Source organism: Phocoena sinus, chromosome 14 (assembly GCF_008692025.1).
Source record: "Phocoena sinus isolate mPhoSin1 chromosome 14, mPhoSin1.pri, whole genome shotgun sequence".
In the NCBI taxonomy this organism is placed as follows: Eukaryota; Metazoa; Chordata; class Mammalia; order Artiodactyla; family Phocoenidae; genus Phocoena; species Phocoena sinus.
In genome coordinates this window covers 82,289,032-82,515,415 of record NC_045776.1, presented here as the reverse complement: position 1 = coordinate 82,515,415, position 226,384 = coordinate 82,289,032, and the positions used below count along the sequence as shown (strand labels likewise).

The 226,384-nt window shown below is 42.6% G+C and overlaps 5 protein-coding genes and 2 non-coding genes across 23 annotated transcripts in view; 6 read left to right on the top strand and 1 right to left on the bottom strand.

Moving 5' to 3' along the window:
• Window positions 1-878: 878 nt before the first annotated feature.
• Window positions 879-24,604, top strand: ZCCHC8 (zinc finger CCHC-type containing 8). Of its 3 annotated transcripts, none has more exons than XM_032602561.1 (14): window positions 879-1,212; window positions 2,390-2,432; window positions 4,984-5,058; window positions 6,632-6,737; window positions 7,947-8,021; window positions 10,306-10,409; window positions 10,529-10,594; window positions 11,164-11,224; window positions 11,701-11,843; window positions 12,133-12,275; window positions 15,197-15,318; window positions 16,648-16,734; window positions 17,003-17,120; window positions 22,390-24,604. In XM_032602561.1, the coding sequence occupies exons 1-14, from the start codon at window positions 1,014-1,016 to the stop codon at window positions 23,166-23,168; spliced, it is 2,121 nt and encodes a 706-aa protein (XP_032458452.1). In that variant the 5' UTR covers window positions 879-1,013; the 3' UTR covers window positions 23,169-24,604. The 3 variants fall into 3 exon arrangements, with proteins under 3 accessions (XP_032458452.1, XP_032458453.1, XP_032458454.1); XM_032602562.1 differs by having other exon boundaries at window positions 1,133-1,212; window positions 5,030-5,058; XM_032602563.1 differs by lacking the exons at window positions 879-1,212; window positions 2,390-2,432; window positions 4,984-5,058; window positions 10,306-10,409; window positions 10,529-10,594 and having other exon boundaries at window positions 6,675-6,737.
• Window positions 5,522-5,656, top strand: LOC116739418. The gene has a single exon (XR_004345589.1). It is a non-coding gene; the product is annotated as a small nucleolar RNA SNORA9 (small nucleolar RNA).
• A 26,381-nt stretch (window positions 24,605-50,985) lies between the features above and the next one.
• CLIP1 (CAP-Gly domain containing linker protein 1) lies at window positions 50,986-173,416 on the top strand. 10 transcript variants are annotated; one of them, XM_032654080.1, is made up of 28 exons: window positions 50,986-51,363; window positions 53,736-53,882; window positions 86,356-86,550; window positions 90,552-91,123; window positions 103,605-103,729; window positions 105,812-106,034; window positions 109,792-109,989; window positions 110,612-110,715; window positions 113,582-113,642; window positions 115,059-115,091; window positions 118,140-118,244; window positions 122,038-122,982; window positions 124,526-124,642; window positions 127,016-127,073; window positions 127,589-127,672; window positions 128,574-128,730; window positions 130,360-130,525; window positions 130,624-130,839; window positions 136,931-137,047; window positions 139,136-139,242; window positions 143,894-144,014; window positions 161,837-161,889; window positions 167,786-167,903; window positions 167,981-168,131; window positions 168,668-168,717; window positions 169,704-169,709; window positions 170,809-170,933; window positions 171,717-173,400. In XM_032654080.1, exons 3-28 carry the CDS (start codon window positions 86,466-86,468, stop codon window positions 171,940-171,942), a joined length of 4,323 nt encoding a protein of 1,440 aa, XP_032509971.1. In that variant the 5' UTR covers window positions 50,986-51,363; window positions 53,736-53,882; window positions 86,356-86,465; the 3' UTR covers window positions 171,943-173,400. The 10 variants fall into 10 exon arrangements, with proteins under 10 accessions (XP_032509971.1, XP_032509970.1, XP_032509974.1 ...); XM_032654079.1 differs by lacking the exon at window positions 53,736-53,882 and having other exon boundaries at window positions 171,717-173,416; XM_032654082.1 differs by lacking the exon at window positions 169,704-169,709 and having other exon boundaries at window positions 50,987-51,363; window positions 171,717-173,407.
• On the top strand, window positions 102,549-102,620 carry TRNAE-UUC. Its single transcript has one exon. It is a non-coding gene; the product is annotated as a tRNA-Glu (tRNA).
• Window positions 173,417-175,296: 1,880 nt separating the features above from the next.
• On the top strand, window positions 175,297-204,363 carry VPS33A (VPS33A core subunit of CORVET and HOPS complexes). 4 transcript variants are annotated; one of them, XR_004345384.1, is made up of 13 exons: window positions 175,297-175,481; window positions 177,982-178,047; window positions 178,648-178,775; window positions 179,657-179,843; window positions 186,564-186,694; window positions 187,578-187,786; window positions 191,718-191,911; window positions 193,335-193,461; window positions 194,343-194,410; window positions 195,728-195,865; window positions 198,291-198,474; window positions 200,510-200,678; window positions 201,077-201,214. XR_004345384.1 is itself a non-coding variant. In XM_032602711.1 (13 exons), the coding sequence occupies exons 1-13, from the start codon at window positions 175,380-175,382 to the stop codon at window positions 201,256-201,258; spliced, it is 1,791 nt and encodes a 596-aa protein (XP_032458602.1). In that variant the 5' UTR covers window positions 175,297-175,379; the 3' UTR covers window positions 201,259-204,363. The 4 variants fall into 4 exon arrangements, 3 of the variants coding, with proteins under 3 accessions (XP_032458602.1, XP_032458601.1, XP_032458603.1); XM_032602711.1 differs by having other exon boundaries at window positions 186,564-186,680; window positions 187,612-187,786; window positions 198,291-198,428; window positions 201,077-204,363; XM_032602710.1 differs by having other exon boundaries at window positions 198,291-198,428; window positions 201,077-204,363.
• Window positions 204,364-206,636: 2,273 nt separating this feature from the next.
• On the top strand, window positions 206,637-222,964 carry DIABLO (diablo IAP-binding mitochondrial protein). The gene is made up of 6 exons (XM_032603102.1): window positions 206,637-206,731; window positions 207,581-207,707; window positions 210,974-211,105; window positions 212,887-212,997; window positions 213,186-213,282; window positions 222,071-222,964. The coding sequence occupies exons 1-6, from the start codon at window positions 206,682-206,684 to the stop codon at window positions 222,265-222,267; spliced, it is 714 nt and encodes a 237-aa protein (XP_032458993.1). The 5' UTR covers window positions 206,637-206,681; the 3' UTR covers window positions 222,268-222,964.
• A 148-nt stretch (window positions 222,965-223,112) lies between these two features.
• B3GNT4 (UDP-GlcNAc:betaGal beta-1,3-N-acetylglucosaminyltransferase 4) overlaps window positions 223,113-226,384 on the bottom strand; it is a 4,370-nt gene continuing 1,098 nt past the window's right edge. For 2 of the 3 annotated variants that reach the window (XM_032603099.1, XM_032603100.1), the window contains exon 2: window positions 223,113-224,336. In XM_032603099.1, the coding sequence (XP_032458990.1) occupies window positions 223,255-224,328 (1,074 nt within the window). In that variant the 5' untranslated portion in view covers window positions 224,329-224,336 and the 3' untranslated portion in view covers window positions 223,113-223,254. Of the gene's footprint in view, window positions 224,337-226,016; window positions 226,277-226,384 lie in introns of those variants that run through there. The other variant, XM_032603101.1, reaches the window with a different exon arrangement.

The following is a 226,384-nucleotide window of genomic DNA, read 5'->3' as shown; positions in this document are numbered from 1 at the left end:
ATGGTGAGTACTTGCCTAATGTTCCAGCCTCATTTTGGTCCACTCTGCCTTTTCGTTCTACACGCCATTTCTTCAGACTAGGACTCTTAATTCCACCCCCCATACCACCAACTTTGCCCTCCTAACACTTCATAATTCAGTTCAAACCTCAGTTCTTCCATCCACTGACTCCCACAGAAATGTCAATTTTTTTACATATCCATTCCTGTTTTTATTTCACATATCTATTTATTAATATGATGAATACCCATCAACATCCACTTTGACCCAAGAGCGGGAACATGTATGTTTATTTTTTGTTTCTTTCTTTTGCTAGCCTGTACCCTCTATGAAAGCAGGAACTTCTCTAGTTTGCTCACTCTTACACCCTCAGCTCCTAGAACAGTGCCTGGCACATAGAACTCGGTAAATAAATGTTATTGAATGAATGAGTGATTGAAGGAGAGAAATCACCAAAAGCTGCAACAGACAAATCTAAAATAATCTAAGGTCAAGCTAGTTCTTCATGACAAAGTGAAACAAGCCCAGTAAACTAAAGTAGCTTCTCCAAGATCACAACGGTAGTCTGTGGCAAAACTGGAGTTCCTTATTCACCAGGATCTGTGATAAGCCGTACATCGTGCTCTGATTTTTTGCAGCCTTAAATGCGTAAGAGACAACTCATATTGTTGTAACACGATCTGATGTAGTTTGGCTTTCTTCACATTAAAAAGGATCAATCCCAGTATGCAATGCAAACAATGAGTTAACAGTCGATTAGAAACCCATATCCAGCATGCCTTGCTCCCGAGCAACCACAGAAGTGGGTATAAGAGACACCATTGCATTCTGGGAGTTGTAGTCTCACAGGACTGGCCCGCCTATTATGCAGCTTCAGCGGCCTACGTTTGGAGGAAACCGTACTGGGTGGCTTAGGGCGGCCGGAGCCCTAGAGAGCGGTGCCGCCCAACAACCTTTGCCTTCGACCGGGGGGGCCAGCTCCGCCTCTTCTCGTATCTTTCCCATAGCCCAAAATGGCGGCGGAGGTGGATTTTGGCGACCTAGAGCTGTTCGAGGCGTTTGACCACCTAGAGGAGTCGACTCCGAAGCCAGTTCACACCCTCTTCAAGGACGACGACGGCGACGAGGAGGACGAGAATGGGGTCGGCGACGCAGAGCTGCGGGAGCGGCTTCGGCAGTACGAGGAAACCATCGAGCAGCTCCGCGCCGAGAATATCCTTCCCGCTCGCTGGGCCCTGTCACTGGGGAGTGTGGTGTGTGCCGTCCCCGGGAGGGTGCGGGCGGAAATTCCACGAGGCTGAGAATCGCGGGTTCGGGTTGCATAAGCCGTCCCCGAGGCCTCGGCGCAGACATCTCCCCTTCTGGGATCCGTATCCTGGACCTTATTCACTCCTCCCGCTCCCCAATCTGGGGCAGGTTTTTAGCGTTATTCCGAACTCCTTCAACTGTTCAGTTGTAGACTCTTCACTTCTCTTCCCCTATTTGGAGTCATCCGATCTCCTTTTCTGGAGCCAAGCTAAAGTTGTTGCAGTCAAGCTGTAGTTATATGTTAGGAGATACCGGATGCTTAGACCTAGGCGCAGATGTGTCTTTAGGGCGGGGCAAAAGTTAGTGGTGCTAGGATGTGCAGTTGGGGGCGTTAAGGAGTCGAGGCATGCAGAGAGAAATGGTTAATTGCTCGATGAACTTCGGGGATTCATTTTAAAGTTCTTCCACTTTGAAGTCGCTTCCGTGGTTAAGGGCCATTGCAAACCCCTAGGGAAAACGCGCAAATAAGTTTCCGTTCGCCTTTAGTTACATGTTTACAACCTTTCTAGAAGAAGTGTTACTATGTTTATTTCCATTCTTAGAGAATTTTTGGTATTTTTTTGTTTGTAATATACATGCAAGTAATTTTGGCTCAGGTAGTTTTTCTAGTGTAAAAACCCCTGAAAGTGGTTGGTAAATCATCTTTTAAGGTTTTCGAAGTCATTTTTTCATAATGCCGTTTTCCTCGACATTTTTTTATGAAAAATTTCAAAATACAGAAAATTTGAAAGGATTTTACAGTGAACATTCATAGATTCCATCCTAGATTCTTCAGGTCTTACCAGTCTGTTACGCTGCATAACGTTTTTGGTTTGGTCTGTTAGTCTCTTTGAACCACGTGCCCCTGCCTTAGAAATACCATGTTGGAAGGGATGAAAACTCTATTTTAGTTTTTAGATCCAGATACCTAGCCCTGCAACAAAACAGGAGGTCAGTAAGTGTGTCATCCTCAAAATATTTGTCTTTTAACATTTATAACATATGTTTATAACATTGACACCAAAAATGAGGTTAGTAGTTGAATTTTATGATCTTCGTATTTCTGTTTAATGAGGGCTTATACTCCTTAACGAGTAATAACATCAAGAACTTAAAAGAAAATTGAACATTCTGACCCGACCAAGGTATGAGATCTTGAATTTGCACCATAATGTCCTTTATTTTTTATCCTGACATTAATATTTAATCACAGGGTTTTTTTTTTTTTGCAAAAAGGGTGTTTAGGATTTTTGTACCATTTTGTACTCAAGAAATCATCGTAATGATCTTTTATTTTTAATTTGTGAGGGTAAAATTTGAATTCTCACAACTGTATTAAACTTTGAAAACTGACTTATTGGATGAAAATATGTGTGAAACACAATTCAGAAGTTTTTGACTTAATGTTCAGAACAGGCAAGTTATCAACCTAGCTGTTGCTATTCAGTGAACATTTCTGGTAAGTTAGAATTCAGATTACAGTATTAATCTAGCTGAAGATTTATTTATACAATTAAAATGTGTTCATAAATAGAAATAATGCAAGATGCAGCATTTTAGAAGAAGAGATGGTAGTTGCTTTTGAAAAAAGTACAGTGAGTAAATTTGCATTCAGGCATCTGATTTTAATAGAAGATTAAATGTTGTTATTTTGTAATTAAATTTATTCAGTAGTCACTAAATTAAAATATTTCCTAAAGTACAAATTTATTACACAGAATGGTATGTTAAGGCTTTCAGAATATGGGGTACACTGATGCAGTTTCACATGGAATTTTTTGTCCCTGGTACCGGCTGAATTAACTGGCTACACTGGTGACTAAAACTTTAAAATTTTAGAATTTAACATATTTAGAATTTAGACATATTTCAGAATATGTCTAAAGAATAACTTCTCTATGCCCTACTTTCCTTCCTCTATGTGAGCACACTTTGTAGATCTACACTTATTTTTGGTTAGGTAGTAAATATATTGAATGTAACTAGGATTCTTAAAAAAAATCACAATTTTTATATATGTAAAAATATTTAGACAAGCATATGCTTTGTAATAGAGTTGTTCATTTAAACATTAAATATTTATTTATAAGGGGGTTATAATCACCTGAATTCAAATGATTACAGCATCATAGGCTTTGCCAATTTATAAGAAGCAAGCATTAGTATCCTGAAAAAGGAAAATATATATATATATTTTTTTTTTAATTGGTGCCCTCCACATTGTCAGACTGACAAAGCTTTCTACAGAACACCAAGGAAGAAAAAAAATAAAATTATTTAGATAAAACTGTACCCTACATCTCTTGATTTAACCCTTATTTTTGGAACTTTCATGATCAGAAGTGTCTCTTCTTTTTATCCAGTAAACATTGTGGGGCGTTTTTTGTTTTTGTTTTTGTTTTTTTCTGTTTTTTCTTTATATGATGAAAATTTTCAAACGTACAGAAAGTGGAAAGAATAGTACAGTTAATACCCATATTTTCATCACTTAGATTTAACAATATTTTGCCATATTTCCTTCTTCTAATTCCATATACATATTTTACCCCAAATATTTCAGCATGTATTTTTTTTTCTAAAGACTTTCATGTTACCACAACACCATGATCACGCCTAATAACTGGCGCGATTTCCTTAATAACATTCTCAACCAGATTCAGATTTCCCCAATTGAATGTCTTTATTGCTGATTTCTCAAACTGAACTCCAGTCAAGGGTCATGCAATTGCATGTAGTTTTTAGAAACATGATGTATTTTTTAAAACTGAAGTTTGTGCAAATTGAAGCAAGTTTCTGGGTGTCTTCATATTTAATTTTATTTCTCTACTTGATGTGGGCAATTCCACATACAGATTGATTTATTTCACGTGCTGTACAGGTAGAGGGATTTGAGGCAGGTGTGGAGGAATCAGATTCAGCTGCTCCCAGGTTACCAAAGGGATATATAGCAGATTTCCAGGCTGTAGTCTAGTTCTGTTTTTTGCAGTATTTCAAAGTCAAATTCAGGAATGAGATACTTTTTACATCTCTACTTTAAAATTTTGGATTTGAGCTACTTAGTGCAGTGTGCTCTGCCCTCCAGAAAGAGTCTACCCATTTATTTATAAAGTGTTTCAATTTCCCATATATTTCTAATCCAAATTCACTGATTCTTTCAGAAATATATTCTTGTAACCTGCTTTATTCAATTCCTCCCTTCCCTCAATTTGTAAACAAAGAGCCATTGGGTAAAGAAGCTTTTCAGTTGAAAGATTAACTGTAGTTTTTAATTTTTTTTGCGGTACGCGGGCCTCTGACCGCTGCGGCCTCTCCCGTTGCGGAGCAACAGGCTCCGGATGCACAGGCTCAGTGGCCATGGCTCATGGGTGCAGCCGCTCCGCAGCATGTGGGATCTTCCCGGACCGGGGCACGAACCCGTGTCCCCTGCATCGGCAGGCGGACTCTCAACCACTGCGCCACCAGGGAAGCCCAGTTTTTAATTTTTTTATGAAATATTTTTTAAAATATGTAATGTAAAAGATACCCCTAAAAACTGTTAAAGTGGGTAAAACTGGAGTTCTTTGTGGTTCTTGATCTTATTTGTAAAATATTCTATGATCTTTGGTACTTAAGAATTATAAAGATTCAGTGTTTATATAAACATATGCAAGTTTTACTTTAATGTCTTCTAAGAATATGTTTTAACTTCTGTTTTAGTGGAATATTGGTGAACAATACTAAATTAGATGGACCTTTATTTCAGATTCTATTTATGAACAATGTTATTTCAAAGTAAGTAATTTTCCCTTTCCTAAATATTACGAGCTGATGTATTTATGATACAATGTCTTCTATAAATACGCTGTTCTCATTTTTACTTTATATACCATCTTTATTCTTTTACTTAAAATTTATGGAATCATGATAAGAGTGAGGACATTAGAGTCATATAAACCTGAATTTGAAGCTGGACTCCTCTACGTTCTATATCTGTGAACCTGGACAGGTCACTGACCCTCTCTGCATATCAGTTTCATCACTGGAAAACAGGACACTAATAGTAACTACCTCTTAAGTAGCTAAATGAGCACCTGTAAGAGCCCAATAAATAGCCTCAAATAAAAGTCACCGCTACCACCATAAATAATCTTAACCATTTCTCTGCCACAATCAGGGAACTAAGTTTTCCCTGTTGGCTATCTTCAAAGCTTACCCACGTGATTTTTTTTTTTCTTTTTAATAGCAAACTAGACCTTTGCAAACCTTCCAGCATGCTTGGGTCTAGGATGACTCAGTGCATTCCTGCAGTGCTTGCTAGAATGTTCTGACATGGTTTGAGGCCTTGACCTGTCCCTCCCTCAGAGCATGGTCATAGACATTTCAGACACCTGCTTGCCCCCTTCGGTGTCACTTAATCATACTGTTATCTTAGGCGCCGGGCAAGGTAAAGGGACCGTACATAGGGCGTTACCTGTGTGGCAGGTCCATTGGCTACTTCAGCTCAGCAGAAGCAGAACCTGAGGCTCTGGGAGGGTGGAGCAGCCTGTGGTGAGCACAGGAGCAGCACGGTGCTGGGCACGTGGGGCTCCAGCGCCGCCGTCACCGTCCGAATCGGCCTCTAACTCAAGCCCTTGGCAGTCTTAATGTCTGCACTGCTCACCCGGCGTTGTGCCTGCAGAAATCTTACAATGTCAGAGCTAACGGGACCTGATGGATCAAGTCTGTAAATAGGAGGTTGGCTCTTTTGGCCCCTCCTGAACCGAGCACTGAAGAATATTTGATGAACGAGGTTCTTGACCTGGAAAGCTGGAGAAAATAGACCTCAGCCATTTTTCTTGCATTGCATTTTGGTCTTTTTTTCTCCAGTGTAATATTTACATAGGTGTTTCCTTATATGTGCAGAGGGGGTGTCTGGGAGGAGGATGTGGGATAGCTGAATGCACTGATTATCTCTGTGTTGCAGAAATAAGGGGCTGAGAGACAGGGTAGGAAGGGAGCTTTTCATTATGTAACTCACCCTTTTAGTTCTTTTGAATTTTGAACCATTTACATGTATTATATATGGAAAAATTAAGTATGTAAAATTTATAAATAAAATCCATTTAGTCTTTGCATAAGTATTTGCCAGCTGTTACAGCCTAGGCACTGTGTTAGGTTATTGTAATCATTTTATTAACTTGACAGCAATGTATATATTTTTCCTAAGGAATAGATTCCTGAGTGTTACAAAGAGTCAGTGATTTGATAAACTCTGAAAAACAAAATAACAAAATTTACACATGACATCTTCTAAAAATGCATAAAACTCAATCAAGTCAATGTTTTACTCTGTCTGGGTTCTGACCATTTTGTCCTCTTTATGCAGGCAATATCATCAAGAAATAGAGGAATTTGTATCAAATTTAGTAAAAAGATTTGAGGAACAGCAGAAAAATGATGTGGAAAAGACTTCCTTTAATCTTTTGCCCCAGGTATTTCAAACTTAAGAGACTTTAAGATTAGTAGGTTATGCTTTTCGCTGCCAATTGTTAGGCTCCAGGGATCCTCTTGAATCAAAACCAGAATGACTGTTGAGATTGACTCTTCACCTCCCATCCTGCAGCCAGGCTTCCTTCTCCACAGTCTGACCAGCGCAGCCACAGGGTTTTCTTTTGGATCACGGGTGTTTTTCTCAGGGATTCATATTCACACCTGGCTGCACTCAAAACTGAAGCCTTTTTATTTTCCATTCCCTGACTTGGACACGTGGTTTGGGGAAGAAAATTAATTTTAGGTCAGAAAAAAAAATCTCTGTCTCTGGGGTTTATAAAAGATGGATTCTTTTTATCTAAAATGAACAGGTTCATATGTTATCCTTTCTTTCCCTTCTACTTGTTTTAAAAATCAACAGCATGCCCAAAGAAATCTGAGAGATTCCACTCTGGATATTAGGGCATGAGTTTACCTTAAGAAAATCAGAATTATGATTTCTGGGCTCTTTTTTTTAATTAAAAATTAAGGTAAGTAGGTCTCTCAAATAAGGATCTTTAGCTGTTTATCCTCAGAGGTTGGAGAATGGAGTATTCTAATTAATTAAATTTTTTGTTTATCACCTTTAGTTTTCACCTATCAGGTATAATTTTTAAAGATTCACGGAACAAAATACATTTAACAATGAAAACCATACTGAAAAAAAAACCCCAAAACATATTGAGTATTATTTAATATTTGATTCAGGAAATACTTCAGAATTTTGTAGTGGCTTGAGGTCTGTAAGGGTTGTAATACAGTATTGACCAGTAATATCAAGTTATATATTATTTTAATCTTTGATTATCTGATTTCAAGGTAAAGTCTGTCTTGTCAGTTTAAGTGTTGAAAGTTCCATAATTAATATTTGTTAACACAAAGGTCATAGTGTAAAAATAATTTTAAAAAAGTCATAGTGTATGTTAATGCTCCAGAAGATAGTATCTTTTATATATCTTTTTAACTTTCCCACTTGGGAGATTTCTTTCATAAACGTTCCTACCTAGCTTAACTTCTCAACTCACCCTAATTATGACAACAATGAATTCAAAATTTTATATACCTTAATGGTATGTATTAGAAAATAAAGTGTGTTCAGATGGCTAATACTTGAAATTGAAAGTTGTTAAAAATTGGTTACCTTTTGTAACATGTATTTCTCTTTGTGTTAGCCTTCCAGTGTTATGCTAGAAGAGGACCATAAAGTAGAAGAATCCAGTGCTGTCAACAATAAGGAAGCTTTTAGTGTAAGTTTGGACATTTAAGTTTTGAATTCTGCAGATGTGTTTCCTATCCTATGTCCATTGGGTGACATTTAAATGATAAAGTGGTATAGGCATATGTCGTCAGACGATCACACATTCTTTCATTAAATTTGTTGTAAACAACAGTGTAGGCTTCAGCCTCTAACTACCACAGTTTGCTTTTTAATAACTATTTCATTGTGGCCTGGGGGCACAATATATATACTTTGGAGGACTTTATTTTTCTCTTGACTATCCTCTCTGTTCATCTTCTTTCCTTTCTTTCTTTTTCTTTTTTTAATAGATTGGGTTTTTTTTAGAGCAGTTTTATGTTCACTGAAAAATGGAGTGGAAGGTACAGAGATTTGCCATGTATCCTCTGCCCCCAGACATTCATAGCCTCCCCCACTATCCACAGCCCCTACCAGGTGGTACATTTGTTACAATTGATGGAACTACATTGACACATCATTATCACCCAGAGTCCATGGTTTACATTAAGGTTCATTCTTGGTGGTGTACATTCTGTGAATTCGCACAGATTTATAATGATATGCATCTACCATGAGACTGTCATACAGAGTAGTTTCACTGCCCTAAAAATTATCTTTATTCCGCCTATTCATCCCTCTCTCTCACCTCTACGCATTTTTAAGAACTTGGATGAAGATATAGAAAGCATGCTTGTGGAACTTAGAGATGGGTGAAACTGAGAGGGATATATAGCTAATATAACAGGTGGCAGATAGGAAGTGTTAAATGTGGACAGACTACAATAGTGGGTGAAAAACAGAAGACGATTTACAGGGATGAACCTACATTTAGCCCTTTCAGTACCTATGCAAAATTCAGCAGTGTCAGTGCAGTGTAGTGATGTGATTTTGCAACTTAAAAATTTTTAAAGAAGATGGTGTAATCCTGGATTCCATTAAAGGGAGACTAGTTTTCATGTTCATGGAGTATTGTGTCCCATTGATGTACCACAATTTAGACTAAATTAATAAGTGCAAAATCCCCCATTTCCAGGCAGGTGCCACTTTAAATCCCAGAACCTTAGCGTTTAAAAGGGAAATGAAGTTATCTAATTCAAATTCAGGAATCTTTCTTTAAAGTGCCCTTAGAGCATTTTGCTCTTTTTTTGAGTCTTTCCAGTAACTTGGAATTCACTTTTTTAAAAAATGAGACAAACCACTTCATTCTTCACACCTGTGATAGAAATTTCCACTCTCTAAAAGTGGAGCTGATATGTGCTTCTTGGACTCAATCCAATCCCTGGTCCTAGTTCTTCCACTTGACATTTATAGGGTGATCTAAAACGATACCTTTGCAAATATCAGCCTTTATCACATTTGTAGAGATGTGTACATACCTTGTAAATCTTTTCAGTAAGATCTGTGGGCTCTTCATCATCCCAGCACCCTCATGTCTTTAAAATTGTGGAAAACTGAAAATAGATTGGATATAGATGATTTTAAGGTGTTAGTAATTTTCTTAAGCATGACAGTGGTATTGTGATTTGTAGAATGTTCTTATTCTTAGAAGGCTCATACTGAAGTATTTAGGGGTGCAGTGTCATGAATAGAGTCTGTAGCTGGTTATGTGTGGAAGCTAGAACCTGGGAAGGAAGTTATTGTATTAATCTCGAGCTGGAGAAAATAGTGACTTAGACTAAGATGATAGTGGTGTTGACTTACTTTTTAAAAATGGCTCAGTAAAAAGTGTGTGTGTGTGTGTGTGTGTGTGTGTGTGTGTGTGTGTGTGTGTGTAGAGATGTGCACACAAAAATGTCAGTTAACAATTGTTGAATCTAGATGGAGGGTACATGGGTGTTCCTTGTACCATTTTTTTCAACTTTTCTGTAGGAAATTGTTCCCAAAAGTTGGAAGGAAAGGAAAAGAGTGATTGGGAGGAAAGGAAGTGGAAACAATGACTATATAGATATAGACAACTGTCTGAGGATCTTGCTGCAAAAGGAAGCAAAGAAATGGGAAATTGGAGGGAATATAAGAGTTGTTGAAAAGTTTTTGTTTTTTAAGTCTGGAGAAAGTGCAACTGATGGTAGTGATCCAACAGGAAAAATTCAGTGATCTAGGCAACAGAGGGGAATTCAGTGATGGAGATCTTACTTATGCATCAGAATGTGGCTCCTTTAACTAGGGAGTTGATTATTATTTCTAATAATTTCATCCAGAAATAAATTGTTAAAACAATTAATCATAGTCTTACATTATTTAATGTCTTTTTTTTTCTGCTTAAATAGCAATATTTTTTGACTTGTTTTCTGCAGGTTGTAGGAAGTGTCCTGTATTTTACTAATTTTTGCCTTGATAAATTGGGGCAACCGCTACTAAATGAAAACCCTCAGCTTACGGAAGGATGGGAAATACCCAAGTATCCTACATAGTGAATGAAGATCTTTATGCATCTTGCCATTAAGTTCACCTTTAAAAAAAAAAAAAAACCAAATTTTGCAGACTATGATAACTATTCCTTAATAAAACTCACTAAAGGTACCAGCAAGTCTTCAGCCACATTGTTTCTCTAGAAGGGCAAGAAATACAAGTAAAGGCAAAAAGGTTTGTGTGGGGAGTTGCTTTTGTTTTCTTCTTCTTTTTTAACCAAAACCATGAACTCTTTTAGCTTGAAAAGTTAATATTCTTTATTGCTAGATTACGATAAATAAACAGATTAAACTAGAATTTCAATATATAGACATGTTAAATGTTTAAGTCAGTTATATTGGAATTCATTGGTTCACTCCTGATGTGCCTGGGTGGGTGGAAAGGTATAATTACTGCTGTCAGTTTGATTGCTGTCTTATAACCATCTACCCCTTTCCAAGTTACCTAAAGGAAAATATGATAATCTGTTTGCCTTGGTTCTTCTATTATTAGCCACTGACAAAACTCAGAGGTAACAGATCAGTCGGGAACACAAGGGTTCTTGGTTAAAAGACTTGGTCAAAAGTACTGTTTGTTTAAATCACTAAGCACAAGAAGTGAAAGTGTACTCATTTATGCAGATAATAATTGGCGATCTACATGCTTTCTTGTCTCTGATACACGTTGCTGTCATACAGAATTTTGTTGATTTGCTTTTATATTTCTATTTACATTATGAAAATCTTTGTTTTTTGACCAAATAGGCCAAAGCCTCACTGTTTCAATTGTGGTTCTGAAGAGCATCAAATGAAAGATTGCCCAATGGTAAATTTTCTCATATAAAAAAAAAATCTTTGAACCAGAGCTTTCTAATGTTTTCAATACATCTGTGGCATTGTGTGATGTGAAGAAAACTTCCTGTCTTTCCCATAGTCCTTGATTTGAAATCTTTCCAAATTTATACGTAAGTTTTAAAGATAATAGATTTAAAAAAAATAATAATTTATTACAGTACTCTGTATTTGAGATGAATAAAACATTATGAGGGTTCATTTTTAGACAACTTATTTTCAAAACTTTATTTTATGTTATGATAGTACCAAGGTAATACGAAATTAAGGGGCTGCTTCTCTTCTTTGCTTATTTTCCTAAAGTATCCACTCTCTTTTATACCTGTCCCTTATGCATTAAAACTGAAATAATCTGTGTGCTTGACCTAGAAAAAGTGCTTATATTTATTTAATTTCTGAAATATTTCTAAACTGCTCGATACCATTCTTTCCAAACACATTACGATTTAGCCTCGGAATGCTGCTCGAATAAGTGAGAAGAGAAAAGAGTATATGGATGCCTGTGGTGAGACAAGCAGTCAGAATTTTCAGCAGCGATACCATGCAGAAGAAGTAGAAGAAAGATTTGGAAGATTCAAGCCAGGAGTTATTAGGTACCTCTGTCATTTTACCATAGAATGTCATTTCTGCTTCCCTATTATTTGGAACGTTCTGTGGATCTTCAGGGTAATAATCAAGATATAAGTGTTCTCTAGCAAGGCTCTATATAATGTACATCAATCCATCCAAAAAGATTTATTGGAATTTTAACTATGTGTTTGATAGGCACTGTGCCACAGGCGTGTAATATAAGACACAGAAGAGTTTTAAAATATCAGACCAGTATGTATTTTCATCCAAACAAGAATACAGTATTTTTCTTCCTCTTTTATTTTTACTCAGTGAGGAACTTCAGGATGCGCTGGGTGTGACGGACAAGAGTCTTCCACCTTTTATATATCGAATGCGCCAGCTAGGATACCCACCAGGCTGGCTCAAAGAGGCCGAACTAGAGACCTCAGGGCTTGCACTCTATGATGGAAAAGGTATAGTATGTTCAGTTAGATAAGTCAGCTTAAGTGTTCTATCTTTTTTTTTTAATTAAAGAATCACAGTAAAATAGGGTGGGAATGACTGGCTTATTTAGTGTGTGCTGAGTTAACTAAAAAATATCTTGATGGTGTTTCCCTTGTTTTACAAGGAAGGAGCTAAAACTTCAGTGAGAGTTATCAGATGGTTATCTGGACTTGCCCAGTGACTACCTAGCAAGGTATTGGTTCTCCAGCTAGACCTCATAAGCTCTTGCCTTTCTCAGTAATGGTAACAGAAATATATCCATCTCTGCCAGGAGACCTATAAAAATTAGAATAAATAAACCCTCCTATGATCTAGAACTTCTCTTAGGTACCTCCTCTAGAAAAATATTCACACATGCACACAAGGAAATGTATGTATATAAAGATACTTTTTAACATTGACTATGATAGTGAAAAATTAAAAACAACATTAAGGCCCTAAAGGAGAATGGCTAAGTAAACCGTGGTAGATCTGGGGGGTGGAATCCCTGCAGTATTTTTAAAAATGGAGTAAATCCATGGAGCTAACGTGGCAAAATCCCTATGCAATACTGAGTTTAAAAGGCAAGTTTCTGGATGACTTAATATTATGATACCATTGATCTTAAATTTTAAAAAAAAACCCACACGGATGAAACAATGCTCTATATTTTCTATGAGGAGTTATGTTTGTAAAAGATATTTTTGAAAGATCTTAACCAAGAACCACCTAGGTTTCAGGGTTTGGACTCATAGAGGCCTTCCCTGACCACTTTATTTAAAGGTATCTCTCCCGGGCTTCCCTGGTGGCGCAGTGGTTGAGAGTCCGCCTGCTGATGCAGGGGACACGGGTTTGTGCCCCGGTCCGGGAAGATCCCACATGCCGCGGAGCGGCTGGGCCCGTGAGCCATGGCCGCTGAGCCTGCGCGGCCGGAACCTGTGCTCCGCAACGGGAGAGGCCACAACAGTGAGAGGCCCACGTACCGCAAAAATAAATAAATAAATAAATAAATAGATGTGTCTCCCCCATGTTTACCCACCTGTTCTGCCAGTCTTTATCACTTCACCCTGTTTGTTTTCTTCATGCCCTGTCACAATTTGTATCTATTTATTTATCATGTAGCACAGTGCCTGGCATCTGGTGGATAGTAAATAACTTTTTATATAAAAATTTTTAAAGTCCTAACCAATATACAGCAAACTCAACAGTGGTTATCCCTGAGAACGAAAACAGGATTGGGCTTAAGATTTTAGTATTATCTCTAATGCTGTACATTTTTTTAAAATGAGAGTGTTTCTAGATATTACTTAGGTAATTAAAAATAAAAATAAAAAATTTAGAGACTTCCCCGGCAGTCCAGTGGTTAAGACTCTGCACTTCCACTGCAGTGGGTGCAGATTCAATCCCTGGTCAGGGAACTAAGATCCCACATGCCACGCAGCACAGCCAAAATAAATAAATAAATTAATTAAATAAAAGCTAAATAAAAAATTTACCAACCCCCCCACCTCAAGTGGTACCAAAGAATATTTAGCACAGCCTTTTTTTTTTTTATTTTATTTAAATTTTATTTTTTTATTTTTGGCTGCATTGGGTCTTTGTTGCTGTGTGCGGGCTTTCTCTAGTTGTGGCGAGCGGGGGCTACTCTTTGTTGCGGTGCGCGGGCTTCTCATTGCGATGGCTTCTCTAGTTGCGGAGCACAGGCTCTAGGCACGCAGGCTTCAGTAGTTGTGGCTCGCAGTCTCAGCAGTTGTGGCTCGCGGGCTCTAGAGCACAGGCTCAGTAGTTGTGGTGCACGGGCTTAGTTGCTCTGCGGCATGTGGGATCTTCCCAGACCAGGGCTCAAACCCTTGTCCCCTGCCCTGGCAGGTGGATTCTTAACCACTGTGCCACCAGGGAAGCCCCAGCACAGCCTTTTAATATATCCCCAAGTCATGCTGACATTCAAATTATCATTGCTCCTGCTGCTCTGTAGATGCTTGCATTTCTGTTTTCTCTCTCTCTCTCTCTCTCTCTTTCTCTTTCTCTCTTTATTTGTTTGAATAGAGATTCTTTGAACAAAAGATTGTAGATCATTGAGAGCCTCTTAAATCTCTTTTAATCTGTAAGTTCCCTTTCTTGTTTTTAACAAAACTCTGTATTTTGTCCTTTTGAGTTTTCAAGATTTTGCTGGTGCATCCCCATGGTGTTATTTTAGCATGTTTCTCTGTCCCTCTGTTTCCTGTGAATTGTAGTGGAATCAGTCATTGGTGAACATTGCCTATATCTATCTGTTAATGACGGGTGACACACTGGTTATATTCTTATTCTTTCATTACTTGGCTTCTTATCCTGAAAACTTATATAAAGAGAAACTTCTCGTCAACTATTTGTTTACCTTAGGTATATAGACAAGGCAAAATAAAATGTTCGATTTATTTAGTACTTTTCAAAATAATGAAGTGGTTCCTAAGTATCCTTCAAAAACTATTCTCATCTGTAAAGTGGTTTTAATAGTATGTACCTCTTAGTGTTGTTATGAAGATTAAGCGAATGAATACTTGTAAACTGTTTCAAGCACTATCTGAAAAGAAAACACAAGCTCATACACAGTGACCATTATATAAATGTTTATTAAATAAAGAATTGGAATAGAGGGTTAGACAAATCAAAGACCAGTGCAAAACAGACTTTTCAAATAACTCATGGAAGAACTAAAGTTTCCAAGATTTTAAATGTTTATTTTTATCAAAATAATATGTCCATGTTGTTTAAAAATTCTAATCTAATGGTTCAGACAAATTATAATTAAAGCTATTCTCGGAATAATTCTGTGGTCATGGATCTAAGCACTTTCCAGGTCTGCTTTTGGTCTGGAGAGGGATTTATGTGGGCATCTAGCAATATTAAGCGTTTTGATGGTCTGTAATAGATGGTGCTGATGGAGAAACAGAAGCTGGAGAAGTACAACAAAATAAAAGTGTCACTTACGATCTCTCGAAGTTGGTAAACTATCCAGGTTTTAATATATCTACTCCCAGAGGAATTCCAGATGTAAGTGTGTTGGTTTTTTATTCTTCTGGGATGTGACATTATTTATGTAGATTGTTCAAAATGTTAGCTTATGTAGCAATTACTGTTCCATAAAGAAGTAAATGTGTTGCTTTTGTGTTTAATTTTTTAATTTCCTTTATGTTGATTAGAATATTAAGTGAAATCTTGAATTCATCAGAAAAAAAGCCCACAGTTTTTTCCAATTTTATGCCCTAAGAAAAGGAGCTAAAATAGAATGGTTAGATTCTATAAATCTAAAACTATTCTAAAATTAAAAGATTATTTTTTTTAAATATGGGATGGTTTGAAGCAGTGTTATAAGTTTTACAGAATTAATTGGGAAGTAAGTTTCTGCCTTTAATAAATCTAAGTATTACTATAACTTTTTCCTACTCTTCCCTCTTCACCCCCTCCCCAAAGTAAAATTTCTCCTATACAAGAAAGGTTTGCTACACTTAATCTTTTCCAACTTTCATCTTACGTTTCAGGCTTTAACAACTAACTATAGTAGTGGTGATAGTGGTGGTGGTATTTTAATAAAAATGCATTCTAGGTGTTCTTAGGGACTGAACTTCAGAGAAACAGCCAAAGGTCTGAACTTACAGTCTAGTGAACAGATACGAAGACGTGTGTAATTAATCAAGGGCTGAGTTGCATGTACAGACCATCAGTCCCTCTGGAAGTGGGTCCAAGTACCAGCCCACATCAGAATCTCCTTGGGGTGTGCATTAGAAATGTACATTCTTGAGCACCGCCCCTGCCCCCCCTTAGACTTAACTTAGTCCCTGGAATCTATAGGTTTCACAAGAGCCCAAAGTGATTTCTATTGAGAACCACTGTTGAATGTGTTACTGGCCATAAGAGAGAAACAAGTGATGTTGAACCTTCAAGATTATTGCTCAGTTTGGAAAGGGAAAGAACAGAAGACAGAAAAATCAGCATGAGTGAGCAAGTTAGGAGAAGGGAACAGTTAACAGTCCTGTGAACAGCGCTGGTGCGTCAGGAGGGGGGCGGGAGCCAGCCAGGCCGAATGAGAGTCTGCGTCATTAGTGCCTGTAACTTCTTCTTGTAGTAGGTAGAACCTTTTTGGGCCAAGCGATTTTGTCAAGTAGTCTTTTAGTGTTCAGTCCTGATCATTTTGCAGGCAGAGTTGGTTTTTATTTCCCCTTCAATGCTCCATTATTTTCATTAATTTCCCCAAAAAGGAAAAGTCACATATGAAGCAGAAATGTAATTTGAGACCTCCACTTTACCTCCTGTCAGCAGACTATTCAAAGCATGACGTTTTCCAAATACGTACTTATTTTTCTCTTCTCTTTTCATCATTAGGAATGGAGGATGTTTGGTTCCATACCAATGCAGGCATGTCAGCAGAAAGACGTGTTTGCCAATTACCTAACTTCTAACTTCCAAGCGGTAAATAGATTTTCAGAGTGTGGTTTATAAAAATGTATCATGTCTATCTGAGGAATTTTGTAACTCATTAGGCATCTTATTGCCTTTTCTCGCTTTGGATAGAAAGCACTCTGTGTTTTCTGATGAATCCAAAGGAGAAAGGTAACTGCCTTCTCCAGTTACCTGGACTTAGCTCCAGATTGGTTTTCTACATCATATTTAAGTGAAGGGATGGGGTTCAATTCTTTGTGGACCCGCCTGACTTGTGTTCAGTTTGGTTCTCCGTTAGCCGAGCGTCAGGTCCAACAGCAAGAGGTCTTCGTCTCTGCCCAGGCCTAGTAGCCCAAAGAAGCAGAAGAAGGAAGGCAGCTTGGCAGCCTCGCCCGCCGACATGGAGCTTGACTCGGGTAGGTTTCATCCTGTGGTTTTGATTTCTTCAGAAAGTAGGGTGAATTTGTATGCTCCTGAGTTCCATAAGAAAGAGGAAGCTGTTTATGAGCACGAACTTTTCTTTTATACTCGGATATCAGAGCATCTCCACTCTTGCTGATCAAAGCTTGGTGTGAGAGCCAGCTGGGCAGCCGACTGGGTACCTGAGCTAGACAGACCTACCCACCCAGTCCCAGTGGTTCTGGACCTGGACCGGCCCCTCTGGTGGGCAGTGCTTTGAGACAAGCAGTGGAACATGCTCCCCTTTGGCAGCTCCCGAGATGAAGAAGGGCAGAGCTAAGTCAAGCTTTCTCAGTTACTCTTCCCTAGTGTATAAATCCACTAAGTCCCTCCTCCCTCCAGGAAAGAGAGACCAGGGGGAAAGTCCGTCCTCCCAGAAACCCAGGAGGGAACAAAGGCCTTGCCCTCTGATACTCCCCCAGCCTTTTGTTCTCTGAACCCTCTGGCTTTACCGTGGGACCTGCGGTCAAGCAGGGTTGTGACGGTCCTTTTCAGCAGAGCAGTACTTATCAGGACAGTCATGCTTCCACCTTTCTGAGTCCCCGCTTACCCCACTACCAACCACCACTCCTTTGGGCTTCCCCTTGGGACTACTGATGAGTAGTTTAGATTTTGCCCCCAGAAGGCTCTGGAATGGATCAGAGTTTTGTGTTAATTGGATAAACTCCAAGTCCACTCTGAACCTAAGATGAAAACTCAACCCTTGTTCTGTTTCCCGTCACAAACCACGCCCCTCTACTCTGGTCCCATGTAGCGTGTCGGATGTTCTGGAAGTGAAATGAAATGGCAACATTAGGGTAAAATGCATACGGATGCTCTAGTAATAAGAGGCCAGCAATGTAAATTGCCTCAAATTTGAATGGAGACCTCCCCACCCCGAGTACCCATTTTCAGATTCCCGGGGAGATTTTATTTTACTTTATTTTTTTGGCCATGCCACACGGCACGCAGGATCTTAGTTCCCCGACCAGATGTTGAACGTGTGCCCCCTGCAGTGGAAGCACGGAGTCCTAACCACTGGACTGCCGGGAAGCCGCACCCAGGGAGAATTTAAAGGTTGCAGATTAAATCACCTTAAATCCCCAAATTGAATTATTTTGCACTAGCAACTTCAAAGTCCAAAATTAAAGCCTCCAAACCATTTTCCCCAATTTTTTATTCTTCTTGTTCTTACCACAGGAGTCTTGATACCTGAGTAAAGTTCACAACCTGGACGTTTAGCACCTACAGCCTTACTTCAATATCTAGTCTCACTTTTAACAAGGCCAAAGAGTTCATAGGAAACAGAATTACAGCCTTTGCCACATACCTATGAAATTTTGAAAGCAAGCAATTCCCCAAAACCCAAAAGCAGTTGTCCCAGACAATACATTCCCAGAGCCCAGCACTTCCCAGTGTTATCAAAGGCCACAGCCAAGATTTCTGAGTAAGGGCAAAGACTTTGGTTTCTCTCTCTCTCTTAGGGCCAGTCGTCTGACTCCACCACCTGGGAACTTAGGTTGGAAGAAATTTCCCCATAAGAAGATAATTTTGGTTTTAGGCACTTACAGTACCTCTGAGGAAAAGACACCGAGCTTGGTATTTTGAACCATTTGGGATGTAGTTGCTTTCTCTCGAGGTCTGGGAATGTGCGGTGGTGGCAGTCCGTAACTAGGTCCACACACTACGTGCAGGCACTTTTAGCCCTGTGCTGGGAGCTGCTGCTTCTGTTTCTTGTGAGGGAATTTCTGAGGCCTAGGAAACCTTCCTCTTAAGGGAAGTTTCTCTCTGTTTGTCTGTCTGTCTCTTTCTTTCTCTTTCATATATAATTAACCAACCAAGAGCCAGCCTGAGCCCATGTGATGAAGTGAGACTCAAGAATACAAGTTTAGGGGCTTCCCTGGTGGTGCAGTGGTTGGGAGTCCACCTGCCGATGCAGGGGACACGGGTTTGTGCCCCGGTCCGGGAGGATCCCACATGCCGCGGAGCGGCTGGGCCCGTGAGCCATGGCCGCTGAGCCTGCGCATCCGGAGCCTGTGCTCCGCAACGGGAGAGGCCGCAACAGTGAGAGGCCCGCGTACCGCCAAAAAAAAAAAAAAAAAAAAAAAAAATCCAAGTTTAGTGCCTCCACATTCCTTCTGTGGCTCTCAGTCCACAGTGGAATTTGGGACAGAAGATCTAGTGCTAGTTTTTGCCTAACTCACCCTGGGATAAACGGTTTAATTAGAACCTCTTTAGTTCTCGGTAAGACAGACAGAACCTTTGCAGAACAAAGATTATTTACCCCAGGTGCCTAAAAGGCCTGAAATGTCTTCTTTCCACACTATATATCTGGTCTCTGCCTCGGCCACACTTCCTGAGGACTCAGCTGGGCCCCTACCCCGAAGCCTGTGCCTTAGTTCGCTAGATCCCCCTCACCCTGCAGTCTGCAAGTGAATTATTTCGTCAGTTGTGCCTGCTTCCGAGCCTCTGCTGCCATCCGCTGAGGCTTCTGCCTGCCCGCACACATTTGGTAAGTGTAGTTCAAGGTCCCAGACCACCTGCTAAAGGCTCCTCTGGTCGCGGCCATCAGCAGAGGCAACTGGTTTTGTTTACAAGCGCCTGCCTCTGTGCAGAAGCTTAGGTAAGCCTCTGCCTTTTTAGAAAGAGCAGCCACCATAACACGCACTCACCTGCTGGGGACAAAGAACCCCGTGACAAGAGCTTTCTTGCCCAAGCCGCAGACGTAAAAGATGGGCCAGTGCCAGTGTCAGAACACTGACCACGTGTAAAGCTCAAGGCCTCGAGCCACGTGTCTTGACCTCCATGTGTCTTCCCACCCCCAGTCCATCCTTCTGTTTGTTAAAACATGTTGTTTGCCATGTTCCCTCTCAGCACAATGAATGTCAGCGTCTTTGAGGGGGTGAATAGCAACCCCCTTCCCTACCCTTGTTCTGAACAACTTAAGTGATCATTCAGTGAGTAGTAACAGACCCAACTCTGAAGGCCAGCTACAGGGCTGCTCAATGAAAGGGCCGAGGGCGCCTGCTAACTGAACTGGGTTGGCCTATGGACACCCTGATAAATGGTCCTAAAGGCAGGCCCTTCCCACCCCAGAACCACCGTAAATCCCCCTGTCCCCAGCTTCTTCCTGCCCTGCAGGGGCAGAACTCTGTAAGCCATAGTAATTCGAGTGACTTTTGTCGGCAGCTCATTCCCAAGAAGAAGAAACAGTGAGTCAGTGTAATTGCCATTTTCCTGTGGAAAATTTTATTAGCAAATCGTGTGTTATAAGTGAAATGGATTCCATATTGCAAACCTGTGGGTAGAGTGATTCAGCTTGGAACTGTGAAGTATAACTACCTGAACATCCTGTTCCCATTTAGCTTTCTTACGTTAATAGTGTTTATTGTGACATTTGGTGCAAAATGAAACTTGGGTTAAACTGTTTAGTTATGTTTTATTCTTAAAAGCACAAAATACATACGTTGTCAAGTAGTTCACTAGCTTTGCCATCCCTTCTGCCTGCCAGCTGCTCCTCTGTGCTCTCTGCTGTAGCCGGCAGCACCCGTGCTGTCGCAGCTCCCGAGACTGAGAGATGCCATTCGTCTGCAGCCGCATCCACCCGTAATCGTGGCTTTCGTTTCTAGCCAGTTACCGAAATCTGAACACTGTCTCAGAAATTGCCTCTTCGTTCAGGCTTTTTTCTCTCACCTGATTGCTCTTGGCGCCCTTATAACTGATTTTTTTTTTTAATCCTTCCTTTCAGCTTTTTTAATCCATTCTTTGCTCTTCCGATTGAGTTAACATCTTAAACTCTGAGTGACAGTGTATTACCCTCCTCACAGATCTTATTGCCTGTACAATAAAGTTCAGGCTGGTTTTGCATAGGCTTTATGATTCTGTGTTATGCAGTTGACCTTTCCAAAGTTTTTAAACACATAGTGTGTTTCAGACTCCTCTGCTAGACCCCGAGGCCAGGAAGATGAATAAGACACAGCTGCTACCATTAGTTACGGCCTTCTGTCGCCTAGGATTGCAGATGTGTAAACATCATTTTAATATAAATGTGGTGGCCTGTAGTGATACATACAGAGGTTAGTATCACAGAGCTGGTTACCAACCGTAATAGTGGCACCAAGGAAAAACTGAGCAGCCGTGCTGGATAAAGTCATAGCCTCTTCCCAAGAATGACTTCGAGCTGTATCATGAGGGATGAATTCCGAGATTTACCAGGGCCATGAGAAGGGTTAGGGCGTTTGAGACAGTGAGAAATGCAAATACAGAAGCACAAAGCATCACGGCACGTTGGTCCAACAACAGTGTGACAGCTGGAGTCTTTTAAACCAGGCAGTAAGAAATGACATGGTGGAAGTAGGCAAATTCTTGGTTGTGAGAGCCTCTAAGGCCCAGAGGAGATCGGACTTCTTCCTGCAGGTGATGGGAAGGCCCTAAAGAGTTTCTCATGAGATGGAAGTGTTATTAGGACCAGATTTGTGTTTTAGAAAGACTGATAGTTTGGAGGATGAATATAAGGAAGAAGCGTCCAGAGGCAGGAAGGACTCATATTCCTGACAAACGGTAGTGGCCCCAAATAACGCAGCGCCTGTGACAGGCTGCAGGAAAGGGTGGGCCCCAGAGAGCCAAGGACCTGGCGTGGGCAGAAGGAAAGGAGGAGGACTGTCTGATGACGAGCAGGTTTCAGTTTTGGAGACTTCAGCAAGATGCCACCGGTGGTGCTATTAGCGAGCTTAGAAAATAGGGGAAGAGTGTGACTAGGGAAAGATCCTCTGTTTTGGACAGGTCAGATCTGTTGTGTCTGTGGGACCTACAGGTAGTGAAGACCAGTGACCAGTTGGCTGTATGAACCCACAGTTCAGGCGAACAGTCTAGACTGAGGGTACAGAATTGGGAGATAAGCCAGGGACCCTCCCGCCCTGCCAGCTCCACTTCATATCCTTCTGCCTCCACCCACTCTGGAGTCTAGGCAGCTGAAGTGCCAGCCCAGTTTCCTACTGTGTTAAAGTTTTCCCTCGGTTAAAGTTCCCGGCGCCAGAGATCCTGACCATTCCCCCTGCAGATGTTCTTTTCAGGTGGATTGAGGACATTAAGTGATGGTCATGGTATCTGAGGATCCAGTTTTCCCCTCTTGAGCCAGTAATTTTGGCCAGTGAACCTCTGGATTCACCTGAGTTCAAATAATAAGTGTTCGTAAAACCAAATAAATGCTATATGACAACTCAGAGTTTCTCAACGTCCTCATTTCAGATGCAGAGGTCCCGCACGGGTCCCCGAGCAGTGAAACTTTTCAGTTTCAGCCCCCGCTGCCCCCTGGCACTCCTCCGCTCCCCCGGAGCACCCCTCCACCCATCTTCACGCCTCCGCTGCCCAAGGGCACCCCGCCACTCACTCCCAGTGACTCACCCCAGACCAGAACGGCATCTGTGACTATGGACGAGGACGCACTGACTCTGGAGGAACTTGAAGAACAGCAGAGGCGGATCTGGGCGGCCCTCGAGCAGGCCGAGAGCGTACACAGTGATTCTGATATTCCTGTTGACACACCTTTAACCGGGAATTCGGTTGCCTCTTCACCTTGCCCGAATGAGCCTGACCTCCCTGTCCCAGAGGGAAAAACATCTGAAAAGCAGATGTCAGATGAGGCTGAGGTACCAGACACCAGTACAGAGAAGTCGGAAGTTGAACAAACCTCGAGTCCAGATTCTGAGGCTGCCTTGCCTGGCCAGAAAGAAGAGGAAGAGCCGGCTCAGGTAGACTCTAAAGGTGCTCTTGACAGCGGCAGGGTCGAGTCAGACTGTGAGGTCAAGAATGGAGGCAGCAGCCCGAAGGTCCTTCAGGCGGACGCCAGTCCTGGAACAGCCACTAAAATCCATAGCCCTGTCCCTGACATGAGCAAGTTTGCAACCGGAATAACGCCATTTGAATTCGAGAACATGGCGGAATCTACTGGAATGTACCTCAGGATAAGAAACTTGTTAAAGAACTCGCCCCGAAACCAGCAAAAAAACAAGAAGGCTTCTGAATAAACTGCTTTTGACATAGCACCAAGAGCTATTTAATTATAACTGTGCATTCTGGTAATTAGTACTAAGTGGACAGGTAAAATTATTTTCCTGTTTGTCCCTCCCATGTTAAAAGAAGTCTATCTAGGGCTTCCCTGGTGGCACAGTGGTTGAGAGTCCGCCTGCTGATGCAGGGGACGCGGGTTCGTGCCCCGGTCCGGGAAGGTCCCACATGCCGCGGAGCGGCTGGGCCTGTGAGCCGTGGCCGCTGAGCCTGCGCGGCCGGAGCCTGTGCTCCACAACGGGAGAGGCCACAACAGTGAGAGAGGCCCGCATACCGAAAAAAAAAAAAAAGTCTATCTAAGGCTTAACTGTGGTCTGAAGTCAGGCCTCTTTTAAAGAACAGAAAGACTGAGCTTGCTGGTTTACTATATTTTATTCTTGCTGATAAAACCTTGGGGGGTGGGACGTAGGTAGGAGCTGGTTTAGAGATAGTCTGTTAAGGTTTATACTATTTTTGGATTGTGTCTGTCAAGAGTGATGATTTTTATCTGTCTTTTGTACATTGTTTTCCCTTTCTACATTTTGCTAATTATCCTGTATGTAAGTTTAATATATCACTTTTTAAAAGAAAACATTCTAACCATTTAAAGTTCATATTTCAACTGTGTGAACCAAATGAGAAAAATCAGGGATGAGCAGCTTTATCCCATTTCGGGTATTTTTGTAAGTGATTTACATGCATCAGTTTTAATAACACTTTTACTTTTTTGTAACTTCATTCTTCATATAAGCTTGCTATACAGGTATGTTCATCTTTGTGTACAAAGGTTTAATAAATTAGCTTTCATATACATAATCTGAGACTTTGAATGCAAAAAAATGATTCACAGTTAAATAAGTATATACAACCTTGTAAGTTTGGAAGTAAATTTTGTGGTTGCAAAAATTAGTGGCAGCAAAGAAATTACAAGTTTGGGTATTTTCGGTGGATTTCAGCCTTAAATATAGAAACAGCAGGACCTTTTAAAGTAATCATTTTGAAAAAGATAAATGGAGGGCAGCTAGCCTTTGTACAAAAATAATTTTCTAGATTTGAATCCTATGATAATTGTTAAAAACAAAAAGTAGACATAAAAAAATTGTGTTTAATTGTCAGATATATCAGATAGAGCTGAAACTATGTTTTTTGTCTTTATGTGGAATGCCATTACATCTTTATACTCAAGTCCATGAAAATAAACATTTAGATGATCTTGAATGATTCCTGTTAGGTAGTGTTATTCTCCTCACAGGCCGGCAGAGGGAGCAAAATATAACCATTTCAGATTCGGTTTTCATTTTGGGAACTTGAGAAACCAAATTAACTGGGAAGAAAAATTATACGAAAGAGAGAAATTTATTTTCAAGCCCCTCACAGAATGTGCTAGAAATTGAATAAAATGTTTAATACTTTTGGCTTTTTTCTCTGAGTCGAAGTCCATAATAAAACATCTTCTACAATAGTTTACACAGTGCTTTTACGTACATTATCTCACTCAACGTTTCTGTCAGGTAAATGTCTTACCACCACATTATGTACATAACCTAAGGAAACTTGAGCGGCATAGAGAGGTCAAAAGGACTTGTCAGCACTTAAGAAGTGGTTGTTGGGATTTCCCTGGCGGTCCAGTGGGTTAGATCCCTGGTCTGGGAACTAATATCCTACGTGCCACATGACACGGCCAAAAAAAAAAGTGGTTGTTGAGAGGCCAGTCCAACTAAAGACTTGACTGTTCCCTAAATCACAGAAGTAGCTGTTTCAATGCCCCTCAAGCACCGCGTTGTGCAGAGTCTCCTATGACACCAGAGATAATCTAACAGTTATCTCTCTAGCATGTCCCACAGACAATCATGATGAGGTTCTTCGTGCTTTATTACCCCATTGTCACAATCGCCATATTAGGTAGGGATCATTAATTTCATTTTTAGAGGAAATGCCTAAGACACACAGTGGCTGAGTAACCTGGTGAACCTAAATCTAGATCACTCTGACCCCCATATCCATGCTCTTAACCATTAAACTGCCTCTCTGTCAAAAGCTCTATAAATCACTAGTTTCTCAAAAAATTGACTCCTATTTCTCTATTTATCCAGTTATTGAGGGCCCACTTGAGTTGTTCTATGTGCTTTGGGGCGTTAAAAGAAGAAAATGATAGAATCTGTTTTAAGAGAAGCTTGGCTACTAGCAGGAGAAAATGGATGGTTTCCTCTTAGGAGATTGATCGTGTGGCCATGTGAAGCGAGCAAGGTACCTGGGCTATTTTGGGGTGGTGGGAGAGGCACCTAGGAAGGACTGGCTTTAAATTCACAGGGCCAGGGCTTTCAGTATTCGATTGGAGGGTATCTGAAGACTTCTGAAAAGAGAACCTTTGAGCTAATCCTTTAAAAAGATAGGTAGAACTACAGATTCCCGTAGACAAAATGAGCGTTGAAATACACAAGAAATGGCATGAGTAAAACCAAGCAGGATCACTCAAGAAATGTAGGATGGTAGAAAAAAAAAGACCTGAAAAAAAAAAAAAAAAAAAAAAGACCTGAAAGTATGGTTTATTCACTGATGCTAAGAACTCTTGATTGTGTTGCTATGGGGTTTGAATTTTATTAAGACAAAGGATTTGCTAAAGATCTTGCAATGTGAAATGACCTCATCCAAGTGGTATTTTAGGAAGTGAAATCCTAAAGCAGAATTCAGAATAATTTGAGAGGAGAGATTTTATAGAATTGAACCCAGAAAAATGGAAAGTGGTTGCCTTAAGAAGGTGCCCCACTTTTTAAATGCATTCTGTTTGGTGTATTTGAATATTAGGAAGAGAGTGTTGGGTGGAGGAGTGAGTTGTTGTTTGGACTTGGCCATGCTGTGACAGGTCTCCAGGTGTAGAGAGGTGAGGTCATAACCAAACACTTGCACTTCAGGATGGACTGGGAGCCGGGTGGGGACCTGTTTCTAATCTTTGCCTTTGTGAAAAGGAATGTGAATTGTCATACAGGCTGCTAAAACGAGGCCAGCTCTTTGTCATCTCCTTGAGCATGTAAGTGGAAAGAAGTCACCGTCCTTACTAAAATACTGAAGAACTGATTTCTTTTTTCAAATGTTGCATGTCCTCACATGGTCAAAATACAGTCTACTTTGTGCCAATTAGAGGCTTCCTCCTAGTTGGTTCTATTCTTCAGCGTCTGATGGAATCATTTTGCCCTTCTGTCTCATACTTTGTAGGTTATCATTAGCACATAAAACCAGCAAAGGTATTGTAACAGTCGTGAATTTGTAAGGTAGGACTCAGTTCCCAAGAACTCGTGTCCACACAGGCTGTGTTTTTCTTTAGCATTTAAGAAAATTATTTTTTCTTCAACTTAATATATTCGTTTGATTTACTGGTATAAACTCACTTTTAAATGTTTAGGATTAAATTATTTTGTTAAAGGGTTTCTAAATAGTTCTTAATTACAGAGCTGTTTCTATAGTCTTAATAATGTGGAAGTCTCTGAACCAAGCATGTTTTGAAAATCAGAAATCTAGCTAGAATGTTTGTTTATATTGAAATATTGGAGTGGAGGGGGAAAAAGTGAAAGCTGTCTTAAAGGAAATATCTTTTTTTGTCTCCTAAAGAAATAGCTGCATTGGAGAGGAACCAAGATGGCGGAGTAGGAGGACGTGCTCTCACTCCCTCTTGCGAGAACACCAGAATCACAGCTAGCTGCTGGACAATCATCGACAGGAAGACACTGGAACTCACCACAAAAGATACCCCACATCCTAAGACAAAGGAGAAGGCACAATGAGACGGTAGGAGGGGCGCAATCACAGTAAAATCAAATCCCATAACTGGTGGGTGGGTGACTCACAGACTGGAGAACACTTATACCACAGAAGTCCACCCACTGGAGTGAAGGTTCTGAGCCCCAGGTCAGGCTTCCCAACCTGGGGGTCCGGCAATGGGAGGAGGAATTCCTAGAGAATTAGACTTTGAAGCCTAGTGGGAATTGATTGCAGGACTTCAACAGGACTAGGGGAAACAGAGGCTCCACTCTTGGAGAGCACACACAAAGTAGTGTGCGCATCGGGACCCAGGGGAAGGAGCAGTGACCCCAGGGGAGACTGAACCAGACCTACCTGCTAGTGTTTGAGTGTCTCCTGCAGAGGCGGGGTGGGGGTGGCTGTGGCTCACTGTGGGGAAAAGGACACTGGCAGCAGAATTTCTGGGAAGTAATCCTTGGCATGAGCCCTCCCAGAGTCTGTCATTAGCCCCACCAAAGAGCTGAGGTAGGCTCCAGTGTTGGGTTGCCTCAGGCCAAACAACCAACAGGGAGGGAACCCAGCCCCACCCATCAACAGTCAAGTGGATTAAAGTTTTACTGAGCTCTGTCCACCAGAGCAACAGTCAGCTCTACCCACCACAGTCCCTCCCATCAAGCCTCTTAGATAGCCTCATCCACCAGAGGGCAGACAGCAGAAGCAAGAAGAACTACAATCCTGCAGCCTGTGGAACAACAACCTCATTCACAGAAAGATAGACGAGATGAAAAGGCAGAGGGCTATGTACCAGATGAAGGAACAAAATAAAACCCCAGAAAAACAACTAAATGAAGTGGAGATAGGTAACCTTCCAGAAAAAGAATTCAGAATCATAGTGAAGATGATCCAGGACCTCGGAAAAAGAATGGAGGCAAAGATCAAGAAGATGCAAGAAATGTTTAACAAAGACCTAGAAGAATTAAAGAACAAACAAACAGAGATGAACAAACGATACAATAACTGAAATGAAAACTACACTAGAAGGAATCAATAGCAGAATAACTGAGGCAGAAGAATGGATAAGTGACCTGGAAGACAGAATGGTGGAATTCACTGCTGCAGAACAGAATAAAGAAAAAAGAATGAAAAGAAATGAAGACAGCCTAAGAGACCTCTGGGACAACATTAAACGCCACAACATTCGCATTATAGGGGTCCCAGAAGGAGAAGAGAGAGAGAAAGGACCAGAGAAAATATTTGAAGAGATTATAGTTGAAAACTTCCCTAACGTGGGAAAGGAAATAGCCACCCAAGTCCAGGAAGTGCAGCGAGTCCCATACAGGATAAACCCAAGGAGAAACAGGCTGAGACACATAGTAATCAAATTGGCAAAAATTAAAGACAAAGAAAAAGTATTGAAAGCAGCAAGGGAAAAACGACAGATACCATACAAAGGAACTCCCATAAGGTTAACAGTTGATTTCTCAGCAGAAACTCTACAAGCCAGAAGGGAGTGGCATGATATACTTAAAGTGATGAAAGGGAAGAACCTACAACCAAGATTACTCTACCCAGCAAGGATCTCATTCAGATTCGATGGAGAACTCAAAAGCTTTACAGACAAGCAAAAGCTAAGAGAATTCAGCACCACCAAACCAGCTCTACAACAAATGCTAAAGGGACTTCTCTAAGTGGGAAACACAAGAGAAGAAAAGGACCTACAAAAACAAACCCAAAACAACTAAGAAAGCGGTCATAGGAACATACATATCGATAATTACCTTAAACGTGAATGGATTAAATGTTCCAACCAAAAGACATGGCTTGCTGAATGGATACAAAAACAAGACCCATATATATGCTGTCTACAAGAGACCCACTTCAGACCTAGGGATACATACAGACTGAAAGTGAGGGGATGGAAAAAGATATTCCATGCAAATGGAAATCTAAAGAAAGCTGGAGTAGCAATACATCAGATAAAATAGACTTTAAAATAGTGTTACAAGAGACAAGGAAGGACACTACATAATGATCAAGGGATCAATCCAAGAAGAAGATATAACAATTATAAATATATATGCACCCAACATAGGAGCACCTCAATACATAAGGAAACTGCTAACAGCTATAAAAGTGGAAATCGACAGTAACACAATAATAGTGGGGGACTTTATTTTTTATTTTACTGTATTTTAAATTTTTATTTATTTATTTATTTATTACTGTGTTGGGTCTGTGTGTTGCTGCACGTGGGCTTTCTCTAGTTGCGGTGAGCAGGGGCCACTCTTCGTTGTGGTGCATGGGTTTCTCATTGCAGTGGCTTCTCTTATTGTGGAGCACGGGCTCTAGGCACGCGGGCTTCAGTAGTTGCGGCACGTGGGCTCAGTAGTTGTGGCTCACAGTCTCTAGAGCACAGGCTCAGTAGTTGTGGCACACGAGCTTAGTTGCTCCACGGCATGTGGGATCTTCCTGAGCCAGGGATCGAACCCATATCCCCTGCACTGGCAGGCGGATTCTCAACCACTGTGCCACCGGGGAAGCCCTACTGGGGGACTTTAACACCTCACTTACACCAATGGACAGATCATCCAAAATGAAAATAAATAAGGAAACAGGGGCTTCCCTGGTGGCGCAGTGGTTGAGAGTCTGCCTGCCGATGCAGGGGACATGGGTTCGTGACCCGGTCCGGGAAGATCCCACGTGCCGCGGAGCGGCTGGGCCCGTGAGCCATGGCCGCTGGGCCTGCGCGTCCGGAGCCTGTGCTCCGCGACGGGAGAGGCCACAAACGAGAGGCCCGTGTAACGCAAAAAAAAAAAAAAATAAGGAAACAGAAGCTTTAAATGACACAATAGACCAGATAGATTTAACTGATAGTTATAGGACATTCCATCCAAAAACAGCAGATTACACTTTCTTCTCAAGTACGCATGGAACACTCTCCAGGATAGATCACATCTTGGGTCACAAATCAAGCCTCAGTAAATTTAAGAAAATTGAAATCATATCAAGCATCTTTTCTGACCACAACACTGAGATTAGAAATGAACTACAGGGAAAAAAACGTAAAAAACACAAACACATGGAGGCTAAACAATACATTACTAAATAACCAAGAGATCACTGAAGAAGTCAAAGAGGAAATCAACAAATACCTACAGACAAATGACAGTGAAAACACAACCATCCAAAACCTATGGGATGCAGCAAAAGCAGTTCTAAGAGGGTAGTTTATAGCTATACAAGCTTACCTCAAGAAACAAGAAAAATCTCAAGTAAACAATCTAACCTTACACTTAAAGGAACTAGAGAAGGAAGAACAAACAAAACCCAAAGTTAGCAGAAGGAAAGAAATCATAAAGATCAGAGCAGAAATAAATGAAATAGAAACAAAGAAAACAATAACAAAGATCAAAAAACCAAAAGCTGGTTCTTTGAGAAGATAAACAAAATTGATAAACCATTAACCAGACTCATCAAGAAAAAGAGGGAGAGGGCTCAAATCAATAAAATTAGAAATGAAAAAGGAGTTACAACAGACACCGCAGAAATACAAAGCATCCTAAGAGACTACTACAAGCAACTCTATGCCAATAAAATGGACAACCTGGAAGAAATGGACAAATTCTTAGAAAGGTATGACCTTCCAAGACTGAACCAGGAAGAAACAGAAAATATGAACAGACCAATCACAAGTAATGAAATTGAAACTGTGATTAAAAATCTTCCAACAAACAAAAGTCCAGGACCAGATGGCTTCACAGGTGAATTCTATCAGACATTTAGAGAAGAGCTAACACCCATCCTTCTCAAACTCTTCCAAAAAATTGCAGAGGAAGGAACACTCCCAAACTCATTCTATGAGGCCACCATCACCCTGATACCAAAACCAGAGAAAGATACTACAAAAAAAGAAAATTACCGACCAATATCACTGATGAATATAGATGCAAAAATTCTCAACAAAATACTAGCAAACAGAATCCAACAACACATTAAAGGGATCATACACCATGATCAAGTGGGATTTATCCCAGGGATGCAAGGATTCTTCAATATACACAAATCAATCCATGTGGTACATCATATTAACAAATTGAAGAATAAAAACCATATGATCATCTCAATTGATGCAGAAAAAGCTTTTGACAAAATTCAACACCCATTTATGATAAAAGCTCTCCAGAAAGTGGGCATAGAGGGAACCTACCTCAACATAATAAAGGCCATATATGACAAACCCGCAGCAAACATCCTTCTCAATGGTGAAAAACTGAAAGCATTTCCTCTAAGATCAGGACAAGACAAGGATGTCCACTCTCACCACTATTATTCAGCATAGTTTTGGAAGTCCTAGCCACAGCAATCAGAGAAGAAAAAGAAATAAAAGGAATACAAATTGGAAAAGAAGTAAAACTGTCACTGTTTGCAGATGACATGGTACTATACATGGAGAATCCTAAAAATGCCACCAGAAAACTACTAGAGCTAATCAGTGAATTTGGTAAAGTTGTAGGATACAAAATTAATGCACAGAAATCTCTTGCATTCCTAGGCACTAATGATGAAAAATCTGAAAGAGAAATTATGGAAACACTCCCATTTACCATTGCAACAAAAAGAATAAAATACCTAGGAATAAACCTACTTAGGGAAACAAAAGACCTGTATGCAGAAAACTATAAGACATTGATGAAAGAAATTAAAGATGATACCAACAGATGGAGAGATATACCATGTTCTTGGATTGGAAGAATCAATATTGTGAAAATGACTATACTACCCAAAGCAATCTACAGATTCAATGCAATCCCTATCAAATTATCAATGGTATTTTTTACAGAACTAGAGCAAATCATCTTAAAATTTGTATGGAGATACAAAAGACCCCAAATAGCCAAAGCAGTCTTGAGGGAAAAAACGGAGCTGGAGGAATCAGACTCCCTGACTTCAGACTATACTACAAAGCTACAGTAATCAAGACAATATGATACTGGCACAAAAACAGAAATATAGATCAATGGAACAAGATAGAAAGCCCAGAGATAAACCCATGCACCTATGGTCAACTAATCTACGACACAGGAGGCAAAGATATACAATGGAGAAAAGACAGTCTCGTCAATAAGTGTTGCTGGGAAAACTGGACAGCTACGTGTAAAAGCATGAAATTAGAACACTCCCTAACACCATACACAAAAATAAACTCAAAATGGATTCGAGACCTAAATGTAAGGCCAGACACTATAAAACTCTTAGAGAAAAACATAGGAAGAACACTCTTTGATATAAATCACAGCAAGATCTTTTTTGATCCACCTCCTAGAGTAATGGAAATAAAAACAAAAGTAAACAAATGGGACCTAATGAAACTTCAAAGCTTTTGCACAGCAAAGGAAACCATAAACAAGACGAAAAGACAACCCTTAGAATGGGAGAAAATATTTGCAAACGAATCAACGGACAAAGGATTAATCTCCAAAATATATAAACAGCTCATGCAGTTCAATATTAAAGAAACAAAAAACCCAATCCAAAAATGGGCAGAACACCTAAATAGACATTTCTCCAAAGAAGACATACAGATGGCCAAGAAGCACATGAAAAGCTGCTCAACATCACTAATCATTAGAGAAATGCAAATCAAAACTACAATGAGGTGTCACCTCACACCAGTTAGAATGGGCATCATCAGAAAATCTACAAATGACAAATGCTGGAGAGGGTGTGGAGAAAAGGGAACCCTCTTGCACTGTTGGTGGGAATGTAAATTGATACAGCCACTATGGAGCACAGTATGGAGGTTCCTTAAAAAACTAAAAATAGAATTACCATATGATCCAGCAATCCCACTACTGGGCATATACCCAGAGAAAGCCATAATTCAAAAAGACACATGCACCCCAGTGTTCATTGCAGCACTATTTACAATAGCCAGGTCATGGAAGCAACCTAAATGCCCATCGACAGACGAATGGATTAAGAAGATGTGGTACATATGTAGAATGGAATATTACTCAGCCATAAAAAGGAACGAAATTGAGTCATTTTTTGAGACATGGATGCATCTAGAGACTGTCATACAGAGTGAAGTAAGTCAGAAGGAGAAAAACAAATATCGTATATTAACGCATGTATGTGGAACCTAGAAAAATGGTACAGATGAACCGGTTTGCAGGGCAGAAGTTGAGACACAGGTGTAGAGAACAAACATATGGACACCAAGGGGGGAAAACCGTGGTGGGGTGGGGATGGTGGTGTGATGAATTGGGCAGTTGGGATTGACATGTATACAGTGATGTGTATAAAAGTGATGACTAATAAGAACCTGCAGTATAAACAAACAAACAAACAAAAAAAACCTAATACTAAGCTTTCTTTGGGTTATTTGTATGGAAATATGTTAATATAAATGTTTCAGACATTACATGAAATTTCTAAAAGTCTTATATGTTCTGGTGTAATGTTATAAGTCATAATTCTAGTTATTACTTTAAAATGTATACCTCAGAAATAACTAAATTTCCTTGTCAATTGCATTATTATGAACTTGCATCAAATCTTTAACTGTGGTCATTTTTAAGTCTTTTGTCATTTACAGACAGTTCTGGGTGTACTCTGATGCTTTCGCAAAAATGTTCCTATAAAAGGGTTTCATCTTCAAGGAATTCATGGAAAAGACTCTGACAAGTACAGGTTTCTGGTAACTGACTATACTGCTGAACTGAATGAATAAGCATTTTCAGAACTCTAATGGAAAACTGATGAACTCATAAAAGCGCTAACAAAAGATCAAGAAAAAAAATTAATTACATGGGACTGAGTGAACTGATGAGGATGATTATAATTTTTGTGACTTTCTGTTTGAATAAAAAAAAAAATCCCACAAGGACTCAGAGGCAAAAAATATACAAATCGGGGCTTCGCTGGTGGCACAGTGGTTGGAGTCTGCCGGCCGATGCAGGGGACACGGGTTCGTGCCCCGGTCCTGGAGGATCCCACATGCCGTGGAGCGGCTGGGCCCGTGAGCCATGGCCGCTGAACCTGCGCGTCCGGAGCCTGTGCTCCGCGATGGGAGAGGCCACAGCAGTGAGAGGCCCGCGTACCGCCAAAAAATATAGATATATGTATATATGCAAATCAACTTTCACTGCAGAGTAAAGGAGCTGTTACAGTGGAGGATCACTGGACTGAATGTCAATATTATGACATAGTATGAGTGTGTTTCGTGTTTGGTAATTGCAATCATTGTTGCTTTCGTTGTGGTCATCCATCTACACTGCTTGGTGTCAGTTTATTTATCTCTTGTAAAAATAAAATACAGTGTGTGTGAAAAAAAATTACATTTATTGTGGGAAAATACATCACATAAAATTTACATCTTAACCATTAAAAAAAAAAAAAGAAATAACTGCATTTTGTGGGAGGGAGCTGGCGGAAATGGAGTGAGGCCGTAAAATGAGATTAAGCTAAAAGTTCTCCCTCTTATTGATGAAAAAAGTAATCAATAGTCAATCTAAGAAAGAAATGGAATGTTTTATCCAAGCCAACCTGAGGACTGTAACCTGGGAGACAGTCTTTCAGAAAAACTCTGAGGACTGTTCCAAAGAGGTAAGGGGAGAGGTCAGGATGTATGTGATTTTGGTGAAGGGGTATGTGCACACATCTTAGTAGAAGTTTCCTGCTGTTTGAAAGGAACAGATACCTTAGTTAATGGTTTTAGTGCTTTTCTAAGTGTGGGAAGATGCAAGAAACTGGGTTCATAAAATTTTCTCCTGAAAATCCCTATCCAAGAGCCAGTTCTGCCAGTTTTCCCAGAGCACAAAATGTCTCATCCTGATCTTTGCCCTGAATTCCTTTCAGGGTATATTGTAGGTCAGTGACTGCAGTGGCCAATGACTTGGTCCTTGTAGAACTGAATGGTGGGCAACATTCTTTATTTTACAATCCCCTCCCTTTTGGTCTTAATTTTGACTAAGGTTTTGGGGGGCATTTTGTGACCACTTTGTCCCATGGCACTAGGAATGCTCATTTCCAGGTCAGGTGAGAATTTCGTTGATAAGCCACTCAATGTGCTATTGCTGACCTAGGCCCCTGTTAACGGTAACCAAAGGCCTCTGGACCACCTGTCTTACTGGTCTGTTATGGTCCAAGAAATGGTTCCTTCTTGTTGCTTCTTCCCATATCTAGAGCTACACTATTGCAGTCATTGATCTTATCAAACTATATATTTGATTAATCGTTTCAAGTCACCTAGTCATTATTTTTATCAGAGGCTCAGTCACACATTTGTTAAGGCAAGAAACAATAATCTTATAAAATAGGCAGAATATAAATAATACAGCTAATAACATTAATAAGGCCTTCAATAAGTAAAGTGATCTAAGGAGTTACATGTTTGGAGCCAAAAGAAGAAAAACTGATCTTTGTAGTCAAGCAGGTATTTTTTGTCATTGTGAAGGCCTGGTTAATACACAATACGGATACACAATACACACGAGAGGGGAGAGAGGAGACCCAAACCAGCAGAGAAAAATTTTATGTTTAAATTTTTCTTGTCTTGCCTTAATATATGAATTTTATTTCATCACTCCCTATTCACACTCTGGCTGAGCATGTCTTTGTCATCCACCCTTGGAATTAGAATTTGTAGATTTTATAATTTAGAAAACAGCCTCTCTGTAAAATTCACCTCCCATACCCTTCTATTAGCTGGCCTTCAGTGTCTGTCCATTAGATCCAACTTCTAAGACATTTTTACTTGCAATTAAATTAGATCCTTTCATAACCATTTAAAGAATAAAATAAAATACTTGATATCTCTGTTTAAAATGTTTACTTTTGGAACTTCCCTGGCAGCCCAGTGGTTAAGACTCCATGCTTCCACTGCAGGGAGCATGGGTTCGATCCCTGGTCGGGGAATAAGATCCCACATGCCATGCAGCACGGCCAAAAAAACAGTTTACTTTTAGAATGGTAAGCAGAAGGAATAATAAAGCCATAAATTTGAAGGAAAATAACCCATAGAGAAAACATACAACATTTTTTCTTCATAGTAATGTATCTTCTCACCAGATGATTTTCTAAATCCCCCAGTTTTTTTCTTTCCCAAAATGGAAATTCTTGATTTTGTTGTGGATTATAAATATAATACATATTAGTTTTATAAATTCAAACAAAACAGGATATTATAAAGTGAAAGTCCTTTATAATCACCACTTTCAGAGAAAACTGTGTTCAGAGTTTGGTATATCTTCTTCCTGAGCAAATACATGTAACTAAGAATTTTTTATTAATGTGTTGTATATATAAATGTGTGTTTTAACAAAAGTGAGATTATACTATACTTTCCTTGTCAGTATTTAAAATCTAAATTTTTATTATTAATGGATGTATGGTAGTATACCATATTTTATTAAATACTGTTTACAATATTAACAGTGCTGCAGTGAACACTTTTAGAGGTAAATCTTTGAATATTTATGGAAATATATGCATAGGATGCATTATTTCTAGATTATAAATCTGATTTATTCTCAGTTTTTATTTCTTCTGTGAAATGTCTATATCTTTTACTCATCGTTCTTTTTTTTTTTTTGTCAGTGTTGGGTCTTCATTGCTGCACACAGGCTTTCTCTAGTTGCGGTGTGCGGGGGCTACTTTGTTGCGGTGCGCGGGCTTCTCATTACAGTGGCTTCTCTTGTTGCAGAGCACGGGCTCTAGGCACGCGGACTTCAGTAGTTGTGGCATATGCGCTCAGTAGTTGTGGCTCGCAGGCTCTAGAGCGCAGGCTCAATAGTTGTGGCGCACGGGCTTAGTTGCTCTGGGGCATGTGGGATCTTCCCAGACCAGGGATCGAACCCGTGTCCCCTGAATTGGCAGGTGGATTCTTAACCACTGTACCACCAGGGAAGTCCCGTGATTTTTTTTTTTTTTGCGGTACGCGGGCCTCTCACCGCTGCGGCCTCTCCCGTCGCGGAGCACAGACTCCAGACCCGCAGGCCCAGCGGCCATGGCTCACGGGCCCAGCCGCTCCGCGGCACGCGGGATCCTCCCGGACCGGGGCGCGAACCCGCGTCCCCTGCATCGGCAGGCGGACTCTCAACCACTGCGCCACCAGGGAAGCCCCCGTGATTTTTATAATATAAGGAATTACTGAAAAAGCAAGGGTCTAACCCTGACTCAGGTTTCTATCACTGTGGACAGCTGAGATTCCTCCTCCAGAGTGGTGACATCATGCTAGAGTGAGTCCTTAAAGTTTTTGGTGGAGGCTAGTTCATGAGTCATAAGTGAGAATGACAAATGAAACTGGATTACGACAGGTTGTGGGATTAGACCTGGGGCAAATTTCTCACAGGCTTCTAACAAGTGTACTTTGGTTCCTACCTCGAGCCTTCCATGCCTGTCCTGATCTTTGACTCTCTGCACCAAGTACAATTCTGTTACTTGTACTGGTTCAGTTTACTTTAATGTTTGTTGTTTTGGTGGGGAGTGCACCGTGTGGCTTGTGGGATCTTAGTTCCCTGAGGAGGGATCCAACCCATGCCCCCTGCAGTGAAAGCATAGAGTCTTTTTTTTTGATTTTGAATAAACTTTACTAAGGTATAATTTACATGCAGTAAAACACAGCCATTTTAAGTATACCACTCTGTGAGTTTTGACAAATGTATACACTGGTGTAATCAAGACATGGGACATTTTCAACTCCCAAAAGTTTCCTCACGCCTTTCTGCAGCTGCTCCAGCCCCTGCCCCAGGCAATCACTGACCGGCTTTCTGTCACCACAGATTAATTTTGCCTGTTCTAGAATTTCCAACATAAAGCATAGAGTCTTAACCACTGTACAGCCAGGGAAGTCCCTCTGTTGATTTTTTATTTTATTTTATTGAAGTATAGTTGATTTACAATGTTGTGTTAATTTCTGTGGTACAGCAAAGTGACTCAGTTATACATATGTATATATATTTTTCATATTCTTTTCCGTTATGGTTTGTCACAGGATACTGAATATAGTTCCCTGTCCTATACAGTAAGACCTTGTTGTTTATCCTCCTTTAATGTTTTTATATGAGAACATACAATGCAATCCTGAGGCCCTACTATGTTAGGGTGGTTGAAACGTAATGTGGTTTCATGACTTAGAGAATCAAAATCAGGACAGGCACAGCAGGCACTGGTAGGAGCAGAAAGTGTTGGCAGCGTTCATAATCGAAAGAAATGTTAAGTTTCCCTGAATTCTATCCAACAGGTGTGCGGACTCACAGTTAAGAACCTCACGTTAGAGCAATCAGAGGAGAGGTGTCTCAGGCCTGCCTTAGGGAATTTGTTCTGCCTGGACTGCTTTTCCCCTGAAATGCAATTGGCTACGTTCCTTAGCTCCTTCAAGTCTGTGCTTAAATTTCACCTTCTCAGTGAGGCCACCCTGACCACCGATTTAAAAGTCTACACACACTCACACACACACCACCCAATTGTTCCCAATTTCCCTTGATTTACTCTCTTCTCTGTAAGCATTTTTCACTTTCTAACATATTATATAATTACTTTGGTTATTGTTTACTTTTTATACATTTATTTATTTTATTTATTTATTTTTGGCTGCATTGGGTCTTCATTGCTGCGCACAGGCTTTCTCTAGTTGTGGTGAGAGGGGGCTACTCTTTATTGACGTGCGCGGGCTTCTCATTTCAGTGGCTTCTCTTGTTGTGGAGCACAGGCTCCAGGCACGCAGGCTTCAGTAGTTGTGGCTCATGGGCTCTATAGCGCAGGCTCGGTTGTTGTGGCGCATGGGCTTAGGGCTCGAACCTGTGTTCCCTGCATTGGCAGGTGGATTCTTAAGCACTGCGCCACCAGGGAAACCCTTGGTTATTGTTTATTGACTTCCATCTCCTATTAGAATTTAAGTTCCACAGGCACAGGGATCTTTTTTTCCACTGATATGTCCCTAGAATAAGTGCCTAGAACATTGCCTGGCACATTAGTAAATGCTCAATAAATTCTTGTTGGTTAAGTGACTAGATTTGGAAGTTGAAATATCCTACCTGTTTATTACCTTTTAGAGACTGGCTGGCATCTTGGCAGAGAAGTGGATTCATGTACAAGGTAAGAGTTTAAACTCTGATCTCTAAGGTCCCTTCCGACTCGTGAATATCTGTGTTTTGTCCTCACTTAGGCTTCCTTCACCATGAACTGTGTTTCATTTTTGAGGAACCAAAGCAATCTCCTAAGCTCATTCTTTATTTAGCGCAAAATTACCCTCATGTTTAATATGCTTTGTGTGAATGATTCACTCTCAGTTGTATGTAGGGTGTGTAGGCAAAGATAGACCTTATTGTGCTTTGAAGAAGTTGCAACCAAGTGTATTTTACAAAGGAATACGTGAAAAACCGCAGGCACAAAACAAACGATCTACTGAAAATTCATCAGTTATGGTGGGATGGGTTATGTTGATTTCCTTGTTCGTTGAATGTTTTCTCATGAAGCAGTATTGAATTTTGTCAGATACCTTTTCTGCATTGAGATTGTGTGGGGTTTTGTCCTTTATTCTATTGATACAGTGTATTCCATTAACTGATTTTCAGATGTTAAACCAACTTTGCATTCACGGGATAAATCCCACCTGAACGTGATGTATAATCCTTTTAATGTATTGATAGATTCAATTTGCTAGTATTTTGTTGAGAATTTTACATCTATATTTATAAAACTATTGGGATGTGGCTTTCTCTTTTTGTTGTACTGATCTTTATTTTTATTTTTTTATTTTTTTATTTTTATTTTTTTGTTGTACTGATTTTTAAAGTACAGTGAAGATTAATGAGTCTGTGGGTGGTAATCCAATGGTCTAAGAACTTGCATCCTTGAATTATTTTTTTTTTAATGTATGAAACATTTATATTAACATATTTCCATACAAATAACCCAAAGAAAGTTTAGTATTAGTTGTTTTTTTGGTTTGTTTGTTTTTTTATGCAGCAGGTCTTATTAGTCATCAGTTTTATACACATCAGTTTATACATGTCAATCCCAATCGCCCAGTTCATCACACCCCCACCCCCACCCCCCGTGGCTTTCCCCACTTGGTGGCCATACGTTTGTTCTCTATATCTGTCTCAAATTGAATAATTTTTTTTTTTTTTTTTTTTGCGGTACGCAGGCCTCTCATTGTTGTGGCCTCTTCCGTTGCGGAACACAGGCTCCGGACGCACAGGCCCAGCGGCCATGGCTCACGGGCCCAGCCGCTCCGCGGCACGTGGGATCTTCCTGGACCGGGACACGAACCCGTGTCCCCTGCATCGGCAGGTGGACTCTCAACCACTGCGCCACCAGGGAAGCCCCCAACTTTGTTCTTTTTCAAGATTGTTTTGGCTATTCAGAGTCCTTTGCAATTCCATATGAATTTTAGGAACAGTTTTTCCATTTCTGAAAAAAATCCAGTTTGGATTTTGACAGGAACTGTATTGAATCTGGGGAAATTTGGAGAGTTTTGCCATCTTAACAATATTGTCTTCTGATGCATGAATATGGAACATCTTTTCACTTATTAGGTCTTCTTTAATTTCTTTTAACAATGTTTTGTAGTTATTTAGTGTATAAAAGTCCCCCCTCCTTTTTTTTTTGGCCAAGCCATGTGGCATGTGGGATCTTAGTTTCCCGGCCAGGGATCACCCCCTGCATTGGAAGCATGGAGTCTTAACCACTGGACCACCAGGGAAATCCTCCCTCTTATTTCTTTTTTTAAAATGCCATTGACTAGTTGAAAAAACTGGGCCAGTTGTCCTATAGAATGTTCCACCTTCTGAATTTGTTATTTAACTTTTCCTCTATCTCCTAGATTTCTTGGAAACTAGAAGATAGCCCTAAAGGCCAGATTAGATCCAGGTTCAATTATTTGGGCGATATTACTTCATAAGAGGTGCTGTGTGCTTTGTGTTGCATCACATTTAGAGACACATAAAGGCTTGTTGTCCCATGGAAAAGTTTTAAGTAAGAGTTATATTGACTTTGCCTTAGAAAAAGACCTCTCTGGGGTCTTCCCTTGTGGTCCAGTAATTAGGACTCTGAACTTCCAATGCAGGGGGTGCGGGTTCGATCCCTGGTCGGGGAACTAAGGTCCCACATGCCGTGCAGCGTGGCAAAAAAACACAAAAAACAAAAAGCAAAAAACCTCTGTGATAACAAGGCAGGGATGGGATTGCAGAGCAGTAACACAGAGTCAGGAAGACCAATAATCATATGTATTATTTTATCCAGAGGAAAGGGCATCATTTTTTGTGTTGCAACAAACCGAAATTGATGGTGGTTTAGACTAGAGTGGCAGTAAGTATAGAGAAGGCTAGATGGATTTACAACAAATTTGATAGAATTGGCAGAACTTGGTGACTAACTGTATGGAGACAGGAGATAAGGACATAAGGAACCTAGAGGAGGAATTAGCAGTTCAGTATTGAATACATGCAGTTCGTACCCATGACACAAGCAATAAATAATTATTGAATAAATTGAAGTGGAAATGTCTAATATTCATTTGTATATACTAATTTGAAAGTCAAGAATTCTGGGCTGGAGGTGTAGATTTGGGAATTATTTGTATATAGGTAGTAACTGAAGACTAGTGAACTGGTGAGATTATCCCAAGGAAAATGATGGGTGAGAAGAAAAGAGGGAACTCAAACAGATCCCTAAGGAACATCAATATTAAGGGGTAGATAGAGAAAGGCCTGCCAATGAGATTGAGAAGCAACAGCCAGAGAGGAAGGAGGAGCATAAGAAAAGTGTGATGTTGTAGAAAAGAAAGGATGAGAAGGGGATATGGAAAGAGGATGTACCAGTTAGCTGTTGCTGAGTAACAAACCACCCCAAAACTTAGTGGATTAAAACTTCAGCCATTTATTTAGCTCATAATTCTGTAGACTTAGACTGTGCTTAGTTATGTAGCTCTTCTGGTCTCAACTGGCTCCCCGATGAGTCTGAAATCAGTTGCAGGTTATTTATGTAGCTCTCCTAATCGAGTTTGGCATGAGTAATTGTAGCCACTTTTTGCAATATACCACAGAGGGAATAGACAACAGTGAAAATGCTAAAATGTTGAGTAGGTCGAATTCTTGCCTCCACTGCTCAGCTGAAATGACTGTTGCCAAAGTCATCCATGAGAGCCATTTCACTAAGTTCACTAAATGACATGGCTGTCGTGGATGATGTTGGCAGTAACAGTTTCCCAGATCGAAGTGGGAAAACAGAGACCTCGGGCATAGAGAACTTGTTCAAAAGCTTGGCTGGGAAAGTGAAGATGTGTAAAGGGAGTCCTGCTGCTCTGGGTCTTCGCTGCAGCGTGCAGGCTCCAGAGCACGCGGGTTCAGTAGTTGCAGCCTGCGGGTTTAGTTGCCCTGCCGCATGTGGGATCTTAGTTCCTATACCAGGGATAGAACCTGTGTCCCCTGCATTGGAAGGTGGATTCTTAACCACTGGACCACCAGGGAAGTCCCTGTTTCATTTTGTTTTTAAGAGAAGCTTGAACATACTTACATGATAATGAGGAACTGGTAGAGAGAGACAGGTTGAAGATGCTGAGGAAAAAAATGGATAATTGGTGGGGAAGGGCAATATGAGGGGAGAGTGAGAGGTACAAACTACTGGGTGTAAGATAGGCTCAAGGATGCGTTGTACAACATGGGGAATATAGCCAATATTTTGTAATAACTGTAAATGGAAAGTAACCTTTAGAAATTGTATAAAAATTGGGGAATTCCCTGGCTGTCCAGTGGTTAGGACTCTGCACGTCCACTGCCAGGGACCTGGATTTGATCCCTGGTCAGGTAACTAAGATCCCACAAGCTGTGTGGCATGGCCAAAAAAACCACCGTATAAAAATTAAAAAATTGGGCTTCCCTGATGGCACAGTGGTTGAGAGTCCACCTGCCAATGCAGGGGACACGGGTTCGTGCCCCTGTCCGGGAAGATCCCACATGCCGCGGAGTGGCTGGGCCCGTGAGCCGTGGCCGCTGAGCCTGTGCTCCGCAACAGGAGAGGACACAACAGTGAGAGGCCCGCGTACCACAAGAAATAAATAAATAAATAAAAATAATAAAATAAATTATTTTAAAATGGATAATTCATGGACTTCCCTGGTGGCGCAATGGTTAGGAATCCGCCTCCCAATGCAGGGGAAATGGGTTCAGCCCCTGGTCCAGAAAGATCCCACATGCCGTGCAGCAACTAAGCCTGTGTGCCACAACTACTGAGCCTGCACTCTAGAGCCCGCGAGCCACAACTACTGAGCTTGCATGCCACAACTACTGAAGCCCGTGTGCCTAGAGCCCATTCTCCACAACAGGAGAAGCCACCGCAGTGAGAAGCCCACGCACCGCAATGAAGAGTAGCTCCTGCTCACTGCAACTAGAGAAAGCTTGCGCACAGCAGCAAAGACCCAACACAGCCATAAATAAATAAATAAATAAATAAAAATGGATAATTCATATACTTGGCATCAGTGTTCAACCTGAGATCTACCTAGGTATGCAGAAAGTTAAATAAAAATATGATAAACTACCTTATCTGGCAAAGTCCAGACTAATGAGAGGATTTATATGTGAAAATACTATTTGTGCTTGTATTCATATATGGATTATATACATTACAGACCATGCAAGTGTCATCTGAGGACTCTTCACTGAGGAAAAACTCCTATAAGTAAATTTTGGTTTCCCCTGAACCCACGTCTACATTGGAGAACGACTCAGGACTACATGGCTTCCCCCTAAAAGCAAATTCAAACTCATAGAGACATACATTTTCTTAAAAAATTGGAGTAATACACAGCTACACACAACATATAGTAAGACAATAAAAATCCTCAGTAGCCATTTCTGTTTTCTTCACAAAGTTCCTTTTCAACAAGTCTGTTAGCCCTCAAGTATTTATTTTATCATTCTAAGCAGCTCTATTTTTTTTTTTTTTTCGGTACACGGGCCTCTCACTGTTGTGGCCTCTCCCCTTGTGGAGCACAGGCTCCGGACACGCAGGCTCAGTGGCCAAGGCTCACGGGCCTAGAGTCTCTGTGGCATGTGGGATCTTCCCAGACCAGGGCACTAACCTGTGTCCCCTGCATGGGCAGGCGGACTCTCAACCACTGCGCCACCAGGGAAGCCCGAAGCAGCTCTATTTTTGTTCTTATCAAATATTTGCCGCAGATAAACAGTTCTTTTTCTAGGAGAGGAATTCTGTTCTTTCAGTCTTTCTTCTCTGTCACCTTGGCCTGTTGGTTTTTGCCTCCATGTTCACTACCTCAGCATGACAACATAGCTGCTTTGGCTCCAGACAGTACATCTGTGTCTGTCTCCATTTATCAGAGAAGCAAAAGCTTTCCCAGAACCACCTCTAGCCGAATTTCCTAGGAAAAGCCTGAGTAAGTGAGCATAAATTGTTGGGCACATTGTCATGTAAAGTATAACTGGGGTTTGTTAAGTCAAAGGAAGGGAGAGGATCTCAGGGTGGTAATCAGCAATGTCAGACACAGCTGAGTTCTTTGAGGGCAGCCGTCCTGATTTTGTGTCTCAGTGTTTGTTTGGAGTCTGTTCCTAACATATGCTCTTTCTTGGCTCAGAGCCTCCTCCTGCTGACTCAGCCTTCCCTCCTCTTTCTGGCACAGCTGGCACCTCTGAGTCTCTGCCATGATGCTGCCACAGTGGGTCCCAGAGCAGGTGCACAAAACTCTCAACCAGCCGTTCATGTCTAAGGGAGGCTCAGAAGTGCAAACTAGATCTTACCTATGCCCAACCTTGCCACTCGTCTTCCTAACAACGTTGGCATAGAAAGGCTAAGGGTTTTCTTCCAGTCTCTCAAATGTGGAGTAGGGACAAAGAGTCTAGTTCTGGGGGCCACCCCCCTTCCCTGCCCCAGATCTCAACCTGTAGATCTGCCTTCCTTATCTGCTCTCTTTTTTTTTTTTGCGGTACGCGGGCCTCTCACTGTTGTGGCCTCTCCCGTTGCGGAGCACAGGCTCCGGACACGCAGGCTCAGCGGCCATGGCTCACGGGCCCAGCCGCTCCATGGCATGTGGGATCTTCCCGGACTGGGGCACGAACCCGTGTCCCCTGCATCGGCAGGCAGACTCTCAACCACTGCGCCACTGGGGAAGCACCAATTACCTGCTCTCTTGATCTTTTCCCTCCATCAACTCCCAGGCCTGGAAGTACAGCATTTTCTCTTATTTCTTTGATGCCATATTCTTTCTTCCCATGTCCAGCCTCCTAAGTCTTAATGTTGGACAGGAGTTTCTTCTGTACCTCATAGCAGAAACTCTGGTCTTCCAGGCCCTTGGTCTGACAAATGGGAGCTAAACAAATTTTTAATAATCCTTTCTTGCTTGACAATGCTGGAATACCAAGCCATTTTTTTTTTCTCTACAAAATTCTATTTTAGGTTGCATGACATTGTGAATGCAACTAATGCCACTGAATTGTACACTTAAAAACGGGTAGAGTGGCAAATTTTGTTATATATTTTTTACTACAATTTAAAAAAGTTAGTCATGTAACATACCAAAAACCACTGATTTGTACACTTTAATGAGTATGTGAATTTTCAAGACATCTCAACAAAGCTATTACAAAGATCTTATTTTTTTAAAAATATTTATTTATATATTTATTTATTTGGTTGCCTCGGGTCTTAGTTGTGGCACGCGAGCAAAGATCCTATTTTGAATGTCAAAACCTGCATATAAACTTCTTTTCCTTTTCTCTTCTTGGGCAACAACCCAACCTCACTTTCTCTCCCGCCTCCCAGTCATGGCAAGTGGATGCCTTGCACTGTTTAGCGTCAAGGTCAGGTGTGAGGAACATGACAAGAAATGTGCATTAATATTTTATTTAAAATGAATATTTCCAGAGACTTCTCTGGTGGGCCAGTGGTTGAGACTCTGCACTTCCAATGCAGGGGGCGTGGGTTGGATCCCTGGTCGGGGAACTAAGATCCCGCATGCCAGCGCGGCCAAAAAAAAAAAAAAAAAGACAACTTCTATTAAACAAGTATGTATGTATCTCTCCCTTGCTTATTTAAGGAAAAAACATAGCATATTATGCACACTGTTTTGTACCTTCCTTTTTTTATAATGATAAAATATTAATTTATATTAATATTAATATATTTTCCACAGGAAATCCTGAGTCTCATTGACAACCATTAAACCCAAGTGTATCCAATCGACCTCTTCACATGTAATAATTGTATACTCAGAAAGACATACACACATACCCACACAGATTGTGAGGCATGAAATCAATTAAGTTAATTTAGTACTAATGAGTTAAACTAGTTAATCTAGTATTAATTTTTTATTTGTTTTTTAAAAATTAATTAGTTTATTTTTGGCTGCGCTGGGTCTTCATTGCTGCTTCTCTAGTTGCAGCGAGCGGGGGCTACTCATCATTGCGGTGCGCGGGCTTCTCGTTGCGGTGGCTTCTCTTGTTGTGGAGCACGGGGTCTAGGCGCACAGGCTTCAGTAGTTGTGGCACGTGGGCTCAGTAGTTGTGGTGCACGGGCTTAGTTGCTCCGCAGCATGAGAGGGACCAGGGCTCAAATCCGTGTCCCCTTCATTGGCAGGCGGATTCTTCACCACTGCGCCACAAGGGAAGTCCCTTAATTTTTTATTTGAAATCAATTAAAAACTATTTATTATTTCCATGATGTAAGATTGAGGATAGTATTAAATCTGCCTATTTAGTTTGAGCCTTTCCTTCTAGAAGGTGTCTAAATGAGATGTAGTCATTTTATTTGAATACAAGCCCTTGCAGAAGCTGACAATTCCCTCTACACATTTCCTTAATTTATAGTTCAAATTTAATTTTTATCTCTTTTGCACAGTTAGACTTTTTAGAGCTAATATGGTTGTGATTAAACACTAAGGAAGATCTCAGTCTGTGAAATAATAGACTCTTAGAGTTGGGAAGGACTTTAGTCCAAACAGCCCCCCAATTAAAAAATCTCTTTTCCAAAATCTCCCACCTACCTGGTTATCATCCATTCTCTACTTGCCTTTTTTTTTTGAGTGTTTATTACTTTCATTTATTTATGTATTTATTTTTATTGAGATAATATTCACATAATATAAAATTAATCATTTTAAAGTACACAATTCAGTAGCATTTAGTATGCCACAACTGCCTCTATCTAGTTCCAAACTTTTTTTTTTTTTTTTGCGGTACGCGGGCCTCTCACTGTTGTGGCCTCTCCCGTTGCGGAGCACAGGCTCCGGCCGCGCAGGCTCAGCGGCCATGGCTCACGGGCCCAGCTGCTCCGCGGCATGTGGGATCTTCCTGGACTGGGGCACAAACCCGTGTCCCCTGCATCAGCAGGCGGACTCTCAACCACTGCGCCACCAGGGAAGCCCCAGTTCCAAACATTTTTTCACCCCAAAAGGAGACCTGTTGATTCCAACTTCCCTCTCATTAAACTGTTGATTCCAACTTCCCTCTCCCCCGCGTCACCGGCAACCACTATCTATGTTCTTTGCTATGGCTTTAGATATTTCTGGCTATCTCATATAAATATCCTTTCTGGATATTTCGTATAAGTGGAATCAGACAATACATGACCTCTTGTGTCTGGCTTCTTTCCCTCAGCGTAACGTTTTCGATGTTCATCCAGGTTGTAGCAGGTATCAGTACTTCATTTTTTTTTTTTTTGACTGAGTAATATTGCATTGTACGTATATACCATTATTTATCCATTCATCTATTCTTGGGCATTTGGCTTGCTTCCACCTTTTGGCTCTGAATAGTGCTGCTGTGAACATGTATATATGTGTATTTGTTTGAGTCTGCTTGATTTTTTGCTGAAGGTAGAATCAATTTTCATGCACTCAACAAATATTTGTTGCATTAGATTAAAACTGCTGCAACAACCACTGATTTCACAAATGTTTTGCTTCATCGGATAAAAGTCACAGAATCTTAAAAATGTTTGTGGTAGGAACTTCATAAGTCATCTTGTTCAACCCCCTCATCATGAAAGTACACGCACTCAAAGCAGTAGTGTATTTAGAAGTCCTTAAATACAGTTTACATCATGATGTGTGGTGCCCTACCGATATTGTTCTTTGTTAACTGAATGTGTACAATACGGCTTTTGTTGTCATAAGATGGTTCTCCTTGAGAAGTGATCTATGCATTTAAATTTAGTAGCTTGTCATTCTTTCATTGTTTTGCTTCTTGAAAGATTCCACAAAACCACCACAGTCAGCATTGTTTTTATAAAGTAGATATGGCAGACAGTCTTAATTGGTTTCAGTGATAAAATTAATTTTGGGTCCACAATAGTCTGAATGCTTCATCCTGTGTTGTGGGATTTATTTTTTGGTTTCCTTTCTTTGCATTTTAAGACACTGTCTTGCTCTGGATTTAGTCACTTGTTGATTAAATGAACCAGCACTAGCTCCTTACCTTTGCAAGGAAATGTTAGTATCTCCTTAAACACCAGAGTTAACTTAAAACATTTTTCTTGTATCTGACTTTATAAATCTCTCTCTCAATTTTTAGCAGAGTTGAATGAAATTGACAAGGAGTATGGTCTGGTGCATTATATCCACCACCGTGGGCATAAAACCAGTGGAATTCACGAAACAGTGATTATCCCACCTTGATTTAGTAAAGCACATAGCAGTAAAAGTCAAGGTTGGAGGATAAGTACTTGATCTCCACTGTGTGCTCTCCCAATACCTGGAACAGTGCCTGGGACACAGCAGGGGGGCCAGTAAATATTTGATGGATGAGTGAATGAAATTAATTTGACTCTAGTTTCTGAAACAATGCTAATAAAAGTAGATGTAACTTAAAAAATAGCATAGTGGGCTTCCCTGGTGGCGCAGTGGTTGAGAGTCCGCCTGCCGATGCAGGGGACTCGGGTTCATGCCCCGGTCTGGGAGGATCCCACGTGCCGCGGAGCGGCTGGGCCCGTGAGCCATGGCCGCTGAGCCTGTGCGTCCGGAGCCTGTGCTCCACAACGGGAGAGGCCACAACAGTGAGAGGCCTGTGTACCGCAAAAAAAAAAAAAAAAAAAAAAATAGCATAGTGAAAATGAATTCCTATGTCTTCTTTATAAAGATTATTTTAATTATGGACTATCTCTTAGGAGTTACATTAAACATTTTTATTGAGGTATAATTGATATATAACATTATATTGGTTTCAAGTGTGAAACATGATTCAATATTTGTTGTTTTGTTTTTTGTTTTTTTTTGTTTTTTTTTTTGCGGTACGCGGGCCTCTCACTGTTGTGGCCGCTCCCGTTGCGGAGCACAGGCTCCGGAAGCGCAGGCTCAGCGGCCATGGCTCATGGGCCCAGCTGCTCCGTGGCATGTGGGATCTTCCCGGCCCAGGGCACAAACCCATGTCCCCTGCAATGGCAGGCGGACTCTCAACAACTGGGCCACCGGGGAAGCCCCAGTAAACTCTTTTTTTCTAGCAAAAAAAAAAAAAGTATTTAATGACTTCCCCACTTTGTACAATGAAGATTTGGTACCTCTACTGGCTTTCAACTTCTGCCACTTCCCTCCGTCTTCCAAAGTTTTCTCCATTGAGCTGTTCCAATACTCTTACAGCAGATATACATTTTAAAAAGCTCAGTAGCTCAGCTCTAAAAACGGAATGTGAATGCTTATTTTGAAATAGGACTGAGCAACTTCTTTAGTCCTAACACCAGCCACACCGTGGGACTGAACACAGTCAATGCCCTGGCTGTAGGACAGGGACCAGGCCTTGGTCACAAAATTTAAGTGGGCACTAAAAACTCAGTAGTCAAGAAGAATACTATTTTAATATAATATTCTAAAAATCAAAAATAATGCCAAAAAGTCCATAAGGAACAAAATATAATTTAGAAATAAAGATAGGCTCGGCAGAATCAGTAGCAAAGAGAAAATCGGAAGTGTTTATATTTGCACCCCACGTTTAACAGTGGTCTTTGCCTCTTTCTACGGCATCTGTGATTACACAGGTTGTGTACGAGAGCTGAAAAGTTTCAGGTGAGAGGGTGAGGTGTGCCTTTCAGATTAGGAATACCGATACTGGATATCCGGGTACCACCACACTTTGACCTCGCAACTTGCAAGCTAAAGCGATGTTGAATTAGGAAACAGAATTTTTGTGACTTAAAAGGTGGATCGAGGGGAGGGGCCAGCAGATAAAGTTACTTATTTGTTCAGAATTCCATTCATTTTCAATGTTGTTTGCTCCCCCTACTCTGTGCACGCCTGTTGGTCCAGGCAGCACGGTGCTTTGAATAAAGGTCAGCAAAGGGGTCACCCTCCTGATTATTCCCTTTTACCGGAGAGGAGGAGGAAGCCCCGGGCCCCTTATCCACCCCTGAGTCGCTGCAAAATCCTGGGCATCCCTGACAGCTGCAAATTCCTCCCAGGAGCTGCCAAGCTTCTAGCGGGTTGCCATGGTCCATGGGAGTGAAATGCTGGCCGCCCTCGCTGCAGCAGCCCGGAGCAGGCTGTTGCTGCCTTCCCTTCAGTCCCTTTCAAAAGCTTTTAAAGGAGATCCCTGGGGGGAGGTGGGAGCACGGGACATCAACCAGGGCTTCCGTCCAAGCGGCTGGGGCGAATAAAAGAGGCTTTTCTCAAACTAACGGTGCAAGTGCTGGGCTTGTTTCACGGGATTTTTAACCCTCGTTCTTTCCCTGGTGGGAAAGGGAGAGCAGAGATGGTTCTTCCCAAGCTTCACTTGCTGTAGGCAGCGCCTTTCAGCGTTTCCCCCAGGGAGCCCTCACTCTGGAGGGCGAGGAGGGCAGAGAGGATGCTCCCTAAACTTAACCAGCTGTGAGCAGCTCCTCCTAGCTTGTTTCAAAGGGTTTCTCACCCACGGGATTTGGGGTGGGGGGGGAATCGGCTCCAAACTAACAGGCTGTGTGGTCAAGACTGAATGGAGCTATCGGGTGTGACTTGCAAATTTGGGGAACACTTTCAGAAAATGGGGAACTAACCGTGATGATGAGAAGCCCCTTAGTCCAGGCCTCTCGGGTTTCCCTAGCACCTTCCTCCCCATCCCGGTCCTCGTTAGGGTCTGAGGGCCGGACGGCGGGCGTGCCGGCGGTCTGGGTTTCGCCTCCCCCGAGCCGCGGCGGGTGCAGACAAAGAGGCGGCGGTAGGGGGCTCAGGCCCGCCGCCGGCCGCGAGGTGCGGGCCGCGAGGTTCGGGGCGCGGGGCCGACCGGGTTGGGCGCGGCAGCCGAGCGCGCGGGGAGGAGCCGCCGCGGCGTCTTCTCCAGGCGGCGCGTGCCCGCCCGGCCCCGCGGCGGCGCGTCACGCTCTCCCCCGCCCGGAGCCGACGAGCCGGGAGGCGGGAGGCGGTGGCCGCGCGGCTGCTGTTACTGCTACTGCTGCTGCTGCTGCTGCAGTGGGGCAGGTGGCGGTGACTGGCGGCGACCGAGGCGGCGGCCGCGAGCGGTGAGCGGGGCGCGGCGCGGGCCCTCTCCCCTTCCTCGTCCCCTCCTCACCTTTCCCCTCCCGCTCCGTCCGGCCAGCTCCTGCCCGCCCGGCTCGGGGCCGGGGGCCGGGCCCGGCGTCCGAGAGGGGGACCGAGTCCCGCGCGCCGGGGCGACCCCGAGGGGCCGCAGGGAGCCCCAGGGCGATGGCCGTGGAGGCCGGCGGTCCCTGGGGTGCTCCGCCCGGAGCCGGAAAAGTGGCCGGCCCTGTCAGCGCCGAGCCCGGCCTTCCCTTCCTCCGCCCGCCTCAAGATGGAGCTTGGACTCCTTGCCCCTGCGCCGCCCCAGGCGCCGCTCCCTCCCCGGCACCCTTCTCCGTTCTCCTCGGCCCCGGAGGGGGGTTGTGGGGGGCGGACGCCCGGGGGGCCGAGGCCCGGCAGGACCTGTTGCCCCGGCGGGCACCTGAGTGTGCCCCGGGCCCTTGGCCGCGGTGCCCGCGAGCCGGAATGGAGGGCAACCTGGCCGTGGCCTCCGTGGCGGGCGCCGGCCGGCGGGCTGGCCTTGCTGGCCCGGGGCCTGGGCGGCCGTGGCTTTTGTCCCGCAGCCCCCCCCGCCCCCGAGTGGGACTGTGATTCTTGGAGAAGGTGGATGACAAGAGGTGACAGGGATTTCTGAAATAACACCGCTGCCCCGTAACCCGAACCTTCTGCCTCGGCGGGGCATTGGCTCGGAAGACAGATGACACTTGTTCAGAGGTTATTTTAAAAGCAGAGCCTTCTGATTCCCCTCCTTTGGAGGTCCTGGGCTTCAGAAATCTGATTTCGATCTGGGGAGAAACCTTGAACTCGGCTGTTTCTCCACTTCATGTGGCTTTTCCATCTGGCAGGAGCCGAGCACCACTCCCTCCCTGCTCCCTTCCCAGCCCCACCTCTTTGATGTGAAGAAATTGCACGTTAAGTCTGTAATCTTCAGTTACCTGCTTTTAGCAAAACCTGGGCGCCAATTACCGTTTTTAAGAAGGAGGGTGGAGAAAATGCGGCTTTTTGTTGTTATTTTTGTTGGATTCAACGGCCTTGCCTTCTTCCTGTTTCAGGTTAGGGCAGTGCCTGGCCAGTAAGAGCTCAGTATTAGTGTTACTGCTGCTGCTCTTATGGTTCTGGTTCTGGTGGGTGTTACTGGTTTTTATTTTATTTATTTAATTACTGCTGTTACCTATAGTATGCGCAAGTCCGGAGACCAAATGTGTTAGAATTTTGGGTTTAATGATAATCTTTTGCAAGAATCCTCAGGTATGTGGCTCCTCAGCTTTGGGGCATTTTTCTCTGGAAATATTAACGTTTATTGAGGGCTTCCTGTGCTCATGCCCCGGGCAAGTCTCTTATATGTTTTATCTCATTCATTAACCTAACCCAGTGATGGTGCTGTTATTATCCCCATTTTACAGAGGAGGCATAGAAAGGTCAGGAAACTTGCTCAGGGTCACACAGCTGGTAAGTGGTGGTGTCAGGGTTTGAGCTCAGGTATTCTGACTCCAGGTGCTGAGTAATTAAATTAGTGTAGTGCCTCTCTGGCAAGGAGCAAGGCTGGCCCTTTTTATAGGGTCTTTTAAAAAAAAACTTACATATTTTTGGTTGCCTTGGGTCTTCGTTGCTGCGCGGTGTGCGGGCTTCTCACTGCGGTGGCTTCTAGTTGTGGCATGCGGGCTCAGTAGTTGTGGCACACAGGCTTAGTTGCTCAGCGGCATGTGGGATCTTCCCGGACCAGGGCTCGAACCCGTGTCTCCTGTGTTGGCAGGGGGATTCTTAACCACTGCGCCACCAGGGAAGCCCAAGGCTGGCCCTTTTTATTTTTATTTTTATTTATTTATTTACTTTTTTGCGGTACGCGGGCCTCTCACTGCTGTGGCCTCTCCCGTTGCGGAGCACGGGCTCCGGATGCACAGGCTCAGCGGCCATGGCTCACGGGCCCAGCCGCTCCTCGGCATGTGGGATCTTCCCGGACCAGGGCACGAACCCGTGTCCCCTGCATCGGCAGGCGGACTCTCAACCACTGCGCCACCAGGGAAGCCTGTGGCTGGGCCCTTTTTAAAGCAAAGAAAGTGGGTGATTGCTCGGCCAAGAGCTTATCCTAGGTTTTTGAGGTTCAGAGAAAGTGGTAAAGTACAGCTTAGGCTTCCCACTAGGCATTGTTCAAAAGGGTAAAAAACGAACTGGGTGGACCTTGCAAAGGTATTTTGTCTAAAGATAAAGATCGGCCCTTCCCTCTTTTTTTCAGCAATTGCTTAAGCTCCTAATTGTGCTTCAGTATGACATAGGCAGATCTGGTTTCTGTTCTTTAGGAGTTTAGAATTTGGTGCTTCTCTTACTTACTTTAAATTTTTTTTTTTTACCCTAGTGTCTAACATTGAGTCTGTCGTGTGCTATGTGACTCATTAAGTCAGTCATGTTTGACTCTTGCTTTTACGTGCTGTCTCTTTTGGGATTCCAAACCCAACTCATGGTGTGTAAGAGATGACTTGGGCCTCTTATACTCCATACAAAGGTAGGCACGTTTGAATTTGTCACATATTGGCTGCCAGATGTTCTTCATTGTTTTTTACAGATGTATTTTCTGTTCTTCCCAATGTGTGTGTGTGTGTATCAATGATATGTGTGTGTATATATCTATCTATCTATCTATCTATCAAGGACCTTGTATTTCACTTTATAACACCCTCTACAGAATTCTGCAGAGTCCCATGTGCTCAGTAAATATTTATTATTTAGTTAATTGAAAATATGAGGTCCATAAGTTTCAGGACTGGCTTTATAGAAGTTAAAGCTAAAGAAAAAAACTGAAAGTAGTGTAGTAAAGTCACAGGAAGATGGCTTAATATTTGTTAACATTAAAAGAAAACTTTGTGCGGTGTTAACTAAAGTGAGACTTTTCACCTCATATAATTTTCCACTTTATCTGAATTATCAGCTTCTTTCCCTCTCTTCCTTGTACAAATGATGTGAGAGGTTGAGTGTTTTTCTCTGATATAAAGAATGGACACTTGTTTATTAATCATTGCAAGCCAGTAGTTCTCCTTTTCAGTAATTTTGAAATCTGTGGGAGTCTTCCCAAAGGGAGCTTGTGGGGCTATGGTGTACTTGTATGTGGGCAGTACTTAGGTCTCATTTGGTATTCACTCAACAAATATTTATTGAGTACCTACTGTGTGCCAGGTGCTGGTGATACAACAGTAAATAAAACAGACAGAAATCCCTGCTCTCTTGAAACTCCCCTTCAAGTAGGGGAGGCAGACAATAACCATTAAAAATGTTGGAGAGTGGTACATGGTAAGAAAAAATAAATCAGGAAAGGGGGAATATGAAGTTTGGGGGACAAGAGTTAGGGTAATGGAAATTTTAGATAGGGTGATAAGAGACCTAGCTGAGAAAATGACATTTAAATAAAGATCTAGAATAAGTGAGGGAATGTAGATCCCAGAGGGAAGAGCATGCTAAGAAGGGGTAACAGCAAGGACAAGGGTCCTGAGGTGGGAGCTTGGGAGGAGACAGATAATTTAAGGCCATGCAGGTTGTAGCCCTTAAAATATGTATTAAAATATTTTAAAATAGTGAAAGATAAAGAATTTTGTGCCATGTTATTAGTGATTTTGATGGAGAAAAAGTTAAAGATGGGGGAAGTAAGGCTTAAAGAATTTCACTAACTTCCCTAAAAGGCCGCACAGCCAGTGAATACAGAGCTAGAAATTGAACTTAGTTTATATTATTTTAAGCAATGCACAGAATATGTTGGCAGTGGAACCTTGAGTAAATGGCTGGCAGAAAGGCCAGACCAGTACTTGATGTTCAGACTTGCTGTTAAGTGTATACTTTCCTGTTTGTATGCAGGATTTTTGCTCAACCCTGGGAGGCCTTGTAACTGACATTTGCAAATATAGCTTTTTCCTGGAATTGTGCTCTTGGCAGTAAAGCCTTCCTTTTTAGTCTTAAAAGCTTCATGGTTCAAAATCTGTGTTTAATATAAACTTTTATTTAAGTCTCTTCAATCTTAATTGGAAGGCAGTGACAGTATTACTCTGAATATGAATTTTTTAGAGAACTGTTTAGGCAGGCTTTAAACTAATATAGCATCTTATATATTTTTAATATGCATAGTATATGTTTCCCATGTAGATGGAACTCAAGGAATCCATATGCTTTAAGTCAGCATTTGAATTGCAATGCACTTTTAAGGGAAAACATATTGATGGTGCTGTACAAGAATTTCAAGAGTGACTTCTTCAGATTTCAAATCAGGGGAACAGAGGAGTTGTTTTTTTTTTTTTTTTTTTTTGGGTGGGTTGGCAGACTGTAATTAACCAACCTTGAATTTGGCTAAGACATCTGGGTTAATATCCTGGCCCTGGCACCAAGTACCAAGGAATCTTGGCTACAATTAGTAAAGAGCTTTTTTTTTTTTAATCTCCATCTGGCACTTCCAGAAGGACAGATTCCACTAGCACTAACTCAGTGGGTGAGTCTGTTTTTTAATTGTCTATCTTATGGTGGTTCAGCAACAAAATCTTAAAAGTGTTCTTTGCAAAATCTTAGAAAAGAAGTACTCCTATTACAGAATCCCTGTTGGGAACCCCTTCTGCTATCTCTTTCCTTGGGGAGTTGTATTCTCATTTGCCTCTTAGGAATTCCAGTGAGACTACAGACAGACATTTTGCTGCCCTAATGTTTTATATAAGCATAAGGTCTAATATATTATTCTTCTAACTTGAATTAAGTAGTTTGATATTTGTATTCTCCTTTGCTTACTTATGTCTAAGTATAGCTTGGGTTAGATCCCAGTTTTAACTCTGCCCATTTTTTACTCTTAAAATTGCCAAGTCCTTGATTTACTGTATCTTCTCTGAAGTTAAAGGCCTGAAGATCCGGATGTTCAGGAGGTGCAAATCATCCAAAATTTGTGTTTGTTGTAAAAGGGAAGACAACTTCAATGAGATTTTTTTTTCCTGATTCTACAGATCCCTGGTCAAGTAGTGCGCTGAAATATTTGGCATAATTTTTCCCTGTCTTCTCAGGAAAAATGAGAGATATTAGGGAAATTTCCCTAAAAATCTTTCAATCAAATCATTTTATCTCCTGCCTTCTCTCTTTATCTGGTTTCCTCCATAGAATGATTTCTTACTGGAGATATTGCCTTCTAATATCGTAAGGCAGGAAGTAACCTATTTAGACTTCTCTTTTCCACACTATAAAAAATAAACTTTATAGGCAGGGTAATTTTTTTTTTCTTTTACAGCTTAAGTGAAAGAAAACTTTTATCACTAAGTTTCTTTCACACATGGGTGACTGGAAAAAAGTATTGCTAATTTCTGTTGTAAGGCATACGTGGCTTGCTTGGGTTGTGACACTGAGAATCTAGTATCAGAGTCAGATTCAGATTTTAGAAAATTTCTTCTAGTGAAGTTGTTCCTTTTTTAGGTTCTCAGGTTTATTTTCCCCTTATGTACCAGTTTTACAAGGGCTCTTACATTTTAATAACATATATTGGTTATCCTATAATATGTGGTTTCAATGCATAAGATATAAAGCACACATATTAAAAAACACAGAAAAAAGCAAATTATCCATAATCCTACTGCTCAGAGAAGATTATTTCAGTGTTCTAGAGTATGTACTTCTAATCTGTTTTTCTTTATACTTAAAAAATATATTTATGGCTGGATCTATATTTCTATTTTGAAGTAATTAAAAGTGTAATATTTTCACTGGAAATATTCTGGGTAAACCAACATGGGGAATCAGAACTACTGTTAAGAAGTTTGAGGGACTTCCCTGGCGGTCCAGTGGTAAAGACGCCACGATTCCAATGCAGGGGGCACGGGTTCCATCCCTGGTCCGGGAACTGAGATTCCGCATGCCACGCAGCTTGGCCAAAAAAGACAAAAAAGAGAAGAAGTTTGAGGTCCTGGATTTGCTTCAGCCCCAACTCCATGAGTCATGTGAAGTTGGGCAAATTGCTTGACCTCTCTCAGTCTGCTTCTCACTCTGTCAAGTGGGGTAACACCTGCCCTGTCCACTTGCTGGGGTTACTCTGTTAATGTAGGGATTCGGTGACAGTCATAGTGCTAAGGGAGTCGGTGCTTTCAAATACCAAAGAAACCGAGGAGACAGAGGAAAGACTAGTCCAGGATCACTAGTTGCCTGTGAGTCACCTGGCTTATTTTGCGAATGGTTACATTTTTAGTAAAGCTTTTCAGATGAATGTGACCAATAGAGAGTGTCCTGTGGGGTGGGCGAAAACCCCAGAAATACCGATTTATCAAACATTTGTTGAGTGCTGCAAAGACTCTGTCTCACCAGGTGAGACAGCTAACTGTGGGCCAGGTGGAGGCTAAGGTGGAGACGTGCTGGGGCCCTGGAAGAGGGTCCATTCTCTTGGCATGGGTGTGTGTGTGTGAGAGGGGATTAAGGAAGCTTCCGAAGTGGGAATTAGCTCTTGTGTTTGGCATTGATGGAGACGGAGAGTGTCTAGGCAGGGGTGGGTTAGAGAAGACATTCTAGGCTGGATTGAGCAAAGGCATAAAGGTAGTGTGTTGAGATGATAGCAGACAGTCTACTGCTCTGAAGTTTGAGGGCAGGTAACAGGAAATAGAGCTAAGGTGTCTGGGTTTATATCAGGCAAAGGCTTCCCTGTCCTGAGAAGGAGTCCCTCTTACTGGTCTCTAGCACTTTATAATCATTAAGGTTTTTGGCAAGTTTTTTTTTTTATGATGTTTGGTCAAAAATATCTGGTTGTAGGTGGTAAGTAGGAACACTTCTGGGTATACCAGTTATCTTTTTTTCCCCCAGTTATCTTTTTTTATTATTTTTTATTTTTACATTTTTTTTTAACATCTTTATTGGGGTATAATTGCTTTACAATGGTGTGCCAGTTTCTGCTGTATAACAAAGTGAATCAGCTATACATATACATATGTCCCCATATCTCCTCCCTCTTGCGTCTCCCTCCCCAGTTACCTTTTTTGCATGGAGTTGTGCAGCCATCACCACACTCAGTTTTAGAATATTTTCTTCACACCAAAAAGGAGCCCTGTACCCACTAATAGTCACTCCTCATTTCCTCCTTACTCTCCCAACCCCTACTCTCTATCTCTAGAGATTTGCCTATTCGGGACATCTCATATAAATGGAATCATACAGTGTGACTGACTTCACTTAGCAAAATGTTTTCAAGCGTCATCCATGTTTTAGCATATATCAGTGCTACTTCATTCCTTTTTATGGTTGAGTCACATTCCACTGTGTGGATATACCACATTTTGTCTGTTCATCAGCTGATAGACCTTTGGGTTGTCTCTACTTTTCCCTGTTATGAATAATGCAGCTGTGAACATGTGTGTATTAGTTTTTGTGTGGACATATGTTTTCATTCATCTTAGGTACACACCTAGGAATAGAACTGCTGGATCATGTGGGAACCCTACCTTCTGAGGAACTGAAAAACTGTTTTCCAAAGTGGTTGTACTGCCAGCAATGAGCGAGATTCCAGTTTTCCCACATCGTCCTCAACACTTGTTATCATCTTTTTGGTTACAGGCATCCTAGTGAGGATGAAGTGTGATATCTCATTGTGATGTGATTTGCATTTACCTGATGGCTAGTGATGTTGAGTACCTTTTCATGTGCTTAGTTGTCATTGTATGGCTTCTTTGGAAAATATCCCAGTTATCATTTTTTTTCCCTTCAAAATATTAAGTATAAAAGCAAAGTGCAGAAAAATAGTATGTTACCATTTAGGATAAAAAGGGCATACAAAGGCATACCAGTTATCTTTTTTTTTTTTTAATTTATTTATTTTTCGGCTGCGTTGGGTCTTCGTTGCTGTGCGCGAGCTTTCTTTAGTTGCAGTGAGCGGGGGCTACTCTTCGCTGTAGCGTGTGGGCTTCTCATTGTGGTGGCTTCTCTTATTGTGGAGCATGGGCTCCAGGCATGCAGGCTTCAGTAGTTGTGGTCCATGGGCTTAGTTGCTCTGCGGCATGTGGGATCTTCCCGGACCAGGGCTTGAACCCATGTCCCCTGCATTGGCAGGTGGATTCTTAACCACTGAGCCACCAAGGAAGTCCCCAGTTATTTTCTTTAAAATTGTTTTTATTGTGGTAAAACATACATAACATAAAATTTACCATCTTAACCATTTTTAAGTGTACGGTTCAGTGGCATTAAGGACATTCACGTTGCTGTGCAGCCATCACCACCGTCCATCTCCAGAATTCTTTTCATCTTACAAAACTGAAGCTCTTTACCCATTAAACAATAACTCCTCATTCCTCCCTCCTTCAGCCCCTGGCAACTACCATTCTACTTCCTGTCTCTATGATTTTGACTACTCTTAAATACCTCATATAAATGGAATCATATGGTATTTGTCTTTTTGTAACTGGCTTATTTCACTTAACATAATGTCCTCAAGGTTCATCCTTGTTGTAGCATGTGTCAGAATTTCCTTCCTTTTTAAGGCTGCATAATACTCCATTTGTATGGTTATACCACATTTTGCTTATCCATTCATCTCTCAGTGGACACTTGGGTTGCTTCCACATGTTAGCTATTGTGAATAATGACGCTATGAACATGAGTGTATAACTATTGCTTCGAGACCCTGCTTTCAGTTATTTTGGGTATATACCCAGAAGTGGAATTACTGGATCATATGGTAATTCATAAGTTTTTGAAGAACCACTAGAGTGTTTTCCACAGAGGCTGTACCATTTTATATTCCTATCAACAGTGCACAAGGGTTCCAGTTTCTCCATATCATTGCCAACACTTTTTCTTTTCTTTTTTATAGTAGCCATCTTAATGGGTGTGAGGTCTTATTTCAGTGTAGTTTTTTTTTTTTTTTTTTTTTTTTTTTTTTTTTTTGTGGTATGCGGGCCTCTCACTGCTGTGGCCTTTCCCGTTGCGGAGCACACGCTCCGGACGCGCAGGCTCAGCGGCCACGGCTCACGGGCTCAGCCGCTTCGCGGCATGTGGGATCTTCCCGGACTGGGGCATGAACCTGTGTCCCCTGCATTGGCAGGCGGACTCTCAACCACTGCGCCACCAGGGAAGCCCTCAGTGTAGTTTTTTTTTTTTTTCTCAGTGTAGTTTTGATATGCATTTCTCTAATGATTAGTGATGTTGATCGTCTTTTCATGTGTTTATTGGCCATTTTTATAATCTTTGAAGAAATGTCTATTCAAGTTCTTTGCAGAGTTTTGAGTTGCATTTTTTTTTTTTGTTGCTAAATTTACCAATTATCTTTTTTTTTTAAAAACTATTTATTTATTTATTTTTGGCTGTGTTGGGTCTTTGTTGCTACACGCAGGCTTTCTCTAGTTGCGGCGAGTGGGGGCTACTCTTCGTTGTGGTATGCGGGCTTCTTATTGTAGTGGCTTCCCTTGCTGCAGAGCACGGGCTCTAGGTGCACAGGCTTCAGTAGCTGTGGCACGTGGGCTCAGTAGTTATGGCTTGAGGGCTCTAGAGTGCAGGCTCAGTAGTTGTGGCGCACAGGCTTAGTTGCTCCACGGTATGTGGGATCTTCCTGGACCAGGGCTCGAACCCATGTCCCCTGCATTGGTGGGCAGATTCTTAGCCACTGCACCACCAGGGGAGTCCTACCAATTATCTTTTAATTCATACATTCATCAGGCATTTTTGAGCACCTGCTGTTGCGAGGCACTAGCCCAGATGTTGGAGATACAAAGTTCAGTAAAACAGGCGTGCATTCTGCTCTTGGAGAACCCAGAGCTGTTAACGGAAGTAAGGTTAAGGGCAAGACTTCAGTCCTTGCCTGACAGCAAATCCCAGCTCTGTTACTTTATGGAAGATCCTGTACAAACTGCTTCACCTTCTGCAGCTTAGTTTTCTCATCTCTAAATTGGGGATAGTAACTATTTCACATAGCTGTCGTGACTATTAAATGAATTAATGTCTGTAAAACTAAGTGTCAGAACTCTTCTCTCCCCTTCCCTTTAATCCCTTGCGTCTTCCCGCCCTCCCATCCCTGAAGGAAGTCGGGGTTCAGCACCTCAATTTTCTTCTTTCATTTAAGTCAGAATGGGGGAAAACCCCACTTCTACTAGTCTGGGAAATGAAAACCTTTTTTCTGTCATGTTTTAGAAAGTTAATTTGAGGAGGAACGTCTTGCCACTATTGAAGGGCACATTTTAAAAATTTTATTTATTTATTTATTTATTTTTGGCTGCGTTGGGTCTTTGTTTCTGTGCGAGGGCTTTCTCTAGTTGCGGCGAGCGGGGGCTACCCTTCATCGCGGTGCGCGGGCCTCTCACTGTTGCGGCCTCTCTTGTTGCGGAGCACAGGCTCCAGACGCACAGGTTCAGTAGTTGTGGCTCACGGGCCTAGTTGCTCTGCGGCATGTGGAATCTTCCCAGACCAGGGCTCGAACCCATGTCCCCTGCATTGGCAGGCAGATTCTCAACCACTGCGCCATCAGGGAAGCCCTGAAGGGCACATTTTTAATGAACAGCTTTCCCTGAAGAACTTGAATTTATGAGGAGCTAAATATCCAGCATGGAAAAGGAACTCTCGCTCCCCATGTCAGAACTTGTGCCTTGCTAAACCTCAGGCCCTTTGGTATATTTGTCAGTTTTATTTCCCACAGTTTAATTAAAAGGGGTTTCTTTCTTTCTAAGGTCTGATAGAACTTGCTGTGTGTCTGTGTAGATTACCTAAACAGGTAAAAAATAACCAACAATGAAGTTGGGTGTTAAGATCCAAATGAAACAATTCCTAGTTTCCTTTGACAGCATCTAGGGTGGTTGTACAGAAAACTGTTGTAGGGACTTATGAATAAATTCGAAGTAGCCGAGTATCCTTCAGTATCGTGAAAACAGAAATGTGGTTATTTTTTCCATTTGCTCTAAAGACCTGCAACTATTTTATTTTTCTTTTTTGGCCACAGTATGTGGTTTGTGGGGTCTTAGTCCCCTGACCAGGGATTGAACTCAGGCCCTGGCATTGAGAGGGCCGAGCCCTAGTCACTGGATCGCCAGGGAATTCCCGACCTGCAACTATTAAACTTGCTCATTTGCAAAGTAAAAGCAAGAAAATCTTTATGAAGAGGCAGAAAAACCCAGTAAGGAAGACATTGATTCTTCTTTGTGTTGTCTTTGTGCCGCCCACCCCCCCCACCCCCCACCCCCCGTCAGGACAAACAGTTGCGAAGTGTTTGCTTTTGGTATGGGCAATGTGTGGCTGTTTCAGGGCAAGCGAAAATATGCTTACTTCTATTCCTTTGTGAAGACTGGAAAGGGAAACGAGTTTTAACTTGCCTTGAGATTGACTTATCTCACTGCTGTTTATAACAGATCAGAAACTTTTATTCATCAGCATTGTTTAGGGTCAGGAGTCTTTAAACTGGGGACTGGGGTTTAAGTCCTAGACTCTTAAGTAACTGTGACCTTAACAAGTGATTTCACTTTTTAGAATCAGTTTCCTCAGTGGTAGAATGAGGAAGTTGAACTAGATTGCAGGTCTCTTCTGATTCTAAAATTTTATGATGCTATATTAAGCACATTTGCTCCTTTTTACACATTAGTATAATTGACTGCTGCTGACCTATTAAGTTCTTCTGGGAGATACTAACCAGGCCTAGTAATTTCAGTTCCTTTCAAGATCCCGTCTCTAAGCTGGTGGTATTAGAGTTACAAAGTCACAGGAATTTTGTCAAAACTTGTGTAAATGAGCAGCATAGCTTAGCTTTACGTTCCCCTCCTTTTTTTTTTTTTTCTTTGGTATGCAGGCCTCTCACTGTTGTGGCCTCTTGCGTTGTGGAGCACAGGCTCCGGATGTGCAGGCTCAGCGGCCATGGCTCACGGGCCCAGCCGCTCCGCGGCATGTGGGATCTTCCTGGACCGGGGCACAAACCCGTGTCCCCTGCATCGGCAGGCGGACTCTCAACCACTGTGCCACCACGGAAGTCCTCCCCTCCTTTTAAAAGAACTCTTTTGTAGATGGAGGAACTTTGGGAGGCTGCTTATTATCTGCTTATCTAAGTAACAGGAACAGAAAATAAACCTTCACTCAAACTGAGCTGTACAAAGACACTCATAATCGCAGGCCGATGCATCATGGCTCAGTGTTCCATCTTGAAGAACTTGCCGAATGTTCCAGCTCCTTTTGCTTTGGTTGGGTTTTGGCACCCTCCCCCTCCTTTTAAAAACTGCTGTAGACTTCAAAACTCTGGGTACGACTTGTATTCGGTACTGTGTCATATACACGTCAAGTTTTAAAAACGTATAATTTTCGAGCACATAATAATTTTTCAAGGGGTTATGTGTCTCTGTTGACATCCAATTCTGACTTTATTTGGCAAACATCCTAAACTGAGTCTTTAATCATTTAACCTTCTACTTCTGACTTTGATGGAAAGATGTGAAACTTTCTGTTTACCTTCAGCACCTTATTGTGTGATATTCTCAAATGAACACTTTGAGAATATTGTGTGATATTCTCAGATGAACACTGACTTTGTAAATTGCCCTGTAAGGGCTCTACCAGTTAGACATTGGAAGTGCAACTCCCTTGTAGTACCATTTGAATTGAGCCAATTCATTTTCTGACCCTTCCTGGCTGTATCGCCCTTTAGTGTCTAAATGGGCTTCTCTCTCTTTTTTTTTTTTGCGGTATGTGGGCCTCTCACTGTTGTGGCCTCTCCCATTGCGGAGCACAGGCTCCGGACACGCAGGCCCAGCGGCCGTGGCTCACGGGCCCAGCTGCTCCGCGGCATGTGGGATCTTCCCGGACCGGGGCACGAACCCGGGTCCCCTGCATCGGCAGGCAGACTCTCAACCACTGCGCCACCAGGGAAGCCCTTGTGTCATGCTTTGTAATGATTTCTGAAAAGTATAAACTTAGCACTCCACGAATATCAATTATTGCTAGCTCTGTCTTCAGCTTGTGGATTAACTGTAAATTTATCAAAAGCAGTACCAAAATAACGTGAATGAACTGTGAGAGAGATATCAGGCAACTTTCAGTCCTTAGAAGGTTCTGTTTCTTTAGCCAGGTGATTGTTGGAGAATGCTAGTAATCTTTAGGCTAGACTGAGATGCTGCTTTTTCCAGTGTAAACAAGAAATTAAATAATGAACAGTGGTTTTCTTAATTTCACTTTTCACCTTGTATAGGGCTTCTTAGTTTGTCTTAGTCTTCTGCTGCTATGGATACATTTAGATGTTTTAGACTTTGTACTGTATCTCAGTATTTCATGGTATTCTCTTAAGAACACCACTGTTTCCAGATGCCCTGGCCTCCTGAACAAATTTGAGACACTTCCCCGCCCTTTTAGGCGTAGCACTCGGAAGGACAGTCACCTCTCTGGAAGATAGAGTCTCTCATTTTCTCTCTTTTGCTTCTTGTGTATGTTTATTTCTGAGAGGGCTGTATGACCTTTTCCCCTGGCTAATCTTTCCATTCTTCCTGAGTATTGGAATGCTCTGCTGAAGATGGTGGAATAAAGAAACAGAGGGGCCGTCTGGATTTTCCCTCTCTGTCATCAGCCAGCCTCAGCAGACTTACCTCTCGCTTTACCCTTTAAGCCAACCACTTAGTTGCTGCTAAAACCAAATGGCTCCAGTTCCCTGCTCACTCTTCACTTTAGTTTATCTCACTTGCTATCCCAGTAACGTGAAGCAGTGGCTCTTTGGTGGCCTGTGCCCTAAACTGTGTTTGTGACATCACACGCATTTTCTGTGTTCAAGGGGCAAGCTTCTGGGAGGCCCGGACCTTAGGCTGACCTTAGGTGGCTTCACGTCACTCATCATCGTTCCCTCACATTGAGCCCTCGCCCTGGAGGAGATGCTCCCCTTTTCATCCCCCGAGGAGTGTTCTGTGTCTCCATTAAGTAGACTGACATGTATCCCAGATGTTCAGACATTGCTTTTCTTCCCTGGGTCTTATATTTTAAACTATAGCCATTAGACTGTTCCTAAGTCAAAGCCAATTTACTGAAGTTTGGGGGAAAAAAATAACAGATTAGTAAGAAATGAATAACTGACAGTGTGGTCTCATCCTGAGCCCCTCCTTCTCTCCTATAGTTTTCCCCCCAGTCTCCAGGCCTGTCTTTCCACAGGTTCTTATTTCCACCCTTCCTTGACTCTGTGCTGGTTTTCTGCAATCAGAAAGCCAGAAGTAGCTGAGCGTGATGCCACTGCAGTAGAACGATGCTTTCATGCCCCTCTTCGTGCTTGAAACGCTGCCTCCTGCTACATCGCCCTTAAATCTGCCAGTCACTACCTCTCAGGTTCCTTTCTTGTGTCTTGAGACACACTTATTAAATTTTCATCTGTAATTTAATCTCTGTACTTTGCTTTGAGTTTTGTGTGGGTGTGTTTTCAAACTGTTTGCATTGAGCTATCACTTTTACTGGGCAGTGCCTTGTGCTATAAGCAGGGCTTCTTTGTACATCATGTATCCCTGTCAAATAGATATTTTAAAGGTCCTCTTACAAAAAAAAATATTAAAAAAAAAACGGGTCCTCTTACTAGAAATGTTATTTTTTCTTTTTTTAATCTTAAGAGCAATTAAATTATTCAGTTTTACATTCAAGAGTTTACACATTTGGGGCTTCCCTGGTGGCGCAGTGGTTGAGAGTCCGCCTGCCGATGCAGGGGACATGGGCTGCATGATCCCACATGCCGCGGAGCGGCTAGGCCCGTGAGCCATGGCTGCGGAGCGTGTGCTCCGCAACGGGAGAGGCCACAACAGTGAGAGGCCCGCATACTGAAAAAAAAAAAAAAAAAAAAAAGAGTTAACACATTTTTTCCTTTCCCTCACATGTGTGTTGTAATAAGATAGGAAAGACGAATGTTGCATACCCACGGGGACTTGGGGTATCTGATTGGCAAGTTCATTATCGATGTCAAGAGGAGAGCTACCTTATAATCTACCTTAAGCGTATGTTCTAGAGCTGCACTGTCCAGTACAGTAGCCATAAGCCACATATGGCTATTGGCAAGTCCAAGTTGAGATCTGAGTATAAAATACACAATTGCATTTCAAAAACCTAATAGGAAAAAAATGTAAAAATAGCTTATTAATAATTTTATATTGATTACATTTGAAGTAATATTTTGCATATATCAATATTTGGTTAACAAAAATAGTTTATTAATTTCACCTGGTTTTTAAAAAATTTTTAAACATGGTTATTAGAAAATTCAAAATTACACATTTGCCTCGCATTGTATTTCTGTTGGACAGAGCAAGTATCTCTGTGTCAACAAAGGTAATCTAATTTTAGAGACTTACAGCTCTTACATAGCATTCACTGGAGGTGGTAATTGAACAGTTTGCCCATAGCCTCATTGGCCTACTTTTTTTTTTTTTTTTAATGCATATTTTATTTATTTATTTATTTTTTGCCGTACGCAGCCCTCTCACTGCTGTGGCCTCTCCCATTGCGGAACACAGGCTCCGGACGCGCAGGCTCAGCGGCCATGGCTCACGGGCCCAGCCGCTCCGCGGCACGTGGGATCTTCCCGGACCGGGGCACGAACCCGTGTCCCCTGCATCGGCAGGCGGACTCTCAACCACTGCGCCACCAGGGAAGCCCTGGCCTACTTTTTAAAGGAGGTTCCAGGGTTGGGAAACCTTATAATATTGTCATCTTCATCAAATGCGTAGAAGATGATGCTTTAGTTTGGAAATTGCATCATTTTTGGGGTTCTTGTTTTGTTGAGTCAGTTCAGGACTTTTTTGAACTCTTGCTGAGTATCAGATACTTTTTTTAGGCCCGTTGGATGCAGAGGCAAATTTCATCCCCTACCATGAGAAACTTAGTCATAGGGTGATGTGCAAGCCAAACAGGAGTGAGTATGAGTCATCATTCAATTACAGCCGACTGCACGGTGGCTAGAGCAGTCCTGAGGAGGAGATAGGGCAGGAAGCGCGGTCAGAAAAGACCTCGGAGGAGGCGGCGTGTCTGCTTGTATTCTTCTAGAGTCATTCATTTCCTGTGTCCCCCAGAAGCCCTTACACGTGGGGGGGGGGGTGCCGCGTGGAGCAGTGGAATGTGGGCCTTGGGTGTATAAACAGGCATGACTGTGCAGTTCCCACACGAGGACTGTCAGCTCTGTTCACCTAGGAGATGAGTTATGTTTAACTTGGCCCCAGGCAAGCCTGCCAGCTTATTGATTGTGCTTTGCTATCCTGTGAAGTTGAAATACTTGACTTTCCTTGTTTTACTCAGAAATTGAAGAAAATACGAAAATGATCTTCAACTTTGTGTTTTACGTATGTACAGAAATATCAATGTGAATGAAACTTGAAAGATGGGAAAAAATGGAATAACTTGGCTTTCCTTAGTAGAAGTACAAGTCGGTTTGGAAAGCGACCAGGGTGTTGTGTAAGTGTTTTCAGTGACTGAAGCAGAGGAGCTCAGGTTACAAGGCGTCTCCTGTATTGGGGGTGGGGGACAGCAAGTGACACAGCAGGCAACAGACACTTATGTAACCGTGACTTCAGGGGAGGGGATTAAGTTGTGAATGAACTTCCCAAATTCAGGAACCTGATATTAGAACACAGCCTTTGAGTTTTTCTCTCTAGCTTGACTTGAAAATCAGCTTCAGAAATATCTTTCTCTCAACTAGACTTTCCATTAAACCAGAACTTCTTTCCCCCTTCCTTTCTATTACAAAGTGCGTGGACTTTTAACATTTTAGAAATAGACAGGAGCTCAGAAGTCTCAGAGTGCAGCTGTCTACAGGTAAGTCACTTAACCTGTCTGATGCCCGGTCTCCTCGTGGGCACCCAGCAGGGTCGAGCAGAAACCTGAGCGTCCAGGTAGGTGCTCACTCTGCAGTCGGGGGCAGCTTGTTTTTGGAGGCTCACTGTTAAACTCCCTCTCCTGGCAAATTAAACTCATTGCAAATTCTTCAACTCTCCTTTGCCTCCAGATAGAATTTCCAGATTTAGTAAATAGAGGAGTATTTTCATTTAGCTGATGGGGCAAAACGGACTGTGAAGGGACTGAGGGGGCATGTGGAGATGTGATTTGCCTCGGAGGATGCGGTGCCGAGCTGGAGAGCAGCTGGAGACTCTGCGCTTGTTAGAGGCCGATCTTATCAGGTGTGGTTCTTCCTTCCCTCTTTGGCAAAATTTGAGCCACAAGTCCTTTCACTTGTGAATCCTTGCCCTTTCACTTAGGGAGTTTGGATTTGAAATCTGAAACAGTGGAACTACGAAAGGACGGAGTTAGAAACCGATCTTATGTAATGAGTATCCTTAGGTTATATAGATGAGAGTGCCGAGTTCCAGGAAGGGGTTAAATACTAGTTTAAGGTCATCCAGCTGGGACAGAATCCAGGTGTTTCATTTCCTAATCTAACCCTCTTCCTACTTTTAAAAAAAACCACATTTTTTATAACAGTAAACAAAAACCACAAAACAACCAAAGAGTAAACAAAACCTTAGGAAATCAGAGAAGAATTATGAAGACTATTATTTCTTTTCATTTGGACGTAATTTATACCATGCTTGTTGTGGGGAACTGCTATTTTGAGGAACCTCTCATTTCTGTAAACTGCTTAAGCTTTTTTTAGGTTACAAGGGGTGAGGAAGAAGGTGGAGTTTGGATTTTACTAAAATATCTTCTATAATAGAAACTTTTTATTATGGGAAATTTCAGACATTTACATAAGTAAAGTGAGTAGTACCGTCACCTAACTCTTGAACACTTACCAACTCATCATGAGTCTTATCTTACATACAGTCAGACTTATGTGTTGTTTAAACATATTTTGCTCTTGTCAGTAAAATGTCTGGGTTTTTTTTGGCCGCACGACGCGGCAGGCAGGATCTTACTTCCCCGACCAGGGATCGAACCCTCGCCCCCTGCAGTGGAAGCACGGAGTCTGAACTGCTGGACCTCTAGGGAAGTCCCAGTAAAATGTCTTTTTGCTTTAAAAAAAAATACAGTACATTTATTTATTTATTTTTAATATATTTATTTATTTATTTATTTATTTTTGGCTGTGTTGGGTCTGCATTGCTGTGCACAGGCTTTCTCTAGTTGTGGTGAGCAGGGGCTACTCTTCCTCGCAGTGCGCGGGCTTCTCATTGTGGTGGCTTCTCTTGTTGCAGAGCACAGGCTCTAGGCGCGTAGGCTTCAGTAGTTGTGGCGCACGGGCTTAGTTGCTCCGCGGCATATGGGATCTCACCAGACCAGGGCTTGAACCTGTGTCCCCTGTATTGGCAGGTGGATTCTTTTTTTTTTTTTTTGCTGTACGCGGGCCTCTCACTGTTGTGGCCTCTCCCGTTGCGGAGCACAGGCTCTGGACGCGCAGCCTCAGCGGCCATGGCTCACGGGCCCAGCCGCTCCGCGGCATGTGGGATCTTCCCGGACCGGGGCACGAACCCGTGTCCCCTGCATCAGCAGGCGGACTCTCAAGCACTGCGCCACCAGGGAAGCCCGGCAGGTGGATTCTTAACCACTGCGTTTATTTATCTTTCATATAATTATGCTTTTTGTGATGTGAAGCATTTCTGTCTCAGGTGCTTATCCTAAAAGATTCTTTGAGTTTACTTAGCTGAGATGATTCCAAAGCTCTTAGCAAGAGTTTTTATCTCATTGCCACTGTCTTAGGTAAGAAAAGCTAGCTGCTGTAGCAAACTCCATTAATTTTAATGACTTAAATGGATGAAAGTTTATTTTCAGTTATGGAAAAGTCCAGGGTAGGTATTTTCTGATGGGGGAATGAAGAGAAGTGATACAGGGATTCAAGCTTCTTCCGAGTTGGGATGACATTGTCTTCCATCCATGCTTTTGAGGTTGCCCTGCTCATCTCCATCAAGCCACCGGAAGGGCCAAGAATAGGAAGATATTATGGGGGAGGCCTAGAAGTGCACACAGCCCAGGCACTGCTCTCATTCCATTGGCTAGGACTCAGTCACGTGGTCACCCTGAACTGCAAAGGGAGCTGGGAAACGAGGTCTGTGACTCCTGGAAGAGAAGGAAGTCGGCTTGGTGAACACCTAGCCTCTCCCCATGGGTACCCACTTCTCACTGCTGACAGTGGCCTGTTGGTTTCCTGTTCCTGTGCACATAGCACAGCAGAGTCAGCTTCCCATTTTACTGTGGCTCCAAAAAAGTCATTAAAAAATTTTTTTCCTGCTTCAGAAATTATATCTGTTCATTAAATAGAATTTGAGAAACCCAAGAGAACACAAAGATTAAAAACTGCCAGTAATCCCATCACCTAGAGATAATTACTGTTAATCCTTTATTACATTTCCTTCCAATTTAAGAATGTTTAACCTCTTAGAAGTAACAATAAAATGTCACTAATTCTTATTCTGTGCTGGCTTGAAAATTCCAGAACTCATGGGGGTGGTGGTGGGGGGAACCACAGCAATGACAGCAATCTGGTGATTTTGACTTTCTTAGCAAAGATACACTATTGTGGAGCTGTGGTGAGGCTTTGTACTTGTGGCATTTTCGAAATGAACCCCTAGCTTACACATTATAATCCTTCTTCCTCTTAGTCAATAAATATTGGGATCGGTGAAGTTAGCGATGTGGTAGAGTGGCAAGACCCAGGTGATATCTTAAGTGTATGATTTACATCCTCCTCAGTTTTCAGAATTCTTAAATATAGCTTAATTTTCCAGGACAGAATACTAAGGAAGGGTGTTTGAAACTGAACTGAAATAAAAACTTGCAAACTTGAGGTATATAAAAATACCTTCCTGGTGGTGAGCTGGGTACTTAACTTCAGGTGGATGAGCTTTTCTCTGCTCACCTGCACTGCCTGTGCCGGTCAGTAGTGGAGGATGCTGCTGCTTAACTTTACATGGGAGGACACCTTCTTGGGAGAAGGTGCATGTTTTGGGTCATCAGCTCCAGGTTCAGGATTATGGAACCTTCTGGTTTTTCTGTAACGTGGTGAGGTTGCATCCTAGAGGGGGACAGGCATCAGAATCCCTGTTTGTGATGCCGGCATTGTGACCTCACAGCCAGGATTGCTCACAGTGTTTGCCCAACTTCTGCCCGGATATGAGGTGAGGCCTGGCAGACAGTCTGCAATTCTGCAGCCACCATGAGGTACCGGTTTGTCCCATTTTGCTAGATTTGTGTCGACTTTTCTGCGGCTCCACTAGATAAAAAGTAAAGATATGGACATTGGGCTCTCTGTATTTTATTGAAAAATAATGTATAATGTTAAGAATATCACTGTTTTAAAGTATCCTCTGGCAGGACATTTGAAAGTAGAAAACTCAGCAGTAGAGCAGAAGTATTTTGCTGTGTGAATAGGCATGTAGATAACCAGTGGCTCAATCAGCTATGAAATTTGCTGTCAATTTTCCCATTCCCTGCAAATAAACATAATATTTTTGCTCTGTGAAAATGTATATATAGCACTAGACAAGTAACAATTTGGAATGATTAGACTTGGTTTGTCAGTGGTATAAATTAATCACCCAGAGGCCTAAATTCTGATATATCACAATTGAGAGGTTGTCACCATTTGGTTCTGAATATATTGTTTGGCTCTTTTTTTTTTTTAAACTTTTTATTTATTTATTTATTTATTTATTTACTTTTGGCTGTGTTCGGTCTTTGTTTCTGTGCGAGGGCTTTCTCTAGTTGCGGCGAGCGGGGGCCACTCTTCGTCGCCGTGCGCGGGCCTCTCACTGTCGCGGCCTTTCTTGTTGTGGAGCACAGGCTCCAGACGCGCAGACTCAGTAGTTGTGGCTCACGGGCCTAGTTGCTCCGCGGCATATGGGATCTTCCCAGACCAGGGCTCGAACCCATGTCCCCTGCATTGGCAGGCAGATTCTCAACCACTCCGCCACCAGGGAAGCCCCTGCTTTGCTCTTTGTACTTGTTTTAGTGGGAGTTGGAAGAAGAGGTGTTGGTTCACACAGATATCCAGAAATCTAGTCTCTGAGGGTTAATACATAATATAAATTTCTTAAGGATTGTCCTCCTTTAAACAAATTTCAAGGACCTCTGTGTTCCTGTGTACTGGGTGCAAGCACTTGATAAATTATTCCCTCCTTTTTTTGGGGGCGGGGGCTGCACGGCATGTGGGAATCTTAGCTCTTCGACTAGGGATTGAACCCATGCACCCTGCATTAGAAGCGTGGAGTCTTTAACCACTGGACTGCCAGGGAGGGCCCCCTCCTAGTTTTTTATTTAAGTAGATATTGGACCCTTTTCCTAAGTTTGATTCCCATGAGTTGAGAGATGAAGTGGGCAAAATCTTTTTGTTGTTGTTACTGCTATTTCCCCCGAAAAGCATGTCAGTATTCGGGAGACTTAACATCCCAGTTTCTGAAATAGACCTCTTTTTTAAAGCATTGTCCTATGTATTCCCTATTTTTTCCCCTCTGTAACAGTCACATGTCCCTATTTTCCTAAACACACATGACCTAGAGTCTTAAAACATTTACTTTCTTTGAGACTAGGAGGCTTTTTTAGATTTGCTTAGTGTGTTCCCTTCCAGATGTGTCAGATAAGTCTCTTTCAATTGGCATTCTAGAAATGGGTCGTCCTGTACACGTAGGTCGTAGACACTCAAAATTGCCAATTTAAAGTCAGTTTTATCTATGGGGACAATATTTAACTGCTTTAGATCAGTTTTCACTATTGAAAGCATTTCTGTGCTTTCAGCATATTTTTTTAAAATAAATTTATTTTTATTTTTGGCTGCATTGGGTCTTTGTTGCTGTGTGCGGCTTTCTCTAGTTGCGGCGAGCGGGGGCTACTCTTCGTTGCGGTGCGTGGGCTTCTCGTTGCGGTGGCTTCTCTTGTTGTGGAGCATGGGCTCTAGGCGTGTGGACTTCAGTAACTGTGGCACGTGGGCTCAGTAGTTGTGGCTCGCGGGCTCTAGAGCACAGGCTCAGTAGTTGTGGTGCACGGGCTTAGTTGCTCCGCGGCACGTGGGATCTTCCCGGACCAGGGCTTGAACCCGTGTCCCCTGCAGTGGCAGGCAGATTCTTAACCGCTGTGCCACCAGGGAAGCCTTCAGCATATATTCTTTATGTAGGGAGAATAAACTGAATCTTTAACTTTTGAATTTTCATTCACTTTGAATTTTTATTCACTTTGCAAGACCTCTTCATGGAAGGGTTATCAGGATGGGGTCTGAATGGTGGTGGGTGTTAGCAGATGGGGAGTGATCCCAGAGGCATCTTGAAATGACACTGCGGCAGTTTCCTGAGGTGGCTGGAGCAGTACCTGCTCTCTGTGTCTTGCATAAAGTGTTAGGTGGCAGTAGCGTCACCTCCAAACTGGGGCTTCATTAGTAGGGTCTTTTCTCCCTACTAACTAACTAACATCCTAACTAACTAACATCCAGTTAAACTAACAACCAGATAAAGAAAAAGTAAAATTTTTCTTTATCTGGATGTTTTCAATGTTCTTACCTTTATGAGGCAGATGATAGGTGATTGCTTATTAAATTGCTTATTAAAAGGGATAACTGCAGTAAGCATGTGTTCTGTGTTTTGAGAAGGTTATAGTCTTGAACAGTATCTTCGACCTCTGAAAATTTGTTTGTTTAGAATGGGAGAGTGATTTGTATGTAATTTCCTGTCTAGTGATGTGTAGTGAGAGAGGTTCTTTCTGAGAGGAAAGTGGGGTGCTTGGATTCTTAGTAATAGCTAGTATCTGTGGCGTTTTCTATGTCGCGGCATTGCTTTAATCTCATGAAACCTCCCCAGATGCCTGTATTTTCTAACACACTAGACAAATGTGTACCTGTCCTTGACTTCATAGAGGGTAGAAGAGGTTTTTTTTGGCCACACCCCTTGTGACCTGCAGGATCTTAGTTCCCGGACTAGGGATCGAACCCGTGTCCCCTGCAGTGGAAGCTCAGAGTCCTAACCACTGGACTGCCAGGGAAGTCCCAAAAGACAATTTGTTTGTTGGGTGGAAGAATAGTCCTATTTCCTGAAATCCCAACTTTGAGTAAAGCTGACATTCTCAAGAAATACAACGCACATTTCTTTTTAAGAAAAACCAAAGAGGATAGGTCTTTTAAGGTTATTTGCTTCCCTGAAATAAATATCTTGCCCTTTTATATTTGTTACTTAAATCAGATCTCGGAGTTAAATCACAAACAGAGGCTGTTAATCTAGTTCAAAATTTTTGCTTATTCCAGGCTTGGCTTTATTGTCTTCTTAAGCCTGTAGGTTACACAGAAACAAAACAAAAAAAACTGTTCCTCTGGTGTTGATGTTTGGCAACAAAGCTTCCCGTTTTTAGGTGGAAATGTAACCCTTTCACTGAGAGGGAGGGAGGCAGAAGGGACTGTGTAGCTGAGCTGCCTGTGGCCTGGGGCTCTTCTCCCTGCTACATAGTTGGCTCTTGGAAGTAGGTCTCTCTCTGTCTCCCATTTGAGAATGTACGAGCAAAACAGTAGCTATTGTTGACTATTCAGAAATGAGTTGTTAAATTCTAGAGATGAACATTTTACAAACGGTTTTTGGCTTGAAAAATATTAGAACTATGGCATCAGTCAGTGGTGTAAATAAAGGATTCTGGGGGTTCATGTGTGTGGTATATGTTGCAATATTATAGTTTGGAAGGTGGGATAATAAAGTGCTGTGACTGCCTTAAAAATAAATGAAAAAAATACACCAGAACTTAGTTTTTTCATTTAGGGAGGTGTTCATTAATTACAGTGATAAGCCATTCATAAATACTTTTCCGAACTGTTGGAATTGGCCCATATGCCTGGGATAAAGTTTTGCTGTGTTCAGTAGCTGCACGTCATGATATTTTTGAGGTTTTTGGATTCAAGTTTTGGAAACAGCTAGTAGTGTTTTAAGAGCCAAGTCCAAAGAAGAGTATTGAGATGGTCACTGTTGCCTTGGTTCACTAATAAAGTGAAACTTATAAACTGTCTCTGAAGTTATTTCTAAAAGAAGAGTTAAGGGGGCTTCCTTGGTGGTGCAGTGGTTAAGAATCCGCCTGCCAATGCAGGGGACACGGGTTCGAGCCCTGGTCTGGGAAGATCCCACGTTGCCGCGGAGCAACAAAGCCCGTGTGCCACAACTACTGAAGCCCGCGAGCCTAGAGCCCATGCTCTGCAACGAGAGAAGCCACTGCAGTGAGAAGCCTGTGCACCACAACAGAGTAGCCCCCACTCGCCGCAACTAGAGAAAGCCCGCCTGCAGGAACGAAGACCCAATGCAGCCAAAAATAAATAAAATAAATAAATTTTTAAAAATTTAAAAAATAAAAAAAATAAGAGTTAAAAATATTTTGACCAAAGCAGTATTATTCAAATAAACTTACCATTTCCTCAGGTGGTCACTTTGAAGGACACTGTTCATTTGGCAGTAGAGGGTTCTTGGAGGTTCTAGCACAGTGCTATCCATTAGAACTTTCTGTGATGGTGGAAATTATTCTATACGTTGCATTGTGGCTCTTGAGCGCTTGAAGTGTGGCTGGTGTGACTGAGGAACTGAATTTTTAACTTGATTACGTTTTAAAAGAATTTAAAGTGGCTAGTGGCTACCATATTGGAGAATGCAGACCTAGAATATTTAGCTTTCAGCCTGACTTGTAAACTGGGATGGGCAGCTTACGCTAAGATACCAAAAGTTATCGAGGCAAAGTAGGCTGTGGAATATCTGATCCCCCTCCCCTCCCGCAGTGCGAAGAGTAGTAGAGAAGTCTGCAATTTGTCATTTGTGTTCAGTGGTATCCAATCTTTACAGCCTCTCCAAGTTTATCCTCGCTAAGGTGTTATCCGAAGGGTTTTAGATGAGAACCTTTCTTTGTATTCGCAATTTAATCATCGTCTTCTGATGCTCGTGGTTCTTCCCTGAAATTTAAGACCTACCCCAGCAGCCAGCCCCCGGCTGTTACAAACAGCCATGGTTGGAGTGAATGAAGACTCGGCATGCCACTGGAAAAGGGGCTGCCAACCTTCGGTTTAAATCTTTGCTTGGTAATGGTGGTTAGGTTAAGATAACTGAAATGAACAAATGAAATACATATAGGGCCTAAAGGGAAACTCTAGACATCTTTTATCTTGTACCAATAGAGTCTTAAAGTTTTTTTTTTTGGCTGTACCTCGTGGCTTGTGGGATCTTATTCCCCAACCAGGGATTGAACCCCGGCAACGGCAGTGAAATCTCAGAGTCCTAACCACTGGACTGCCAGGGAATTCCCTCTAAGGCTCTTTATTTATTTATTTTATTGGAGTGTAATTGCTTTACAACGTTGTGTGCATAGTGAAGCAAATCAGCCATATGCATACACACATCCGCTCCCTTCCTACCTCCCATCCCACCCGACTAGACCATCACCCTCTAAGGCTCTTTAAAGTCTCCTTTTCATTTAACTTTCTAAATTGATTTCTTACAAGAATCTCCTAATGTCAGCCATACTGAGCGTCTCATTGTCTTATTCACATGCTTTATACCTTTCCTCTCCCTTCCTCGGTCTTTTCTGAAATTTTTCTCTCTGCCTTTTAAAAATTCCTGACTGCCAACAGCTGTTACTTTCCTTTGACACACAAGTTGCATTGTGTTCTTATTTTTCATATATGTGGGTCTTTTCTCTCCAACTGCATCATAAATTCTTGAGCTTATGCCTGTGTCATATATTTTTCTGTCACCTGTAGCAAGCACCAAGAATAACTTTTTAAAATATTGGGTATAATCCCAACTGGTTTGTAAACTCATTTAAACGATTGAGACTGTTTTTCTCATTTTTTGTAGTGAGCATAGTTTATAAAGTATCATGAGGGATATAATGACTAAAATACAGTTTCTCCCCCCAGGGCATGTGTAACCTGTAGAATCAATAGGCCGTGTACAGCCAGCTCAGTGTGCTAGGTGATAGGAAAGAGATACAGACTCAGCTCTATGGGAAATTGAAGGATGAACACATTTTCATTGGAGAAGGTTTTGTGGGCTGGCTGTATCCCTGAATTTGCCCTTGAGTAAAGTTTCAGCAGATGAAAATAACTAGGCTTGGAAAGGGCATTCAAGGCTGAGTGAAAAACCTGAAACAAAAGCATAGAGTGAAAGCACCAGGGCTTCTGTAGGGGTATTTGCCAAATCGATCATGTGGGTGATTCATGTGCATGTAATTGAGAAAATGAACCTCTGATCTTATCGGTTGTTCAGCAGTGTTTCTCAAACATTAGCCTCAGAATTACCAGAAGGGATTAAAATGTGGATAGCTGGCCCCCGTCCAGAGTTCGTTTCAGTCGGTTTGGGGAGGGTCCCAAATTATTTGCATTTTTAGTAAGTTCCCAGGTGACACTGCTGCACATTTTGAAAAGTGCTGATTCAGAGCTCCGGTCCCTCTGATATCTGCCTTAGAGAAATGTCTGTCTTACATATGCAAACACCCCAGTGTCAGTGCATCACTATTCATGTTGCTTTATGTACACACATCTGGTCCTCTGTAGGTTGTAAGTTCAGTCTCCTTACATCAATCAACCCCTAGCACAGTGCTGTATCAGTGGTAATACAGTAGTAAATCCTGTGCTTGCTAACTTGGCGTCCAGATCTAAAATTATCTGAAGAAGAATCACATGCTTTTGGGAGGCCTTATAAACTGGGAAGCCCTTTGTGACTCAAAATGTAAAGCAAAAAATGCCTATAGCAGCAGTTCTCAAACTTTTTTCCTTAGGACCCCTTTACATTCTTAAAAATTATTGAGGTCTCCAAGGAGTTTTTATTTGTAGGTTTTATCTATTGATATTTACCATACTAGGAAGTAAAACTGAAAATATTTATTAATTTATTAGACATAATAATAAACCCATACATGTTATATTTCTTTAATGAAGGATAACTATTTTCTAAAGTAAAAAATTTAATGAGAAGATGGCATTGTTTTACATTTTTGCAAATCTCTCTAAATGTCTGGCTTTAACAGAAGACAAGCTTAATAGAAGTGAACTCCTGCATTTAATCTGTAGTGATAACTTTTTTTAAAAAAAATGCATTTATTTATTTATTTTTGGCTGCATTGGGTCTTCGTTGCTGTGTGCAGGCTTTCTCTAGTTGAGGCGAGCAGGGGCTCTTCTTCGTTGTGGTGGGTGGACTTCTCATTGCGGTGGCTTCTCTTGTTGTGGAGCACGGTCTCTAGGTGCGTGGGCTTCAGTAGTTGTGGCGCACGGGTTTAGTTGCTCCACGGCATGTGGGATCTTCCCGGACCAGGGCTTAAACCCGTTTTCCCTGCATTGGTAGGCCGATTCTTAACCACTGTGCCACCAGGGAAGTCCCTATACATTGTTTTGATTGAAGTACATGAAGAAAATTGGCCTCACAGATTTATAGGAAAGGAAGAGCATTTTCAGATAATTATGGATTTTCTTCTTTAATACTACTCCAGGGCTTCCCTGGTGGCACAGTGGTTAAGAATCCGCCTGCCAATGCAGGGGACACAGGTGGGATCTTCCTGGACCAGGAAGATCCCACATGCTGCAGAGCAACTAAGCCCGTGCGCCACAAGTACTGAGGCCCACATGCCACAACTACTGAAGCCAGCACACCTAGAGCCTGTTCTCTGCAACAAGAGAAGCCACCGCAATGAAGAGTAGCCCCCACTCGCGGCAACTAGAGAAAAGCCTGTGCCCAACAACGAAGACCCAACACACCAAAAATAAATAAATGAAATAAATTTATGTATAAAAAACATACTACTCCAAAAACTTGATAGGCTGTAGTTTCTTAAAGGTGGCATTTCAAACTATATGAATGAACTTCTATTGTTACGTAAAAATCCATTGGTCTAATTTGTGCTTTGAATGAACCCTTAACCCATATGGGATTTTGTAACATTTCTGGTTGGAAAATATTGATTTACTGAGTTATGAGATCTTCCAAACATTGGCACATTAAAAATTATGTTTGTTAACACCATCGATCTCATCAGAAAAATCTGTAGTATTGCAAAGCTCTCAAGCTCACAGCAGAGGATAGGTTTTCCAGAATTCTTTCTCTTGAAAGCTTAAATTTTATCATTGTCAACAAATAGTTGTTTTCCTTGAAGTGACAGGCTCACATAGTTCACTTTCAAGAAAATGTCTGCTGGAGATACCGAGTCTGAGTAACCACAGCTTGTCAGGGATTCTTTCAGGTGGAAATGGTGTTCCGTGAACAGAGTGGCTGGTTGAGCTTGCCCCTCGGTTGCACGTGTGCTTTTTATTGAGACGGTCATTGTGCAGGGGTGTGCAGCAGAAGTGGTTCACATGGACTTCCCATTTTGTTACTCAGAATATTAAAAAGGCACATATTCAAGGTTGAAATTTAATAAAATTATTCATTTTTATGCTTTATCAAGTGCTTTATCACATTCTTATGTGAAAGTAGTTTTTTTTCCCTGGAAGCACTGAGTACAGAAAAGAATAGTACAGTGTGCCTCTACTGCCTTGATTACGGCATCTACACTTTTTACCCACTATTGCTTCTGTAAATGTCAACATTGCAGGAGAAGGCAAGTCACATCTTAGCAATATTATGAAAATAGTTTTGACTCCCTGAAAGGGTCGCTGGGTGCCCTAGGCATGCAGGGTTCACACTTAGAGAACCGCTGCATTAAAGTAACAAAAATCAGGGTTGGCAGGACCGCCTGTCTCTGTGTCACTCCTGTCTTAGAGATCTCACCCTCCACTTTGTAAGCTCAGAAACTCTTTTTTTTAAATCCATATACTCAGAGATTAGACTCATACTAACAAATTCAGAGATTGAAGTTTATAAAATATAGCTTTGTGTATTTATAACGAGTGAAATGCCAAAAGGCACAATTCCCTTTGGTCGCTCTTAGAAACCCAACCCATATGTGAGCAAAGGATTTTGGAGCATTGTCTCAAATGTCCTTAAATGCTGATTTTCACCCAGCTTTTCCAAGTCTGCTCCATAGACGCCCTATGTTTATTTTCCAGAGAACCTTTTCCCAGGGTGAGTAAAATACACATTTTCTTTTTAACTCTTTCTCTAGACTTCTTGGGCTGTGCTTCTTTTTAATTTGGCAATGCACAGTCACCTTTCTTCCTTCTTCTGGTGTAGTTCACGTTATGTTGAATTACTCAACATGAGATGTATGTGTATACGTATGTAAGAATCTGCGGTCTAACAAGATCCCCAGGAGATCTGTGTGCACATAATGAACAATGGAGGGAATGCCCATGTACACCCCACCCAGTTTAAGACATTGGACATTACCACGATGTTGACTTTCGATGTTGTTTTTATAACTGATTATTACAAAACATAGCATCATTTTTGGGTTAAATTTTAGGTTCATCATGTTTAGGTTGCTTTCTTCACAAATCCACTTTTTTTTTTTTAAGTACAACGTAAGACAGATAATTTTATACTTAACTATTCACCTCTGTACTGCTGGGTTCATCTGCTAATTGAGCCCAGTTCCAAACTCTTGAACTTGGCCTTCTATAGTTCATGTTTGCGATTATCAGTCTTCTCTCTCTGTCACCAGCCTCTTCTCTGAACAGTCTCTTTCGCTCCTTACCTTGTCTAGAACTTGGCTGGTCTCTGAAGACACTGTTTTCCCTGCAGCCCTCTCAAGGGCCTACCTCAGACTTGACCGTGTTGTCTGATGCTGTAAATTGCTGCTTCTCAGGCCTTCAAAAACCGCAGCCGCTTCGAGGCTCTACCATGCTGATATCCACTGGCCTCCGCCTCTTCCCTTCATTCCTTATAGCTTCTGCCTCCTTCTTGCTATCCACATCTCCTCCTCCAGTCCCCGTATTTTAGACTCCCACAGTCCTACCCGTAATCCCTTCAGCGCTCAGGCCTCTGAGTTCCATCCCCACGGTCAGAGCCTTCAAGCTTCTCACTCTAAACACCACCTCTGATCCACTGACCCTTTGCTACTCAAAGGGGAGGGGGTGTCCTCAAAATGGCAGGATTAATATCCTCTGGGAGTGTTGGAAAGCAGAATCTGAGGCCCCGCCCCAGAGTTACCAAGTCAGAATCTGCAGTTAAACAAGATCCCCAGGAATTCCCTGGTGGTGCAGTGATTCAGAATCCGCCTGCCAACGCAGGGGACATGGGTTTGAGCCCTGGTCCGGGAAGATCCCACGTGCCGCGGAGCAGCTAAGCCCGTGCGCCACAACTACTGAGCCTGCACACCTAGAGCCTGTGCTCCGCAACAAAAGATGCCACCGCAATGAGAAGCCCGAGCACTGCAACGAAGAGTAGCCCCCGCTCGCCACAACTAGAGAAAGCCCTCGCGCAGCAGTGAAGACCCAACGCAGCCAAAAATAAATAAAATAAATACATTAAAAGAAAAAAAAAAGATCCCCAGATTTGTATGCACATTTGAGTATCCATTGTCTTCATTGTGACAATCCTTCATCCTCTCTGAGACCTCTGATCCAGTTTTTCACTCTGACCCCACGCTGTCTTCACTTCCCTTTTTACTCATCTCAGATTCCCAGTGCCATTTTAATCACTCCTATAAAACACTCCTTTAAAATCACCATCACCTCCCTTGCTTTTCCCTTCTATTTTAATTTAACTGACAGAATTTTGATTGTAGTTGAACTTAGCTGTCTATCTTCCTCGTATCTGGGCCTGAGCAGAAGCTTGTTATTAGAGAAAAAATAACGGGAGACTGGTTTCACTTTAAATTCATGACCACAAGCCTCACATGTACTTTGGGCTGCTTGGCGTTCCTTCTACATTTCCCTAGTAAGCTCCTGTTTCTCTGCTCAAAGACAAATATTTTTGTGTGTTCAGCACTCTCTCTGAGCCTCCCAGCGGTTTCTCCTTTCCTGCTTACCCCACCGGCCAGTGAGAAAATGGAAGAGTACCTTTTACATAGTAGTTTCTCAGGAAATATTTGTTGAATGAATGGATGACCATCTTGTGGGAAGATTTCCTTCAGAGAGTGAATCTGTTCAGCAAAGTACCAGGTCCCAAAAGCGCCAGCACTAATTTGATTGACCTTGGGAAAGTCACTTACTTTCTCAGACCTTAATTCTCTTTGTCCGTGAATGGGCATAAAGATATTTGTTCACCTACCTTCACAGCTATTTTGAGACACAAATAAGGCAGGGTTATTTTGGGTTTTTTTTGCAGTACGCGGGCCTCTTATTGCTGTGGCCTCTCCCGTTGCGGAGCACAGGCTCCGGACGCACAGGCTCAGCGGCCATGGCTCACGGGCCCAGCTGCTCTGTGGCATGTGGGATCCTCCCGCACCGGGGCACGAACCCGTGTCCCCTGCATCGGCAGGCGGACTCTCAACCACTGCGCCACCAGGGAAGCCCCAGTGAATTGATTTTTTTAAAGCAAGCCTGACTTGGCATTCATTAATAATGCATGAAGAAGAAACTTAAATTGGAAGATTTAAAAACCAACATTGTTGGGTTTTAGTTTTATTTATTTTTTAAATGAAGAATTTTTATTCATCAAAAAACCATGACGAGAAGAAAAATAATCAGAGAAGGAGAGGATATTTACAACAGATGTAACTCAATAATGATTAGTACCAAGAATATATACAAATCAATGAGTAAAAGACAGCTGACATGAACACAACAGAGACAAGTTTTGAATGGGCACTTTTCAAAAGAAGACTTGCAGTGACCAATGAACACAGGCAGAGGCTCAAATTTGTTCCTAATTAGAGAAATGCAAAATAAAACCACAATGAATGTCTCAACATCACACTGGCCAAAGTTAAAGTCTGGCCATATCAAGTGTTGGTGAACTGGAACTCATACACAGCAGGGGAAAAGGAGAGGGATATTAAATGTTAAAGATGTGCCTACCTCATAATCCAGCAATTAAACTCCTAGGTAAATGCCCTACAGAAATGTGTTTATGTGCACAAAGATGCTCGTTGCAGCATTGCTTATAATAGCCAAAAACTGAAATCACTATAGAAGTATCCGTCGCAGTAAAATAAAGTGGTACTAAGGAAATGGCACATCATACAGTAATGAAAATGAATAAGTCACACCAACACGCAAATATAGTATAAGCAATGTTGAGTGAAAGATACCAGACACAACGTACAGTGTGATTCCATTTTTATACGTCAAAAGTAGGCAGAACAAACTAATCATATTGTTGCACAGATAACCGGTAAAACTATTTTCTAAAAGGGGAGTATTGCCATAAAGTCAGAATAGTAGTTACCTCTGGGAGACAAAGGCGAGGCTGGAGGGGACACACAGGGAGATTTTGGAGTGCTGGTAGTGGCTTTTCTGCATCTGGTTTGTGATTACATAGCTGTTTGCTTCACCCATTAAACTGCATATCTGTTTTATGTACATATCTGTTTTATGTACTTTTCTGTATATTTTACAAAATTTAAAAGAATGAGAGAGAACTTGTACTATGAAATATTAACAGTGATTAGAGCCATAATTATTAAAATAGTGTGGAAAACTAGAAGGCTCAGAAATAGGTCCAAGACACAAAAAACACAGAGTGTTTTTTTAAATTGCTCCTAATTCTCTTATTGAGACAGACTACATTTTTCTCCTTCATTAAATCTTGGTCACAGTTCCCTGCTTTGGGACTCAAGTAGCTCAGATGGACCGAGAGCTAGAGGCATGAAGATTAGACAACAGAAGACATAAGACTTTGGGTTTATGACCGTTCTTGGGTTCCTGATAACCACACACGCCTCTGTTTCTTAGGCCGAGGCTTTAAGTTGGCCAGTGTTTTGTGAGCTTAGCATGTTGAGCTGCAAGGTTTGAAACTGGCTGAGGCTGGCCTAGTCGCTAGTGGCAGTTTTCAGAATTTTTCTTTAGGGAGGAGTGCTTGACCTGAGCCCAAGAATTCAGTCTTTAGCCCGAGTGAAATATTTTAAGTACTTCATCCTCTCTTCTCGCCGCTATAGTAGCTTTGTTCTGTCCTTAACTACCTGACCCTTGTCACTTTATGATATGGGACCAGGGTGAAGAGTAGCCAACACACAAGACCCCATGGTAATCTCTGCACTTAGCTTGTCCCCAGCCTCCTCAAATAGTTTTGCACGAGTAAATAGCCTAGAGGAGACTCAGCGAAACCCTCCACCTGTCTAAGGCAGTAGCAGGAGCAGGTAGCTCGGCTTGCGGCTTACACACTGTGTATGGTGAGGGTCTGGCAGTAAGGCATGTGGCTTCAGGTCCGACTCTGAGTTAGAACCACCTGGCCTGGCACACAGACTCCCAGCACACTGCCTCCGTCCTGGCGGTGAGGGTGATGGTGGTGACAGGAGCCCAGGAATTTTGTATTAATAGCCAGGATCGGCAACCCCTGTCTTCAGGCACACAGCAGTGCTTTCTCTGTTAATCCCAGTCTTCCCCCAAGCCACACAGCTTACCTTTGACTTTGTAAAAAACACTTTGTGCCGTCTTGGACCCTCTTGAGAACCATGGGGAGTCTTCAGAGGGAGCCTAATGAGGCTGCTGTCTCGGTTTGATTTCCGTTCAGTCTGATCATCTTTGGTTTTTGTTTGTTTGTTTGAAGATATTTTGATGTGGACCATTTGTAAAATCTTTATTGAGTTTGTTACAGTATTGCTTCTGTTTTTATGTTTTGGTTTTTTGGCCTCGAGGCATGAGGGAATCTTAGCTCCCCGACCAGGGATCGAACCTGTACCCCGCTATTGGAAGGCAAAGTCTTAACCACTGGACCGCCAGGGAAGTCCCAGTCTGATTATCTTTGAATAGAAAAATGTACATGGCTATATTAGTTTCCTGGGGCCGCCATAACAAGTGACCACAAACCAGGTGGCTTAAGACAACAGATTTGTTCTCTTACAGATCTGGAGGCCAGAAGTCTGAGATCAAAGTATCACCAGGGTTGGTTCCTTCTGGAGGCTCTGAGGGAGAATCCGTCTCATGCTTCTGTCTTAGCTTCTGGTGGCTGCTGGCCATCCTTGGCTTGTAGTCACATGGCTGCAATCTCTGCCTGGGTCTTCACCTGGCTGTCTCCTCTGTGATCTCCTCTTCTAATTAGGACACTTGTCATCAGATTTAGGGCCCAGGCAGGTGATCCAGGACGAGCTAGCTCATCTCAAGATACGTAACTGAATTAACGTCTGCAAAGACTCTTCTTTCAAATAAGGTCACATGCATAGGTTCCAGATGGACATATCTTTTGGGGAGGCCACCATTCACCTCACTACAGGGACCATAGCAGCTCCTCTGTTAGCCGTGGCCAGATTGTTTACTGATGCTTGGCATTGCTTGTAAAGAGAGCCAGAGAGTGAGGTCTGTGCGTCATCATCCAAGCTCGACTACCAGAAAAAAATGCAAAATGCAGCCGTTTGAGAGAGTCAGTAAATAGCATTTTTCTCTTTGAATTTTGTTTTATTGGGTATTATGTCTAGAAATATTCTTCTGTATTCCAAAATCCCAAGGTCTTCCTCCTCTCTTAAAGAGCAAATGGCAAGGTACTGTTTTGCCTGAGCCAGAAGTTGTAGATTCACACTTGGTCTTGAGTAAATCAGAAGTTCATTGTGTTTCTGTAGATACAACAAAGATAACTTCCTTTTAGTACTTTCCAGATACGGCTTTTTCTTACAGAGTTTGAATTTGAACCTTTCTCTTGTTTAACATATACTTGGCTTTATACTGAGTTATTGTATAATTCTGTGGATTAAACAGTATATACAGTTAATGCGGGCTTGTGGTCATAAAACTTAAGCAACATAGAAGTCAATGAAGTGAAAACTGAAAACTCCCTTCTCTTCCCCCCCATTTAGTTTGGTGCACATTTTTCTGAACCCTCTTCTATGGGTTGTGTGGTTTTTAGGCACTGTACTGATCTGGTATTATTAGATACTATAAAGAAAAGTGAATATATCGCCAGCCTTAGCTACTTGTCTTTAGGATAGTAAATTGCTTTTAAATCTATTTCAGCAGCATCTTCATATTTTTGATATTTGGAATTTTCTAGGTTCCTAGGTTCATTGTGGAGATGGTTATCATAAGGAAAAGTTTAGGCTGTGAAAGCTACTTGCGTTAACTCATTCTACTTTGTTTCTCCTATAGATTCTGAACTCTTTTTATATTTTTCTCTTTGCAGATTTAACCCAGAGACTGACTCCACTATAGAAACACCCACAGTTCTATCAATGACTGGGGAAAGATAGTGGCAACAGGCAAAGGAAAAACTGCTCTGATATACTAAGGACAATGAGTATGCTAAAACCAAGCGGGCTTAAGGCCCCTACGAAGATCCTTAAGCCTGGAAGCACAGCCTTGAAGACACCTGCTTCTGGTAATGCTTTACGTTTCTCATTAACAGCAAGTTTTTCATCCTATGTGAAGACTTCTATTTGAAAAATTTAAAAAGACAATCTTAGGGCTTCCCTGGTGGCGCAGTGGTTGAGAGTCCGCCTGCCGATGCAGGGGACACGGGTTTGTGCCCCAGTCCGGGAAGATCCCACATGAGCCATGGCCTCTGAGCCTGCGCGTTCGGAGCCTGTGCTCCGCAACGGGAGAGGCCACAACAGTGAGAGGCCCGCATACCGCAAAAAAACCACGAACAAACAAACAAACAAAACAAAACAAAACAAAAAGACAATCTTATAAAACTTCATATTGTTGAAAATACTTGAAAAAGTTTCAATTAAAAGACATAGAATTTTATGTTTAGTAGTCTTAATCAGTGAAGAGTCTATTTCATTGATTCAGTGTAAGGTTCTGAAATAGTTGTCAAGTTAATTTCAGTGTTTGATCCTTACAGTGTTAAAGTGTTTCTTCAGTTTTTCTGCCCATGTGTCTTCCTGAACTCATCAGGACCTTTCTCTTGGGGTTTAGGGATATATAGAGAAAACAAAGACTAATCTGGCTTAAAAGATATGATGACAGTCATTGACCTGAAATTGGCCATCATCATCAAGGGGGGCAGGTAGTACAGTAGCTCAAGTCTGGCTCATGAGGGAGAACCTTCCCCATTTTATAGATGAACTTGTGTCTTTTATTATCGTTAACAACCTGTTCCTCATCTGTTCTCCATCTCCTCCTTCAGCATTTCCATTTCCATCCCATAACGATCACCTAAGGTCTTTAGTAAGAGAGGCAGGAGAGAAGCATCTGATGCTTGCTTTTACCATCTTTTTCTGTGATTTGTATACTATTAGATCTTATGTTTTCAGCCTTTCCAGACCGGTGCCCACCATAATCTATTAAGTACAACATTGTTTCTTCAAGTTCTTCCATAAAGACGTTCATAGGTCTTCCTTGAGGGAAGGGATCTTTGGGTTTGCTTTTTTTTTCTTTTTTTTTCACTGCTGTATTCCATCCACACACCTAGAAAATTGCCTGGCATGAAACAGGAGCTCAGTAAATATGTGTTGACTCATTGGAGATCCTGAGTTATTTACATTTTATGTATCAGGATAAAACCTTTTCAGAGAGGCCATAGAACATTGTAATAGGGAAGAACCTTTTGTATTCTATTACAAGTTACTCACTAAAGGGATGTTGCCTATAAGTTTAAATTATACATAATGGCCCATCTCTTGGAACCCTGCTTCCCAGGTAATGAGCATTAAGCTAAAATACCTTTGTGTTCAGCTCACAGGAAACATCCTGACCAGGCCCACCTGTGAATGACTGCAGGGAGGAAGAAATTAACCCATGCCTTCCGGAGGCTGATGGGAACCAGGAAGTGTTTGACTTTACTCCCTCCCCTTTTAGTATAAAAGGAGCCTGAATTCAAACTCAGGCAAGATGGTTCTTTGGGGGCCCGAGCCTGCCATCTTGTCAGTCTGCTGGCTTTCCGAATAAAGTCGTTATTCTTTTGCCCCAACAATTCGTCTCTTGGTTACCTGCCTGTTGTGTGGTGAGTAGTACGAGCTTAGACTCGGTAACAACATCTTAGAGGAAAGCTTTACTGATAAAGCAAAGGATTGTGAAGAAATGGGTTTATTTAAGGACTATTTAGCTCTGGGGAAGTCAGTCAAAATTGGCATCCCCTTCTCCTCAAAATCCTTCCTCTTTTAAGACCCCTCCAAATGCCAACCCTTCTATAAGGCCTTCCACTGTTATATCTACCCCTGTTAGAATTGTCTTTTTCACTTTTAGTATTTTTCGGGCATACCTTTTAGCACTTGAAGTCCTTGAGTCCAGGGATCATGAGTAATTCAACTTGGTTTCTCCAGTATTACTTGGCACACATTAGGTTTTTTTAAATTAAGATTAAAGCAGCTTATTAATACTAAAACTTACATGCTTAAAAGGAAGTGATTGCCAAGGAATTCAAGACACTTTTATTTTTTTATTTTATTTATTTATTTTTTTTTTGCGGTACGCGGGCCTCTCACCGCTGGGGCCCCTCCCGCTGCGGAGCACAGGCTCCAGACGCGCAGGCCCAGGGGCCATGGCTCACGGGCCCAGCCGCTCCGCGGCATGTGGGATCTTCCCGGACCGGGGCACGAACCCGTGTCCCCTGCATCGGCAGGCGGACTCTCAACCACTGCGCCACCAGGGGAGCCCTCAAGACACTTTTATGAACATTGTTTTTCAGAAATTCATGCTTGCAGCACTCTGGGAAGAGTAACTGTTGACGTGCAAAACCAGAACTGATGCTAAAAAAAAACTGGCCCCTGTCTTTGGCAGATTATTATCTGTTCTATCTGAGAGCATCCACTGTCTTCTAAACAAACAAACAAACAAGCAAAAAAAACCCTCCACAAATGGAAACTCCACAGTCCCCCTTTCTATGTAGGGTAAAGAGATGTTCAGCACGCACTCTCGCTCCGCTGGGCCACTCTGCTCCCCAGTCTGTGTGATTCACTCCTGTCAGTCAGGCCTCAGACTAGATATCACCTCCTCCAGGAGGCCTTTCCTGACTGCTCTGCCCAGAGGCACTGTCTCCTTCACAGCACTTAGACCACCTGAAGTTACGTGATGCGTGCCTTGACTGTCTGCTTCTCCACCACTAGACTCTGAGCTCTATGAAGGCATGGACTGTGCTGTCTTGCTTTGTCCCTGGTGAAGAACGATGCCTGGGACTAGTTCCGGAGTGGTAGGAACTCAAGAAAGATGCATAACTTGGATAAATACATTATTTCATTTAATCCTCATTCAAAGTAAAAAACCCCTCAAGATAGATATTACTTCTTTCCCCTTTTACAGATGAAAAAACTAAACTAAGAGAGGTCATGGAACATCCTGGGATCACGATATGCCCAGTAAATGGCAGACATTAAGAATTCAGGCTCTCTTTGCCAGTTCACGCTAAATATTTAATAAACGCTTGCTGGGTGAATGCGTGAGTGTATTTCCAGTGTAAATACCACATTCCTGGCAGAATTTAACTCTGTCTTTACCGTAGGGTAGAGTTTGCCAAGTTGTCTTGCCTTTACAGGAAGTGAGGCCAGATGCTCTCTTTTCTTCCCTGCTGTGATTTCCATTTCTGCTAGCAAAGGAGTAGTCTTGGAATAATGATGTTAGGGACTGCGGCACTGAAGCCCCTCCTGCATCAAGTTAATTGCGAATGTGTGTGGTTAAATGGGCCTAGTCCTGTCAGCTTTAACTGACCACTCACATGGGGGAATAGAGCCCGTCTCAGTGGGTCTGAATGGGCATTTGCTCATCATGTGTAGGATACAGGGTGAAGAGTGAAATCGGACCTATATTATGAATTCTGGGAAAAGGACTCCTTTTTTCCCCAATTTTGATTTCTTCCAATCTTAATTGCAGATAAGGACTAAGTCTTATCAGCTCACTGAGTTTTGACAGCATTGAAAATGGTAGTGATGCGGGACTTCCCTGGTGGTACAGTGGTTAAGGATCTGCCTGTCAATGCAGGGGACACAGGTTCGAGCCCTGGTCCGGGAAGATCCCACATGCCACGGAGCAACTAAGCCCGTGCGCCACAACTACTGAAGCCGGCGTGCCTAGAGTTCGTACTCTGCAACAAGAGAAGCCACCGCAATGAGAAGCCTGCGCACTGCAATGAAGAGTAGCCCCCGCTCGCCGCAACTAGAGAAAGCCTGTGTGCAGCAAGGAAGACCCAACGCAGCCAAAATAAATAAATAAGTTAATTAAAAAAAAAAAGAAAATGGTAGTGATGGGTCAAGTACTTTTTGCCTCCTTGCTAAAAAAAAAAAGAAAAAGAAAAAGAAAATAAGATAAACAGAGTACCTCTTGAAGAGTTGTGGCTACTTCTGTTGCTTTTGGCCCTTTGTCTAGTTTATTTTCCTTTTAACTTAGGGGTTGTCTGCTTAAATATGAAATTGAATCTTTTCTGATCCTTTCTTCTGTTTTCAGTTGCAGCTCCAATAGAAAAAACAATATCCAGTGAAAAAGCGTCAAGTACTCCGTCTGCTGAGACACAAGAGGAGTTTGTGGATGATTTTCGAGTTGGGGAGCGAGTTTGGGTGAATGGGAATAAGCCTGGATTTATCCAGTTCCTGGGAGAAACCCAGTTTGCACCAGGCCAATGGGCCGGGATCGTTTTAGATGAACCCATAGGCAAGAATGATGGTTCAGTGGCAGGAATTCGGTATTTCCAGTGTGAGCCTTTAAAGGGCATATTCACCCGACCTTCAAAGTTGACGAGGAAGGTGCAGGCAGAAGATGAAGCCGATGGCCTGCAGACAACTCATGCTTCCAGAACGACTTCGCCTCTGTCCACTTCGACAGCCAGCATGGTGTCCTCTTCCCCAGCCACCCCCTCAAATATTCCCCATAAATCGCCCCAGCCAACCGCAAAGGAACCTTCAGCTACGTCTCAGATCAGCAACCTTACAAAAACCACCAGTGAATCTATTTCCAACCTTTCGGAGGCCGGCTCAATCAAGAAAGGAGAAAGAGAGCTCAAAATTGGAGACCGAGTATTGGTGAGTCCATGAACCTTCCAAGGTCGTTATGTTGACCTGAGTGACGGGTTGAACTACACACATGCGGGCTCAGAATCTGTTCTGTAGGGATGACCATTCATTTATAGAGTAAGTAATCAGCTTTTCTGGTTCCATTTATGTGTAAATATACAACAGATTAGAAACTGGCTACGTAGTTTGTGCGTAGTATAAGCGTAGGTTTGCAGGGATCGATTCTAGTTTTATCTTCGTTTAGTCAAAAGAATATTGAGTTTTTAGCTTGTAAATATTAAGGTAACTTTACTTGACAAAACAAGCTGAGAGGTGGACTTAGATGTTTTTAACAAAGGTTTTTTTTTTCTTTCTGGTTTTTAATTTTTGCTTTAAGGATAGTGTGTGGGTAAATATGAGATCCTGTTTCTTTGAGTGTCTTGGAAAACTCAGAGATCACAGGATGTTATTTCAGAATTTCTCTGCCTTTTAAATGATCAGGTTTAGGTCTAGGAAAAGAAAGGAGGGACTTCCCTGGTGGTCCACTGGTTAAGAATCCACCTTCCAATGCAGGAGATGCGGGTTTGATCCCTGGTCCGGGAACTGAGGTCCCACGTGCCGAGGGGCAACCAAGTCCGTGCGCTCTGGAACCTGCACGCCACAACTAGAGAGAAGAGTGCGCGGCAGCTAAGACCCGATGTAGCCAAATAAATAAATAAATATTAAGAAAAAAGAAATGTACTGTAGTTTCTTTTTTTTTTTTTTTTTTGCTAATAAGCAGGAAACAATGTATAAGGTCTACATGCTGTACATTCTAGAACCCCTGAATGACACAGTGACCTGATTTATTTTTGTTTGTTTGTGTTAAACGAGAGGCAGTGTAGCAGTGCTAAAAACACAAGCTGAGTCCAGCTCTGCCTTTGTGACCATAGCAAATTATTTAACTTCTTAGTTTTCTCATCTATGAAAATGAGGTTGAATAATAGTGCTAACATCTAGCATTGTTGTGAGGATTAAATTAGCTGATGCATATGACATTCTTAGCAGTGCCTGGTATCCAGTCAACACTCAAGACATGGTAACTTTTTTTTTTTTTTTAAACAGCAGAACCTTATTTATTTATTGGCCACACCATGTGGCTTGTGGAATCTTAGTTCCCTGACCAGGGATTGAACCTAGGCCCTCGGTAGTGAAAGCACCGAGTCCTAACCACTGGACTGCCAGAGAATTCCCAAGAAATGGTAGCTGTTTTTCCATTGATGAAAATTTAAAGCTATTTTCTGACTTTTTCAACACTTTAGTCAGTTCAGTTCAAGGTATGACGTTTGTCTGAAGTCTTTGACCCTGTGCTCTTCAGTTTCCTTTGTATCCGTAAAAATTCCATCAGTCTTGGAGGCTTACAGTAATATAATGGGAAAAAAAGAATGGCTGTTAGCCTTTAGAATGTCCCGTGCATCTCGTTGAATGTGTCAGCAGTATATGGAGTAGCCCCCATAGAATTGGTGAGGAAACTGAGGTCCTAAGAAGTACAATCACTTGCCCAAGGTCATACAACCTGAAGAGTGGTGCTTCTGCAATTAAAATTTAGGTATTTTTACTCCAGAACCTGTCACGGAGAGCTGATGATTGATAGTATAATTTTGAAATTGGAAGTTTTTGTGATTTTTTTGTCCTACAGACAAGAAAACTTAAGCCCGGAAAAAGGCAGTGACTCCCTGTAGTCGTATAGTACGTTCACTATAGGTTTTAGATTTAGAGCTTGGGACTTCTGTCCCCCAGTCCTGTAGCATCATGAATCTAGAAGGCCCCATGCACCTGTGGGAGCCCTTTAATACCTGTTACCTTCAACGGGGTCCTTCTGGATCTCTTAGTTTCAAGGTCAGTAGGTTCCTTCTTCTGGTTATAATAGTCATGAGTTACAGCAGTTGATGCTTCAGAACTTAGAGCATCATTTCAGTATGTCAGTGCTCTGCGGCTCAATCTGTAACTTGTTTGTTGAGCTCATACTCACTTGCTATACCAATTTTATTTTATTTTTATTTTATTTTTTAACCACGCTGAGCGGCTTGTGGGATTTCAGTTCCACCACCAAGGATTGAACCCGGGCCCTCGGCAGTGAGAGCATGTATCCTAACCACTGTTGCAGTGAAGGTTATTTATTTATTTATTTATTTTTGCGGTACGCGGGCCTCTCACTGTCGTGGCCTCTCCCGTTGCGGAGCACAGGCTCCGGACACGCAGGCTCAGCAACTATGGCTCACGGGCCCAGCCGCTCCGCAGCATGTGAGATCTTCCCGGACCGGGGCACGAATCCGTGTCCCCTGCCTCGGCAGGCGGACTCTCAACCACTGTGCCACCAGGGAAGCCCAACAGTGAAGGTTTTCTGATGCTTACTCTTCTTTTCATTTTTACTGATGTTTACTTCCCTTCCCCTCTCCTCCACTTTTTACTGTATAGATATTGCTGTCATGGATGCCATTTAAAATTTTTTGTGTGTATCTCTCTTACTTTCCTAGGATAAATTTATAGTGGTGGAATTACTAGGTCAAAGGGCCTAAAATATTTAAGACTTATGGTACATATTTATCTAGTAAGCTTTGGTTAAATCAGAAGCCTGTTACCTTAGCACAGGACAGCTTTGTAGGTTAGACTGCAGTTTATATGCAATTCCATTCTAAGTGCTTAGCTGTAAATGAAATGGGATAGCATATGGCACGCTTTCAAAACAAGTAGCTCTCCTTTTCCACCAGAGTAAGAAACAGTTGATTAAATTTCTAGTCAAGTATTGTGCTGCTTGGCTGATAAAACAGACAAAATGATAAGGTCCGGATGGTTTAGCTTACAACAAAAGGCTTCCATGAGGATGTAAGGATTGAAGTGGACCTGAAGGAGAGTAGGAATTGGCCAGGCAGAGGAATGGTAGTGGCAAGAGGGAACATTCTAGCAGAGGGATTGGCAAACTCCCCAGATGGGAGGGAGTTGGCACGTTTGGGGAAGTGGCCAGTGTCACTCCGCACAGGCGGAGGAGCCCATAGGGGTAGGAGATGAGACTCATTCACTAGGTGGTGTCTGCGGGGACTGGTGACATAGGGCCTGTAAGTTTAGGCCGTGTTAAGGATTTTGATTTTGACCTTAAGAGCAACAAGACTGATAAATGATGTGATTAGATCTGTAGTTTGGAAAGATCGCTCCAGCTGCTTCGTAAAGAAGAGATCAGGGGTGGTTGAAAGTGGATTTGGGTGACCGTTCTTTGAAGAAGTCAGATGTTGAAGAAGAGTAGAGTTGTCAGGCTGATGCTGGAGGAATATTGGATCTAGGGAAGATGTTTTCTAAAGATGGCAGAGTCCGGGGTGTTTACATCCTGACTAAACTGATCTGGACTAGAGGAACAGGGTGCAGATACAGTGGTGGTCGTGGGGAATCAGTGTTGGGATGAGGTTCCTGGGAAGAGATGGCACCCTGAGCGCACACGGGGATTGCTTTGCCTTCGATTGAGACGGACGGAGATTTCCTCCATTTTTATAGTAAGGAAGGAGGATCTGCAGATGCAGGTTGGTTTGTAGAGGCTTGAATGGTGTATTTGTAGGAACATTTTAATTACATGTTCAAACCTAGCATACTTGGAACAGAATTTGAATCTCTAAGAGTCTTAAGTCTAATGAGAGTGTTTTTAGAGGCAGTAAAATTATTTACTGTTTTGGTTAGTATTTCTAGGAGAAATTAAAGGAGTACCTTAGAATCACAGTATTTTAGATCTGGAAAGGCTCTTTTGAGATCAACAAATGCCTCTTTTGGCTTAGAATACTGAAGCCCAGAGAAGAAATGCAGCTTGCCTCAGGTCATATGTGATGTACGTGTATACGTATCATTATGGCCTCTTGTTCCCAGTTAATATGTTTTTTCTACTTCAGTGTGCTGCCTTGAATAGAAGGCAGCACATTAAATAGAATAGATAATAGAAATCTTTGATTTAGGAATGTAAAACATTTCTACTTCAAAATTCATGTATAAAGGGAATTAGATTTAGAAATCTGAAATATTTGATTGGAATTCTCCTAATTAAAGAAAACTTCTGTTGGCAACCTAAATGTACATCAGTGGATGAGTAGATAAAGATGTGATATATATATACAATGATATTACTCAGCCATAAAAAAAAACGGAATCTTGCCACTGGCAACAACATGGATGGACTTAGAGGGTATTATGCTAAGTGAAATAAGTCAGAGGAAAGACAAATATCATATGATTTTCCTTGTATATGTGGAATCTAAAAATATGAAACAAACCAACACACATAATGAAACAGAAACAGACTCATTCATGGATACAGCGAACAAACTGGTTCTGCCAGAGGGGGATGGGGGGGGAGTGGGCGAATTAGGTGAAGGGGATTAAGAGGTACAAACCTCCAGTCATAAAATAAGTAAATCACAGGGATGTCATGTACAGCATAGGTAAGGTAGTCAGTAATATTGTAATAACTTTGTATGGTGATAGACAGTTACTAGAATTTTCCTGGTGATCATTTCGTAATATATGAGAGTATCAGGTCCCCACGTTGCACTCCTGAATTAATGTGACATTGTAAGTCAGTTATGCTTCAGTAAAAAACTTCCAATAGAACTAAGTCCGTTAGGTCACTGTTACGTGAGAAGCAGTATAGAATATTCCCAGTCCTGCCCCCAGTGCCCTCGTGGCGCCTTCCACTTGGAACGAGCGCAGAGAGGGCAGGAGTGGAGGCTGCCTTCTCCATGCAGCTCTCTCCAGTTCTTGCTCTCATCGCCGGAAGAGCAGGAAAGGGGATTTCTGCGTCAGGTGTGAGGTTTAGCCCAATGACCTCTTGAAGATCCAGGTGGGAGCTCCTGAGCTATGACTGTATTGGGCACTCCCATCTTGGGGGAGGCAGTCCTGGCCTGGGGAAGCCTGTCCTCGCCCCCCTCCACGCTGGTGGGCCTCAGTAGGGTAGATGAGCTGGGTCAAGGAGGGTCAGTTGGAGCTGCTTGTAACAAACCCACCTGCCTCCTTCCCATCTCCCTCTGGCCCCTCTGTTTTCCCATTTGTCCTCACGAATATTCCACAGATCTCCTTAGTTGAAGATTGCTTTCATCTGCCTTGTGGCATGAGCTGCTTTGGGCTGATGCTGTGGTCCAGCTGACTCTCAGACTCACCTCTTTCCAGACTGGGAATCCCTGGGATGACCAGTTACTCGGAATGTTTTGGAGATGGTCTTGCTGCATTTTCGGGTGTAGGCACTATTTCAGGGATGTGATGTCAGGTTCTCGAGAACTTGACTGACTTCCAGCCGTTCTGTTTCAGGATGGTTGTCTCTGTGTCCGGTACTGTATGTTCTATGCTGAATGCTTAGCTTATGACCAAGTATGAGAAGGAGACTTTTTAGGCTTTTGTTTTTAAAGTGACAAGCTTTATCTTTCTACGAGCTGCTCGCAGGGCTCTTAAACTAAGAATCCTATAGTATAAATCTGTAGGTCTTTTGGATACTGTGAAAGGGAAAAACATCTTCCTGAGATTTAAAAAAAAAATCTTATAAGTTATTTTGCTTGTGTTTGAGCCTAAATAACTACAGTTCATTTAGTATGTACTTTTCTGTGTGTCTTCATTTGTTCAGCATTATTTGTGAGACTTATTATAACATGTAAATTTAAAACACATATAGTGGGGTCATATTATATACACACCATTTTACAGTATACTTTGATAGATTTGGGGCATTTCTATGCTAGTAAATAAATACAACTCTTCATTTAAAATAATAAGCTGCTGTTTGATATCACACTGTTTGGGGCACCTAATTTAATCATAGACATTTAGATTGCTCCCCGCCTTTTTTCCCTAGAAATGAAATTTCTGAGTTAAAAAATACATAAATATTTTAAATCATAATAAATATTGCCAACGTACAGTCCAAAAAGCCGTTAGCATTTTATGTTCCCACAAAGTGTGTACAAGTGTGCCCTTTCTAATAATTTGATTTCTTCTGTTTTTCTCAGTCTTCTTACCAGTGACTCATAACCCCCAAATCTACAAGTCTGGTTGTGGTATTGCACTTATATTGGGCGTTTGTTCATCATCTACCTGGGGGGTTCTTGGGCTCTTTTTGGGTGGGGTGTTTGAGCTCTAGGGAACTGAGCTTCCCTTGATTGCTGATAGAGTAGTTGTTAGTAGAAGGATCTGTTACTTTGTATGGCCCAAGGTTGAGAAGACTCCAGATGTTCACATTATGTTAACATTATGTTAACTCTTCCTGGACACCTTGGCTGAATGTTGAGATCTTTTCCAGCACCACAGTCTTAGCCTAATTCCTTTGCAGTGAGGATTGCTGCAGATTTGAATCATTTGAATCATTTTTTCTGATTTTAGTTTTCCTTTTTTTTTTTTTTTTTTTCCATTTTCAATTTCCTAAGCCTTAAATCTTAGCATAGCCTTGTAGGGTTGTCTGGGAAGGAGCGCAGAGAATCACACTGTTGATGAGAAGCTAGATTCGGCAGCTTCCTCCTCTCTGTGCACAGCCGGGCTCAGTAGAGTTCATAGCTGATAGCGGGGCTCCTCTTCCTGCTCGTTGCTTTCAGCTGTGAGAGGGTAGGATTCGTGTGCTTTTGCCATTTTCACTTTTGAGGCTTGGGAATGCATAAACTCATCCACCTGCCCGCTGGATTTCATGTCTTTGGTTTTACTATCCGTCCTCCTCTCTGCAGCCCCATTGTCCTGCGCTGCCTTGCATTAAGCCATCATCCTCTTCCCCTGGACCCCCAGACCGCTGTCCATGCTGCTAGCCCCGTCTCTCCTTGGTTCTGGTCTTCACACAATTACGGAGTGATGCGCCTGACGCGTGGATCTCATCACGCTGTTCTCCTGTGCGGTGGCGCCCTGTCTGCCTACACCAGTGCTGTTTTCACAGTGCTGGGGGTTTTCTGCGGGGCTCAGTACCTGGGCACTGGCTGGTCAGTGTGAAATTAGGTTCTCTTTGCAAACCTAAGCCAGTATCTTTACGCCAAACATGTCAAAGCTGGTATCTCTGCCTTGAGGACTCTGTGTAGGCTCTTGGGGCTTGGGAGTTTCTGGGTCGAGGAGGCACCTTATGCTGTCTAGCTTTGGGACTTGAAGAGAGGAAAGTTGGACCACTGCCTGGGCCAGAGTCTCATGTTGCAATGCCTGTTGCTAGATCACATCTTCTAACTTTTAATACTGCTTCTGTGAATTCTTTAAGCATACTTACAAACATATCTTGAGGCTGAGACTCTTTGTAGCTTCTGAAACATATAGATTAGAAAAGCAAACTTGGCTAATACCGTTGTGGTCAAGTGGGGTACTTTTTGATCTCAGTGCTTTACAAGAGCGTGACTCTGGCACCTAAATATTCTGCTCTTTCATCAGCCTCAGGGATCGTAGGTTTTTTTTTTTTTGGTTCCTATTAAATGTTTAAACAGTTACAAATGGATGTTTTTAAAAATTCATTTATTATTTATTTTTCTTTTATTGCTGTGTCAGGTCTTTTGTTTTAATAGCAATAGTTTAATTAATTAATAATTGTTGGCTGCGTTGGCTCTTCGTTGCTGCGGGCGGGGGCTACTCTTTGTTGTGGTGCATGGGCTTCTCGTGGTGGCTTCTCTTGTTGCAGAGCACGGGCTCTAGGCGCACAGGCTTCAGTAGATGTGGTGCACAGGCTCAGTAGTTGTGGCTCACGGGCTTAGTTGCTCCACAGCATGTGGGACCTTCCTGGACTAGGGCTCGAACCTGTGTCCAGGTTCTTAACCACTTAACATTCTTTTTTTTTTTTTTTTTTTTTTTGCGGTGTGCGGGCCTCTCACCGCTGTGGCTTCTCCTGTTGTGGAGCACAGGCTCCGGACGTGCAGGCTCAGCGGCCATGGCTCACCGGCCCAGCCGCTCCGCGGCATGTGGGATCCTCCCAGACAAGGGCACGAACCCGTGTCCCCTGCATCAGCAGGCGGACTCTCAACCACTGCGCCACCAGGGAAGCCCACCACTTAACATTCTTAACCACTGTGCCACCAGGGAAGTCCCCCTCTATGTATTTAAAATGATCTTTTCATTTATTTATTTGTTCATTGCCCATCTCCCTCTAACCAGAATTTAGGCTCCATGAGAGTCTGGAAACTTTCTGTCTCATTCACTGTCTTTTCCCAAGCACTTAGAACAGTGCCTGGCACACAGTAGGTGTTCCTAAAATATTGTCAAAAGAATCAAAGGGTTTTAAATACTGTTGTCACATTATACCCTTAAAGGGGAGGAGTAACATTGTAAAGTATGACAAGAGATGCAATTAGGACCAGTGGATAAAAACCGGGCCAGGCGAATCTTGCCTTTCTTGCAGGAGTTGCCCAGTGGAGCTGCCCTAAGCTGGATTGCTCTCTAGTTGAGGTAATACGAAATATGGACGTCATCATCTCACAGGTGATTAAGTTTTAAGTCAGGGCTAAATTTGTATGGGTAAATACCAATTAGCCATAGTTACCTTTTTAAATTAAGAAGCCACCTCACGAAATTCAGTTGCTCACGAAATCCCTGTGGCACAGTCCCTCGTTACCACCCACTGGACATTTTATAGCTTTATAAATTGAGACACAGTGAGGTTAAATGGCTTGTTTGAGATTTGATGAATAGATGGGAGAGTTGAGAGAGGATGAAAGGTTTCCTGTTTCCTGTTTGTGGACCCATTCATCAGCCCAGCAGAATGTTTTCTTTTTAAATATTTATTTATTTATTTGGCTGCGCCAGGTCTTAGTTGCAGCACACAGGATCTTTTTTAGTTGCAGCACGTGGAGTCCTTAGTTGTGGCACACGGGCTCTTAGTTGTGACATGTGGGATCTAGTTCCCTGACCAGGGATGGAACCCGGGCCCCCTGCATTGGGAGCGTGAAGCCTTAGCCATTGGACCACAAGGGACGTCCCCAGCAGAATTTATCAGTGTTCTTATTTTTCAAAAGAGTTTACAAGAACGGTGTTTGTTCCCACAGCATTTTGTAGAAACCTCTTAAAGTGCTTATCACTTTTCACTAGAAATATTTGCTTGAATTTTTCTGTCAGTGACCAACACTGTATTCTGTTTATATTTGTATCCTCAGGGCCCAAGCACTCAGGAAATATATATTGAATGAATGAATGAGAGCTGAAAAACCTGAGATTTGCTAAAGCCTGACCACAGCTAGGTTTTCCTTTAGCTGAGTTTCTAGTTTAAATTAATTTGGTCTCCAGTAGTGACTTCTAATTTTGACTTAGGTTGACCACAGTGTTATGAGTTATATGTATATATTCTGAAAGTAAAGAGAATGAATGGTAGTTACTTGTGTTTGCCGTAGGGATCCATTTTTTTGTTTCAGTGTTGTAAAATTTTTTATCTTTAATGATCTTGATATCTGGGACTTCCCTGGCGGTGTAGTGGTTAAGATTCCGTGCTCCCAATGCAGGGGGCCTGGGTTCGATCCCTGGTCAGGGAACTAGATCCCATATGCATGCCGCTACTAAGAGTTCCCATGCCACAGCTAAGGAGCCAGCGAGCTGCAACCAAGGAGCCCACCTGCCACAAGTAAAGAGCCCGCCTGCTACAACTAAGACCTAGTGCAACCAAATGAATGATAAATAAATAAATATTTTTTAAAAATCCTGTTATCTGCCCCTAAAACATAGATTTGAAAATTGTGGCTTATACTTAATGTAAGTGCACATGCTATAATACTCTGGGTTCTCTGGAACACATGAGAAGTAAAACTTAACTTTATAAAACCATGTTTAAATGCTTAGAAAAAAATTTGACTGTAAAATGATTAAGTAGAAAAGTGAGTGATTTTGGATGTGACTTTCTGTCTGTGTTAAAGATATTTTGAATAATTACTAAGGATCTTTCAGAGGGGAAAGGAAAGCATATTATGTTATATGAGTCAAGAATTTCAAGTTAGGTGAGAGAAAAAGTATAAGAAAACTGCTCATTCTAGGAACTAGTAGTCATCCATTTGAAACAAACTTTATGGCTTTTTTTTTGGCGGGGGGTAGATGTATGTTCTGTTACCTGCATTTAGAGAAAAAGTTGCTGATCTGTTTGTGGTAATTTGTTATAAAGCTTCTGATCTGAGTGAAGCCACGGTTTGTTTGGAGAATTTACTGCCCACAGCCTGTTAGACGCCTCTTGGAAAAACAGTTGGCATGACAGTAGCTTAGACTCACCCCCAAAGAATTCAACAGATTATCTGGAAAGATTGCATCATCTTTAGCTAATGTGCTGTGTTCTGCTCATGTGATGCTGGTTAGTCTGCTGCTCTGAAAGGTGTGTAAGAGGACAGAGAAAACAGAGGCCAATTTTATATAGGTTACTATTCATACATTCCATGGTCACCAATAAGAGTGCTAAAAAGTCCCATTTGCCAGATCTACAACTAGTACTTTCCTTAGCATGGACACACTGGCTGCTAACATATAGCAGACTCTCACACTGTCAGGCACTGACTAAACAGTTTTATGTGGATTATTTTATTTAATCTTCACAGCAATCCTGTAATTATCACCATTTTACTTATGAGGAAGCTAAGATTGATTGATTTATTTATGGCTGCATTGGATCTTAGCTGCAGCACGTAGGCTCTTTGTTGTGGCTCAAGAGCTTCTCTCTAGTTGTGGCACGCAGGCTTAGTTGCCCCGCGGCATGTGGGATCTTAATTCCCCGACCAGGGATCGAACCTGCGTCCCCTGCATTGAAAGGCAGATTCTTAACCACTGGACCACCAGGGAAGTTCCGAAACTAAGATTTAGAAACTAAGCAACTTGACTAACTCATAGACAGAGCTGGCATTTGAATTTGTTCAACTTGGAGCTCATGCTTACTTAGTTTGTGTTAGCATATTTCTTCCTTTGCTCTCTTCTGAGCCATGAAATTCAGCCTCAGCCACTGGATATCTTTTTCCTTTTGTTGGTTTACATGGAAAAATGGCCTTTTCTGTGTAGTTCCCTATGGAGAAGGTCACCTTTCATTTCTTCAGCAAATGTTTGTTGAGTGTCTCCTGCTGTGCACTGTGGATTGCGGTGCTGGACACAACGGTTCCTGCGTGGAGTTTTCTCCAGCCTCCAACTCCATCTTTCCTCAGTGACACCTGTCATGACACCAGGATGTTTCTGAACTGTCCGGGGACTGCCTGCCCTCTGTCACCCTTCACATGCTCTCCTGCCTAGGGTACCTTAAACTGTAACTGCTTTGGTTCCTTAAATCAGTTTCACAAAGAGTTTGTCTTTCAGAGAAAAAGTATATAGCTTTGAGACTTTAACATTTTCCATTTTCAACAAAGCTTAAATGTCAGCAGTGAGTGTCCCTGGGTGTTGAGATTACAGGAATAACATTTATTTTTTGTTCATAATGTTCTTAATTGCCTGCGGTGACTCGCCTCTTGTATAATTGGGGATTTTTTTTAATTAAGGAAAAAGAGGGAATTCCCTGGTGGTCCAGTGGTTAGGACTCTGTGCTTTCACCGCTGGGGCCCAGGTTCGAGCCCTGGTTGGGGAACTAAGACCCCGCGAGCCCTGAGGCTCAGCCAAAAAATCTTAAAAAAGGAAAAAAGAAGCTTAGCTAAAAGTAAGAAAATCAGTATTCTAAAGAATAATAGTAATAAGGGAAAGCCAGCCCCAGGAAATATCATGCAGGTTGTGAAGTAGCAGTAATCAAAATGCCATGGCAGTAGCACAGTTACTGAACTTTTGAAACTGTAATAAGACTCAGATCTGTTCTTATGTGCATGTGAGAGAGGATATGATAAAATGAGTACTTGAAATAGAAAAATAATGGCAAAGGAAGAAATAATAAATGCTGATGGGATAATTTTGGAAATAATTAATGTTTGCATGTTATGTCAAACAACAGCTGGGACAAAGAGACATTTAAAAAGATTCACAGCTTTGAACAGTTCACGTAAAATGTGAAGAACAGTCATTTTAATAGTTGTGAAGAAATGGAGAGCCTCACAGTGGAAAATATCAATATTTAAAATATTTTAAAGAATTTACATTTCATGTGTGTGGATGTGTGAATATTTGTCTTTAACATGTACGTGTTATTGCTTTACCTGGATAATGATGTAAAGGACATTTGGGAACATAAACACAGCAGTTGTTACAGTGGATTATGCATGAATTTTGTTTTTCTTTAATGACGTAGGTGTTTTATTTTTGTAGCAAATATTTATTTTGAAGCAGAAACCTCCCTCCGGAGTGATAAGGTATTTTTTTAATTGGACCAAATGTTGATGACTGCGCATCACCTAGACAATTTCATTATTGGACTATATCAGGTATCGGATCACTCTGGCGACTGAAGTCACCCAGGTGGACTTTGCTAACCTTTGGAGAGAACTCTTTGAAGAGTTGGAGAGGAGGTTAAGAGAAGAGCTGCTTGGAGAAATGATGGAACACAGTATTGGCTGCAGCTGCAAAGGATTAAGCTGTGAAATTGTAATTATGTTCATCTCTTCCTTTTAACGTTCTCTTCTTCCAGGTTGGTGGCACGAAGGCTGGCGTCGTCCGGTTTCTTGGGGAGACAGACTTCGCCAAGGGAGAGTGGTGTGGTGTGGAGTTGGATGAGCCTCTTGGGAAGAACGATGGGGCTGTCGCTGGAACAAGGTTTGTTGGCAGTTGGAATCTCGTCTCCCTCTTGCATGTAAAGGTGCTCAAGCCGATCCCGCCAACCGTGTATAATAAGATGGACGTGAGTGTTTTGAAGAGCTGCACTTTTATTTCCTAAGACTCATCTACAGGTTTTTCCCCCCACTAGAATCAGAGTCTTTCGACTGTCTGTTTTAGTAATATGTGCAGTGCGTCTGAGTAGATTCTGAGCAAGTGTTTGGTTTATTTATCTATCTATTTATTTTATTTTAAAACTCTATTAATTTTATTTATTTTTGGCTGTGTTAGGTCTTCGTTGCTGTGCGTGGGCTGTCCTAGTGGATCCTTAGCCACTGCACCACCAGGGAAGCCCTATCTATTTATTTTTAAGGCTTTTTTTTTTTTTTTTTTTTTTTAGAGCAGTTTTAGGTTCACAGCAAAATTGAGAGGAAGGTACAGAGATATCCCTCCTCTACCCCCTGCCCCACACATGCACAGCCTCCCCCGTTATCAACATCCTGCACCCAAGTGGTCCATTTATTACAGCTGGTGAACCTATATTGACACATCATTATCCCCCAAAGTCTGTAGTTTATATTACAGTTTATTCTTGGTATACATTCTATGGATTTAGACAAGTGTGTAATGACATGTTTCTACAATTATAGTATCATCTATAGTGTTTTCATTTTATTTTTCAAAATAGAAAGGAAATACTATATCATCCTTTTGGCTGCTCTCCCTTTGATAGCAGTCAACGTCTGAATGAGTTTCTGGGCATTGGAGGGTAGGGGGAGTGAGGAGAAGGAAGCTGCTTTCGTTAGGACAAGAACGCAAAATGTGTCTTTATATCTGGTGACAAGGATTCCATCCTGTGGCAAGAGGACTGACGGCAAGCACACCTATTCCACTGTGAGGATAACCCCACTCTCACCTCACAGGGATAGGGTGGGAGTTAAGTCATGCAGATGAATGCAAGAGGCGTTTCCCACACTTCAGATGCTTTGAAGGCCTTGGGCACAGTTGTGGTCTCTGATGCATTATTGTTAGTAGTATAAAGTGTTGTAGTTAACATTTTACTTATAAAATGTTTACAGACTGATTATAAACGTATAGGTCTTCTGTACCAAATACAATAATAATGCCTCGAGGAGATTAAAAAAATCTCTTGGTGCTGCAACGATAATGAAGCCGTATCATTGATATCCTTCATATTAAGTTGTTATAATTCGCTAGAGTCGTGAGATCTCCAAGTGTCAGTACCAGTTGATACTACTCCACCTTTACCTGAGTGAATCTGCCAGAGTTAGGTGCTTGTTTGATTTCTCTTGCCCTTTGTTTGGCAGGGTTTTATTAAGTGGGATCACTCCTCTGCTGTGTGTTTATCAGATAGTAGAAATACCTTCCCTTTGCATAAAATCTTAGTAACAGATGAGTGATTCCATCTCTGTGTATCATACTGTTATTTCCTAGTGTGTTTTCTAAAACATTATTGTGGGGCTTTCCTGGTGGTGCAGTGGTTAAGAATCCGCCTGCCAATGCAGGGGACACAGGTTCGAGCCCTGGTCTGGGAAGATCCCACATGCTGCGGAGCAACTAAGCCCGTGAGCCACAGCTAGTGAGCCTGCGCTCTAGAGCCCGCGAGCAACAACTACTGAGCCCACACGCCACAGCTACTGAGCCTGCACTCTAGAGCCTGTGAGCCACAACTACTGAGCCCGTGTGCCGCAACTACTGAAGCCTAGAGCCCTTGCTCTGCAACAAGCGAAGACACCACAATGAGAAGCCCGTGCACTGCAACGAAAAGTAGCCCCTGGTCACTGCAACTAGAGAAAGCCTGCACGCAGCAACGAAGACCCACTGCAGCCAAAAATAAATCAATAATTTTAAAAAATAATAAATTAAAAAAAAACTATTATTATGGTTATTTATCAGCTTGCACACCAGTGCGTGCCACGGGCTGGTGCACCACCCCAGCTGGTTGGTAAAATTCACAGCAAACCAGTCACGAGTTACGAGTCAGGAGAGCTTTTTGGTTATAGTTGTATTTCTTGTAATTAACTTGCTTCCTGTTACTGTTCCTGTTGTTGTCCCCTAAAGGTATTTTCAGTGTCAACCCAAATATGGCCTGTTTGCTCCTGTCCACAAAGTGACCAAGATTGGCTTCCCTTCCACCACACCAGCCAAAGCCAAGGCCGCTGCCGTGAGGCGGGTGATGGCGACCACACCCGCCAGCCTGACACGCAGCCCTTCTGCCTCTTCTCTCAGCTCCATGAGCTCTGTGGCCTCCTCTGTAAGCAGCAAACCCAGTCGGACAGGATTGGTAAGCCTCCCTTCTCCCGCTGCGTGTTTCTGCGTCCCAGGCACTGTAAATGCCCCCACCCCCACCCCGTCGGTGTGCCTGCTTTGCTTTAGGAGATGTTAAGTCTCCCCTTGCCCTTGTACTAAATGTTCTCTGTAGCTTGTGAAAGTCCTTACAAATTTTGCAACAAAACAAAAACCTCTAGCAAGAATACAAGTTTGAAATAAAGAATTTTTTTAACAGCCCTTTTCAGGTTCCTTAGACTTTAAGATATAACAGTTCTTGGTGAATCTATAGTAACTACTACTTAGTCTAACATATGGGATGATTGAGTATTCTGAAATTATTTTGGCATCAGAAGGACAGGAGAATTGGAGGGATCCTTTTCTTCAAGGACCTGGGTCTCTTTCTCTTTGACATCAAACAATTTTAGGAACTACAGTCGTTTGAGAAAAGGCATGTTCTTAGAATTTTAGTATTATGTTCATACAGTCTAACCCACTGAAAGCAGTTGGTGTGTGGAGCGTTCCTGACTCAGGCCAGAGGATGCAGAGGGGAACTTAGGGAACTTGAAAGGATGCTAGGAAAAGCCATGTTTTGTTTTGTCTCCATCTCCCCCTTCCCCCACCCCCTCTTACTTTCTCCCTCTCTTTCCCATTTAGATCAGCAACAGAAAATTATCAGAATCAAAATAGGCCGCATCTCATTCTGTTTGTTAATGTCATGCTTTTTTTTTTAGTGTCAAAGCAATGACTTTTTGGCTTTGCCCCCTCCCACCCCCCACCCTTTAGTTTATTCACTGGAAGTGAGGCAAATACTGTTTAAATTTGAAGTGGCAGTATGAGCTTGTACTCCAGTCTGAATTCAGGATCTCTGGTTTATGACAATGAATGACAGACAGGAGTTAGAATGTGAAGTGTCATGATCGGGCAGTAAGGCTGCTGGCCCTTGATCTCGTTTTGCCTTCTCTCCATTGACCTTGGGCAGGGAAGGCAACGGCTGGCCCTTGATCTCATTTTGCCTTCTCTCCATTGACCTTGGGCAGGGAAGGCAACAGCGGAAGCATCTTTCTTTAAAGTAGGGGTTATGCTTCTCTGGACTTTGTTCCTCTTATGTTCAAGTAAAATAAATACCTGCTTGTACTATGTCATTTTGCATATAAAAGTCTGCATCTTCAACAGAAAAATTACAAATGGACTTATGAGAAAAGCTTGTCAAGAACTTTTTGAATGTTTGAGTGAAATGGATGAAGAAACCCCTCTGTTTGGATGAAGCCTTGTTCAGAGTGGGTCAGCAAGCTCTAAAGTGGAAATCGAGTTTACTAATCCAGGAACAATTCCGTGAAAGTATCTACCCTGGATTAGGAATTATTTCTTGTGTAATTTTTACTACGTTGTAATTAAGTGTCCGTTTCTTTGGAGATGCCCAAGCGCCCCCGCTGCTCCCCCAACCGGTCCTCTTACTCTTTAGAACAGTTCTGATTCCTCTTAGTTCACCTCATTTTCTTTTGAAGAAAACTAGCAAAAGAGAAATGAGTCTCCTTGCCTTGTAAAACAGCTTGTTTCTGTACCTCTTTATATAGCGTGGCTATAGTTTCTAAACCAAAAATCACCATAAAAGAATATACCAAAAATACAGAGTAATTGAAAGCGTGACTTCTTAAAAATACACCTCAACAACGTGATCCCTTGTATATATATATAAAGTGGGGACATTCCTTAATGCACAGCGATCTGAAAGAACTGAGTACAGAGGTGCCCAGCCTTTCTGGTTCCACAGAACCTTTAGTCTCAGTTATTTTTTCACAGTGCCCGTAGGCCTAAAGAAAGAGCTAACAGTTCTGTTTATTAAGTAGTTAGGTCCAAACAACTTAATATTTATGTCCTAACAATTTAATAGCTCTTCCAAAAAAAAAAAAAAAGGTTCACATTAATTGAAAGGAAAAAGAATATTTTTAATTCATTCTTGAATAACCACAGTGAACTAGTATTAGGTTGCATGCTCTTCTTGGGCATTGCATATCCTGTCAGACCTTGGACTCTTCCTGGACACTGCCACCCTCACTTCCTGTGCCATATTGGTTTTTGCACAGTACTTGCTTTTGGTCTGGCAGTAGCCAAAACCCGGCTTCGGAAAGACATGACGTTATGGAAAGGAATGTAGTACAATCCAAGGTTGAAACTGAATCCCCTCCAGCTAGTAGTTTGCATGGTATCCAACGGGTGTCGCTCTGTTTCCTTGTGTCTCCCTGTGAGTTTGCTGCAGTACCCTGGGGTGTACCTCTGCGCGGGGTTTGGGAACCTCAGATTTAGTGTCTTCAGGAAGAAACGTTAGTACGAGAAAGTATAACCACATAGTAAAATTGGAAAATCAAGGTCAGATGGTTAAAAGAGAGACTAGGAATTCCCCACCCCCCCCATATACTTAAGTAATTCAAGAAATTTCACTAAATAGAAACAACGAAGGACAGTTTGGGTGTACTTTACTCTCATAGCTGTCAAACTGCCTAACTCTGAACTGACGGCAGATCCTCACTGTCAGTCTGCGTCCTGGCCGGGGGCTCAGCTAGACAGAGGACGAGGAGAGCCTTCAAGCAGCAAGCGAGGCTTTGACTGCAGAGGGCGAAGTCGAGCGGCGTCGACCTGGAGCCAGTCATCACCAAGTAAATGGCCGTGGACAGACGCTCACCAAGGGATGTGGCCTCTTCTGGACCACCTCCCAGCCCCCGGAGCCCAGCTTGGAAGAGTGTTACTCAGCTTGCCCACATTACCTATGCACATTTAATGGAAGGTTACATCCTCTGTGTTTTTACATGACGATTAGCCATCTTGAGGAGGTATCGGGTGTGTGAAGCAGCAAAGATGAACGGGTGACAGCGCTGAAACACGTTTTCTCCACGCCTCAGCCCACCACTCTTCCTCCCTCCCCTCTTGTTTCCCCCGCCCCCCCCCGTTCCCTCTCCAGTCCCCATTTTTTTTCCCTCCTTCCTTCCCCTGCTTCTCTTTCTCCACAGGTTTATCTCCCCCCCACCTTTCTCTCTCCCATGCCCTTTTTCCTCCTTTCTCTTACGTGTACTTGCGCACTCATTCACCCACTCACACATGCTTTTGAAGGCACATACAGGTTTCCTTTTAATCTTTTGTCTTTATAAGTCTTTCTGGTGACTGGGATTCAGGTCCTCATGGCTGGATTCCTGGGTGAAATCACCTCTGCCTTTCATCTTGAAAGAAAGATGAAGAAAATCCTGACAGAGATCCAGCTACGTAATCAATTGAAAGAAGGTTTGTGACTCCAAGCGTGACCTCTTGGTCACGTAATGGTATTTAGAAGCTTAAGAAGTTGAAAAACAGGTCTAATCCCGAACTCTAAGGATCAAAAGATTGACCAGACCGTCATAACAAGAAGATAACTATTCATGAAGCTCAGGCCGAAACGGAGTCTAGAGAAGCTTGTTACCTGGGTTCTGAGGAATTTTTTAGATTCCTACCCGGCCCCGTCAGCCGAGCTCAGGGCACCTTTGCTTTTGAGCCACTTCTTCTAAACATCTTCCCGGTTGTTCCATGGCTTCTTTACATTGCTGGGTTCTTTGTGAAATTGGCAGACAGGAGGCACACGCTGTCTTGTTTCCTCGATGAAAAGCCTTACCTAAGCCTCGGCAAGCCTGCGAGCCGGGGCAGTGCTTTTGCTTTGCTGAGGAGACACCTGCCTGCATGCATCGCTCCCTCCTTGCATCCCTGATAGCATCATCGCCCTTCACTTCTTTAACTTTCCTTTGCAGTTGACCGAAACCTCCTCCCGTTACGCCAGGAAGATCTCCGGCACCACTGCCCTCCAGGAGGCCCTGAAGGAGAAGCAGCAGCACATTGAGCAGCTGCTGGCTGAACGGGATCTAGAGAGGGCGGAGGTGGCCAAGGCCACGAGCCACGTGGGGGAGATAGAGCAGGAGCTAGCTCTGGCCCGGGACGGACACGACCAGGTGAAGTCTGGCACTGACCTTGTTGCAGAGATGGTGACAGGTTCTAAGCTGATCTTGTTGCAGAGACTGTGATGGTTTCTAAATTGAGGGAGGAGGTTGAACAGCGTACTTGGTGCTTGGAGCCGGGGAGCTGGTCTCGAGCGCACTGGAAAGGAGCATAGATGTCTTTGCTGGGCTTGTTTGAAAGCTGTGCCCTGGGGTACCAGTTTGCATCATCATAAAGATGAAGTTCTGTTCTTCTCGAGTCTGTTGCGCTCTTTTGGTCTTTACGTCCAGGTCTCTTGGCCTGTCAGGTGAGCGTGTGTACGAGGACCTTACCAGTGGCGACGGCTCCTGTTTTGTACATTATGCTTTGTACGAGTTTCAGCTCAAAAAAGATGAGCGTTGTTTTAACATTGCCCCTTTATTTCTTTAATGGTGTGGTTTTTCATCATCTAGCTCCCAGGAGTGCTGCCGAGAATAACCTATCATAAGAGATCATAGAAAGCATTTTAATGCGAAAAGGTTTTTTGAGTAATGCTGACCCACAGTGGTACCATTTAGCCGTAGCTCTTTGGAGGCATCCCTGGGCATGCATCTGGGTCAGAAGGAGGCCACTCACCGACACCCTTGCCTTCCCCAGCATGTCCTGGAATTGGAGGCCAAGATGGACCAGCTGCGAGCAATGGTGGAAGCTGCTGACAGGGAGAAGGTGGAGCTTCTCAACCAACTTGAAGAGGAGAGAAGGTGATCCTGAACTGTTCTCCTTTTAAACAGCCTTCGGGAGAACTTCCCCATCAACAGCCTTGTTGGTGTCAAACCCTTAGAACCAAAGGACTCTCTGTGTGTTCAGTGGAGATTGAACTCCTCGTGCTGTGTGAGGAGGGTTTGCTTTGATTTGACTTTTTTGAGAAGTTTGGAACCAGCTAAATGTGCCCTGATTAATTTAACAACTATTTATTGAGCACCTACTGTGTGCCAAACATCCTCTAGAGGATGGCCTGAGTCAGTTAATTCAAACCCAGCTTCTACCTAGAGCCACTCCTGGAAAATGGATTTTCTAGGCCCAGTTACCTGGTATTTATGAAACTCCTTCTGCATATCTAATGAAATCGTATTGTGTCTGGGGGGTGACAGAGGGGCCCTGACCTCAGGAAACTCATTACCTTTATAGGAAAACAAAACTCTCAATTAGAGAATTATCCAGGTCAGGATGAAATCAGGTGCTAAACTGTGTGAGACAGAGAAAGCAAGTTTGATTCTTATAAAAGGTCTTTTGAGGCCATTAGCAAACAAGATCTCTGGGAAAAGTGTCTGCGTGGAAACGGTTTGACTGTCTCTGGGCTATGGGACGTTGTTTGTCCTTGGTTGCACTTAATGCCATCTCCTGTCATTTCTGATCGCAGCGATGTAATGCAGGGCTCTTTAGGATGGTCACGAGCACTACTGTGCTGGGGGATACAGGGGGATAGTAACAGTGCCTTACTAGGGAAATGGCTGTCCCACTGGAGAGAGAAGCACTATACACAGGAAGTTCTCCTTGCATCCTAAAAATGGCTACAAGTGAACGAGACATAGTGACAGGCCCTTCTGAAGGCCAAGGCATCTGTACCACTTGCTTCTGTTTTTGTTTTTTTTTTTTGCGGTACGCGGGCCTCTCACTGTTATGGCCTCTCCTGTTGCGGAGCACAGGCTCCGGATGCGCAGGCTCAGTGGCCATGGCTCATGGGCCCAGCCGCTCCGCGGCATGTGGGATCTTCCCGGACCGGGGCACGAAGCCATGTCCCCTGCATCGGCAGGCAGACTCTCAACCGCTGCACCACCAGGGAAGCCCTGCTTCTGTTTTTAAACCGGCTGTTGCTCTGCTGACTTCTGGGCAGTAGAAATGTCCCCCAGCTCTCCAGTAAGCTTGAGGGCTTTAACCTATGATTGTATTTCTGACTTAACCAAGTAGAATTTTTTTATTCTTAATTTTGTTAGAAATGCTAGTGAATTTGAAAGATTTTTTTTTTTTTTTTGCATGTAGATTTGTCCTCCTTTTCTTCCTTCTCTTACATCCAGTTTTGTAAAGATTCACAATGTGGGTGTTACCCAGATTTTGTAGATCTTCCTAGTATCATATTTCATTGACTTTGTGATGGCATTAATTGAAACCCACGTGCCATATCAGAGATTTTTTTTTTTTTTTTTTTTTTTTTGCGGTACGCGGGCCTCTCACCGTTGTGGCCTCTCCCGTTGCGGAGCACAGGCTCCGGACGCGCAGGCCCAGCGGCCATGGCTCATGGGCCCAGCCGCTCCGCGGCATGTGGGATCTTCCCGGACCGGGGCACGAAGCCATGTCCCCTGCATCGGCAGGCAGACTCTCAACCGCTGCACCACCAGGGAAGCCCTGCTTCTGTTTTTAAACCGGCTGTTGCTCTGCTGACTTCTGGGCAGTAGAAATGTCCCCCAGCTCTCCAGTAAGCTTGAGGGCTTTAACCTATGATTGTATTTCTGACTTAACCAAGTAGAATTTTTTTATTCTTAATTTTGTTAGAAATGCTAGTGAATTTGAAAGATTTTTTTTTTTTTTTTGCATGTAGATTTGTCCTCCTTTTCTTCCTTCTCTTACATCCAGTTTTGTAAAGATTCACAATGTGGGTGTTACCCAGATTTTGTAGATCTTCCTAGTATCATATTTCATTGACTTTGTGATGGCATTAATTGAAACCCACGTGCCATATCAGAGATGTTTTTTTTTTTTTTTTTTTTTTGTGCGGTACGCGGGCCTCTCACCGTTGTGGCCTCTCCCGTTGCGGAGCACAGGCTCCGGACGCGCAGGCCCAGCGGCCATGGCTCACGGGCCCAGCCGCTCCGCGGCATGTGGGATCTTCCCGGACCGGGGCACGAACCCGTGTCCCCGGCAGCGGCAGGCGGACTCTCAACCACTGCGCCACCAGGGAAGCCCCATATCAGAGATTTTTAAATGTGAAAAAGAAATGTGCATTTTAGAAGCAAAGAAATAGGATCCTTGATTGCCTCTCTCCCAAATTATTCACAGCCTTATTCTCCCACTCTTGGAACAGGTACTCGTGTTGTCCTGGGGATCTCTGCATGGGTAGCATCTCTGCTAACCTCACGCTAGAATGCCTGATGTGGGGTGGTATAAAGAGAGATTTGTTTTCTGTACCATTTTCCCCTATGTTCTGTTATTGGAAAGTAGAAATTATAGACTTCCATTCTCAAACCGGTTTCTGTGGTAATCAAACCTTTTCCTTTCAGGCTGATCTTGTCTTTTTTTTTTCTTTTTTCTGGGAGGAGGGGGTGGAGGAGGAGAAGAGATCTTGCCTTGATTAGATCCATTTCTGGCGGCATTGACCTGGGGAACCAGTTGCTTTTTCTCAACGCTACCTCATCCCTTCTGGAATCCATACCTGGATAAAACTTTAGAGTTTCCCTTTAAACTAGAGGCTTAAAGATGCATTTCTTTATTTTCTATGTCTCTAAGGCATTTCTTTCCATCATCATCTGATACATTCATCAGGACATTGATTATATATATATAATTTTGGGATAAGGCAGAGGTGTTTCTTAGTTACTTTCTTACGTGTTTTGTTTTGATTTTATTCCACAGGAAGGTTGAGGACCTTCAGTTCCGGGTTGAAGAAGAATCAATTACTAAGGGCGATCTTGAGGTAAAACCCCACCAGCTCTCTAAAGCCTTTATGGGTACAGTATTGAGAAATACGGATAAAATTGTTGTGGTCAGAACAGGCAGCAGAGGGGGGCGGCAGGAACCCTGGCCTGTGGGCTGTGGCTGCCCTCGAGCCTGTCACTGTGCCGTCCCAACTCCAGTGGCCGAGTAAAATTTTTACTACCCTTTTCTCATGCTTCAGAATTCAAAACCTTGAATTGGAGTTAATCAAGTCATAAATCTGGCAGTGTGTCCTATGTGAGACTCTGTACCTTCCTCCAATGATCTGAAATGGCATTTTAAAGAACACTTTTTATTTCATCATGATAGTTCAGAACAATCTCAGCTTTGCTTTTCAGTTGAGCAGGATAAATCCTTTGTAACCCTATAGACAATAAATGTATGTTCTAGTAATTGATTTTTTTTTTTTTTTTTTTCCCTGTACGCGGGCCTCTCACTGTTGTGGCCTCTCCCATTGCGGAGCACAGGCTCCGGACGCGCAGGCTCAGCAGCCATGGCTCACGAGCGCAGCCGCTCCGCGGCATGTGGGATCTTCCCGGACCGGGGCACGAACCCGTGTCCCCTGCATCGGCAGGCAGACTCTCAACCACTGTGCCACCAGGGAAGCCCTGATTTTTTTTTTCTAGTAATTACCAGAAAAAGAACAATTTTATTTCAACTCCTTTATTCCATGGCGTCTTTTAAATTCACAGATTTTCCTTTAGCATCAAGTTTCTCTCTCTTAACAGTCATTCGTATTAGTTTTTAATAAGACACCAGAATTAAATAGTTTTGATGCTTTTCAAACCACTGCTAGATGTATGACAAATATAAAGTTAAAAATTTTCAAATTTGCAGATTTTTGGTACTTTAAGCTGTAATATTTTAGTAAAAGTTTCACTTGTCTGTGCAGTTCTCAGAATACACATTTTTGCTACTGTAGCAATTTTAGTCTATTGATTGCCCACACCATGCTTCAATTTCAAGAGTCCTTCCAAATAAGACTGATTTCTTTGGGAATAAATGTATCTTTACAGTCAATGAAGAATAAGGGAAACATATTCTGAGTTCTAGCTTTATAAGGCCCAGAATTTATTGGATTATTAGTAATTTGATGGGTATCTTCCTCCCTCATTTCATGTAGAGTCGCAGTCCTTTAGCTGACTTTTGTGTTGTTCTCATCCATTTAAAAACACCCCAAAATCTCATTAGAAGTTTCATATCATCATCTAATTCATGTCAAATACAGCCTATGATGTTTTGAGGAGGGGCAGTTAAAATATTTACATCAGCACTAGGCTAGGATAATCTGTCTGATAAACTTGTAATTAATCAGTTATTTTGAAACCCTAACACATATTGAAACTTTAGTTGAATCTCTCTTTTGTTGTTAATTATTTTATTTTTTTACTGATAGCAAAAGAGCCAGATTTCTGAAGATCCTGAGAATGTAAGAGGGCACTTAACTGTGTGGATATTTCCCTTGTTAACACAGATTGATTACAGATTAAAATGCTTATTGATATACTCAAATACTAACTGCATAATCTGATCTTGAGACATTGTCCTTAATATTTCTGTGCATGTGGGCTTTCAAAGCAGTTACATTTGAATCCTGAAGAAATTGTATGTAATGACTAAGTTCTGTAAACCCATTTGTTTAACACATAGGCACACGTTTCTTTAAAGAATTTCGGCAAAAAGAAAGAAAAGACTTTTGTATGGGGCCCGGCCTTCTTCCCTTAATTCATAATGCCTTCTAGTTTTAATAGAATTATTACAAAATAGATGATACCTGACTGAAACATAAAACATATTAGATGAAGTTGTTACAGAAATTTTGGGGGAAAGTTTCCCCAAGTTTAATTTATTCCCATAAAAATAAAGGAATGGAGTCCCAGGCTGATTGCCTTTTGTGTGAGCTCCCACTGCTGGCCAATGGCTGCCAGTGCAGCTGACGAGAAATTCAAACTTGTTTGTTGGGGCCCTGTTTTCCCTAGTTTGAGGCTAAAGGCAAGCATTCTTCAGTGAAGACGTTGTGTATTTTAAATTTATTATTCTTGAAGAGAGATTTTTCTAGTAGCAGTGCCACTAGGCACGGAGGTGTATTTTTTCCTTCCTCCCTCTGTTTAGATCGTACCAGAGTGGCCTCAAAAGCACGGCTTCTCGGCGTACCCTGCCAGCTGAGATGCCAGTTGAAAAAAACCTAAAAACTTCTTCCTTTGAGGTACCACTACAAGAGAACAAGATTAAAACAGAATTTTTCTTCCCACCACCTCCCGGCAGCTGAACTAGACGACTCGAGACTGAACTTTTTAAAAAGCCTCCGTTCTGAAGGTCTCCTTTTTGTGAAAGCTCCTTCAGTGATCTGGGTCTCTTCTCTGCTTCCAAAACAGGCTCCTGCTACCTCCGGAGCCAGTCTGCATGGGACTCCCTCCCGCCTCTCCTGTGCGCTTCTCGCGGAGCCTTGGCTTTCTCTCTCAATCCCCTGCCCCAGGGCTCTACTCTTGGGATACTCGGTCCTGTTCTAAGAAAGGAATAATTTTAATGGGAGGGTTGTGCTCCGTGGAAGGGAAGCAGATCCCTAGCTTCCTTGCTGGTAGTTGACCAAATACAGCTGTGGAGCCCAGATCATTCGTGTGCACTCTCACCAGTCAGGAGGCACCTGGAGGATCTCGGGATGGGGAGAAGATCACATTCAGTGGGCATTTGCTTTTTATCTGGAAGTAGTGACCTTTCACCCAGAGGACACTGAACTCGGTGTCAAGGGAAGAAAGGTTCTGTTGTCTTTGGTTTCTTCCTGTTAATTTTGGATTTCTTTCTGTTCTTGAGGCTGTGACCCCAACTGTGTAGATCTGGATTAGATTCTTTTCTTGTAAAAGCAGGTAACTTGAACAACCTCTGTCTAAGGTACATATGGACGAAGGGGACTACCCAGACAATTAGGTTTTGAATTTTATTTCATTTTTCTTGAATGTAAAGAGCTGAAGCAGGTGAAGAAGTTTTACAAAAAAAACTTTATTTACTTTTTAAATATTCTGTGATGGTTTTTTTATACCTGGTTCGCAAGCAAACTGACCTCTTGAATGCACTGAAATCCCCAGAGTACCACTGGAGTGAGCAAAGATGTTTATAATGTAAAACATTCCACCTTAAGCTTTGCACTCCTTTCTGTCACTTTAGAGTTTGTCGTCATTTCCTTGTTGCCCTTAATTGTCCAGACTGATAGATCCTACCGGTTGGAACCACAAAATAACTAGAAGCTGCTGGGAGCAGCTCTGTCAACAGGTTTTATCAGTTGATTATGTTGATAACCTCTTGGATGGGAGAGGTGAGTGGGGAAAGAGGTCCGTTCAGACTGATCTAGGTTATTTCAAATTGATTAAGATTCTGATGCACTCAAGCCTGTTAGAAAGAGGTTGCCCTCTGGCCCCTCCATCAGCTTCCATGTAAGTGATGATGGGGAGTCTGAGGTTTTGAAACATGTGAAGACCTTACCGGCTCTTTTTGCATGGAGTTGAAACTCATGCCTTTCTGTTGAGTCACCGTTTCTTACCTCTGAACTGAGAAGAATGAGTTGTCTTAGGATCAAGATTATGAGCCCCTTACCAGTTGCAGTTCAACTTTGCTCCTGCTTTGAACCTCAGGGATGGAGGCCCTCAAGCATAATTATTACTGAATTTTCTCTTTTAAATCTGATCCCCGCCCCCCGCCCCCCCCCCCCCCCCCCCCCCCCCCCCCCCCCCCGCCGCTTTGTTTTCTGGCAACAGTCTTTGGAAAGTCCACCCTTGGAAGGAAATGAGAGCTTTAGTGACTCCTCACCTGTCATATACGGGAATGTTGCCGAGAATCTCAGACCCTTCTCACTCATCTCAGCAAAAAGGCCACTGGTGTGATTTCCTTAGCTCTAGGTCCTAGATTTCCTTCGTTAGGTTTAATACTTGACCCTCGCTCACGTCAAATTGTATGCCAAAGTGCAAAGATCTGCTCTAGGGACTAACTGAACACTTAGAGACTTATGACGTTATCTTTTCCATATTTGGGTGCTAATGATCATTTTGAGGGTCAATTCACTTTTTAAGTCACCGAGTCAGTTACATACACATTAATGTCAAGTAGCTGTTGTGGGGAGGAGGGAAAATGATAGATTAGGGGAATATTAACTATTCTAATTTGTGCTGATAAACTTCACTTATCAATATAACATATTTGGCTGCATGCATCTGACACCTTTCACCTTGCCTCATGTGTTTTCCATTTTTTCTTTCTCAGTAGACTAGCCCATGTCCCCTGCCCACCTCATCCTCTTGTCCATAGTGTTCATCCTCACCCCCAGCCTCTTCATCTCTGTCCACCCTCATCCCTCCTCCATCACCCTTTCTGTTCATCCTTCGGCGGAAGGTACTGCCGGCTCAGCCTGCATGCCGCGCCCTCTCCTCCTGTGCTGGCATGTCACGGTGGCACTGTTGTGTTTCTTCCTCTTCCTTTTTACTGACAGACGCAGACCAAACTGGAGCATGCCCGCATTAAGGAGCTTGAACAGAGCCTGCTCTTTGAAAAGACCAAAGCTGACAAACTCCAGAGGGAGTTAGAAGACACTAGGGTAATGGTTTTCACTATTTAATGAAGCAGACCCATGTTTGCGAACGGTGGACACCGCGGGTGACGGGCCCTGCAGTTGGCCTAAGCCTTGACCCAGTGGTTCAACTTGAGTTTGGTCTTGGCACTGCCCAGGTGCTCGTGAGTGTAGGCTGATGGGTGGGCACAGGTGTTTTATGTGGAACCTTTGGTCCAAGGTGAAGATTCATTCCTTTGGTTAACTCAACCAAAATCAAGATCTGAAACCCAGCGACTGTGTAGACCGCGTGGACGTCCACAGCTGCATTTGAGGTTCTTCGTATTAATACCGGGAAATACCTTTCTCCAGTTTGCACCAGCAGTCAGTGGTCCTCTTGTTCTCATATTCCTAGTGGGTTTTCTAAATAATTTTTTGTTGTTTCACTTTAGCTCTCTTTTCCTGCCTTCTTCCCTGGCCTCTTAGGCAAAGGGAATTGAAACGTTGGCTCTTTTTTAATGAGAGTTAGGGACTTTCACCCCAGCTATCTTTTTTTCTTCGCACCCGATCTCTTTGAATTTCTGTTACCCAGTAGGTTAGAATCTCAGCGGTCAGGAGGAAAAAGTGTGTTGGGAACAGAATGGCTTCTTACAACCCCCAGCTCACTGCGTTTGGCTCTCAGAACCAGTGCATTAGTCATGTTTTCACTTATTTATGTATTTAAGCACGCATATAGTGCTTACTTTATGCCAGGCACTATTCCAAGCACTTTACAAGTATTAACTTATTCAGTCTTACCACAACCCCAGGGGAGGTAGTAGTATTGTCCCCATTTTACAGGTGAGGAAACCGAGGCACGGAGAGGTTAAATAATATGTCCAAGGTCACACAGCTAATACAGATAGTGGGGCCAGGATTTCTATTTGGGCCATTTGACCCCAGAGTCTGTGCTCTTAACCACTACAGGATGGAGTCTGTCTATTATGGAAGTAGTTTTGTGGTAAAAGATTTAAGAACTAATCTGAGTCACATATAAGAAAACATGTATGTATTATACACCTCTTAAGTCACGAATTTGACTGTTAATAGCTAAATCAGACAGATCCTTAATTTTAAAATTTCAGAAATGATTCTGTCTCTGATCAAATTTGGTATCCTGATTTTTTTCCTTTTGAATTATTAGTATTTGTAGAAATTTCTCTTCTTGAGAAATCATTGATCTAAAAAATCTAGAAAATCGAGTAATATTTCTTTCTCTAAGTCACGAGTTTTTATTTTTTAAGAGAAAGAAAATGTTCTCAGTCGGCCTCAAAACTAAAGATATCGTCTGTGTATTTGGTAAGAAAAAAAAAATCCTGGTAGTTTGGTGCCGTTTCTTTGTTACCCGAGAGCCAAAGACTTGATCTGGGAAATACAAGGGACTCATAGTAAGACTGAGCTCCCGTGGTGTGGCTGGCTGTTGAAGTAAGGATGTATTTTTTTACTTCTGAACAAATCTCCGTTACAGCTTTGTCAGCAAACAGTGTTGATTTGTTTTTGTTTTTGTTTTGTTTTCTGTGGAAAAGAAGGCATCCATTGACAGCATGGTTTATTTAAGTATTTCAGATTCAAGCAAGCTGTCATCTGCCTATAACAAGCCTTGTCTCCTGTTGATCCTCGTTCTTGGTTTGCCAAGTGTGAAACTAACCACTGACCCATCTAAGTTTCCCATCACCTACATTCCTTTTTGGGAAGTGCTTCAGAATTCCTCTAAGCCAGTAAGCCCAGTTTATAAACAGTGTGCTTGGCGCTGTAGAAACATTAGCAAGAATAAGAAATGATACCTGACTTTTATGGTGGGAAAGGCAGACACATAGATAGCTTTGCCTGAGGGCAGATTTTGGGAAATAAAATTAAAAAATGGAACTGCTGTGGAAATGTTGCATAACCACACTATGATTTCCCCTTATTTTTTATGTGGTATTTTCTCAGTTTGATGGTTTTGTTGTGACTGATTAAGAATTAGTGCCCTGTTGGATTAAATTTATTTATGTTATGGACCTTGTAGCAATGGGGTTTAATAATGCACCTTATCTGTGGACTCCCCACCTCCCCCCCCGAAAAAGAGTATGTAAATGAATTAATGTCTTGGAAGCACCCATAGCCCTGAAACAACAATTATAGCCAGCTCTGAAATAATGATTTGATCATGCAGTTCTGGAGCCCCAAGTGCTTTATTTTCTTGTTCTTGGTGGACACTTCAGTCCTTATCCATCTCACAGCCTGTAGGTGGACAGAGGGACTGAAGGAAAAACATACCCGTTACCTTCTGTCCCGATAAAGGCAGTGAGAGAGCAGAGCCTTCACTCCGGAGGACTTCTGATCCATGAAATTTGGGATTCACTGATGTCTTTAAATCATTCAAGTTCCCTTCTATTTCCCAGGTTAGTCCAATAATTAGTTTTTATGCCCAAAGCTACCATTTCCCACATATTTTGTGTACTAAACTTACTGCGTAACAGCAGAGGGAAATAACTTCCTAAGAACAAAAGGACGCAGGTTAGGAAAGTGTTTTTCCTCATCCTGGGGGTATGAGTTTAAATAGCAGCGTATTCCCGGGTTCTGTCCCAGAGCTCAGGTAGAATCAGCACACGTGGGAAAAACTGGGCCTGCACCGTAGACACACGTCCCAGGCAACTCACACGCACACTAAGGTCGGAGAACCACTGGGTTAGGGGAGCGAGACATGTACGTCAAGATGGTGAAGGAATTACAAAATCTAAAAGCGAGGAGGGACTCTGTATAAGATTCTTAGGTATCATTGCAGGTAAGTAATCATTCTTTCTTTGCCCTTTTTAAAAAAGGTTAGTAAATTAGTTCTTTATCCACTTGAAGCTTTTATTCTACAGTTGTCGTGATATTCACTGAAACATTTCATAGATATTTTTACACCTTTAACACCAGTGCTATCCAACAGAATTATGACATGAGCCACATATATATAATTAAAAATTTTCTGGTACCCACATTAACATACTTTTTTAATAGGTAAAAAGGAGCAGGTGAAATTAATTTAGTCATATATTTTATTTATTTAAACCAATATATCCAAACTATTATCACTTCCTCATGTAATCAGTATAAGAAATTATTGGGAATTCCCTGGCGGTCCAGTGGTTAGGACTCTGCGCTCTCACTGCTAAGGGCCCAGGTTTGATCCCTGGTCAGGAAACTAAAATCCCATAAGGCACGTGGTGTGGCCAAAAAAAAAAAAAAAAGAGAGAGAGAAAGAAATTATTAACAAGATGTGTTCTGTTTTTCCCGAGTCTTCATTATTTGATGTATATTTGACACTTGGAGCCACGTTTCAAGTGCCGAGTAGCCGTGTGTGGTTAACGGCTGCTGTACGGGACAGCACACTTCCGTAAAGTCACTTCCATCAGATAGACAAACATTCATACATCTTGGTTGAAGTAGGCAACATAAGGATTCTTCTTCCAAAAGGCAGATGTAGGGGAACCTTGAAAGGTACTGTTTCTATTAACTTACTACAGTTAGTGGGTACTTTCCTGATTAAGGTTCTTTAAAGGGAAAAGAAATATTTTGGGGGTGAGTCAAACTCAATATCAATTTTATTTTCCTTTAGCATCTCAAAATGGTGAAAAGTTTGCCAAAGACTCTAAATTTGATTTGGGGCTCCTGGAACTGGGCTTAAGCCATTATCACAACTAGATCCACACATAGAAATTCTTGGTGGCTTGACTGCTCCCTGAGCTGGGGTAGTTACTGAAGATCTTCAAGGTTAAAGAAAATCGTCAGTGATTTGTTATTTAAATGATCTCTCTCTCTTTGCTGATACTAGGTGGCCACAGTGTCAGAAAAGTCCCGCATAATGGAACTAGAAAAAGACCTAGCGTTCAGAATACAGGAAGTAGCTGAGCTGCGAAGGAGGCTGGAGTCCAGTAAGCCTGCTGAGGATGTTGACATGTCACTCTCCCTTTTACAAGAGATAAGCGCTTTGCAAGAAAAGTTAGAAGCCACCCATACTGACCATCAGAAAGAAATCACTTCTCTGAAGGAGCATTTTGGAGCCCGGGAAGAAACGCATCAGAAGGAGATAAAGGCTCTTCAGGCCACCACAGAGAAGCTTTCCAAAGAGAACGAGTCACTGAAAAGCAAGCTTGATCACGCCAACAAGGAGAATTCGGATGTGATAGCTCTGTGGAAATCCAAGCTGGAGACCGCCATCGCATCCCACCAGCAGGCGATGGAGGGGCTGAAGGTGTCCTTCAGCAAGGGGGTCGGCGCGGAGACGGCAGAATTTGCCGAGCTAAAAACGCAAATAGAGAAAATGAGACTAGATTACCAGCGCGAAATAGAAAATTTGCAGAATAAACAAGACTTGGAAAGGTCTGCTCACACTAAAGAGCTCGAAGCCCTAAGGGCTAAACTGATGAAAGTCATTAAAGAGAAAGAGAACAGTCTGGAAGCTGTCAAGTCGAAGCTGGACAAAGCGGAAGACCAGCATCTAGTAGAAATGGAGGACACCTTAAACAAATTGCAGGACGCTGAGCTAAAGGTAAAGGAGCTAGAGGTACTACAAGCCAAATGCAATGAACAAACCAAGGTTATTGATAATTTTACATCACAGCTCAAGGCTGCCGAAGAAAAGCTCTTGGATATTGATGCTCTTCGGAAAGCCAGTTCCGAAGGTAAATCGGAAATCGAGAACCTTAGACAGCAGCTTGAGGCAGCTGAGAAACAGATTAAAAATTTAGAGCTCGAAAAGAATGCTGAAAGTGGCAAGGTTTGTATCAACATCCTCCATCTTTTTCTTTTCCATTTCTTGTCCTTATTTTGCATTGTATCTTATTTTTCAGTTGAGGTAGTTCACCCTCCAGATTCTTGACTTAGTTAAAACTGGTGCTGACGAATTTCCCAGTTGAGTGTAGTATCTTCTGAGTATTTTGAGTATGGTTCCATCCGAGGAGATTAGAGAAAATAATGGCTCAACTATGTGGCTTGATCCTGGTTTCCTAGTATCCTGAATACTTTACTACTTTATCTCTGGCTTGCTGTGATCTCCTGTTTAAGCCTGGTTCCAGTCTTTAAAACTTTTTTAAAATAGAGAACTCCCCAAAACTGATGCATTGAGGTGAATGAATAGAAAGAGTAAGATAGAAACCTTGTAAGATCATCTCCTCCTTTCCCACCTACATGACTGCCTTGTCCGTAAGGTTACACGTAAAACAGAATGTGAACTCCGAGAGCACTTGACTGGTGCGAATTAACATGCTATGATAAATGACGTTCACAGCAAAATGAAGGTGAAGAGCCTGGAGCCCTTTGCGTTGCTACTTATGTCTCATTGGAGTTTTTTCTATGTCACAATGAGGACGTGATCTAGTCCCTGGTTTTTTGAGGAAAGACTGGACAAGTGTGCTTTTTGATCAAGGCATAGGAAATGATGTGAGACATTGGCTGGCTACCTTTCTTACTAACTAGCCTTGCTAAATGTCACCTTCATGCTTAAGGATTGTTCAAGGAAGGAGCCCTTTTTCCCAGTCCTCCTGCCACTAGTGGAGGCGCTGGTATTGATGCTGAATGTGCTGAGCTTTTTGCGGGAGAAGCTGCTTTATTGGCAAAGAAGGAAGGGTTGTGATGGTTAAATGGGGAGAGGTGAAGACAGACAAATGGCAAAAATTGCTAAGTCACATTAGTTGAAGATGACAGTCGTAGGAGATTTTTCTCAGATCTCCTCACTTGGTTCTGAAATACCAATCAAAACACAAAAATTAAATTAATATGGAATATGCAGCTAATGTGTTGGTCTACTTTTTTTACATTAAGATTTAATGAAAGCCAATTTCTGACGACTGTTGTGTAGTACATTTTTAAAATTTTATTTTTTATTTTAAATGTTGAAATACTTTAAGCGTGTACAAAAAGACAGAAAATGAAACACAGTCCACATGAATCCACCATTCCTGTCTTGAGGTTTTCCAAAGTCCAGAAGATGAAATTGCTCAACTGTCTCATTTAGAAAGTAAGCATCTGTAAATTCTGCTTTAGAGCAAATTCAGGTATCGAAAAAATACTCTTGATTATTTAAAATTAGCCATTGGACAGTCTTATCTAGAACTGATTGTATGAAAAGTCATTGGCTTCTTAGAATTAAAGACAAAAAAACACCAAAACGACTTTTTACCCATGCCTTTATTCCTTTCAGTTTTGTTTGATTATGTTTGTATCTCATACATTTTTTTATATTTGTTTTATGTTTTCTTTCTCATTCTTTTTTGGTTTCCTTTCGTTCACTGGTTTCTGTACCATGTAACTCTGTATGGTAGGCTAGTAACATCACCAAAGAGCTGCAGGGAAAAGAGCTAATGCTTAATAAACTTCAGGAAAACTTGAGTGAAGTCAGTCAAGTGAAAGAGGCTTTGGAAAAAGAACTTCAGATTTTGGTAAGTACCTGTTGGGAATCTGAATCTCAGGGTCTCTGGCCGTTCAAAAATTGTTCCTGTTTAAAAAACAAAAACTTCTATAAAGAAAGACGTATTGCACCTATTTCCTTTCTCTTGCAAAGTATTGATTGGTTGATGAATAACTGAGAGGAACTGGATCAAACCCAAACTAGCAATAAAGGTAAGTATTACTTTTTTTTTTTTTTAATCTGTCCTTTGCCTTTGGTAATGCATTGCTTTGGCACGTTATTGACTACTTAGTTTCACCAAACACAGGAACCTTCCAAGTTATATACCCAGCACATTAGGTTTCTCATATAGTGAGGTCTTGCCCTATGCCTTGTCCTACCTGCCCTGTGACAGCAAGCCAGCAAGCTCTCCTGGACCATCGGCACCCTCTGTTAGCAAGGCAGGGTGCTGTCTAATTAATGAGTTCACAGAATTCCCTCTTACACCTCAGTTTATTCCTCCTCAGGAAATTACTTTTCCTTTCATATATATCCTCTTTGCTTAATCCCAGGTTGTAGGACATTTTTTGTCTTTTTCTCAACTGTTCTCCCTTCTGCCTTGCCTCCTACATCAAAAACACAAGCTTAGTCAAGGCTCATGACCACGGGCAGGTGCCGGTGATGCCCACATGTCATGGGAAAGGAGAGGCGTAGGCTCATGGAGAAAACTTGATAAGAGAAACATTAGCTATGAAGGGTCAGTTGTCTTGGGCCTTACATGCACCTTCCTGTTCTCCACGTTTTACACTTCTCTGCTAATACCAGTGGTGAATAAAACTGTTTGATTTTTGGACTTCCCTGCTGGTCCAGTAGTTGAGACTCCGTGCTTCTAATTCGGGGACATGGGTTTGATTCCCTGGTTGTGGAGCTAGGATCCCACATGACACACGGCCAAAAAAAAAAAAAAAGTGTTTGATTTTTTTTTTTCTTATTTAAATGCCAATATTACATATTTCTACTTTTTAAAATGTTAACTATATAGCCGCACTCTTCATTAAATTATGTAGGCATCAATTACTACCATATGCAAGCCATATATATATGGCTCTATAAATTTAAATTAATTAAAATTAAATAAAATATAAAATTCAGTTCCTCAGTTGCACTAGCCACGTTTTAAGTGCTTAGAGGCCCCACGTGGCCGGTGGCTGCCAGTTGAACAGCACAGTTTCATTGTAGAGAGCTTTATCAGACAGTTATGATACAGCATATTTCAGCTACGTATTGAGAAAAGTTGACCTGGAAATTACCATTTTTTGCTATGGTGTCCTTTAAGAAAATGTGTTTTGAGTTTCATGTCGTTTCTCTGCCCTCCTCCCCAAACTTTCAGGATGGCTTACTATTTTTTCTAAGTTAGAGTATTCCTCTACGTCCTCTGAAAACATGCCGCCTGAGGTCTGGCTTTGGGAGTAACACAGGTGGACAGCTTGTGGGCTTTGATGGACTTGTGGCTTGTGAGCCCATTTTTAAACTAAAATATTAATTAGAAAGACTCATTTAAAAATTCACTTGGTATATCTACCTCAAAGTTCGTCGCAGGAAAATCAGGAGAGTGGTTTTATCCTGCCCTCCTGTCATGTTTAGAAAAGATAGTGAGTGAGCGATGGACTTTTTGGTTTAAGGTAGTTGACACAGATCCGGTTTTAAGATACTAGGTGCTGACTATTCTTAGATGTAAAACATTTCAGAACTCAGACCCACAGACATAGAAAACAAACTATGGTTCCCAAAGGGGAAAGGCTGGGGGGAGGGATAAATTAGGAGTTTGGGATTAACGTGTACACACTGCTATGTACAAAATAGATAACCAACAGGGACCTACTGTGTAGCACAGGGAACTATACTCAATATTTTGTAATAACTTATTAGGGAAAAGAAGCTGAAAAAATATATATGTATAACTGAATTACTCTGCTGTACACCTGAAACTAACCCAACGTTGTAAACCAATTATACTTCAATGAAAAAAAGAAATATTAAAAAAAAACAAATTTCGGAACTCTGTTCACTGTCTCAGGCAGATTTCTGAAGAGAGGTTCTGCTACTTGAGGGTAGCAACATGAAAAAAAAGCATACATGTGGCACCACATGTGTATCCACACATGCATATACTGACATAAGTGTGCACATCCACACGTGTACAGACATACGTGCACACCCACGCATGCAGCACACATGCAAACCTCGTGTGTACACGTGCACAGTATGCATATGGTAGTAATTGATGCCTACATGTTTTAAGCGTAAGTTAGCTTTAATGAAACAAGGCTAGCAACAAAAAATAGATAATGTTGTAGTCACAGAAACTTTTTATTTTTGTAATCTGAAATCTTTCTATTCTGAATGTCCACTTCTTTTTCTTTAGAAAGAAAATTTTGCTGATGCTTCAGAGCAGGCAGTCTCTGTTCAGAGAAGTATGCAAGGTATGTCTTAGCAGAACGTGAGCGGCTCACTTGTTCTCCAGCTGGAGCTGGCCTTGGGTGCATAACAATAGAGGCTGCCTGTAGCCTGGAAGTTCCTGCAGCGCACAGTACTACTGGGTTCCCTTGGCTTCCTAAGGCCTCAAGCTCCCATTCATTCTTCTTTTTGACTTAAAGCTTGTTCCGTATTAAAATGTAGGTGTACTTGGGAAAAGTATTGTCTTACTTAAGCTTCAGTCATTGATAGCTTTATTGAGTTTTAAGTGGAAGGAGGAAAGAGATGCCTGGAAAAGGGATGCCCGGTGCCTGCCAAATCTGCAGGTTTGGGGAGACAAGAAAGAGTTGCTTGCTTGTTTCTTTAGGTTCGTTATTCAGTGGTTTGATTTGTAATGGGACTCTTGAGTATTCCCGTGATCCCAAATCTCAAGCTTTTGATTCGATTTGGTTTTGAGACAGTCAGGCTTTAGATGGCTTATTAACTATGAAATGTATTAAACTTTTAACTTCATCCCAAATAGAAACTGTAAATAAATTACACCAAAAAGAGGAACAGTTTAATGTGCTGTCTTCTGAATTGGAGAAGTTGAGAGAAAATTTAACAGGTAAGAAGACGTCTCTACACGTTAAATGTAGTAGACTTCCTAAGATTTGAGATAATTTTAGTGTGTTGTCACAGCATATCTACTATTCAGGCATAAATTCTTCACTCGTGTTATATTGTGATAAAATACTTGTTTGAGGTCTGTAAACCTTAGCGAATTCTCTCTGCCTCGTTTTCAAACGAGTCAGAATCCACCCCATCTCACTACTCCCCCTGCTATCCTGGATCCGAGTCAACCAGCATCTTTAATCGAAGCTGTAGTAACAGCTGGTCACCTGGGCTGCCTGCTTCTGCTCTTGACCCCTGCAGTCTGTTCTCAGCCCAGCAGCCAGGGGGATCCCTTCAACATAAGTCAGATCAGGTCGCTTCTCTGCTCAGAACGGCCCAGTGGCTCGCGTCTCGCTCACATTGAAAGCTGTGGCCCTTACTGTCATCAGGTCCTCTTACCTCTGTGCTCTCGTCCTGTACTATTCTTCCCCTTGTTCCTTCCACTGCGACCATATTGGCCTCCTTGGTGATACTTGATTGTCAAGCATGTTCCTGCCTTGGGGCCTTTGCTCTTGCTTTCCCCTCTGCCTGCCTTCCTCTTCCCTCAGGGTTTTACGTAAATGTCACCGTCTCAGAGAGGCTCTGTCTAAGGTTTTAACCTCCCCGACTCCTTCCTGACTCCTTTCTCCGCTTGTATTTTTTTCCCTCTTGGCACTTACCACTATCTATTGTACTATTTATTCTCTTTATTTATCTTGTTTATTGTCTGTCTTCTTTGCTAGAATGTAATTTTCATGAGGGCAGGGATCGCTCTTTGCAAATATTCCCAGAGCAAGGCTTGGCATACAGGGTGTAGTTAATACATTTTTGTTGATTATAACACAACAGTGCTATTTTTTTCTATATATATTCAGACATGGAGGCAAAATTTAGAGAGAGAGACGAAAGGGAAGAGCAGTTGATAAAGGCAAAGGAAAAGCTGGAAAACGACATTGCAGTAATAATGAAAATGTCAGGAGACAGTTCTTCTCAGCTGACAAAAATGAATGGTGAATTACGTCTGAAAGAAAGGTACGTATGAGTATTAATAAGAGCGCCTGCTTTGGGTTAGGCCCTCGAGCAAGGTCTGGGTGGGAGGGGAGCCTAAATCTTCAGGACTGTTAGGTTTTAAAGTTGCCTGAATCTCATTCTTTCTCTGTTATCGCAGTGTATTGCAGACTTTCTGGTGACTTGTAAAGAAAAGGTAGTAGTTTACCAACGGCAATAACATCTTTTACAGGCAGTTAAAAATACTTTAAACCTATTTCAGTGTAATGATAGATAACACGTGTGAGGGGCTGACCACGTGTCATACACTATGCTGACAGCTTTGTGTAGAGTATATTTTCTGGTTCTCCTAATAATCCTCTCAGGTGAGTGTATTGTTCCTATTTTGTTTTTTTAAATTTATTTTTACTTATTTATTTTTGGCTGCGTTGGATCTTCGTTGCGGTGGGCGGGCTTCTCACTGCGGTGGCCTCTCTTGTTGTGGAGCACGGGCTCTAGGCGCGCAGGTTTCAGTAGTTGTGGCACACAGGCTCAGTAGCTGTGGTGCGTGGGCTTAGTTGCTCCGCGGCATGTGGGATCTTCCCGGACCAGGGCTCGACCCGTGTCCCCTGCATTGGCAGGAGGATTCTTAACCACTGTGTCACAAGGGAAGCCCCTATTGTTCCTATTTTAAAGAAAAGGAAATTGAGGCTTAATGAAGTTAAGTAACTTGCCTGAGGTTTCAGATCTAGGTGGTCTGGTCCCAGAGCCCTTGCTGCTCTTCGTCACTACACCCTGCTTCCTCAGCGCTGAAGCTTCTGTTATCGTAATCTCTCTTCTCGTCTTTATCCTGAGGCTCTCGTTGCTTTGATTTCTTTTTTCTTTTAATGGCTGCCATATAAAAATCAAATGTTTATTTTATAAGGCAAAAACTTTTAGAGGACATATTAGCCCCAGTAGACTTCTGATTCTGAAAGCATTAATACTTGGCAGAGTTAGTTTACGTCCAGCCGTGCACTCACGCACGGCCCAGCGTTGGTGGGTGACGGGCAGATGGGCCTTGGTTGGCCGACTGTGGCAGTCCTGCTGTGAGGTGGGCACAGCTGCCCAGCCGATTGTGGCACAGAGCCTTGGAGAAGTTCCATTTCTGTCGGTGCTTATCCAGAGGCACCGTCCAAGTTTCCTTCCTGTTCTCCCGTCCATGAGCCAGCCTTTTCTCCAGGTTGATGGCCCTCTTACATCTTTGTGGGACCACGTGGTTCTCTTTGAGCTAGAACGTCACATTACTGTTATTTTCGTATCTTCTGTTCTCAAGCGACCCCAAAATGAGTCTTTGATAATCTAGTCTGCTAAAATTTGGAAACCTCGAAATACTTACCTCCTCTAATGTGCTTACTTTTCACTCATTTTTCCTTATTGATCTTCTGACATAAAATAATAAATGTTCCCAGTTAGAGGAGTAGTTACTCTAAGGTATTTGTAACCATCACAATTGTTAAAATTATTCTTCAGGACAAGTCAGTTTTTGTTTTTGTTTTTTGCTTATTTCAGATGTTATTAATTGCTCATAACATTTATAATCATTAAGACAATTATTAATATTTTAAAGTACAACTCTAGAATTTAAAGTACTCTTTTGAAAAATCTGACGCCTTGTATTGAAACTTGTTCTAGAAATGTAGAAGAATTACAGCTAAAACTCACCAAGGCTAATGAAAATGCAAGTCTTCTGCAGAAAAGTATTGGGGAAGTAACTCTCAAAGCTGAACAGAGCCAGCAAGAAGCAGCTAAAAAGCATGAGGAAGAAAAGAGAGAACTGCTGACAAAATTGTCAGACCTGGTAAGGAGAGAATCAGTGGGACGGTTGGCTGGCAGGGGAGGTTGAGGGGCAGAACGGGCATGACCAAATGACTCACTCCTGACTCGGGATGTCTGCAGGAAAAGAAAATGCAAATGAGCCACAACGAGTGTCAAGAGCTGAAAGCCAGGTATGAAGAAGCCAGTTCTGAGACACAGGCCAAGCATGAAGAAGTTCTGCAGAACCTCCAGAAGATGCTGTTGGATGCAGGGGAGCGGCTGAAGGCCGCACAAAAGGAGAACAGCGACTTGCTGCAGGAGACGGAGGAGCTGAGAAGGCAAGCCGACAAAGCCAGAGTACGTGGTGGGGAGAATCGTGTTGTCGAATTACGGTTTGCTTGCGTTCCACGTCAGGGCTGCAAGGGGGCTTGGAAAGCAGCAGCACGTGGGATGGGTTCAGTGGCCGTTACCAGTGTCGGCCCTCAGGGTGCGTGGCAGGAGGGTGAATTACATTTCCTGTATCTTCAAGTGCTTTGTACCAGCCGCTGTTCCTTCTCAGGGAGGGTGATGGCTACAGGTCTTTCTCCCGAATGTACTGTGTGGCCACCACCCCCTGCGCTGCTTGCTCCCCAGCTGTCACGAAGAGTCTGCTGTTGCCTGACCTCTGTCTGCCTGCCTGTAGTAGACTCCTTGTTGCGGGAAGGCATGTTCCTCTAATCTTGGCCATCTTGCTGCCACCTTGCACCAGGGTTAGGAGAGACATCTTGCAGAAAAGCAAGAGGCAGAGGCCACATGAGGCAGGTGGGCAGGGAATGGAGCCTGCTTGGAGGAACAGAGCTCTTAGAGGATAAAGTAGAAGGGAGAGCTCTAGAGAGGGCTCTCACATGTCCCCAGGAAGGCACTACGAGCTCATTAACAAGGAAGCTGGATTTCAGGGCTGTGAGGAAACATCCTACTGCTAAGTAGAGTAGAACTTGATACACCGAATTTCATTTTATGGTGTCAGGATCGTACCAGTGTCCCAGTATGTTTTTTGACTCTGGTAACGTAATGAATTCAACCCTCCTACTCCCATCTAAATTGCTCAAAGAAAAGCAAATACTTGCCTTTAATTATTTTTAATGTGTCAGAGAAATGTTTATATATATATATGAGTTTAGTAGAAAGAAAATAGAAAAGAGCATACATAGGACTTGAAACAGAGCCCATTTAAAACTTATAAAAAGTGTAGCATGACATGTAATATATGTCTTGTATAAGATACCTAAATTTTCTTTCTTCTACATGCTGTCCATCAAAGCTTTCTCTTTTCCCTGTGATGTGTCTCCAGGTTTATGAGCCATTTAACAACTGAGTATAATTTCCAGAGTTTTTGTCTTTGTGGTTCCCTTTATCTGGGCAGACTCTAGTTTTTTAGTGTTTCCCTTAAAATGTTGCAGCCTGACCAAACCACAGCATTCTAGTGGTTTGTGTAAAGGCTCATTAATTTTGTTTGTTGTTTTTATAAGGATCATTTGGTTAAAACGCCAGGATTGTTCCCCCTCCAAAGTTGTCTGGATATCCGATTTCTGTGAATCTCAATGTTGTCAACAGCAGGGACTCAACAGACTCTTTTGAGAATCTGATGAAACCTTAAGATATTTTCCCCAGGAAAGCTGATATATACACTCAACAAGTTTTAGATGAAATCTCAGGAGATTCATGGAGCCCACAATGCTCCCACGTTCCCTAGTTTGAGAGCCAATGAACTATAGCTGTGCCGTCCAGTACAGTAGCCACTAGCTACATGTGGCCATTTAAATCTAAATTAGTTCAAGTTACAAATTCATCCTCTCAGTCGCAAGCACCGCACGTGTGGTTAGTGGCTACCACAATGGACAGTGCAGATAAAGTCCATTTGTATCATTGTGGAAAGTTCTGGACAGCACTGGTAGAGACATTGTGGTCAATTTACTTTATAAACTAATACACTTTTTTTTTTTTTTTTTTTTTGCTGTACGCGGGCCTCTCACTGTTGTGGTCTCTCCTGTTGCAGAGCACAGGCTCCGGACGCGCAGGCTTAGTGGCCATGGCTCACAGGCCTAGCCGCTCCGCAGCATGTGGGATCTTCCCAGACCGGGGCATGAACCCGTGTCGCCTGCATCGGCAGGCGGACTCTTAACCACTGCGCCACCAGGGAAGCCCCCAATACAATTTTTTTTTTTTTTTTTTTTTTTGCGGTACGTGGGCCTCTCACTGTTGTGGCCTCTCCCGTTGCAGAGCACAGGCTCCGGACGCGCAGGCTCAGTGGCCATGGCTCACGGGCCCAGCCGCTCGGCGGCATGTGGGATCTTCCCGGACCGGGGCACGAACCCGTGTCCCCTGCATCGGCAGGTGGACTCTCAACCACTGCACCACCAGGGAAGCCCCCCAATACAATTTTTTAAAGCCCATTTATTTTGGTCACCAAAGACTAGCAAATTAGTCTCTATTTTTACTAAGTTATATGTAATATTGAAGCTAAATCAGTCTCAGGCCAGGTCCTTTAGTAAGTAAGGTTCTGCATTTAGTTTGAAAAGCAACAGTTTATAATACCTTGCCCTTCCTCCTCTCTGTTGGTTAAAGTATACTCACTTTTTGTAGTTCTTTGGATTGTGTTTTAAAAAATTCTATGAATCCCTTCTACAATAGAAACAATTGGATAATTGGAATGGCAGGAAAGAATTTCATGCCCTGACGTCAAAGTCAAACTACTGTTTGTATCTTCTAGGTGTCTATCAGGAATACTTCAAAAGTTTTTTCAAAGATAAACCAGTAGATATATCAGCACTTTGCAAAGCTAAACTTGCTTTGCATTATCCTTTTACGGGCTCTGTTCATCAAGTTTCTTCCCCCTGTTATCCAGATTGTTTCTATGACAGTTATTGTAAATTTTTTTAACTTTTATGGCTTAGGTTACATTAAGTTATTCGGGCTTGCATTTGTCTGCTTGATTTCATTTTGCTTCCATTCTTTCCGTCTTTTGTTTCTGTAGTCGCTAACTTACTTATTAACATCAGCCAAAAAAGAAATTGAACTAATGTCAGAAGAGCTGAGGGGTCTGAAATCAGAGAAGCAGCTTCTTGCACAGGAGGGAAATGCTTTAAAGTTAGAAAAAGGTTCACTTTTGTCAAAGCTTGTAGAGGTGGAGGCCAAAATAACTTTACTTCAGGAAGACCAACAGAAGCTATGGTCAGTAAACGAAACTCTTAATTTAGCAAAGGAGAAAGTCTTAGAGGAAAAGCAAGATGCTGAAAAGCTTTATCAGCAGGAACAGCTCAATAAAGCAGCTTTGGCTGTTGAGAGAGAGAAATTACTTAAAGAAATCAATAACGCACAGGAAGAATTCTTGAAGATGAATATGGAAAATGAGTCTTTGCAGGCTTCCAAAGCAAGCTTGCAGGCACTCACAGAGGAACTCCAGTTCAGCCAAGATATTTTGATGGCTGAGTCTAAGAAGAATCTGGAAGAAAAAGATCACCTGGAGGATCATATCAAGAAGCTTGTAACTGAAAACCTTGCGTTGGCTGAAGATAAAGATGAAATTATTCAGAAGCTTCAGAACGCCTATGAGGAGCTAGTGAAAGATCAGAAAAACTTGGTGCAGGAGATGGAAAATCTCACAACTGAGAAAAAGTCAGCTTTGGAGAAACAGTCAGGTCTTGATAACATGTGCATAGCCTTAAAGGTCGAAAGAGACCATCTCCTCCAAAACAGCAAAGATCTGCAGTTTGAGAAGGACATGCTGCTTCGAGATCAGGAAAAGCTGAATGCCAGCCTGGAGGCTGCCCTCCAGGTCAAACATCTGCTCAGCACGGAAGCCAGTGGGCTCCGCGCGCAGCTGCAGGAGGCCAGCAAAGCTCTGAGGGAGGCCGAGCTGGAGACTCTGCACCTTCAGGCCACAAACACAAGCCTCACCAAGCTGCTGGAAGAAATTAAGACCAGTCGGGAGATCACAGACTCCGAGTGCATCCAGCTTCTGCATGGAAAAGAAACCTTGGCCTCGTCTGAGAGAAGGCTCTTGGCCCAAAAAGAAGAACTTCTAAATGAAAATAGGCTCATCACTGAAAAACTCAACAAATGCTCGGAAGAGGCTGCCCACATCGAGATGAACCTGAACGAGAAGATCACTCACCTAACTTCTGAGAAGGAGATGGTTTGTCAGAAAATCACTAAGCTCAAAAAGCAGCAGGATCGTCTCTTGAAAGAAAAATCTGTACTGGAAATGCAAAATACAGATTTACTTGCAGAAAGAGAGAATTCCATCAAAGCCATAGAAAACCTTAAAAAGAAATACGATCAAGAGTCTGCAAACAGAAGAATCATTGTGCACGAGAAGATGAAACTGCTCCGTAATCTTGATGCTCTGAAGAAAGAGCTTCAAGAGAGAAAAAAAGGAAAACCAAGAACTCGCAGCCACCAAGTGTGATCTCGCTTTGATGCTGAAAGAGGCTCAAAATGCCAAAAAGACTCTAGAAAAAGAACACGCTAACATACTGCAAGCAAAGGAGAGTTTGAACGCTGAACTCAAGGCTTGCTGTTCCGAAAAGAACATCTTGCTGAAGGATGGGTTGAACCTGCAAGAAGAGTGTCAGAAGTTAAATGAGAAGATCCACATGATGCAGCAGTCCCTAATCCTGGAGAAAGAAGCCAGGACCCAGGACAAAGAGTCATCCTTGTATGAAAACAACAGACTCCATGGGAGAGTGGCGCTCCCGGAGCAGGAGGTGGAGGCTCTGAGAGTGCGCACCAAGGAGCTCCAGTCCGAGAACTCTGTGCTAATCCAAGACAAGACCAACTCAGAGCAGAAAGTGGCGGAGATTGTTAAGGAGAAGGAACTCTTGAGTGCAGAGACGGCTCAACTGGCCACCAACATAGAGACTCTGAAGAGCGATTTTGCTGCCTTATCCAAATCCAAGCTGGAGCTGCAGGAGCTGCACAGCTACCTCACCAAGATGCTGGATGACCTGCGGCTGAACCACGAGGTGACCCTGGCCGAGTGGGCCAGGGTGATGCAGGACAACAAGAACCTCCTGGCTGAGAAAAGAGAGATGATGCTGAAAAAGGACGAGCTCCTGAAGGAGAAGGAGAAGCTGGCCGAAAGCTACTTCATCCTTCAGAAAGAGATCAGCCAGTTGGCCAAAACCAACAGCCATATCTCAGACAACCTCCTAGAATCTCAAAATGAAAACCGTATTTTGAGGAAAGACAAGAGCAAGCTCGCTCTTAAAATTAGAGAGCTCGAGACTCTGCAGTCCTTTACGGTAAACTGGGAGGTTCAAGTGTTGAGCACCTGGCCTAACCCTGTGCACTAACCCTGCAGTGGCTGAGGGATTTGTCTTCATTTCTGCAGAAGGAAACCCACCCCATTTAATCACTGGCTTAGATATCTCAAGCTCTTTGTCACCACCTGAAAGGGCAACTCTTTACTAAATGTCTAATTGCAGTTGTCCCTCTCCATTAGAAAAAATTGCAAACTGTGAATAAAAAGGATAGATTTTTTTTTTTTATGTAGGGAGAACTTTTTGTGAAAAAGGCAACCGTGCTTCTTAAAGGCTTAAGAACAATAGTAAAATGGGCACATGTTAAAACAAGGTATCTTCTATGTGACTTCTAATTGTTTCGTTGTGTGTATTCCTTCCGAATTGGAAGATTCCAGGGAAACCTCCACAGTTGGTAACAGGGAAGATATAAAGGCAGAATTGCCATAAACTTTATTAGACCACATGAAATTGTAAGCAAGTGTCTAAAAAGATTTTAATTCACTTAGGTGATTTTCTTCAGTATCTTATCAGCTGAGGCTTTGTTTCCATATGCGTGTTATCTTTTTTATTCACAGCCATGCTTATGTTCATTACCTACAGCTTCTCATCGACTTTGTCATTCAGGGCTTCTCATTAAACACTTGAGCCTTACACTGTAATTGCCCAAATAATTTTTATTTTTGAGAAGTTCCCAACCTAAATTCCAAGTGATCTCAAAAGCCCCAAATTTGAGATAGCAAGAATAGTATTTTAAATTTTTAACAATAAATATGATGAAGAGAAAAATTCGGCCACATAAGGATGTTACTCTTTATTATTGCTAAGCATTTCTCTCCAACGTGAGTCAGAATAGTGAGCACTGTTGTTAGTGGAACTTGGAACTTAGAAAATGTAGGTTTAGAGGGGTCTGAAAATACACAAATTGCATATTACAGTTGGCCTGTTGAAAACATGGCACAAAAAGGGTCTATAACTTTGTTCTGCTTCAGAGTAAAGACCTTTGATGTCTTGGTCTGTCTGCTTCGGCATGGGATCAGTGACTGGCTCACCGTCTCTGTGTGATTCCCTTCACCACACAGACCCTGAGCCCTATGGCCTGAGTGTTAGTCACCTCCCCGGGTTGGTGAGGGGTGCCCTCATTTCTCACAGTGCTTTCTCGTATTTAGGCTGCTCAAACAGCAGAAGATGCCATGCAGATAATGGAACAGATGACCAAAGAGAAGACGGAAACTCTGGCCTCCTTGGAGGATTCCAAGCAAACAAATGAAAAACTGCAGAACGAAGTAATCAGATTTAAATGGCTTTTTGTACAAAGGACAGCTTATCGACTTCACGGAGTGTTTGATCACTAACTCAGGATTGTTTATTTTTTGAAGTGTGGCCTTACACAGATTTGATCTATGTTAGTGGAGTCGAACGTACACCCGGATGATAATATTAAATAAAGTGTATTACTTCATTACTTATTTAGTAGGATCAACCTTTAAAAAAGGAGGGGAAAACCCTAACAGCGTGGCTTTCTGTGATAACTGTTCAGTGATAGAACTAATGAGAGGAGGTACCGATAACATTCTCCAGCTTTTGTATTTTTTATCTTAAATCACATATGCTTTTTTCCTCAACTGTCTCCCAACTTTGAGCCACTGAATTCCATCCCGCAGCCCTGAGTTTGACATAGGCCTTTTTCTTGGCCTAATTCAGTACTGGTTCCCTTTTGTCTCATGTTGAATCAGTCACTTCTGGGTCTTGGATAGATTTGCGGCCTCAAGATAATTTTGATTCTGTCCAGAAGTAGCATTTCTTATTCTTGCACCTTCCTTTGATTCCCAGTCCCCCCACCCCCAGCTCATACCAACCCTTTCTTTCTTTGGAAAGCTGTTACATAAATCTCAAGCAGATTGCTTCGCCGAAATAGTTATGTGAAGTTCTGTAGAACTTGAAATGCTTTTTAAAGCGAGAGTCAGGTAAGAGGTTAAGAAATTAAAGCCAGGGAAAATCCGGATAGCCGCATTGAATAGCTACTGTAAAGATCAGGCCTTCTCACGATGGAAGGTCAATGACTGAAATCCATAAAGACATGAACATTTTGAGATAATTATAGGGTAAATAAAACTTGACATAGAAAAGGGTATGTTTATAAACTTGATGACTAATAAGAACCTGCTGTATAAAAAAATAAATTTAAAAAAATTAAAAAAGTACGTTTAGGAATTGACAGTCCTAACAGAAGAGGACTTAAGCTGAAAATATAAAAAAAGCATCAAAAATAATAGATGATAACCAAAATTAGAAGCTAAAATAAATGAGAAGATTTTAGGGAATGTCTCTAACCTTTGAAGATAGATTCAGGGAGAATTGTGTGCTTCTAAACCATACCCCTTGTTACAGCCAGAATACAGACTGGAGGAATCAGTTTTTGGACCCACTGAACATTCCATGAATCTGGAATGTTAGGGAGCATTAAAAGGGAGATGGTGGTGTTAAAACTAGCAAGACACTTTCTAGGGCTCCTGACTGGTAGCAGGTGACAGAACAGAAGTACCTTTGGCTGTAGGAGATAACTATAAAAGTCCTAGAAAGCCAGCAAGGCACCAGAAGCACACCCTGTGTAATGGATTGCCCGTGACGAGCTCCCCATCCTTGGGGGATGCACACCTTGAACTCCAGCCACCTGCCAGAGCCTGTGGTTGGACATCCCCGCTCATTCTAGTAATGTGTCTGGCTTTCCCACCAGGGGCCAGGACCTAGGCTGGCTATGTCCCCCATGGGCAGGTGATAGGGCTGAATGTGAGTGAGTGCTTTTCAGTCTCACTACATGGCCTTTTCCTTTTTAGATTGAAGTTGAGATGAATAACTAAATCTTTTCCCATCTAAAAATATCCCAATAATTTTTATAATGAGGACCATAGAAGTTTGGTACCGACATTGCTAAATATCATATCCTAAATGACTAGTCTTTGGGGAAGAAAGAGGTTTATTTTCATTACAGAGAATTAATCCTTGCTGATGGCATGCCTTTGCAATTTCCTTTTGTTTTTTTTAAGATGGATTATACATGAATAGCAAGTTCAATGATAAATTTTGAGAATTGTATACAAGGTGAAAGAAAACTTTTGCTTTAATTTATGTAGCAATTTAGTTTGACATTTTGGCCAGGTGTACAGGACATGTCTAGCGTAAGGGGGAGGTTGCAGTTTATAATAGACTTGATGATTTATAATCTCTTCACCCAGGTGATCTTTTTGTTTGTTTGTTTTGCAAATGACTAATTTCACCTTTCTAATGCACCTTTTCATGAATGATTTGTCTGTCCAGTCATGTGATTGGAAAATGAAATAATTTCATCAAGTTTTTTTCTCTTGGTGTTTAAGTTGGATACACTTAAAGAAAACAACTTGAAAAATATGGAAGAGCTGAACAAATCAAAAGAACTTCTGACTGTAGAGAACCAAAAAATGGAAGAATTCAAGAAAGAAATGTAAGTTTACCTCCTTTGAGAGAAATTATGGCACTTATTTAAAATTGCAAAAGGGAAAACAATGCTAATTATTTTTAGAATACTTGACAAGTACGTAGTCAAAAGTAATAGTCTCCCTCCTGCCCCCCAAACGCTGTTGCAAACCCTAGAAGTCACCTCTGTAATGTTACACTGTGAAGTCAGAACTATAGCTAAGTTACAGGATCAAAATGAAATGTGTGCTGGCTGATGAGTTAGGACAGCTGGAATTCAAATGTGACTTGGTTAAAGCCTTGTGAAAATCCAAGGGGAATCAGAGCTTTTTAAAGTAGTATGCTTACATGATAGCTAATCTCAACATTAGGAAACATCAGACCCTTTATTAATCAATCCCTCAAAACTCTTTCTGCAGGGAAAAAAAAAAGCATGCACTTTTGAGATTATCAGTAGTCTTGATTTTTAAGAGTAATCTAATCTTCTGGTGTGGAAATTAAAAGAGCAGAATTTTGGGAGACTCTTTCCAATCAAGGTTTACCCATCAGTCTGCTGCCTAGATTTCAGGCAGACAGGCTGCCCATGTTTCCTTTGTCAATACCACCTTTCGAGTTTGGTTCTTATCATCATTGCAGGTGGTTATTTATCTGGCATTGTAAGTGACAGTTACAGAGTAGATTTCATTTTGCTTATCTGTTCTGAGAACTACACTGTATCAGCCATGTGAACCTAAAATTTAAAGCCAACAATCTGGTGAACATTTGAGTATGTCCTTTGTTCTAGGTACAGTTAAGGATACAGTCTAGGAAGGATACAAAGGTGAATTGTTTGTGGACCCTGCCCTCCGAGGGTTTGTATTATTTATTTCCAGTTTTGATCAAACGAATAGATGAGATTCAAACACAAACAAAAGCACCAGTTCCAAACTGCTGTTCCCAAGTCACCGTCCTCAGTACTATGTGATGATCAAGCTCGGATTAAATCAGTAACTATGTCCGGTTCTTCTGAGAGCTCTTAAAATCCTCCTAGAAATGATCTCATCCGAGCTGCTCATCTGAGGGGATGGACAGCTCATGACGTTGGTGATGGATCCTTTCGTCAGTCTTAGTTTTAGTGATGTTTCTCTAGGTGGTGTTTAAACAGCTCCCAACAGTTCCTTTTGCACCGATGTGTACATGCAGTTATGGTGATCGGCCACCAGGAGAGGCGTGAATCTCCTGGTCTGCCAAAGGCAAAGAGCACAAATAGAAACGGTCACTGTGATAGGAAAAACGAATTCAAATCAGTTCAGAGAGGGTGGGTTCAGCTACAGTTCAGGGTCACACACACACACCCCCCCCCCCCCCCAGCACCGCGACAAAGTGGCTCTGCTCACCGGAGTGTCTGGAGCCCATCATCTGCATCACAAAAGGCAGCTGGTGAGGGAGGATCCGAGTGTAGGGAGAAGATACCCTCACCACGCCCCCTCTGCCATCACCCACCTCTGAGCTCTCTGGGCTGCGCTGGGTAGTGGAGGGGCGGGGCCAGAGGGGACCCAGCCTTGGGTGGAATTCCTGTTTCCTGCAGAGCTATCTGGGAGTCTCCTGTAAGGGTCATCGCACTGGTCTAGCGTTAAGTGTCACTCTCCTCAGTCTCTCTGTCATGTCCCCCACCCCCGCTCAGTGTGCCGTGGTCTCACCTCTGCCAAGAGGGAAACTCTTTCTGCGTGCCCTTTGAACGACCCCATTGAATAAGGAAAGCTCAGCCTTGTGCCCGCGGCCGCAAGGGAGCCGGAGCAAAAGCCTGTGGGCTGCGCTGCCGTCCACCTCGCCGGCACCTTCCTCCCCGGGCCCAGTTCCCGGGTCTCTGATCCCTGAGGGAGGAGTTCGGGCCAGGGGGAGCCAGACCACAGGGCAGACAGTGCCTGTGCTGGTTCTGATTGTCCTGGCCCAGCAGGGCTGCGAGAATTGTGCCTTGTGCCAGTAACTTGGCCGGTCAAGGCCGGGACTCTTAGCAGGACGGAGGGGCAGTGGGAGACACAGCAGTGACGTACGTGGGAAGCTGCTGGAGGGAGGTGTGAGGAGTGGGTTGAAAGCGCCCCCCACCCCCAGTGACTCATTGTTCCCTGCCTGAGACTTGGCCGCATTTCAGGGACCAGCTGATATAAATGTACTGTGTCATGAGAGCAGTGCTTCTTAAAAAGAAAAAAGCAGTCATTTTACTGTTCCTTAGTCTGTTCCCCAGGGCTCTGGGCTAGGGAAGGAGCAGCTGTTTGTTTTTTGAGGTTTAGCACATACCTGGGATCTTCATGGCCTCTAGAGCTTTTCAGGTGTTTCTCTTCACCTGCCAGGACACCTATGCAGACCCAGGAGTTCTAACGGGAACCACTTCCTACAGAAACTTGCCCTCGGCCCTGGAATCCCGGCATTTGCAGCTAAATGTTCCTTTTCCTCTATGTCACTTACTCAGCTGGTTTTAGGAAAACTTGATTTTGGTGAGCCAGCTCCTGTTTTTAGCTGGAGAGAGAGAATAAAATGGTTTCTCTCTGGTGTGTAATTTTTGACTCTCAGCGAAAACGATATAAGCCATCTAATTTTTGCCTTTAATTACTCACCGGGCACAGTAATAAATCTAGAATATATTTAGCATGGTAATTAATAGGTTTATAATAGATTCCTAAGTAGAATGTCTGCAAGTCAATATTAGCAATGTTTGCCTCTCAGTTTTAAAACTGTGACAGTCTCCTTTTCTGTTGCAGGATATCTATCTTATAATGTAGAAAGAAAAGCATCTTTAAAAATTGGGAGAATTATATTTGTAGGTATTTTTAGAATTATTCCTTAGACTATGTCCAGAAGCTGGGCTGTTAGAGCCTCCTTCTTCTATGGAATGTACATACCCCTCTGGTCTGAAGAAAACTGGAAAGAGGTGTTTCTATATTCAAATCACAACTGAGGTCTGTCTGCCAGTTTTAACTCCAGTTCTCTTGGTTCTACAGCTTACTTGATTTGGGGCAAATCTTTTCACTTACCTGAGCTTCAATTTTGTCATCTTTAAAATATAAATAATAACATTAACTTCCTTGGCCTTTGAGGATTAAATGTACATGAAATCGTTTTGCAGGTTTTAAAACATTGAACAAATATCATTTTTATAAATCTTAGGGCATCTTGATATTTCTTTGACTCCTTGTTTTAATTTTCTTTACTGTGGGCTCTTAACAGAAACCAAGGATTTAAAAAATTTTAAAGCATGAAAATCTTTAAAAGAGAACAGGATCTTGAACTTATCACTGACAGGTCACACAAATGCTGAAACCAAATAGCCCCTAATGAGGGTGGTGACCACTTGGGAGTAAAAGGTTTGGCTTCTGATGATTTCATCATAAGTAAAATCTTCTGATTTGTCAAGAGCTGATGGATTTTGGCCAGAAGATGAACTTTAGCTGTAGTGCGCGTGTGTTTTGATCCATAATTAAAATCAGGCCTCCCAGCTTTTGAATGACTAATTACCTGAGGCTAAAATTCCTTCTCAGTTTTTCTTCACTTGCTAAATAAACATCTCTGTAAAATGCCAAATTTAATGTGCTAAGAGGATTTTTGTGTAGACATCTTCCCCTGTATCTTCATGAGGTCAGCCCCATAGGTATGTTATAGGTACATGGAGAATTAAAAATCAAGAAAACTGAAGATGCCAAGCACTGCCACCCATTAGACAACTGAAGTTAAAAATAGATGTGTTCATGCATCAGCAGATGGATTCATACCCAGATGACTTGATTCAGAATTCAGCCACGTATGATAGCTCCCTAAATGGAATGTAGCCAGCACAGACTTAAAATTCATAATTGCATCAGAACCTTCTATGGTATAAAACTAAAATCCAACAATCAAATAAACTATTTTCAATGTCCACGTGTAAAGGATAATTTGGGATGTATATTTGCAATTAAGCTTAATAATGGGAAGATGTTTAATAAATACATTTACCCTGTTCACATTTTATATGCTGATATTCATGGTATAATATGGTTAGCAAGCTGTATTTTTATTTGCTTCTTTTAATTTCAAGTTAGCAGTATGGAAAGAATACAATCAAAACAAAACACTTGTTATGTAATTAGAAAGCTGCATTTCCTTTGGGCATTTCACCTCTAATTGTCCTGAAAATATACCCAGGTTCCCGCCAGCACTTGATTCTGACAGATACTGGCAAATGGAACCATCAGATATGCATTTCTGCCAGAAAAAAAAAACAAAAACATTACAGATTTGTACAGTTAGAACAGTGCCGTGGCAGCAAAGTAAATCACTTTATCAACATGATAGGTTTAAGTATAATTTTCTAATGGAAGTAAGGGGAATACTGACCATTTCATCTGTCATTTATTTTAGAGTGACCCTGCTTTTTTGTATAGGGAGTATTTAGAAGTGGGGTAAGTGTGGGTGATGAGAGGGTGGATGTAGTGTTTATCAGGTTTGAAAAAAAAATGGAATACATGCGAGCAGCAGTCCTCCTCCTGAGAGGTTAAAGCCATTTGGCCCCTCCTGCACGTAGAGAATGCTGCCTTCTGTTGTTATAGAGCCTATCAGGCACGTGACCCAGATATATTTTCCTTGGTGCTGTGAAGCTGGTCGTCTCCCACAGTTTCCTTGCCTGTCTTGTTTCTATGGTAACCCTGCACTCACTGTCCTTGCAGAGAAACCCTAAAGCAGGCAGCAGCTCAGAAGTCCCAGCAGCTTTCAGCCCTGCAAGAAGAGAACGTGAAACTTGCCGAGGAGCTGGGGAGAAGCAGGGACGAAGTCACAAGTCATCAAAAGGTCAGTGGGCGTTGGGTGGGCATTCCCAGCCCGGCCACGCTGGTGTCTGCTGCTGTGGGCAGGGCGCTCGGAGGCTCCTCAGAGAACGTGCTCCATGTGGTGGGGTGGTGCAAATGGGATTTCAAGTCACCTGTGTTCTGTGTCTCCTGGTTTTCAAGCGTGCTGCTGTAGGACTTGGGTAGGAGTGAGTTGACAGGTCCTTTAAAAACAAAACCAAAAAAAGCGCTGGGAACTTGCAGGCAAGTAGAAAATAAGATCTTTATCAGATGATCTTATGGCAAAAATGTATTTAAATGGATAGGGACAGTATCTCTTCCCTACTGCTTGGGTTTCAAAATTTTTTTTTCTCGAAGGTTTTTTTTTTTCTTTCATCAAAATTGATTTTAAGAAAAAGGTTCCAAGAAGACAGATTTGGTGTGAGGGTTGGCAGCTGTTTCTAAAGAGGACTCTGCTTTTCTTTAAATTAAAAAAAATGTTTAAGCATCTCCTAATGGAACTGTGTCTACATGTGCACTTGTGTGCATTGGTGTACGGAACGTGTGTTACACCTGGAATGAACGATAAGCTAACCACAACCCACTTGTTTCCGTATTTAAATTACAAAGGCTCCTGACAAGTTTATTAAACACTGAAGCAAAACTGATTTTAAAGAATGCTGTATTCTGCGTTTTATTCTTGAATCAAAACGCTAGGCTGTTAGTCACGTCTGACCTCAGAGCAGAAGTCCCCAAAAATGACATTTTTAAGAGAATTTTACTGTGTGGTCATTATTTCTTGCTTTGCGCGTCAAGGGGAAAAGAATTTTTTTTCCCCAAGCATACTTTGCAAATATTAATTCTCATTTGGATGGAGTAAATTGAGTGTCCATTGACGTGGTGCCATTTGTAGTGAAAGCGCTCTTCAGAGAGTTGATTTCGTACTTGAAAGTCTTCGTTAGAGCTTTCCACTTCACTGGAGAAACGGCCCATGTCTCCAGACTCCAGGACAACAGTGATGCTGCTGGTGATAGTAGCTCCCATTCAGTGGCTCTTATTTTACTGTGTGACAGGTACGAATACATGATAGCTGTCCTCTCGGTCTTCACAGTAGTTCCATGAGATGGCACTGTCCTTACCCCCACGTGTAAAACAGGAAACGGAAGCCCAAAGAAGGTAGTAATGTGCTCAACCTCATTCAGCCAATAGCATTGGGAGACGTGTGTCATTTTCTGATTTGGGTCAGGAAAAGGATCAAAGGGGGTTGACGTAAATAGGGTTGCTGCACTCTGCTTTGGTCACTGTGTGAGAAAGCGGGGTTCATGGAAAACAGAAGCCCTTTGACCAGAGCGTCTGAAACCCTGTGGGTGCCTCTGACATCAGGGTGTCTGTAAGGACTTGCAAGGGAAGGATCTCGGCCAAGTGCTGAGTCTCTTCGTCTCCTTTTATCTCATCTCACTGAACGTCTTTGACGGAGAGCGTGGAATCCACCAATGGGAAGAACACACAGAGGTCAGCCTCCTGTCTCACGTTTTGACCTTAACCGGACTGTTGATTACATTTCTTGTTTCTGTCACTCAGAACCGGAAAGACTAAGCGGGAAGCATCACGATTCCCTGGGCAGAGGTTTTCAGGGTTCCTCTCCATCCTCCAGCCCTTTCTCTTTTGCCTTGGTATCTGAATTACCTTCTTTTTGAAAAGGTCTTGGGACTAAACATTTGAAGCTCAGTGACTTCGAAGAATGTTAGAAAGCAGCACCTGCAAGAAACAACTAGGGCAGTGACTTCCCTTAAAAGCAGGGGTTGTTTGGCCCTCTGTAGGGCCCTGTGTTTACTCTGGAGAGAGAAACAAGTGGCCGTGAACTAAACCATGATAGGCTGTGACACTAGAGATCGTGAACAGTGACGGTGGACACCAAGGAAGACTGCAGATACTGCTTCCCTGGACGTGTCCACGTTGCAAAAGAGTGGAGAGGATCCCCCCACTTAAAATAACTTAGAAGCAGCCTTAGGCTAAAGAAGACTGATTAAATCATCGGCTTTTATTACTCTTACTACATAATCTCCAAGAGTCTAGGGTGCTGCTTACTTATGTAAAATCACGAATTTCCACTTTGTTACTTGCTGCAGTTGAGCCGAACTATTGATCAACTTTGTTCAGAAATATACTACAGAGTTTGGCAGAAACCCTATTTTTAAAAAAAAAAAAAGAATTTTAATTGTAGTACTATAGACATAGTCAGTGTTTCATTTCTAAAGTGAAGACAGTGGAGGACTGTAGTCCAGTGGGTGAGACTCCACGCTCGCAACGCAGGGGGCCTGGGTTTGACCCCTGGTTGGAGAACTAGATCCCGCGTGCCGCAGCTGAGACTTGGCGCAGCCAAAATAAGTAAGTAACTAAATAAATATTTTAAAAAATAATAAAGTGAAGACAGTAGAGACTAGATTGACTTGGGACAGACCCGGGACCCGAGTTCCATCCCGGTCCCTTTGTTCAGCACCACATTCGCTGACTGTGTACTGAGCGGATTGCTCTGCCGCTGTTTCACAGAATCATCACCACATACCTGAGACAGTAAGGTTATCTTGTAGGACGAAAGGAAGCTGAAGCTGAAAACTGAAGCAGTTCACCAAGGACACAGAGCTAGGCAGCGGAGGAGCTGAGATCAGAACTCGTGTCTGACTAACTCGTAAGCCTGTTTGCCTGCTCCTGTCCCTTACAGAGAATAAAACTTATTTCTATGTACTTCGTAATTATTGTTAAAATTAAAAGAAAAAAACCTTCTGAGCTAGGAGTGGGGTAGGTGGGGTCAAACAGTACTATAAAAATATACTTGCAGTTCTACCGTTAATTTTTTTCTGCCTCAAATATTTATTTTGCTTAGAAAACCCACGAGATTCCAGAATCTGTTCTGCATCTTTTTTTTTTTTTTTTTTTTTTGGCCTCGCCACGTGGCATGTGGGATCCTAGTTCCCCGACCAGGGATCGAACCCACGCCCCCTGCAGTGGAAGCACAGAGTCTTAACCACTAGCGTGCAAGGGACATCCTATCCTGCATCTTAAGACTCTCACTGGGAATATGGGCTAAGGATTTTGATTTCCTTGAGAAGCTATCTTCATGAAGAGGGCTATTTCATTTCCTGTTTGTCATTTGGAAGTCAGATTATTTGTTGAAATAAAAGAATCCCTGCTCCCCTGTGACAGTGGTTTTGTAGAGCGTTCTCTCTATCACCTTAAAAGGTGATGAAGGAGTCCTGAAATTAAGAGGGCTAACAGTGAGCAGGACAGGTTGGTCAAAGGCATGGAGAGTGATGATAGCTTCTGTGCCTTCTTAGAAACCCTTGTCTGCCTTGACTGGCAAGCGGGTGCCATGTCCCCCGAGAGGAAGTGTTTGAACAGTTGTGGGGCTTACCTGCTCGCTGGCAGCCCTCCAGGGTGGAGCTGGCTAAGCCAGAAGCAGAGCCCCGTGTGCGCACTCCTCGTTGCCTGCCCCATCAGACCCTCTCCTTTCCTCTCTAAGTCCCCTTTACCCAGTAGGGTTTTTCCTTTTAAGAGGGGAGGGGAGTGACAACCAGGGTCAGTTAGGGTTGTGAGAAGCAGAAGTGTTGGAGTTAATCTGGCATCGCCTGTGACAGAAATCTTCATAAAATGTCACGTAGAGCGCCTCGTCTTTTAAAAGAGTCTGTATTAGATTGAACCTATGAAGTAGCTATTGTTCTGCAGTTTCACATGGTTCAACCTAATAGCTCACGTAATTTAGCCTTTCTTATGACTGATGGTTTTGAAGATTGTCATTATAATTGCTGTTGACAGTTTGCTCTCACACTGTTTCCTTCCTGATGTCCTGACTGATTTCATGCTGCTTTGGGTTGGTTTTGGGGGTGTGTGTGTGTGCGTGTGTGTGTTCAAATACACGTAACATAAAATGTACTGTCTTACCCATTTCACAGTGTACGATTCAGTGGCACTCAGTACATTCACAGTGTTGTACGACCATCACCTCTGTCTAGTTGCGGAACATCTTCATCACCCCGAAAGGAAACTCCACTTAAGCAGCCACTCCCCATCCCTCCCTCCTCCCAGCCCTTGGCAACACTAATCTGTTTTTTTCGCCCCTGTGGATTTGCTCATTCTGGATGTTTCACGTAAATGGCATCATACAGCGCGTGTCCATTTGCACCTGGCTTCTTTCACTGAGGATAATGTTTTCGAGGCTCATCCACATTGCAGGCTGCGTCAGAACTTCGTATCTTTTCGTGGCTGAGTCGCATTTTATTGAAGGGATCGACCACGTTTCATGTATCCATTTGCTTCAGGTGTCTCGGCCTCTTTCTCCACTCAGACTGTCCCCGTCCCTCCTGAAGCCTCCACCCCTGCCTGGAGCTGCTGCGTCTCATCGCGCCTTCTGCCTTCGGGTCTTCCCGCGGGTGGGGAGATCCTCCTCATTTCTACATTTCGCCACACCCTTCACGCTTGCAGCCCTATCTTCTCAGCTTATCTTTACTTCCAAACTTTTAGTGTTTGTTTTCTGCCTTATTTCTCACTCCCCTTTCCTTCCCCAGCCCTTGCAGTCGGCTTCCTGCTGCCCCAGTGCACGCCGGCAAGGACTCTGGCTTGAGCGGTCGCTTCCCTGCGGCTGTACGCACGTGGCTCTTTGCACGCTCTGTAGACGGTGCGCACCACCATCCACGTTCAAACGCTCCTCCCCTGGCTTCCTCCACACCTCACGTGTCTCCTGCATCTCCCGCCGCACCCCATTCCTGGCCGTTTGGTGTCTGCTTGTCCGTCTCTCCCCCTCCTCCCCTACTCGTGCACTGTCCCTCACTGCTGGAGGCCCGTGCCGCGTCGTCACCTCTCGTCTGCAGGTGGCTGCTTCCTTCCCCGGTCCGGGTCGCAGTCTCCTCGGCTCTCTGCGCGCGACCCTCGGAGCCGGGTGTGTGGTCCACTCAGGCTCTCTCCCTGCACAGCTCGGAGACAGTGGGCCTCCTAGAGCAGGACATGCAGGTTTAACGAGTGAATGAGTGAACGGGTGATGAAATGACTGTCTCGTCTTTAGCCAGGCCCTCAGGTCCCGTTTTACAGCGTAAGATATGGAGACTGTGTGACCGCTCTTTCTGCTTTCTTCCAGTCCACTTACTTCCAGTTTCATGGCTCCGTTGCAGAGCTGTGGTTGCCAAAAGCCAGTCACCACACGAGCAGGACATTTGCTCTGTGTGTGGATGGTGGACTGTACAGTGAATTCGGGCAGGGTCCCGTGGTGTCAAGCTTAACGGAAACCGTGCAGAGCATTATTTCTTCTCATAGAGAATACTAAAAATAATCAGAATGATGTGAGTTCTTCTATAGAAACAGTCACCTTGGGGAGTCAGTTTTGAAATGTCTGATGTATCATTGCCAAACCTCACATGTATTCTCCTCTGTGAGGGTTGCAGATACACTGAACTATCACTATGGGAATAGCGCTGGTTTTTCCCCTGGTTATTTGCAAAATGAGGTCATAGTTGGCTTATGGAAACTGGACAGATATGAGATGGCTCAGTAACTGTATTTCATCAACACCTCTTCCTAACAGAGGTTATAACAGATACAGTATACAAAAACCTGGGGTTATCATCTAAATTGATCCATGAATCACTGCCTGCCTTTTAAATAAACCTGCATTCCCAGACCTGAATGTTTAGAAAGGAAACACTGTTTTTAGCTTGTCGTGTTTTATTTTGGAAAAGTACTGTCATGGGCCATCAGATTTTAATCTGGAGTTGAGGTGGGGTGGCCTCCGGGCGAGTAGGGCCGAGTGAAGCTGGGTCACAGAATCTCTCTCCCGCTGGCCACACCTAGTGAAATGAACACACTTCTTCACCTGTTAAAAACACCTTCAGGAAAATCCAGCAAAGCCAATCAGGTTCACGCTGTAAACGTGGAAACTGACAACCAAGAAAAGAAAATTGTCCTGTGACTCTGTTTGAAACTGTTCACAGTGGTAAGAGAAAGGAAAACAAATAGCAAAATCCCCAGAAATTTCCCTCTAATTCTCCCCATCCCCATGCCCAACCCAGTTGGGAGAAAATTAGACTGAAGAAGTGAGTAGGCAGTCAGGGAAAAATCTTTGAGGCCAGCGCTGCTTCTGCCACCCAGCCCTCTACCAGAGCAGGAAAAATGGCTAGTTGTCATTTTCCGTAGCCCGTCTAGCCGACAGGGTGGCTTAAGTAAACAGGGGTGGGTGGGAATGGGTGGGTTTTTACTCAAATGATGATAAATTCACAGGTAGGTAGTCCCCGTGGGTCCAGCCACTCAAGAATGTCCTCAGGGAACCCTGCCCCCGCTCTCTGCTCTGCTGCTGTCCTCAGCAGTTAGTTTTCATCCTCTCAGCCTCAGTGGCTCCTACACCCCCAGGCACTGCAAAACTTTCCGGGAGGAAGCAGGCGGAAGGACAAGTGGGGAAAGGCAGAGCGCTCCTCTTCACGTGGTTTATCTTTTCACTTGGAGAGGACAGTTCAGATCTCTGTAATAGTGTCACCTCCAACCACGAGTGAGGCTGGATTCCTCGAGGAAGGGAAGGAAACAGAGGAGGTGAGAGTAGACGTTGAAAGAGCCAACTTGTAATATCTGCCTGGAGCTGAAGCTGAGCACACACTCCTTCAGGAACAGAGTTGCCTCTTTTCTGATGCAGTAGATGAGATGTAGGACACTAAAGGGAAAAGCTCAGAGAGACACCTCCAGCAGATCATATAGTCACCCGAACAGCACTCTCCCCACCCTTGCCCCAGGTCCCTCTGGCTAGAGAAATATATAGACTGCAATGCCCGATTTTTCAGTTGTAGCTTGGAGGTCTCAGATAAAGTAGGAGGGGCATAAAGGAAAATTCATTTACATTACATGTGAGCAAATAGAAGGTCTAGGTAGAGCAGCCCAGGGTAAGATGAACAAGTGACTCCATACTGTACCAAAAGAGGAAAGAAGAAAAGAAAAGAACCTAGGAATCCAAAGAGAGATGAGGGATTCAGGTCATGAGAAAACATTACCCAGAGTAAAATATTGCTTTGTGTTATATAAAAGCTTAAGTGATGTAAATAAAACAACTGTTCAGAGAGAAGATGGTAAAATGACACTAGCTGAACAGAGAGGAAAGAGTTAAGGAAACAAATTGAAGACCAAAACCACACCATATCAGAACTGGTAAGTACATCAGAAACAGACCTAATGAACGTTTCTGAAAATATACAGAGAATTCTTCAGGTCCCCAGGCAGAAAAAGCAGATTCCTTATAAAAAGGAGAAAAAATAGCCCACTGCAGCCGCATTCAATGCCAGAAAACAAAAAACAAAAAAAACATAGTGCACTGTTTCCAAAGTCCTAAGGGACAGAAAATATGATCAGGAACATCATATCCAAGCAATTATTATTCAGGTAAGAAGACAGGTGTTTCCAAACTTGAAAGAACTTAGAAGCTATAGCATCTATGAGTCCTTCTGGAAAGTAGCTGCTACTTGCTGGTAAAATTTGGCCAAGCAGGACATGACTCAATATACAGGACTTACTAGCTCAGGAGAAGCCTGGCAAAGGGACTGGAGGTGAGCACTAAATCCAGGTTAATAGACACCTAAGCTAACAGTTTAGGGAATCACAGATGAGGAACAGAGTTGTGATTTTAACTTTTTATTTGGAAATCATTTCAAGCTTTGCAAAAAGTTGTAAAAATAAAACACAGAATGCTCACGTAGGCTAAGGATTTGTTTTTACCTAACCACAGTGCAGCTGTCAAATTCAGGAGTTGAACACTATTATCTAATGTATGGGCCCTATTCCTGTGTAGGCAGTTGTTGGTGATATCCTTTATATCGATAGTTTTTGTGGGTTTTTTTCCCCCCAGTTCAGGATCTAGTCCAGGATCATGCGTTCCATTCATTGACTCAGGTCTCTTTAGTTGTCTTTATCTGGAATGGTTCTTCTGCCTTTGTCTTTTATGACTTGACTTTTTTGAAAACAGGCCAGTTATGTTGTATAAAATCCTTCATTTTGGGTTTGTCAGGTGGCATTTAGGTTATCCATCTTTAGCAGGAAGACTAAATAAGTGATTACCATTTCCTGGCCGGAGGCAGGTGATGTTGCTTTATCCTATTATTGGTGATGTCAATTTTGATCATTTGGTGAAGGTAAGCTTAAAGCATTTGCAAGACAAAAAGAAAACAAATCAAAGACAAAGGAGAAAAAAGAAAAATATACAGAGAGAATATAACTAACAAAATTTGAGGTGACAGAGTTGAAAGAACGTGGAAGTATGCAAGCCTTCTCATTTTTATATCAGGGTGATGTTTGATATTATTTAAAATTAAAATTAACTTATACCTAAGAAAATGATATTAACATCTATGTTTATTAAAAAATATATTCTAAAAAAAATATATATATATTCTACTTAAAAATTTTACAAAATAAATGTATAAGCCTAGTGGGAGTTCTTAGAAAGGAATATATCTTTGTGGTAAAGAACATTTTTCTGCCCTCAGCCATTTTCTTTTATTTACTTTGATTTTTCTTTCTCCTGTTAAATTCAAGTCAAATTAAATTTGCTTCTTTCTCCCCTCTTTGTCCTTCTTGCTCTGTGTACATGGAGAAGTGTGTCTGGGTGTGCGAGGCAAGACAGCTAATGTTCATTGTTTCTTCTCTGAAAGGGCTTGTCCACAGAATTGACCAAATCCTCCTCTCCTCTCTCCTCGTTACCTTCACCACTTCCAAGAGCAGGAGTCTGTGTGGGAGGCGAGACTAGAAATCCGCAGACACAGGGGATGGGGATGTGTCTTGTGCTGTCAAGGTAGCGCCGCTATTTTGGACCTCAGAACACTTGCTCAGAGAAGAGGCTGAAGTCGCCCACACATGAACCACTTCCCTGGGGAAGTCGGCGAGAAAAGCAGCAGCTGAGCGCCAGCTTGCTCAGACTGGCTGAGCAGAGAGTTCCTCCTGTGAGAACCCTGGTTCCTCAGTGTCACTGCCAACCCACACCTGAGGAGAGCACCAGCTTACCGGTTCTCTGACCCGGTCGTTTACGCGACACGTAGTTACTGAGTGCCTACTGTGTGCCTACCTGTGCTCCAGAAATGGAGGAGACAGCGGTGAACAAAAACCTGCCCATCCTCCCTCCGTCGAGTGGTCTGACTGTGTAATGGTTCCGAACTTCAGCACATCCTTCACTTCACACAAGCTAGTATTTTTCTTAAGTGATAGATTGAAAACAAATTACCCACCATGTTTATTGTATTATAAGACAGTTTTGTGGCTAGATCAGCTGTTTGAGATTTTCTGGTCCGGTGTTCCCCAAATCATGGTCACTTGTATACTGTCTTCACCGTAATGTTATCTTCTTAATATTTTTCTGTAAAATAACCCTCGCTTTTATTCAGCCTTTTATTACAGAAAGTTTCAAACACGCACAGAAGCAGAGTGAGCAGAACAGTGAATCCCCATGTACCCCACTCCAAAGGCAGTCAACTCTTGGTCACTCTTGTTTCTTTCTTTTTTTTTTTTGTTTTCTTGGCCGCACAGCCTGTGGGATCTTAGTTCCCAGACCAGGGATTGAACCCGCACCCCCTGCTGTGGAAGCGAGGAGTCTTAACCAGTCACTCTTGCTTCAATTCTACTCTCACTCACCCTCCACACCATCATAGATTAATTTGAAGCAAATCCTAGAATACTGTCATTTTATCTGTAAATATCTTTGTACCTCTAAAAAATAAAATCCCCCCCCATTTTTTTTGGCCATGCTGTATGGTTTGTGGGATCTTTGTTCCCAACAAGGGATTGAACCCGGGGCCCACGGCAGTGAAAGCGCCGAGTCCTAACCACTGGACCGCCAGGGAATTCCCTATTCCTTTTAAATTGTAATGTTATTTTATAGTGTTTATTTATTTTTACTTGTTGACAGTTTGCTTTATTTATTTATTTATGGCTGAGTTGGCTCCTCGTTTCTGTGCGAGGGCTTTCTCTAGTTGTGGCAAGCGGGGGCCACCCTTCATCACGGTGCGCGGGCCTCTCACCATCACGGCCTCTCTTGTTGCGGAGCACAGGCTCCAGACGCGCAGGCTCAGTAATTGTGGCTCACGGGCTCAGTTGCTCCGCGGCACGTGGGATCCTCCCAGACCAGGGCTCGAACCCGTGTCCCCTGCATTGGCAGGCAGATTCTCAACCACTGCGCCACCAGGGAAGCCCTGTAATGTTATTTTAAAATTAAAAATAATCATACATGTTTGTAACATGAAACAATACAAATACATACCATTTCAAAGTTATTACTCCTCCCATTGTTGTTTCATGGAGGCAACATTATAAATGGTTGGGTGTACCTTTCCATACTGCTCTTCATGTGTGTAACAGCATATACATATAGTTTGTTTTTTACAAAAGCAATATTGTATACACTACTCAAACTCGCCTTTTCCCCCGAAGTTATATTTATTAAGGTATAATTTATGGGCCTCCCTGGTGGTGCAGTGGTTAAGAATCCACCAGCCAATGCAGGGGACACGGGTTCGAGCCCTGGTCCGGGAAGATCCCACATGCCGTGAAGCAGCTAAGCCTGTGCACCACAACTACTGAGCCTGCGCTCTAGAGCACGTGAGCCACAACTACTGAAGCTCGCGTGCCACAACTACTGAAGCCCGCGCGCCTAGAGCCTGTGCTCTGCAACAAGAGAAGCCACCGCAATGAGAAGCCCGCACACTGCAGCAAAGAGTAGCCCCCGCTCGCTGCAACTAGAGAAAGCCTGCGTACAGCAACAAAGACCCAACGCTGCCAAAACATAAATAATAAATAAATTTATAAAAAAGAAAAAGGTGTTAAAAAAAGGTATAGTTTACATAAAATTCACCCTTCATAGGTATATGGTGTGATGAGTTTTGACATATATATATATAGTCATATAATATACCCCAAAATCAAGATTTCCTTCACCCCCAGAATTTCTCTCATGCTCCTTTTATAGTCAATCACTTCCCAATGCCTGAAACCATTTCTCTCTTTTATGGTGCTATAGTTTTGCCTTTTCTAGTAGGTAACATAAGGGGAATCAAAATAGTATGTAACAACAAAATATTAGCAAATTAAACCCAACAATGTTTAAAAGGAGGAATGATAGATTTAAAACAAATTGCTAGCTTGTGTGAAGAAAAATACTAGCTTGTGTGAAGTGAAGGATGTGCTGACGTTCGGAACCGTTACACATACTCCTGCTTTTGTAGGCTCAGTCAGACCACTTGACTGAGGGAGGAGCAGCAGTTTTCTGTTTTGTTCACCGCCGTCTCCTCCATTTCTGGAGCACAGTATACAATTCCACGACCAAGTAGGATTTATCCCAGAGATGCAGGGCTGGGTTCAGCACTTGAAAATCAAATAATGTAATCTATCACATCAACAGACTAAGGAAGAGAAGCCACGAGATCATATCAGTAGATACAGAAGAAGCATTTGAAAAAGCTAACACCCATTGTGATAAAATCTGTCAGCCACCTAGGAATAGAGGGGAACTTCATCAACCTCATAAATAATACCTACAAAAACTACTGCTGACATCGTACTTAATGGTGAGAAACTCAAAGCTTTCTTTCTAAGATAAGAAACAAAGCAAGGATGTCCCCTCTCACTACTGCTTTTCAATATCGTACTGCTAGTCCTTGCCAATGCAGTAAGAAAAGGAAATAGAAGGTATACATATTGGGGAGGAAAAAGTAAAACTCTTTGTTCACAGATCACGTGCCATAGAAAGTCCAAAAGAATGACAGACTCCTGGAACTAGTAAGTGATTATAGCAAGGCTGCAGGATACAAGGTTCAGTGTACAAGAGTCAGTCACTTTCTTATGTCAAAGCAATGAACAAGTGGAATTTGAAATTGAAAACATAATACCATTTACGTAAGCAGCCCCCAAAATGAAATACGTAGGTAAAAATCTCACAAAGTATGTACCAGGTCCATCTGAGGAAAACTACAAAACTTTAATGAACAAAAGCAAAGAGCTAAATAAATGGAGAGATATTCCATGTTCACAGATAGACTCAATATTGTCAAGATGTTGGTTCTTACCAACACAATCTGTAGATTTAACACAATCCCAATCAAAATCCCAGCAAGTTGTTTTATGGATATTGACAAACTGATTCTAAAGTTTGTATGGAGAGACAAAAAGACCCCAAATAACTCAGTATTAAAGAAGAGCAAAGTTGAAGGATTGACACTACCCAACCTCCAGACTTAGTATAAAGCTGCGATAATCGAGTACAGCAAAAGGGTAGACAAGTGGATCAGTGGAACAGAATCAAGCGCTCAGAACTAGACCCACATAAATATAGACAGTTGATCTTTGACAAAGGAGGAAGGGCAATACAATGGAGCAAAGATCACCTTTTCAGCAAATGCTGCTGGAGCAAGTGGATACCCACATCCCAAAAGTGAATCTAGACACAGGTGTTATGACCTTTATAAAAATTAAGTCAAGATGGATCATAGACTTAAATGTTAAGTGAATAACTATAAAACCCTTAGAAAATAACAGGGGAAAACCTAGATGGCCCTGAGTATGGAGGCGACTTTTTAGATACAACCCCAAAGACATGATCGTGAAAGAAAGAATTGATAAACTGAACTTTCTTAAAATTAAAAACTTCTACTCTGTGAAAAACAACATGAAAAGAATGAGAAGACAAGCTGCTGACCGGGAGAAAATTTTTACAAAAGACACATGTAATGAAGGACAGTCAGCCAAAATATACAAAGAACTTGTAAGACTTAAGAACAAGAAAATGAAGAGCGCAATTAAAAACTGGACAAAAGACCTTAACAGACACCTCACCAGATAAGACATGTAGATGGCAAGTAAGCATGTGAAAAGGTGCTCAGTATCAGATGTCATTAGGGAATTATAAGTTAACAGTGAGATCATACTACACACCTGTTAGAATGGCCAGAATCCAAAACTCTGGTAACACCAAATGCTGATGAAGACGTGGAGCAACAGAAATTCTCATTCCTGGCTGGGAATGCAAAACGGTGCAGCTGCTTTGGAAGACAGCTCTGCAGTTTCTTACAACACTAAACATACTCTAACCATATGATCCAGTAATTGGGCTCCTTGGTATTTACCCAGATGAACTGAAAATCTATGTCCACACAAAATCCTGTGCATGGATGTTTACAGCAGAGTTAATCACAATTGCCAAAAACTTGGAAGCAACCAAGATGTCCTTCAATAGGTGAGTGGATAAACAAAATGAAGTACATCCAGATGATGGAATATGACTCAGCACCAAAATGAAATGACCTATCAAGCCATGAAAATAGATGGAGGAACTTTAAATGCATATTACAGAGTGAAAGAAGCCAATTTGTAAAGGCAGCATACTGTATGGTTCCAAAGATATGGCATTCTGGAAAAGACAAAACTATGGGGACAAAAATATAGTGGTTGTGAGGGGCAAAAGGGGGAGGGAGTGATGAATAGGCACAGTACCAAGGGTCTTTAGGGCAGTGAAACTATTCTGTACAATACTACAATGGTGGATACACGTCTTTATCCATTTGTCAAAACTTGTAGGATATACAACACCAAGAGTGAACCTAATGTAAACTATGGAAATTTGGGTGGTAATGATGTGTCACTGATTGTAACAGATGCACCGCTGTCCTGTGGGATGTTGATAATGAAGAAGGTTGTACATGTGTGCAGACACGGAGTTATGGGAAATCTCTGTACCTTTTGTTTGATTTTGCTGTGAACCTGAAACTTCTTTAAAAAAATAAACTATTAATTGGAAAAAAAAGTATGTAACCTTATGCATAATAACATTAAATGTAAGTGAGTTAAACACTGATTAAAATGCAGACATTGGCAGAATTAATTTTTAAAAAGCATCATCGGGGCTTCCCTGGTGGTGCAGTGGTTGAGAGTCCCCTACCGATGCAGGGGACACGGGTTCGTGTCCCGGTCTGGGAAGATCCCACATGCCACAGAGCTGCTAGGCCCGTGAGCCATCGCCGCTGAGCCTGCGCGTCCGGAGCCTGTGCTCCGCAACGGGAGAGGCCACAACAGTGAGAGGCCCACGTACCGAAAAATAAAAAAATTGTTACTAGAAACAAAGGAAGAAATTTTATAATGGTAAAAAGATCAATCCCTCAAGAAAATACAACAATTACAAATATGTATGCAACTAATGGCAGAGCCCTAAAATACAGAAAGCAAAAACTGACAGAATTAAAGGATGAAATAGATAATTCAGCAATAATAGTTGGAGATTTCAGTATTCTATTTGAGTAATGGATACAACAACTAGACAGAAGATCCACAAGGAAGTAGAAGACTTGAACATCAGCTAAGCCTAACAGTCATCTTTAGATCACTCCATTCAACAATAGTAGAAGACACATTCTCCTCAAGTGCACGTGGAACGTTCTCCAGGGTAGACCATATGCTAGGCCATAAAACAAGTCTCATCATATCCTGCAAAGTATGTTCTCTGACCACAATGAAATGAAACTAGAAGTGATAACCCAAGTATCTCAGGTGTAGTTTTAATTTGCGTTTCCTTGATGGCTAATGATTTTGAGCTGCTTCTTTGGTCAAGTGTCTGTTCAGATCTTTTGCCCATTTTAAGGTTTGGTTTGTAGTCTGTGTAGTTGTAAGAGCTCTTAATATGTTCTGGATACAAGTCCTTGATCAGATTGAGTTTTGCAAGTGTTTTCTCTCAGTCTGTATTCTCATTACACTTTCTTAACAGTGTCTTTTGAAGAGCAGAAGTTTCAAATTTTGGTCAAGTCCACTGACAGGGCTTAGAAGTAATAACACTCCAATATCAATGAGCATACCTAACTACCTAGATTTTGGTTTCTAAATACTCTTCCCTACTAGAAGGTCCTTAGAGAAATGGCTGATTCCAGGGCTGAGACAGAAAGACTAAAAGATGAGCCTGGAATATCTTGTGTACCAAAAAGCAAGGAAGTGCTTAAAGAACTGGGGATTAGTCAGAAACCTATCAGAACCATGTTGGAGGGGCTTCCACTGGCCAAATCTGAGATAATTTGAGCATCAAAAGAAATAATGAAAAAAAAAGAAATAATGATAGTAATGGATTATAGCCTATTGAATAAAATAAGAAACCATGATATATAAATATGCCATGGAAACAGGTATAAATAAGTAAATGAGGGAAAAATGAAAGCCCTTCCTGGGACTTCTCTGGTGGTGCAGTAATTAAGAATCCGCCTGCCAGTGCAGAGAACACGGTTCAATCCCTGGTCTAGGAAGGTCCCACATGCCGCGGAGCAGGTAAGCCAATGCGCCACAACTACTGAGGCTGCGCTCTAGAGCCCGCGAGCCACAACTACTGAAGCCTGTGCGCCTAGAGCCTGTGCTCCACAACAAGAGAAGCCACTGCAATGAGAAGCCCACGCACCACAACGAAGAGTAGCTTCTGCTCGCCGCAACTAGAGAAAGCCCGTGGGCAGCAACGAATACCCGACACAGCCATAAATAGATAGATAGATAGACAGAAAGATAGATAGATAGGAATGCCTTTTTTTTAAAAAAAGGGAAAGCTCTTCCTTATGGTAAAATGCCAACTGGTAAGAACGTGAAATCATGGAATTAGAAAATCACTGTTTGGTATCCATCATGGTAATTATTTCGGCAAGAGTCATCAGTTGGTGCTAAAACCAGTGGGTGAAATTTTGTTAAGGAACAGAATGTTTACATAGTTCCAGAGTATCTCTCCACAAAACAGTAGTATTTTTACAGTGGAGAAACATGGAAGATTCTTCTTTAGCCAAGTGATTGAAGTTACCCTCACTGAAAATCAACATTGTGTGCCTCTTAATATCACATACTGAGAAGGACATGGGATCACTTCTGTGGTGTTTCTGCCAAAAAGTGCATAGTCTGACTCTACTCATGTGGGAATATCAGGTGAATCCAAATTGACGGACATTCTACTCGCCTCTGTGCTCTTCAAAAATGTCAAGGTCAAAAAAAACTATCAAGGTCAGGGAATTCCCTGGCGGTCCAGTGGTTAGGACTCCAAGCTCTCATTGCTGAAGGCCCGTGTTTAATCCCTGGTCAGGGAACTAAAATCCCACAAGCTGCAGCCAAAAAAAAAAAAAAAAAGTCAAGGTCACAAAAGACAAGGAAAGAATGAGGAACTAGACAGGCTAAAGAAATTTGACTACCAAATGAAGCTTGTTATCCTGGATTGGATCCTGGACCAGAAGCGGAAAAAACCATTATTTCCTATGAAGAATCAGTACAATAAGTATCCTAAACTTCTGTTCTGTGGAAATTCAGGAACAAGAAATTCAGCCTCCAAGAAGTGGGGAGAATCTCTGCATACTTGTTCTTTGCAGTGTTGAATGATTTTCCAAGTGTTTATTAATTATTTGTATTTTCCCTGTTGTGAATTATCTGCCATGTCATTTATCCATTTATATCTTTTTTTTTTTTTTTTTTTTTTTGCGGTACGCGGGCCTCTCACTGCTGTGGCCTCTCCCATTGCGGAGCACAGGCTCCGGACGCGCAGGCTCAGCGGCCATGGCTCACGGGCCCAGCCGCTCCGCGGCATGTGGGATCCTCCCGGACCGGGGCACAAACCCGTGTCCCCTGCATCGGCAGGCGGACTCTCAACCACTGCGCCACCAGGGAAGCCCCATTTATATCTTCATTGTAGTCATTTCCCAGTCTTGTTTGTTTATTTCTTTAAAAATTTTTTTAACTATAAAAGTTAAACAGCTTCCTTGTTTAAAAAATAAATATAAACCATATAAAATGGTACAAAAGAAAAAAATGAGAGCCCCTCTCGTCTCCACATCCCACTCTCCAGATGTTCTCCCTCTTGTTTCATTCCTTTAAAGTTTGCCTCCCACTGTTTTTCCTTCCTTTTACTCTTTACAAATTTCTAAATATATCTGTGAATTACTCATGCAGCAAAAGCATTTATCTTAATGGACTAGGAAAGGAGAGAGTCTACAGTGGAAAAAAACTGTGTTAACCTCTATAGATTTCTTGATAAACTTATGTTCAAAACATACATGTTTATATTTAAGAACTTTTAAAGTATAAAAGACCTTTATAGCAAAGCATGTACATAACTGACACATAATCAGAAATAAGACCACGACTACTTATCGTGAATTAGTGACTTAAATTCTGGGCCACTCCCAAATGGTTGGAAACCATTACATAGTCTTTGGTGTTATCCTTTGATTCAAAAAAAACCATGTAAGAGCTTTTGTCACCTCTTTGTTTTATTAACAGTGTGAGTTAAAATTGGTACTGTATTTGGCTAAACTGTATGTGGTACAGATTGTGGGTAGAGGTGAATCTTTTCTCACAAGGTTGACTAGCTGAATCTTTTGTTTTCTATCCTTAACAGAATAACAGAACTTTAGAACTAAAGGGCCACTGGAAATCCTTCTGTAACTTTCTTATTTTATAGGTGAGAAAGAAATGTCTGGGTATAGTAGGCATAAGATAAGGCCCGTGTAGAATAAATTACCTGTTCCTAGCCCTACACAAGTTAGTGACCTTTGACTCCTTTTGTTTCAGTAAAGGAACCAGAATGTTAATAGTGAAGTTTTCACTCATTCGTCTAACAAATGAAGGAAACATTTATTGAATGTCTAAGATATGGCATGTACTTGGTATTGTTTAATATTTTAACTCTCAGGTCCCTGATGTACACTTGGTCCTTTTTCACTGCCTCTGAGGAAAGCCCGTTGCTTTAGCGGTCCTGGAGCATGGGAATGTGACCTGGGGGATGAGAAACTGGCCTGTCTGTTATGAACTGACCTTTTTGTTGTGTGTGTGTTTTTTTCCCAGCTGGAAGAAGAGAGATCTGTGCTCAATAATCAGTTGTTAGAAATGAAAAAGAGGTAGGCTTTCTTTTTGTATATATTGTTTTGTGTGTGTGTGTGTGTGTGTGTGTGTGTGTGTGTTTAATAAGGAAAATGTTAGAACACGCTGTGTACAGTGACTTGTAGAAAACATACGACCTTCTTATATTCAGAAAATTGCATCGTGATCGTTTGGTACTCATAATTGACAAATTTGTAAGAGTTTCAGTATGAATTACTGAAAGAATAGTTCGATTTTTAAGCCACATTCAGTTGCGTTTGTCCAGAAATGTTCTAAATTAAGTTGTCTCGTATTACACTGTTTACCTCCTAGTTTCAGTAACTAAAGTGCTATAATGTTACCTAATCTGCAAATAAATTCAGTTATATAAAACTTTCATTTTCTCAGTAATAATGGGAAACATTTTAAATGTTTCTACTTACTTTCTTAAAAAGAGCTTTGTTATTTGTTATTCTTTGATGATGATCGAATGCTGTTCACATGGAAGCTTCCAGCACTTTTGAGTAAGGATAAACGGGCCCCCAGGAGTCATCATGTAGAAGCATGGTGCTTATGCTTTCTGACGGTCTCTGTCTGCTTTTTTAAAATGTGTAGTTTGTGTCTAGAGAAATTCTCTGCTTTACTCTGCATGCCAAGTAGGCATAGTGTATACTGTTGCTAAGAGCCACAGCCTGTACCGTGGTTTGCTGTAGAGTACATCACAACAGTGACAGGCGTTTTTTGTCTTATTAATTACAAAAAGAAAAATAAACCTTTAGGAATAGTATAATCAAGAATTCTTCTATACCTCAATTAAAAAATAATAAGAAAATGAAATAGAAAAGAAAAAGAATTCCTTCATGGTCTTGCAGAGATTTTATCCTTACTTGTCAGAGCAGAGGAAGTCTCCCTTACTGACCACTGACGCATGCGTTTATGCTGACATTTGTCCCTCCTGCCAGTATGGCGGCTGCTTCAGAGTCGAGGGCTTTATTTAGCCCACAAAGATATTTGGGTTCCATAAGCTACCTTCTAAAGGAAATTAGGCCTCAGTTCAGGGGTGCCTTCCTCCTTTCTTTTTTTAAGACATCCTTAGACTCATTGTTCTTTAAAGTTTCACATCAGAATGCATGTGTGTTTCATGACTGCCACACCCCCGGTCCAGCCAGGTGTTCGCCCAGTGCCTGTGAGCTGTGGTGACTGGCCTGCCATGCCTTAACCTGGGGCCCAGGTACAAGCACAGCTCCCCCGCGTGGGGGCCTTGGGATATTTAATTTTCCATGAATAAGGCTTTGTTTCTTTAAAAAGAACCCCATGTATGCAGTTGTCAAGGGTGTGTGAACAAACTGATAGCACTTATTCCTGAGGCATTCTGACAAGGGAAACAGGCTGGTGTGAGTACTGATGTAATCCCTTTGCATTTATGTAGCCCTTGTAATTCACAAATTTCTCATATCTCTAAACAAACCACTGAAATATATGGTGGGGCTTGCATTGAAAAATGATGAAACTAAAACCCCCCAAGTTAGGCAATTTGGCCAAGAGCTCAGATGCAGACACAAGGCCCAGGACTTCAGATTTTTACAAGGGCTCTTTTCTCACTGTACATCTATTTATTTTTACTTTTTAATCTCTTTTAAAAATAAAGATGCTATTGCTTTGTCAGTCCTTTTCATGTGACTTTGACTAAATTACATGCCTCTCAAAATGTGATTAGACATGTGACTTTTTTCACGGCTTAAAAAGATAGAACAAATTTGGGTACTTGTCCATTCCTCTCTTCTTATTTCACCCTGCTCCCATTTTAGGTCCTGGATAATTATTACTCTTAATCAATAAACGCAGATAAAGATGATAACTTTTCTGGGAGTGAAAAATGTTAAAACCTAGTTTCTTATATTTAGAACTGTTTTTTAATCAAATTGTTAATTAATCCTCATGGAAAGTTATGTCTTTCAGAAATCTGAATGCAAATATATTTTAGCTAATATTTTGGGGGCCTTAAATGCCTTCTGAAGGTCAGTTTGGTAAAGGATTAGTATGTAGGTCTATGTGTGTAATAGTTAAGTACCTGTAGCATAGAATACTAAAAAGAATTGGATACTTTCTTAATTTAAGAATCTGGAAAGTACTTAAATCATAAAGATATTTGAAATGTAGTGGTTCATTGCAAGAACCAAGACCTTAGCCAACAGTTTAATTTAGAGGTGAGAACTGAACATACACAGTCAACATAGTATATGATTGCTTCATTCAAACTCTGTTGTTCATTATGTTGAAGTGCAGTACTTACTCCTGATGTAGGGTGAAACTACTTATCGTTAAGAAATTAGTATCACCCTTTTGTACTTTGTCTTTTTGCTATCTAGCATCGAATTGCAAGCAACACGTAGTATAAGTTTTTCTCTTAGCTTAAAAATGTAATTATTTCTTTGGGAAAGTGGTCTCCAAGTTAGGGAAACCTCTTTCAGAACAGGTTCCAACACGTCTGGTAGATAAAGCAGAGCCAACCTTGACCGCTCTAATGGATGGAAGTAGAGAAGTGTGTCCCTCTGGCCAGAGAGCCTACAGCAGATTTGGGAACCTGTTTGGCTCCTCTCCCTTCTCTAGGCTTTTTGATGTCCTAGAAGGAACTCCAGAGCCATCATCTTAGCTGTGGACTTGTAGAGTCAGGATTAATTCTGTGTGTGTCAAGGCAAGATTCCTGTCAGGAAGGAAAACTGGCTGACGGTCCCCGTCCACCAGTCCTGAAGAGGTCACTGCCACTCCAGCTCATTCAGCTCACTGTGGGTTGCTAACTGTCTGACTGTCTCCAAGCTTGCGCTACTGATCAATGCTCATTTCACCCCTCTCTTTTCCCTTTCCTACTCTTGCTTCCTTTGCTATATCTGTGTGTCTTTAATGGTAAGACTAAAGAAAGTCTATCCACGTTATAATAAATAAATTTCATATATTTTTAGTAAACAAAATTGTTGTATATATTTTTTGGCTGCCTTTGTCCCTCTGTGCCTTGCTTTTGTTTTGTAAAATATTCTCAGCAGTATATACATACACACACACGCACACATATCTTTTTTATATCTATATACAGCACAGAACTTCAGTGCAAATTGAGTTCTCCTTACTGCATTTGCAGTTCTCTTCATGTTCCTAATATTTGGTTCTTGTTATCTTGCATTTTTAAAGCTTGCCCAGTAACACTTTAAGGTATTTGCTTCATTACTGGAATTTCTTTCTTATGTAAGTAGTAAGGAAAGAATCTGGGTAATATGTTCCCTTGGGGGAAAGATTTCTGGCCCCTATAACCCTTCTTTCATGTTATGTTTATCTTCCCTTGATACTTTTAGTAACGCCAAGTCACTGGGGCCAGCATGGCTTTAAAGTAACACAGGCCTCACTGTCAATGCGATGTGTGACTCAGGTGTCAGTGATGCTGGCATAAATGGTTTAATTTAGCCCCTCTTGGTTTGCACGGTGGGATTTGGGCTTAGAAATCACCTAAGATACTAACATTGAAGACCTGTCACAAAGATGAGCTGCCAAGGTCTATTTGTCCCTTCATTTGGTATACAAATCACAAGTCAGATCCCTTTTTTAACCACGCATCTTTTGACAACTTTCGTATGAGAAACATCTGCTTGCCATCTTCTTAGAAAGCAGCCTCACTTAGAGGATGGACGTGTGTGGCGATAAGCAAAGATACCTGCTCCTTTTTCCTTCTGCCGGCTAATGCCGGCCTCATCCCTCCCTAACACAAAGAACCTGTGAGAGCTTGACTAACTAGAGTCCTGATTACAGAAGAATCTAAATCCATTAACCCCCAAATCCTGGTATTTCTCAGTAAAAGCATTTAAAATCGCATATTTCAAATTTGAGTTGGATTTACAAGTGAATCTCTTGAAACGGTTTTTATAATAGAGTGAACTACCAAATAAGTTTAATAGAAACTTAAAGAGCCCAAGAGTTATTGAATCTTTGGATAAAATCAGATATTTACTTCCCAGGTGGAAAAAATGCCTGTGTACATTCCTTTCACTTAAATCTTTGGGGTTTTGTTTGTTTTGTTGTTGTTTTTGTTTTTACTTAAACAGGATCCTATTTCCTAGCGAGGTGTTACGCAGTTAGTAATTTAACAGCACCAAGTGTTCATATAATGCTTGGGTGTTGAATTCAAGACATTTTCTGTAAGTCTCAGATTCTTTTCTTACTACTTATTCTGGGGTGTAAGTGTAAGCCACACAATGAGATAAATACAACACTTATATTTTTCATCTTCGTGTAGAATAGAATTTCAGTTTACCATAAACCATGAGAATTCTGTAATTCGTGTGCCGGATATCTTGGGTCTCACTAACCAGACATACATTCTGCCGTTTCTAACCTGGGCCTCAGTTTCCAATCCCTCCAGTTGGTTCGAAGACATACTGAACCACTACATGCTCTGCATTCACCCAGCTACTTCTAATAGAACCGGGAGTAATTCGGTTTGTTGTGGTTTAAGCCATGAACTCTCACTGATGATTACCTACGTGGATGCAAAGGAGTAGGTTGTATGGCCTGAGGGCTGGCCAGGAAATTTTTCTCCAGCTGTGTTTTCCCCAAATATTTTTGTGATACAAGGTCTTTTTTCCTCTTGTTTCACACTGCATGTCATTTTTTAAAAACTTCTTATTTCAAAATCTGAGGTTTCCAGAAGAGCTGCAAAGGTTGTACCTGGAGGTCCCACATTCCCTTCACCCAGCTTCCCCTCACGGGCACATCTTACATCCCCTGGTCCTTTGATCCAAACTGAGAGAGTAATATTGGTCCAGTACTCTTAGCCAAACTCTAGACATGGTTCAGATTTCCCCAGTTTTTCCATTCATGTCTTTTTTTCTCTCCCAGGATCCAGTCTAGGAGACCACAGTGCATTTAGTTGTCCCATCTGTGACAGCTCCTCAGTCTTTCCTTGGCTTTTGTGACCTTGGCACGTTTGAATTTTCACCACAAAAATTTAAATACACTCACACATTTATAAACACATAGTAGCCTGCCCTCTGGGGTTGTCTCCATCGTGTCTTGCCCTCTTCCCCTGTCTTCCCTTCATCTTTCCCTTTCTTTTCCCACTCCCCTGACTCCAAGATAAATGTTCTCGTCTCCTGGAAAGCCCGGTCCCCGTCCCTGTGCTGATAACCAAATGCTGGGTCAGCCTGAGAACATACATCCCGTGTGCTGACCTTCTCCCTCCAGATGCCCCTTGGCTTCCATTCTACACCTGGAAATCCATCTTCACATTTCCGTTCTAGCCTTTATGTCATTACCTTTGATTTCTATGAGCAACTTAATGTCTGTCCTCTTCAGAGTCTATGGACGAAAAGTAATAATCCTTCCGTTTGAATAGTGGTAATAATCTCTGCTACTGTTTTGGCCCAGAAGATCTCCAAAACACACTCTTGGAACTTGCTGAAAGTTACTGAAATTAGTGAGAACCAATCGATACTTCCAGCATAAAACTGCTCTGCATGACATCTGTATAATCGCTTTGCATGTGTGTATTTTAATTGTTGGTATTGCTTGATAATGATTTATTCAAGAAGTAACGGAATTCATCTGGGGGGGTTAGATTTTTAAAGTAATTCTTTGGGGGTGCAACAGTCTTGTTTTTTAATTCTGCGTCTTCCAAAGTTATTAACTTGTTTCTTTAAATTCAAACGGATACAATGATATGCAGATTCTGGCATGTCTCTGCATAGGTAAACTTTTTCTCCCCTCACAGTAAGTAAAATTTCAAGTAACATTCTGCAAGCGTAATAGCCTTAACCCCCTGTAAAACTTCCCCGTGATACTTTATCCCTGTATATTAGCTAAAGTTAATTGCGCGTTTGTTCTAGGACAGTTGTCCACTGACCGCTCTCTCGGTTGATTTCTGGAATTTTTAACTCTTTGGTCTTTTAGAGAATCCAAGCTAATAAAAGACGCAGATGAAGAAAAAGCTTCCTTGCAGAAATCCATCAGTATTACTAGTGCCTTACTCACAGAAAAGGATGCAGAGCTGGAAAAGCTGAGGAATGAGGTAGAGTACCACCTCGGGGACCCTGGCGGTACCCGTCCCTGTTCCGACCGGAAGCTAAGCCAAGCCGTGTGTTTCAGGTCACAGCGCTCAGGGGAGAAAACGCCTCTGCCAAGTCCTTGCGCGCAGTCGTTCAGTCTCTAGAGTCCGACAAGGCGAAGCTTGAGCTCAAGGTAAAGAACTTGGAGCTTCAACTCAAAGAAAACAAGAGGCAGCTCAGCAGCTCGTCAGGTAAAATGGCCACGTGCTTCCTCCCGACACCGCTGCTTCCCCCGGACGCGGGGTTCGTGGCGGGCGCACCCTTTGTAGGCGGCTGCTGCGCCGCGCCGACGGGGTCGCTCTGTGCCGGGCCCGCCCGCCTGTAGTCGGATGAGGCCCCAAACAGAGGGGCGCGCCTGCCGGTCCCCACTTCCGGACCTTCCCGTGGTCCTGAGCATCGGCAGACGTTTATATAAGACAGTGGGTGATAACTGCCACCCCAGCAGCAGCCGCGGCTTTTGCAGGTGCCCTGCCGGGGAGGAGGAAATGACGGCCGTGACCGTGACCGGCGTTCCTCCCCGCAGTGGGCCGGCCTGAGAGAGGACGACCGTGTCCGAGGGGTCCAGAGAGGAGACAGGAACTTAAAACGTGTTCTCAGAGAGGCACATGTGCGGATTCCAGATGAGAATGCGTTTCTAACACTGGCCCTTTCAATGCAGTAACAAGGAAATAAGATTGCAATTTTTAAAAAATCCCCCCTCCACTTTTTTTCTTTTTTTAAATATAAGGTAATACTGATACTCAGGCAGAAGAGGATGAAAGAGCCCAGGAGAGTCAGGTAATATTCCTTCCTTTTGCTTTGCTTGCTTGCTATTTTTAAAAATCATTTAATCTTTTGAATAGGTAATGTATTCATATGTTCTAAACATTAAACAACGTTAAAAATACGTACAGTAAAAATAAAAAAAATCTCCCTCCAAACACCATCTCCTGCTCAGTTCCCAGCCCCCCAAACAGGTAATCAGGGTTATTAATGTCTTTTTTATTTTTTCAGAGGTTTTTTTAAATGTACATACAAGCCAAGACTAACAGTCTTTCCACCTCCTTTTTTTTACACATATGGGGGCATATTACATAAACTGATCTGTACTTCACTTTTTATAGCTGTATAGTATTCCGTTATGTGGGTGTACCATAATTTAATCAGGCCTTATTGGTTGACATGACATTTGGGATGTTTTCTGATCTTTTAGGTGTATTATAAACAATGCTATAATGAACTGTCTTGAACACCTATCATTTTACAGATATACTAATATTTCTTTAGGATAAATTCATAGAAGTAGAATCCCTCCATAAAAGGTTCCTTCCTCATCTTTACCTTAAAAAGACAGGGCTCTTGAAAACTGTTTCCTAAAGCCAAAATTATCAAAATAGCCTTAGTTTTAAAAATGGTATTATATGGAGGCAAACTGTTCTGTTTTTGGAAATGTATAGCCCACAAGCAACAAACATCTATTTTCAATTTTTATTATATATTTTGGACATACTTGTCTCATTCAAAATTCAAAGGTACGAAAGCCTTCTTTCACTTTTAAATAAAAGAGAAACTCAGTGCATTAGTGATTTGTTTTAGTTATGACATCTCCTTTGAAAGGCATGTAAGGATTCAACGCACAGCCTAATTTACCCTGAATAGCATTGTCTCTGCTTAGTTTGTATGTCTGATGAGCACAAACTTAATTCACAATGTTTTCTCTTTCCCCCTTCCTTTCCGCTTCCGTTTGTTTCATCTGCCACTGCCAACGCTTTTCTTCCAATCAGCAAATGGTTTGTTTTATGTTTCCTAATTTGTGAGCACGTGTGTGTGTGTGTGGTTTCCCACTGTACTTACATCCATTTTGTGGCTTTTTCCCCCCTTTCTGATATGTATCTGCTAACAGGGTAAAGTCTTTAGAAACTACAGTTTGAGAAGTGAGATGAGATTCAGTGGGTCTTGCCTTCAATGGCAGAAGGGAGATTCTGCAGAGAATCACAAAGCTAGTGATTTCTAGCTTTGTTTCATACCTACCCCAGCAGGAGAAAAAGGCCAGATATTTCTTTAAAAAGTGGATGTGTATGTATGAGTATATACACACACACAGATGTATTTTTTAATACTGTAAAATGGGATTTTTTTCCCCAATGGACATTTAGATAAATGATACCTTTGTATCTGTAGAAGAAGGAAGAAACTTACTGATTTTTTTCTTTTCTTGGCTGCGTCATGCGGCATGTGGGATCTAGTTCCCTGACTGGGGATCGAACCCTCGCTCCTTGCATTGGAAGCGCAGTCTTAACCACTGGATCATCAGGGAAGTCCCGAAACTTACTGATTTTAAATTAAAGTGCCCTTGCTTTGCCAGGTTAGGACAAGAGCGTTTCCTCCTGGTGGGCAGTCATCTTGTTATCCCACTGCCCCAATTCTGGGCCCAGGTGGCCTGAATGCTGCCGCTTCAGTGTGTGGCCACACCTCCTCAGGTGAAAGAGAGCTTAAGCCTTCTCTTTAAAACGCCTTCCTTTTTCTCTGAAGACCCATTTACCATCTCACCATGACTAATAAGTGAGTGTTAGATCGTAGTTGGAGGAGAATTTCCATGAGCTTTTTGAAATCTACAGAACATAAAAGTCCTGGCTTAGTTATAGTTTAGTGTAATAAGTAACTGGTTACGCTTTCTGTACTGTGTGTGTGTGTGTGTGTGTGTGTGTGTGTGTGTGTGTGAGAACATAATCTAAAACACGGTTGAGTCACGGCTGCTGTGGGCCCCTGCGACTCCAGCATATACTCTGCAGCCACAGTCTGAGAGTGTGCTTGTAGACTTCTTGATGCTCCAGCGAACACATTTCAGACATTTTACACATCTGCTTTTGTTTTTTCCTAAAAAATCAGATTGATTTCCTAAATTCGGTAATAGTGGACCTTCAGAGGAAGAATCAGGATCTCAAGATGAAGGTGGAGATGATGTCGGAAGCAGCCCTGAATGGGAACGGTGACGACATGAACAATTACGACAGGTATTTCACGTCCAGCGATACTGAGCGGAACCTTAGTTCCATCTAAATAAATGTGTGTTTTTAAAGTTAGGTTCTTCAGACAGAGGACAAATATCGCATGATATCGCTTCTAGGTGGAATCTAAAAAAACGGTACAAATGGTACAAACAGAAATAGAGTTACAGATGTAGAAAACAAACTTACAGTTACTGGGGGGTAAAGCGGGGGGAGGGATAAATTGGGAGATTAGGATTGACATATACACACTACTATATATAAAATAGTTAACTAATAAGGACCTACAGTATAGCACAGGGAACTCTACTCAGTACTCTGTGGTGACCTATATGGGAAAAGAATCTAAAAGAGAGTGGAATTATGTACATGTATGGCTGATGTGTGTACAGCAGAAGGTAACACAACATTGTAAATCAACTATACTCCAATAAAAAATTTTTAAAAAGAATATATATATGTATAACTGAGTCACTCTGCTATACAGCAGAAATTAACAAAACGTTGTAAAACAACTATACGTCATCAGTAAAATTAAAAAAAAAAAAAAGGCTCTCCAGTGGATTGGAGGAACAATTGCTTTGTGGTTATTTGACTTCCACAAACCTGGCAGGAGAGTGAAAATGGTTTGATGTGAAAATTTAAAACGTGGACCGTAGTACTTAAACACTTGAGGCTCCCCGACTTGGCCACAATTCTTGCTTCCTTTTTGTTCATTACAAGTGATACTGTCTCTTGAATTTCTTCTGATGGAGCTGAGTTTCTGATTATGCACATTAATATTTGTAGTGATGACCAGGAGAAACAGTCCAAGAAGAAACCTCGCCTCTTCTGTGACATATGTGACTGCTTTGATCTCCACGACACAGAGGATTGTCCTACCCAGGCACAGATGTCTGAGGACCCCCCCCATTCCACACACCACGGCAGTCGGAGCGAGGAACGCCCCTACTGTGAGATCTGTGAGGTGTTCGGGCACTGGGCGACCAACTGCAATGACGACGAGACTTTCTGATGAAGCCTCACATCCGGAACTGGGCTTTCTCAGATGCACTAGCGTTTAGGCAGCTGACCACCAGCATTGTGTGTGCAGACTTCAGGAGAACTCGTGTTATTTTTGACCCCCCATCAACAAATCTAAGGAAAGATTTTGATCTTCAACAAATCTCCCTTTTAGTCTCCCCTTATAAGTGTATCAGTTAGAATAATCAGGAGGTGAGTTTTCACCTCTGATTTTGTCTTCTTGAATTTAAAAAGTATTAACAAGACATTGCACCAGATGCCATTACATTAATTGTCCCTAGGGAGACCTCAGAGAACGACTCCTACCCTCACAATACCTTATTTAAGTAACTTTAAATTATGCTGTTACTTTTCATATTTGCACTAAAATATTTCCAGGCTGCGTTTGTATATTTAGATGTTTTGGTTAAACTTTGACACTGGAATGAGTTGAAAAAATGTGCCACTTCGCATATTCATCTACTCATTTAAAATATTTTATACTTAAAGAAATATCTGAGCTCTTTGCACTACCTGATATCAGTAGTGCCTTTATTTCAGGCTTGATGATACTTAGGTGTGATTATAAAATCATGAAACAGGTAAAGGGAGGGGGAAGCCCCCAAACTGCTGTGGGGACATTTTATAATCTCTATGCTGCACCCACTTACTCTTCTATGGTGTTTTTTGTTTATTGGTTTTGCATAATTTCAGCTTCTATATATTATATGTATATATTTTTGTAAAATCTCTATTTTGGGAAAAAACATACACAGTGTGTCTTTCTTTTCAGATTTTTACCTTTATGAAAAAGAAAACACGTAAAATGTTCATCAGGACCTAACGGACTAGGCCAGAAATAGCATCGTGTGGCTTTGCAGCTCCTTGTTCTCCGTGTTCTCGTTTTATTTCTTTATCAGATATAAATAACTGGGAGAATTCTCTCCAGATTTTTCTTTTCCTTCTCCAGCAGATAGCCCCAGCAGTCAGTTAATTAGATAATAAGCCACTATAAAACACCTAAATTAACCAATCTACAATCTTTACACGTTTTTTTTTTACTGTGTTTTTAGATGAATGTACGATGAGAAATTCAACATTAATAATTTTGGATTTTCTTATCACAAAAAATAAACTGAAGGACCTCAACCACAAGAAGTTTATCAACCAGTTTGAATCTATTTATCTTCATTTGAATGTCTCCTAGAATATGTAAAAAGTAATAAATAAATGTATCTTCCATGAGACATGTATAATAAGAACTTCTATAATTGTATATATGCCTTTGATGTATTTTCCTCAAGATTATCAACTATGTGTTTGACAAGTGAAAAATCTGTAGTCAGTTGAAATGTGGGGTTATAAACATATTATAATAGGAACTGTTTCACAAACAATATGTAAAGCAATATTAAAATCTGAGCAAACAAGTGTTCTGTATCTACTTTAATAAATGGTTATTCTTTTTGGCCAGTGTAGTAAACTGGTATTATTCTCAGGTTTATTTGTCATAATGGTTTTTCTTTAAGTGAGCAAGCACTAGAGACCCAAATAGCAATTTCTACTGCAGTCTGTTGATAAACTGCTTTAAAGAAATTATCTCAAAGCATTCTATGACCCATTCAGCATAAGATCAATACCCAAGGTGGTTATCCATTGCTATGTCTTACTATATTACCTGACGGAAATGTAAGTGGCACCATGTAGCACCTACTACCTATTACAGCATCAAGTTTTGGAAGGAAACTCTGTGAAAGCTGTTGTGGTATTTTCCAAAATGATAACTGAACCAAGCAATCTGTTTTATGAGCTCTGACCCCCCCCCCCCCCCCGCCGCCACAGGTAGATATTTCCAAAGCAGAGTTACCGGCTGAACGTTATTTTGACCTAAAAATTACCCTGACAGTGGTCCTTGACTTCAGCTTTGACCGAATGGATGAAAAGACTCAAAACTATGAACTACATTTGTTGTGGTGACCATTTCACAACATATACGTATATCAAATCATTATGTTGTACACCTAAAATTAATATTAAATATCCATGATATCAATTAAAAATACATTTTAAAAAGAAAACTCGAACACTAAACAAGTCTGTGATATTTATAGGGCAACTGCGGTAGTATTGCAGTATCACCAGTTGGGTCTTTACACAAATAAAACACCTCTGTTGATCGTTTAGAATCCTGGTCCTGTTTGCAGAGGATCGTTTGTCATCCGAGTCTTGCTCGTTTGCACCCACGCATGCCTGAGAGTTCGCTAACCGTGGGCATCTTTACCTCTTACGTGGGTGTGCCCTCATTTACCAGTTCAGGACATGGCCTGCTGAGCTCAACATTTATTCTCACAGATGGTGCTAAAATAATACGTGTTCTCAGTTGAGCAAAAGACCTGCGCACGTTGAGAAGAGTTTGTGATACAGGTTGAGAAGAATCCCTGTGAAAATCGGGTGAGAACTAGGGCATGGAACAGTCTACACGTGTGGAAACATGTTATTTTAAAATTAAATGTCTTTGATAGAGTCAAGAAGTTGAGAGTGGAAGTATGTAAATATGTATAGTTGATTACTGTATCATCTCCAAATTACACTCTTTGCTTATTCATACTCTATGGCAATTGCCTAGCGAGTCCTTTCTTAGTAACAGTGTATAAAGGGTTGAAGGGAGCCAGGCAAGACCAGACATTTTCAAGCCCCTTTCACCAGATCCCAAATAGCCAATTTTACACCTCAAAGTACTGAAACGGATATATCTTCCTAATAAGTTATTTATTTAGCAATTATTAAATAACAGGCACCCTGCTAAGCCTTTTACATAAATCACACGATGTAAATTACATCCTGTTTCACCCTCGCAACTCACGAGGTAACATGGGAATTTTACCTAGATTCCACATCGAATAGTATTTGTGTGAAATACCATGTGGCGTGAATGTCTACTAGGAAGAGCTGAACAGACAAGTCACTCAAGGTTCCCTCAGCTATTAGCCATTTTTGTAGATTTTAGCCGACAAACCAAAAGGGCAAAGCGCAGGACCTTTTTGATTGCTATAAAAGATTTCCATTCAAGTTTAGCTTCGTTACCATCTTACAGCGAGTATGCTTGCTGCTAAGATGAAAGACTCGATTTTTAAACGGGACGAGTAGGATCCGGTCTCTGCCCTTAAACCCAATTCTCAGCGCCCAACTGAGGTGCCCTGGACTGAGGCGGGGTCTGGACGGGTCTGTCGCTCGCGGGGAGCCTCGGAACCCACGCAGTGGAAGAAAGAGGCGGGCGCTAGGGCCTGGGGAGAGAGCAGCAGACACCCGCCGAGTCCGGTTTCCGGGTTTGGCTTGCTGTCAGCGGCCCTCGTCACGTGAACATGCCGTCACGTGACAGCGTCTGTGGGTCTCGCGTCGGGGTAAAGCCGATCCGGTTGGATTGCAGGGAAAAGGGAGCGGTGGGGCAAGATGGCGGCGCACCTGTCCTACGGGCGAGTGAACCTGAACGTGCTGCGCGAGGCGGTGCGTCGCGAGCTGCGCGAGTTCCTGGACAAGTGCGCGGGAAGCAAGGTGAGGGACAGTGCGCGGCGACACCGCCCTCCGGCGCTGTCCGGCCTGGCCTGATCAGGTCCTTGACCGACCGCCTGGGCTTCAGGTGTACGAGGTTTCCTAGGGCTTCCAGGAGGAGAGCTGGCGGGAATGCTAAGTCGGGGAGAGGGGCCCGCTGGTGGGGCCTGGGGCGTCCAGCCCGCAGTCCGCGTGGCATCGTGATTGTTTCATGGCAGCTGAATAAGCCACCTAAGCCACCGTGCTGTCTCAGCCTCTAGTGAACCAGCTTGTGGTCAGGTCGAGGGGCGGATCTGGTGCCCCCGAGCTCCCACGCCAGACACGGGAACTGGTGATGCGGGCCCGGCCCAGGGACGTAGCTGGTCCAGTGTCCATTCATTACAAAGATCATATGTGTCGTTATAAGTCATACCCTCAAAAGTATGAAGCACCAGCACCTTACAACCTGCTGCTCCCTCGGATTATGAGAAGTTGTAGCTATTTGAGGTTTTAACGTCGGCTTCCTTAAATAGTATTGTTCCTCCTGTTAGACGTTTATTAGCACCCAGCTCACGATGGAATCAGAAACCGTAGATTAGAGACTTCATAGGATTTCTTTTAAGTGGTATTACCTCTCCTCTCTCCCCTTAGGATTTATCAGTCCCTCTAAGTAACTGGCAATACAACTCTGAAGAGAAAAGGAAAATTGGGGAAACTCAGGAATCAGTATTAGAAAAAATAGGACCTCAAGGGGTAGAGTGGATGCTAGAAGCAATTGAAAGAAAACAAAAGCAGGCTAAGTCCTACGTGCCCAGTTCAAGCTCAGGAAATAAATGTGAAATCTGAATGAGATCATGGATTGTATCAATGTCAATATCCTGGTTGTAATACCTATTGTACTATAGTTTTGCAAAATGTTTCCACTGGGGGAAACTGGGCAAAGTGTACTAGGGGGTCTCTGTGTTGTTTCTTACAACTGAATATTAATCTACAGTTATCTCAATAAAAATTTCAATTAAAAATGAAAGAAAAAGAAATCACACTGGAGTTTAGCAGTGGTAGGGTCCCAGAGCACTACCCTGTAGGGTCATTAAGTCTTAGGTTGGAGTCCTGACTCCCTTATACTGTGTACGTCCAAGGTCCCTATATGGCCTTGGACGTTACTTAAACTTTCTGAGCCTTTAAAAATTTCCTCTTCTGGGACTTCCCTGGTGGCGCAGTGGTTAAGAATCCTCCTGCCAATGTAGGGGACATGGGTTTGAGCCCTGGTCCGGGAAGATCCCACGTGCTGTGGAGCAACTAAGCCCATGCACCACAACTACTGAGCCCACGTGCCACATCTACTGAAGCCGGTGTGCCTAGAGCCCGTGCTCCGCAACAAGAGAAGCAGCCACAATGAGAAGCCCCTGCACTGCAACGAAGAGTAGCCCCTGCTCGCCGCAACTAGAGAAAGCCCGCATGCAACAAGACCCAAAACAGCCAAAAATAAAAATTAGTTTAAAAAATAAAGTATACAATTCAATTTAAAAAAATTTCCTCTTCTGTCAAAATAAGATTTGTAATACCTATATCAGAGGTTTTAATTTTTATAATTCGATTATATGATACTTATATATAAAATACAAGTTGAGGACTTCCCTGGTAGTGCCGTGGTTAGGAATCCGCCTGCCAATGCAGGGGACACGGGTTCGAGCCCTGGTTCATGCCGCAGAGCAACTAAGTCCTTGTGCCACAACTACTGAGCCTGAGCTCTAGAGCCCGTGAGCCACAACTACTGAGCCCGAGTGCTACAACTACTGAGCCCGAGTGCCACAACTCCTGAAGCCCGTGCACCTAGAGCCTGTGCTCCGCAACAAGAGAAGCCACCGCGATGAGAAGCCGTAGCCCCCACTCGGGAGAAAAAGCCTGCGTGCAGCAAGAAAGACCCAATGCAGCCAAAAATAAATTAATTAATTAATTAAAAAATAAAATAGGGCTTCCCTGGTGGCGCAGTGGTTGAGAGTCCGCCTGCCGATGCAGGGGACACGGGTTCGTGCCCCGGTCCGGGAAGATCCCACATGCCGTGGAGCGGCTGGGCCCATGAGCCATGGCCGCTGAGCCTGCGCGTCCGGAGCCTGTGCTCCGCAACGGGAGAGGCCACAACAGTGAGAGGCCCGCGTACCGCAAAATAAATAAATAAATAAATAAAAATAAAATGAAAGTTGAGTTGTTGCAATTGGCAGTTTCCATATGGTTCAGTCTAATAATAATACCATGACACAGATACACAGCAAAGTACCGTCCTTCTTTCCTTTGAGGACAATGACTAGGTCTTATCTTTCCCATTTACCACCAGTAACATCACTTACCCTGATGCTATTTTTTAAGACCTGTAGGATATGAATGTGGCCAGAGCCAGTTACAATCTTTGTTAATTCAGACATTGAGGCCAATAGTCCTACTACGTATGACTGCTATTTTCTGTTGGTATTGTTGAAATTCCTGATATTAACTGTAATGAGAGAATGTTTCTCCCCTCTTATAGGCAATAGTTTGGGATGAGTACCTCACAGGACCATTTGGCCTGATTGCACAGTATTCACTACTGAAGGTAAATGCGCTATTTGGGTTTTGTTCAGGGATTGATAATTCTGTACTTTAGGGACCTCCCTGGCAGTCCAGCTATTAAGACTCTGCGCTTCCACTGCAGGGGGCGAGGGTTCGATCCCTGATCTGGGAACTAAGATCCCGAATGCCGCGAGTTGCGGCCATAAATTTAAAAATTAAATTAAAAAAAATAATAATTCTGTACTTTAGTAATAATAATAAGTTTACATTTCCTCCTGAGTAGTTGGCTTGCAAGGCTGTTTGGTTTTTATAAACACCGATACCAATGCCTGGCTAACATTTTGTATACAGCAGTCCTTCGGCTGATGACTCTATACTGATCCTAATTACTAGCATTGTATTATGTGACTGTTACCTGATGTCTTTGATAGTGCATCACGTGAGAGTCATTTAAATTCAGATACAGTAGCAGTGACTTTGTCCTGAAACCTTGTCCTTTACACAGCTGGCTTTGGGAAATCTAAATTTTGATAACAAAATATTGATGTACATTTGACTGGGAGTGTTTATGATGTCTGAGTCTGGATACCATACGTAAATTTCAGGGGTTTTGTTAACCTTTTGTGTGTGTGTGTTTTCCTAGGAACATGAAGTGGAAAAAATGTTCACGCTTAAAGGAAGTCGTTTGCCAGCAGCTGATGTCAAGAATATTATTTTTGTTGTCAGACCCAGGCTAGAATTGATGGATATAATCTCTGAAAATGTGCTCAGGTATCTCTCAGAGCTCTTGTTTGGGCCAAAAGAAGTTAATCCTTCTCGTGGTTTTAAATGTCCTGAGCTTTTCATTGTGAACCCCTTCTCTTGCCAGTACCTTGGAAAGTGGTCTTTTGGAAAAACTGGGACAGGCACGGAAGAATACAACGAAGAAAAGTGGGAAACTTGTGACATTGTTCAAACAGTTTGAGAGGGCAGTTATCATAAATCCCCATTCTTTCAGGACAGCTAAAAGTTTGGACGTGTATCAGTAGAAAGGACACTGATTTTAAAAACAAAAAACAAACAAAACACCTCTAATGGTTATACTGAATATAAGGTGCTTGAACTTCATAAGCCAAGTAAGAGCTGATTAAAATATTATTTAGCATCCAGTCTAGAGAGAGGAAGTTCTCTCAGCCCAGTCTGTACTCAGTGGTATAATCGATTGATGTGGCCCCTAAAATCTTAAAAGCATATGGGCTATTTTGAGAAGTCCAGTGTCGAGGAGAGATAGGAGTCAAGAGTGATGTTTTGTTTTAATATGAGACGCTGTGGCTGCATTGGTTTGGTTAAAGAACAATTTGTTTTCAACAAGACACAGATATCCTGCTTCAGTAAACCTGAGAGCTTTAATGCCCCCATAAATAGTTTAAGAGAAAGCTAGAAAATGCAGATACCGGCTATGAATCAACGCTTTCCTGTCAGGGAAAAAAAAAAGGGAGAGAGAGAGCGAGAAAGCGACTGTTAACAGTTGGGTCTGAAAGTCAATGTTCATATGTTTATCTAGCCAGCATTTATTTAGTGCCTCCTGTGTGCCCGGCAGTTTGAATAAAGTAAGTGAAAGAGTCTGTGACTCTAAAGAGCTTGTAAGCTAACAAATGTTCCTTCTTTTGCAGTGAAGACAGACGTGGCCCAGCAAGAGATTTCCACATTTTGTTTGTGCCACGACGTAGCTTATTGTGCGAACAGCGGTTGAAGGATCTAGGTGTTTTGGGATCCTTTATTCATAGGGAGGAGTACAGCCTAGATCTCATTCCATTTGATGGGGATCTCTTATCCATGGAATCAGAGGGTGCATTCAAAGTAAGTTTGGCGTTTTCTTTTTTAACGTCAGGCTTTAATTTTTGCCAAATTTGTGAACATGGTGGTCATGTTAATCTCAGGTGTACAGAGTGGAGTGATTCAGTATTTTTGCAGATTATATTCCATTATAGGTTATTACAAGATAATTAGGTGTAATTCCCTGTGCTATACAGTAAATCCTTGTTGCTTATCTATTTTATGTATTCTAGTTTGTATCTGTTGATCCCATACCCCTAATTTGTCCCTCCCCTCTTCCACTCCCCATCAGTAACCGCTAGTTTGTTTTCTATGTTTCTGTGCGTCGGTCTCTGTTTTGTGTATACATTCATTTGTATTATTTTTTTAGATTCCACATATGAGTGATGTTATGTAGTATTTGTCTTACTTCACTAAGCATAATATTCTCTAGGTCCATCCATGCTGCTGCAAATGGCAATATTTCATTCTTTTTAGTTTTTTAAGGAACCTCCATACTGTTTTCCTTTTTCTCCACACCCTCTCCAGCATTTATTATTTGTAGACTATTTTTTTTAATTAATTTTTATTGGAGTATAGTTGCTTTACAATGTTGTGTTAGTTTCTGTTGTGTAGCAAGGTGAATCAGCTATACGTATACATATATCCCCTCTTTTTGGGATTTCCTTGTAGGTTCTCATTAGCTATCTATTTTATACATAGTGGTGTATATATGTCAGTCCCAATCTCCTAATTCATCCCACCCTCCCTCCCCACGCCTTGGTATCCATATGTTTGTTCTCTACATCTGTGTCTGTTTCTGCTTTGCAAATAACTGATGGCCATTCTGACCAGTGTGAGGTGATACCTCATCGCAGTTTTTATTTGCATTTCTCTAATAATTAACGATGTTGAGCATCTTTTCATGTGCCTATTGACCATCTGTGTGTCTTCTTTGGAGAAATGTCTATTTAGGCCTTCTGCCTATTTTTTGATTGAGTTGTTTGGTTTTTTGTTATGGAGTTGTAGGAGCTGTCTGTATATTTTGGGAATTAAGCCCACGTCGGTCGCATCATTTACAAATATCTTCTCCCAGTCCATAGGTTGTCTTTTCGTTTTGTTTATGGTTTCCTTTGTTGTGCAAAAGCTTATAAGTTTGATTAGGTCCCATTTGTTTATTTTTGCTTTTATTTCTATTGCCTTGGGAGACGGACCTAAGAAAACATTGGTATAATTTATGTCAGAGAATGTTTTGCCTACGTTCTCTTCTAGGAGTTTTATGGTATCATATATTATATTTAAGTCTTTAAGCATGGCACGTTTTTAGAATTGGGTATTTATCTTTTCGTTATAAGAGTTTTAAGAATTCTTAATATATTCTGGATGCAAGTCTCTTACCAGATATTTGATTTGCAAATATTTTCTCCCATTCTGTGGGTTCTTTTCACTTTTTGGTGAAAGGGATATCCAATGCACCAAAGATTTTAACTTTGATGAAGTTCGATTTATCTTTTTTTCTCTTGTTGCTTATGCTTTTTGTGTCGTATCTGATCTAAGGTCACAAATTTACTCCTATGTTTTCTTCAAAGAATTTTACGATTTTGGTCCTACATCTAGGTCTTTGATGGGTTTTGAGTTTATTTTTATCTGATATGAGGTCGGGGTCCAACTTCCTTCTGCATGTGCAGATATGCATGTGGATATCCATGTGTTCCAGCACCATTTGCTGAAAGAGTATATTTTTCTCAGTTAATTGTCTTGGTACCCTTGTCGAAAATCAATTGTCCCTAAATGTGTTTATTTCTGGTGTCTCAGCTCTACCCCATTGATCAGTATGTCTGTCCTTAATGCCAGTAACACACTGTCTTGATAAATGTAACTTTGTAGTAAGCTTTGAAATTTGGAGGTATGAGCCCTTCAAAGTAGTATATCACTTTTTTTCTTTCAGTTTGTGGTGTTTCAGTCTTAATAAATCCTTCTCTACCTGAAGACATAGAAAATCTTGTATTTTCCTTTAAAAGTTTTAAAGTTTTGCTTTTCATGTTCAGGTCTTTAATTCAGCTTGAACCATGTGTTTGGAGTGTGTGGTGTGAAGTAGGGACTAATTTATTTTTATCTGTAGTTTTCCATATGAGGCTTATTTATTTTTTCCATATAGTGCCAGTTGTTCCAGCGCAGTTTTTCCCCACTGATTATTTTCGGCGTGTGTTTGTTAGCGAATATGCATATCTTTGTTCCCCAGTTCTGGATGGTTTTTCCAAATGTAATTTTATATATTGGTTTTGTTTACAACTTTATTTTAAAGAATGCTTTCTCTCATAAGAATATTACTTTATGTTGAAAAAAGTAATTTGAAAATCTTTCGTAAACATAATCTGTGTACATGAAAATTTTCTTTGAGTAAGAAAGGGTACAGAATGAAAAGTAAGCCACTCTCCACCCAATTCTCAAAATGCCATACCTCCCAGAAGCAATCACTATTACTCGTTCTTTTTTAATTTGTTTTCGGAAGTGCTTTAGGCAGCTACAGCCCATAGTATATATGAGCTTTTATTCAAATGGTAGCATATCCTATATAACTTCGGTAACTTAAGTTATTCTCTTAATAATATATCTTGGAGTCATTTTCTACCATCTATGAAAATACTTTTTTATTCTTAGCTGAAGCTGCATACTGTTCCATTGTTTGGATGTACAATGATTTATTAAGTCAGTCCCCTTTTGAAGGACATTTTGTTGTCTCTCATCTTATGCTTTTAGAGGCAGTGCTACAGTGAATTACCTCATGCATAGATCACTGTACACGTGAGCCCTGTATCTGTAGGCTCTTTTTTTTTTTTTTGCGGTACGTGGGCCTCTCGTTGTGGCCTCTCCCGTTGCGGAGCACAGGCTCCGGACGCGCAGGCTCAGCGGCCATGGCTCACAGGCCCAGCTGCTCCGCGGCATGTGGGATCTTCCTCGGCAGGAGGACTCTCAACCACTGCGCCACCAGGGAGGCCCTGTATCTGTAGGCTCTTTACCTGCCTTTGACATTTGTCTATTGACTTAGCTTATGGTAGTTTTTGCTATGCGTACTTTTTTAGTGTAATCATATTTATCTGTATTTCCTTCTTTGAGTTATGCGTATGTGACGTTGATGCTGCTGGTCTGGAGACTAGAACTTTTGAGAACCACTGGTGTTGTGCAAAAAATTATTTGAAACTCTTTCTTCCCTAGTATGTTGTTACAGTGACCACTGCTTTCAAAGAGTGAACCTGAGGAAGAGCTCAGTGGCGCCACCGATGAATTTTATAACCAGGAGAGTTTCTTGGCTCTTCTTTTCAGCCATGTTCCCCACTGATTTGCTTACAGTAAATCTCTTCCAATGATGGTACAGATTTCCCGTCCCCCAACATTTTATATGAAAATTTACAAATATACAGAAAAGTTGAAAGAATGGTACAGTGAACACCCGTATACTCATCACCTAGGTTCTGAAATTAACATTTTGCTATATTTGCTTTATCACGTAGCTATAATGGTATACCCTCATGTAATTAATTCACATCCGTGTAATTAATGTGAATTGGTAGCAGCTAAGGAAAACCTGTCCTGGCATGACAAAACCTGTCCAGAGGAGAGATCTCCTGTTTATTTAACCGCTGGTTTGCAAAAAAGAACAGAATTCTTTTCTGCTGAGAATTTCAAGCCCTTGGCTTATATATGTTCACTTAAGATTCTATTTTAGAAGTCAGAGATTTTGCCTGGTTAATAAAGCTGAGAGTTCTACCTAATGTTAAATTCAAGCCCAATTTCTGATAGAGTTGAGGTCATTTTACTTATTTATGTGATTTTAAACAGTGAGCATCATTTAGCTTTTCGTGGCATCAGGAGGCACGTGTAGATCTCTCTGTGCTTTGGGGCTGTGATTATGACCGTATTGCACTGCACAAAACGTGAGAATCAGAGTTCAGCTCATTGAACTCTAATGCTCAGTCACAGGGCTTAAACTATCGGGACCTTCATATGTATATATAGAAATCAGTATACATAAAATCTACCTACCTCCTTTGTAAAAACTGCAAGGTAGGGCTTCCCTGGTGGCTCAGTGGTTGAGAGTCCGCCTGCCGATGCAGGGGACATGGGTTCGTGCCCCGGTCCGGGAAGATCCCACATGCCGCGGAGCGGCTGGGCCCGTGAGCCATGGCCGCTGAGCCTGCGCGTCCGGAGCCTGTGCTCCGCAACGGGAGAGGCCACAACAGTGAGAGGCCTGAGTACCGCAAAAAAAAACAAAAACAAAAAAACTGCAAGGTAGCGGACGGTAGAGGCCTCCCTTCTGAGGCGGCGGTGCGGGCGCTACCCGCTGGGGCTCTGCTCCCCCGCACGAGCCCGCGCATCCTTCCCGTCGAGGTCCCCGCGTGGCGCGACCAGGCCCGGTGGCACGGATGTTTCCATGCAGGCGATTTTGACAGCAGTCATCATACCAAGCTGTTACGAAATGTGATGTCAATCTGGAGGACGGATAATATATAAGCCAGTTCTTGACACGCTGTCTACACGGAAACCTCTGAGACCACCAGTCCACTTCACTTTGCCATTGAACATGATCCCTATAAGCATATAATACATAATTGTTGAAATGTAACTAAAATGTGGAAAACATATATATCTTCTTCTGGCTCAAGGAATATTATTATAAAAGAGTTAAAAACTGTGGCCTTTCATTTATACAAATGGAAAATTGTATTGACTTCTCTCAAGTAGTAAGGTAAGGGAAGAAAAATAAAGTGTTCTCCAGCCCATGCCCTAGTCACAGTACCATATTTTTTTCTCCTTAAGACTTTCAAAGCAAAGTTTAAAGGACCTGCATGATTGAATGAGTTTATGTTGTCCATTTAATAATTTTAGAATGTAAAGTTTTCCTTAAAAGGTCTTGCTTCTTATATGGTGTGTGCTAGGCTGGCTGGTGTTATGTGAGTGAAGCACTATAGTTTTAGTTAAAATCAAAACCGCAAAAAAAAAAAAAAAAAAAAAAATCAAAACCGCCTACCCTTTTGTTCCCCAACCTGACGTAAGAATTGCCTACAATTAAGTCAGGAAAACAAACACATTCCAAGTAGTTACAAGTACACCTGTTTAAAATTCATTTTCATTGGTTTGATAAACATAGAAAACAAAACAAAACAAACAACAAACAAAAAAACTGCCAGGTATTCTATCGTGTAGGCATGTGGGACTTTGGGGTCAAAAAATATGTGTATTTGAATGTTAATGGGTATTAGCATTTGTCCCTCCAAAATGTCCTCATGGCTTGAAATACCAGGTGATTCCACAAGCACAGAATACAGGGATATTAGTACAAATAACCATCCCAACACCAATTATAATAGAGCAAAAAATTCAAGATTAATATGTCATCAACTCTTAAATTTTTTAAAAAAGAATTACGAAAAGAATGTCTATAGTAATACAACTTTTTAAGTTTAAAAAAATGAATACGATTTTGAGAGATATTCCCTAATTTGTTTTTCTTGAATTTTTAGCTTAACTCTGCTCTGATAGGGAGTTTTAGGTAATTTTTCAAGAAAGTATGTCTTCAGACATTCTTGAGTTGGACATGTCTTATGCAGTGAAATGTTAAAATCATCAGACTTGGAAGAGCCGCCAAGCACTCTCCCCAGGCTCTTTCCAGGCACAGCCCTCCTTCCTCCCTGGGTGGAGCACATGAGTCCCACCCTCCTGTGCTTAAAGCCTCCAGTGTCCCCTCCCTCCTGGCTTTGGAAGCTAGAAGCACGTTGGGAGGGTCGGTGAGGGGTGTCTGGTACAGTGTTCCATTTTGACTTATGAGTGGATGATGATTGTAAAAAAAAAATAATAATCCAAACAATTTCTAATAATAAAAGCTAATATTTGTTAAAGACTTACTGTATGTTTCAGGTACTGGGATGAAATGTTTTACATGCAATTACCTCATTTAATCCATATACTATGTTGAATATACTCCCTTCTGCAGACCATAAATAAGGCACAGAGAGGTTACCTAAGTGGCCGAGGGCACCAGTTGGGAAGTGACACAGCCGAGGTTCAGATCAAGACAACCAGAGTCGAGAACCTGTGCTCTTACCCATGTCAGAACTGCTAGAGTCTCTCTTCTCACTTCCTAGCTGGTTGTGTGTATATTTTTTGGTCCCTTTTTCTATGCAGAAAAGTATAATTTTGTCTACTTTACAAAATATACCCTGTATATTTTATAAGGTAAAATATATCTTCTGAAAATGAGATCACTCTCTAAAGATTCTTCAGCTGCCCCTTTCTCATTTCTCAAGATGTTATGGCCTTCATTTGCTGTCAGTACATATGAAATTGGCGTCATGTTTGTAAAAACTGCCAGGTATTCTGTTGTGAGGTCATCTGGGACTTTGGGGGGTCAAAGAATATGTGGCCCTCCCACGGTGTCCTCCTAGCCTTTACACTCACAACAGTGAATGAGAAAGCCCAGTCCCTGTGTCAGTCTTTCTTAATCAGTGGCTTATTCAAGAGCTGATAAACTAAGAGGCGTGCCTTCCAGAAGGTTCTGCCACGGGAGAATTGCTGCCATAGCTGCCCCCGACGGCAGAGCTGTTGGGCTCCTGGCCTGGGCTGCACCCGAGTCTGCAGCTTCCTGGCAAAGTGGGGAATTAGTGGAAACGGTCTTACCCAGTGGCTGCGTAGTCCCAGCGCCTGACAGAGGTGGGTGCCTCATGCACCCAGATGACCATGACCGTAACCGGCCCTTCCTCCCCGCAGGAGTGCTACCTGGAGAGCGACCAGACCAGCCTGTACCACGCAGCCAAGGGGCTCATGACCCTGCAAGCTCTGTACGGGACGATCCCCCAGATCTTTGGGAAAGGAGAGTGCGCCCGGGTGAGAAACGGCAGGTGCTTCTGGTGGTGGAGGAAGGGTCCCCTGGTCCCCAGGAAGGGAAGGAGTGGGAATCTGTTTACAAATACAGTCAATCCTTTTTATCTGGCAATTCACCTATTTACTGAAATTTATTTGTAGCCCCCAAATCAGTATTCACAGTGTTTTGTGGACATGCTCAGAGTGGCAGTAATTTGAGTTGTCCAGTATGCATGTTCCCAGCTGAGGTCACTCAGAGCAGCCCTGTGCCTTCAGCTCATACCATAAACAAGTGTCCTTTTTGCCGCTATATAATGCCATGTGCTGCTCAGTGCCACTTTTTTTTTTTTTTTTTTTGCATTTTTGTGCTCTTTTTGATGGTGATTTTGCTGTTTAAAATGGCCCCCAAAGGTGGTGCAGGAGCACTGTCTAGCGCTCAGAGCGCAGGGAGGCTGTGATGGGCCTTAGGGAGAAATCTCGTGTTAGATGAGCTTCGTTCAGGCCTGAGTGATGGCGTTAGAGAATCAACGTCATATATTTAATGTGTCTTTAAACAGAAACACACATAAGACAAGGTTATATATTGATCAGATGACAAAAATGTTATAACCAGAGGTTCGCGGCACCCTAAACCTGATTGCCCCTCGGGGCAGTGGTTCGGTATTTGCTGGTTCAGTATTCACAGCAACTTTATAGAACAGAGCTACTGTGAATAACAGAAGTAGACTCTGAATTAGGCCCCGTTGAGAAATAGCTGCTGCCACTGGCTAAAGTGTAAGTGTTGGGACAGGCAGCCAACAGCGAATGCTTTTCTGTAGCTGCTTATTTCTTACCCATCTCACTCTTCCACCGTTTTTCTCCTCTTTTCACTTTTTTGATTCTTTCCATTTTTAGCCAAATTTTTAATCTGCTTATTCCCAGGAGGGTCCCACCTGATCCCATGTTTTGTTTCCAGCAAGTGGCCAATATGATGATCAGGATGAAGAGAGAGTTTACAGGGAGCCAGAACTCAATATTCCCTGTTTTTGATAATCTCTTGTTGCTCGATCGGAATGTGGATTTGTTAACGCCTCTTGCCACTCAGCTTACGTATGAAGGACTCATTGATGAAATTTATGGCATTCAGAACAGTGAGTAAAGTAACACCTACTTTTACTAATAGGTAATCTGATAAAAATATCCAAAAGGCCGTTTTTTTAGAAGGTGCTTCCTTTTCAAGTAAATCAGAGAATGTTTGAAAAAAATTAAAATGCTGACTTTAGACCTGCAGACGCTAGGATTAAACGACATCTGAGGGACTTCCCCAGCAGTCCAGTGGTTAAGACTTCACTCTTCCAATGCAGGGGGCACGGGTTCAATCCCTGGTCAGGGAACTAAGATCTTGCATGCCGCACGGTGTGGCTAAAAAAAAAAAAAAATTAAACGACATCTGAGCAAACTACCATTGTCCGTCACACAAGGGCTGGCTGATGTTTACTACACAGGACTGTGCTTGCCCGCTGTGAGCGGAGGCCAAGGGCTAAATCAACAGATGGCTCTGCAGTTGGAGAACATAGATGCCGTGGCAGGCAGTTGTTCAGGAAAGCTTCTGGAAGAGGTGCCCTTGGTACTGGGTTTGGAAAAAGGGGTAGAGTTTGGGGGGGTTGCTGGCGAGGGGCAGGTGGCATAATACCTGCAGGGAACCATGGGACGACCAGCTTGCTGAGGCAGAGAGCACAGCTGGGACATTCTGGGGAAAAGGCTGATACGGGAGGTTGGGACACTCGACGGAAGATTTGAAGGCCTGCTAGAGTTTAGGCCTGACAAACTGTTGGGGTCAGAGGTCACAAATGTTTTATTTCGTTTTGGTCCACATGATGTTTGTCTGTTTGTTTCTGTCAGCATTTAAAATTGGAGAAAATTTTTAATAATAATCCTGATGGATGCCATGTCTTTTTTTGTTTTGTTTGTTTTGGTTTTGTTTTTGTTTTTGCGGTACACGGGCCCCTCACTGTTGTGGCCTCTCCCGTTGCGGAGCACAGGCTCCGGACGCGCAGGCTCAGCGGCCGTGGCTCACGGGCCCAGCCGCTCCGCGGCATGTGGGATCTTCCCGGACCGGGGCACGAACCCGTGTCCCCTGCATCGGCAGGCGGACTCTCAACCACTGCGCCACCAGGGAAGCCCTGCCATGTCTTTTTTTAAATTTATTTTTATTTTTTTGGCCATGCCACACGACTTGTGGGATCTTAGCTGCAGGGATCAAACCCAGGCCCTCGGAAATGAAAGCACGGAGCCCTAACCACTGGACCGCCAGGAAATTCCCATATATGCCATGTCTTTAAAAACATCTGAAGCTCTGGCGACCCCGAGGTCACATTCCCACATTGCAGCTGGTGCCCAGCAGAGATCCCGCTTTAGACATGCCCCTGTCTCCAGTTTACGACAGGTCCCACCACTCCCTCTGTCCCATCCAGGCCCCCTTCTCTGGTTTCCATCAGCCCCTGACCTCTATTGCCATCCTGAATTACATCACAGGGAGCCAAGGAACAGCCTAGAAGGAGAAAACACAGAGACAGAAAACAGAGTAGTGGTGGCCAGAACTCGAAGAGGTTGGGGAGTGACTGCTTATTGGGTGTGGGGTTTCCTTTTGGGATAAAAAGGTTCTGGAACTAGGTACTAGCTGTGGTTGTACAAAGTTGTGTATGTACTAAATGCTACTGCACCGTTCACTGTAAAATGGTTAAAATGGTAAATTTTATGTTATGCGTATTTTAACCATAAGGATGGATAGATAGCCGAGGGGATGGGTGAAGACACAGCCGTGAAGAGGGGTTTCCACAAAACAAAGAGTCTTTAGTGATAAAGTTGTAAAAAGTCTTATTTTTAAATTATTTGTTCCAAAAGATGACATCTTAAATACTTTTTAAAACTCCATTTCATTGACAGAGGAGTTCTGTGCTGGATAGTAGGTGGGAGTCAAAGAAACGAGGTAGCAGGGCTGTTGGAAAGAAAAAAAAAAACAAAAACCAGAAGGAAACAAGGGTGCCTCTCCTCTCATGGTCCCAGAGAGTGAAACACCCAGGAGACCATTAAAGGGAGCTAGAGTTTAGAGCAGGGAGATGACCTGTGAGGCAGCCTCAGGGGGCTCTGTCTAAGACAGGTGAGAGGTAGGAGGGGATTCTCCAAGAAGAGAAGGAATATGTATAAATTCCCAGTTTCTCTGCAGGAAGTTTTTTCCATAATATGAGTCAAATATCAGTTAAGGGAAAATTGGAAAAATAAAGAAGGAAAACATAGATCTCCCATTATCCCTGAAGCCCTACCCCCCAAACCTTGGGACAGCCAATGTTAATATTTTGGTGTATTTCCTTATAGTCTTTTTCTATGCAGAGTTTATTTTAGTTAACAAAAAATAAATAGCATCAGCTTGTCCAAATTATTCTGAACCTCTTTTTTTGTCGTTTTTTTTTTTCACCTCGCGGCTTGTGGGGTTCCCCAACCAGGGATTGAACCCTGGCCCTCGGCAGTGAAAGCTTGGAGTCCTAACCACTGGACCGCCAGGGGATTCCCTGAATCTCTTTTTTGATTTGGTATAATATGAGCATTTTCTCAGCATATGCATAATTTTAACAGCTTAATTAAAATCCATAATATATATTATACCATGATTTGCATAATCCTTCCCCTAATGTTGGGCATTTTAGGTTGTTTGGGGTTTTTTTTTTTTTTTTTTTTTTTTTTTAAATTTATTTTTAAATTTATTTATTTTTGGCTGTGTTGGGTCTTCGTTTCTGTGCGAGGGCTTTTCTCCAGTTGTAGCATGCGGGGGCCACTCTTCATCGCGGTGCACTGGCCTCTCACTATCGCGGCCTCTCTTGTTGCGGAGCACAGGCTCCAGACGCGCAGGCTCAGTAGTTATGGCTCACGGGCTTAGTTGCTCCGCGGCATGTGGGATCCTCCCAGACCAGGGCTCGAACCCGTGTCCCCTGCATTAGCAGGCAGATTCTCAACCATTGCGCCACCAGGGAAGCCCCTGTTTGGGGTTTTTTTATGGTTATAAAAACATCTGTATACAAAAAACTTTTTTCATATAGCATATTACTTTCTTTCGCTACATTCTCTGATGCGGGATTTTGGGGTCAAAGGTGTTAACGTTATAAGGCCCTTGATTCATATTGCCAAGCTTCTTAGAGTTAAACTGGTTTATAGGCAACTCATAAGGGTGTGTGGGGTGTTCCCGGAAATGGTGACTAAGTTGGTTTGGGAGGAACAGAGATGGGAGAAGAGGGTTAAGGCTACTTAGTGGAGGGACTGGCTGCTGTGCTGAGGAATTTGGGAGCTTGTTCTAGAGCGGGGTGGACAACTTCTGTAAAGAGCCAGATAGCAAATATTTTAGGTCATGCAGTGCCTCTGTGGAATCTCACTTCTTCTTTATAATGTGAAAGCAGCCCCAAATGAGACATAATGAAAAGGCATGGCTTTGTGCCAATAAAACTTTATTTATAAAAACAGGAAGTGGGCTTTCAAACTATTTTCGACAACACCCTATAGTAAGAAATATATTTTATATCATGACCTAGTACATGCACACATATGTGTGTGTGAAACTGAAGCAACATTTTATTTAAAAGAAAAACCACCCTACTTCATGTGATGCACTATGGGATTTAATGTTTTGTTTGTTTATAATGCTAATTGCAACCCACCAACTTGATTTCATGATCTACTAATAGGACATGACTTACAGTTTGAAAAATGCCGCAAGATAATGGGGAGAGCCTTGTAATTTTTTTTAAGTGAAAAAGTAACCTGATCCCTGAATAAGTTCAGGAACTGGTCATTGCTGCAGTGCTTCAGATAGGTGCCCCCAAAGAAAAGTGGAACCATGATATGAATATTAAAGAGTCACTACATTCTGTACTTTGATCGTGGAAAAATCAAAACCTCAGTGCTATACTCCAGTTTTTTCTAAAGCCGGCTTCCATCCTCTCCTAAGTTGGAAGATTCTGTTTTGTGCTGAGCACTTGACTGGTTCTTCCATTAAATGCACGCAGAGCCTTGTTCCCTTCCACTGTTGTTCAGGTTACGTGAAATTACCTCCGGAGAAATTTGCACCTAAGAAACAGGGCGATGGTGGTAAGGACCTTCCCACGGAAGCAAAGAAGCTTCAGCTGAATTCTGCGGAGGAGCTGTATGCTGAGATCCGAGATAAAAACTTCAATGCAGTGGGCTCCGTGCTTAGCAAGAAAGCAAAGGTGATCTCTGCAGCGTTTGAGGTGAGACGGTTTGGTTGTCATCCTGATTCTGGCTAGACTGCCCACCCCATGAAGGAAGGAAGAGCTGCCAGAAGTGCAGCCACTAAGCAGAGCTGCAGTTCTCATCCTAAGAAACTGCGGACTCAGCCATTGGAGGACCCAAGATTTTCTTTTTAAACTTCTTCCCAGACCCATGAGAAAAGGTGTTAAGTTTTTCTCCTTTTGGGGGAGAAAGGGGTAGTGTTTGCAGTTTACAAGCTTTCACCATAAATGTTTGTTTTACCTTCCTTTTAATTATTTCCTACCTCACTTAAGAGGAGGGCAGCTGTTAAAAAAAAAAGAGGAAGCCAGCTGTACTGTAAATAAAATATCCTCTATAATAGAACTTGCAATTTGGGCCAAAAGCTCCCAGTTTAGCCAACATGCAGGGGAACCCTGCAGATGCGGTAGGTGATAATAAGAGTGAAATCCCAGCAGCCCAGAGCTTTTAAATTGGCGGCTTCATTATCACCTTCCTGCCTCCTCTTGTCCCACCACTGATTTATTCTTGGTTAAAGCTCATTTTTGAAACATGCGAATTCAGTAAGATGCTGAACTCTGTGTATTTAATCTTTGGAAACATAAATTGGGAGAATTTTTGAAGGCTGATTTTTTTTTTACTGAGTGTGTATTCCAGGTTTCATCTTTCTTAGGAATTGTGTTTGCTAATTGATTTTCTTCAAATTTCTGAAGTTACTTTTGGCTTAAATTGCTAAATTTTGCAAAAAAAAATTTCTCATCACCCAGGAAGGTTCTCCTTATTCATGGACAGTATTCGAGATTGAGTTCAGCAGTAAGAATGGATTTTTTTCTATTATGGAGGAAATGTTTTGCCATTTATGTTCCCCTCTTAACATGTCTTTGTTTTAATTTTTTTTACTCAGAAATGTTTGTGGACAACCTAGTACTGTCCCCCACAAATACTAATCACAATATGATCTGATGCCTGGAAAGAAAAAACATTAGGCATTTGCTCCCTTAAAAAGTACTAATGTGGGCTCCCCTGGTGGCGCAGTGGTTGAGAGTCCACCTGCCGATGCAGGGGACACGGGTTCGTGCCCCGGTCCAAGAAGATCCCACATGCCGCGGAGCGGCTGGGCCTGTGAGCCATGGCCGCTGAGCCTGTGTGTCCAGAGCCTGTGCTCCGCAACAGGAGAGGCCATGACAGTGAGAGCCCTGCGTATCGCAGGAAAAAAAAAAAAAAAAAAGTACTAATGCAGTGAACGGGAACAACGAGCCTATCTTTTCTGTTTTTCTGGGTCATGTTGGAGGTGGGTTTGGCCTGATTTATTTGTATTCTGTTCTTTCTCATTAGTATAAATTAAATGTCCTCTAAGCAATACAAAGAACAGAGCACTTAAAATATTTTCCCCGCTCAACGGTTCTGCTGTTTTCCGTGTTTCAGGAGAGGCACAACGCCAAGACCGTTGGGGAGATCAAGCAGTTCGTTTCGCAACTGCCCCACATGCAGGCAGCAAGGGGCTCCCTCGCAAACCACACCTCGATTGCAGAGCTAATCAAAGATGTAACTAGTGAGTATCCTTGGGAATGATCATGCTCACCTGGGGCTGACTTGCACACACCATGACTGACACCGTGATCACTGGCACCACAGTACTCCCTTGGGAAGGTCAGCTCTGTTTTAACACTGTATGTTATTCTCAGCATTAAGTATTTGAATGTTTATAGTCAAAAATGTTCCCTTTGTGGTTAACTCAATTTTTTTCATTATTAAAATCACGTAATCATATGATAAAATATTTGGAATGTCAAAAAGAGAAAAAAATTCTTCCCATAACATGAGGCGGTTAATTTTTTCAGTCTGGTTTTTTTCCCGTTGTTAAGGATTACTTAATTAGAGCAGCATCATGTTTCTGTTTTAGTTCTTGTTTTTCTCTTGAAGACTCTGCAGAATTGGTAGAGAGCACATGTTAAGTATTTTGAAAGGGCTTGGAAGATGTGTTTACTCATTAAAACACAGGCTGTAAAAGCTGAGTTGGAGATTGTTCCATGCCCTGTTTTATAAAGTATACTTTGAATCTTATATAAAAGTGTTGGAAAATCAGTCCATTGTTTTCATATTAATAGAAGTGGAAATCAAGTGAAACTGGGTTGGATCTGATGATGCAAGTAAAATGCTCTTTCAAAATTAGCTTTCATTGATACTGAGAAAAAATTCTTGAGTCCTTATTAGCGTCCTAAGGATAGCAAAGGGGTGCAGTGGTCGACTGTTTCTAGATGTCATTTAGGAGCTCAGGGTTGAAGGGGTTTCCATGTTTCTTAGAAGATTCTTTTCAGGTGACGATTTGAACTTTTTGCTTTCTTTTGTGTGTGTCTTGTTTCTTAATCATGCTCTGTGTATAAAAGGGTTAGCATTAATTTCTTAGTTACAAATTTGCTAATTCCATTTTAGCTTCTGAAGACTTCTTTGATAAATTAACAGTGGAGCAGGAGTTTATGTCTGGAATAGACACTGATAAGGTATGTGTACAATAAAACTGTTCTAACAAATAATTGATACCTTATCAAACGTAAGATTATAGCTAGAAAAGCAATTGCTTTGATTCCTATGCCTTGTCTACATTTTTTTTTTTTAAGATGTTGGGGGGCATTTTCCTGGTGGCGCAGTGGTCGAGAATCTGCCTGCCAATGCAGGGGACACGGCATGAGCTACTGAGCCTGCGCGTCTGGAGCCTGTGCTCCGCAACAAGAGAGGCCGCGATAGTGAGAGGCCCACGCACCGCGGTGAAGAGTGGCCCCCACTCAGTGCAACTAGAGAAAGCCCTCGCATAGAAATGAAGACCCAACCCAGCCAAAAATAGATAAATAAATAAATTTATAAGATGTTGGGGGTAGGAGTTTATTAATTAATTTATTTATTTTGGTTCACGGGCCTAGTTGCTCCACGGCATGTGGGATCCGCCCAGACCAGGGCTCGAACCCGTGTCCCCTGCATTAGCAGGCAGATTCTCGACCACTGCGCCACCAGGGAAGCCCCTTGTCTACATAGTTTGAAGAGCAAATGCAAAATGTGAAAACAGAGATTTTATCAAGTATCATATATTTAACATTATCCTATGCAAGGCACTTCCTGCAGTGCATGGAGAGGTGAGACCCAGCCCCTAAAATCAAAGACCTTTAAGCACTATAGTAGATAAATGAATAGATTTGCTTTCTGAGAGGATTGATCATATAATTTCCCTTAAATATTCACTTCTATTACTAAATTTAAAATTATTCGATTTATGAAAATTCCCATCTTCTAAAAAGATTCCTGTCACTTTATGCTGATAAATTGCTGCTGTTATGGTCACAAACCCGGGACATGCAGCAGCCTCTCCCGAGGTTGTCCGTGGAGACAGGTGAGTCCAGACAGGCCGCTGGATTGCCTGCGTGTGCCCTCACTGCCCTGCACTCCCCATCGCTGGTGTGTCTCCATGGTGACAGGGATGCGTGTAGCAGGGGCAGAGGAGCTACTTCGGAGGGGGCTTAGGGACAGTGAAAAAAAGAATGAACCGTTCTCCCACTCATCTCCTTTTTTTTTTTTCATGTTTTGTTTTATGTTGGAGTCGAGTTGATGAACAATGTTGTGTTAGCTTCAGGCGCACAGCAAAGTGATTCAGATACGTACATACATACATATACAAACACATATATAGGAATAGATTATGGTATCTTTTCAAATTCTCTTCTCATCCAGGTCACCACACAATATTTGACTTTGAAAAATAATAGTAAATATCAAGTTCTTTAGGTCCCCAAACCAGATGCTGGTACCGGTATATATTTTGTTTCCAGGTCAACAGTTACATTGAGGATTGTATTGCCCAAAAGCATCCGCTGATCAAGGTGTTAAGACTAGTTTGCCTCCAATCCGTGTGCAATAGTGGACTCAAACAAAAAGTTTTGGATTATTACAAAAGAGAAATCCTGCAGGTCAGTATAGTTTTAAATTACTAATTTGCCAGGGGAGAAAACATCTTTTTAAAAAAATACTTCCCAAAGCTACTATTTTGGTATAGTGTTTCCACTGTCTTTTAAATTTTTTAGTACATGGAGGGATTGTCCTTGGTATTCATTGTTTACTGTGTTTGCATAATAATAACAATAGCTAATGTTTAGTGAGCTTTCACTATGTGCCAGGCTCAATTGGAAGAGCTTTATGTGTATTCATTTGTTTAATCCTTACAACAGCGCTGAGTTGTATACTCTTACCATCCCCATTTTATGGATGAGAAAACTAAGGCACAGAGTAGTGCTATAACTTGCCCAAGGTCACCAGCTAGTATGTGGCAGAGCCAGGGATAAAACCCAGGCAGCCAGGGTCTAGTGCTCTTGTGGCTAACCCAACTATTCGATGGAGGAAGGGAACTTTTTGCACATTTCTGATGATGATTCTTTAGCCAACTTACTTAAATCAAGCCTGTTACTTTATAATAAGGAAAAGCCCACCATTGTTTTTAAAATTCTCCCTTCTGTTTAAAAATGTCTCAGGCACTATTTATTTGCTATTACTAGTCACAGTTAAGTATGTTAGTGTTAAAACTAAATACTCATTCAGGTTGGGTTTTGGGGGGTTTTTGTTTGTTTGTTTGCCTTTTAAAAAGTTACACAAATGACACGTGCATTCTCATCATATAACGTTCAAGCAAAGCAGAAGTACATGGTGCAAACCATGACCCTCCCCCGCCTCCCCCCATTTCCCTCCCTCGAAGGGACCAATGTCAGCAGTTTGGTTTGTGTGCTTCCAGATTCCTGTCTTTGCATCTATGTACAAAGAATGTTTACATACACAGACCATGGGGCGAGACCAGCTGGATCCACGTCCCAGCTCTGTTACTCATTAGCTGTGTGACCTTGGGCAAGTTATTTAAACTTCTCTATAAAATGGAGATAATAGTGGCTACCTCGTGGGGTTATAATAAGAATGACTGAGTTAACGTATGTAAAGCACTTAGAACACACCAGTGCCCCCCGCCATAGAAGGTATTATATAAGTGTTAGCTATTATTATTACTTACTATATCTTTTTTAACAAAAATAAAATCCTACTATACGTAATAGTCTTCTTATATTTTTTTGTCTTTAAGAATAAATCCAGAAGGTCTTTCTTATCAGGATGTATAGATCTGCCTCTTTCTTTTTTTAGTAGCTAATTATATCCCATATAAAAATATACTATAACTTATTTGATGCTCACTTAAGTTGGGTCCATAAATTCTGACTTTAAAGTAAAAAAATTTACATCATTCTTTGAGTGATCCAGTGAGCTGGATTTGCTGTAATGGCAAGCAGTTTTAGGGCAGACTTCATCCCTGCCCTGCACCTGTGCCCATGGATGGTCATTGCCTGGACTTCAGCAACATGCCCCAGAGTACAAACCAGTGGATTTGTTGCAAGTGCTCTTTTTTTTTTAATTGAAGTAGAGTTGATTTACAATGTCATACCAATCTCTGCTGTACAGCACAGTGACTCAGTTATACACATAGAAACATTCTTTTTTTTCATATTCTTTTCCATTATGGTTTATCACAGGATATTGAATATAGTCCCTGTGCTCTACAGTAGGGCCTTGTTGTTTATCCATCCTATATATAATAGTTTACATCTGCTAACCCCAAACTCCCAGTCCTTCCCTCCTCACCCCCCTTTCCCCTTGGCAACCACAAGTCTGTTCTCTATGTCTGTGACTCTGTTTCTGTTTTGTAGATGGGTTCATCTGTGCCATATTTTAGATTCCACATGTATGTGATATCACATGGTATTTATCTTTCTCTTTCTGACTTACTTCACTTGGTATGATAATCTCTAGTTGCATCCATGTTGCTGCAAATGGCATTATTTCATTCTTTCTTATGGCTGAGTAATATTCCATTGTATATATGTACCAGATCTTCTTTATCCTTTCATCTGTCGATGGACATTTAGGTTGTTTCCATGTTTTAGCTATTGTAAATAGAGCTGCTATGAACATAGGGATGCATGTATTTTTTGAATTATAATTTTGTCTGGATATATGCCCAGAAGTGGGATTGTTGGATCATATGGCAACTCTATTTTTAGTTTTCTGAGGAACCTCCATACAGATTTCCATAGTGGCTGCACCAACTTACATTCCCACCAACCGTGTAGGAGGGTTCCCTTTTCTCCACACCTCCTCCAGCATTTGTTATTTGTAGACTTTTTAATGATGGCCATTCTGACCAGTGTGAGGTGGTACCTCGTTGTGGTTTTGACTTGCATTTCTCTAATAATTAGTGATGTTGAGCAGCTTTTCATGTGCCTACTGGCCATGTGTACGTGGAAGTGCTCTTTTGTGAAAGTCGCAGAAACCGTTTTCCTGATTCGACTTCTCTTGCAGACATACGGCTATGAGCACATATTGACCTTATACAACCTAGAGAAGGCTGGCCTGCTGAAACCACAGACAGGGGGCAGAAATACTTACCCAACCGTCCGGAAAACGTTACGCCTCTGGATGGATGATGTAAACGAGCAAGTAAGACGCTCCTGCTCTTCACCTCATTTGAGTTCCCAGTTAACAGGTTATTGCAACGACATACGCTACTTGATCTCTGCATCCACCTTGTTTTCTAACGACAGTTTTCTAATGCTTTGGAGAAAGTCGTGCATTCGTGTGGATCCCAGCAGGAAGCATAGGGTGCTCTGGCACTGGGTAGTTTGAGGGAGTTTCATAAAGACGGGGTGGACCAGAGAGAGGCAATGCAGTGGGGAACCCTCCCCAGCCGAGGCCTGAGGGCAGGGGAAGGGGGCTGTTCCAGAACTGGGAGAGAAGAGCTGTGTGGCCAGGCCGTCTGACAAGCCGAGGGACACAACCAACCTCTGGCAGCACCACAGAGGGGAAGTCAGGGCAACAACTCACGCTGCCGTCCTCTCTCCAGTTTCCAGCTGGTGCAGAGCCCACGGGGCCGTCTCTGGGGCACAGAGCACCAGGGAGAAATGCGGGAGGGTCAGACAAAGATCCAGTACAGGGAAAGCAAACGGTGAGAAGCAAAGCTCCTCCCACTTCCAACCTCAGTTTCCTCTCAGAGGCGAGCACTGTAACCAGTTTGTAATCTATCCTTCCAGAAAGATTCTGTGTACAGACAAACATTTTTACATAAATGGTGCGTATTCTATACCACTGGTCTCCAAAGTAGGGTGCACTTTGCTTTATGTTTATTGTTTACTCCAATCTTTCTAAGTTTCATTTTTCTTATTTTCTTTTTTGGTTTTTCATAAGGGACTTTATTAGGCTGCGTCTTGCCGCAAAAGCTAACAGTCTCCTGCCTCAGTAGCAAAATTGGATTGTTTTTGTCCAGTGGGAACATAGATACTCTTAATTCCTGGGTTGTACAGCGTAAGTCGTAGATTAGTTCAGCTCTTCACAACGCTGACTTCTTTCCCCACCCCACCCACCACTTAACACTGTTTCTTGAAGAGCCTTCTGTGATCTCCTCATTCTTTTAAGTTCTTTTTAATTGCTACATAGGGACTTCCCTGGTGGTCCAGTGGTTAGGACTCTGAGCTTCCACTGCACGGGGCCTGGGTTCGATCCCTGGTCGGGGAACTAAGATCCCTCAGGCTGAGTGCCAAGGCCAAGAATAAAATAATTCATTTTTTTTTTTTTTGCAGTACACGGGCCTCTTACTGTTGCCTCTCCCGTTGCGGAGCACAGGCTCTGGACGCGCAGGCTCAGCGGCCATGGCTCACGGGCCCAGCCGCTCCGCGGTATGTGGGATCTTCCCGGACCGGGGCACGAACCCGTGTCCCCTGCATCGGCAGGCGGACTCTCAACCACTGCACCACCAGGGAAGCCCTAAAATAATTTTTTTAATTAATTGCTACGTAGTGGTTTTTCAGATACATCTTATTTTATGATTTATCAGATTTCTACTGATAGAAATTCAGGTCGTTTGCAGTCCTTTGCTAGTTCGCACAGTGTTGCAGTTAATATCTTTGTGCTTTGGTCTTTTGTCCTCTAGAGTACAAGTCCCTCTGTGGGATAAGTGCCTGAAAGTGGAATTGCCGTGTTCAAGGGTTATATTCTCGGCTAGGGAGTTCCACTTTACCGTCCAAGAAGTTTCTTGCCAAACCAAGTAACAATTTTTCATCTTCAGTACCTATAGATGCTTTGAGTGGCTGTTGAAAATTTGAGTCAAAAGTGAACCTTTTGGGGCTTCCCTGGTGGCGCAGTGGTTGAGAGTCCGCCTGCCGATGCAGGGGACGCGGGTTCGTGCCCCAGTCCGGGAAGATCCCACATGCCATGGAGCGGCTGGGCCCGTGAGCCATGGCCACTGAGCCTGCGCCTCCGGAGCCTGTGCTCCACATCCGGAGAGGCCACAACAGTGAGAGGCCCGCGTACCGCAAAAAAAAAAAAAAAAAAAGTGAACCATTTGAGCCCAGCAGGGGTGGATTGGAGCAGGATATTTCAATATTGGAGAAGGCTATTTCGGGGGTTTGTGTTTCTGCCTTCAAAGCCAAATCAAATAATCTTGGGTTACCCCACAAGCCACAGATAGGCGGTTATACGTCTCTTTCTCGCCCTCTCTACAGGCCTTTTTTCCTTTAATTTAACAGAATCCCACGGACATATCGTATGTGTACAGTGGTTATGCCCCTCTCAGTGTGCGCCTGGCCCAGCTGCTTTCCCGGCCCGGCTGGCGGAGTATTGAGGAAGTTCTGCGCATCCTCCCAGGGCCCCACTTTGAGGAACGGCAGCCGTTGCCCACAGGGCTACAAAAGAAACGTAAGTCCATGGCCCGTATCCACAGATGATTATGTAGTGTTAGTGTGCTTTTCATGTATTATGCAATTGCTTTGTAAAATACATTTGTAAAGTACTTAGGAGTCAGAGTCCAATATACATACCTCTTTTGTTAGTTGTGAATTATATTGTAAGCGCTAGAACCCATTACTCCCTCAGGAGAAGCCGCTTTCAACCTCTGAACTGAGGATCTCAGAAGTTACAAAAAACATTGAGATCAAAATCATGGTCCTGAGTTTCAAATGAATTGTCTGTACCAAGACATATATGACTACTTTTCCTTAGGAATGGTGTAATTTTTTTAAGAGGTGGGGAGAGAAGCATCAATAATAATTCTGTAAGCATCAGTAAACATTCTGAAATGTTTATTTATATCTTAGGTCAACCGGGAGAAAACCGCGTCACTCTGATATTTTTCCTCGGGGGTGTAACCTTTGCTGAAATTGCTGCCCTGCGATTTCTCTCCCAGCTGGAAGATGGAGGCACAGAATATGTCATCGCCACCACTAAGCTAATAAACGGGGCCAGCTGGATAGAGTCGCTAATGGAAAAACCTTTCTAGGGCGTTCAAAGGAGACTTACCGGTGAACTGCAGAATAAACGGCTCCTTTGAAGAAGTTGCTGGAAGGAAGTACAACCCCATGGAGGAATAATATGAGAATACAGAATTTACTTTGGGGTCAGCTTCTTAAATTATGCTGTTTTCTCCTTTCTGCTTGTCTTTTGTGTTCCTGATTTCTTAAAGAAAGAAGAATGGAAGAGAAGCAGCCAGGGTAAAAGACATAACAGTTTTTAATGTTCTGAGCTCAGGATCTTCATTAGAGACCTCTGGAAATATATTAAGGATGGTGGGATGGATAATCTATACAGCCACACAGATGGGTCCAGTTCTTAAGAAAGCAGGGACCAAGCAGGTAAAAATGAAAATAAAAGTAGAAGGTCCGACCCCTAATAAATAGTGCTGAACTTCTTAAAGGTGCATCATGCCTAGGGCAGTGGCTGAGTGTTGGGGGCCTAGGGCTAGTGTTATCACCGAGTTGAGATTTCTTTTTCCCGCAGAACATGGCACATTACATTCAGTGTCACCAGTCTCTACCTTATCGGGTCATTAAGGCAAGTTGTGTTCCTTCTGTTTTTGATTCCTCTGCTTCTAAAAAGCAAGAGGTTTGGAAGAGCTTCTTTCCCCAGAACAGGTTTATGATCTGCCTGATAGTCAACTGAGTCGGTATGGGTCCCATACTTACCAAGGGCTTTTTACATTGAGTAACATAATAATTAGGGAGCAGCTTCCTGAGAATGTAACCATTCAAAGACGCGTTCTTAGTGCACGTGTTATTAACTCTTAAGACAATTTCAATGGTAGATGCCTCCAATTTTCTTCCCTGCCCACCGTGGGCTGCACCATCCATCCAGTCCCACTGTGAGCGGTGGTAGCTTGGCTTCTCCAGCATCTGGCAGCTCCCCTCCCTGGTAAGTGCCACACGTGCTTCCCCAGCAGCCTGCGGACACACCTATTCGGCCTCGGGCATTTATTTTGCTAGAAAACACCCAGCCCCGTTTCAGTCCGTGGTCCGGTGACTTCACCCCCCTCTGGTGCAGCTTGTCAATGATCTTGGAGTCCAGCTGCTACCCTTCCTACAGGAGACTGCTAGACTGCAGGACAGAGGAGCTTGGGTGCTGGTGGTGAAGTTGGAAATCTCCCTCCCGCTCTATCCCAGCGTCTGGAGGAGTTAAGGCCAAGAAGGGGACCAAATTGACGGTTTCACAGCCCTTGCCTGAGTCTCCAGCCAAATTAGCTGATCCCCGTCTTTGCTGGGGGCCAAAGTCAGTGTCCTTCCCCAGGTGTCATTTCTACTGTTAATTAGTACCCGTACATGTTTTCCTCACTTTCTTTCGCTAGTGGACGTCTCTTAGCACACTGCATGTTATGAGTGAAGGAGAAATTCTGTACTTTTAAAAAATCTCCTTAATGTAAGAATGAGGGGTAGAAGAGGGAACATTTAAAAGATTAGCTACTCGAGGATTTAACTTGACTTTGACATTCAGTATTTGGAAAGGTCTTAAAATGATTCCTGTTTTAGGAATCCTTTTTCAGCTACTTGTTATCCCAGGGAGATTAGTTTATACCTTCCAGCCCCAGCGGTTGTGAGTCTCAGCTGCTTTAGAGAATGAAATCCACCTTGTCTGTAAGTGTTTTCGGCTCATGGGATTCAATTTAAGTCCAGTCAAGTTTCCTTGGCTGGGGTTTTGTCCTGTGAACAGGTACTCAGTTGTGTCTCGTGTGTCTGCATTCACTGGTGACTCTATACTTGCTTGCTCCGAGCATAGTTAGGTCAGCTCCTAAAAATGCATTCAGCAGAAGACTTCAAAACATCAATTGCTTCATTTGTATGCAAACAGAAAGTGGTGGATAATTATATATTATACGCCTTTGTGTACGTTCATTTAATACTTGAAGCAGTCTTTGTCTCAAAGGAGTGTGCCCTTACTGAGAAAAAGGGTATGTGAATGGTACGTTTATTCTTGGAGAGGGTGGATTGTTTACATCATGTCTGGACTTTTGTCTAGTTGGGTAGACGGTTCTACACCAGCAGTCCCACCAAAAAGAAGTCTACATAGACAAAGAAGTCTACATAGACACTATTTTGTGTCATACTGTACACTTTTGAATTTTAGCCAACAGAGAAATAAGTATTTGAACTGTAGCTTAACAGTGGAGCAAGAGACTAATGGTTAAAAGAAGGAGGATTAAAAACAGCACATTTAATTCTTGAAGAGAACTGGGAAGGGGGGATCCCCATGCGATAGGCCACTGCAGCTCTGCCCTCACGGCAAGGATTATGATTAATCCGACATGGAGTCTGTCTCTTGTTCTCAGTTGTATGTTAAAGACTGGCCTGTCACCAGGAGGAAGTGTTTGTATTCAGCAGAGCTGAACTCAAGAAGAAATACTTCTTTAAGAAAAACAACACCAGAACAAACAGAGTATCTAAAGCAGCCAGGAAGAGGGGCTGTAATCAAGATGGCAAGGCAGAGAAATACCGACATCACATAGACTATGAATTATGAACAGACTGTGAATTATACTCTAGAGCCTGGTGTATGATATTCAATCATATGGTTTAACGATGACATACTGTAGAAAATAGAGGATGCCGTTTTGTCATCCAGCAGTCAAAGGCAGTAATGTAAAATTTCTCGGATTCTCTTCTAAATGAATGCATATGAACTTCAAGCTACATGATGTTTCTCAGCTCCAGTTACTCCGTTGCTGTAAAATACCCCCAAACTGGGTGGTGACTAGAGTCTGCAAAGGCTGGAACACATAACTGACTTGAGATATCCATTTGAAGGTTGTGAGAGTTAAAGGGGAACAGAATCAGGCCTATTTTAATAGCCTTTTCCATGTTACTTTGGTGTGGGATGAGGGTATAAATCTCAGCTGTACTTTCTTTCCTGTGACTCGGCAGGACACAGAGCCCTCCAGATGACCAGCTCTCTGGGGTTGCAATTACTACTCACTGGCTTCCTGCACAGCTTGATAATGTTCTGCTCCTGTTTCAGCCCGGCTGCGGCAGGGCAATGATTTGATAATAAGAGATCCTGATCAAATTAGAGAGCCATTTGCTTCTGGACGAGGATGTTAATAAAAGGGTTGATGTCCACACTGCCTGCTTTTTTTTAAAGGTCAAAACATATTCTTACTACAAACTACTACAAAAAGCAGAAGAATCAGAAGCAGCATAAAGTTTGTGCTTTCGTTTCCCTTCATTGTTACATCTGGGAAAGGGTCTCTTCTTTATTGGCTGAAATCCTGACTGGTTCTTTTTGCCTTACGTTTGGAGGAGTTGAAATTGGAAGTGGGCACATTGGGCACTCTGTATAATAAGTTTCTAACCTGCTAAACTCTGTGAATTAGAATCAAGCACTTGGGAGCTCTTGGTTCTCTGAGCTGGTTCTCTCTGTCTCTCTCACACACACACACACACAAATGCTCGAACTTGCATATGTTTTAAGACAACAGCTTTTGCTTTAGTTGGGCAGTCATGAGTGTTGTATGTACAGTGGTTCTTCTTGTCTGAGACTCCAGAGTAGGATGGGACTGCTCTCAGTGGGAGTTTGTTAGGATTTGGACTGTATCCCACCTGCAGTGTTTAGAAAAGCCAGACAGGAGGGCCATGAAATCCCCCCTAGTGTACCACTTGCCCAGCCCATCTAAGTCAGGAGCTTTGCAGGCAAGTTCAGAGCTCTGTGGGCCGTGGTGGTGACATAGGCAGAGGACGGGCAGAGTTGCCAGCGCCCCGCCTGGTCTGGGATCGCCTGTGCGCAGCTCCGTGAGAGCTCAGGGACCACGTGAGGATTGTGATTGGTCTCTAGACCACACCTAGTTGGTGAGTGCAGCTGCTGCCTGAAAATCCCTCAGCTCTGCTGACATCGCTGGAGTGCACGCAAGCCTACCTTTGGACACCAGACCAGAGAGGGACCGTGGAGCTGCTGCGGTGGACGAGTTGTGGAAACTTTCCTGAGTGAGTGAAATGGGGAGAAAGGGAAGCTGGTGGTTGGCACTGAGGGGCGTTGCTGGGCAGGGCAGCAGTGGAGGTAAAGAACTGGTTTGTGATTGTTACCATATGATTCCATCTGTGGTGGAAGGTAGAGTGCTGGAGCAGATGCCAAGAGCACGATGGGGAAGGAGATTAGCCCAGAATCAAATTCATACCCACTTCTTGGCACTCCTGCTATCCTGGCTGGCCAGAAGGGCAAGCATGCCTGGCTACAAAGCAGGGATCCTCAAACTCTTGTGTACTAATAAGCCTTGGGGCCAGAGGAATTGCAGAGGGGCTGCAGTGAGGGTCTGCTGCTTTCCCCCTACTCAAAAGGCTTTCTTCTCTTCCCCTCCCAAGTAGCGCTGACAGCCGGGGCTGCAGCTTGAATGATGGCAAAAGAAAGCTTTACTTCACCAGCCCATTAGCAGCACTCACAACATTAAAAATGAATGAGGTGGATGGGAGGAGAGGGCTGGGGGTGAAGACCAGTGCAGCAGCGGGGTCTGGGAACCGCAGGCTTCTCTCTTCTCTGAACCCAGATCCAGATCGGGAGCCTAAGAATGAGGGGAACTTTCGGTTTAAAAGAATCCTGTAGTGTCAGTGCAGAGTGTCCAGGTGGTTGTTAATGGAGAAAATCAGCACTTTGGGCTTCCTTAGCCTCAGGAAAGTATGTTCACTCTGTAGAGGGCCGGGACCTAGTCTAGCTCCCTGTGTCCACGTTGCCTATAACAGTGCCTGGCTCAGCAGCGCTTGCTTAGAGTCCAGCGGAGGTTGGTCAAGGGGAGAGAACCGTCCTCTTTGCGTGCTCAGGGTCTCCCGGGTGCCCTGCCCCGCAGGTCCTCGGGCCTCCCGCGCAGGGCGATGCCGGCCTCGACCACCATCCACGTGCTGCAGCTGCTGCGGGAGCTGCTGGCCTTCGTGCTCCTCAGCTACACGGTGCTCATCGGGGCGCTGCTGCTGGCCGGCTGGACCACCTATTTCCTGGTGCTGAAGTGACAGCGCCCCCGGCCCGGTTCCCGCCCCTCCCGCCTCCCGCCCCGACCCCCGCCCCAGCAGCAGCCTGCCCAGCAGATCGCTGCTCCGCCTCCGACTTCTGTCCTGACGGACCCGCACTGCCAGCTAACGAGAGAACTCTCCCGAGGTGAAGGGCCCCAGTCCAACCACCCTCCACGACGGCCGACTTGGCTCCGCCCGCTCCGCGTCCTCACACGGCCCGCCCCGCCCCACGCGGAAGCTCCGGCAGTTGTGTGTCCGGCCAGGCTGTTATAGCCGTTACCTTCAGCCTCGCCCCCTCTCTCCCCGTCTGTCCAATCCCGGCTGCGCTCTCGGGCGGAGGGCGTGGTCATGCGAAGAGGCCCTCTCACGTGGAGGCCGTGCCCCGCCCCCCCTTACGAAGTGGCGTCACTTCCGGCGTGTGCGTGTGGGGTCCGTCAGACGTGGGATGGCGGCTCTACGGAGTTGGTTGTCGCGGAGCGTAGCCTTCTTCTTCAGGTAGGGCTTCAGGTCGTGTAGGTCAGGGTCGGACAGAGGGAGGGGACACTGAGAGCGCTGCACTCAGGCCGCAGCCCCGGCCTTGCGGGCGCGCGCTTCCCTTCTCGGCCGAGAGGGTCACGGCGTCCCGCCCCTTTCGGAGGTCTGAGGACGGCCCGCCTCTGCCTCTGGCCAGAGGCCTCCCGCCTCCTCGGGCAAGCCCGGGCTTCGTGTCTCACTGACGGCTTTTCCGTTTTCCCACCTACCGAAAGCGCGTTCCCTCACCCTCGGGCTGTCTTTTGGGGGGCGCTCGGCCTGCCCGCGAAGTGACTCTCGTTGGCCCATTGAAGTCACTGGGGAGAGCAGGGGAAGAGGTCCGGGCAGGCGGCGGGTTCCCGGAGGAGGTTTTCCGTGAGGGCGGAGGAGCCCCAGGAACTTGCCTGTCTCCCCGCGGGCCCTGCTCCCTCGGCCTCTTGACGCCTGCGGGCTCCAGGGGACCATCAGAGCCCTTGCAGCCTAGGCCAGAGGGCCAGCGCTAAATCCTGCCTGCAGAAGCGTTTTATTTTGGCCTGAGTTTTTAAAAAGCTTTGAGACCACCTCTTAAACGTCCACACCTGGTAACTCTTAAACTGCGGCACCATCGGCCCGCATTCCCGCGCGGGGAGCCAAGTAGCGGTTTCTTCGAGCCCGGGCCTTTCCAGTCCACGCAGGTCCTCACAGAGCCCTGTCGTGTGGAAGGCCACCCTACGTCGTCATTTGGGTTCCAGCGGGGCCCGAGTTTGAGTCTCCAGCCCCTGCAAATATCAGTAAATTGAAGAGGCTTTTACAGGTTGGTGGTTGTGCCTTACTAGATTTGACTTCTGTTTCTAGGTACAAACGGTGTGTGCCAGTCGTGGCTAACTGTGAGAAGCGCTGTTTCTCGGAATTGATAAGACCATGGCACAAAACTGTGGCTGCTGGATTTGGGGTAACCCTGTGTGCAGTTCCTATTGCCCAGGTGGAGTACTGTCCTGTCACTCCGTGTTGTTTGTCTTTGTGTACTGTGCCCTCTTGAAGTCCCAGGTGGGCAGTGAAGCATCCGACAAGCTCTCATGGTTTTACCCCGCGCCCCTCCTCACCCGCATGTGATGGTATACTTTCTAGTGTATCGGCATCTTTTCAGAGCTGAGCAAATATAGTAATATTTCCATTTTAATAGTAGTATTTGGTAGGAACACTATGTCAGGTTGGTCAGATTGTATAAAGAGGGAAGAAAGAAAACATATTACAGTATCAACAAAATAGTCTTTCATTCAATAAAAATTTATTGGGCAACTTTTATGTGCCATACACACTGAGACCGTATGAGCAAATCAAACGAAGTTTCTGCTTTCATAAAGCTTACATTCTGGAGATACGGAAGAGGAGAAAGTGGAATGAGAGGGGGGGAGAGAGAGAGAAATAGATGAACTCAGCTCACAGAGTTAGCTCAGGACCAGAATGTGCTTTGACTTCTGTACTTTGTGGGCCATTGTAGAGCTTTGGATTTTATTATGGAAAAGAAGCCACAGAGGATTTTAACATAAGATTATTATGATCTGACATAAGTTTTTAAAGGTTGCTGTGTGGAACTAAAAAGACCAGCAGGGGTCCAGGCATGAGATGATCGCGGGCTTGGCTCAGGTGGGGGAGCGGGCTGAATGCCATCAGCAGGAGTTGCCGGTGGGTTAGGTGTGAAGTATATAACTTCGCTTCCAGTGCTTTTAAAAGGCCTAAGCAACGGAGAGAATGGTGTTGCCGTATACTGGGATGGAGAGGAATGGGTTTTGGGAGGAAGAAACCAAGAGTTCAGTTTTGGAAGTGACATCTAGGTGGAGTTGTCAAGTAGACAGTGATATGAAAGTGGTACCTTATTAAAAAACCGTTGGTTATATGCTTTATCAGGAAGAGCTAAATAAGAAATCGGCAAACCCCATTTTGGCAAAATGTTCCTGATACTTAAATGTGTGTTTATCACAGCAACAAGATTAATTCCATCTATCACAAGTATTTTCAGCATCTTCTGAGGCTCACTCATGAGCCTTTCCCTTTTTGTGCCTCACTTCAGCCCTCATCTCTGTGTACTAATGACCCTTTAACCCTAAAATCCTTACTTGAACACCAAGCCATTTTCAGGCATTGTTAGGACAGCCTTTTCTTTCTTCCTCCAAAAGATTTTTTGTGTGTTTGTCCTTTATATATTTTTTAATGTTTACCTATTTTATTTGTTTGGTTGTGCTGGGTCTTAGTTGTGGCTCCGCGGCTCCTTAGTTGCGGCACGCACATGGGATCTAGTTCCCTGACCAGAGACAGAACCCGGGTCCACTGCATTGGGAGCGCGGAGTCTTAACCACTGTGCCACCAGCAAAGTCCCCTGTGTTTGTCCTTTCTAGTTGGTATACTATTCTTAAGCCCTAGTTACCTCAGTTCTAGGCCACATGCCAGGAGCCTCTGGTTGACAGGAGCCTCTAGTCATTCTCCTGCAGGAACAGCGATGCCACTTCCCGTTCTTCAGGGCCTGCAGTGGCTCCCCGTAATGTGTTACAGAACTAAAATCCAGCAAACTCTCCTCGCACTCCAGTGCCCTAGCCAGTCTCATCTCCCTTGTGCCATCCACTCCAACCAGGCTAGATTCCCGACAGCCCCTGCATACATCATATGTATTCTTTTCCTCATTGTTTCTTCTAACCCAGGACGCATGTCCATTCTAATCCTAGTTGTCTTGAGACCCAAATCCCACCTCTTTTTAAAGCCTTTCCTAGTTCCTGGCCAATAATGATTTCCCTCTCTGACCACTTATATTGTCTATTTTGATATTTGATGATAATCTGTTTGACTCCCCTGAGTCAGCAGAGCATAATGGAAACTTTGGAGTGAGAAGATTTGGTTTGAGGTCTACATGCGTACTTTTGAGGAGAGTTACATAACTATTCTAAGCTTCCGTTTCCTCATTAAAAGAGAAGTGCTAATACCTAGACTGTTGTGAGGAACAAGTAAACGTGCATTGTAAAATGGAGAGCATTGTGAAGACACAAACTATCAGAATAGGTCAAAATTAGCTTCTCATGAGCAGAGATGATATCATTCTTTCCTTTCTAGCCCCTCAGTGCGAGGTACATAATGAATACTTACTTAGCTGATTGAATGAAATATAAATATGATAAAATTCATGATTTGTTCGTGTATCAGAGATATTTCTTTTTTTTTTTTTTTTTTTTTTTTTTTTTTTTTTTGCTGTACGCGGGCCTCTCACTGTTGTGGCCTCTCCCATTGCGGAGCACAGGCTCCGGACGCGCAGGCTCAGCGGCCATGGCTCACGGGCCCAGCCGCTCCGCGGCATGTGGGATCTTCCCAGACCGGGGCACGAACCTGTGTCCCCTGCATCAGCAGGCGGACTCTCAACCACTGCGCCACCAGGGAAGCCCTCAGAGATATTTCTTGATTGCTACTTTCAACAGGCAGTGATTCAGTGTGCTTATACTTTAAATAGCAAAAAGACAACAGATGATAGAGGGATTGGTTTGTTAGTTCTGATACAATAAATCCTCTGCTATGGGAGAAAAAGGGAGAGTTAGGGATGACTTGTCATCATAGTTGCCAATATTTAATCAGGGTGGCCACCACATTCCCTTAACTCATGAGATAGTTATACTGCCCTTTTTTTTTTTTAAACATAACAGCTGAGGTCAGAGGGAAGCGTCTCCTCTCCCCTGCATCAAGACTGTACAGCTCATTCTGCAGATTTGCCCTCTCCACCATTTACTTTCTTAAACTCAGCTTAATCCTTATTACCTCTCTGAAGCCTTTTCTAAGTTATTCTCATTCGATGTAGAAGTGATTGCTGTCTTACGTGTGCCCCTCCAGACTTCTTCCACAGCTCCCATGGTACTTGATTGCATTAATTTTCTAGTTTATCGTTATATCCCAAGCATTTAGCACTGTGGTAATGAATGAATCATAACTTCATGAAATTTGTTGATTATAAATACTAGCCTTTTATTTGATAAAAAGAAATACTTTGCTTTTTGGAGCAGAGAATAAGCAACAAAAGTAGGTAGAAAGCATATTCTAGAATTATTTTCATATGTTGTCTTAAATAGCGAAAATAAAGCTTAAAAAGAAAAAGTTAACACAGAAGCATCATAGTGCAGTTGCAGTGTGAGAATTACATTTTTCACTTGGCTGTCTATGATCTCAGCTTGAGCTTTAGGTTCGAAATTGACTAAAAATGTTTGTGTGTTTCAGAAACCAGAGCCTCATTCTCTTAGTAATGATGCATTAATGAGGAGGGCTGTGTCTTTGGTAACAGATAGCACCTCTACCTTTCTCTCTCAGACCACATATGCATTAATTGAAGCAATCACTGAATATACTAAGGTAAGTGTCCTCTTGTTAAGTCTTGGTCATCTAAGTCAGTGGTTAGCAAACTATGGCTCACAGATCAAATCGGGTCTGATGCCTGCGTTTGTAGTTTGATTGGTACATGGTCAGGCTCGTTTTTTTGTGTATTCTCTACGACTGCTTTCGTGAGTTGAATAGTTGCAAACAGAGACTGTAGGGCCACTCTTTGGCCCTTTACAAAAAAAAGTTGGCTGAGTCCTGATCTGAATTACTGGTTTTTAGACTTTCTCCATGAACCCTTTTTATTATTCATTTTATTAAAAAAAATTTTTTTTTATTGAAGTATAGTTGATTTACAATGTTGTGTTAATTTCTACTGTACAGCAAAGTGATTCAGTTACACATATATTCTTCTTCATATTCTTTTCCATTACGGTTTATCACAGGATATTGAATATACTTCCCTGTGCTATACAGTAGGACCTTGTTGTTTATCCATTCTCTGTATAATAGTTTGCATCTGCTAATCCCAAACTCCCAATCCATCTTTCCCTCACCTCCTTATTTATTTATTTATTTTTGGCTGAGTTGGGTCTTTGTTGCTGCGCATGGGCTTTCTCTAGTTGTGGCAAGCGGGGGCTACTCTTGATTGCGGTGTGTGGGCTTCTCCTTGTGGTGGCTTCTCTTGTTGCAGAGCACGGGCTCTAAGTGTGCGAGCTTCAGTAGTTGCAGCTCGCAGGCTCTAGGGCAGACTCAGTAGTTGTGGCGCACGGGCTTAGTTGCTCCGCAGCATGTGGGATCTTCCCAGACCAGGGCTTGAACCTGTGTCCCCTGTGTTGGCAGGCAGATTCTTGTGCCACCAGGGAAGCCACTGTGCCACCATGGAAGCCCCTGTTCCATTCTTTTTTATGGCTGAGTAATATTCCACTGTATATATGTACCACATCTTCTTTACCCATTCATCTGTCAGTGGACATTTAGGTTGCTTCCATATCTTGGCTACTGTAAATAGTGCTGCTGTGAACATAGGGGTGCGTGTATCTTTTTGAATTAGAGTTTTGCTTTATCCTCATTTAATGTAGGGCCCCTGCAGGTGGGACACTCACCCTCTGGGAAGGGGCTGTGGTCGGCCTCACTGTCCAGGAACCCTTTTTAAAAGAAAAATCTTAAATATAGCAGCCCAGTATATAAGACAGGGGGACCATGCTGATCTGGTTCAGTTGGGGGTACCAGGGGCTTCTGTGTGAGGACAGTTTAAAAACCACTGATCTGAGCTAATAGAGAGTATATGGATAATCAGAATCATTTTTAAAAGTCTCATTTATATGTTTCTTTACCTTCATTTTCCAGCAGCTTTATTCCCAGTTTTCTGAGTTTTCCATCTGCATTATGTTCTTTTTGTATGTCTAAATTGCTAACAAGCGTTTTTTTTTTTTTTTTCGCGGTACGCGGGCCTCACTGTTGTGGCCTCTCCCATTGCGGAGCACAGGCTCCGGACACGCAGGCTCAGCAGCCCTGGCTCACGGACCCAGCCGCTCCGCGGCATGTGGGATCTTCCTGGACCGGGGCACGAACCCGCGTCCCCTGCATCAGCAGGCGGACTCTCAACCACTGCACCACCAGGGAAGCCCGCTAAAGTCGACAAGTGGAGATACTGATGTCCTAGGATAATGCCTCTACTTCACACAATAGTGCAGGTTCAGTGAAGCAGAAGGACTGAAGAGCCAGCGTGCTACAATGTGACTTAACCTTGAGGTGTGAGTCTCACTAACCCTAATATGCCTCACTTATTTTACTCATTTATTTTATATTTGTAGGCTGTTTATACCTTAATTTCTCTGTACCGACAATACACAAGTTTACTTGGGAAAATGAATTCACAGGAGGAAGACGCAGTGTGGCAGGTGATCATAGGAGCCAGAGTTGAGGTGAGCAAAAAGTTACTTGGCGTTTCTGTTATTAGTGCTCCTGCCTCATTGTGGTTATCTAAATGATTGAATGAAGGTGTTTTACCAGTAGCTGTTTCTCTCAGTCTACTATTGAATAAGTCCATTTAAATGTGCTTAATGACGTAATGCAGAGTCATGTTGTCTGAAGTGCTTTGTTTAATTTATAGATGACTTCAAAACAGCAAGAGTACTTGAAGTTGGAAACCACCTGGATGACTGCAGTTAGTCTCTCAGAGATGGCAGCAGAAGCTGCATACCAAACCGGTAGGTTACAGTTCTTACTATGGAGGTGCTCTTGGAGTTTTCATCTAGCTGAAAAGTGAGGGATATTGTGGCTATAACTTTGTGGGAAAATGTTCCCATTTCCAATATATTAACCAATATTTCATCTGCACAAAGGAAAAATTAATGCCCTTGTAGACCAGACCCATAGAAGCTAGTTAATATCTAGAAAATGAGAAATGATAAAACTACTGTCAGCTGGAAATTTTGATTGCTTCCAAATAGGTGTTTGTTTTTTTTTTGCGGTACGCAGGCCTCTCACTATTGTGGCCTCTCCTGCTGCAGAGCACAGGCTCTGGACGCGCAGGCTTAGCGGCCATGGCTCACGGACCCAGCTGCTCCGCGGCATGTGGGATCCTCCCAGACCGGGGCACGAACGCGTGTCCCCTGCATTTGCAGGCAGACTCCCAACCACTGCACCACCAGGGAGCCCTCCAAATAGGTTTTGAACATTTATTTTTTAATAACCTGGATAATTTATGAATAGTATCTATATTTCAGGCTTTGTGATAAACATTTTATAGACATTTAACCCCCATAGTTCCTTTAAAGTAGGAGTTACTGTCATCATTCCCACTTTATAGATGAAGAAACTGGCAGATAGAGGGGGTTAAGTAATTCACCCAGAGTGCTGTGGTACACAGTAAGTAAGCAGCCAAACTGGGATTCAGCAAAGTAGGTCAGATTCTAAAGCCTTTGCCCCTGGTAGCCAGGGCTTCATCCTCTGTGCCTTGGTGCCTGAGTTTAGAAAATGCAGTTATTCGTTCACCAGGTGTTTTTAAACCATCACTGTCCATCCAGTGGGCTTGAGCTGAATGGTTTTCTAATTAAATGTATTTGAGGGAACCCCTCATTTGACATCTTACCTGGTTGGGCCCAAACTATGTCACCACAGAAGTTCTTATTAGGAAACTGGTTTGTTAAAGTGCTATTGTTTTCTGAAATCTTAAAGATATAAAAGATTTTTTAAGTAAAACCAAAAAATTCTTAGTTAACTAATGCCCCAGGGAATAAGAGATTCTGAAAACAGGATTGGGATGAACAGCGAAACAGAAGTATAAAAGTAGCATTTTAGTAGTGGCACACCAAAGGTGGGAGCAGGGTTTCCAGGTGCAGTGAACAGGGAGGTTTGCTGAGGGTTCTACAGCAGGAACAGTCCCAGGCAGCCCTCACCACTTACTAGGCTTAGATCTAGCAGGAGAAAAGAGAGAGAGTAAATTATAAGCATTATCTGAAAAAAGACATTTTCCCAGAACTGATTGAAAGGGCTCACAAAGGTTCTGAACAGAATTTAAAATATAAATATATCTCATATGGTAAAAAAAAAAAAAGAAAACTATACAAAGAAAAATCCTAAAAACTATAAGAAAAAACAGTTACTTACAAAGGAAGTATAATCAGACATTAATCTTCTTATCCGCAACCCTAGATGCAAGATGACAAAAAATAACCAGCTATCTTTAAAATGTGAGAATAAAAGATGTTTTCAGACATAAAGACTCAGCTTACCACCTGCTTATACTTTCTGGAAAAACTACTCGGTAAAGAAAAATTAGTTTAGAAAGAAGCAACTGAGATAGATACAAAACTAATGAAGAAAATTTAGTAAAACTTGTCAAAAGCTCTGAGTGTTCTTTTTTAAAATAAATTTATTTATTTATTTTTGGCTGTGTTGGGTCTTCGTTGCTGTGCACAGGCTTTCTCTAGTTGAGGGGGGCTACTCTTTGTTGCAGTGCACAGGCTTCTCATTGCTGTGGCTTCTCTCATGGAGCATGGGCTGTAGGCATGCAGGCTTCAGTAGTTGTGGCGCACAGGCTTAGTTGCTCTGCAGCATGTGGAATCTTCTTGGGCCAGGGACTGAACTGTGTCCCCTGCATTGGCAGGCAGATTCTCAACCACTGTGCCACCAGGGAAGCCCCCTGAGTGTTAAACTTTTAAGTAATCAAATCAGTTTGGGGAAGAAGTGAAAGCATGCTAAGCTTTCTTGCTCGAGAAGAGAGACAATGGCTTAACATTAGACATTGTTAAACACTTCAAAAAGAATTGGGGTGGGGGGAGTGGCTTCACTGGTAGCGCAGTGGTTGAGAGTCCACCTGCCGATGCAGGGGACACGGGTTCGTGCCCCAGTCCGGGAGGATCCCACGTGCCGCGGAGCAGCTGGGCCTGTGAGCTATGGCTGCTGGGCCTGCGCGTCTGGAGCCTGTGCTCCGCAACAGGAGAGGCCACAACAGTGAGAGGCCTGCGTACCGCAAAAAAAAAGTGGGGGGGGGGGGAGTTGATAAAATTCAGTTAAGGCAGGAAAGGTTTAAGAAATAAAGCCTGTTAATTAGAAAATGCAAAGTAAAATAGAACACATTCAAATATCAGTAATCACAATAAGAATAAATTTACATATTACTTTCTGAATGTATTAAAAAATAATTCTAGCTAAAACTGTTTACAGAGGCACATCTAAAACAAAAACGCATAGGAAGATTTAGAATTTTAAGATAAACTGAACCATTACTAACAAAAGGAAATCTACCTCAAAAAAGGTGGCAGAGCAATGTCAGAATCAGAAGGGGGATTCAAGACAAAAAGCATTAAAAGGGACAGAACAATTCATCAAGACATCATGAAGTGTGTGTCTAATGAGGCAAAAACTGACAGATTTACAAGGAGAAATGGAGCTTTATACACATCTCAGGCTCACAGGTCAAGACCAAAACAAAACTATTAAGTGTTGGAACAGAATGAGTTTTAAAAGCTTAACCAAATGCATATACTGAATACAAAATTTTGTCCTCCCCCCCAAAAAAATTCTCTTCAAATTCAAATAGTATACAACATGTACAAAAATTGATTTTTATGCCAAGTGACAAAGACTCAGCAAATTACTTGATACCCCGCTTCCTCACCAAAAATCAAAATGGAAATTTAACCCATACAACTCAATATCAAAAGAAACCCCTGATTTAAAAATGGAAGGATCTGAATAGACATTTTCCAAAGACAACATACAGATGGCCAATGGGTGCATGAAAAGATGCTCGACATCGCTAATCATCAGAGAAATGCAAATCAAAACCACAATGAGATATATCACCTCACCTGTCAGAATGGCTATCATAAAAAGATCATAAATAACAAATGTCGGTGAGAATGTGGAGAAAAGGGAACCCTAGTACGCTGTTAGTAGTAATGTAAAATGGTGCAGCCACTGTGATAAACAGTATGGAGGTTCCTCAAAAAATAAAATAAACACACACACCTATGGTCAACCAATCTATGACAAAGGAGGCAAGAATATGCAATGGCGAAAAGACAGTCTCTTTTCAATAAGTGGTGCTGGGAAAACTGGACAGCTACCTGTGAAAGAATGAAATTAGAACACTCTCTAATACCATACACAAAAATAAACTCAAAATGGATTAAAGACCTAAATGTAAGGCCAGACACTATAAAACTCTTAGAGGAAAACAGGCAGAACACTGACATAAATCACAGCAATACCTTTTTTGATCCACCTCCTAGAGTAATGAAAATAAAAATAAACAAATGGATCCTAATTAAACTTAAAAGCTTTTGCACAGCAAAGGAAACCATAAACAAAACAAAAAGACAACCTATAGAATGGGAGAAAATATTTGCAAACGAAGTGCCCAACACGAAGTGCCCAACAAGGGATTAATCTCCAAAATAGACAAACAGTTCATGCAGCCCAGTAACAGAAAAACAAACAATCCAATCAAAATATGGGCAGAAGATCTAAATAAACATTTTGCCAAAGAAGACATACAGATGGCCAAGAAGCACATTAGAAGATGTCAATATCACTAATTATTAGAGAAATGCAAATCAAAACTGCAATGAGGTGTCACCTCACACCGGTCAGAACGGCCATCATCAAAAAATCTACAAACAAATACTGGAAAGGGTATAGAGAAAAGGGAACCCTCCTACACTGTGGGTGGGAATGTAAATTGGTACAACCATTGTGGAGAACAGTATGGAGTTTCCTTAAAATCTGAAAATAGAACTACCATATGATCCAGCAATCCCGCTCCTGGGCATATATCCAAAGAAAACCATAATTTGAAAAGATGCACGCACCCCAGTGTTCACTACAGCACTATGTACAGTAGCCAAGATTTGGAAGCAACCTAAATGTCCATTTACAGAAGAGTGGATAGAGAAGATGTGCTACATATATACAATGGAATATTAGCCATAAAAAAGAACAAAATAATGCCATTTGCAGCAACATGGGTGGACCTAGAGATAGTCGTACTGAGTGAAGTAAGTCGGAGAAAGACAAATATGATATCGCTTATCTGTGGAACCAAAGAAAAAAAATGATACAAATGAACTTATTTACAAAACAGAAATAGAGTCACAGATGTAGAAAACAAACTTATGGTTATGGGGGGGAAAGGGTGGGGGGATGGATAAATTGAGAGATTGGGATTGACACATATACACTACTATGTATAAAATAGATAATTAATGAGGACCTACTGTATAGCACAGGGAACTCAATACTCTGTAATGACCTATATGGGAAAATAATCTAAAAAAGAGTGGATATACATATATGTATAACTGATAACACCTTACTGTACACCTAAAACTAACGAATCAACTATACTCCAATAAAAAAATTTTTAAAAAGACGGTAAAAATAAACTGAAAATACTGGGAATTCCCTGGTGGTCCAGTGTTTAGGACTCTGCATTTTCATTGCTGAGGGCACGGGTTCAATCCCTGGTTGGGGAACTAAGATCCCACAAGCAGAGCAGCACAGCAAAAAAAAAAAAAAAGAGGAAAAAAAAAATAGAACCACCATATGATCCAGCAATTCCTTTCCACTCCTGGGTATATCTCTGAAGAAAATGAAACTGTGAATTCAAAAATATATGCACCCCAATGTTTACAGCAGCATTATTTACAATAGCCAAGGTTTGGAAGCAACCTAAGTGTCCATCAACAGATGAATGGATAAAGATGTGGTGTATATATACAGTGGAATACTACTCAGCCATAAAAGAATGAAATTTTGCCATTTGCAACAACATGGATGGACTTGCAAGGTTTAGTCTTAGTGAAATAAGTCAGACACAAAGACAAATACTGTATATCACTTACATGTGGAATCTAAAAAATAAACTAGTGAATATAACAAAACAGATTCACAGAGAACAAAGAACAAACTAGTGGTTACCAGTGGGGAGAGGATGAAGAGGTATAAACTACTATGTATTAAATAAATAAGCTGCAAGGATATACTGAACAGAAAACATAGCCAGTATTTTATAGTAACTATAAATGGATTAGAACCTTTAAAAATTGTGAATAACTATGTTGTACACCTAAAACTTACACACTATTGTAAATCAACTATACCTCAATAAAGAAAAATGGAAATTTAAAAGTATTTAGAACTGTCATAAGTCTTGTATATAGCAGACCCAGAGAGTTGTATACAAAGTAGCTCTTAAATAGAAATTGACCCTTATTTAAAGGCACATGTCATAAATAAAAAGAACAGCAGCCATAAGTGACAGGTAATGTTCACTGTACTAAGAAGAACTGAAAATAAACTTTGAACCCAGTAAGTTAGAGAAAGCAAAATAAATTCAGACAATGTGGAATAAAAGAAAAGGTATAAGAAGACTAAAAATATATAGGGACTTCCCTGGTGGTGCAGTGGTTAAGAATCCACCTGCCAATGCAGGGGACACGGGTTCGAGCCCTGGTCTGGGAAGATGCCACATGCCGTGGAGCAACTAAGCCCATGCTCCACAACTACTGAGCCTGTGCTCTAGAGCCCGTGAGCCACAACTGCTGAGACTGCGTGCCACAGCTACTGAAGCCTGCACGCCTAGAGCCCGTGCTCCGCAACAAGAGAAGCCACCGCAATGAGAAGCCCACACACCACAATGAAGAGCAGCCCCCGCTTGCCACAATTAGAGAAAGCCTGTGTGCAGCAACGAAGACACAACGCAGCCAAAAATAAATAGTCAAAAAGGCAAACTCTGGTTCCTTGAAAAGAACTTAAAAATTAGGTTTGAAAAAAAAAAATTAGGTTTGGCAAGTATAACTTTTTAGAGAGCAAAAGTAACATCAGAAGGAGCTATTATAGATATGGAGGGTTTTTTTAATCATACGAGAATATTATGATCTTTATGTAAATCCTGAGTTGGCCCAAGAAGTAAAGAATCCAAGTAAGGTCAGTAACCACAAAAGTTGAAATAGTATTCACAAAGAATCTGTTCCCCCAAAGTAGACACTAAGCCCAGGCAGTTTTGTGGAAGAGTTTTATTAAATCTTCAAGAAACATAATTCCTGTGTTACAGAAAGTATACCAAAAAATGATGACAAGCCTCCCAACTATTATAATTGTCTAAAACCAGCATAGGCCTGATCCCAAACTGGACTTGCCCAGCACCAGAACAAAAAAACTATAGTTCAGTATCACTTATGAATATAGATATAAATCACATATAGCCATTTATCTTCAAAATAAAATGATAATTCAATATTAAAAAAACCTATCAAGAGAACATAGACACAACATTCTCTGACATAAATCATAGCAATGTTTTCTTAGGTCTGTCTCCCAAGGCAATGGAAATAAAAACAAAAGTAAACAAATGGGACTTAATCAAATTTAAAAGCTTTTGTACAGCAAAGGAAACCATAAACAAAACAAAAAGACAGCCTACACAGTGGTAGAAAATATTTGCAAACAACGTGACTAACAAGGGCTTAATTTCCAAAATATGTAAACAGCTCCTACAACTCAACGACAAAAAAGCAAACAACCCAATCGAAAAATGGGCAGAACATTGAATCAGACATTTCTCCAAAGAAGAAATACATACAGCCAATAGACACATGAAAAGATGCTCAACATCGCTAATTATTAGATAAATGTAAATCAAAACTACAATGAGGTACCACCCCACACCAGTCAGAATGGCCATCAATAAAAAGTCTACAAATAACAAATGCCAGAGAGGGTGTGGAGAAAAGGGAACCCTCCTACACTGGTGGTGGGATTCCGTAAGTTGTTGCAGCCACTGTGGAAAACTGTATGGAAGTTCCTCAGAAAGCTAAAAATAGAGTCACCATATGATCCAGCAATCCCACTCCTGGGCATGTATCTGGACAAAACTATAATTCAAAAAATACATGCACCCCTATGTTCACAGCAGCACTATTCACAATAGCCAAGACATGGAAACAACTTAAATCTCCATTGACAGATGAGTGGATAAAGATGATGTACATATATACAATGGAATACTACTCAGCCGTAAAAAAGAACGAAATAATGCCATTTGCAGCAACATGGATGCGACTAGAGATTATCATACTAGGTGAAGTAAGTCAGAGAAAGACAAATACCGTATGATACCACTTATATGTGGAATCCAAAATATGACAAATGAACTTATCTATGAAACAGAAACAAAATCAGGGACATAGAGAACAGACTGGTGGTTGCCGAGGGCATTAGGGGAGGGATGGAGTGGGAGGCTGGGGTTAGCAGATGTAAGCTTTTATATATAGGATGGATAAACAACAAGGTCCTACTGTAGAGCACAAGGAACTCTATTCAATATCTTATGATAAACCATAATGGAAAAGAATGTTAAAAAAAAGAATGCATATATGTGTGTAACTGAGTCACTTTGCTGTGCAGCAGTAACTAACACAACATTGTATATCAACTACATTTCAATAAAAATAAAATTTAAAAAATCTACATATAGCAAAACAAAAACCCTATCAACATTTAATTCACTACCTGGGATTATCTACAGTAGATTATAGGAGAAAAGCCACTTGTGTAATCACATCAGTGTATGCCCCAGAAGCCTTCAGTAAAATGTAGTGCCCATTTCCGATTTAAATCTGAGTACAGTTATAGAATGTTCTAAACATGATGGTTAAATAATCCTATTTCATAGTGAAATGTGAGAAGCATTTCCATCAACGTCAGAAATAAAAGGACACCTGCTATCCTCCACTGTCTTTCTACATTGTACTAAAGGTTCTCATTAATGCAATAACATAGAAAAGAACTGCTTGAATGTTCTGTAGATGAATTAATAAATACGGATATCTATATTATGAAATACACTAGCAGCGGGTAAAATGATAGCGCTCAAAAACAAAATTGCAAAATATGTTCAATAAATACTGTTTGTGCCATTATGTAGATTTAGTCATAAAATTTTTTTCTGTGTATTCCATATGAATGTAGGAACTTTTTAAAAAAAGATCTAATTGGCTTTATTCAACAGTTCATGAATTGGACAGCAGCCCATCTAGTAAATAGATGAAATGTTGCTTTATAGTAACATTTTAAAGGATGAGGAAGGTGCCCTTTAAAATTCTAAAAGATGTTATCTCTGAAGATTGGGTAAGGTGAGGAAAGAGATGTTTGACAATTTTATTAGTGATCTCTTCATTTGTCAAAAAGAAATGTACAGTTAAAAAAATTAAAATCTTAAAACGTCTATACTAAGAGCTGAGTAGCTATAAAGATGATTGTGGGAATTGCATTTGATAACTATAACAATGATGGCTGCTGAGAGCTGGAGGAAGATGCCAGGGTTTTGACAATAAAGAGTAAAATGCAGACCTGGATGTGGAGGGTAGAGGGTTCTCTGCTTTGCAGGGAGGGCAGGGGAAGTGGCCCCAAGAAAGGCTCAGATGACAACCACAGAGCCCCCAGGCTTTCCTTGTGTCCACTCAGCATAAGTGGCCTATCTTTTGGCAGGAGCGGACCAGGCCTCTATAACCGCCAGGAGTCATATCCAGCTGGTGAGATCGCAGGTGCAGGAGGTGCGCCAGCTTTCCCAGAAAGCAGAAACCAAGTTGGCAGAAGCACAGACAGAAGAACTCCGACAGAAAACACAGGAGGAAGGGGATGAGAGGGCTGAGCTGGAGCAGGAGGCCTACCTGCGTGAGGATTGAGGGCCTGAGCTGCTGCCCACGTCTGCCCACTCGGCCTGGGGAAAGCAAGGGCAGACACCATCCAGCCCCAGGTCAGCACAGCTTTCTCTGCGCACAGAGGCATGGCAGGCAGGTCCTGCCCTGGCCCATCAGACCAGAGGTCATTGTGAGCTGTGAGTGCCTGACCCCTATCTCCACGGTCTCAGGCTTCTACTGGACCTGGTTCTTAGCCCTGCAGCCTGCAGGGCACTGCACCCCGTTTAACATTTCACCCTGCTCAGCAGAGCTGCCCTCTCACGCATCGATCTTTTTACCTCCCACCCAGAGCATCTCACCAACCTGGCCAGAGAGAAGGGGCCTTCTCTGTCATGTCCACTAGTAGCTGTTAAACCTCAGTTTCCCATCTACATTTTCAAATATGACTTAGTATTTGCTCCCTCCATAGGGATGTGAGTTTTTTGGGGAAAGGGGAGCCTGTGTGTTTGTAAGATTTCTTTTTGGTAAGTGTTTCTAATGCCTTCTGTGACCTGGCCCCATTGCCCTGTAAGGACAACTCAGGCCAAGGAGCCAAAAGCCCAAAAGCCCAGGGACTGGATGCAGAGTGTTTACCTGGTGCTCTTAACAGGACTTATTCCAACACACACTTCTCGTTTCCTTTTTTCCTTGGAGTTTCTCTGTTGTATCTAAAGGAGAATAATTTTTTTTTGCATTTAAAAAAGATGTTTGTGTGTGTCTTTTGGAACCCTAGGCAGCCTCCCTCCTTCACCACCCTCTCCAGACTGGAAGAGCCCCAAGGGGCTCCAGGAGTCCCCCCCATGGAGTGATGGCAGCATTTGCCCATTTAACACATACTGGGACAAGTTAGCCAGGTTTCAGTGTTTTAATCAGAGTTAGCAAGGTTTGGGAGGAGGTTACAAAAACAAAGTCAGCATTTCTTATAGACCCATCAAGGGCCAGGTTTCAGGGTTCTCGATTTCTCATCATGATTGCAAAATTAAGTCTACTCGCTCAACCCACCCCTCGAAGCTGGGACAAGGGGGCAGCTGCACACTTGAGCCCCTCATCTGTTACCAGTGCCCACATGGTCCACATCTCCAGGGGGCTGAGGCGGTGCACCAGAAGGAGCCCTCTGTACAGGCAGGGGTCCCGAGGGTCCAGGGGCCGCCGTATTCCAAATGTCTTGAAGCCAGCATGGTGCATGGGGCTCACCCCCAGCTTTTTCAGGCACATCCCCACAAAGACGTCATCAATGGGGAAGAGTTCAGCCTCTTCCACGGCTGCTTGGAGGTGCTGCACAGTGGCTCTGGACATGACATACCCTCCACCACCAGCATAGGGTGGGTAGTGGTGGGCCCTATACATGGAGGGTGGGATGAAATATTTGACCTTGGTGTTCCTGTTGGGCAGGGCCTGGCGGATGACATCTCCCACCAGTAGGTCCTGGGCTGGGTCCCAGCCATCCAGGAACTCCAACACATTGGGGACATGGACAAAGACATCATCATCTCCCTTTAGCATGAAATGGGCCTGGGAGCAGACAGCTGCCACCCAGCGCTGCAAGTGCAGCTCCTTGAGTGTCAGGTTGAAAAAGTCCTCAGCAAAGTCCCACTGTAGGATATCATCAAACTCCCGACTCTCGTAGGCCAGCAGCTGGGCTGGGGGCGCAGATCCCGCCACCCCCAGGAGGAACACCAGCTTCAGCTGCCGGCCCTTAGCCCAGCTTCCTGCGCGGCCCCACGTGCTGCGGATGGCCGCACGCCGCTCCACATGGCCAGGCTGTGACTTGATGGCCAGGAGCAGAAAGGTGTCCTCGGCACAGCCCGAAGGCTGCAGCAAGATGGAGAAGTTGCGGCAGTGACGATAGGTCAAGAAGAGGCGGTGACGGTTAGGCAGGAACAGGGAGGCATTGGCCACCGTGTGGTTGGGTGGACACTGGCTGCGCCGGGGCCCTGGGGGAGCCCAGAAGGGCTGTCGGGCCATGGGGCCCCCCGCTGGGCGGGCCTCCTTCTTCAGGAAGAACAGGCAGCTGAGCAGCAGCACAGCAAGGCTGTACAGGACCAGCCAGCCTACCCTGCGGAACATGGCAGGGCCTGCAAGGAGAGAGCCGGTGAGCGGACTGAGCCCGGCGCCGGCCCGGCCTCCACCTCCCGGTCCCAAGAGCAACCCACGGCCCAGCAGCTAGGTCCTTTTATTTATCTTCTACAGCATGTCCTCCGGTTCTTTCCAGAGTCCCTCTCCCAGAGGACAGACCAAACACACCTGCTATGCCAGCCCTCGCTTCCCTTCCGCTGTCATTAGGGGACTCTTGGGTCAACTTTTTCTCCAAAAGGACTTGCAGCCACTTTAAAACTGAGGCACCACAAGTGTTTTCAGCATTTCCCACGAAACTCAAGTACCTAATGAGCTTTAGTGAAAATGGCACAGCTTATTCCCCCAAAAAAATAAAGTCTAGCGTGGTGGCAGGCCCTGCGTTTCATGTCTCAGCGATGATAGCCCCTGGCACTGCCCTTAGGGAGTTTGCTCCTCCAGGGAGAGGAAACCACTGCAGGGGGGCAGCAGGTGGCGGAAGCCACCACAGAACACACCCAGTTAACACATACTGGTACAAGGTTTGCCTGAAGTAGTTTGGGTTTCCTGGGGAGTCGTTTAAATGGAGCTTTAGGAAAAAAACAAAAAACAACACGCACGGGAAGAGCATGAAAGCAAATAGGAAAGCCATAGACTTGTACCAGGATGGCTCCCCTGCGGCCACCCCTCACCAGTTCTACCGCTTACTGAGTTCTGGTTTTCTCTCAGCAAGTCTCCCAGCAATACAAAGAGAAAGCTGAGAAATGGTAACTTAGTACAGTAACCTGCCCAAGAGCCACAGTAGCCAGCCATCAGTCCCCTCCTCGTCCCCTCCCCCTGCCGTGTCCTGGTCCAGCTGGCCATCACTTCCATCCGGTCTACCCGCATTAGCCTCATCCCGGTTGTCCCTGCCGCCACTGCCACAAAAGCATCTCTTCTAGCTGCCAGGGATGCAGTGGCAGGCAAGACAGACAGGTCCTAGCTCTCACAAAAAGACCGAGAAACCAGTACGAACTTCAGGGAGTGCGGAGAAGAAATTAAAGCAGTGTGATGGAATAGAGTGACCGAGAGGTTCTTTGAGCGCACGGTAGTTTAGAAAGCCCTCCCTGAAAAAGAACACTTGAGCAAGACCTGAACAAGATAAGGGACCAAACCACATAAAGACCTGGTGGGGGCGGGGGGGGGGGGGCTAGGTGGGGAGAGTGGGCCGGGCAGAGGGAATAGTTACGTGCAGAGCTCCTGAAGCAGGACAGGAGGTGTGTAGCGTGGCTGGACCGGAAAGAACAAGGAGGAAAGTGCTAGGTGGTGAAGCGGGAGCAGTAGCCTGAGGAGGGTCACGTGCAAGATCCATGGGGAAAGTCTGGGGAAAGAGCCTGTGTTTTATTGTAAGCACCACGGAGATACGTCGGAGGATTTAACAGAGGCAGTAATAAGAATTTACATTGTTTGGAAGGTCACTACTGCTGCTGCTTAGATGATGGACTGTGGAAGCACAAAAGTGGTAACAGGAGACCAGCTAGCAACCTCTTGCATTAGTCAGTAACCACCCCCAGCTGAGACTAGGGTGCGGGCCATGGAGCACGTGAAAACCAGATGGATTTCAGGCGTGGAAAATGGATTTCAGGTGTGGGAGCTACGCCTGCTGTGGGTGAGGGCACCCGGGGAGGGGAAAGAGTGGGGGGCGGGTTGGTGGTGCCACTTACCGAGAAGGGCGCAAAGGCAGCAGTTTGGTTTTGACTTGTGCGTTTCAGAGGCCCAGGCTGAGATGCGCTGTGGACCTGATTTCCCCTTTGTCCTCAGCGCTCCCAATGCACCCAATCCCCCAGGCGCTTCACTGCGGGAACTAACCCGAAGCTCCCCACCGCAGTGGCGGCGGCCGTTCCTCTGCTCCCCACTCCACACACCTGCTTGTGAATCCCATTCAGTACCTGCTGAGCGTAAGCCTCCCTCCGCTCTGTGAGCCCCCAAGCCTGGTCCTTAACCGGCACGGGCTTCAGCGAGTGCACGCCCCCCTCCAAGTGGGTGCTGAGCCCTATGGGTCTGAAATTGCTTCTGGGGTCCTCACAGGGCT

Excerpts from the sequence above, each read along its gene's own strand:
- ZCCHC8 (XM_032602561.1), top strand. The coding sequence starts at position 1,014 with ATGGCGGCGGAGGTGGATTTTGGCGACCTAGAGCTGTTCGAGGCGTTT. Across the intron at positions 8,022-10,305 it reads ACAATAAGGAAGCTTTTAGT|GTTGTAGGAAGTGTCCTGTA; the intron begins GTAAGTTTGGAC and ends TGTTTTCTGCAG. Across the intron at positions 15,319-16,647 it reads CTCCCAGAGGAATTCCAGAT|GAATGGAGGATGTTTGGTTC; the intron begins GTAAGTGTGTTG and ends TTTCATCATTAG.
- CLIP1 (XM_032654079.1), top strand. The coding sequence starts at position 86,466 with ATGAGTATGCTAAAACCAAGCGGGCTTAAGGCCCCTACGAAGATCCTT. Across the intron at positions 103,730-105,811 it reads GGGGCTGTCGCTGGAACAAG|GTATTTTCAGTGTCAACCCA; the intron begins GTTTGTTGGCAG and ends TGTCCCCTAAAG. Across the intron at positions 139,243-143,893 it reads GAAGAATTCAAGAAAGAAAT|AGAAACCCTAAAGCAGGCAG; the intron begins GTAAGTTTACCT and ends CTGTCCTTGCAG.
- VPS33A (XM_032602710.1), top strand. The coding sequence starts at position 175,380 with ATGGCGGCGCACCTGTCCTACGGGCGAGTGAACCTGAACGTGCTGCGC. Across the intron at positions 195,866-198,290 it reads ACAAAAGAGAAATCCTGCAG|ACATACGGCTATGAGCACAT; the intron begins GTCAGTATAGTT and ends CTTCTCTTGCAG. Across the intron at positions 200,679-201,076 it reads CACAGGGCTACAAAAGAAAC|GTCAACCGGGAGAAAACCGC; the intron begins GTAAGTCCATGG and ends TTTATATCTTAG.
- DIABLO (XM_032603102.1), top strand. The coding sequence starts at position 206,682 with ATGGCGGCTCTACGGAGTTGGTTGTCGCGGAGCGTAGCCTTCTTCTTC. Across the intron at positions 206,732-207,580 it reads AGCGTAGCCTTCTTCTTCAG|GTACAAACGGTGTGTGCCAG; the intron begins GTAGGGCTTCAG and ends TTCTGTTTCTAG. Across the intron at positions 211,106-212,886 it reads CAATCACTGAATATACTAAG|GCTGTTTATACCTTAATTTC; the intron begins GTAAGTGTCCTC and ends TTATATTTGTAG.